A 288,358-nucleotide genomic window follows, 5' to 3' on the forward strand; every position below is an offset into this window, starting at 1 on the left:
GGACTTCCTTTACGATGTCACGTCCTGACCAGCAGATGGAGCTGTTGTTGTAGTTTTGGGGTCAGGACGTGGCAGTCTTGTGTTCTGTGTTGGTCTTGTGACTCCTAATCAGGAACAGCTGGGGATCGTTGTTCCTGATTGGGAGTCATATATGTAGGAGTATGTTTGTCACTTGGGTTTGTGGGTAGTTGTTTTTACACTGCGTGTATAGCCTGTAAAACTGCTACTGTTGTCACCGTCATTGTTTTTTCAAGTGGATGCTTTACTCTTTTTTTGGTAATAAAATAACCATGAGTATTCACATACCTGCTGCGCCTTGGTCCATTCATGAAGACAACCGTTACAGAACTACCCACCACCAAAGGACCAAGCAGCAGAAGAGGAGGAAGCCACAGGAGAAGGAAAGGGAACAATGGACATGGGAGGACGTCCTGGACGGCAAGGGAGCCTACACCTGGGAAGAGATCCTGGCCGGAAGGGATCGCCTCCCATGGGAACAGGTGGAGGCACTCAGGAGAGTGGAGGCAGCTGGACAGAGGAACCATCGGGAAAGTTACGCTGAAGTGCGCACCATCTCGCCTATACGGACGCACAGCCCAGTGCGCCCAGTACCAGCGCCCCGCAGGTGCCAGGGCAAGAGGAGCATCGAGCCGGAACGGGTGATGCCAACCCTGCGCTCAAGACCGCCAGTGCGCCCTTTCGGTCCGGTGTTTCCCGCCAGACGCACTAGCATGGAGGTGCGTGTCTCCAGGCTGGCACGTCCTATACCAGCCCCACGCATCAGGAGTCTAGTGTGTCAACCCAGCCTCGCCAGTCAACAGTCACCAGAGCTGCCCGCCAGTCAACAGTCGTCAGAGCTGCCCGCCAGTCAACAGTCGTCAGAGCTGCCCGCCAGTCAACAGTCGTCAGAGCTGCCCGCCAGTCAACAGTCGTCAGAGCTGCCCGCCAGTCAACAGTCGTCAGAGCTGCCCGCCAGTCAACAGTCGTCAGAGCTGCCCGCCAGTCAACAGTCGTCAGAGCTGCCCGCCAGTCAACAGTCGTCAGAGCTGCCCGCCAGTCAACAGTCGTCAGAGCTGCCCGCCAGTCAACAGTCGCCAGAGAGGTCAGACTGCCCTGAACTGCCGGAGTGGCCAGACTGCCCTGAACTGCCAGAGTGGCCAGACTGCCCTGAACTGCCGGAGTGGCCAGACTGCCCTGAACTGCCGGAGTGGCCAGACTGCCCTGAACTGCCGGAGTGGCCAGACTGCCCTGAACTGCCGGAGTGGCCGGACTGCCCTGAACTGCCGGAGTGGCCGGACTGCCCTGAACTGCCGGAGTGGCCGGACTGCCCTGAACTGGCGGAGTGGCCGGACTGCCCTGAACTGGCGGAGTGGCCGGACTGCCCTGAACTGGCAGAGTGGCCGGACTGCCCTGAACTGGCAGAGTGGCCGGACTGCCCTGAACTGGCAGAGTGGCCGGACTGCCCTGAACTGGCAGAGTGGCCGGACTGCCCTGTTCTGCCAGAGTGGCCGGACTGCCCTGTTCTGCCAGAGGTGCCCGCCTGCCCTGATCTGCCAGGGTGCCCGGCCTGTCAGGATCAGCCCGAGGGGTCCTCCTGCCCTTCGGTCCAGCCCGAGTGGTCCTCCTGCCCTCCGGTCCAGCCCGAGTGGTCCTCCTGCCCTCCGGCCCAGCCCGAGTGGCCCGCATGCCTTCCGGCCCAGCCCGAGTGGCCCGCATGCCTTCCGGCCCAGCCCGAGTGGCCCGCATGCCTTCCGGCCCAGCCCGAGTGGCCCGCATGCCTTCCGGCCCAGCCCGAGTGGCCCGCATGCCTTCCGGCCCAGCCCGAGTGGCCCGCATGCCTTCCGGCCCAGCCCGAGTGGCCCGCATGCCTTCCGGCCCAGCCCGAGGGGCCCGCATGCCTTCCGGCCCAGCCCGAGGGGCCCGCATGCCTTCCGGCCCAGCCCGAGGGGCCCGCATGCCTTCCGGCCCAGCCCGAGGGGCCCGCATGCCTTCCGGCCCAGCCCGAGGGGCCCGCATGCCTTCCGGCCCAGCCCGAGGGGCCCGCATGCCTTCCGGCCCAGCCCGAGTGGTCCGCATGCCTTCCGGCCCAGCCCGAGGGGCCCGCATGCTCTCCGGCCCAGCCCGAGGGGCCCTCCTGCTCCCCGGCCCAGCCCGAGGGGCCCTCCTGCTCCCCGGCCCAGCCCGAGGGGTCCTCCTGCTCCCCGGCCCAGCCCGAGGGGCCCTCCTGTCCCCCGGCCCAGCCCGAGGGGCCCTCCTGTCCCCCGGCCCAGCCCGAGGGGCCCTCCTGTCCCCCGGCCCAGCCCGAGGGGCCCTCCTGTCCCCCGGCCCAGCCCGAGGGGCCCTCCTGTCCCCCGGCCCAGCCCGAGGGGCCCTCCTGTTCCCCGGCCCAGCCCGAGGGGCCCTCCTGTCCTCCGGCCCGGCTCGAGGGGTCCGTCTGCCTGGTGCAGCTATCGGCTCCACCAAAGTGGGCGACGCCGAGGGTGGAGCAGGGTCCACGTCCTGCACCGGAGCCACCTCCAGGATAGGTGGGTTGGGGAGGGAGGGTGTAGCACAGTGCCGTCGTTGACGGCAGCCACCCTCCCTTCCCTCCCTTATTGTTTAGGGGTTATTGTTTATGGGTTTTGTTGGGGATTTTGTTGGTTGGTGTTTTTTCGTTGTTAGGTGCATTCCGGGGTCTGCACCTTGAGGGGGGGGGTACTGTCACGTCCTGACCAGCAGATGGAGCTGTTGTTGTAGTTTTGGGGTCAGGACGTGGCAGTCTTGTGTTCTGTGTTGGTCTTGTGACTCCTAATCAGGAACAGCTGGGGATCGTTGTTCCTGATTGGGAGTCATATATGTAGGAGTATGTTTGTCACTTGGGTTTGTGGGTAGTTGTTTTTACACTGCGTGTATAGCCTGTAAAACTGCTACTGTTGTCACCGTCATTGTTTTTTCAAGTGGATGCTTTACTCTTTTTTTGGTAATAAAATAACCATGAGTATTCACATACCTGCTGCGCCTTGGTCCATTCATGAAGACAACCGTTACATACGACCAGTGTGGTACACCTCAGTACTATCTTAGATGTCTTCTAAGATAATCCCCGTCTAGGGGCCTGTCTGCTCCTCACTGTTCTCATAGGGGAGTTTACAACTAGATTTGATTTATGCTCTGGCGGCTTCGTACGGTGTTGTCCGTAGTCTTGACCCCCCCACCGGCCTCGATGAGGCTCATCATGGGTCTGGGCTACTATTCCCCCCTTTGTGCCTCGGGACCCCCCCACCAGCGGGTGGTGTTGGTGTCCGATGTGCAAACGAAAAGATCGGACCCTATGTACGAGTTGTCAGCGGCCGCGTTTTTATGAGAATGGCTGTAACCTTTCAACCAAATCTCCTGGTGTTTGTGCTTCAAAACGCTCAGTGGCTGTCGAGGCATGTCAGTCACCACCGCGTCTGCGTGTGGCAACCTCTTCATTACCTGCGAACTGAGACGAGGATATCGGTCTGTGATATCGCAAAGTGTTTCACCAGTGGGAGTCATCGGGTCAGTTGCTGGACTGATGCCATTGGTGTCATTGTAAGGGGTGACAGTCCCCAACAAAGCGGAAGGTGTATCATCGGAAACAGAGTATACTCTGCGCATCAATGTTTTTCTTGCTGGGACGGCCGCAGTGCTTGCGGAAGCGTCCAAAGGGCAAGAGAAGTTCATCTCAACTATCGTATTGCACGACTGCAAGGAGGAGGGAAGTTGCTTATTCACAGAGACAGCTGGCTCGAAATCATGAAAAGAATGGTCAATCAGATTGGCTGATGGAATGTGTTGAGATATCGTAATATCTCCGTGGATCGGATTCTGTACCGAGAGGTTTCTAAACGTCTTTTTCCCAAGGGGTGCTTTCGACAGATACCCCTCGTGAATGACTGCGTTGCAGCTAGCGTTAGGGGAAGACAGTGTGGTCAGTGGAGAAGGCACCGTGGCCTGTGACCATACCTGATTGGTTTTCCAATCCATCAATGGGAGTAACCGATCCATCAAGTCTGCTCCAAGTAGCAGGGTTACAGTTTCGAGGCTGGTAACATACACAGGGTGAACGAGCGATACATCCTGGAAGTGTAGTTTCAGCATGACTCTCAATGTGAGAGGCGAGGTATTCTGAGTGACCCCTCGAAGTGTAGTGTCGCATCGTTCCACTTTTAACCAACGTTTAGTTGGCTTCAAAGCCCTTTTGAGATCATCAAACAATGTTTGAGAGATGAGTGATATTGTCGCACCCGAATCCATTAGCGCATGACAAGTTAAGCAGTCCTCCAGGACTGTTTCCAGGTATGGCCGTTTAGATTCGTGGTTAGTGGACATATTCCCCACAAAGTGGAGTGGTCGTTCACAACGACGTGATGTGCCATTTCTGTTCAAGGTGGAAGCAGATTGACTTTTCCCGATTTTGAGTGGGCATGGCTTTAACGAAGCGTTTTACCTTTTTCTTCGCAACTTTTGTATCAGAGTCTATAGACAAAGCCCGGGGGCTTGTTTCTTGATCAAGCGGGCCCTGGATAGGGTCTTGAATGAGAGCGGGAGAAATTTGAACTTTAACGTCCTTGCTATGGGTGTTAATTCCTGCGGACCTGGTGTCCGGTAATTCCCCGTTTAGTCCTTGTGACTTATCTTTTACCCTTTTCTCAAATTGTTCTCGCTTAAGTTCTTCCCGTAGTGGGACTTCTGGAGAACATTGGTCTACGTTTTGATCGTCCGTCAACCCTTTGTTACCCTTGTGCTCTGACACTTTTTGTGGGTTGGGTGCAGGAACGTAGCGATCGGGTCGATTGTAGCGGTAGTCATGTTGATGGCTACGTACTTTACAGTTATTTTGACCGCGGAGGTTATTGGAATCATGGTTTCGTGGTAGAAACTGTCGTTGTGCGTCATCTCTTGACGCTCCAATACCTGATAATGTACCCTCTAACTGGAGTGAGTGCTCCTGGTCAAACTTCAAAACCGAGTGGTCAGGGCTCTTAGCGTTGTGAACTTTTGATGCCTCAAAAGCTGTGCTTGCAAGCTCTCTGAGTTGAAAGATAGGCAAGCCAACGTGGGCGGCAGGGCCCAAGTAGGTAATGAAGGTGGGATACATGTTCGACAGAAACATTTGTTTGAATGGTAACAGCTCTTCCATTCCTGTTTCAGTGAGTAGGCCAAAGTAAGCTGAACGAAGCCTATGATAGTAAGCTTGTGGGTGTTCGTTCCGAGCTTGTTTGACGGTGTTAGCCAGTGAGCTATCGTGTTTGCGAGTTGCAGAACCACTGAATTCTAATTTCAAAGCTGTGGCAAGTTTAGCGTAGTCATTTAGCACGTGTTGCTGTTGTAAACGAATTAACCTTGTCACGTGTCTATTCGACGTTCGCTTCAACAGGTAAACCCTGTCAGAACCCGTAGCATTCGGGTAGCCATCCAACGCGTCCTCTATGTCAGCTAGGAACGTCTCAGTATCGTTTGGCTGACCTGGAACGGGGTCAAAGGTGGGGAAATTCTTGACGAGTTTGTCAAGGTATTCCGCGCCAAGCGGGCGGAGAGGGTTGGCTTCATCCTGTGGAGAAATTGGGGCCGAAAGGCCAAGAGAAGAAGCCAAGGCTTGTTGTTGTTGGCCAAGAGCCTCCATATTACTGAGTGCCAAAGGGCCAAGAGGAGAAGACTGAGGGACACATGAGGGAGGCAAGGTCTGAAACCTATTGTCTTCACTCCTGTGAGTACAGGGCTCCAGTTGCTTGGATGGGTAGTCGCGCTGTAGAGCGTGACCATTCTGGATTTCCTCCAGATGGTACCTAAGGGTGGAATTCTGCTGCATTGCAGAGTCCACTTGAGCGCTTAGAGTACTGATTTTGGACACGTGAGTGTCACACCTGCTCCTTTCAGTCTCAAACTTATCTGTCATAGTTTGCAGATAGAGGTCTTGAGTACGGAGCGAAAGATTCAGTGATGAGATTTCCTCTGCTTGCTTAGAAATCAATATTTCCATCCTCATCACCTGAATTCTCTCATCATTCATTTGGTCAGCGACTTCAATATGTTCTGCTGATTTATCATCCAACTTTGTCACTGTGTTCATTAACTGATCGTCTTTGGTCTGCAGCGCTTTGAGGAGAACCGTGTTATTTTGAGTAACATTCAACAAAACAGCATGCATGTTGTCAAGTTGAGCGCTCCTGTTTGTAGATAACTCTTCAGATTTATCTAGTTTGGCGTGGACATCATCGTATTTAGTTTTGGCTAAATCGAGTTGTTCCTGTAGCATATGATTTTGTTCCTGTAGAAAACGATTTTGTTGAAGAGCTTGTGCTTGTTCATCGTCATACGTTTTTGCAATTACATTTAATTGTTCCGTTTTCGAACGCAGTTCCATAGCTAGCAGAATTTTTTCCTTGTCTGCATTGGTCATTGGTTTCCCGGTTCTCTCCACCTGTCCCTTTATGTCTACCGTTACCTGCTCGTGCTTCAGCTGTGCACTGCGGTATTAGACAGATGGCAATCTCGGATGGCAAGACATCAGAGCTAGACTGGAGAGAACCTTTACATGGCCTGCGCCCGATGGTTGATTTTGGAAAACATTGTTGTCTGCTTTTCCACTAATGGCATAATTAGGGTTGTTATCGCTGCTGAGGTCAGAGATCAATCCATTTACGGGTGGAGGTTCACTAATTAGCGGGCGAGTGGGGACCACCCCCTCTGATAGCTTGCACATTATTAGAACATTTGAAAGGAAAAATGTTTTTCCTAATTTTCCAAAATTTGGTTTTGGAATGTGGGGAGCTGCAAAGACGATTTTAATCTATTTATAGACGTTAATGAACCATCAGTACTGTACAGTACTGTGGAAGTTGGACATGAATGAATTTGCAAAAGCAAATTGAATTAATCAATGCCAATGATTAGTCCTACCTGGGTAGGCTATCTGGGTATTAAACTTGAATTACCTGAGAGGTTGCTTCATCCAGGTTAATATGCAAAGTTTAACTTATTAAATTGAATGAGACGATAATCCATACAATCTCCATTGATTGGATATCATAAGTGTAAACCGTGGGTCAAATGTTGGGACCCTTCACCACTAGGGTACGGTCCTACCTGGGGCTGAAGCCACATGGGATTCACTCTCGTCAGTAATGGGTTTTACTGAATGTGCTTTGCTAAAGCAGATTTTACTGATTAATCTATTTATGATAAATCAAACCTCTATAGGCTATCTGGGAATTAACTTTGAATTACCTGAGAGGTTGCTTCATCAAGGTTAATATGCAAAGTTTAAGTTGTCTCATTTAGTTGGAAGAACCTAGAAAGGTATGTTTGACAATTTAACCTGTTATGGCTAGGGGGCAGTATTGACACGGCTGGATAAAAAACGTACCCGAATTAATCTGGTTACTACTCCTGCCCAGTAACTAGAATATGCATATAATTATTGGCTTTGGATAGAAAACACCCTAAAGTTTCTAAAACTGTTTGAAAGGTGTCTGTGAGTATAACAGAACTCATATGGCAGGCCAAAACCTGAGAAGATTCCATGCAGGAAGTGGCCTGTCTGACAAGTTGTGTTTTATCTTGGCTCTTTTTATTGAAGACTGAGGATCTTTGCAATAACGTGACACTTCCTACGGCTCCCATAGGCTCTCAGAGCCCGGGAAAAAGCTGAAGGATATCGAGGCAGGCTCTGGCTGAAACACTTTATCGCGTTTGGATGGTGGCCGATCAGAGTACTGTGGGCTTAGGCGCGTGCCCGAGTCGACCGAATGCTTTATTTTCTTTCCTCTGTTTACCTAAATGCAGATTCCCGGTCGGAATATTATCGCTTTTTTACGAGAAAAATGGCATAAAAATGGATTTTAAACAGCGGTTGACATGCTTCGAAGTACGGTAATGGAATATTTAGAATTTTTTTGTCATGAATTGCGCCATGCTCGTGACCCTTATTTACACTTCGGATAGTGTCTTGAACGCACGAACAAAACGCCGCTATTTGGATATAACGATGGATCATTTTGGACCAAACCAACATTTGTTATTGAAGTAGAAGTCCTGGGAGTGCATTCTGACGAAGAACATCAAAGGTAATCAAACCTTTGTAATAGTAAATCGGAGTTTGGTCAGGGCTAAACTTGGTGGGTGTCTAAATAGCTAGCCGTGATGGCTGGGCTATGTACTCAGAATATTGCAAAATGTGCTTTCACCGAAAAGCTATTTTAAAATCGGACACCTCGATTGCACAAAGGAGTTCTGTATCTATAATTCTTAAAATAATTGTTATGTTTTTTGTGAACGTTTATCGTGAGTAATTTAGTAAATTCACCGGAGGTTTGCGGGGGGTATGCTAGTTCTGAACGTCACATGCTAATGTAAAAAGCTGGTTTTTGATATAAATATGAACTTGATTGAACAAAACATGCATGTATTGTATAACATAATGTCCTAGGTGTGTCATCTGATGAAGATCCTCAAAGGTTAGTGCTGCATTTAGCTGTCTTCTGGGTTTTTGTGACATTATATGCTAGCTTGAAAAATGGGTGTCTGATTATTTCTGGCTGGGTACTCTGCTGACATAATCTAATGTTTTGCTTTCGTTGTAAAGCCTTTTTGAAATCGGACAGTGTGGTTAGATTAATGAGAGTCTTGTCTTTAAAATGGTGTAAAATAGTCATATGTTTGAGAAATTGAAGTAATAGCGCCACGGGATTACACTGGCTGTTGCGTAGGTGGGACGATTTCGTCCCACCTAGCCCAGAGAGGATAACTGGTGTATTTTAACTACAATAAACCCATCTGTTTAAAAATGAATTTAGTATATGTCAACTTAGCAAACCAGGCAACTAAAAGCAACTTTCTAAACAATGTTTTGAATAGTTTATAGCTTGTTAGCTAGCTATCTAACGTTAAGTTAGCTGGCTAGCCAGTTCAAACAATGACCATATCATATAGCTGACAACGTCTTAACTTTAGCTATTTTGTATTCGTTATTATAGGAAAATAAACCCACAAGATAATTATTTACAAGTTAATGGTGAGCTAATTACAGAAAATAGCTTACGGTTGTGAGTGTGATTAAATAAAAGCAGGCCATTCTACTGGAGAATTTTAGAATTTGGACACTGTCTCGTTAGCCTAACATTATATCCTAATTTTACTTTAGTGCTGTTCATGTTGTTCTTCACATTACCGTCTTTGGTAAACACACACAATATCAAATCAAATCTGTTTATTTGTCACATGCACAGGATACAGAAGGTGTAAATGGTACAGTGAAATGGTTACTTGCATAGTGTGTTTTGTTTAGACATGTAGCTAGCTAGCTAAACAATGACCCATAATCCCAACTCATAACGTTACTACCCTGCATGAATCTGCACGTAGCTAAAGCTAACCAACTAGCTAGGTTCAATGTTAGCTAGCTAGCTAACATTAGGCTATAACTAGCAATGCAAATGGCACTGAGATACAATTAATAGTACTACGCAGATCATACACATAACGTTAGCTAGCGAGCCAGCCAGCTAACGTTAGCTGACAGTACACTTTAACTTGAAATGAAAACGACTTTCTGAAACTGTAGCTAGCTAGACTCTTTTCCCGTATAAATGGAGGAACTCTTCCCAATCTCTGTCACGGATGCCATGGTTGCCCTTAGTTTGAAGATGTAATCCGGAGACAGGTGTTTTATACAACAGCTTTCTTCTGAGTATTTTTTTGACTCCCTCCGCATTATTTGCAATCAAGCAGAAACATTTTCTCCATCTCCTTAGCTATCATACTCTACTTCCACCAGGCATTCCACTAATTTCAAAACTCAGTCCTCCAGAAAGTGGAGAGTATTAGCAACACTAATGCAGTTGTTCATGATCTCTTTCAAAAAGCAGCATTAGTAAGAATTACTTACACATACAGCTCATGTTATAGACGGAAGCGTGCTACACGGCAGATCAATCCAAACTCATCTTTCGGCATGTCCTGAATCGAGTCACAGTTATTCAAATCCATCATTTCTGGAGGAATCATGTTATCTAAATCAATAGCCATATTGGTATGCCCAAACTGGTATGTCTCTCATTTGAATTGCAATATAAGATGCAGTGGCAGAGATTGGCAGAGTACAGTAGCAGTCTTAAAGTGAAAATAATACTGCTACTATACCATTTTTCACAAGAGAATTTACAACAAGCCAAAATAAAGGAACACTGAATTTAAAATACTGTATGATTATGCTGATAACCATCAATGAAATGCATGGTAGTATTGATTCATTAAATAATCATGCACAGCAATTTAACATTACACTGATTTGTTTGCTACATAGATATCTCAAAGTACACCTATTTCTGCCCCCCTCCTATCCCACCATCTCTCTCTGTGCCTCCCGCCCCAGTCTGAGGTTGTGTTGCTGCTCCATCTCCAGCAACTAATGATAATTGCCCCACACACACACTAAACCAGTCTCAGTAAGAGAGTGGGGGAACACAGTCATACAGTTATGACATAGGGCTGTGTGCAGTTGGGATAGAGTCTTTATGCTAAAACGTTTCCTTCCTGCGAGCAGGTCATCAGCTAGGCAGCTGGAATAATCCGAGGCCCCCTTATCTCTATTCTTGAGCTCATTTGAAAACTTCCCCTCTGCTCTCTCTTCATCCCACGCTGTCCACTGGGGCCCCTCGTCTGGCACCCAGTTTCATTACGCCAGATATGCTCCTATCTAACACAGCCATCCTCGCTGTCACCTCACTGTATGGCAGGGATTGGGAGATTAGCTGCATCCCGTATACTCCTTAAGCCTTTATCATAATGAAGGCTCCCCACACAGATGGAGGGATGGGTGAAGGCCAGACTAGTTATAGGGAACTGAATATACATAACTAGTTGGTTGGAGCAAATGTATGAGAATATATTTATGAAGATTACACTAAGGGAACATCTGGTGCGTAAAGGATGTTTTGATTATATGCATTGTGGTGTGTGGTTTGTGCTTTAGTGAAGCGAATTGTTAGTGCAATTGAAACATTTTAAAAGTAGGCCTAGTACTTTGGATGGCATACGACCTGCTTTTCTAGACAGGGCAAGACGAGTTGAACTCATTTACACAGCCACTATGGCAATGAGAGTACAGCCAGAGATGCGGTATGACCCTACGTTTCCAATCAAATCAAACTTTATTTGTCACATGCGCCAAATACAACAAGTGTAGACTTTACCATGAAATGCTTACTTACAAGCCCTTAACCAACAGAGCAGTTCTAGAAGAGTTAAGAGTTAAGTTACCAATAGCTTGGTTCAAACAATTACTACATCTTTCCAATTCCCTGGCTGACACATTTTCTTACCTGTGACATTTTAATGTACAGAACCATTTTGATGGGCAGGTCTGACATGTGAGATCTGTCTGTCCGTAGCAGTGAAATGAATTCCTGCAATACCTGTAGGTGAAAAATCCTTATATGGGTGAAAAATCCAGCTCCTTGGTGGTTCTCAAGTACACATGTTGAAGAGTCTCCGATCGCCTAGTAATTTTCCAATGCCCATACTATTATTAGGTGGTGTAGGATAAGCTAAGGTAAACAAGGACCAGATTGTTTGGAGCCACATAGAATATAATTAGGGCTAAGTGGTGTAATCTAAACAGGTCATAAGGATAATGGTGGCACAAAGCCAAGGGGAGATATTAATATACATGGAGGGAATGACTATATATGTGATGTACAGAAGGAAAACTATAAAGACAGAGCTCTGTGATAAGAGAGGGAGTGGTTCCATGGAATTACTCGGCTCTGTTACTTTGTAATAAAGTTTAACTGAATCTACAAGTTCCGGTATCGGTGCAAATATTTGAGTCAATATTTCCACAACATAAATGGCGAGCTTGCCAGGAGTTGAGAAAAGGGACCAGAAGACGGTGACACTTCTGTAGCTGACGACGGATCTTCTGGGCGACTCTCACAAACGGGTGGCCGCACAACTATTATCAGGTAAGCTTTCTTCTTATATATATAGTTGAATGTTTGTGTGATTTGCTTCGGAAATCCTGTCTCAGCGATAGAAGCACAAAGTAAATCTCCAAATTCTAAACGAACTGAATGATACTAGGAACTTTTAAATTCAGTACCTGCACGCATGCATGCTGAGTAAAAAGCTTTGGGGGGATAAAATAGTTATTTATAGGTATCTGTGGGGGCTATATGTATTGGGAGTTGTGTGTGCCTTGTGGGTGTCGGGTGTCTCAGTTGGGTGGGGCTGTTCACTTGCTCTGTTCAGATTGTCCATTTGCCTCGCATGGGTGGCCTGTGAGTAGGAATTGTCTTGTCTGATTCTATCTGGCAGGGCGCATCTGTTTCAGGACATGTCTGGGTCTGTGCGAAAACACAACCCATTCAACTTTATTATGTGGACCGAGTTGGGTGTGTTATTCAGGCCGTCCCTCTCACCAGACCGTTCATCTGGGGAACTTGTCTAGTCTGGTTCGGTGCATCTGTTTGCCCTGGCTGGCTGGTCTGCCTGGTCCCATCTGGGGTGCCGGCTGCCTCGCATATTGTCAACACAAATAGAAACAATATCCCGTGGCTACCGCTTTGCTAAGAGTAGCAAAGGTCTGAACGGGTGGGTCACCTATGATACCGCTCCAAATAGGGAGGTCTGCTTGGGTAGGTGTATAGCTTATGATAGAACTTTGACCCGATTTTGCGAGTTCTTATCATAGAAACAAAATCCCGTGGTTACCGCTTTGCTAAGAATAGCGAAGGTCTGAACGGGTGGGTAATTTATGATACTGCTCCAAATAATGTCAAGCACACAAAGGTAATGACTTTGTTGTTAGAGATAATAATGCAGCAGATGAAGCTGCCAAAAGGCTTCTAAATGTATTGTTCCAATAATGACAGCACCTTTGATAGATCTTGTTACTCTTGTCTCCTTACCTTCTCCTGCTGACTTAGTTCAAATTCAATCTAGAGCTGGAATTAATGAGCAATCTATGTGGAAACAGAGGGGCGCCTCTATTGACAGAAATTGGGTATGGAGAGCGCATGATGGAGCCATAGTTGCTTCTACTACATTGTTGAATTTGCTTATTAATGATGCACATGATCTAGATCATTGTGCAAGGGGGGAGGTAATAAGAAAAATCAAAAAACAAGGATTCTGGTCACCTTATCTACAGGCAACAGTAGATGAAGTCTTGTCAAAATGTGAAATATGTGCGAAAAATAACATGGGAATAACCACGCCCATAGGTCACATACCGGTCCCAGAAGGACCATCCGGCACATTGTGATGGATTATGTAGACATGATAAAACAAGTGCACGGCAAAAGATACGTTAGTTATCACAGACAGATTCAGCAGATGGATAGAAGCAATACCATCAGCTGATCAGGGATCAGGAACAGTAATACAATTTCTAACGAGAAGTAATACCAAGGTTCGGAATACCTTCAGAAATCATTTCAGACAATGGATCGGCATTTATACAGAACATTTTAAAATCAATAATACAGCAATTAAGAATGAAACAAAGACTGGGATGTGTTTATCATCCCCAGTCCCAAGGTTTGGTTGAAAAGGCTAATGGTACCCTTAAGGCTAAGATAACAAAGATGTGTGCATCTTCAGGGCTTAATTGGGTGGATGCATTACCGCTTGCTTTGAGTTGTCGCATGGAAACTAACAGAAGCATGCATTTAACTCTGCATGGAATGATTACGGGTCGACCCATGCCTGCACCCACCTTAGGGGGGCTCTATAATGGTCCCAGTTGCAAAAATAATTAAAAGCATATGTGAAACAATTAACTGAGATGCACAAAGCTATTTATCTCCAGAAACAGAAGCAGGCGCCTGAGCCAGGACCGGAGGGGCCTTGCCCCGTGATACCAGGGGATCTGGTCTACCTTCAAGTGTTCCGGAGGAAGTGGAATCAGCCAAGGAGAGAGGGTCCCTACGAGGTGGCTCGAGCAACATAAACCGCCGTCCAGGGGAAAAGAAGCAACACGTGGTACCATCTAAACCACTGCACCAAAGTCCCGTCGGAGAGCAGGAGACAACCACGGGCCATGAAGACGCAAAGGATGCTGATACACCAGGTGGGAGCCCAGAGGGAACGGGAGCAGAGGAGGTCAATACACCAGGCAGGAGCCAGGATGCTGATGCGCCAAGCGGGGACCAGAAGGAGAATGATGCAGGAGCAAAAACCTGCAAACGACGGATATTCTTTCCTGAAGGCCCAGAGAACCCAGTGTTGGGGGGGGGAGTGACATGCCTGTTACTTCTAACGACATACCTTCTCTGGCAGATTACCCTGACGGAGGCCCTTTATGATGGGACCCCGAAATACCAGCGAAAGAGTGGGAAGAGCACTTCCCTGAAATCGATGCTTTCTCTGACGGAAGCTCGTTCTGGTTGGAGGGAGAAATACCACCAGAAGAGGGGGTGGGAGATTTCCCCACAATCAACTTCTCAGACCTTTGATGATCCCCTTAATAGACAATGGAAACCAGAGCAACTGAAGAAGAGCGGTGACATCTTCTTGATGTCTTCTTGATGTCACTTCTTGATGTCGGCCTTGACAGCAACAGTAGTGAACTTAGGTAACATGATAGCAGACCCACTTACAACCAAGCAGTATGACAAAAATAGGGTAAGAAGACAAGTCTCTTCTAAACCTCCTTTGAAAGAAAACAGGAATAGCATCCCCATTCCACCCCAAATAATAACTGAAGCAGAAGTTCAGAGATCTGTCTCAATCAGGTGAATCAGACCTCCACCAGAAATAGCACTCTGTGGATGGACACATTGTCAGACATTGGGAGAAGTCATCTGGGACCTTAAAGGATGCAACCTGACAATAACTAAAGGAGAGGACACTTGGTTACTCACCGTGGACAAGTGTGAACATGTTGAAGGTGAAGAATATATAGTAGAAATAGTGAGTACTAAAGGGAACAGTGTAACTATCATCCGAATTGGCCCCACGTTGGAGCCAAACCAGGAAAGAAATGTGACAACAGGACGGACGAAAACAGTAACAGCTGCTTTGAACACTACAGCAGTTACCACACAGATGCCGTCCACTGCCATTACAAAGAAACCAGAAGCATCAGAGTCAGGTGGGTTCTTCCAAAACATTTGGAACCTCCTGACCAATCCCAATAGGCTACCTCAATAAAATGACACTGTCACTCCAATTGTTAATTTAACCCCAGAACTATACAAGGACAAATCGTCGAAAGAAGTAGTGAAAAATGACTAGTATAAGTGGGCTCAGTATACAGCAAGCAAACATGGGATGGACAATTGTGTATTGTGTAGCAAATCCCTATTGGCAGATCTGTTAACCTGTTGGGATGTAGGGGGCAGTATTTTCACGGCCGGATGAAAAACGTACCCAATTTAAACAGGTTACTACTCTGGCCCAGAAACTAGAATATGCATAGTATTAGATGATTTGAATAGAAAACACTCTGAAGTTTCTAAAACTGTTTGAATGGTGTCTGTGAGTATAACAGAACTCATATGGCAGGCAAAAACCTGAGAAAAAGTCCATCAGGAAGTGGAGGATCTGAGAATTGTAGTTCTTCTTTCTAGTCCCTTTCGAAACTACAGTATCTGTGGGGTTACGTTGCACTTCCTAAGGCTTCCATTGGCTGTCAAAAGCCTTCAGAAAGTTGTTTCAGCCTTCTCCTGTTACTGGGCAGATAATAGGAGCTCAGTTACTGAGTGGACTGCCTGTGGACAAAGGGATTGGATATGCGCAGTCACACGAGCGCGCCGTTCCTTCTTTTTCTCCTTGAATGAATACGCTATTGTCCGGTTGGAATATTATCGCAATTTTACATTAAAAATACCATAAAGATTGATTATAAACAGCGTTTGACATGCTTCTAAGTACAGTAATGGAACATTTTGACTTTTCGTCTCTGGTACCGCGCTCGTGCGTTATGCCTTTGGATAGTACTCTGAACGCCCGAACAAAACGGAGGTATTTGGACATAAATATGTATTATTTCGAACAAAAACAACATTTCTTGTGGAAGTAGCAGTCCTGGGAGTGCATTCTGACGAAGGTCAGCAAAGGTAAGAGAATATTTCTAATACTAATTCTGAGTTTAGGTTGCCCCGAACTTGGCGGGTGTCTGTATAGCATTCTGTGATGGCGAGCTATGTACTCAGAATATTGAAAAATGTGCTTTCTCCGTAAAGCTATTTTAAAATCTGACACAGCGGTTGCATCCAGGAGTAGTCTATCTATAATTCTTAAAATAAATGTTCTATATTTTGTCAACGTTTATGATGAGTATTTTTGTAAATTGATGTGCACATTCACCGGAAGTTTTGGTGGGAATACATTTTCTGAACATCACGCGCCAATGTAAAATGCTGTTTTTGGATATAAATGTGAACTTTATCGAACAAAACATACATGTATTGTGTAACATAATGTCCTAGGAGTGTCATCTGATGAAGATTGTTAAAGGTTAGTGCTTCATTTAGCTGTGTTTTGTGTTTTATTGACACATGTCCTGCTTGGAAAATGGCTGTGTGATTATTTTTGTGGCTATGTACTCTCCTAACATAATTTAATGTGTTGCTTTCGTTGTAAAGCCTTTTTGAAATCGGACAATGTGGTTACATCAAGGAGAAGTGTATATTTAAAATGGTGTAAAATAGTTGGATGTTTGAGAAAGTTGAATTATGACATTTTGTTGTTTTGGAATTTTCCGCCCTGATATTTCACAGGCTGTGTCTCGCAGGTGGGACGCTAGTCCACGTAGCCCATAGAAGTTAAATGTCTAAAATCCATCGGCCAATTCAGAAGGGGATCTACTTTCACTGTAGCTGGGCTGGCACCATCTATCAGTCCCATAATAAGTCTACCTAACAAATTAAACTCTAGTAACCCATTAAACATTCATACATGGTTACCTTATCAAATCTAGTAACCCATTAAACTATTAATTTCTCTTAATACTTTTTACACCACTTACGTACATCTACATGTGGGTGTGCAAGTTGTATATTATTATTATTTGTTCTATTGTTCTTTAATCAAATCTCTAGTAACCCATTATACTCTTTATATGTTACTTTATCTCTAGTAACAGCATATTTGGGAATAGTACTTTCTCCTTTCATATCTCCACTTTTATAAAGTTATACCATCAAACATGTTATCCTCGTTATCTCTAATGAGTCATGTTAATCTCTGAGACATGTTATCATCGTTACTAATGAGACACATTATCATGTTATCCTAGTTACTGATGGCAGATGTTATCCTCTGAGACATGTTACCCTTGATTGAGATCTTGAGACATGTTATCCTCTACCTGTAGATCCGACAGGAGGTGGTTGACAGGTATTTTTTAAAATATTTTTAGATTTTTTTAGGGTGTAGATCAGCTTTAAAATTGCAAATAGATTGTAGCTTCCATCAAGGGAGTTGTCTGCATCACTTCCAATCCCCCACATATTTTTTTGCAAATATATACACTACCGTTCAAAAGTTTGGGGTCACTTAGAAATGTCATTGTTTTTGAAAAAATTGAATTTTTTGGTCCATTAAAATAACATTAAATTGATCAGAAATACAGTGTTGACATGGTTAAAACCTCTTAAGGATTAGCCCTTTTTTTTCAATTTTCACCTAAAGTGACATACCCAAATCTAACTGCCTGTAGCTCAGGCCCTGAAGCAAGGATATGCATATTCTTGGTACCATTTGAAAGGAAACACTTTGACGTTTGTGGAAATGTGAATATAATGTAGTAGAATATAACACAGTAGATTTGGTAAAAGATAATACAAAGAAAAAAACCAACCGTTCTTTTCTATTTTTTGTACCATCATCTTTGAAATGCATTAGAAAGGCCATAATGTATTATTCCAGCCCAGGTGCAATTTAAATTTTGGCCAATAGATGGCATCAGTGTATGTGCAAAGTAACTTTACATGTTCAAAATTGTGCACTCTCCTCAAACAATAGCATGGTATTCTTTCACTGTAATAGCTACTGTAAATTAGACAGTGCAGTTAGATTAACAAGAATGTAAGCTTTCTGCCAATATCAGATATGTCTATGTCCTGGGAAATGTTCTTGTTACTTACAACCTCATGCTAATCGCATTAGCCTACATTAGCTCAACCGTCCCGTGGAAGGGACACCGATCTTCTTAGGTGATAGGCGTGCTGCTAGCAGGACAACTTCCGGTGAAACTGGAGGGCGTACAAAAAATTATGGATATTAAACATTTAGGTACATTTAAGTGTCTTATATTGGTTGGAAGCTTAAATTCTTGTTAATCTAACTGCACTGTCCGATTTACAGTAGCTATTACAGAAAAAACATGCCATGCAATTGTTTGAGGATGGCGCCCCCACATCAAAATATTTTTCCACCGGCACAGGTTTCATATATTCACAAATAGCGATTTAAATATTCACTTACTTTTTGAAAATCTTCCTCTGATTTGTCATACAAAGGGTCCCAGCTATAACATGTAGTTTCATTTTGTTAGATGAAATCCTTCTTTATATCCCAAAAAGTCTGTTTAGTTGGCGCCATCGATTTGAGTAATCCACTCCTTCAACATGCAGAGAAAGGAATCTGAAAATGTACCTATAAACTTTGTTTCAACATGTAAAAATACTTTTCTATCTACTCCTCAGATTCCCTAAAATGTAATCAAACTATAATATTTCTTACGGAAAGAAGTATGTTCAATAGGAAACTGATTTTAGCAGGTGCGTCCTGTCTTCATGGTGCGCGCAAACACTAATTCCCAAGACTGTGTCCTTCTACTAAACTGTTATTTCTCATTCGTTTTTGAAGTTACACGCCTGAAACCTTGAACATAGACTGCTGACACCCTGTGTAAGCCATAGGAACTGCATCCAGGGAGTTAATTTTCAGTATAACATATACTTGCCATTGTCAGAGGATTGTCTCTCAAAAACTATTCTGGATGGTCTTTCTTTGGATTTTCTCCTACCATATCTATTGTGTTATATTCTCCTACATTATGTTAACATTTCAACAAACTTCAAAGTGTGTTCTTTCCAATGGTATCAATTATATGTTAAATAGTACCCACAAAACACCAGTCTCAACGTCAACAGTGAAGAGGCGACTCCGGGATGCTGGCCTTCTAGGCAGAGATCCTCTGTCCAGTGTCTGTGTTATTTTGCCCACCTTCATCTTTTATTTTATTGGCCAGTCTGAGATATGGCTTTTGATTTGCATCTCTGCCTAGAAGGCCAGCATCCCGGAGTCGCCTCTTCACTGTTGACATTGAGACTGGTGTTTTGTGTGTACTATTTAATGAAGCTGCCAGTTGAGGACTTGTGAGGCATCTATTTCTCAAACTAGACACTCTAATATACTTGTCCTCTTGCTCAGTTGTGCACCAGGGCCTCCCACTCTTTCTATTCTGGTTAGAGACAGTTTGCGCTGTTCTGTGAAGGGAGTAGTATACAGCGTTATACGAGATCTTTAGTTTCTTGGCAATTTCTCGCATGGAATAGCCTTCATTTCTCAGAACAAGAATAGACTGACGAGTTCAGAAGAACTTTGTTTCTGGCCATTTTGAGCCTGTAATCGAAACCACAATGCCGATGCTCAAGATAATCAACTAGTCTAAAGAATGCCAGTTTTATTGCTTCTTTAATCAGGACTACAGTTTTAAGCTGTGCTAACATAATTGCAAAAGGGTTTTCTAATGATCAATCAGCCTTTTAAAATGATAAACTTGGATTAGCTAACACAACGTGCCATTGGAACACAGGAGTGATGGTTGCTGATAATGGCCCTCTGTACGCCTGCCGTTTCCAGCTACAATAGTCTTTACAACAATAACAATGTCGACACTGTATTTCTGATCAATTTGATGTTATTTTAATGGCCCAAAAATGTGCTTTTCTTTCAAAAACAAGGACATTTATAAGGGACTCCAACTTTTGAACGGTAGTTAGTGTGTGTGTATATATATATATGTATATACAGTGCCTTGCGAAAGTATTCGGCCCCCTTGAACTTTTCAACCTTTTGCCACATTTCAGGCTTCAAACATAAAGATATAAAACTGTAATTTTTTGTGAAGAATCAACAACAAGTGGGACACAATCATGAAGTGGAACGAAATTTATTGGATATTTCAAACTTTTTTAACAAATAAAAAACTGAAAAATTGTCCGTGCAAAATTATTCAGCCCCTTTACTTTCAGTGCAGCAAACTCTCTCCAGAAGTTCAGTGAGGATCTCTGAATGATCCAATGTTGACCGAAATGACTAATGATGATAAATAGAATCCACCTGTGTGTAATCAAGTCTCCGTATAAATGCACCTGCTCTGTGATAGTCTCAGAGGTCCGTTTAAAGCGCAGAGAGCATCATGAAGAACAAGGAACACACCAGGCAGGTCCGAGATACTGTTGTGGAGAAGTTTAAAGCCGGATTTGGATACAAAAAGATTTCCCAAGCTTTAAACATCCCAAGGAGCACTGTGCAAGCGATAATATTGAAATGGAAGGAGTATCAGACCACTGCAAATCTACGAAGACCCGGCCGTCCCTCTAAACTTTCAGCTCATACAAGGAGAAGACTGATCAGAGATGCAGCCAAGAGGCCCATGATCACTCTGGATGAACTGCAGAGATCTACAGCTGAGGTGGGAGACTCTGTCCATAGGACAACAATCAGTCGTATACTGCACAAATCTGGCCTTTATGGAAGAGTGGCAAGAAGAAAGCCATTTCTTAAAGATATCCATAAAAAGTGTTGTTTAAAGTTTGTCACTAGCCACCTGGGAGACACACCAAACATGTGGAAGAAGGTGCTCTGGTCAAATGAAACCAAAATCGAACTTTTTGGCAACAATGCAAAACGTTATGTTTGGCGTAAAAGCAACACAGCTCATCACCCTGAACACACCATCCCCACTGTCAAACATGGTGGTGGCCGCATCATGGTTTGGGCCTGCTTTTCTTCAGCAGGGGCAGGGAAGATGGTTAAAATTGATGGGAAGATGGATGGAGCCAAATACAGGACCATTCTGGAAGAAAACCTGATGGAGTCTGCAAAAGACCTGAGACTGGAACGGAGATTTGTCTTCCAACAAGACAATGATCCAAAACATAAAGCAAAATCTACAATTGAATGGTTCACAAATAAACATATCCAGGTGTTAGAATGGCCAAGTCAAAGTCCAGACTTGAATCCAATCGAGAATCTGTGGAAAGAACTGAAAACTGCTGTTCACAAACGCTCTCCATCCAACCTCACTGAGCTCGAGCTGTTTTGCAAGGAGAAATGGGCAAAAATTTCAGTCTCTCAATGTGAAAAACTGATAGAGACATACCCCAAGCGACTTACAGCTGTAATCGCAGCAAAAGGTGGCGCTACAAAGTATTAACTTAAGGGGGCTGAATAATTTTGCACGGCCAATTTTTCAGTTTTTTATTTGTTAAAAAAGTTTGAAATATCCAATAAATTTCGTTCCACTTCATGATTGTGTCCCACTTGTTGTTGATTCTTCACAATAAATTACAGTTTTATATCTTTATGTTTGAAGCCTGAAATGTGGCAAAAGGTTGAAAAGTTCAAGGGGGCTGAATACTTTCGCAAGGCACTGTATATATATATATGTGTATATATGAGTGTATATATATATATATATATATATATATATATATATATATATATATATATATACACACACACACTAATATCCTACCTATCTTAATTTCCATCATTTACAATTAATATGTGTAATAATGTTGGCAACTTGTATTAACTACAGTCGTATGAAAACGTTTGGGCACCCCTCTGAGGCTGCATAATAATTTACTCTGTCGTCACAGAAAATGATCAGTGGCATGCCATTCATTTTCTAATAAAAGCAGAGTACTGGGGTATTGTCCAGACAAAGATTTTTAGTGTAGCATTATTAAGTTGTATGAAATTAAATCAGATGTGAAAAATAGGCTATGCAAAAATTTGGGCACCCTTGTCATTCTGTTAATTTGAATACCTGTAACTACTTAGCACTGATTAATTGGAACACACAATTGGTTTGGTGAGCTCATTAAGCCTTGAACTTCATAGACAAGTGCATCCAATCATGAGAAAAGGTATTTAAGGTGGCCAATTGCAAGTTGTTGTTCTCTTTGACACTCCTCTGAAGAGTGGCAACATGGGGGCCTCAAAACAACTCTCAAATGACCTGAAAACAAAGATTGTTCAATATTATGGTTTAGAAGAAGGCTACAAAAAGCTATCGCAGAGATGTAAGCTGTCAGTGTCCACTGTGAGGAACATAGTGAGGAAATGGAAGACCACAGGCACAGTTCTTGTTAAGGCCAGAAGTGGCAGGCCAAGTAAAATATCGGAGAGGCAAAGGCGAAGGATGGTGAGAACGGTCAAAAACAGCCCACAGACCACCTCCAAAGACATACAACATCATCTTGCTGCAGATGGTGTCACTGTGCATCGTTCAACAATTCAGCGCACTTTGCACAAGGAGAAGCTGTACGGGAGAGTGATGCGGAAGAAGCCTTTTCTGCACACATGCCACAAACAGAGTCGCTTGAGGTATGCAAACGCACATTTGGACAAGCCAGCTTCATTTTGGAATAAGGTGTTTTGGACTGATGAAACAAAAATTGAGTTATTTGATCATAACAAGGGCCGTTATGCATGGTGGCAAAAGAACACAGCGTTCCAAGAAAAACACTTGCTACCCACAGTGAAATTCGGTGGGGGTTCCATCATGCTGTGGGGCTATGTGGCCAGTGCCGGTACTGGGAATCTTGTTAAAGTTGAGGGTCGCATGGATTCCACTCAATATCAGCAGATTCTTGGGAATAATGTTGAAGAATCAGTCACAAAGTTGAAGTTACGCCAGGGCTGGATATTTCAACAAGATAACGACCCAAAACACTGCTCAAAATCTACCCAGGCATATATGCAGAGGAACAAGTACAATGTTCTGGAATGGCCATCCCAGTCCCCAGACATGAATATCATTGAGAATCTGTGGGATGATTTGAAGCGGGCTGTCCATGCTCGGCAACCATCAAACCTAACTGAACTGGAGATGTTTTGTAAGGAGGAATGGTCCAAAATACCTTCATCCAGAATCCAGACACTCATTAGAGGCTATAGGAAGCATCTAGAGTCTGTTATTTTAGCAAAAGGAGGCTCTACTAAATATTGATGTGATTTTTCTATTGGGGTGCCCAAATTTATGCACCTGTCTAATTTTGTTTTGATGCATATTGCACATTTTCTGTTAACCTCTTACATCTAGACGTTCCGCTAGCGGAACACCTGCTCCAATATCCAATGATAGGCGTGGCGCGAATTACAAATTCCTCAAAAATACAAAAACTTCAATTTTTCAAACATATGACTATTTCACAGCATTTTAACCTGTTGGGGCTAGGGGGCAGTATTTTCACGGCTGGATAAAAAAACGTACCCGATTTAATCTGGTTACTAATCCTACCCAGTAACTAGAATATGCATATACTTATTATATATAGATAGAAAACACCCTAAAGTTTCTAAAACTGTTTGAATGGTGTCTGTGAGTATAACAGAACTCATTTGGCAGGCAAAACCCTGAGACATTTTCTGACAGGAAGTGGATACCTGATGTGTTGAATTACCTTTAAGCCTATGCCATTGAAACACACAGGGGTTGATTAATGTTTTGGCACTTCCTATTGCTTCCACTAGATGTCACCAGCCTTTACAAAGTGTTTTGAGTCTTTTACTGTGAGATCTGACCGAACAAGAGCAATGGAACGGTGATGGCCGATTAGACTCTGGCGCGCGAGTTCATGTTGGGTACCCTCGTTCCAATACGTTATAAAAGAGAATGCATTCGTCCACCTTGAATATTATTCATGTTCTGGTTAAAAAAGGCACTAATGATTTATGCTATACAACGTTTGACATGTTTGAACGAACGTAAATATATTTTTTCCCCTCGTTCATGAAGTGAAGTCCGGCTGGCTTAGATCATGTGCTAACAACACGGAGCTTTTTAGATATAAATGATGAGCTTTTTTGAACAAACTACATTCGTTATGGACCTGGGATTCCTGGAAGTGACATCTGATGAAGAGAATCAAAGGTAATGGATTATTTACATAGTATTTTCGATTTTAGATCTCTCCAACATGGCCGTTTGTCTGTATAGCAAAGCATATTTTACTGATTTCCCAGTAAGGTTATTTTTAAATCTGGCAAGTTGATTGCGTTCAAGAGATGTAAATCTATAATTCTTTAAATGACAATATAATATTTTACCAATGTTTTCTAATTTTAATTATTTAATTTGTGGTGCTGACTTGACTGCCGGTTATTGGAGGGAAACGATTTCCTCAACATCAATGCCATAGTAAAACGCTGTTTTTGGATATAAATATGAACTTGATAGAACTAAAAATGCATGCATTGTCTAACATAATGTCCTAGGAGTATCATCTGATGGAGATTGTAAAAGGTTAGTGCATCATTTTAGCTGGTTTTATGGTTTTGGTGACGCCTGTCTTTGAATTGACAAAACAATACACACAGCTATTGTCAATGTACTCTCCTAACATAATCTAACTTTATCCTTTCGCCGTAAAACCTTTTTGAAATCGGACAACGTGGTTAGATTAAGGAGATGTTTATCTTTCAAAGGGTGTAAGATAGTTGTATGTTTGAAAAATTTGAATTTTGACATTTATTTGGTTTCAAATTTGCCGCTCTTGAAATGCACCTGCTGTTGATAGGGTGCACCACGGGTGGCACGCTAGCGTCCCATATAGCCCCAAGAAGTTAAAGACAAAACTCTCCTTTATCTAACCACACTGTCCGATTTCAAAAAGGCTTTACAGCGAAAGCAAAACATTAGATTATGTCAGCAGAGTACCAAGCCAGAAATAATCAGACACCCATTTTTCAAGCTAGCATATAATGTCACAAAAACCCAGAAGACAGCTAAATGCAGCACTAACCTTTGATGATCTTCATCAGATGACACACCTAGGACATTATGTTATACAATACATGCATGTTTTGTTCAATCAAGTTCATATTTATATCAAAAAACAGCTTTTTACATTAGCATGTGACGTTCAGAACTAGCATACCCCCCGCAAACTTCCCGGGAATTTGCTAACAATTTACTAAATTACTCACGATAAACGTTCACAAAAAGCATAACAATTATTTTAAGAATTATAGATACAGACCTCCTCTATGCACTCGATATGTCCGATTTTAAAATAGCTTTTTGGTGAAAGCACATTTTGCAATATTCTAAGTACATAGCCCAGGCATCACGGGCTACCTATTTAGACACCCGGCAAGTTTAGCACTCACCAATATCAGATTTACTATTATAAAAGTTTGATTACCTTTTGTTGTCTTCGTCAGAATGCACTCCCAGGACTGCTACTTCAATAACAAATGTTGGTTTGGTCCAAAATAATCCATCGTTATATCCGAATAGCGGCGTTTTGTTCGTGCGTCCCAGACACTATCCGAATGGTAAAGAAGGGTCGTGCGCATGGCGCAATTCATGACAAAAAAAATCTAAATATTCCATTACCGTACTTTGAAAGCATGTCAACCGCTGTTTAAAATCCATTTTTATGCAATTTTTCTCGTAAAAAAGCGATAATATTCCGACCGGGAATGTCCATTTAGCTAAACGCGGGCACGAGCCTGAGTCTCACAGTACTGTAACCAGCCACTACCCAAACGCGCTACTTTGTTTCAGCCAGAGCCTGCAAAGCCACGATTCAGCGTTTTGCCGCCTTCTGAGAACCTATGGCAGCCGTAGGAAGTGTCACGGGACAGCTAAGATCCTCACTCTTCAATAAACAGAGACAAGAAGAACGACACCTTGTCAGACAGGCCACTTCCTGCATGAAATCTTCTCAGGTTTTTGCCTGCCATATGAGTTCTGTTATACTCACAGACACCATTCAAACAGTTTTAGAAACTTTAGGGTGTTTTCTATCCAAAGCCAATAATTATATGCATATTCTAGTTACTGGGCAGGAGTAGTAACCAGATTAAATCGGGTACGTTTTTTATCCAGCCGTGAAAATACTGCCCCCTAGCCATAACAGGTTAATCCAATAAACCTCATTTCACTACTGAAATATTACTGTGTCCATCAGTTATTTGATAGATCAAAATGAAATTGCTGATCCAAACACCCAATTATTTTTAAATTGAAATCATGGAAATTGTCATGGGTGCCCAAACTTTTTCATACGACTGTATAACCAGGATTGCCATTGCAATACATACATTTTTTGTCAAGCAATTATTATTTTAGCAAACAATGATTGTGGTTCCTCCTATATTGTCCCTAACATCCTTACCCCCTTGCAACAGATGTGGGATACATACATACACACACACACACACAACCCCCTTTGCTCCACACTCAACCACAAGTGTAGGTATTTACATCACACCACCCCATGTGCATCTTCAACGATTCCTAAATGCCTACAATAACAATAACACCTCGTGCTATTATCAGTGGTTCAGACCATGTAGACTTTTCTATTATTACATCCTATGTATCTTCAACGGTTCTCTTGCCGCTACTTCCTATACAAATAAAACACCCTGTGCTCAATAACACTCATGCTAGTAGTCCCAGACTACGATGGGCAGTGGCAGACAGAACCCCTAGATAATAGAACCATAGATAACGTTACAGGCTGACTACACCGCTCGTGTCACATGCGTGAGCATTGCAAAATAAATGTAGAAATCTATATTATTCAGTTATTGCACCCACACTGCTCGTGAGCGCCAACAAGCATCTGAGTTGCCAAGGGCTAAAATAGAAGTCAGTTCTATTTCTGACGCAGATCGCACTGCAAGTCCTGCCTCTCCAATCTCCTCATTGGTTTATAGAAGCAGGTACCCACATGCCATCTCCTCATTGGTTATACCCACGTGGGTGACTGAAAGATTAAATATGTCTGTGACGGTAATGCACGTAATTTATGAAAGTTGCCAATCGCAATATAAAGTGAAGAGAAGAAAAAGCCTGGAAGGAGGAGAGATGACTAGAAACGATTCGGTTGACCGTTTTATGTGAGGATTAATTGGTGGAGTAGAGGACCTTGTGCATTTCAGATAAAATAACAAGTCAATGTTTATATCCTAGGACAAATTAGCTAGCAACAGCAAGCTAGCTAGCTAAATTTCCATAAATGTTTAATGCTATTCGACCTGTTCCCAAATTAATATGATTGGTTCAGAGTTAGTTTTGATATTTTACCCTGCGTGTCATGATCGCGTTTGGTGTGTGGGGACAAAACACATTTATGCACGATGGTGCACGATGGCGCATGTGCGCAGCTGGTTTGGGTTCCGTGTTAGATTGAAAAACTCAGCTCACAGCTTGTACTTAATAGCTACATTTTAGTCCTCTTATTATCCAAATTTCAATCAATCAGCGTATTATTCAAATTTCAAGCCGCCTTTCCACACTCACACGACTTAAATCCACATTCACCTATTACTATTCCCAAACACACTCGGTAATCTCCCTTATTACCGATGTGCATCTTCAAACATTCTCTGTCGTTACTTCCTATACACCATATGTGACTCATTTCAGGAAACTAGACGTATGTCGTGCATCACTATTTCACAGGAGAGCCATTTGAACGTAAACTTTTTTTTAATCAAAATGCGTTTTTGGGCAGAAATGCCTTCTGGAACATGTGAACTTTTATGTGCCTTAATAAAACCTGTATGCCATCTGTAAATACAAATACAATTGTTAAATTACGAGCCTTGTTGGTTTAGCCACAGAAAAAGACAGGAACCTTTCCGCTAGCCATGATTGGCTGAGATAATGGATGAGCTGGACATGTCGAGAGATGAGTTTGGATTGGTCTGCCATGTAGCGCACTTCTGTCTATAACATGAGCTGGTCAGTTTGTGTAAGTAATCCTTTCTGTCTTTTTGAAAAATATCACAAAAGTGTTCAGCTACACTTTCTGGAGGATTAAGTTTTGAAAATCCGTGGAATTAGAGTAGAATATCTAAGGACATGGAGAAACTTCTGCCGTTTAATTCCAAATATGCAGACGGAGTCAAAAAGAGAACACACAGAAGGCTATTTTATAAAACACCTGTCTCCGGATTCCATCTTCAAACTAAGGGAAACCATGGCATCCGTGACAGAGAGGGAGAAGCGTCCATCAATGTATACGGACGGGTAAGATAGTCTAGCTAGCTACATTTTCAGATATTACATGTTTCTAAATTGGTCAGAATGTCGTTTTCATTTTAAGTTAAAGTGTACTGTTGGCTAGCTAGCTAATGTTAGCTGGCTGGCTCGCTAGCTAACATTACATGTATGATCTGTGTAGTTATATTATTCGTATCTCAGAGCCATTTGCATTGCTAGTTATAGCCTAATGTTAGTTAGCTAACATTGAGCCTGGTTGGTTAGTTACCTGCAGATTCATGCAGGGTAGTAATGTTATGAGTTGGGGTTATGGTTCATTGTTTAGTTAGCTAGCTACATGTCTAAACAAAAGACTTCACTATGCAAGTAACCATTTCAATAGAATGTTCATGATGTCACTGCAACGACTGTCAATAGATGTAACTGGTAAATTCGCTCTGGCTATCTACTCCAATTTCAGAGCACTCTCATCTGAGTGTGCCAGAGCGCAGAATAATTTACAAACCCTCAACACCCATTGAATATGTCCGGTGTCATTAACCTTTCTGGTGCAGGCATTCTGCTAGCAACCCACCTCGACAACATCCGGTGAAATTGCAGAGCGCGAAATTCAAATTACAGAAATATAAATATTTAACATTCATGAAAATACAAGTGTCATACATCAAAATAAAGCTTAACTTCTTGTTAATCCAGCCGCTGTGTCAGATTTCAAAAAGGCTTTACGGCGAAAAAACACCATGCGATTGTCTGAGGACAGCGCCCCGCATGCAAAAGCATGAAAAACATTTTTCAACCAGGCAGGAGCGCCACGAAAGTCAGAAATAGCGTTAAAATAAATGCCTTACCTTTTGAAGATCTTCTTCTGTTGGCACTCCAAAAGGTCCCAGCAACATCACAAATGGTCCTTCTGTTCGATAAATTCCTTCTTTATATCCCCAAAAACTCATTCAATAATCCACCGGTTTCCCTCCTTCAAAATGCATACCAAATGTTACCAATAAACTTCTCCAAACAAGTCAAACAACGTTCATAATCAAACCTCAGGTACCCTAATACGTAAATAAATGATCAAATTTAAGACGGAGAATCGTTATTGTCTTTACCGGCGATAAACAACAAAGAACGCGCTCTCATTCACGCGCATGAAAACACTACAGCCAAAATGGGAGCCACTTAGAAAAACTACAAATTCAAGCTTATTTTTCCAAAAACAAGCCTGAAACTCTTTCTAAAGACTGACATCTAGTGGAAGCCCTAGGAACTGCAATCTGGGAGGATTTCGCCTCATAATAAACATGACAGCCATCGGAAACAGATGTAGGCTGAATTCTTTTTTTGGGGGGATGTTTGCCCTCGGGGTTTTGCCTGCCATATCAGTTCTGTTATACTCACAGACATTATTTTAACAGTTTTAAAACCTTAGTGTTTTCTATTCAAATCTACCAATTATATGCATATCCTAGCTTCTGGGCCTGAGTAACAGGTAGTTTACTTTGGGCACTCTTTTCATCCGAACGTCAAAATACTGCCCCTAGCCCAAAGATGTTAAACGTTGGCATAAAAAGGCTAATTAAATTGTTGCCAGAAGCACAGTTGCAGTCACCAACGCTCTGGGTAACATAAAAACAGCCTAACCAGCTCTGCTAGGGCGTGTAAAATGTTCAGAGTGAGACCTTTAAACATGTCAACATTCACAAGGCCGCTGGGCCAGACGGATTACCAGGACGTGTGCTCCGGGCATGTGCTGACCAACTGGCTGGTGTCTTCACTGACATTTTCAACATGTCCCTGATTGAGTCTGTAGTACCAACATGTTTCAAGCGGACCACCATAGTCCCTGTGCCCAAGAACACTAGGGTAACCTGCCTAACTGACTACAGACCCGTAGCACTCACGTCCGTAGGCCTGATCACCGACAATGACGAGACAGCTTATAGGGAGGAGGTCAGACCTGGCCGGGTGGTGCCAGAATAACAACCTATCCCTCAACGTAATCAAGACAAAGGAGATGATTGTGGACTACAGCCATAAACTGTTCTCTCTGCTATCGCATGGCAAGCGGTACCGGAGTGCCAAGTCTAGGACCAAAAGGCTTCTCAACAGCTTTTACCCCCAAGCCATAAGACTCCTGAACAGGTAATCAAATGGCTACCCGAACATTTGCATTGTGTCATAAAAAAGCAGAAATCGTCTGTCTGTCAAAGAGTCTTGTTTTCTTTTGGGGATTGGTTCTCCATGCTTACTCTGACATGTTAAGGTGTTGATTGTATTGATAATATCGGTTAATACTTTTCTTGCTTATTGTTTGTTTGGTATTGTTATCCAGATTGAAGGTTATTTCACGCGAATATGTGGAGTGCAGCGCTAATATTTAGTCAAACTTACAGATATTGAAAATTACGTTTTTATCTTGAGGTATTCTGCACCGCTGTGATTAGTCTGCCATGACACCTTTGTTGGCTTTGTCATAAAAGTTGACATGGTCATATCACTGCCATGACACATATATTTAGACCTGTTGTGTCATATATTGAGTTATTTTATGACTAGTTATGACACCTACGTAAGAGTGTCAAAACCCACAAAACCTACCAATGATATTGACACTCCCTCAAGTGATAAACCCATGTTTTGTAAAACAATACTGTTATTTCGGTGCACATTCTGACCGAGGATCTGGGAACTGGGGGAAAAAATGCATAGAGACACATTTTATATGTGTCAAGGTGGAAAGGGACAGGTTCTAGGTCTGGGTTGAGTGAAGCAAAGGCAGATAACGAAGGGACCGTTTTTACCATTCATTAAGGCATGGTTTTCCATATTTAAAAGGTGTATGTCCTGGTACAGTTAAGAACATATTCTTATTTACAATGACAGCCTAGGAACAGTGGGTTAACTGCCTTGTTCAGGGGCAGAATTACAGATTTTTGCCTTGTCAGCTCGGGGATTCGATCCAGCACCATTATCTCTTCTTATCACAAAAGTCCCATATGTCTCAGTTGTATGCCTTGCATTTAAAGGAAGGGGATAACATTGTTTTAATAACAGATAAACAATGTTTGCGCACTGTATACAACATCCTGACACATCAATAAGAATGGGCGGCAGGTAGGTAGCCTGGTGGGTAGGAACATTGAGCCAGTAACTCAAAGGTTGAATTCCGGAGCTGACAAGGTAAAAATCTTTTCCCCCGGGTGTTACGTACCTCCTAGTAGGAGGGAGGTGCAGGAATCAGGAGCAGGAGAGCAAGGAAGTCCCAGTGGCACAATTGTTTATTCAAGGAGTCCCAAACAAACAACAACTTGTGGGAAAACACGCTGAAACGAAGTCGCCACACACAGGGAAGAAACGCAACACACGGAGGAGAAACTTATACTCCTAGACGAATAAATCAAAATGGTAACATTACCGTGAGCAAAGAAAACCCCGTGCTGCATACACGCACCCCTAACAAAATAACACTGAACAGTCCCGCACAAAGACTAGCAGGCAGCGGGGTGTAAATAAACCATCGAAATCAACTAAATGAACACAGCTGTGATAAAACAGACAGACACAAACGAAAAGGAAAAATGGATCGGTGGCAGCTAGTAGGCCGGCGACGACGACTGCCAAGTGCCGCCCGAACAGGGAGAGGAGCCACCAGGTAAGTCCAAACAGTCCAGGTCATACACGGTAAATCCAGCTGATATATATTGTCACTTTCTCTAAGGTTCACAGATCCCCCCCCCAGCCCCTTCCTCTCTTCTTGGTTTGTCTTGATCCCTTATCTGTGGGTCGCTGTAGTACTGTGCACCTCCCATAGTTTGTTCTGTATCTGGGAACTGTGAAGAGACCTCTTGTGACATGTCTTGTGGGGTATGCATGGGTGCCCGAGTAGTTCAAACAGACAGCTCTGTGCATTCACCATGTCAGTACCATGCATATTACTAATATTAGCTCTCTGTGTACATCCAAGGGCCAGCCGTGCTGCCCTGTTCTGAGCCAACTGCAATATTCCTGAATCTTTCTTTGTGGCACCTGACCAGACGACTAAACAGTAGTCAAGGTGCGACAAAACTAGGGCCTGTAGGACTCGCCTTGATGATAGTGTTGTTAAGAAGGCAGAGCAGTGCTTTATTATGGACATACTTTTCCCCATCTTAGCTACTGTTGAATCAATATGTTTTGACCATGACAGTTTACAATCCAGGGTTAATCCAAGCAGTATAGTCATCTCAATTTGCTCAATTTCCACATTATTTATTACAATATTTAGTTTGTTTAGTTAGGATTTAGTGAATGATTTGTCCCAAATACAACGCTTTTAGTTTTAGAAATATTTAGGGATAACTTATTCCTTGCCACCCATTGAAACTCTTTGTTAAGTGGCGGTCCTCATGAGAGCCAGTTTCATCATAGCGCTTGATGGTTTATGCAACTGTACTTCAAGAAACTTTCAAAGTTCTTGAAATTCTCCGCATTGACTGGCCTTCATGTCTTAAAGAAATGATGGACTGTCGTTTATCTTTGCTTATTTGAGCTGTTCTTGCCATAATATGGACTTGGTCTTTTACCAAATAGGGCTATCTTCTGTATACCACCCCCACCTTGTCACAACACAACTGATTGGCTCAAATGCATTAAGGAGGAAAGAAATTCCACAAATTAAAGTTTAACCAGGCACACCTGTTAAATTAAATACATTCCAGGTGACTACCTCATTAAGCTGGTTGAGAGAATGGTAAGAGTGTGAAAAGCTGTCAAGGCAAAGGGTGGCAACTTTGAAGAATGTCAAATATATTTAGATTAGTTTAACACTTTTTTGGTTACTACATGATTCCATATGTGTTATTTCATATTTTTGATGTCTTCACTATTATTCTACAATATAGAAAATAGTAAAAATAAAGAAAAACCATGGAATGGGTAGGTGTGTCCAAACTTTTGACTGGTACAGTATGTATATTAGGGCTGACTCTAATTAGTCATCCAGTCGATTGTTTGGTTGTTTGGCTTTTGGTCAACCGAGATTGTTTTAGTTGTGCGCCCATCTCAGTGAACTAATCCATTGTAGAGGTCTAGACTAAACGCCAGTTTACTTACGCTTGATTGCAAAAGGTGGTTGGAGGCTCCATATGGAGGGTTTCACGCAATTGCAGAGCTTCCAGAGCCATGCAGAGGCCATACCGAGCTCTTGTACTGCATTGCCATGCACCTCACAAATGTTGTAGCATGATTGGTTAACGGTAAGTGGGGGCGGTACATCCTGTAGAAAACACAAACTCACTTCCTTGACAAAAGCTCTGCACTGCTCCGTGAAGCGCAAGAAGTATGAATGTGTTGACGTCTTTTTAAAATGCTTTTACTCCTTTTTCGTGATATCCAATTGGTAGTTTCAGTCTTGTCCCATCGCTACAACCCCCCTACGGACTCTGGAGAGGCAAAGGTCGAGAGCCATGCATCCTCCGAAACACGGCCCTGTCAAGCCGCACTGCTTCTTGACATACTGCTCGCTTAACCCGGAAGCACATATGTGTCGGAGGAAACACCGTCCAGCTGACGACCGAAATCAGCTTTCAGGCGACCGGCCACAAGGAGTCGCTAGAGCGCGATTGCCAATCTAATCTAATGTTTTGCTTTGGCTTTGCAGGACCAACCCTGCCAAGCAGGCTCAGAATCTTGAGGGGGCGGTACTGCTCTAGAAGGTCTCTGACCGCATTTTGGCTGCATACAGGCCATTTACAGCAGGCCCATAAAACAGATGGGACTTCTCCTTAGTATCTGGGTTGTTCAGGTGGGTGTCTAGGGTATAGGGTTGTGGACATTTCCATCAATATAGGACCCATAAATATATAAATTAGATGTATAATTTATTTTAAAACGCTGTTCCACCATGATGACAATAAATAAATAAGATGTTTAATTCGTTAGTTATATTTGAAGATAGAAAACTATATTTTTTTGTTATCTGTATTATTACAATCCATAACAGGGCTAGAATTGTGTTTCATTATTTGCCTCCTCCATGAGAACTTTCGTTTTTAAAATAGCCATGGAGTGGTCTTTTGTGTCTCTGAACAACTGGTTGTCAATATACAATTTATCGACCATGAGAGCTACGCGTTTCCCTTTCAATCTATTTTCCTTGAGAATTGGATACAGAACTTTGCTCTGTTCTGCAATTTCCTTCGGGAACTGGTCATTCATGCCTATTTTTGTGCCGGAAAGTCTTTTACCAGGCTCTGAACCATTTATTTTATCTTTAAAGAAAGCTAATTTGGCAACAATTTGGCGTTCATACCTCTGCCCTCAGCGGTGTACACGTTCGAGTTGGATCTGAAGCACTGTAAGGAGGAACTCTAACTACAGATTCAGGAACTTCTCCTTTCTCTTGGATACCTGTCAGTACCAGATTCTCATGGATCTAGTCTGTATGTCAAGTAAGGCTTCTCTCAGAACGATGTTCTCCTTTTTAAGTTCAATAACTTCGGTTTCAATCTTATTGACTGTCCCTTTTAGCTTGTTTGTATCTTTCTCCAATGTCGCAGCTTTTTCATCACTAATCTCGAGGCCTTCAACTCTTTTATATCCTTACTAATTAGTTCAAGTATACCCAGTTTGTCATTTATTGATTTTAACAGATCGGTTTTGACCTTTACCATTCCCGGTGGTGAAAATATTAAATCATCTGTGTCTGTAGAAGACTCACATTTTCGTTTTGAAATAGGTTCCCCTGTCTTACTCTACATCATGTTTGGGTGTTGATTGTTTTTGCAAAATGTGGCGATATATTTCTCTAGTCTTATGATTTGTTTTGTGTTATCCAGATTGAAGGTTATTACCCACAAGATTGTGTAGTGCTAGTAAACTCAGCAAAAAAAGAAACATCCTCTCATGGTCAACTACGTTTATTTTCAGCAAACTTAACATGTGTAAATATTTGTATGACCATAATAAGACTCAACAACTGAGATCTAAACTGAACAAGTTCCACAGACATGTGACTAAAAGAATTGGAATAATGTGTCCCTGAATAAAGGGGGGGGGGGGGGGTCAAAAGCAACAGGCAGTATCTGGTGTGGCCACCAGCTGCATTAAGTACTGCAATGCATCGCTTCCTCATGGACTGCTCCAGATTTGCCAGTTCTTGCTGTGAGATGTTACCCCACACTTCCACCAAAGCATCTGCAAGTTCCCAGACATTTCTGCAGGGAATGGCCCTAGCCCTCACCCTCCGATGATGCAATGACAACAAGCTCAGTGCGATGACGCTGTTGACACACCGCCCCAGACCATGACGGACCCTCCACCTCCAAATCAATCGCGCTCCAGAGTACAGGCCTCGGTGTAACGCTCATTCCTTCGACGATAAACTCGAATCTGACCATCACCCCTGGTGAGATAAAACCACGACTCGTCAGTGAAGAGCACTTTTTGCCGGTCCTTTCTGGTGCAGCGATGGTGGGTTTGTGCCCATAGGCGATGTTGTTGCCGGTGATGTTTGGTGAGGACCTGCCTACAACAGGCCTACAAGCCCTCAGTCCAGCCTCTCTCAGCCTATTGCGGACAGTCTGAGCACTGATGGAGGGATTGTGCGTTCCTGTTGTAACTCGGGCAGTTGTTGTTGCCATCTTGTACCTGTCCCGCAGGTGTGATGTTCGGATGTACCAATCCTGTGCAGGTGTTGTTACACGTGGTCTGCCACTGCGAGGACGATCAGCTGTCTGTCCTGTCTCTCTGTAGCGCTGTCTTAGGCGTCTCACATTACGGACTTTGCAATTTATTACCCTGGCCACATCTGCAGTCCTCACACCTCCTTGCAGCAAGCCTAAGGCACGTTCACGCAGATAAGCAGGGACCCTGGACATCTTACTTTTGGTGTTTTTCAGAGTCAGTAGAAAGGCCTCTTTAGTGTCCTACGTTTCCATAACTGTGACCTTAATTGCCTACCGTCTGTAAGCTGTTAATATCTTAACGACCGTTCCACATGTGCATGTTCATTAATTGTTTATGGTTCATTGAACAAGCATGGGAAACAGTGTTTAAACCCTTTACAATGAAGATCTGTGAAGTTATTTAGATTTTTATGAATTATCTTTGAAAGACAGGGTCCTGAAAAATGAACTTTCCTTTTTTTGCTGAGTTTATTTAGTCTAACTTGCCGATGTTGAATATTACGTTTTTATCTTGAAGTGGTCTTCAAAGCTATGTTCAGTCTGCCATCTTGCTGACTGTGTTCAGTCTTGCTGAAAATAGCTTATTTTTTGTAGATATGAAAACAATAACAGATATGACCTTTCAATCTAAAGCAGCAGATGTCATTTTCAGGATACGTCAATACAGCACAGAAAGCTTAACACCAGACTGGTATTATGGTTGTTCATTAGGTGATGGGAAATATGCAATTATGGCTACAAAATAATATACACTGCTCAAAAAAATAAAGGGAACACTTAAACAACACATCCTAGATCTGAATGAAAGAATCTTATTAAATACTTTTTTCTTTACATAGTTGAATGTGCTGACAACAAAATCATACAAAAAAATAATCAATGGAAATCCAATTTATCAACCCATGGAGGTCTAGATTTAGAGTCACACTCAAAATTTAAGTGGAAAACCACACTACAGGCTGATCTAACTTTGATGTAATGTTCTTAAAACAAGTCAAAATGGGGCTCAGTAGTGTGTGTGGCCTCCACGTGCCTGTATGACCTCCCTACAACGCCTGGGCATGCTCCTGATGAGGTGGCGGATGGTCTCCTGAGGGATCTCCTCCCAGACCTGGACTAAAGCATCCGCCAACTCCTGGACAGTCTGTGGTGCAACGTGGCGTTGGTGGATGGAGCGAGACATGATGTCCCAGATGTGCTCAATTGGATTCAGGTCTGGGGAACGGGCGGGCCAGTCCATAGCATCAATGCCTTCCTCTTGCAGGAACTGCTGACACACTCCAGCCACATGAGGTCTAGCATTGTCTTGCATTAGGAGGAACCCAGGGCCAACTGCCCCAGTATATGGTCTCACAAGGGGTCTGAGGATCTCATCTCGGTACCTAATGACAATCAGGCTACCTCTGGCGAGCACATGGAGGGCTGTGCGGCCCCCCAAAGAAATGCCACCCCACACCATGACTGACCCACCGCCAAACCAGTCATGCTGGATGATGTTGCAGGCAGCAGAACGTTCTCCACAGCAGGTCCAGACTCTGTCACGTCTGTCACGTGCTCAGTGTGAACCTGCTTTCATCTGTGAAGAGCACAGGGCGCCAGTGGCGAATTTGCCAATCTTGGTGTTCTCTGGCAAATGCCAAACGTCCTGCACGGTGTTGGGCTGTAAGCACAACCCCCACCTGTGGACGTCGGGCCCTCATACCACCCTCATGGAGTCTGTTTCTGACTGTTTGAGCAGACACATGCACATTTGTGGTCTGCTGGAGGTCATTTTGCAGGGCTCTGGCAGTGCTCCTCCTACTCCTCCTTGCACAAAGGCGGAGGTAGCGGTCCTGCTGCTGGGTTGTTGCCCTCCTACGGCCTCCTCCACGCCTCCTGATGTACTGGCCTGTCTCCTGGTAGCGCCTCCATGCTCTGGACACTACGCTGACAGACACAGCAAACCTTCTTGCCACAGCTCGCATTGATGTGCCATCCTGGATGAGCTGCACTACTTGAGCCACTTGTGTGGGTTGTAGACTCCGTCTCATGCTACCACTAGAGTGAAAGCACTGCCAGCACTCAAAAGTGACCAAAACATCAGCCTGAAGCATAGGAACAGAGAAGTGGTCTGTGGTCTCCACCTGCAGAACCACTCCTTTATTGGGGGTGTCTTGCTTATTGCCTATAATTTCCACCTGTTGTCTATTCCATTTGCACAACAGCATGTGAAATTTATTGTCAATCAGTGTTGCTTCCTAAGTGGACAGTTTGATTTCACAGAAGTGTGATTGACTTGGAGTTACATTGTGTTGTTTAAGTGTTCCCTTTATTTTTTGAGCAGTATACTTACCTTCCTTGAAAATCCATCTATACCGCCAAAGATGACAAGGTTGTATCTTGAAAAAAAAGCATTGGAATTAAAAGTGAAATGTTTAACCTAATAACCTGCTTCATTATTTATTTATTACCAGTTGATCATGAACAATTCCAATTTCATACTTCATTGAAAATTTGTCTTCGAAGAAGTAAGAATAAAAAGTTTCAATAACTGTCACGTTCTGACCAATATTTAGGTGTTATTTGTATTATATTTTGGTCAGGGCGTGGCAGAGGTATATTTGTTTTTGTATTTTGGGGTTTTGTGTGTGGTGTAGTGGGGTGTTAGTTGTTGGTATAGGTTCTAGGTTTGTTTTTCTATGTATAGTTAATTGGGGTTGGACTCCCAATTGAAGGCAGGTGTGTTGAGTTGCCTTTGATTGGGAGTCCTATATAATAGGGTGTGTTTGTCTTTGTGTTTTGTGGGTAGTTGTATTTTGCACTGCGTTATTTATGCCTGTAAAACTGTCACTAGTCTTATTTCGTTTTCTTGTTTTTTCCTCCGTGTTCACATTCGTTTAATAAATGAAGATGATGAGCACTAACTCCTCTGCATATTGGTCCACGTTCTCCGACGATGATTTCGCTATATCGTCTAGCGACGAAGAAATCTGTGACAATAACTTCTTAGATTTAATGGAGTCAATATACATCTTAGTACCTTATCAATTTATGATGTGTATCAACGTGTACGAAAGACAGGGGAGCAGGAACAGAGTATTTTTGCCGAGCAATGCAACAAAGCTGGATCATTCTTGCAATGATACCTGCACCATCTGCACGCTGCAAAGACTCCTTAACTCTTCGTCATTGTACACGATGGCCCATTGCTTGGAGACTTCCTTTGACCATTCTAAAGCCCGCATGGGGCATCCTTGCCTTAATGGCCCTGACTTTCTAGTCTAACACTTCATCTGACATATCAGAATAGCATTCCCTGACAGACATATTGTGTTCTTTCATCCTTCTGTAAATGGTCGACCTTGAAATGCCATGCATGTCAGCTAAGTTAGCCAGAGGAAAAGCAATATCCAGCCTACTTTGAAGGCTGACACGAGTAATTTCAAGTTTTGGCCGTCCTACATTGCCACTATAAGAACTGATAACAACTTCATTAAATAGTGAAGGGAAAACATTGTGTGTGAGATAGGTGCTGACAACTTCAAAAAACTGTTGCAGATCATCTACCACCTCCGTGGGAATATCAATATAATTTACCCCAGCTCGAACAAACTGTAACTCTTGTCTGCACACAAACAGCAGATATTCAAAATTAGTGGGTAATATGTTGATGATAGATCTTAACCTATCCCTCAATCTGATCAATAGCTGCTGAGACATTCTTCCCTGCAATGAAACAATATCCCAATTAGTTAATATGATTATAAACAATGCATATATGAGAACACTGAGTGCAAGTGTGTGTTTTAAAGTAGGCCTAGGTGTAATTAGCTAACAGAAACACAGTCATATTTTTTTGGCAAAGAAAGCTAACCGTTACACAGTCATGAAATATGATTATATAATCGACTAAATAGGACATGGCCTACTTATGAGTTGCCATGAAAGAAAGTTTGATGAATTCAACCGAAAATGGCAAGAACAGGCATTCGTTGCTAAATGTTTTTGGTTAGCTTGAGAATAATAATTGCATGATTTATCATTCTACGGTATGTATGTAATATACTAGAATGTTATGAACCGACACTGAATCGTAGGAGCTAACTAATAGCTGTGTATAAGTTGGACAGAAGAATGCACAGTGCTGCTTACCTGAGATGCCATCACAGTTCTTTGTAGGTGTCCGCTATGACTTCCTTTGTGTCGGAAAGAAAGGCTGAACAGTATTGGTTGTAGCCAAACTGACACTCCAAAAATTGACCAAAATGGAGGGTGGTTGATAGCGAAATGTTTGGTTTTCAAATACATTTCTTCTCAAAATATTTTTCTGGAATAAAATGCATAAAGTTTTGCGCTCCATTACAAAATATTTGATTGCAGAATTTTTTTTACTTTGAAGTCTCGTTTTTGCTTACACAACAAATATTTTGGATTGAAAATATAAAAGTTGTGCTCTCGACATAAAAGACACAAATGTACCTCTTAGCCTATAACAATTTGCCTGTGAATAACCAGACCTTCTTGCAGAATTCTTGATGCACAATCGAAGGTGCTGCCATATCCTGCCAGCACTCCCACAAGCGAGCCACTCAGGCGGAGAATGACGCGTCGAAGAGGAATGAGATGAGAGTAACAACAATTTGTTGCAAGTTGGGGGATGGGGTTAATAGCTGAATAGACTATTAGACCTTTACTAAATAATAGTCTAATAGCCACACTAGGTGTGAAAAAAGTTACTACAATGCCTTATGGAGGGACTCCATACCCTGGCAGAACGCCATGACGTTTGAGACTTTGCTGGAGCAATTGAGCGGATTCCCCACTGGGCAGCAGGTCACACCCATAATCTCCCAGACTAGACCACTGTCCCGAGAACCCCGCTTACCTCCTCCGGGGCGCTACGCTGGAGATTCCGGAACCTGCCAGGCTTTTCTCTCCCAGTACTCCCTCCTTTTCAAGCTGCAGCCTTCTTCTTTCCCCTCGGAACACTCGAGGAAGTTCGGAAAGTGTTGGATTCTCCGTTGTCTGGGAGAGGGGCTACTCATAACCTGCTCCAGCTACGTCAAGACTCCTGCAGACTACGCAATGGATTTTCACGCGCTGGCGGCTGAGAATGCCTGGAACCTGGAAGCATTGTTCAACATGTTCCTTCACGGATTATCGGAGGTGATCAAAGATGGGCTTGCAGCCCGGGAGCTGCCCATGGACCTTGACTCCCTCAGCCTTGACCATCCAGATCGATGGGCGGCTTCGAGAACGTAGGAGGGAGAAGGAATCTATGCCCTGTCGCCCTCGTTTGCCCTTGATTCCCACCTCACCTCCGAAGAATTCCGGAGACCCCCGAAGTCTACATGTCCGAGTGAACCCGACGTCATCCGAGTTCTCTCGGGAAACACAGAGGGCTGCCGACTCGCCTCCTTCGGAGTCCATGAACCTGGGCAGGGCTAGATTGACACGGTTAAGTGCCTACGCTGACTCCACACCCAGAGCTGTCTATATTGTGGCGCTACGGGACATTTCATAGCTACATACCTGCCCATTCAAAACACAGGCTAATCAAGAAGGGGCGAGTACTCTGGTGGGCCATATGGATAACTTTTCATCTCCCCTTAGTCACACCCCTTTCCATGCCATCCTGCTGTGGGGGAACCAGTCGAAATCTCTCCGGGTACTCATCGACTCCGGGGCAGATGAGAGTTTTTTGGACGCTACCCTGGGTCCAAGATGGGCATCCCCACTCAGCCCCTCTCATTCCCATGGACGTTAGAGTGCTGCGCGGGCGCTCTATAGGCCAGGCCACTCACAATACCACTCCCATCAACCTACGAGTGTCAGGGAACCACAGCGGGAACATCCAATTCCTGCTTATTAAGTCTCCCCAGGTTCCCATGGTATTGGGATTCTTTTGGCTCCAGGGACACAATCTCATCATAGACTGGACAGCTGGTGCCATTATGGGTTGGAGCCTTTTATGCCACGCCCATTGTCTGAAGTCAGCGCAGCCTGCCCCGGGACGTCTTCCTGTGGGCTCGGTAGTTGCCCCGGACCTCTCCGCCACCTCCGTGGAGTACCAGGACCTCCGGGAGATTTTCAGTAAGGCCTGGCCACTTCACTTCCTCCACACCAACCCTATGACTGCGGGATCGACCTTCTCCCAGGCACCACACCGCCCCGGGGAAGGCTGTATTCTCTGTCGGGTCCAGAGACCAAGGCTAAGGAGACCTACATCGAGGACTCCCTAGCTGCATGGTGTATCCGTCATTCTGCCTTACCGCTGAGATCTTCTTTGTGGAGAAGAAGGACAAAACCATGTGCCCGTGCATCGGCCTCAATGACATCACGGTGAAGAACCGCTACATGCTACCATTCATCGCCTCTGCCTTCAAGACACTCCAGAGGGCCACCGTTTTCTCCAAGTTGGACCTGCGGAACTCCTACCATCTGGTGCGGATACGGGAAGGGGACGAGTGGAAGACTGCCTTCAACACAGCCCGCAGCCACTATGAATGCCTGGTCATGCCATTTGGATTTACCAACACCCCAGCTGTGTTTCAGGTCCTGGTTAATGACGTTCTCCACGACATGTTGAACCGATTCGTTTTCGTCTACCTTGATGACATCCTCATTTTCTCCCACTCAGCCCAAGAACATGTGCTCTACATCCTCCAGCGCCTCCTGGAGAACCAGCTTTTTGTGAAAGCGGAGAAATGCGAATTCCATCACTCCACCATCCCCTTCCTTGGTTACATCATTGCTGCAGGGAATGTACAGATGTGTACCGGGAAGGTGAGAGCGGTGGTAGATTGGCCTCAGCCTATGTCCAGAGTGCAGCAGCAACATTTCCTGGGATTTGCCAACTTCTAGTGTATCCGAGGTTACAGCGCCCTGGCTTACCCCCTGTCTGCACTCACCTATCCCAAGGTTCCGTTCACATGGTCCCCAGTTGCTGACCGGGTATTCCGGGACCTCAAGCACCGCTTCACCACTGCTCCCATATTGGTTCATCCTGACCCGTCTCTTCAATTCGTGGTGGAGGCCGATGCTTCGGATGTCGGAGTGGGGGCTGTCCTGTCCCAGCATTCTGCCCTGGACCTCAAGTTACATCCCTGTGCCTTCTTCTCCCATCGCCTCAACATCACGGAGTGGAACTACAATGTGGGGAATCGTGAGCTTTTCGCAGTGAAGATGGTGTTGGAGGAGTGGAGACACTGGTTGGAGGGGGTGGAACATCCGTTCATTGTGTGGACGGACCACAAGAACCTGGAATATCTTCGCTTCGCCAAGTGTCTCAATTCCAGGCAAGCTAGGTGGGCCCTGCTTTTCACCCGGTGTAACTTCTCCCTCTCCTACCAACCAGAAATCCAAGGACATCAAGCCGGATGCGTTGTCACGCTGCTATAGCCCCGCGGCTAAACCCTTGGACCCCGAGACCATCCCTCCCACCTCATGTCTGGCGACGGCACTTAGATGGGAAATAGGAAAGCAGGTTTGGGGGGCCAAGATAACCGGATGTTTGTGCCTGACGCTGTCTGCTCCTTGGTCCTGGAGCGGGCCCACTCTTCCAGGCTTGCCTGCCACCCGGGCTCCCGTCGGACCCTGGCCTTTGTGCGACAACGCTTTTGGTGGCTTACCATGGTCCCGGACGTCTCAGCATTCGGTGGCGCCTGCACGGTCTGTGAGCAGAACAAGACTCATTGGCAAGCTCCGGCTGGTTTTCTTCAACCACTGCCTGTCCCTCACCGTCCCTGGTCTCACATATCCCTGGACTTCATCACGTGTCTTCCCCTGTCGGATGGCAACACCGCCATCCTGACAGTAGTGGACCGGTTTTCCTCTCCCCAAGCTACCCTCTGCCAAAGAGACAGCCCAGCTCTGTGTGCAGCATTTCTTCTGGATCCATGGACTCCCGATGGAGATGGTGTCCGACCGGGGCCCTCAGTTCTCATCCCGGTTCTGGAAGGCATACTGCATGCTCATTGAGTCGTCAGCCAGCATGTCCTCTGGGTTCCACCCGCAGTCCAACGGCCAGTCGGAGTGAGCCAATCAAGACCTGGAGACGTCTCTTCGCTGCCTTGTCTCCGCCAACCCCACCACCTGGAGCCAGCAACTCGTGTGGGTTGAATACGCCCGCCACACCCTCCCATGCTCTGCCACTGGGCTCTCGCCTTTCGAGTGTTCCCTGGGGTATCAGCTGGGGTATCCCGGAGCAAGAGGAAGAGGTTGACATACCCTCGCCCCAGATGTTTGTCCGCCGCTGTTGCCGTACCTTCTTACTTCAGCTGATATATCAACGTGCTGTACAGAAACCTAGCCTAAAACCCCAAACAGCAAGCAATGCAGGTGTAGAAGCACAGTGGCTAGGAAAAACTCCCTAGAAAGTCCAAAACCTAGGAAGAAACCTAGAGAGGAACCAGGCTATGAGGGGTGGCCAGTCCTCTTCTTGCTGTGCTGGGTGGAGATTATAACAGAACATGGCCAAGATGTTCAAATGTTCATAAATGACCAGCATGGTCAAATAATAGTAATCACAGTGAACAGGTCAGGGTTCCATAGCCGCAGGCAGAACAGTTGAAACTGGAGCAGCAGCACGGCCAGGTGGACTGGGGACAACAAGGAGTCATCATGCCAGGTAGTCCTGAGCCATGGTCCTAGGGCTCAGGTACTCCGAGAGAGAGAGAGAAAGAAAGAAAGAGAGAATTAGAGAGAGCATACTTAAATTCACACAGGACACCGGATAAGACAGGAGAAATACTCCAGATATAACAGACTGACCCTAGCCCCCCGACACAAACTACTGCAGCATAAATACTGGAGGCTGAGATAGGAGGGGTCAGGAGACACTGTGGCCCCATCCGATGATACCCCCGGACAGGGCCAAACAGGCAGGATATAACCCCACCCACTTTGCCAAAGCACAGCCCCCACACCACTAGAGGGATATCTTCAACCACAAACTTACCATCCTGAGACAAGTCCAAGTATAGCCCACAAAGATCTCCGCCACGGCACAACCCAAGGGGGGGGGGGGCGCCATCCCAGACAAGAAGAGAGACTGGATGGCTCTTCTCAAAACCACCTCCAGGTATCGACGACAAGCGGACCACCACAGTACACCGGCTCCCCAGTATTGTCTCGGGCAGAGGGTATGGCTGTCCACTCGCCACCTGCCCCTCCGGGTGGAGTCCCACAAACTTTCCCATCCGCTTTATTGGCCCTTTCCCCACCTCAAAGCCCCTCTGCGTCGTCTTCTGTTGTCCCGTACCCTCCCGTACCCTCCGTATTCATCCCACTTTTCATGTGTCTAGGATTAAACCTATGTCTTGTAGCCCTTTGTCTCCTATTTCCAGGCCCACCCCTCTCCCCCATCTCATCAACGGCCAACCGGCGTACATGGTGAGGCGTTTCCTGAAGGTTCGACTGGAGGGCAGGGGATTCCAGTATCTGGTTGACTGGGAGGGTTATGGCCTGGAGGAGAGGTGCTGGGTCCCCGCTAGGGACATCCTGGACCCAGGCCTCATCGCTGAGTTTCAACGCCGGCACCCAGGTATGCACAGAGGTAGGATACCAGGTGGCGCCCCTAGAGACCGGGGTGCTGTCACCTGTGTTTGTGCTTGTCTCCACCCCATCCAGCTGTCACCCATCTTCCTCATTATCCCCAGTGTATTTATACCTGTGTTCTCTGTTTGTCTGTTGCCAGTTCATTGTGTCTTGTCAGGTCTTACCAGCATTTTTTTCCCCCCCCCGTCTCCCTGCTTTCTCAAATTCTGTTTCCTAGTTTCCCCGGTTTTGACCATTCTGCCTACCCTGACCCGGAGCCTCAAATCAAATAATGTAATTGTATTAGTCACATGCGCCGAAAACAGTGAAATGCTTAATTATTAGCCCCTAACCAACAATGAAGTTTTAAAAAATACGGATAGGAATAAGAAAAAAAAAACAAGTAATTAACCCCTGGTCGGGATGGACATCCAGCGAAAAATCCTATCGCCATTAGCATAACAAAATTTAAAAATTAATTTTTTCAAATATAGGACTATGTTATATCGTTTTATAGATACACCTCTCCTGAATCGAACCACGTTGTCCGATTTCAAAAAGGCTTTACAGCAAAAGCAAAACATTAGATTATGTTAGAGGAGTATATCGTAAAAGTAGCCACATAGCCATTTTCCGACCAACCACATGCATCACAAATAACCAAAAAACAGCTAAATGCAGCACTAACCTTTGACAATCTTCATCAGATGACACTCATAGGATATCATGTTACACAATACATGCATTCTTTTGTTCAATAAAGTTTATATTTATATATAAAAACAACATTTTACATCGGCGCGTGACGTTGACCAACTATTTTCCCTCAAATGCATCTGGTGAAACAGCGCTACAATTTACTAAATTACTATTCAAAAACATTTTTAAAATGTAATATTGTCATTCTAAGATTTATAGATGAATATCTCTTGAAAGCACCTGTCATACCAGATTTAAAAATAACTTTACTGGGTAATCACACTTAGCGATAAAAGGGGATGCGATACTCAGAAAATGAGCTAGTAAATACAGCTTGGCGCCATCTTGGAACAATCGCATATCACATCTAATGTTGTATAATATTGTCAATAATCCCTTACCTTTAGTTGTCTTCATCAGAAAGCACTTCCAGGAATCCCAGGTCCACAACAGATGTATTTTCGGTCGAAAAAGTCCATCCTTTATGTTCCATTAGCTTGCTGTTGTTAGCGCGTCTGAAGGCAGTATTCCAAAGCTCTGTCGGCCGCGGGACAGCCGTGTCGGAAAAAAGCAATTTTTTCCCATTTAGGTTCGTTCAAACATGTCAAACGTTGTATAACATAAATCTTCAGGGCCTGTTTCAACAAGAGAGCCAATAAGATTCGAGGGGGACGATTTCAATGTGTTTCAAAACGTTTCCAAAGGTGGGGGTAGACAGGGCCGCCGGCGTCATAATGGTGATGGCCCTCCCGCTGTGACCAATTTCCAACGCGTCTCATTCACTGAGTTTCGACAGTAGAAGGCTCAAAACACTTTGTAAAGACTGGCGACATCTTGTGGAAGCAATAGGAAGTGCTCAATAAACGATATCTCACGGTGTGATTAATAGGCAACGTGATGAAGTTGAGTTCGCAATTCAGAATTCCACTTCCTGTTTCCATCTGTCTCAGGGTTTTGACTGCCATATGAGTTCTGTTATACTCACAGACACCATTCAAACAGTTTTAGAAACTTTAGGGTGTTTTCTATCCACAGGTATTAATTATATGCATATCCTAGCTTCTGAGTCTGATTAGTAGGCCGTTGAAAATGGGCACGAATTTTTTCCAAAATGCGCTGTGGCGCCCCCATCCTAGGGTAACGTCAAGAGGTTAACTTCTCTAGGGCCGGCGGGACGAAATCGTCCCACCTACGTAACAGCCAGGGGAATCCTGTGGCGCGTTATTCAAATACCTTAGAAATGCTATTACTTCAATTTCTCAAACATATGACTATTTTACACCATTTTAAAGACAAGACTCTCGTTAATCTAACCACACTGTCCGATTTCAAAAGGGCTTTACAACAAAAGCAAAACATTAGATTATGTCAGCAGAGTACCCAGCCAGAAATAATCAGACACCCATTTTTCAAGCTAGCATATAATGTCACAAAAACCCAGAAGACAACTAAATGCAGCACTAACCTTTGATGATCTTCATCAGATGACACACCTAGGACATTATGTTATACAATACATGCATGTTTTGTTCAATCAACTTCATATTTATATCAAAAACCAGCTTTTTACATTAGCATGTGACGTTCAGAACTAGCATACCCCCGCAAACTTCCGGTGAATTTACTAAATTACTCACGATAAACGTTCACAAAAAGCATAACAATTATTTTAAGAATTATAAATACAGAACTCCTCTATGCACTCGATATGTCCGATTTTAAAATAGCTTTTCGGTGAAAGCACATTTTGCAATATTCTCAGTAGATAGCCCGGCATCACAGGGCTAGCTATTTAGACACCCAGCAAGTTTAGCACTCACCAAAGTCAGATTTACTATAACAAAAATGTTATTACCTTTGGTGTTCTTCGTCAGAATGCAATCCCAGGACTTCTACTTCAATAACAAATGTTGGTTTGGTCCCAAATAATCCATAGTTATATCCAAATAGCGGCGTTTTGTTCGTGCGTTCAAGACACTATCCGAAAGGGTAAATAAGGGTTACGAGCATGGCGCATTTCGTGACAAAAAAATTCTAAATATTCCATTACCGTACTTCGAAGCATGTCAACCGCTGTTTAAAATCCATTTTTATGCCATTTTTCTCGTAAAAAAGCAATAATATTCCGACCGGGAATCTGCATTTAGGTAAACAGACGAAAGAAAATAAAGCATGGGGTCGACTCGGGCACGCGCCTAAGCCCATAGTACTCTGATCAGCCACTTGCCAAAAGCGATAATGTGTTTCAGCCAGAGGCTGCCTCGATATCGTTCAGCTTTTTCCCGGGCTCTGAGAGCCTATGGGAGCCGTAGGAAGTGTCACGTTAGAGCAAAGATCCTCAGTCTTCAATAAAATGAGCCCAGATGAACAACAACTTGTCAGACAGGCTACTTCCCATATAGAATCGTCTCAGGTTTTTGCCTGCCATATGAGTTCTGTTATACTCACAGACACCATTCAAACTTTAGGGTGTTTTCTATCCAAAGCCAATAATTATATGCATATTGTAGTTACTGGGCAGGAGTAGTAACCAGATTAAATCGGGTACGTTTTTTATCCGGCCGTGTCAATACTGCCCCCTACCCCCAACAGGTTAACCTGTTAGGGCTAGGGGGCAGTATTTGCACGGCTGGATAACATTTTTTACCCGATTTAATCTGGTTACTAATCCTACCCAGTAACTAGAATATGCATATACTTATTATATATGGATAGAAAACACTCTAAAGTTTCTAAAACTGTTTGAATGGTGTCTGTGAGTATAACAGAACTCATTTGGCAGGCAAAACCCTGAGACAGATTCTGACAGGAAGTGGATACCTGATGTGTTGTATTACCTTTATACCTATGCCATTGAAAAACACAGGGGCTGAGGAATATTTTGGCACTTCCTATTGCTTCCACTAGATGTCACCAGCCTTTACAAAGTGTTTTGAGTCTTCTGGAGGGAGATCTGACCGAACAAGAGCCATGGAACGATGATGGCCCATTAGACACCTGGCGCGCGAGTTCATGTTGGGTACCCTCGTTCCAATACGTTATAAAAGAGAATGCATTCGTCCACCTTGAATATTATTCATGTTCTGGTTAAAAAAGGCCCTAATGATTTATGCTATACAACGTTTGACATGTTTGAACGAACGTAAATATATTTTTTCCCCTCGTTCATGAAGTGAAGTCCGGCGGGCTTAGATCATGTGCTAACAAGACGGAGATTTTTGGACATAAATGATGAGCTTTTTTGAACAAAACTACATTCGTTATGGACCTGTGATACCTGGAAGTGACATCTGATGAAGAGAATCAAAGGTAATGGATTATTTACATAGTATTTTCGATTTTAGATCTCCCCAACATGGCGGCTAGTCTGTATCGCAACGCGTATTTTTCTGGGCGCAGTGCTCAGATTATTGCAAAGTGTGATTTCCCAGTAAGGTTATTTTTAAATCTGGCAAGTTTATTGCGTGCAAGAGATGTAAATCTATAATTCTTTAAATGACAATATAATATTTTACCAATGTTTTCTAATTTTAATTATTTAATTTGTGGTGCTGACTTGAATGCCGGTTATTGGAGGGAAACGATTTCCTGAACATCAACGCCACAGTAAAACGCTGTTTTTGGATATAAATATGAACTTGATAGAACTACAAATGCATGCATTGTCTAACACAATGTCCTAGGAGTGTCATCTGTTGGAGATTGTAAAAGGTTAGTGCATAATTTTAGCTGATTTTATGGTTTTGGTGACGCCTGTCTTTGAATTGGCACAACATTACACACAACTCTTGTAAATGTACTGTCCTAACATACTCTAAATTTATGCTTTCGCCGTAAAACCTTTTTGAAATCGTAAAACGTGGTTAGATTAAGGAGATGTTTATCTTTCAAAGGGTGTAAAATAGTTGTATGTTTGAAAAATTAGAATTTTGACATTTATTTGGATTCAAATTTGCCGCTCTTGAAATGCACCTGCTGTTGATGGAGTGCACCACGGGTGGGACGCTTGCGTCCCACCTAGCCCATAGAGGTTAACTTCTATGGGCTACCTGCGGGACACAGCCAGTGAAATATCAGGGCGGCAAATTCAAAAACAACAAAATGTCATAATTCACTTTCTCAAACATACAACTATTTTACACCATTTTAAAGATACACTTCTTCTTGATGTAACCACATTGTCCGATTTCAAAAAGGCTTTACAGTGAAAGCAAAAGATTGGATTATGTTAGGAGAGTACAGACAAAAATAATCACACAGCCATTTTCCAAGCAAGGACGTGTCAATAAAACCCAAAACACAGCTAAATGAAGCACTAACCTTTAACGATCTTCATCAGATGACACTCCTAGGACATTATGTTACACAATACATGTATGTTTTGTTTGATAAAGTTCATATTTATATCCAAAAACAGCATTTTACATTGGCGCGTGATGTTCAGAAAATGTATTCCCACCAAAACTCCCGGTGAATGTGCACATCAATTTACAAAAATACTCATCATAAACGTTGACAAAATATATAACAATTATTTAAAGAATTATAGATAGACTACTCCTGGATGCAACCGCTGTGTCAGATTTTAAAATAGCTTTACGGAGAAAGCACATTTTTCAGAATTCTGAGTACATAGCTCAGCCATCACAGTGAGCTATACAGACACCCGCCAAGTTCGGGGCAAGCTAAACTCAGAATTAGTATTAGAAATATTGTCTTACCTTTGCTGATCTTCGTCAGAATGCACTCCCAGGACTGCTATTTCCACAAGAAATGTTGTTTTTGTTCAAAATAATCTATATTTATGTCCAAATACCTCCGTTTTGTTCGTGCTTTCAGGTCACTATCCAAAGGCATACCGCGCAAGCGCAGTACCAGAGACGAAAAGTCTAAATGTTCCATTACTGTACTTAGAAGCGTGTCAAATGCTGTTTAAAATCAATCTTTATGGTATTTTTAACGTAAAATTGTGATAATATTCCAACCGGACAATAGCATATTCATTCAAGAAGAAAAAGAAAGAACGGCGTGCTCGCGGGACCGAGCATATCCAATCCCTTTGTTGCCAGGCAGTCCACTCAGTAACTGAGCTCCTATTATCTGCCCAGTGACAGGAGAATGCTCAAACCACTTTCTGAAGGCTGTTGACAGCCAATGGAAGCCTTAGGAAGTGCAACGTCACCCCACAGACACTGTAGTTTCGATAGAGAATCAAAAGAAGAACCACAATTCCCAGACTTTCCACTTCCTGGTTGGATTTTTCTCAGGTTTTTGCCTGCCATATGAGTTTGATTATACTCACAGACACCATTCAAACAGTTTTAGAAACTTCAGAGTGTTTCGTATCCAAATCTACTAATAATATGCATATTCTAGTTTCTGGGCCAGAGAAGTAACCTGTTTAAATTGGGTACGTTTTTCATCCAGCTGTGAAAATACTGCCCCCTACACCCCAACAGGTTAATATGCTCATGAGCAAGGCACTTAACCCTAATTGCTTTGGATAAGAGCATCTGCTAAATGACAAATATGTAACATGATATTTTAAATTTTACTCTTGAAAAGCAATATCCCAAGTATAAATACAGTAAAGTACACACACAAAAGGGTAAAATAATCTGTTATGAGCAAAATAGTGTTTTTTAGACACTGGACACTTTAACCTCTTACATCTAGACGTTGCGCTAGCGGAACACCTGCTCCAATATCCAATGATAGGCGTGGCGCGAATTACAAATTCCTCAAAAATACAAAAACTTCAATTTTTCAAACATATGACTATTTCACAGCATTTTAAAGACAAGACTCTCCTTTATCTAACCACACTGTCCGATTTCAAAAAGGCTTTACAGCGAAAGCAAAGCATTAGATTATGTCAGCAGAGTACCCAGCCAGAAATAATCAGACACCCATTTTTCAAGCTAGCATATAATGTCACAAAAAACAAAACCACAGCTAAATGCAGCACTAACCTTTGATGATCTTCATCAGATGACAACCCTAGGACATTATGTTATACAATGCATGCATGTTTTGTTCAATCAAGTTCATATTTATATCAAAAACCAGCTTTTTTACATTAGCATGTGACGTTCAGAACTAGCATACCCCCCGCAAACCTCCGGTGAATTTACTAAATTACTCACAATAAACGTTCACAAAAAACATAACAATTATTTTAAGAATTATAGATACAGAACTCCTCTATGCACTCGATATGTCCGATTTTAAAATAGCTTTTCGGTGAAAGCACATTTTACAATATTCTCAGTAGATAGCCCGGCATCACAGGGCTAGCTATTTAGACACCCACCAAGTTTAGCACTCACCAATATCAGATTTACTATTAGAAAAGTTTAATTACCTTTCCTGTTCTTCGTCAGAATGCACTCCCAGGACTTCTACTTCAATAACAAATGTTGGTTTGGTCCAAAATAATCCATCGTTATATCCAAATAGCGGCGTTTTGTTCGTGCGTTCTAGACACTATCCGAATGGTAAATAAGGGTCGTGCGCATGGCGCATTTCGTGACAAAAGATTTCTAAATATTTCATTACCGTACTTCGAAACATGTCAACCGCTGTTTAAAATCAATTTTTATGCCATTTTTCTCGTAAAAAAGCGATAATATTCCGACCGGGAATCTGTGTTTCGGCAAATAGAGGGAAAAACACAAAGACGGGGGCGGCCAGTGCACGAGCGTAAGCCCTTTGTCCTCTGATAGACCACTTAGCAAAAGCGCTCGCGTGTTTCAGCCAGGGCTTTGAATTACATCATTCATCTTTTTCCCGGGCTCTGAGAGACCATGTGAGCCGTAGGAAGTGTCACGTTAGAGCAGAGATCCTTTGTAATGGATAGAGATGGCAAAGAAGTTCAAGAAATGGTCAGACAGGGTACTTCCTGTACAGAATCTTCTCACGTTTTGGCCTGCCAAATGAGTTCCGTTATACTCACAGACACCATTCAAACAGTTTTAGAAACTTTGGAGTGTTTTCTATCCAAAGCTAATAATTATATGCATATTCTAGTTTCTGGGCAGGACTAATAATCAGATTAAATCGGGCACGTTTTTTATCCAGCTGTGAAAATACTGCCCCCTAGCCATAACAGGTTAATGAGTTTGTCTGATCGGCATCCCCCTTGATGAATAGAGGAGAATTGATGCAGCAGGTTAGGATAATTAACATAGCAGATTAGGAGACAGGTTGAGGTTAGAAAAAGAGTAAGGGTTATGGAAAAATCTCTCCCAACCTGCTACGAAAATCATTTCTGCTTGTAGCTGTATCAAAGTGGCATGAAAAGTGTGTGTCCTGAGCAGTGGCGATTGTAGCACATAAATCTTGGTGGGGCCAAAGAAAAGTGGGATGCATGCCAACAAAGCCATTACACAACACAACACTAACACATTAATTGCACTATAACGGTGACAAACGGTGCCCACAAACTGTTAGGGCCTACATAAAGCTGTCCCAACAGCAGTCCCACATCTTACCACTGCTATACCTGGCTATCAGCAGAGCCTTGTCTGGCAGCAAAACAGTTCATTTCGGCTTATTTACTGCCTTTTAAAAAAACATAGCTGATATGGCTGACTTGCTTCAACAAATGTGGTTTCTAATGACAATTGAGATGTACAAACTATGTCATAAGGGGACAACAAGCGGATCTGTAATTTTGATTAAGACATTAACGAGCAAGTGTTTAGCACTTTTGAAATGTACAGAATTCAGAACATGGGCCGTTCTTACAGTGTTCTCCCTGTACACCAAGTCAGAACTGTAGGATAAATAAAGGGGGCATATAAGCAGACAATGAAAGCTCTTACAATATTCAATGATTACAATTCTATAAAACAGGTTATAGGCTACATGTGCACCACCAAGTCAGAACAGTTGGCAAAAATAAGAGGGGTAAATAGACAAAATTATTAGGGTGAGGCACATGGGCTACTAACATCTTACTACACAACATACACTTAGTATTACTTTCTTAACTACAGTATACATATCTCCCTGGCATCATTTATGCAGCAGCATACAGTACATTTTTGGACTCACCTTGTTGTGCTTTGCTCACTTGAACACGAAGGTGGCGCGGCGGTCCTTCGTGGCCAAATTAAGTCATCAAAGTTTTGCATTCTCTGGATTTATGGTGCTTTCAAAACAACTGGGAACTCAGGAAAAAAAACAAGGTTGAATCATGACGTCGTCATTGATCTTCATGTCGTAGCTTGTGAAAGAGGCCAGATTTACAATTCTGAGTTGGATGACAGTTCAAAATGTATTTTCCCTGTCGGAGCTCGTTTATTCCCGACTTCCCAGCTGTCGTGAACTCACTGAAGTCAAGTTTTTGTAGTTCTGCGTTAACAATTGTTTTGAGTGCATGGCCAATGTTGAATGTTTATCATTTTAAACTTGGAAAAGAGCCCCTTAATCCCAGATTTGGGATCACACAGCCACTTTCACTGATTCCTTCCAAACCACGCATTGTTGAATTTACAATTTATAACTTGTTGTATAAATTTTATGGCTGATGAGCACCAATACGTTTCAATCTATGATTTCTATTTATTATTTATCTTCATATGACAAGGATTAAAAAGGATTTGCCAGTCGATTGTCGACTTGATTCATGATGGTGACTGCTAGCTAAGATTTTGAAAGTATGATGTTGACATGATCAGTCCAATCAAAGCTGTTGTACATATAACGTGATTTGACATCATTTTATCTGTGACCAATGACCTTGAGCCTTCTTGGATGGGCACTTCTAATGTAACTCTATGGCAGCACCCAAAGGGCTAGAATTTTCTAAGTCTACCCTTAGACTTGGCGGTATCATAGTGTCCAGATGAGTGACAGAACACTGAGCCAATCACGGTGCAACGCTCTGTATTTTCTGCTGGCTTGCCCCACCACCACAGAAAGCACTGAGCTAGGCTGAAACACCTGCATTTTGGAGCTGCCATACTCAAGAAAACAAAAAAGAGACCATGTTTGTATGCGGCTATAGTAGCTCAATTATATATATATTTTTTATTGTTTGCCAACTGATATGTGAGACATAATAATGCAAAAATAACATGCAAAACAGGCAAGCTCAAAAAAAACAGACAAGCCCGGCTTTATTAACTCAATGATATATATATATTATTATTTTCAGTTTTTTTGCTAATAATGTGGGGTTCAAAACAGGTGGGGCTCACCTGCCCTGAATGAAGGGGCCCCACTGGTCCTGAGAGTATTGCGCCTACAGCAATGGAACACCGGGAGGTGTTTTCTTTCCTCTGTCGACGTCTCGCTTCAGTTCACGCGCACATCAGAGAACTACAGCCCTCTCAAAGGACTAGGTACGAGCGCGAGAGAAGAGAGAAGCTAAATACACCACGGGTGCTTGAGTCGTTTTATGTCAGTTACATACATGTAGCCTACTGTTCAATACCTATATAGTGGTTGGCGTTTGGAGGAATCAAAAGGCATATTTGAGAAAATAATAGAAGGAATCAAGTGAGCAGCTCTCAGCTCTGAGCACTGAGCAGGCATGTCCCGAAGGAAGCAGAGCAATCCAAGGCAATTTAAATGTAAGTTTCTATTTCTCTATTTTTTGTGTTGCTTTATTAAAAAAAGATATTTAAACACATGCTGTATTATCTTCAACATATAGAATGTATTTCACAATAGAGAGTGAGAGTCATCATTACGATCAACTATTGATTCGTAAATATTTCAGCAGCCTAAGCATGTCCCGAAGGAAGCAAAGTAATCCAAGGCAATTTAAACATAAATTACTTTTTATCTGTCTTTTGTGTTGCTTTATTAAAACACAGAAAACACAGGCTACTGAAATATTTACGAATTAAAAGTTGATTGTAATAAGGTCTCTGGCTCTCTATTGTGAAATACAATCTACATGTTGAAAAAATACAGCATGTGTGGAAATATGCAAGCTATTTGGAAGAAATCATCATCATTATAGCAGTAGGCCTATATACTATATAATGAATGGTCACAATCATTTGTAAATACTTGTATACAAAATGTTCTGGAGTTTTGTGAAATGTGGTAATTTTTGCAACCGTTATTCTTGAGGTAGTGCAGCCTACTTTTTTGTTGTTGCTCTTTTCATACTATTTCTTAGAAGTGTATGATTTAATACAATGTATCCATGTGTTCCATCAGCCATGGGAAATCCTTAGATTAGGGCCTACTGAATTTATTTAAATTGACTGATTTCCTTATATGAACTGTAACTCAGTAAAATCTTGTTGCATTTATATTTTTGTTCAGTGTATTTTTAACTCTACTACAAGTAACTGCATTAAATATAATTTTTCTGTGTGCTTGTGGGAAGATTTGTATAGTAATTTATCATTGATTCGGGGTCATATCACCCAACACATTCTGATGACCTGTCCTAAACCTTTGGCCTCATACAAACCACTGCCCTCATATGGCATTTGTTTACACATTGTTTACATGTTTCTAAAAATATATCTATATATTTCATAATGGCTATGTCCGTGGCTGTTTATGATATATGTTATGTCATTGTTATGACAGTGTTATGCAACCCTTATTACCGAGGGTTCAAGTAAAGTGTTTAACTTGTATATAATGCAGTCTGTTCTGCTCACCTTATGTCATTGGACTGCCTTGGTGTTATCAGAGTAACAGCTAGTGTGTTTAAATCATTTAACTATTTCAACCCTTCTAACAAACATTAGGTCAACGTACATGACCTGTATGTACTTTAATACAGTGTGTACTGTACTACAGTGTGTACGTCTCACCCCCTATCATTGGGTTAAACGTCAAAGTAAAACCTCAAGTATGGTTGGGGGAATGTGGTGAGCCTGAGAGCCAGCCCATCAGCACAGACAGTTATAGCAGAGGACAAAAAGGTTGTTAAAGGGTGAGGAGGATTTTTCTGCTCCCCCTTCAATGGAACGCATTGCCCCTGCATGTTATCTGGCCATGCGATTCACAGTGAGCAGAGTATTTTAATATTTAGCTTATTCCATTCTCTGGGGTGCCCTCTGCAGAGCAGATAAAAAAGAGGAGGTCTGAAAGAGCTCCATTAATTTGCCCCGATGACTGAGGTGATAAGGGGAGATAATGGAGAAGATAAGCTGTAGAAGATATACCATCAGACACCCCATTATTACCATTAGAATTCCAGCCTGGCAGTCTGCAGTTTCCTGATAATCCCCCCCCCCCCACACCAGTGGATGATAAGACAAAAAATAGTCACTCTGTCCACACTCCCGAGGCCCTTTATTATTCCACCTCCAGGATATTCTGATAACATGGTGATATATATATTATGTCTTTTTTCCCCCGCCTCAACTTTTGTGCCCTTTTGATATTAGTATAATTATTTCTCTATTTTTACATCACACAGAGATATAACAAAGGCATTTCTTTCTGGAAATCTTTCACATTGGTTTTTCCACCTTCTTTCATCTCGCCTCCCCCCCCCCCCCAAAAAATAAAAAAAATACAGAGCTTTTATTGTAATAAAAGTTAGATCCCAAAACCAGATAGAGGAAAAGGAGGTGTTGTATGGGAAAACATATATCAATGGTATCAGCCAAATCTAACCAGCCCAAGCTGGTAGCAGCTGTTGTTCTTTGCCTTATCACCTCCAAGCCAATATGCCAAAAAATATTGTTCAGATTGGGCTGGCCAAAGTTATGACAGGGGGATTAAAATAATGTCCAGTGCTTTGCAGACTGGGCTAGGCTGGGTATGTGTGATATGTGGTCGTGCTTCGAAACCTCCACAGTGTCCACACACCAGCATGCCTCTTCTACACACAGCCTATCTGCTCCTTCAGAGGTAGTGTACTGTAAATATCCATGTTTCAAGGGGCACCTGACCTGACTCTTTCTGCTAGTGTGCACACTGTAATGCACGGCTCTCCAACCCTGTTCCTGGAGAGCTACCCTTCTGTAAGTTTTCATTTCAACCCCAGTTGTAGCCAATTTAATTTGAGGTATTATCAACAGTAAAATACTCTGAAAAGCATGTTTCTCCAATACTCTTAGCCACGTTATTCCCACACTGTACAACTTTAAGAAGTACCGTATTAATTATTTACATAAAATTGCCATATATGGCAATGCACTCTGGGTGATTTGAAGCGTAAACGGTAAATTATACCGTAAATTCCAAAGAAATCTTGGTTTAACAGTACATTACTGTAACTGTACAGCATTGTGGGATTGGCAACTTGCAACCTTTTCAAACAATTAGGATTGATAGGATTGAGAGACATGGTCTGAAGTGAACCAATCAAACAAGGTGTGTAAAACATTTACTGTATAGGATTTACCTAAATGAATTACACCAAACATTACACTGTAATAAAAACTGTGATTTATATGGTCCATTTTTACATTAATCAACTGTAAAATACTGTGAAGCATTATACTGCAACATACTGTAAATGATGGTGCATTGTCAAAACATTTTGTTGGCAGGGAAAGAATTGCTGTATTTCGAATGATACTGTAATTCCACCCCACAGAATACAGTACCATAATGTATCTTTGGAGTGCTAAAAACCTTTTGACCACTAATGGGTGCATGGTGTTGTTGTTTCAGGCTCATTAACGTATTTTGCGGTTTGCCTTGTAAGAGGCTATATTTGTTGCACCTGTGAGTGAAAAAGCTGTACCAATTTAATTCCTATGTGGTTATAGTGACCCACCTGTTTTGAGACCCACATTTCTTTGCCTGTTTTGCATGTTATTTTGGCATTAAAACATGTCATATATCAGTTTGCAAACAATGTAAAAATAATATATCATTGAGTTAATAAAGCTGCATCCAAACATGGTGTCACGGTTATCGTCGGTGAAGGAGGACCAAAATGCAGCAGGACTGTGTTTGTTCATTTTGAACATTTATTAACTTCCCGAAATGAACGTACAAAAATAACAAAACAAGCGAACGACCGATATACTGACAGTCTGGCAAGGCACAAGGCTAAACACAGAACAATCTCCCACAATTAAACAAACAAACACACCCAACTAATATAGGACTTCCAATCAAAGGCAACACCCCACAGCTGCCTTCAATTGGAAGTCCACCCCAATTAACCAAACATAGACATACAACTAACTAGATAAACATAGAAATACGTAAACAAAGATCATAACCCAAAAACCCGGAAATACTAAATCAAACACCCTTTTTCCAAAACACCACCCCGAACCACATAAAACAAATACCCTCTGCCACGTCCTGACCAAACTACAATACCAATTAACACTTATACTGGCCAGGACGTGACACATGGTCTCTTTTTTGTTTTCTTGAGTAAGGCAGATCACTTTCTTACTGACTTGGTCAATAAGAAAGTGATCAGATGAAGCAGATGCTAAACTACAGGACTGCTTTGCTAGCACAAACTGGATTATGTTCCGGGATTCTTCCGATGGCATTGAGGTACACCACGAGTCACTGGCTTCATCAATAAGTGCATTGATGATGTCATTCCCACAGTGACCGTACGTACATACCCCAACCAGAAGCCATGAATTACAGGCAACATCTGCACTGAGCTAAAGGCTAGAGCTGCCACTTCAAGGAGCGGGACTTTAAGCCGGAAGCTTATGAGAAATCCCTCTATGCCCTCTGACGTACCATCAAACAGGCAAAGCATCAATACAAGACTAAGCTTGAATCGTACTACACCTGCTCCGACGCTCGTCGGATGTGGCAAGGCTTGCAAACTATTATAGACTACAAAGGGAAGCACAGCCGAGAGCTGCCCAGTGACACAAGCCTACCAGACGAGCTAAATCATTTCTATGCTCGCTTCGAAGCAAGTAACACTGAAACATGCACGAGAGCATCAGCTGTTCCAGATGACTGTGTGATCACGCTCTCCGTAGCCGATGTGAGTAAGACCTCTAAACAGGTCAACATTCACAAGGCCGCGGGGCCAGACGGGTTGCCAGGATGTGTACTCATGCATTGACCAACTGGCAAGTGTCTTCACTGACATTTTCAACCTGTCCCTGACGGAGTCTGTAAATCCAACATGTTTCAAGCAGACCGCCATAGTCCCTGTGCCCAAGAAGGTAACATGCCTCAATGACTACCGACCCGTATTACGCATGTCTGTAGCCATGAAGTGCTTTGAAAAGCTGGTCATGGCTCACACCATTGTCCCATAAACCCTAGACCCACTCCAATTTGCATACCGCCACAACAGATATTCTTGTCGTGATGTGTGTTTTGTCCTATGTATATATTTTTTTATCCCAGCCCCCATCCCCACAGCAGGCCTTTTGTCTTTTCGTAGGCCGTCGTTGTAAATAGGAATTTGTTCTTAACTGACTTGCCTAGTTAAATAAAATAAAAAAATCCACAGATGATGCAATCTCTATTGCACTTAACACAACGTACACCTATGTGAGAATGCTATTCATTGACTACAGCTCATTGTTCATCACCATAGTGCCCTCAAAGCTCATCACTAAGCTACTTTACAGTAGGTGTACTGTAAAATGAAATACAGAATTTTGCTTGCCACTGAGTTGCCTGTAAATTACTGTCAAATTCATGGCAACCCCTTTACAGTGTGTAGTAGTTCCAGGTGATCAGAATTTGAATAAACAATATGAAATGTTCTAAATATTCTAAATTCCCCATATTAATTATAAAAGTCTGACTTTGTTGTTATTATATGCCGATTTGATAGTGTGGCTCTCAGTCAGTGAAGAATTATTAATTCCCAGATCAATGCGACATGAAGAGGGGTGACTGCATGCCAGCATCTCTCTCTCCATCCCCAGCATCTGTGCACTCTGCTAATTAGGTACACAGTGTTGTGGTCCATTGGACTACAAAGAGGCAGCAGGTAGCCTAGCGGTTAAGAGCGTTCGGCCAGTATCCAAAAGTTTTCCGGTTTGAATTCCAGATCGTACTAGGTGAAAATCTGTCAATATGCCTTTGAGCAAGGCACTTAACCCTAATTGGCTAAGAGCGATTGACAAATGTCCAGTAGTTGGGACCTGACTAAGAGGAGTTCATGTTTCTTTCTCTCTCTCCCCCTCTACAATATTATAAAACAACACTGTGCATCCTTTCACGTTAATGATGGCTATCACTGCGACCAAGATGGCACAGGGATGAAAGGAGTGTTGTTAGGTGATCCTCTCTGTTAGCTAGCGGACCACTGAGCGGTCTGGCCAAGTCAGACCCTGTGGGAGGTTATGAAAGGTGTTGATGACTGCTTTCTTTGTTAAATGAGAGAGGTTGATAACTACTTCCTCGGATGAATGAAAGGTGTTGATTTGTTACAGTGTTTCCCTTTTGGGGTAGATTTACTGTGGTGTACATTTGGGGCTATTGTGTTGAGAGGCTGGTTAGAAAGTGTTGGAGTTGATGAGAGTGAATGAATGAATAGTACGGACTGTTTGGGAAACTTTTCATTGCGCCTCAATATGCAGAGAAAATGTGCATTAAAGAATAGAATCTGTCTTCAATTAACCACATTGGAAAAACTTTTAAAGTTTGTTTTGTGATGGAAGAATGAGGTACAAACTGGTGTGAACTGCTTATTCCAGAATTGACACAATCACAATCCATTGAAATTGGCCTTGTTCTTTTCTGATAGAATCAATGTAAAAAGCAAGACAAGCAAGATGTTTATTTGACAAATCTTTATCACCTATGTTCCAGTGATGTCCAGCAAGCCTGCGGCATCAGAATCCCTTTTATTTTCAGGTTAACCTTCAGTTATCTTGTAGGGATCAATGCTTGTGTTAGTCAACCACCATTATCAGTTACACGATCTCCCTTCTGTTTGTTGTTGTTGAATAACATCGATACCAATATCTAGTCTGCTCATGGTAGAACACGGAATGCAAGTTGTGAAGAAAAAAAAACATTGCAGGATTGAATTCTTTCATTGATTGGTTTTTCTGCACAGAGGGAGGTGGATTTTCCTCAAAGTATGGCAGGATAATCACAGTGTGTTTTAATGTATTGTAAATGTAAAGGATTTGATTCAGAGAAGAAGGAAGTTGATTTTGTTCTGTAATTCGCTTAATTTAATTCCTTGTTGTAATTTGAATAATCAGTGAACTTCAGAAAGGATTTGACGAGAGAGAGAGAGAGAGAGAGCTAACCCTACTAGAGTCTGAAGTCAAATGTCTACTGTTTGCTGATGATCTGGTGCTTCTGTCCCCAACCAAGGAGGGCCTACAGCAACACCTAGATCTTCTGCACAGATTCTGTCAGACCTGGGCCCTGACAGTAAATCTCAGTAAGACAAAAATAATGGTGTTCCAAAGAAGGTCCAGTTGCCAGAACCACAAATACAAATTCCATCTAGACACCGTTGCCCCCCCCCCCCCCCCCCCCCAAAAAAAAGGTAACTTCCACAAAGCTGTGAACGTTCTGAGAGACAAGGCAAGAAGGGCCTTCTACGCCATCAAAAGGAACATAATATCTGGCAAAAAAATACTTGAATCATTTATAGAACCCATTGCCCTTTATGGATGTGATGTCTGGGATCCGCTCACTAACCAACAATTCACAAAATGGGACAAAAACACCAAATTAATACTCTGCATGCAGAATTCTGCAAGAATATCCCCAGAGTACAACGTAAAACAGCAAATAATGCAGGCAGAGCAGAATTAGGCCGATACCCACTAATGATCAAAATCCAGAAAAGAGCCATTAAATTCTACACCCACCTAAAAGGAAGCGATTCCCAAACCTTCGATAACAAAGCCATCACCTACAGAGAGATGAACCTAAGCAAATTGGTCCTGGGGCTCTGTTCACAAACAGACCCCAGAGATCCCCAGGACAGCAACTCAATTAGACCCAACCAAATCATGAGAAAACAAAAAGATAATTACTTGACACTTTGGAAAGAATTAGCAAACGAGAATGATATTTGGCCCTAAACAGAGAGTACACAGTGGCAGAATACCTGACCAGTATGACTGACCCAAAATGAAGGAAAGCTTTGACTATGTACAGACTCAGTGAGCAGAGCCTTGCTATTGAGAGGCCGCTGTCGGCAGACCTGGCTCTCAAGAGAAGACAGGCTATGTGCACACTGCCCACAAAATGAGGTGGAAACTGAGCTGCACTTCCTAACCTCCTGCCAAATGTACGACCATATTAGAGATACAAATTTCCCTCAGATTACACAGACCCACAAAGATTTCAAAAAAACAAAATCCAATTTTGATAAACTCCCATATTTATTGGGTGAAATACCCCAGTGTGCCATCACAGCAGCAAGATTTGTGATTTGTAACCAAACCCCATTGTAAATACAACCCATATTTATGTTTATTTATTTTCCATTTTTCCCTATTTGCACATCGTTACAACACTGTATATAGCCATAATATAACATCTGAAGTGTTTATTCCTTTCAAACTTGTGTGACTGTAATGTTCACTGTTAATTTTATATTGTTTATTTCACTTTTGTTTATTATCTATTTAACTTGCTTTGGCAATGTAAACATCTGTGACCCTTTGAATTGAAATTGAATTGTGTGAGAGTGAGAGTGAGAGTGAGAGAGAGCGACTGGGTCTGAAGGAGAGAGTGAATGTGAAAAATTGGAAGGAAAGACAGACAGGTCCGATAAACACAGATTGGTTGATGTGAGGCAGCCAGGCCAGCCACCAAGGAATCAACAGTTTGACTGTTGCAACTAGATCAAGATCTCTTCAAACAGGGGAACAGTAAGCAAGTCAAGGACAAACCCAGGTCAACAGCCCTTCCATCTCCTTTCCTTTCTGAGTGTTAACACTACCAGTGTCCCTCTATTGTGCAGTTTAGGCTTTATTTTGTTGACACTAAGACACTAAATACAAGAGGTAACACTTAAGGAAGTATTGGTGCGATGCTCCTCTCTCCCGGTTAAAAAGGGGGGTGAAAAGACATTCATTATTCTGGGGGATATGAGCCTTTGGTGGTTAAGGGCTGTGCAATCAGTCCTCCTAATCTCATTTAAAGATGGGAATAAACAATCGGTTTTCATGGTGAGGAAGAAAGCCCAGAGAGGCACCTGGGTAGGATTATGGTAATGTGGGAATGAAACAAGCGTCTTTAATACACTGCACTAATAACTCGTTATGCATGCGAGAAGAAGATGGTTCCAACAAAAATGGGGTAAGACGAATCTCAATCACATTGTTTCTTAGAACCGAAAACTAAAATTCGCATGCTGATTTTTCAACATTAATCTGGGACTATTTGTTACAGATGGTAAATGTTCAGAGAACAAGTCAGAAAAAGGCCACATGTAATATTGCCTGTGTGTAGCTGGTGTAGAGTAGTCAGTCGCAGGACAGCAGATGTGAGTAATAAACGTAAATTACTCAAATATTCACAAATACAACGCAAATATGCGAGCCCACAATAACGGACCGTATTACAAACAAACAATCACTCACAAACAAACATGGGGGAACAGAGGGTTAAATAATGAACAAGTAATTGGGGGAATGAAACCAGGTGTGTAAGACAAGGACAAAACAAATGGAAAATGAAAAGTGGATCGGCGATGGCTAGAAGGCCGGTGATGTCGACCACCGAACGTCGCCCGAACAAGGAGAGGGACCGACTTCGGCGGAAGTCGTGACGCCACAAAAAATCTCAGGTTAGGATTTCTGAACTAGGATCAGGTCTTCCATGTCCATATGACCTTATTCATTATGATCTAAAAGGCTAAACTGATGCAATGGTGAGGGAGACATTTTTATCTTCCCTCAAGTCCTGAAAGTAAACAACAGTTAATTTAGGTCTCAAGTTGTGCTTTCTCTTTCGCACTCTCTCTCTCTCGATTCCTGGCCCACTCAAAACAGCCCTGAGGTGATAGCAGCACAGACCTTGCCCATGCACTGCAGGATCCTGAACTGGGACCAGCTGAGAGGGAGGGGGGGATGATAGGGAGAAATAGGGAGAGAGAGTTAGAGTGAGAAAGAGTGGGTGATATAGAGGCCAGAGATAGAGAGAGCCGTTAGTCACGGCACTGAGGAGATTGGGCACACAATGCAGCATGGCACCGCACAGCGTAACGCGGTGGATCGGATTCCCTTGTCCCCAGCCAAGGTGCCACAGCTGCTTGTTTGATTTGTGGCAGCCGGGCAGGAGGGGCATGTGGAGAGTGTTATGCTCTCTCTCTCTCTATCTCTCTCTGAAATAAAAATTCTGATCGTTTTATTGGCATGAAATACAATTTGTAGATATTGCCAAAGCAGTATAGTGGTATAGCATTTCAGTAAATACAGTACAATGCAATGAGGATAATGAAATCCAGTTAATTTCAGTAGTAATAATAATAACAGTACATATAATCATGTATACAGGTACAACACTACTGCTGTTGTATTGTGGAATCTTCAGTTGATACATTTTATTAAATAAAAATAAGATTATAAAAAATATATATATATATTGGCTAATAAAGAAACAACAAAATATACATGGAGGATGGTCACACAATTACTTGTAAGTTATATACAATGTAAATACTTCAAGTAATTAATGGCCATGGGATGTCCCTAAGGCTATGGCAATCATATACGTACATACTGTATCTGGCAGTAATATTTTACGTTTCTCCCTCATCCAGAATAATTCCCAGCTTTATGTCATTAGTAAATGCACAGAAGTTGGGAATTGATTGAGATATTTTCATGAAAAATATGATCTTATTTGGGAGTATTTCTCACAGTAGAGGAAGAAGTGCATCTCTGTCTCTACCTTCCCTGTCGTGCGGTGACCACATAGACGCTCCTCTTTGGATAGCCATGTCTTTTTGTGTCTCCCTTTTTCGATAGCCAATTAGTGATCGCTGAGCCTGTATTTGGTCAGGATCTGTCTATGTTTTGTATCTCTGATAGCTCTGCAGCTGAGGAGTACTGTGTTTAAGCATTTTATTCCTGATTCTGTCAGGGCCACATGCCTTTCCAGGTTTAAGGCTTTGTATTTTCTTTGAAAGTTCAGCCTGTGTAATTTGGTAGTCAATTGGGTTCTGGTTGTTTTTAATTGTGTGTTCTAAGGAGCTGAGTTTTTCTGGCATATTTTGGGGATTTAAAGTAAGGTCTTCTGATGGTATTATTTCATAGAGATTTTCAAAAAAAAATTATCCAAATGTTACCATTTTGAATGGCTAGGTCATTCCTTTGTTTTCCATTTAAACCATTCCATTTCTCCCAGAACTGGTTTCTCCCAGAATACGCTTCAATCTCTTTCAGACTATTTTCAATATTCTTCCATTTCTTCCATATTAGATTTTGTTTGTATTCTTTCAATGTCTCACAATATTGTTGCCGGACGTCTCTATCCTGTAGTTGGTGATGTTTTCTACTTGATAAAGCTCTAAAACATTTTCTTATGAGATTACGTTCAGCATCAAACAATTTCCCTTTTTGAGGTTTCCAATTTTACTTTTCTTTTCTCCTTTTGCATAAATTTGCTTTTGTGGCTACTTTATGATATATCTCATTTAATTTATTCACAGTGAAATTTATGTCAGGGAGGTTTGGCCTGAATGTACTTGAAAGGAAATCAGTGATACAGGTTGTAATTTCTGGGCAGTGCAATGCTGTGTTTAAGTATGTTGCGATGTCAGGGGCCCGTCTGTATATTTTATTTCGATTAATCAGTGTACAGGGCTCTGTTTGTGTGGTCTTTAGGTGAAGTCTTTAAAAAAAATACATGAATCTGGCAGTGGTCAGATAATGGTGTCTGTGGTCTGACAGTGAATGCAGTAATGGAGGAGGGGTTCAAGTCTGAGATTGCATAGTAAACAACATTGGTTACAAGAGCTGAGCAGTAGGTGAACCTTCCCAAAGAAGAGATGCACTCTCCTTTCCATTTTAGTTTACTACCTGGTCAGGGCTATTTCTATTACTAGTGGGGTATACGGAGGGATGTCCAAATGTACTGTATGTCTATTACCCTCAGGCTTCGCGGTTCAGAACCTGTTCTAGCATCAAAATCACCACATAAAATTACATTCCCCTCATCTTGAAACTGTTTGGTCTCTCTTTGGAGATTGTCATAAAACTGATCATCATAGTAAGATGAATCTGAGGGAGAAGCATAAACCACACCTATGTATAAATCATTGTCACTAAGGATTGTGCCCTTTGCTGAGTTTAACCAAATGTGGGTGTTACCCTTTTATTTTTCTCAGTGAAGGGTCCCGTTTATATCATATGATCAATCCTCCCGATTCCTTGCCTGTTTTATGTTTTTATGTTTTAATGATTGAAGTAGAATTTCCCTATAGCCCGAAGGACTTTTAGGGTTTGTGGTCTTAACACCTAAGTTAGAGGAGTACAAGCCCTGGATATTCCAATAACTAAAACCAAACAAAAATATAAATGCAACATGCAACAATCTGAGTTACGGTTCATATAAGGAAATCAGTCAATTGGAATTAATTCATTAGGTTCAAATCTATGGATTTCACATGACTGGGAATGCAGATATGTATCTGTTGGTCACAGATTCTTTAAAAAAAAGGTAGCGGTGTGACCACCATTTGCCTCATGTGGCACAACACATCTCCTTCGCAAAGAGTCGATCAGGCTGTTGATTGTGGCCTGTGTAATGTTGTCCCACACCCTTCAATGGCTGTGCGAAGTTGCTGGATATTGGCGGGCACTCAAAAAACGCTGTCGTACATGTTGACCCAGAGCATCCCAAACATGCTCAATGGGGTGACATGTCTGGTGAGTATGCAGGCCATGGAAGAACTGGGACATTTTCAGCTTCCAGGAATTGTGTACAGATCCTTGTAACATGGGGTTGTGCATTATCATGCAGAAACATGAGGTGATGGCGGCGGATGAATGGTACGACAATGGGCCTCAGGATCTCGTCACGGTATCTCTGTACATACAAATTGCAATCGATAAAATGCAATTGTTTTTATTGTCTGTAGCTTATGTCTGTCTATACCATAACCCCACCGCCTCCATGAGGCACTCTGTTCACAACGTTGACATGAGCAAACCGCTCGCCCACACAACACCATACATGCTGTCTGCCATCTGCCCGGTACAGTTAAAACCATGATTCATCCGTGAGGAGTACACTTCTCCAGCATGCCAGTGGCCATCAAAGGTGAGCATTTACCTTCTGAAAGCAGTTACGACGCCAAAGTGCAGTCAGGTCAAGACCCTGGTGAGGACGAGGAGCACGCAGATGAGCTTCCCTGAGACAGTTTTTCACCGTTTGTACAGAAATTCTTAAGTTGTACAAACCCACAGTTTCATCAGTTGTCCAGGTGGCTGGTCTTAGACAATACCACAGGTGAAGAAGCTGGATGTGGAGGTCCTGGGCTGGCGTAGTTACACGTGGTCTGCGGTTGTGATGCCGGTTGGACGAACTGCCAAATTCTCTAAAATGACAGTCTTATGGTAGAGAAATTAACATTTAGTTCTCCGGCAACAGCTCTGGTGGACATTCCTGCAGTCAGCATGCCAATTGCACGCTCCCTCAAAACTTGAGACATCTGTTCCTAATGAAGTGGCAATGGGCTGATTTGATTTGAAAATGCTTATTAGGTTTCACGCCTTAGTGTTATTATGAACACTGGTAAGATGTATGTCTATGGAGATGCTAACCTTCCTATTATGAACACAACAGTATCATTGACTTGAATTGAAAGTATACTCCAGCATCCACCAATGCTAGAATAAGCAAACATGTATATTTGAATGACAGTCTTGTACAGACTCATGCAAATAGCTTAAGCCATAGGTCCATAGCACTAAGGCCGAGGATGAGTTCAGGTTCAGGGACCGGATGTTGAGAAACACTTTAGACCACACTGACTTCTATTGAAGTCTCAGGTGCTGCTGCAGTGCTGTGTCCCTGGGCCAAGCAAGCTACGGTCACCAGGTTAGAAAACCAGGAGCCAGGAATCAGCCAGCATTGTGCGTATGTGTGTGTGTGTGTGTGTGTGTGTGTGTGTGTGTGTGTGTGTGTGTGTGTGTGTGTGTGTGTGTGTGTGTGTGTGTGTGTGTGTGCGTGGCATAGAGGCAGTGTAGTGGATGAGGCTCAGGAATGATTTCCACATTCAATTACCTCACCTCTAATTAGGGGACCTGTGGAGGGCCCCAGCTCTGTGATACAGGCCCCATACTGTACTGTGGAGCCAGCTGATAGTGTGCACTGGCGCTATCACCTTGCAAACACACTCCTATTACATCGCAGGTGGAAGACAAACCCAACCATGTAATTTACAGTCACTCAGATCATAACTGCATATTTTATTGCATATTTTATTTTGTAGGTTAGTGTGTGTGTGTTTGTGTCTCTATGTGTTGTGGTTTCTCTGGCTCTTCTGATTCAGTCAGTGTTTGTCGAAGTATGGTTTCTCCCTCACTCATTTTTGTATATTTGTATTGTTCGTATCACAGTCAGACTACCAGAGCTTATATAAAAAAAGAATTTAGTGAGCTTAATCAACAAGTGAATGCTTTGTAAACAACAGCTGTAGATTAACAGTGAAATTCTTACAGGCCCTTCCCAACAATGAAGACAGAAAAAAAGCAAAATAATAGAAAAACAATAAAAGAAGGAATAAATACACAATGAGTAAGGATAACCTGGCTATATACACGGTACCAGTCCCGATGTGCAGGGTACGAGGTAATTGAGGTAGATATGTACAGTACAGTGCATTCAGAAAGTATTCAGAGCCCTTCCCAATTTCAGCATTCTGTTACAGCCTTATTCTAAACTGGATAAATTCATTTCCTCATAAATCTACACACAATACCCCATTATGACAATGTGAAAACAGTTTTGTTTTTTATGTTTGCACATTTCTACAAAATTTAAACAGAAATACTTTATTTACATAAGTATTCAGACCCTTTGCTATGAGACTTGAAATTGAGCTCAGGTCCATCCTGTTTCTATTGATCATCCTTAAGATATTTCTACAACTTGATTGGAGAAACAAATTCTATAGATTTTTTCCCGGAGGGTTCTCTCATCTCCACAGAGAAACTCTAGGTCTTCTGTCAAAGTGACCATCGTGTTCTTGGTCACCTCCTTGACCAAGGCCCTTCTCCCCCAATTGCTCAGACTTAACCAGGTTTTCCTCCATGATTTTTGTTGCACCATTCTGTTTATTTTTATTCCACATCAGTTAACTGACGCTAGCAGTAGAATCCGATTTAAAAAAACAGATACTGTCACGTCTACTCCTGCTCCTCCACTCCGGTGTGCAACGTCGCCGGAATACTATCCATCGGTCCTGGGAATCATCATTGCTAACACCTGGCACTCATTGTTATGACTTACACCTGGACCTCATAACCTCCTCTTTTTAGGTCCCTTCCGTTTGTTCAACCCTCAGTTGCTATTGCACCTGCGTTCATGTTACCTCGCTTCTGTTACGCTGTCTTGTTTCATGTTTGTTGTTTTCATTAAACGTTTTACCTGTACCTGCTTCTCGACTCACGGCGTCATCGTTACAGATATAAATATAACTTATGGAACAGTGGGGACTGTGAAGAGACAGACACACGCATACACATGATAACACACACACTCTACACACACGTACACATGTACTCTGTCTGGTGTAAAGCAGACAGAACCAGGTTTTCCTCTATGATTATGTCTGTGCTTATCTCCATTCTGTTTCTTTTTTATCCTGAAACTCCTTAATGATTACAACAGCCATGGATACATGGAACTCTATTCCACATCAGTTAACTGATTATGTATTGTGTGTATATACGTATGTGCTAGTAGGGTAGTGGCATGAGGGCACACACTTAATGTGTTGTGAAAAGTGTTATGAAATGATATACACTGCTGAAAAAAATAAAGGGAACACTTAAACAACACAATGTAACTCCAAGTCAATCACATTTCTGTGAAATCAAACTGTCCACTTAGGAAGCAACACTGACTGACAATAAATTTCACATGCTGTTGTGCAAATGGAATAGACAACAGGTGGAAATTATAGGCAATTAGCAAGACACCCCCAATAAAGGAGTGGTTCTGCAGGTGGTAACCACAGACCACTTCTCAGTTCCTATGCTTCCTGGCTGATGTTTTGGTCACTTTTGAATGCTGGCGGTGCGTTCACTCTAGTGGTAGCATGAGACGGAGTCTACAACCCACACAAGTGGCTCAGGTAGTGCAGCTCATCCAGGATGGCACATCAATGCGAGCTGTGGCAAGAAGGTTTGCTGTGTCTGTCAGCGTAGTGTCCAGAGCATGGAGGCGCTACCAGGAGACAGGCCAGTACATCAGAAGACGTGGAGGAGGCCGTAGGAGGGCAACAACCCAGCATCAGGACCGCTACCTCCACCTTTGTGCAAGGAGGAGCAGGAGAAGCACTGCCAGAGGCCTGCAAAATGACCTCCAGCAGGCCACAAATGTGCATGTGTCTGCTCAAACGGTCAGAAACAGACTCCATGAGGGTGGTATGAGGGCCCGACGTCCACAGGTGGGGGTTGTGCTTACAGCCCAACACCGTGCAGGACGTTTGGCATTTGCCAGAGAACACCAAGATTGGCAAATTCGCCACTGGGGCCCTGTGCTCTTCACAGATGAAAGGAGGTTCACACTGAGCACGTGACAGACGTGACAGAGTCTGGAGATGCCATGGAGAACGTTCTGCTGCCTGCAACATCCTCCAGCATGACTGGTTTGGCGGTGGGTCAGTCATGGTGTGGGGTGGCATTTCTTTGGGGGGCCGCACAGCCCTCCATGAGCTCGCCAGAGGTAGCCTGACTGCCATTAGGTACCGAGATGAGATCCTCAGACCCCTTGTGAGACCATATGCTGGTGCGGTTGGCCCTGGGTTCCTCCTAATGCAAGACAATGCTAGACCTCATGTGGCTGGAGTGTGTCAGCAGTTCCTGCAAGAGGAAGGCATTGATGCTATGGACTGGCCCGCCCATTCCCCAGACCTGAATCCAATTGAGCACATCTGGGACATCATGTCTCGCTCCATCCACCAACGCCACGTTGCACCACAGACTGTCCAGGAGTTGGCGGATGCTTTAGTCCAGGTCTGGGAGGAGATCCCTCAGGAGACCATCCGCCACCTCATCAGGAGCATGCCCAGGCGTTGTAGGGAGGTCATACAGGCACGTGGAGGCCACACACACTACTGAGCCCCATTTTGACTTGTTTTAAGGACATTACATCAAAGTTGGATCAGCCTGTAGTGTGGTTTTCCACTTTAATTTTGAGTGTGACTCCAAATCCAGGTTGATAAATTGGATTTCCATTGATTATTTTTGTGTGATTTTGTTGTCAGCACATTCAACTATGTAAAGAAAAAAGTATTTAATAAGATTTTTTCTTTCATTCAGATCTAGGATGTGTTGTTTAAGTGTTCCCTTTATTTTTTTGAGCAGTATATATGTAACTGCCTTAATGTTGCTGGACCCCAGGAAGAGTTGCTGCTCCCTTGGCAGCAACTAATGGGGATCCTTCATACATACAAGCAGACCAATAACATGATGCAGCCACTACTATGGTTGAAAATATGGAGACTGGTACTCAGTAATATGTTTGGGTCAAATCCAATACAACACAACACTTTGTATTCAGGACAAACAGTGAATTGCTTTGCCACATTTTTTGCAGTATTACTTTAGTGCCTTGTTGCAAACAGGATGCATATTTTGGAATATTGTTATTCTGTACAGTCTTCCTTATCACTCTGTCAATTGCGTTAGTATTGTGGAGTAACTACAATGTTGTTGATCCATCCTCCAGTTTTCTCTTATCACAGCCATTAAACTATGTAACAGTTTTAAAGTAACTATTGGCCTCATGGTGAAACCCCTGAGCGGTTTCCTCCCTCTCTGGCAACTGAGTTAGTAAGCACACCTGTGTCTTTAGTTACTGGGTGTATTGATACACCATCCAAAGTGTCATTAATAACTTCACCAAGCTCAAAGGGATATTCACAGTCTGTTTTTTTTACCCATCTATTAATAGGTGACCTTCTTTGTGAGACGCTGGAAAACCTCCCTGGTCTTTGTGGTTGAATCTGTTTGTGAAATTCATTGCTTGACTGAGGGACCTTACAGATCAATGTATGTGTTGGGTACAGAGATGAGGTAGTCATTCAAATCAGGTTAAACACTTATTGCACACAGAGTCCATGCAATTTATGTGACTTGTGAAGCACATTTTTACTCCTGCACTTATTTAGGCTTGCCATAACAAAGGGATTGAATACTTATTGACTCAACACATTTCAGCTTTTCATTTTGAATTAATTTGTAAAAATGTTAAGCAATTCCATGTTGACATTATGGGGTACTGTGTATAGGCCAGTGACAATAAAAACTAAATGTAATCCTTTTTAAATTCAGTCTGTAACACAACAAAATGTGGAAAAATCAAGGGGTGTGAATACTTTCTGAAGGCACTGTAGGTAGGGATAAAGTGACTAGGCAATATGATAGATAAACAGTAGCAGCAGTGTGTAATGAGTCAAAACAGTTAGTGCAAAAAGGGTCTATTTGTATTTTGTATTTGTATTTATTATGTATCCCCATTAGCTGCTGACAAGGCAGCAGCTACTCTTCCTGGGGTCCAACAAAATTAAGGCAGTTATACAATTTTAAAAACATTACAATACATTCACAGATTTCACAACACACTGCAATACAGAGAGTTCGTGTAGATATTGATTTGCTATTTAACTAAGTATTTAGCAGTCTTATGGCTTGAAGTTGTTCAGGGTCCTATTGGTTCCAGACTTGGTGCATCGGTACCGCTTGCCATGCGGTAGCCGAGATAACAGTCTGACCTGGGAGGCTGGAGTCTTTGAACATTTTTACGGCCTTCCTCTGACACCACCTGATATAGAGGTCCAGGATGGCAGGGAGCTCGGCCCCAGTGATGTACTCGGCCATACGCACTACCCTCTGTAGCACCTTGTGGTCCGATGCCAAGCATTTGCCATACCAAGCGGTGATGCAGCCAGTCAAGATGCTCTCAATGGTGCTCTCACGCTGTGTGTAAGAATAAGAGAGAGTAAAGTCTGTTTACATTGTCAGTTTTAAGGGACTCAAATCAAACAGCCAAAAAGCACATTGAATCGGATATTTCAAGCCACATTTCAAACCACCTTCGTATGTAGTTTGAAGTCAGATACAAATCTGATTCCTGATTCCTGGCCATGCGACTTGTGTATGAATGGTCAAATCTGATTCCTGATTCCTGGCCATGCGACTTGTGTATGAATGGTCAAATCTGATTCCTGACTCCTGGCCATGCGACTTGTGTATGAATGGTCAACTCTGATTCCTGATTCCTGGCCATGCGACTTGTGTATGAATGGTCAAATCTGATTCCTGATTCCTGGCCATGCGACTTGTGTATGAATGGTCAAATCTGATTCCTGACTCCTGGCCATGCGACTTGTGTATGAATGGTCAAATCTGATTCCTTATTCCTGGCCATGCGACTTGTGTATGAATGGTCAAATCTGATTCCTGATTCCTGGCCATGCGACTTGTGTATGAATGGTCAAATCTGATTCCTGATTCCTGGCCATGCGACTTGTGTATGAATGGTCAAATCTAATTTATTTGCCTTCAAGTGGTTTTTAAGACTGTTGCTTTTTGACAGTTTGACAAGAACATGTGGTAGCTAACTAGCTTGTTAATTGTTTAAATACAAATGAGTGAATGTGCTAGAAAGCTAAACAGCTACCTAGCTACTGTATATACTGTATTTGACTGCAGTGGCTAGCCAGAAAGGACTCGTTTTGAAAGTTGGATCATCTTATCCATTCAGGCTTTAAAAGTGTTCTTACACTATGATTTTGAACATTCAAAGCAACTGGGAAATGTCAATGGCAGGCATTGTTGTCACCTTAGCTTGCTGCATAACTTCTGAGTGATAGGAAGCACGAGCACCACCACCAATCAGCCTACACCACTGTGCACACACCCATCGTTACTTTGACAACTAGCTTAGCCATGTCAGAAAATGACTTCTGTCTGTACACACACAAAAGGCCTTACTGTTCAAAACTGATTTGAGCATTAAGGCCTGCAGTGTGAACAAGGCTTAAGAGCACACACATGCATGTGTACATGCATGCACAAACATATTCACACGCAAGCATGCATGCACACACACTCACACACATGTGTGCGTGCACACACAGACACACATACACACGTTATATTCTTCTATCCTTGTGGGGACCTAAAATGTATTTCCATTCAAAATCCTTTTTTCCCTAACCCCTAACACTAACTTAACCCTTACCCTAATCCGTAACCCTAACCATAAACCTAACCACTAACCTCTTACATGATGCTAATTTAACCCTAACCCCTAACCTTAAAATAGCCTTTGCCCTTATGGGGATGTGGGAAATGTCCACACGAGGGATACTTTTCCTTGTGTTACTATCCTTGTGGCGACTTTTGGGGATTGAAGGTCCCCACAAGGATATTTGTATTTATTTATTAAGGATCCCCATCCTGGGGTCCAGCAACATTAACAGTTATATTTAGTTAAAAATGTTACATGACATTACATTTCATAGCACTTTACACAATACATTTAGTGTGTTCCCTCAGGCCACTACTCCACAATCACATACAGTATTTACAATAAAACATCCATGTGTACGTGTGCAGAGTTCGTGTCTTATCATGTGTATGTGTGTCTGTGCCTGTGTGTGTCTCTTCACAGTCCCCGCTGTTCCATAAGGTGTATTTTTATCTGATTTTTAAATCTGATTCTACTCTTTGGAATAGATGTCCTTGTAATCATGGCTCTATGTCATGGCTCTACACGACTGAAAAGTAGTCCAGGTGCGACAAAACTAGAAGAACACACCCACCCACACGCACGCACACACACACACACACACACACACACACACACACACACACACACACACACACACACACACACACACACACAAACAATACGTTTGTGGTGCAAAACCAATATTCTTTTTTACACCTCATGTATCCTCAGTCAGACTCCAAGAACATAAATTCTAATGTAAATATGCAAAGTTTCAAATGACTTGAAAAAATGTCATACAGTATTTCAAAGGTGAAATGTCCTGAACTAATTCATTCAGGCAGGTAGGTAGCCGTGATTCCTTCACCACCCCTGATTAAAGCAAAAACAGGAATATACAAATTTCAAAGAATTTGCGTAGCTCGGAGCAATAATGAATCATTGGGATTTAAAGCAGTACAATTGTGTGGAGGGGAGGAAAATTAATCAAATAGGGGGAAAAATGAACTTCCCAAAGGCATCCAGGAGTAAATGAAAAAAAATCAACATTGTACTGGCAGATAAAAAAGTGTGTTATGTTCTGACTACCTTCAGTGGCTTGCTTTTGCTTTTGTGAATAGCCCTGCAGTGCAACCTTAGGCTTTTTGGATCAGTTCCTGTTTTGCTCACTGTGGAATAACCACTTTGTTGTGTAGAATATGCTTTTATTCAGAATTTAAAAGCAGAGTGAAGTAGAACCCATTGATTGTATCAATCTATTTCTCTCTTGATAAAAATGTTTTCTATTATTCTAGTCTAATCTCTGCCTGAGAAGAGGGAAGACCTTTGTGAAGGCAGCTGTATTGATCATTGATGTGGACATCTTATTTTGGGAATGCTTGAACTGACTGTCATCTCTCTCTCTCTCACTCCCTCAATTCAATTTAAGGGGCTTTAATGGCATGGGAAACATATGTTTACGTTGCCAAAGTATGTGAAATAGATAAACAAAAGTGTAATAAACAATAAACAAATGAACAGTGAACATTACACTCACAAAAGTTCCAAAAGAATAAAGACATTTCAAATGTCATATTATGTGCAAATAGTTAAAGCACAAAAGGAAAAATAAATAAACAAATATGGGTTGTATTTACAATGGTGTTTGCTCTTCACTGGTTGTCCTTTTCTTGTGGCAACAAGTCACAAATCTTGCTGCTGTGATGACACAACAATAGATATGGGAGTTAATCAAAATTGTGTTTTTCAAATTCTTTGTGGGTCTGTGTAATCTGAGGGAAATATCTGTATTTAATATGGTCATACATTTGGCAGGAGGTTTGGAAGTGCAGCTCAGTTTCCACCTCATTTTGTGGGCAGTGTGCACAAAGCCTGTCTTCTCTTGAGAGCCAGGTCTGCCGACGGCGGCTTTTTTCAATAAAAAGGCTATGCTCACTGAGTCTGTACATAGTCAAAGCTTTCCTTAAGTTTGGGTCAGTCACAGTGGTCAGGTATTCTGCCACTGTGTACTCTCTGTTTAGGGCCAAATATCATTCTCGTTTGCTGTTTTTTTGTTAATTCTTTCCAATGTGTCAAGTAATTATATCTTTGTTTTCTCATGATTTGGTTAGGTCTAATTGAGTTGCTATCCTGGTGCTCTGTGGGGTCTGTTTGTGTTTGTGAACAGAGCTCCAGGACCAGCTTGCTTAGGGGACTCTTCTCCAGGCTAATCTCTCTGTAGGTGATGGCTTTGTTATGGAAGGTTTGGGAATCGCTTCCTTTTAGGTGGTTGTAGAATTTAATGGCTCTTTTCTGGATTTTGATCATTAGTGGGTATCAGCCTAATTTTGCTCTGCATGCATTATTTGTGTCACATTGGTATAAAGGGATCGGGAGACAGGTGCAGGAATGCGTAATATATTTTTTTTATTTCACCCAAATTACAGCGTGCCATGTACAAACACGGGGACAAACACGTATACAAAACACAGGGTTGAAACCCAAAAAAAGAGCGAGGAATACCTTGAATAAATACACCGGGGTAAGACCCGTACTCATCTGCGCAATATAAGCGGCACGAAAGCCAAAAGACAGCACAGGTACTCACACGACCAACGGACATTGGAACAATAATCGACAGCCTAATGGAAACCAAAGGGCACATTTAAACAATTAGTGTGCGTAATGACACAGTTCCGGAGGGATCCGTGACAATTTAGTGTTTTACGTTGTACACTGAGGATATTTTTGCAGAATTCTGCATGCAGAGTCTCAATTGGCTGAGCCGTTTTGTGAATTATTGGTTGGTGAGCGGACCCCAGACCTCACAACCATAAAGGGCAATGGGTCCTATAACTGATTCAAGTATTTTTGACCAGATCCTAATTGGTATGTTGAATTTTCTCACTCTCTCGATCTCTCCCTATTTTGTTCTCTCTCCCCCCCTTTATGGAAGTTGGTGTGGAAGGGGGCCAGAAGTTTTGTGAATTAGAGGAGAAAGAGGCGCTGTCTTATGAAGACTCTATGGATGAGAACTGTCACGCCCTGACCTTAGAGAGCCGTTTTATGTCTCTATTTGGTTAGGTCAGGGTGATACATTATGAATATGGTATTCAGGTGAGGTTATCTATGAGATTATCGGTTTACTGTTGTGCGCATGGGCATTCCATGTTGTCTATTTCTTTGTTTTTGGCCGAGTATGGTTCCTAATCAGAGGCAGCTGTCTATCGTTGTCTCTGATTGGGAATCATACTTAAGCAGCCTTTTCCCACCTGTGTTTTGTGGTTAGTTGTTTTCTGTTTCGTATCTGTACCTGACAGAACTGTACGCTTTCGTGCCATTTTCTTGTTATTTTTGTTTGTGGTTTTTTTGGTGAAAATAAAACATCATGAATTCTTTCCACGCTGCGCTTTGGTCTCATTCCGACAACAGCCATTACAAAACTAACCACCACCAAAGGACGAAGCAGCGGGGTCAGGACGAATGGACCTGGGAGGAAATCCTAGACGGGAAAGGACCCTGGAGGCAGGCCGGGGAGTATCGCCGTCCGAAGGAGGCGATAGAAGCAGCGAGAGCAGAACAGTGACGTTACGAGGAATTAGCACGGCAACAACGGAAGCCCGAGAGGCAGCTCCCCAAAACATTGGGGGGGGGGGGGGGGCACACGGGGAGATTGGTGGAGTCAGGGTTGAGACCTGAGCCAACTCCCAGTGCTTACCGTGGGAAGCGTGTGAACAGTCAGGCACCGTGTTATGTGGTGATGCGCACCGTATCTCCGGTGTGCATTCAAAGCCCGGTGCGCTTGTTGCCTGCGCCCCGCATTTGCCGGGCTAAAGTGAGCATTCAGCCAGGACGGATTGTGCTGGCTCAGCGCTCCTGGTCTCCGGTGCGTCTCCTCGGTCCAGGATATCCTGCGCCAGCTCTACGTACTGTCGCCAGTGCGCCTTCACAGCCCAGTTTGTCCTGTGCCAGCGCCCCGCACTTGCCGGGCTAAAATGAGCATCCATCCAGGACGGGTTGTGCCAGTCCTACGCTCCAGACCTCCAGTGCGCCTCCAGGGCCCAGTATATCCTGTGCCAGCTCCGCGCACCCGGCATCCAGTGCATCTCCCCAGTCTGGTGAGACCTGTTCCGGCTCCACATACGAAGCCTCCAGTGATGATCCATGGTCCGAAGCCTCCAGTGATGTTCCATGGCACAAAGCCTTCAGTGATGATCCATGGCATGAAGCCTCCAGTGATGATCCATGGCCCGAAGCCTGTAGTGATGATCCATGGCACGAAGCCTCCAGTGATAATCCATGGCCTGGAGCCTCCAGTGATAATCCATGGCACGGAGCCTCCAGTGATGATCCATGGCCCGGAGCCTCCAGCTACAATCCATGGCACGAAGCCTCCAGTGACGATCCATGGCACGGAGCCTGTAGCGATGAGCCATGGCGCGGAGCTTGCAGCGACGGTCCCCGGTCCGGAGCCTCCAGAGACGGTCCCCGGTCCGGAGCCTCCAGCGACGGTTCCCGGTTCGGAGCCTCCAGCGACGGTCGGCAGTCCGGAGCCTTCAGCGGGGGTTCCCAGTTCGGAGCTTCCGGCGATGATCCACGGTCAGGTTCCTCCGGCGACGATCCACGGTCCGGTTACACAAAAGCGCAGGGATCAGCGGGCGGAGCGGGGACTACGCCCCGAACCGGAGCAGCCACCAAGGGTAGATGCCCACCTGGACCCTCCCCTATTGGTTCAGGTTTGTGGCCGGGAGTCCGCACCTTTGGGGAGGGGTACTGTCACGCCCTGACCTTAGAGACGTTTTATTTCTCTATGGTTAGGTCAGGGTGTGATGTGGGGTGGGCATTCTATGTTGTCTATTTCTTTGTTTTTAGCCAGGTATGGTTCCTAATCAGAGGCAGCTGTCTATCGTTGTCTCTGATTGGGAATCATACTTAGGCATCCTTTTCCCACCTGTGTTTTGTGGTTAGTTGTTTTCTGTTTTGTATCTGTACCTGACAGAACTGTGCGCTTTCGTTTCATTTTTTGTTATTTTTGTTTGAGTGTTTTGTTGGTGAAAATAAAACATCATGAACACTTTCCTCGCTGCGCTTTGGTCTCATTCCGACGACAGCCGTTACAAGAACCTCTCTGATGATGCCGACCGCAAAAGTGTGAAAGATGCAGATGACTCAAGCAGCAAAGGTGATGCTTCTACTTTTTATTATGCTAGCCATAGTATTTATGTTGGTTTCTTTATATACTTTAACACTTGATAACTGTTGAGATCCCCCACCTCTTTTGAAAAAGTCTAACCAATAAGGAAATAAATTGTCATCAAAGTTTTTGTTTTATTATCCTGCAAAATGTCTAGAAATATGCACAGAAGTTTTATACTGTCAAGATCTAACTGATGGGACTGGCAGTTAGTTGGCTTTAGTACCAATACCCAAAGAAGGAACAACGAACAACCTTAAACACAATCATCTTCCATTCCCCTCTTCAACATCTCCAGTAACACCCACCTAGAGTGAATCTGTCACTCCTTCCCTCTCTTTCTCTCCTCTCTTTCTTTCTCTCTGTCTCGCCACACCACCCCCATTATTCTCCGTTGCTGGAGGATCATTCTTTTCCTTTTCATTCTAGAATACAATTCCAACAAGAAGTGCGATATTGAGAAAAACCTCTTCTTTACTAACAAATTCATTAGTCATAGTAGGTCAATAACAAGATGATCACTGCAGGGTTTCAACATCCCGAGCTACAGTATACTATCACTAGCTCTTTGAACTGAAATTAAATTACACAAATTTCTCCTGGCCACACCTTACGATCACACAAGGCTAATTTGCGCACTGCTCCAGAGTCAATTAGGGGAGGATATTATATCTGCCGTCTCCCGTACTGGAATTCAACAACCCCAGGCCTATTTAAATTCACTTGCTGTTTAAATGGTAGATATGTTATTTAAAAATGATGAATCTTCCCTTGAAATGTATTTCAATATTTCCTGCATTCAACAAAGTTTGGAGACAGCAAACTTTATAAACTACCTACAGTGCCTTGCAAGGAAGAAATCTTCAAAAGGGAAATCTTTCAAATTGGTGTTGCAGTAATTATTATGCGTTCCTTTTGTTCTTTCTGTTAAAACCTCTCTAGGGTAGGTGGGACGAAATCGTCTAAATATGACTATTTTACACCATTTTAAAGACAAGACTCTCGTTAATCCAACCACACTGTCCGATTTCAAAAAGACTTTACAACGAAAGCAAAACATTAGATTATGTCAGCAGAGTACCCAGACAGAAATAATCAGACACCCATTTTTCAAGCTAGCATATAATGTCACATAAACCCAAACCACAGCTAAATGCAGCACTAACCTTTGATGATCTTCATCAGATGACACTCCTAGGACATTATGTTATACAATACATGCATGTTTTGTTCAATCAACTTCATATTTATATCAAAAAACAGCTTTTTACATTAGCATGTGACGTTCAGAACTAGCATACCCACCGCAAACTTCCGGTGAATTTACTAAATTACTCACGATAAACGTTCACAAAAAACATAACAATTATTTTAAGAATTATAGATACAGAACTCCTTTATGCAATCGCTATGTCCGATTTTAAAATAGCTTTTCGGCAAAAGCACATTTTGCAATATTCTGAGTAGATAGCCCAGCCATCACGGCTAGCTATTTTGACACCCACCAAGTTTGGCCCTCACCAAACTCCGATTTACTATTAGAAAAATTTGATTACCTTTGCTGTTCTTCATCAGAATGCACTCCCAGGACTTCTACTTCAATAACAAATGTTGGTTTGGTTCAAAATAATCCATAGTTATGTTCAAATATCCTCTGTTTTGTTCGTGCATTCAAGACACTATCCGAAGGGTGACGAAGGGTAACGCGCCCGACGCGTTTCGTGACAAAAGATTTCTAAATATTCCATTACCGTACTTCGAAGCATGTCAACCGCTGTTTAAAATCAATTTTTATGCGATTTTTCTCGTAAAAAAGCGATAATATTACGACCGGGAAACCCTGTTTTCGTTCAAAGACGAAAAAATAAAAACATGGTGTCGCCTCGTGCACGCGCCCCAGTCTCATTGTTCTCTGATCGACCACTATCCAAATGCGCTACTGTTTTTCAGCCAGGGCCTGCAAAGGCATCATTCCCCGTTTTGCCGCCTTCTGAGAGCCTATGGGAGCCGTAGGAAGTGTCACGTTACAGCAGAGATCCTCAGTTTTCAATAAAGAGAGTGTAGAAGCCCAAGAAATGGTCAGAGAGGGCACTTCCTGTAAGGAATCTTCTCAGATTTTTGCCTGCCATATGAGTTATGTTATACTCACAGACACCATTCAAACAGTTTTAGAAACTTTAGGGTGTTTTCTATCCAAAGCCAATAATTATATGCATATTCTAGTTTCTGGGCAGTAATAATAACCAGATTAAATCGGGTACGTTTTTTTATCCGGCCGTGCAAATACTGCCCCCTACCCTAGAGAGGTTAAGGAATGAAAGGGGCAATGTTTCAGTGCATTTACTTCTAGCTACAAATGAAATTTAAAATGTTTTGGCCACCTGTTTTTTTGTAATTGTGTGTGCTGGTGGAAATGATATTTGTCTACAGGTGAAGACATGTATTTGATATATTTAATTTAATTTACATGTACACTAAATGACCAAAAGTATGTGGACACTTGCTCGTCGAACATCTCATTCCAAAATCATCGGCATTAATATGGAGTTGGTCCCCCCTTTCCTGCTATAACAAACTCCACTCTGCTGGGAATGCTTTCCACTAGATGTTGGAACATTACTGTTGGGACATTTGTTGGGCGATTAGGCCTGGCTCGCAGTTGGCGTGTCAATTCATCCCAAAGGTGTTTGATGGGGTTGAGGTCAGGTCTCTTTGCAGGTCAGTCAAGTTCTTCCACATGATCTCGACAAACTGTTTCTGTATGGACCTCGCTTTGTGCATGGGGGAATTGTCATGCTTAAACAGGAAAGGGCCTTCCCCAAACTGTTACCACAAAGTTGGAAGCATAGAATCTCCTAGAAAGTAATTGTATGCTGTAGCCTTAAGATTTACCTTCACTGAAGCAAAGGGGCCTACCCCGAACAATGAAAAACAGCCCCAGGCCATTATTCCTACTCCACCAAACTTTACAGTTGGTACTATGCATTGGGGCAGGTTGCGTTCTCCTGGCAACCGCCAAACCTAGATTTGTCCTTCGGACTGCCAGATGGTGAAGCGTGATTCATCACTCCAGAGAACGCGTTTCCACCCCTCCAGAGTCCAATGTCAGCGAGCTTTACACCACTCCAGCCGACGCTTGACCTTGTGTGTGGTGATCTTAGGCTTGTTTGCGGCTGCTCGGCCATGAAAACCAATTTCATGAAGCTCCCGACGAACAGTGCTGACATTGCTTCCAGAGGCAGTTTGGAAAGCGGTAGTGAGTGTTGCAACCGAGGACAGACTATTTTACGCACTACGCGCTTCAGCACTCAGTGGTCCCGTTCTGTGAGCTTGTGTGGCCTACTACTTCGCGGCAGAGCCGTTGTTGCTCGTAGACGTTTCCACTTCACAATAACAGCCCTTACAGTTGACCGGGGCAGCTCTAGCAGGGCAGAAATTTGACAAACTGACTTGTTGGAAAGGTGGAATCCTATGACGGTGCCACGTTGAAAGTCACTGAGCTCTTCAGTAAGGCCATTCTACTGCCAATATTCGTCTATGGAGATTTCATGGCGGTGTGCTCGGTTTTATACACCTGTCAGCAACGGGTGTGGCTTAAATAGCATACTTTTGAATATACTGTATAGTGTACTACTATGTATGCAATTGCTCTGACTTCTGACCTGGCTGTGTCATGGCCACAGGCCGGTTTTGCAGCTTCACTCCTCAGATGGTTCTATAATCGAACAAGTCCCTGCATTCAAATACCTTGGTATTTGAATTGACAATGATTTAACGTTAAAAAAGCATACGAATGAGCTGGTTAAGAAGCTAAGATTTAAAGTGGCTTTTTTTTATAGAAACAGATGGTGCCTCTCTCTAGTCAGCAGGAAGCAGATTGTGCAGTCAACCTTTCTACCTGTTTTTGATAATGGTGATACTATTTATGAAATTGCAGCTGCCTCTACTCTTAAACCCCTGGATGCTGTTTGTCATAGCTCCCTTTGTTTTATCACAGGAGACCGTTTTATTACTCATCACTGCATTCTTTACCAAAACATTGGCTGGCCGTTTTTAAAGTCATGCAGATCACATCATTACACTCTTTTTGTTTACAAAGCCCTGCTTCATAAGCTTCCGACATACCTAATTTCAGCAGAGGAGTCAGTCTCATACTTTATGTAGACATCGACCAGTCAGGCACATACAGTTACGGCTGTAATATCAGGGTTATCATTCATTCTAAACAGAAAGACAGAGTTCATTTTTTCTAGGCCCAGCCAAGCTAACTCCATTTCATCCTTCCTTACAATACAAACTCCTTCTAGCAGACCAGGCTAGCAGCTGTGTACAGTAGTTTTGCAAATCTCTGTAATCTTCCTCATGTCCTTCATTCAACTGATGTTTAACTTTTCCTGTTAGTTTCGCAGAACATCACTGTTACATTACTGCATTGTAATAAACACACATCAGACATTTACTCCAGTTTGTTGCTCAAGGAGCACAGCTTAATGTCAATGTCCTGAGGCTGCATACTTGTGAAGTCTATACCACATTCTCTCTCTTTTGCTGCATTCATTCCCAGTATGAACAGCGTCAGTTAGATAGCATAGACTCGGCTAATGCTTTAGTTTGCAGTCATATTTCAACAGTTTAAAAAATATATATTTGTGTAATAACCATTTCATTTCTAAATGAATAGCAGGTTGACTGTAAAATAACCAAGTGGATGTTACCATTAGATGGCCCCTTTGCTGCCTTAGTGAGGCTGACCTCTGAATTATCCTTCCTCAGGTGAAGAAGATGGTGGCCAATCAAATTCACAGATTGATGATGGACACAGTGGGAAGTTGGAAGTAAGGCCACAGAACAAGGATGAGTGGGACGGACCAAGTAAGACAACACGCACGCACACACACATCCACACACACACACTACACTATTCCGATTAATTAACCAACTCATAAGTCCACCACAACTTCCTAAAAATTTGCTGAAGGTGTGGTGGACTTATGAGTTGGTTAATTAACCGGAACAAACACAAATCATAAACGTAAAGGATCTGGCATATCTGGTTCATATCTTTTCATGGTTTTGTAGCCATTGTCTAGTGTGATATTACTAGCACAGACAGACATTCAGTCTTTGTCCCAGATTACTACAGTCAGTGTGGTATCTCCTCTCTCTCTGCTCTCCTTCAGGGCAGAACATGATTAAAAGGAGATAAAGAATCATGTCCATGTCAGTAATGAGCTACACTGCCTTTTATCTGATCGTTTAGAAATATGTATTTTTCTCCAAGATTTTGCTGCTCTTTGGTGAGGTTGCTTAGGGAAGGGTTTTCCAAACCTCTCCTGTGGGACCCCCAGCCATTCCAAGTATTTTAACTATTCCACAGCTAGCAGACCTGATTCAAATGGTCAACTAATCATGAAACGCTTTAACTAGGTGAATCAGGTGAGTTCGTTCTGGGCTATAACAACATTGTTAAATGTCTGATGGTCCCCAAGGAGAGGTTTGAGAACCACTGGCTTAGGGAATATTTACAGTATATGAAAGGGTTGATATACACACTTTCCTCTGATGGGATACAACATATTTTACATATGAATCTTGAAATTTAAACAAATATGACATTTTTTTTATGGAGATTTTTTACTTCTATGTCATATCAATTGTGGTGTCCTGTCAACGTTACATCTTACTAACAGTGAAATATAAATGTGTTATATAATCACAAACCTATTCTATAATCAGTTTATAATAATAAGCCTGTAGGCATACAGTTTCAATTGACTTCCGACATTCATTATCACCACCAACCACTCTGACTTGGATATAACTTTTTCCAACTGCCAAGAAATGTACATTAGATCCTGTCCAATAATAAGTCCAATAATACATTTCGGGAGAGAGTAGAGCGAGAGAGAGATGGATAATGAGAGAGAGAGAGAGAGAGGGAGACAAAGTGAGACAGAGGAGCGACACGGATGCAGCAGCAAGTAACGAGGGCCTGTGAGGATCGGAGGAGGGATGGGGATGGAAAATGGATTTTAATGGCAGTGTTGGATTAGAGAAATCCCTGGAACAATGTTAAATCATTACAGCTCCAGACGACATCAAAGTCCCCATGATTGAGTCCCTAAAGCCTTTTCACAGGGGGACTGGCGGAGAGCAAAGCGGGTGTAAACCAGTGGCGAGACCAGCCAGGCCACATTGGGCTAGAGTGGATTGGAAATGTAAGAGCAGGAAGCTACAGTGGGAGACAGTCTCTTTACTTTTGATATACTACAGTATGTGATGTGGTGAAGCCAGGGATGTGTCTAAATACTGTATATATAGTACATGTATATAGTCCTACAACTGAAATGTGTTATTGAAAGGAGATAGTTATGTGAAGTGATGAAGTCAGGGATATAGGATACATCTACTGTATAGTATACGTGTACATCTGAAAGGTATTTTTGAAAGTGCCATATTGGAAATGCACTCAGTTAAATAGCAAGAGTTAAATCAACTCCAAATGTAACACTATTTGGGGTTTATATGGTCCCACCCATGTTTTGTGTAAAAACTAATCTTGTCATCGTGTTGATATTTTTGGAGTTAAAGCAACACTAAATTAAGTGAATATCCAACCCTCATAGAGTTGCTTAAATTTAACTCCTTTGCCATTGTACACTTTTCTGTGTTGTTTTGAATTAACAATCAACTTCCTTTGAGTTCTAAGTGTGTGAAGCCTTATTTGAAAATGTCTTAATGTGTTCCATTATGTTGGTTTGCAATGTGATATCCAATCTCTGTTGGAAGCCAACTTGCAGGAAGATATCCAGCACTGTTACATCACTCACAACTTGTGTTTAGAATTCTTGTCAGAGTAGGGAAGGAATCCCAGTCCATGAAGACTACCTACACTACATAAACTGGAATAACTATCTCACTAACGGTTGCTTTAAATCCAACCACTTACATTTTTGCGAAACTAATACAATCTGTATGTTTCTTATCTTTGTGTGGCATAAGATAATTAACAATCAAATGCAAACAATCAAAACACAGATTAAAAATAAATCTGTAACAGAACATGCTTGGAAATATGACAATGAGGCCCCTCCAAATCTGTGGATAACTCCATAGATTTAGCTTCCTGTCTCTGGTTACGCTTAATGGAGTTAAAATTACTCCGTCTCAATGAACTCCAGTTATCAACACTAACTCCAGGAATTGTATCACTCTCTTCAATTTAACCCACATTTTTTAAAGGCTGTGATTTCAACTATCCTTGATTTACTGTGTAAGAACAGGAAGATTGACTTTTGACATGCAGAATGTGAAAAGGCTTCTGTATACATCTGAAAGGTGTGGAAAGTGTCATTCGTAACATAAGCCAATCTAGTATTATATATCTCGCTATACTTCCAATTCCTCCTTGGTGAATATTATCAACACACTTGTCCACCTGACCCTCACTTTGTCTCGTTTATAAAGGCAGTGTCTAAATGATGGATCTCTCACTATGTGGATGAACGAGGGAGGGAGGAGGAGGAGGGACCTGGTTGTCAGCCGAATTAACTAAGATACCAAATAATGCTGTTAATAATAATATTCATATCGATAATGATAAAGGCCTCTAATCTTAAAAAAAACAAAACGCCATGTTACTCACTGATTGTGGGAGTGTTGCGGTATTCAATTAGGAGGTTTTCTCCAGCATATTAATCATGTCCTCAACAAACAACTCGGCAGTAATTAAAGCCTCGGCGTGGATAAAGACGTGTTGCTGGATCATCAGTCTGTTTATCAACGTTCACACAGCCGCTGTTAAGTCAATTCCGTGTCTTGAGGGGAATTTCAATTATCGCAGTCAGGTTAGCCTATATTTTTTGTGAGATGAGTTTATTTGGATCAAACAAACAAATACATGATAAAGTACAGAACACTAATAGAGAAGAACAACATAAGATATTACATTAAATACAAAATAAGAGTTATATAGACACCAAGAGGCAACAAAAATCCTATTTACACAGTATTCAGATATACATATTCATATATACAGTACAGTTCAATTCGAGATGCGCAGTGATACAAGATGTTATTTCTTTTCTTGTTAAAGCTAAACTTGCTTTTTGCGAGAGTTACCTCTGGTGGCAGAGCATTCCACGATGACATGGCTCTATACATAACTGAGCGACACATTAAATCTGTTTTTGGTTTGGGTACCATGAAGAAACCCATAGTGGCGTGTCTGGTGGGGTATGTTTGTTTTAAGTGTATTTAAATAGATTATACAAGTGGTTAGGCATTTTCAACACACAAATGTTTCTTAAAAAGATTAGAAGTAGTCCATTTCTCTTCAAGTGATTGAGGGAGAGGACGACTGCTTGAGTTTGGATGTTTGAATTCAAGTCTGTCAATGGAATGGAAAGTGCCTTCAGTGTTTGTAAATGGGGGAGAGTGGCAGATCTAAAGGAAGAATAGAACTAGAAAGGCTTGACCCGAGCAGCGATGCTCCCTACCCCACAGGGGTTTAACAGGAAGGCCAGGGGAGTGAAATGTAAGCTTTCTGATAATGGTCAAATAAAATGTGTGTGGGAAGAAAAGAAAGCCTGTTGGGCCAGAGGAAACATACACAGGTTACTGAGGAAGTATGGAGGTCAATCAAGGAATACATTGTATCATTAATATTGTTATTTATTTATTTGAGCTCATTTATAGGCCTGTTTATATTTATTTTTATCAACTCCATATCACATTCTCCCAATTGGATATAGAGGGATTTAATATGAAGATGCATATTTTAATTATTGCATTAGTGTTTTGGGGAATTGGCTATTTAGATGGTTCTAGACCGGTTGTGGGATTGGGATTTCAGTCCACAGAACACAACCTTTTCTTTAATGTTGGGGTGATTATATCAGTGGTATACTGTATATCTGAGTCTTGAGCTTGTGGTTGGTCAGCCCTGAACCATCAGCAGGGGCTGTACACGGTCTAACAGTACGACTGTGAGAGGACTTAACACATCCATCACTGTGCTGCAGCACATCAGAAAATCACTCCACACCCTACAACCTCTTTATTCTCCAACAGCTTGAAACCCCCAACGCACTCAAACAGACTACTGCACCACAGCAGCAAGATCATTCCCTTCTCCATGAAATCTAGACAGAGAGAGAGAGGGAGAAGTAAAAAACCTGCGACAATGTGCCTGAGAAATGTGTTTTTTTTCCTCTCACTTCCTCTCCTAAGCCAAAGATGGGCTTTCTCCAAATCCTTGTGCCCTATCAGACAAATTAAAGTAAATCAAGCATGAAATGAAGCAGTAGAGCCTGGAGATAAGGTCCCTTTAAGTCCCTCACAGATTACGCTGTAGAGAGAGCAAGAGAGGGACTGAGGGGAGTGTGAGAGAGAGAGAGGGAGCGAGGTGCATCAGGTCCCCAGCAGTGGAGGAGGCCAGCCTCTCATCTCAGCACAATAGAAGCCTGTGTATTGGATTACTGATGTGGGGGAGCGGTGCAGTAAGATGAGAGGGAGACAGAAAAATGAAAACAGAGTTTAAAATGTTCTTTAAATCTCCCGAGCCCCCAATGTTCCCCCCAAAACCAAACTTAAATTAATTGTATTTTTTTAACAGAGAAAGTCATCAGAGAGAGAGAAATTTAATTTGAGAGAGAGAGGGAGGGGGAGAGAAAGAGAGAGAGAGGGAGGGGGAGAGAAAGAGAGAGACAGAGAGAGAAGGGGAAATGTGCGTTGCGTGACAGACTTGAAGATATTTTTAATGGATATTGGAGTATTGGATTTATGTATTCCGTGATGTTTTTACGGGTATGCTCAGTGCTCATTGAATTTAACAAGACCAGTGGGCCGCTCAATCAGGAACTCCCTGCCTCTCTGTAATCCAAGTTCTTAGTCACAAAGAAAAAACTACTGATCACACTGAGCCAGAGACTTAGGTTCGTCAGCCTTTCTATTTGGTTGATCTCCTAGAGCATTTTCAAAAAATACTTCTGAAACTGGGTGATTTTTATTTTATTTTGTATGAACTTTTATTTATTCAGGGGACCCCAATTGAGACCAGTGTCTCATTTACAATGGTGTCCCGAAAAAGTCCATCAATACAACAAAAAGATATAAAAACTACAACACAGCTAAAAATACATTACATCAGGTTATTACAACAAGTTATAATAATCAATTGAAATAAATGCACAATTCAGTGAACTCATTTAATAACAGAGTTTTAAACTACCCTATCGGCACCAGGGAATCCAGGTGTCATTTGTTTTGTAAGATATTCCATAACTGTGGTGCGTTAAATTTAAAGGTGGGTTCACTAAACTTTGTGGAGACAAGCGGGACCTTAAGAGTTAACCCACCCTGCGAACAGGTTTGGTATCACAATGTTTTTATATTTCAACAGGGAAATTAGGTATGTTAGAAGCTTGTGGAGCCAAGCTTTGTAAACAAGAAGAGAGTAATGCAGTGGGTATGCAGGGCGCTATGGTAGACAGCATCCAAAAGTTTAACTATCACCATAGTCAAGTACTGGCAGAAAAATGTACAGTACACTCTGCTTCCTGCTGTTCATGGAGAGGCAAGAGCTATTTCCAAAAATTAAGCCCACTTTAAAGCTGCAATATGTAACTTTTTGGTTACCCGACCAAATTCCCATAGAAATGTGAGTTATAGATATGTCATTCTCATTGAAAGCAAGTGTAAAACGGTAGAGCTGTTCTATGTGCACTATTTCTATACTTCACTTTCTTAATTTTTGTTTTAGCGTCTTTTACATCAGTTTCAAAACAGCTGAAACTACTTTATTTTTGGATATGGAAAATATATTTCACAGCTGTTTAGATGGTACAATCATTCTCTCCACTACACTTGCTTGTTTTGTCACATAAACTGAAATTGGGCAAATTAGAATTGTTCTACATAGTGCACCTTTAAATCTTAACTTTTTAACTAGCTCATCAGTATGTTTTTTAAATGTTAGATCTTAATCAATCTAAACGTCCAGCTCTTTATAGGCGGGAATCCGCTCGATTTGAGAACCATGCAATGAGTGAATATGTAGCCCATCTGACAAATTTTTCTGTGAATTAGAGAATAACATAAATTTAGTGTGGCCTGCATTAAGTACAAGTTTTAAATCAACATTGCCTTCATGTAATGTAACAAAATCAGCTTGGTCAACAGTCAGTGCAATGTCATACATAACCATATCAGCTGCATACAGATGTATATTACAGGATTTAATATATAGACCAATATTATTTATATAAATAGTAAAGAGAACAGGTCCCAAAATCTACCCCTGCGGTGCACCTTTCGTAATATCAAGGAAACTAGACTTGACACCATCAGAAAGCACAGATTGTGTCCTGTTTGTCAAATACAGTGTAGGTCTTAAACCATTTGCAAGACTCCTTATCCAGGCCCATTTCAGACAGTTTTTGAATTAGTAGGGAATGGTCAATGGTGTCGAATGCCTTGGAAAGATCTATAAATAAGGCAGCACAATGTTTTTTTATGATTTAGTCAATTTAACACCATCTAAAACAAGCATAGTGTCTGAAACAGTGCATGTTTAGAATAGAGTGAGAAGTTAAAAAGGGATTTGGTCAGGGATTCTGATAACTTGGAGATTGGCCAGTAATTATCTAAGTCAGAAGGATCTCCACCCTTATGTAGGGGGATGACATGTGCCACTTTCCAAATCTAAGGGATAAACCCAGTATCAATTGTTAACCTGTTGGGGCTACAGGTTAGCAATGAACCCCGAGCCGGGATTGCTAACAAGGCTGGAAATTCAAAACATCAAAAATCTAATAATTTCAATTTCTCAAACAATCAACTATTTTACACAATTTAAATGATAAACATCTCCTTAATCTAACCACATTGTTCGATTTTCAAAGAGGCTTTACGGCAAAAGCATAAAGTTAGATTATGTTAGGACAGTACATAGCCACAAAAGTACAAACATCCATTTTCAATTCAAGGTCAGGCGTCACCAAAAGCAGAAACCAGCTTGAATTATGCACTAACTTTTGTCAATCTCCATCAGATGACACTCCTAGGACATTATGTTATACAATACATGCATTTTTTGTTCCATCAAGTTCATATTTATATCCAAAAACAGCATTTTACAGTAGCGTGAAATTCAGATTTTTTTCTTCTCTGAAATGCTTCCGGTGAACATAACAAAATTACTATTCGAAAACATTGGTAAATTATAATATTGTCATTCAAAGAATAATATATTATCATCTCGTAATTGCTACCGAATGGCCAGATCTCAAAATAACTTTACTGGGAAATCACATTTTGCAATAAACGGGGTGCTATGCTAAGAACAACAGGCTATGCTATACAGTTAGCATCATCTAAAATCGATAATAACATTGTAAATATCCCCTTACCTTTGATTATCTCCATCAGAAGACAGGCATCCCAGGTCCGGAAGGCATCCCAGGTCCGGAACAAATGTGGTTTCTTTTGACAAAGTTCATAATTTATGTCCAAATAACACCAAGTACTTAGCGTTCATTATGCTCCCACAAAACGTGGTGGGGGACTGTAAAATCACGCCGAAAAGCTAAAAAAACCTAGTAAATAATCTATTTATGTTCGTTCAAACATGTCAAATGTTGTTTAACATTAATCTTTTGGTCCATTTTTAATGTTAAACATCAGTAATATTTTCACACAACCTATCCTATGTCGAGATAAACAATGAAGACAAAACTCACGTTTCTCAGATTTATGCGCAGGCGCAAAAAAATGAAGTGATGACATGTCAACTTCCTTGGATTCTAATTTGCTCTCTGTTTATCATAGACGCTTCAAACAACTTTATAAAGATCGTTGACATCTAGTGGAAGCCGTAGGTGTTGCGAAATGAATCCTTTCTCACTATGGTATCTATAAAACAATGACACTAAATAGTACAGTCACAAAATTCACATTTTTTTTTTATCTATTTTTCACAGGTTTTTGCCTGCAATATGAGTTTTGTTATACTTACATACACCATTCAAACTGTTTTAGAAAATTCAGAGTGTTTTCTATCCGAATGTGTTAATAATATGCATATCCTAGCTTCTGAGTTGGTGTAGGAGGCAGTTAAAAATGGGCACATATTTTTTTCAAAATGTCTCAATACTGCCCCCGAGCCCCAACAAGTTTTAAGTTAAAAATATAGGTTCAACAATAAGTGGGGCTGAAAGCTGTAGTAGAAGGAGTCAAGTGAATCAGCTCCTGTGGATTTTTTTTTTACATTGATCTTTAGCAAGGTATTTAATACATCATATACAATACCAGTCAAAAGTTGACACACCTACTCATTCAAAGGTTTTTCTTTATTTTTTACTATTTTCTACATTGTAGAAAAAAAGTGAAGACATAACTATGAAATAACACATATGGAATAATGTAGTAACCAAAAAAGTGTTGAACAAATCAAAATATATTCTATATGTGAGATTCTTCAAAGTAGCCACCCTTTGCCTTGATGACAGCTTTGTACACTCTTGGCATTCTCTCAACCAGCTTCATGAGGTAGTCACCTGGAATGCATTTCAATTAACAGGTGTGCCTTATTAAAAGTTAATTTGTGGAATTTCTTTCCTTCTAATGCGTTTGAGCCAACCAGTTGTGTTGTGATAAGGTAGGGGTGGTATACAGAAGATAGCCCTATTTAGTAAAAAACAAGTCTATATTAACAGCTCGAATAATCAAAGAGAAGCGGCACTCCATTACTTTAAGACATGAAGGTCAGTCACTCCGGAAAATGTCAAGAACGTTTCTTCAAGTACAGTCACAAAAAGCATCAAGCACTATGATGAAACTGGCTAACATGAGGACCACCACAGGAAACGAAGACCCAGTTACCTCTGTTGCAGAGGATAAGCTCATTAGAGTTACCAAATTGCAGCCCAAATAAATGCTTCAGAGTTCAAGTAACAGACACATCTCAACATCAACTATTCAGAGGAGACCACGTCAATCAGGCCTTCGAATTGCTGCAAAGGAACTACTACTAAAGGACACCAATTATAAAAAGAGACTTACTTGGGTCAAGAAACACGAGCAATAAACATTAGACTGGTGCAAATCTGTCCTTTGTGAGAAGCAGAGTAGGTGAACAGGTGATCTCTGCATGTGTGGTTTCCACCGTGAGCATGGAGGAGAAGGTGTGATGGTTAGGGCTCCCGAGTGGCACAGTGTTCTAAGGCACTGCATCTTAGTGCTAGAGGTGTCACTACAGACCCTGGTTTGATCCCAGGCTGTATCACAACCGGCCGTGATCGGGAGTCCCATAGGGTGGCCCAGTGTTGTCCGGGGTAGACCGTCATTGTAAATAAGAATATGTTCTTAAGTGACTTGCCTTGTTAAATAAAACATTTAAAAATGGTGTGTTGGTGCTTTGCTGGTGACACTGTTGTTGATTTATTTAGAATTCAAGGCACACTTAACCAGCATGGTTACCACAGCATTGTGCAGTGATACCCCATTCCATCTGGTTTGCTCTTAGTGGGACTATCATTTGTTTTTCAACAGGACAATGACCCAACACACCTCCAGGCTGTGTAAGTGCTAGTGATGGAGTGCTGCATCAGATGACCTGGCCTCCACAATCACCTGACCTCAACCCAATTGAGATGGTTTGGGATGAGTTAGACCGCAGAGTGAAGGAAAAACAGCCAACAAGTGCTCAGCATATGTGACTGAATGGCTCAAATGTAGTTTAGGAACAATGGGAAAGTAATTTTTCTTTGAAAGTTGATTAACTTGTAAACTCACTTTTGAGAAAATGGCCTTTGAATGTTTTGGTACTACTATTGGAGAGCCCTTCTTTGTCTACACCCATTCAACATTGTTCATACCCTCTTAAGCTTTAGCCCCACCCATCTCATTAAGGGTTGATCCGAATGTACTAACAACAGCACCCAAGCTAACTTGCTAGCTACTTCCAGACTTCTACGTGAGAGAGAACAGCTCACTGAACATTACTCGCCCTAGCAGAGCTGGTAAGGCTGTTATGTTATCCAGAGTGTTGGTGACTGCAACTGTGCCGTCAGATTGTCAGTTCGTAAATTCAGAGCGTTTCGCATTCAGAGCGCACACCAGACCCTCTGGCCGATGTTTACTGATGTTTACTGACATCGGTCATATTCAACGGGTATAGAGCTTTCGTAAATTCATCAGTTATTATGCGCCCTCTAGCACACTCAGACGAGAGTGCTCTGAAATCAGAGTAGATGGCCAGACTGAATTTACAAACGCACCCGAAATGGTTACTTGCATAGTGGAGTCTTTTGTTAAGACATGTAGCTAGCTAGCTAGGTAAGTAAACAATGAACCATAATCACAACTCATGACGTTACTATTCTGCATGAATCTGCAGGTAGCTAACCAACCAGGTTCAATGTTAGCTAATATTAGGCTATAGCTAGCTAAGCAAATAGCTCTGAGATATGAATAATAAGGTCATACACATAATGTTAGCTAGCGAGCCAACCAGCTAACGTTAGCTAGCTAGCTAGGTAAACAATGAACCATAATCACAACTCATGACGTTACAACCCTGCATGAATCTGCAGGTAGCTTACCAACCAGGTTCAACGTTAGCTAGCTAACATTAGGCTATAGCTAGCCAAGCAAATGGCTCTTTCTGTCATAATTAGAAACGTGTAATATCTGAAAATGTAGCTATCTAGACTCTCTTACCCACATTCATGGTTGGACGCATCTCCTGTCGGATGCCATGGTTGCCCTTAGTTTGAGATGTAATCTGGAGACAGTTGTTTTGTCCATCTCCTTAGCTATCATACTCGAATTCCACTGATTTAAAAACCCAGTCCTCCAGAAAGTTGAGAGCAAAACTTATGCAGTTTTAATACACGATACATTTTTAAAAAAGCAGTGTTAGACAGGATTATCTAGACATACTGACAGAAGCGTGCTATATGGCAGACCAATCCAAACTCATCTCTCGTCATATCTAGCCAACACATTATCTCAGCCAATCATGGATAGCGGGAAGGTTGCTGACTTTTCTTTGGCTAAACCAACTAGGCTCATAATTGAACACTTTCATTTATATTTTACAGATGGCATACAAGTTTGTTATTAAGGCACATGAAAGGTCACATGTTCGAAAAGGCATTTCTACCCAAAAATGCATTTTGATTAAAAAAAGTTTACGTTCAAACGGCTCTCCTGAGAAGTAGTGACCCGCGACATATGCCTAGTTACCAGAAACGGGTCACATATGTGGGCACTCCTTCAAGGCCTTTGGAAAAGCATTCCAGGTGAAGCTGGTTGAGAGAATGCCAAGAGTGTGCAAAGCTGTCACCAAGGCAAAGAGTGGCGACATTGAAGAATCTAAAATATTTGGATTTGTTTAACACTTTTTTGGTTACCACATGATTCCATATGTGTTAGTTATGATTTCTTCACAATTTTTCTACAATGTAGAAAATAGTAAAAATAAAGAAAACCTTTGAATGAGTAGATGTGTCCAAACCTTTGACTGGTACTGTACATCACATGGTTGAAATGAAAATAAAGTACACTGCATTCGAAAAGTATTCAGACCCCTTGACTCATTCTAAAATTGTTGTTTTTTCCTCATCAATCTACACACAATACCCATAATAACAAAGCACAAACAGGTTTTTAGAAACAGTTGCAAATGTGTCGCTGCACAGCTATTTTCAGGTCTCTCTGGAGATGTTTGATCGGGTTCAAGTCTGGGCACTCAAGGACATTCAGAGACTTGTCCCGAAGCCACTCCTGCATTGTCTTGGCTGTGTGCTTAGGGTCGTTGTCCAGTTGGAAGGTGAACCATCGCGTGATGCTGCCACCATCATGCTTCACCGTAGGTATGGTGCCAGGTTTCCTTCAGACGTGATGCTTGGCATTCAGGCCAAAGACTTCAATCTTGGTATCATCAGACCAGAGAATCTTGGTTGTCATGCTCTGAGAGTCCTTTAGGTGCCTTTTGGCAAACTTCAAGCGGACTTTCATGTGCCTTTTACTGAGGAGTGGCTTCCGTCTGGCCACTCTACCATAAAGGCCTGATTGGTGGAGTGCTGCAGAGATGGTTGTCCTTCTGGTAGGTTCTCCCATCTCCACAGAGGAACTCTGGAGCTCTGTCAGAGTGACCATCGGGTCTTGGTCACCTCCCTGACCAAGGCCCTTTTCTCCCGCTATCTCAGTTTGGCCGGGCGGCCAACTCTAAGAAGGGTCTTGGTGGTTCCAAACTTCTTAAATGTAAGAATGACAGAGGCCACTGTGTTCTTGGGAACCTTCAATGCTGCAGAAGTTTTTTGGTACCCTTCCCTAGATCTGTGCCTCGACACAATCCTGTCTCGGAGCTCTATGGACAATTCCTTCGACCTCATTGCTTCGTTTTTGCTCTAACATGCACTGTGGAACCTTATATAGACAGATGTGTGCCTTTCCAAATCATGTCCAATCAATTGAATTTACCACAGGTGGACTCCAATGAAGTTGTAGAAACATCTCAAGGTTGATCAATTGAAACAGGATGCACCTGAGCTCAATCTCAAGTCTCATAGCAAAGGGTCTGAATAATTACACTACCGTTCAAAAGTTTGGGGTCACTTAGAAATGTCCTTGTTTTTGAAAGAAACACTTTTTTTTTTGTCCATTAAAATAACATCAAATTGATCAGAAATACGGTGTAGATATTGTTAATGTTGCAAATGACTATTGTAGCTGGAAATGGCTGATTTTTAATGGAATATCTACATAGGCGTACAGAGGCCCATTATCAGCAACCATCACTCCTTTGTTCCAATGGCACGTTGTGTTAGCTAATCCAAGTTTATCATTTTAAAAGGCTAATTGATCATTAGGAAACCCTTTGCAATTATGTTAGCACTGCTGAAAACTATAGTCCTGATTTAAAGAAGCAATAAAACTGGCCTTCTTTAGACTAGTTGAGTATCTGGAGCATCAGCATTTGTGGGTTCGATTACAGGCTCAAAATGGCCAGAAACAAATAACTTTTTCTGAAAGTCGTCAGTCTATTCTTGTTCTGAGAAATGACGGCTATTCCATGCAAGAAATTGCCAAGAAACTGAAGATCTGGTACAACGCTGTGTACTACTCCCTTCACAGAACAGCACAAACTGTCTATAACCAGAAAAGGAGTGGGAGGCCCCGGTGCACAACTGAGCAAGAGGACAAGTACATTAGAGAGTATAGTTTGAGAAACAGATGCCTCACAAGTCCTCAACTGGCAGCTTCATTAAATAGTACCAGCAAAACACCAGTCTCAACGTCAAAGTGAAGAGGCGACTCCGGGATGCTGGCCTTCTAGACAGAGTTCCTCTGTCCAGTGATTGTGTTCTTTTGCCCATCTTAATCTTTTCTTTTTATTGTCCAGTCTGAGATATGGCTTTTTCTTTGCAACTCTTCCTAGAAGGCCAGCATCCCGGAGTCGCCTCTTCACTGTTGATGTTGAGACTGGTGTTAGAATAATATCTAAGAGAGTCTTTCAAGTTGAGGCGAGTAGTTATCAGCTGAGTTAGATTTAGCTCAATTCAAATATCTTTCAGCTGATCAGATACTGGCATCAACCAATCCAGAATAAGACCACCCACTGTTAATTATTCGGATGTAGCATAGTTAGTCTGCAGGTCAGACAATTTGTTAATAGCACATAAGGAGGCCGAAGGAGGGTGATAAATTCCTGCTAGCGTCAGATGGGCATTATTACCAAGGGCCATTTAAGACAAGACATTCAAATTGCTTAGGGACAGAGGGTGTAATGGATACAGAAACATTTAAGTTGCTCTTTATGTATATGGCAATACCCCCTCCTCTGCCAACTCTGTCAGATCTAAAAACATTATAATCAATCAGAGACAAATCAGAGTCTGTCGTAGACTTCTTTAGCCAAGGTTCAGTTATAACCATGTCCACCTTCATTTGAGAAGCCAGATTTACAATAAAATACATTTTCTAAATACAATTTATGGCATTTACGTGAATCAATCCAATGCCGCAGGTGTTGGATTTCAGATCAGAGGGAGTTTCAAATACGTACATGCCATGTTTAGCAAGTACATTTAGAAAATATTAGAAAATGTCATGTGGTAGGCTTTAATTGGAATAGATACAGTACAAGATTGCCTAGAACTGAACCATTAGGCCTATGCCTTAGAATGAGGACGTGGATTAAAACAAGAGTCAATGACGGTTACCTGTTGCCGGCAAGGACTGATATCCCGTCATTTTTGTAGTACCTCTTTGATATTAGCACTCAGCATCCTAGTTCCTCTCCTGTTTGGGTGCAACCTGTCCCTTTTTAAGAGCTGAGGATGTTCCCAAAATAAATTGAAATTGTCAATAATATCCAACGCTCTTTCGGGTCAGAGTTTAGGCTTCATCAAAGAGTCAAACGAAAATAGACGGAAGAAACTATCATCTCCAAGATCATGGTTAGGAATAGGGCTAGAAAAGATAATCCGCTTGCCAGTAGCCAATAGCCCTCAGGTATTTGAAATTCCGTCTCAACTCCCAACACTCTCCTCCACTATTCACATCAAAACCGGATGGACAAAGAGGCTTAATCCACTCTATCTGTTGGCTGTCAAACTGCTGGGGCTAAAGCCTAATCAAAGAGACAACTAGGTCATCAAGGATCGAAGCTAGGGAGAGTCGCTTTAGTGAAGTTTATGATCTGTTAATTGACTGCAGAGGGAAGAGGGGCTCAGTGATGATGGTGATAGTGGTGGTGGTGTTCAGTATGATGGGGAAGGAAGTAATCCTGAAATACACTGAAGGGACCTTGTGATAAATGTTCTCTACCTATGTTCCCAGTAGAATAACTGTAGAAAGGCTTCTACATTGAAACCAAAAGGGTTCTACCTAGAACCAAAAAGGGTTCTTCAAAGGGTTCTCCCATGGGGACAGCTGAAGAACCCTAAGGTTCTAGATAGTACCTTTTTTTCTAAGAGTGTAACAAAGACTATCATACACTAGTACTCTCTTTGACTGAAAATGCTACTGCAGTGGTGTGGTGCCTCATTAAGATAATATGGAGTAGAAAACAGTTTTTATTAAAGAATTATGAACTCAAGCTGAGCCATGATTGAATGTTAATAAATAATCTAAATCCAGATTGTGCTCTGTTTTATAGGAGAGCTGGAGATTCTCTATGACGGTACAGAGTGGCAGACACGTTCTCGCCAGGCACTTCCTGTGGGCTTCACATGGGGTCCTTTCGAGGGGAAGATCGAAATGACCACAGCAGGAAGTTACATGGTAGGCTACTCAGTAATGAACACCGTTTATGTTCTGGAGATGTGATATGAACGATATGATAACTATATTTGGATGGGTCCAAATATACAATGCATATTGTAAAGATCTTCCCAATGACATGAAACATTTCCATATTTTCACAAACTATACTGAACAAAAATATAAATACAACATCTAAAGTGTTGGTCCCATGTTTCAGGAGCTGAAATAAAAGATCACAGAAATGTTCCATATGCACGAAAAGCTTATTTCTCAAAAATGTTGTGCACAAATTAGTTTACATCCCTGTTAGTGAGCATTTCTCCTTTGCCAAGATAATCCATCCACCTGACAGGGGTGGCATATCCATAAACTGATTAAAAAGTATGATCATTACACAGGTGACTAAAGTAATACTGTGACACTAGAGGGACAGAGATGGCGGACTGAAGATGGCGGTGCAAAATGCCTCATGAGAAATTGCAATATTCAATATCTAAAACTGACTAAATAGTAGTACTATACTGATCTATTTACTCGTGGGCAATAGCATTCAAGCTGGATAAAAAAGGCGAGAGAAGTTTATTGATAAATATTACGAACACAGTCAAGGCCAAAACATGTTGGAGAGGAAACAGGGAAAAAAACGGAGAACCAAACTCCAAGAGAAAAGTACGAGATTCCTCGACAGACACCTATGATTTATGCTTTTCACCACCAGGTACGGTAAGAGTTGAAACCAACCTGCTAAAATCAATGAATTATAAGTTGGGCGTACGTGAACTTGTCAGTAAAGCGATGAAGGTGAGTCTCGAAATGAAATGAAAAACCTGTGACAATGGAGAAAGAAACAAACAAGCTTAAAAATCAATACTATTGAAACGGACATTAAAGAACTTAAAAAGGAGAGCATGTTTCTGAGAGAAGCCTGACTTGGAATCCAGACTAGATCCATGCAAGAATATCTGGTACTTACTGCTATTAAAGAAAATGAGGGTGAAGATCCTGAAAGTGTGTTGAAAGAATTCCTTTTTAAAGCGCTACAGATCCCAGGCGATACTGTCGACAAAATCAAACTCGAACAGGTACCCCGTTTTGGACAGAGATACGAGTGCCCAATCGTTGCCAAATTTGCATTCTTTAAACATAAATAATGGTTAAAAGCCTGGGCAAAAGACTCGCTGGCATGAAAATAAGAATGAATGATCAGTTCTGGAGGAAATTGCAGAACGACGCAAAGTTCTGTACCCATTCTTCAAGGTGAATAGACTAAAAGGGAAATGTGTAGCTCTCGTAGTCGATAAACTGTACACTGATAATCAACTCTTCCGAGACACCAATCACTTCTCCATGGCTATTCTAAATAATGCAAAGTTTCCATAGAGGAGTCAAATAATGGAACACCCAATACTATCCATGGTAGGGATTGTAAAAAAACAACAACTGAAAAACAATAATTTACAACAATTGATACAAAAATAAACTACAAATACACTATGCCATTCAAGATAGGGAATGTTGTAAAAATAATTAGTATTCGACATTCTATTCTTAGTATTTATAAATAGATATAAGACAGCATTAGAAGGAATGATAAATACTGAAATAATACATCTTCAAATATAAGGAACTGGACCACAAAAGTACTTAAAAGCCAGAAATTAGGTAGAAATCAACATTGCAGGGATAAAAACACAGCAAACAGAGGACATAGAAGGCACAGTATGTGGGTATGTGCGGGTGTATTGTGATGGAAGGTGGGGTGTGTGTTTTTGTGTTTGTAAAAGTGTGGAGTTAAGTGAATGAAAAAGGAAAATGGTTGCAAATGCCAAAGCCTGTGTGTGTGTGTGTGTGTGTGTGTGTCTGCGAGCAGGAGTTGTGACAGAGAGAGCTTTCAATTTTGTGCAGATATGGGATAAACATTTTAAAGGAAATTCTAAATATAGTTTATGTATTTATTGTCCTATCATGATGGAACAGTCCTTAACCCTATACACCCACCTGAGCGACCCACACACTCAGGAGAATTTCTTATCTGTTTTATAGGCCTACTGCAAGTAGCCTATACGCAGCCAAGACAGAAAGACCAGAAACCCACGGAGAGGGGGGTCACACTACGACAATCAGAGAGGGGGAAAAGTATTGTGACCCTGGTGGCACAAAATAATCTAAAGGTCTGACTACACAGAGATGATTGGGGAAATGGTCACAACTGGGGACCAGCGTGTGTGTGTTTCAGGGTAGGGGGGTGTATTTGAACTCCATCAGCTAGGATTTGAAATTGGTTGATCAAATCTCCCCATTCTTGCTCAATTTTACATGTCTGATCAAACAGCTACAACTGCATATGCATTCACACCTCAAGTCTCCTCTTGATTTGGGCTCGGGGATGGAACAACTGAGCTTGTGGTTGTTTGTGGGGAAAGGGTGGGGAGTGTGTGTGTGTGTGTGTACAGTATATATCCCACATCTGTTGCTATGGGGTAATGATGTTAGGGACAATACAGGATAAATCACAATAACTGTTTGCCAAAAATGTAATTTTTGTAATGCCAATCCTGGTTATAGATAACAATCCTTTGGATGAACTGCATACATTATTACGCATATCATTTGTTAATTGTGGAAATAAATTAAGATATGCAAAATGTGTTTATGTCACGCCCTGACCGTAGAGAACCTTTTTATTTCTCTATTTGGGTAGGTCTGGGTGTGATTTGGGTGGGCATTCTAGATTACGTTTATCTAGTTTCTTTTTTCTATGTTGTGTTCTAGTTTCTTTTTTCTATGTTGGGGGTTTTGTATGATTCCCAATTAGAGGCAGCTGGTCATCGTTGTCTCTAATTGGGTATCATATTTAAGTAGTTGTTTTTCCCACCTGTGTCTGTGGGAGATTATTTTGAGTTAGTGCGTGTTGCACCGCTGTCGTCACGATTTGTTGTTTGTTTGTTTGGCTAGTTTCACAATATAATAAAGATGTGGAACGATACGCACGCTGCGCCTTGGTCCGTTCCTACACACATTCGTGACAGTTTATATATATTTATTTTAAATGTTTTAATTACTGTATACAACGCAATTGAGGTGAGGGCGTTGGAAATGCTTTTGGCAGTTAACCTGTGGGACACCCTAGTCAACAGCCAGTGGAATCGCGTCGCGCGAAATACAAATACCTCATAAATGCTATAACTTCAATTTCTCGAACATATGACTATTTTACACCATTTTATAGATACACCTCTCCTGAATCGAACCACGTTGTCCGATTTCAAAAAGGCTTTACAGCAAAGCAAAACATTAGATTATGTTAGGAGAGTACCCAGCCCAAAATAATCACACTGCCATTTTCAAAGCAACTAGCATGCATCACAAATACACAAAACACAGCTAAATGCAGCACTAACCTTTGACAATCTTCATCAGATGACACTCCTAGGACATCAAGTTACACAATACATGCATTCTTTTGTTCGATAAAGTTCATATTTATATATAAAAACAGCATTTTACATCGGTGCGTAACGTTGACTAACTATTTTCCCTCAAATGCATCCGATGAAACAGAGCTACAATTTACTAAATTACTATTCGAAAACGATTTTAAAATGTAATATTGTCATTCTAAGATTTATAGATGAATATCTCTTGAAAGCACCTGTAATGCCAGATTTAAAATTAACTTTACTGGGTAATCATACTTTGCGATGAAAGGGGATGCGATACTCTGAAAAATAGGCTAACGTTACAGGTCAGCGCCATCTTGGAACAATCGCATATCACATCTAGTCTTGTATAGTATTGTCAATAATCCCTTACCTTTGGTTGTCTTCATCAGAAAGCACTTCCAGGAATCCCAGGTCCACCACAAATGTATTTTCGTTCGAAAAAAATACTCCTTTATGTTCCAAGAGCTTGTTCTTGTTAGCGCGTCTGAAGGCTGCTCCAAAACTTCCGTCGGCCACGGGACAGCCATTTCGAGAAAATGCATTTTTTTTCCATTTAGGTTCGTTCAAACATGTCAAACGTTGTATAACATAAATCTTCAGGGCGTTTTTCAACAAGAGAGCCAATAAGATTCGAGGGGGACGATTGCATTGTGTTTCAAAACGTTTCGGAAGGGGAGGGTAACCAGGGGCGTCGGCGTCATAATGGTGATGGCCCTCTCCGTGTGACCACGTTCCACAGCGTCTCATTCATTCAGTTTTCACAGTAGGAGTCTCAAACCACTTTGTAAAGACTGGGGACATCTAGTGGAAGCAATAGGAAGTGCTCAATGAACCATAGCTCACAGTGTGATTAATAGGCAACGTGATGAAGTTGAGTTCGCAATTCAGAATTCCACTTCCTGTTTCGATCTGTCTCAGGGTTTTGACTGCCATATGAGTTCTGTTATACTCACAGACACCATTCAAACAGTTTTAGAAACTTTAGGGTGTTTTCTATCCACAAGTATTAATTATATGCATATCCTAGCTTCTGAGTTTGAGTAGGAGGCCGTTTAAAATGGGCACACATTTTTTTCTAAAATCGCTTTAGCGCCCCCTATCCTAGGGGAACGCCAAGAGGTTTTAAAGCAAGGCCCCTGAACTCTTGTGTATTTTCTGCGCTATGCAATGATATGGGCAGCGACCATTTAACACTTTTCCAACATACAGAAGTTCGATGGTTATCAAGGGGCAAAGTATTGACATGTTTTTGATGAATTGAGAGATGAGCTTAAAGTTTCCTTTACTCACCATAATTTTGACTTGTCTGACCGCTTGCATGATGATGAGTTTCTCACACGACTGGCCTATCTGGGTGATGTTTTTTCTTGCTTGAATGATCTGAATCTAGGATTACAGGGACTCTCAGTAACTATATTCAATGTGCGGAACAAAATTGAGGCTATGATTAAGAGAAGCTCTTCTCTGTCTGCATTAACAAGGACAACACACAGGTATTTCCATAATTGTATGATTTTTTGTATGCAAATAAACTCAAGTTTACGGACAATGTGAAATAGCGAACACCTGACTGAGTTGGGTGCGCAATTTCGCAAGTACTTTCCCGAAACGGACAACACAAACAACTGGATTCGTTATCCCTTTCATGCCCTGCCTCCAGTCCACTTACCGATATCTGAACAAGAGAGCCTCATTGAAATTGCAACAAGCGGTTCTGTGAAAATTGTATTTAAATCAGAAGCCACTGCAAGATTTCTGGATTGGGCTGCGCTCAGAGTATCCTGCCTTGGCAAATTGCTCTATTAAGACACTGATGCCCTTTGTAACCACATACCTATGTGAGAGTGGGTTCTCGGCCCTCGCTAGCATTAAAACTAAATACAGGCACAGACTGTGTGTGGAAAATGATTTGATACTGAGACTCTACAACCCAACATTGCAGAGTTATGTGCATCCTTTCAAGCACACCCTTCTCATTAACCTGTAGTGAGTTATTCACAGTTTTCGATGAACAAATAAGGTTTTATATGTAAGATGGTTAAATAAAGAGCAAAATTATTGATTACTATTATTTGTGCCCTGGTCCTATAAGAGCTCTTTGTCACTTCCCATGAGCCGGGTTGTGACAAAAAACTCACACTTATTCTTATGTTTAATAAATGTATCGTATAGTGTGTGTGTGGCAGGCTTACAATGATGGCAAAAAACAACATTTGAGAGTGTGCTGACCCTGGTGCTAGAGGAGGTACGCAGGTGGAGGTTGAATGTTTGAAGGGGTACGGAACTATAAAAAGTTTGGGAACCACTGGCTTAGATTAGATAAGAAAAGAAGATCCGTATTTACCTGGCTAAAAGAGAAGGAATATAGTACCTATTGTTTGCAGGACACTCATTCCACTATTTTAGATGAAGTTGTGTGGAAAAAGGCCTGTGGGGGTCTAAATATATTTATCCCATCCGAAAGAAACTCAAAAGGGGTGATGATATTAATTAACAATAATTTTGATCCGAATGTGCAAGTTGTTCAAACAGATCCGCAAGGTAGATGTTATTAGATGTTATGTTATTGGACCATAAACAGATTTGTCTCATTAATCTATACGGTCCAAATAATGATGATCCACTATTCTTTAAAAATATATATAATACTGTAACTTATCAAGCCTACAACAAGCAATACAAGACTATATTATTATGGTGGGAGATTATAATACGGTTTTAAAAATCACACTACAAATCACCCTTATGCACTTAAGGAAATCCCGAATATCATGGATATATTGGAACTACTGGATATATGGAGGCTTAAATATCCTGACCTAGTGAAATATACATGTCATTCTCGCTGGCACCAAAAGTTTAAAAAGTGTTTATAGGGGACAGAATGTGGTCAGACCATCAAATAATTGTCATATACTGTCACGTCCTGACCAATATTTAGGTATTATTTGTATTATATTTTGGTCAGGACGTGGCAGAGGTATACTTGTTTTGTATTTTGGGGTTTTGTGTGTGGTGTAGTGGGGTGTTAGTTGTTGGTATAGGTTCTAGGTTTGTTTTTCTATGTATAGTTAATTGGGGTTGGACTCCCAATTGAAGGCAGGTGTGTTGAGTTGCCTTTGATTGGGAGTCCTATATAATAGGGTGTGTTTGTCTTTGTGTTTTGTGGGTAGTTGTATTTTGCACTGCTAGGCATAGCCTGCGAAACTGTCATTCGTTGTTCTTGTTTTCTTGTTTTCACGTGTTCTCATTCGTTTAATAAATTATGATGTTGAACACGCAACCCGCTGCGTATTGGTCCACTTTCTCCAACGATGATTTCGCTATGTCGTCTGGCGACGAAGAAATCCGTGACATATACATTACTCTTACAGAATTTCCATGTGGGTGAGGATATTGCAAATTTAATCAAAGCCCATTGGATGACAACATGTTTTTAACCAGGACAGAATAATTTATAACTGACTTTTTATGACATAATATACGCTACCGTTCAAAAGTTTAGGGTCACTTAGAAATGTCCTTGTTTTTGAAAGAAAAGCACATTTTTTGTCCATTAAAATAACATCAAATTGATCAGAAATACAGTGTAGACATTGTTAATGTTGTAAATGACTATTGTAGCTGGAAACGGCAGATTTTTAACGGAATATCTACATAGGCGTACAGAGGCCCATTATCAGCAACCATCACTCCTGTGTTCCAATGGCACGTTGTGTTAGCTAATCCAAGTTTATCATTTTAAAAGGCTAATTGATCATTAGAAAACCCTTATACAATTATGTTAGCACAGCTGAAAACTGTAGTTCTGACTAAAAAAGCTATAAAACTGGCCTTCTTTAGACTAGTTGAGTATCTGGAGCATCAGCATTTGGGGTTTTGATTACAGGCTCAAAATGGCCAGAAATAAATAACTTTCTTCTGAAATTCGTCAGTCTATTCTTGTTCTGAGAAATGAACGCTATCCCATTTGAGAAATTGCCAAGAAACTGAAGATCTCGTACAACGCTGTGTACTACTCCCTTCACAGAACAGCGCAAACTGTCTATAACCAGAATAGAAAGAGGAGTGGGAGGCCCCGGTGCACAACTGAGCAAGAGGACAAGTACATTAGAGGGTCTAGTTTGAGAAACAGATGCCTCACAAGTCCTCAACTGGCAGCTTCATTAAATAGTACCAGCAAAACACCAGTCTCAACGTCAACAGTGAAGAGGTGACTCCTGGATACTGGCCTTCTTGGCATATTAACAAAAATAGATGGAATAGCCGTAAAGATAGATACAAATAAAAGCTGTACCAATATCAAATTGTATTTGTCACATGCATCTAATACAACAGGTGTAGACCTTACCGTGAAATGCTTTATTACAAGCCGTTAACCAACAATGCCATTTTAGAAGCACAGAATGCATTAGAGGAAAAACAAAAAGAAATGGAGGAACTTATTTAAAAAAGATTGAGTGTAATATATTATAAAAAATAAAGTAAACTGGATGAAATATGGGGGAAATGCACCAAAATCTTTTTTACATTTAAATTTTTTCATCTTTAACATAGAAATGCTACCAAAAATAATTTACTGAAACTTGTTACAAATGATGGAGTCACCCATGATTCACCAAACTAGATTTTGGAAGAGGAAGCAAAGTACTTTAAGCATATGTTTTAATTTCCGTCTCCTCCATCTCCATTAATCGAAGTTAATTGTAAGGATTTGTTTCTATTAATAATGTAAAATTAACAGCTGTACAGAAAGACCCATGTGAAGGCCAACATACAGAGGAGGAACTTCTTGATAAAATTAAAGCCTTTAAGTCTGGGAAAGGGCTGTATGGCATACCAGTTTTGGTATACCAAACCTTTTGTGATGTACTCAGACTACCGTTAATTAGCATGTTTTAGCCACTCCTATAAAAATGGTAGATAATCAGATACTCAATAATAAGGTCTGATTTCATTATTACTGAAACAGGACCCAAGTGGTAATTATAAAGATCCAGTCCATTTTAACAGTTGGAGGCCCCTTACAATTCAGTGTTGTGATGCAAAATGCATAGTGCATAGAATTAAAAAGGGATTGTTGGATATTATTCATACTAATCAGAGTTTTTTTACATGGACGAAACATTGGAGATATAATAGGGCAAGTACTGGAAACAATAGAACACTATGAAAAATCTGGGAAGTATGACTGGAATATTTCAATTTTGGAGAATCTCTTATAGTTATGTATAGGTGTAAAATAGTAAATAATGGCTACTTATCATTAAGTATTAAACTGTCAGGAGGAACAAAACAAGGTTATCCACTATCGGCATATCTATTTACTATGGCCATCAAAATGTTAGCTATTAAAATCAGATCCAACAATAATATCAAAGGGCTAGAAACCGAGGGCTTAAAGAAACGTGTCATTGTACGATGATGATTCATGTTTTCTTTTAAATCCACAATTTAGATCCCTCCACAATTTAGATCTAGAGACCTTTTCTAACCTCTCTGGATTATAACCAAATTAGGAAAAATCTACTATATTACCTATTGGATCAACATTTTTGGGGGGCGGGGTAGTTTACCAATAAAATGGTCTGACGGTGAAGTATTCATATCCCAAAAGAAAGAAATTCTCACATTTTATTACAATGTTATCAAAAATAGATAATATATTGCTACCATGGAAAGGAAAATACCTGTCAATTTGTGGACAAATCACCCTGATTAACTCTTTAGTCATATCCCAGTTTACCTATTTGCTTATGGCCTTGCCTACACTGAGCGATTCGTTTTTAAAATTATATTAGCAAACAAATATTCACTTGTAATGGTCGTCGTTTGTTGTTGAAGAAGAAGTGGACCAAAACGCAGCATGGTAAGTGTTCATGATATTTATTACCAAGAAACACTCAAACAAGAAATAAACAAAAAACAGCAAAACGAAAGCGAACAGTTCCATCAGGCACAGAATGCTAAACAGAAAAAAACTAACCACAAAACACAGGTGGAAAAAGGCTGCCTAAGTATGATTCCCAATCAGAGACAACGATAGACAGCTGCCTCTGATTGGGGAGCCCACTCAGTCAAAACAAAGAAATATACAACATAGAATGCCCACCCCACATCACACCCTGACCTAACAAAATAGAGGAATAAAACGTCTCTCTAAGGTCAGGGCGTGACATCAATTTTATTTGGAATGGCAAGCCAGACAAAATTAAAAACGGGCCTATTTACAGTTGAAGTCGGAAGTTTACATACACCTTAGCCAAATACATTTAAACTCAGTATTTCACAATTCCTGACATTTAATCCATGTAACAATTCCCTGTCTTGGGTCAGTTAGGATCACCACATTATTTTAAGAATGTGAAATGTCAGAATAATAGTAGAGAGAGTGATTTATTTCAGCTTTTATTTCTTTCATCACATTCCCAGTGGGTCAGTAGTTTAGATACACTCAATTAGTATTTGGTAGCATTGCCTTTACACTGTTTAACTTAGGTCAAACATTTCGGGTAGCCTTCCACAAGCTTCCCACAATAAGTTGGGTGAATTTTGGCCCATTCCCCCTGTCAGAGCTGGTGTAACTGAGTCAGGTTTGTTGGCCTCCTTACTCCCGCACAATTTTTCAGGACTGCCCACACATTTTCTATAGAATTGAGGTCAGGGCTTTGTGATGGCCACTCCAATACCTTGACTTTGTTGTCCTTAAGCCATTTTGCCACAACTTTGGAAGTATGCTTGGGGTCATTGTCCATTTGGAAGACTCATTTGCAACCAAGCTCTAACTTCTTGACTGATGTCTTGAGATGTTGCTTCAATATATCCACATCATTTTCCTACCTCATGATGCCATCTATTTTGTGAAGTGCACCAGTCCCTCCTGCAGCAAGGCACCCCCACAACATGATGCTGCCACCCCCGTGCTTCACGGTTGGGATGGTGTTCTTAGGCTTGCAAGCCTCCCTCTTTTTCCTCCAATCATAATGATGGTCATTATGGCCAAACAGTTCTATTTTTGTTTCATCAGTCCAGAGGACATTTCTCCAAAAAGTACGATCTTTGTCCCCATGTGCAGTTGCAAACCGTAGTCTGGTTTTTAAGGCGGTTTTGGAGCAGTGGCTTCTTCCTTGCTGAGCGGCCTTTCAGGTTATGTCGATATAGGTTTCGTTTTACTGTGGATATAGATACTTTTGTACCTGTTTCCTCCAGCATCTTCACAATATCCTTTGCTGTTGTTCTCGGATTGAATTGCACTTTTCACATCAAAGTACATTCATCTCTAGGAGACAGAACACATCTCCTTCCTGAGCAGGATGACGGCTGTGTGGTCCCATGGTGTTTATACTTGCGTACTATTGTTTGTACAGATGAATGTGGTACCTTCAGGCGTTTGGAAATTGCTCCCAAGGATGAACCAGACTTGTGGAGGTCTACAATGTTTTTTCTGGGGTCTTGGCTGATTTCTTTTGATTTTCCCATGATGTTAGGCAAAGAGGCACTGAGTTTGAAGGTAGGCCTTGAAATACATCCACAGGTACACCTCCAATTGACTCAAATGATGTTAATTAGCCTATCAGAAGCTTCTAAAACCATGACATCATTTTCTGGAATTTTACAAGCTGTTTAAAGGCACAGTCAATTTAGGGTATGTAAACTTCTGACCCACTGGAATTGTGATCCAGTGAATTATAAGTGAAATAATCTCTGTAAACAATTGTTGGAAAAATTACTTGTGTCATGCACAAAGTACATGTCCTAACCGACTTTCCAAAACTATAGTATGTTAACAATACATTTGTGGAGTGGATGAAAAATGAGTTTTAATGACTCCAACCTAAGTGTATGTAAACTTCCGACTTCAACTGTATATAATGAATATTATTTCAGAGGGCAGAAATTATACATATTAAAGCATTAGACCTCGCACTAAAGGCTTCAGTCATACAAAACATATACTGTACTTAAATCCGAACTGGTTCTCTAGCAGATTAGTAAGAATGTCACACCCCATGTTAAAGAATGGCCTTTTTCTTTTTATTCAGATTACAACCTCTCACTTTCAGTTATTTGAAAATGAAATAATATCCAAAATGTTGCTATTTTTAAAATAAGCCATAAAAAATTGGTTGCAATTTCAGTTTAATCCAACAGAAAAGATAGAACAAATATTGCAAAAACAAATATTATGCTTAACCTCAAATATACTAATTGATTTTAAAAAAAAAACTATGTTTTTGTTTTTTTAACTATCATCTTTGTAAATTATACTATAAATAGGACTGGTGGAGTTCTGTCACACATGCAGCTAACAAAAATATATGGAAATGCCTGCTCTACTCAAAATTACAACCAACTAATTGCAGCATAAAATGGGAAGAGGCAAGAGAAAGTGGGAGAAACTAAGGAACCGGTCTGTCGGCCCTGCATTAAAGACCAACATTGGTTAATAAAGAAAATTGTGATAAACAACAAAGTATACCAGTTTCATTTCAAGACCAAAAAATGGATAGCTGTGCCATATAGAATGCTAAATAGTTGGGAAGAGATTTTTGATATACCGATTCCATGGCACATGGTTTATGAACCAATAAACAAAACGACGCTGGATTCAAAACTTTGAGTTTTTCAATTTAAATGATTATACAACATTATATATATATATATGAGGGATACAACCATCCCAGCACTGCAGATTTTGCTGTGAATGGCTGAAGAATTGCAACATTTACTTGGAGCTAACTCTGCAAATAACACTGCTGGGTGATTAAAAAATTCATAGTCATACTCTTAGCAAAAATGTTTATCTTTAATTTAAAATCTGTAGAAACTATAAGAACAGAAAGGGTTCCAAATTTTTCTAAAACATCGCAGCACAGTTTAAAAATATGGCAAATAGAAATCAAAACTGGAAGGTCTTCAGAGATAGATGGGAGGGGTTGAATGGAGCTGAAGGGTGGGACAAAAAATAACAAGATAACTAAATTTAAAATATACTGTGTCCGTAAAATGTATATAGAGTAGGTTTGGAACTTTTGTATGACAGTACAGTTGAAAAATATATGGCAAACAGAAATCAAAACTGGATGGTCTCAGGAGATGGGAGGGCTTGAGGGTAGCTTAAGGATGGGACTAAAAACAAACAAAAGATAACTATTGTAAAATATACTCTGTCTGTAAAATGTATATAATATGTATGAGCTGCAATTGGCACGCTGACTGCAAGAATGTCCACCAAAGCTGTTGCCAGAGAATGTAATGTTAATTTCTCTATCATAAGCTGCCTCCAACGTCGTATTAGATAGCTTGGCAGTACATCCAACCGGCTTCACAACCGCAGACCATGTGTAACCACGCCAGCCCAGGACCTCCACATCCAGCTTCTTCACATGTGGGATCGTCTGAGACCAGCCACCCGGACAGCTGATGAAACTGTGGGTTTGCACAACTAAATAATTTCTGCACAAACGTCAGAAACTGATTTAGGGAAGCTCATCTGCCTGCTCATCGTCCTCACTAGGGTCTTGACCTGACTGCAGTTTTGCGTTATAACTGATTTCAAAGGGCAAATGCTAACCTTTGATGGCCACCGGCACGCTGTAGAATTGTGCTCTTCACGGATTAATCCAGATTTCAATTGTACCGTTTCAACTGTACCAGACAGATGTCAGACAGATGGTGTGTGTGGCGTCGTGTGGGCGAGCAGTTTGCTGATGTCAACGTTGTGAACAGTGCCCCATGGTGGCGGTGAGGTTATGGTATGGGCAGACATAAACTACGAACAACGAACACAATTGCATTTTATCGATGGCAATTTGAATGCACAGAGATACCGTGACGAGATCAACAGTGGGCCGTGGTCACACCAGATACTTACTGCTTTTCTGATCCACGCCCCTACCTTTAATTTTTAAGCTATCTGTGACCAAGAGATGCATATCTGTATTCTCAGTCATGTGAAATCCATAGATGAGGGCCTCATGAATCTATTTCAATTGATTGATTTCTTTATATGAACTGTAACTCAGTCAAATCTGTGAAATTGTTGTATGTTGCGTTTATATTTTTGTTCAGTGTAGGAGACAATCGTTGTGACCTATCATTCCACCAACTTACTTAAATTTGTTTGATTTCTGCAAAGTTAGAATATGTTCGCTTGTATTTGTTTGGAATGTGTGTGTGTGTGTGTGTGTGTGTGCGTGTGTGTGCATGCGTGCATGTGTACCCACGTGTGCATGTGTGTGTGTAATCTGCGCCTGTGGCAGGTTCCCCTCTCTGAAGCACGGTGGTATCGCTGGCCCATTGTTGTCGCTGCTGTCAGAGCAGGGAGAGGCCGATGCAGCCTGTGCTGGCCTGATAAGGAAAAGAGGATTCAGCCAGGCTGGGAAGAGCAGAATCAGTGGGACTTGAGGAGAGTGGACTACAGTGGAGTTCTCACTCTCCCTCTCTCTCTCTCATATTCCCACTCAGTCATATTCACGTAGACACAAATCTGGAACGTTGGACTTACATGTCCTGTCCAAGATGTCTTTGAAAGATTCCTTTGATGACAACATTGGAATGTACATCCTGTTTAAAGTCCATCTTATTCTTAGAAATCCATTGGACTTTTAGCATTTTGAATACACATAATACAACTCTCAAGTTTATACTATCCTAATTCAACATGATTTGACCATTGAAAACGTGCAATACTGCATTAGGCATCAAGTTCCATAGATACTGAGGGATAATCAATACAAATGTGAACAGCAGCAGTCCAGCAGCTTTGAAGGTCTATCCTGTAAGGATGATGCTGTCACGTCCTGACCAGTATAGAGGATTATTTGTATTATTTGGTCAGGGCGTGGCAGAGGTATGTTTGTTTTGTATGGTGGGGTTTTTTGTGTATAGCTTAGAGGGGTGTGTTATTTATGTGTTCCGGGGTTTTGTGGTGTATGTTTTTGTATGAGTAGGTTCTAGGTTAAGTTTTCTATGTGCAGGTTTGGTTGCTGGACTCTCAATTGGAGGCAGGTGTTTCTAGTTGCCTCTGATTGGGAGTCCTATAAGTAGGTATGTGTTTTGTTTGTCACTTGTGGGTAGTTGTATGTTAGCACTGCTTTTGTTTAGCCTGCTATACTGTTCCTGTCGTGAGTTTTGTTTATTGTTTTTTCCTCGTGTTCACATTGAAAATAAATGATGATGAGCACGCAATCCGCTGCATATTGGTCCACTTTGTCCGACAGCGATTTCAACATATCTTCTGACGAAGAGGAATGTGACAGATGCTGCGGTATCCCATAGCTTAAAGCAAAGTTCTTTAGACTCACTCCTCTGTGATAGAGATCATGAACACCTGAACAGTCTCCATTGGTCATAGATGCTTTTCTTCTCCTCTCTCAACTCCCTTGCATCTCTCACCTCCACCAGAAAGGCAGGCAGCATGGTACAGGCTGACGATCCGCCCGGTGAGGTGTTTGGTATTTTATTAGAATCCCCATTAGCGGTTGCAAAAGCATCAACTACTCTTCCTGGGGTCCACACAAAACATGAAACACGAAATAATACAGAACATTAATAGACAAGAGCAGCTCAAGGACAGAACTATTACTGAACAAAAATAAAAATGCAACATGCAACAATTTCAAAGTTTTGACTGATTTACAGTTCATATAAGGAAAACAGTCAATTAAAATAAATGCATTAGGGCCTAATCTATGGATTTCACTGGGAAAACAGATATGCATTTGCTGGTCACAGATACCTTAAAAAAAGGTAGGGGCGGGGATCAGAAAACCAGTGAGTATCTCATTTGACCACCATTTTCTTCATGCAGCACGACACATCTCCTTTGCATAGATTTGATCAGGCTGTTGATTGTGGCCTGTGGAATGTTGTCCCACACCTCTTCAATGGCTGTGTGAAGTGGCTGGATATTGGCTGGAACACGCTCAATGGGTGACATGTCTGGTGAGTCTGCAGGTCATGGAAGAACTGGGACATTTTCAGCTTCCAGGAATTGTGTACAGATCCTTAAGACATGGGGCTGTGCATTATCATGCTGAAACATTAAGTGATGGCGGCGAATGAATGGCACGACAATGGGCCTCAGGATCTCGTCCCGGTATCTCTGTTGAATTTGTTCTGGATTTGGAGACTGTGAAAAGACCCTTCGTGGCATATCTAGTGGGATAAGTGTATCAGATCTGTGTGTAAGTTGACTATGCAAACAATTTGGAATTTTCAACATATTGTTTTGTATAAAAAAAAAGTATGCAGTCAGTATCCTCTACTTTAAGCCAAGAGAGACTGGCATGCATAATATTAGTTTTATCCCTCTGATTACATTGAATAAGTTTTTCTAGGTCCTTCTTTGCAGCACCTGATCATATGACTGGGCAATAACCAAGATACAATCAAACTGTCACGGTTGTCGTAAGATGAAGGAGCGGACCAAAGTGCAACGTGATTATCTTTCCACATATTTTATTGAACTGTGAAACTATGCAATACATATAAAATAAACGTAATAAACAAAACCAACAAACCATGATGAAGAGTTAACATACACATACTCAAAAACAATCTCCCACAAACCCAGGTGGGAAAAACACCTACTTAAGTATGATCTCCAATTAGAGACAACGATGACCAGCTGCCTCTAATTGGAGATCATCCCAAACAAAACCCAACATAGAAATACAAAAACTAGAACATAACAACATAGAAAATGTAAACTAGAAAAAAAAACCTGTCACACCCTGACCTACTCTACCATAGAAAATAACAGCTTTCTATGGTCAGGACGTGACAGTACCCCCCCCAAAGGTGCGGACTCCGAACACACCTAAACAAACATGAAAAAAAAGTGTTAGGGAGGGTGACTAATGTCTATGGCGGCTCTGGTGCAATACGCAGAACCTTCTCATCCCGCAGATCCTCCAGCAGAGGAGGCGGCTCCGGTTCAGGGCGTAACCCCGCTCCCCCCGCTGATCCCTCCGCTGTTGTGTCACCGGACCCTGGATCGTCGCCAAAGGACCCGGACCGTGGATCATCACCAGAGGTTCTGGACTGCAGACTGCCGCTGGAGACTCTGGACTGGGGAACGTCGTTGAAGACTCTGGACTGGGGAACGTCGCTGAAGCCTCTGGACTGTGGGCCGTCTCAGGAGGTTCCGGACTGTGGGCTGTCTCAGGAGGTTCCGGACTGTGGGCCTTCTCAGGAGGTTCTGGACTGGGAACTGTCGCCGGAAGCTCTGGACTGGGAACTGTCGCCGGAAGCTCTGGACTTGGAATGCGCACTGGAGGCCTGATGCGTGGGGCTGGCACAGGTGGCGCCAGACTGGTAACACGCAACTCAGGGCGAGTGCGAGAAGCAGGAACAGGACACCCCAGACTGGGCAGGCTCACTGGAGGCCTGATGCGTGGGGTTGGCACAGGTGGCGCCAGACTGGTGACACGCACCTCAGGGCAAGTGCGAGGAGCAGGCACAGGGCGTACCAGGCTGGATAGACTCACTGGAGGCCGGGTACGTGGGGCAGGCACAGGATATACAGGGCCGTGGAGGCGCACTGGAGGTCTCGAGCGTAGAGCTGGCACAACCCGTCCTGGCTGGATGCTTACTTTCGCCCGGCAAACGCGGGTCGCTGGCACAGGACGCACTGGGCTGTGAATACGCACTGGCGACACAGTGCGCAGAGTCGGCGCAGGATATCCTGGACCGAGAAAGCGAACTGGAGACCAGGAGCGCTGAACTGGCACCACCCTTCCTGGCTGAATGCTCAACCTAGCTCGACAAATGCGGGGTGCAGGCACAGATCGCACCGGGCTGTGAATGCGCACTGGCGACACAGTGCGCATCACCGCATAGCACGGTGCTTGCTTCGTCACTCACTCCCCACGGTAAGCACAGGGAGTTGGCTCAGGTCTCCACCCTGAGTCTCCCAATCTCCCCGTGTGGGGCTGCCTCTCGCACTTGCCTTGTGGTTGGTATAGTGCCTCGTAATATCGCCGCTCCGCTTTCGCTGCCTCAATCTACTCTTTAGGACGGCGACACTCCCCAGCCTGCCTCCAGGGTCCTTTCCCATCCAGTATCTTCTCCCAAGTCCATTGGTCCATTCCACGCTGCTTGGTCCTTTGGTGGTGGGAGATTCTGCCACGGTTGTCGTAAGATGAAGGAGCGGACCAAAGTGCAGCGTGATTATCGTTCCACATATTTTATTGAACTGTGAAACTATGCAATACATACAAAATAGAAACAAAACCCTGTCACGCCCTGACCTACTCTACCATAGAAAATAACAGCTTTCTATGGTCAGGACGTGACACAAACTAAAGCCTGTAATACTTATTTTGTGGAGTGTGGTGTATAAAAAGCAAAGCATCTCTTTATCACGGACAGACCATCTTTACAACCATTGAATCAATATGCTTTGACCATGACAGTTTACAATTTACAACAAACACCAAGTAATTTAGTCTCCTCAACTTGCTCAACTGCCACATTATTCATTATCAGATTCAGTTGAGGTCTAGAACTTGGGGAATGATTTGTACCATATACAATGCTCCTAGTTTTAGAGATGTTCAGGAATAGTTTAATAGTGGCCAACCATTTTAAAACAGACTGCAACTCTTTGTTTGGGGTTGCAGTGATTTCACTAGCTGTGGTTACTGACAGGTATATGGTTGAATCATCAGCATACATAGAGACACAGGCTTTGTTTAATGCCAGTGGCAGGTCATTAGTGAAAATAGAAAAGAGCAGAGGCACAAGAGAGTAGTACTGTGGTACACCACACTTTACATGTTTAACATTGGAGAAGAAAATCCTCTGTGTTCTAGTAGATAGATAGCTCTGAATCCATGATATGGCAGAGGTTGAAAAGCCAGAACACATACACTACCGTTTAAAAGTTTGGGGTCACTTACAAATGTCCTTGTTTTTGAAAGAAAAGCACATTTTTGTCCATTAAGATAACATCAAATTGATCAAATACAGTGTAGACATTGTTAATGTTGTAAATTACTATTGTAGCTGGAAACGGCAGATTTTTTATGGAGTATCTACATAGGCGTACAGAGGCCCATTATCAGCAACCATTACTCCTGTGTTCCAATGGCATGTTGTGTTAGCTAATCCAAGTTTATCATTTTAAAAGGCTAATTAATCATTAGAAAACCCTTTTGAAATTATGTTAGCACAGCTGAAAACTGTTATCCTGATTAAAGATGCAATAGAACTGGCCTTCTTTAGACTAGTTGAGTATCTGGAGCATCAGCATTTGTGGGTTCGATTATAGGCTCAAAATGGTCAGAAACAAAGTACTTTCTTATGAAACTCGTCAGTCTATTCTTGTTTTGAGAAATGAAGGCTATTCTATGTGAGAAATTGCCAAAAACTGAAGATCTCGTACAACGCTGTGTACTACTCCCTTCACAGAATAGCGCAAACTGGCTCTAACCAGAATAGAAAGAGGAGTGGGAGGCCCCGGTGCACAACTGAGCAAGTGGACAAGTACATTAGTGTGTAGTTTGAGAAACAGACAACTCACAAGTCCTCAACTGGCAGCTTCATTAAATAGTACCCGCAAAACACCAGTCTCAACGTCAACAGTGAAGAGGCAACTCCGGGATACTGGCCTTCTAGGCGGAGTTCCTCTGTCCAGTGTCTGTGTTCATTTGCCCATCTTAATCCAAGATATGGCTTTTTCTTTGCGACTCTGCCTAGAAGGCCAGCATCCCAGAGTCGCCACTTCACTGTTGACGTTGAGACTACTTTCAAAATCTTAGCTAGCAGTTATCATCATGAGTCAAGTCGACAATCTCCTGGCAAATCCTTTTTAATCCTTGTCAAATGAAGATAAATTATAGATAAAACATGTCGGGTGCTCATCGGCCATTGGATATAAACATTATACAACAAGTTGGAAATCGTAAATTCAACAATGAGTGGTTTGGAAGGAATCAGTGACAGTGGCTAACTGCAAGCATTGCAAAGCAATCACTAGCATGCTATTCAGTGGAGTGGCTGTGTGGTCCCAAATCTGGGATAAAGTGTCCCTTTTCCAAATATAAAATGACAAACATTCAACATTGGCCATGCTGTCAATGAAGCATGATTTGTGCCGCGCTCAAAACAACTTTTAACTCAGAACTGTGAAAACTTGACTTCAGTGAGTTCAAGAAACTGGGAATTCTGGAAAAAAACAAGCTACAACTGGGAAACAGGTTTTGAACGGTCATCCAACTCAGAATTGTAAATCGGGAACTCGGGCTTCTTTCTAGAGCTACAACCTGAAGATCAATGACGTCATTATGATTCGACTTTGTTTTTTTCTGAGTTCCCAGTTGTCTTGAAAGCACCATATATCCAGAGAATTCCATACTTTGATGACAAAATTTGCCCATGAAGGACCGCCATGCCACCTTCCTGTTCAAGTGAGCACAACAAGGTGAGTCCAAAAATGTATTGTATGCTGCTATATAAATGATGTAATACGCCAGAGAGATATGTATACTGTAGCTAAGAAAGTAATACTAAGTGTATGTTGTGTAGTAAGATGTTAGTAGCCCATGTGCCTCACCCTAATAATTTGGTCTATTTACCCCTCTTAATTTTGCCAACTGTTCTGACTTGGTGGTGCACATGTAGCCTATAACCTGTTTTATAGAATTGTAATCACCTCTTATCCGCTTGTCGTCCCATTATGCCATAGTTTGTACATCTCAAATGTCATTAGAAACCACGTTTGTTGAAGCAAGTCAGCCAAATCAGTTATGTTTTTTTAAAAGGCAGTAAATGAGCCTAAATTAACTGTTTCGCTGCCAGACAAGGCTCCGCTGATAGCCAGGTGTAGCAGTGGTAAGATGTTGGGACTGCTGTTGGGACAGCTTTATGTAGGCCCCGTTTGTCAATGTTATACTCCAATTATTGTATCGTTTAGTGTTGTGCTGTGTAGTAGCTTTGCTTGCATGCATCCCACTTTTTATTTATAATTTATTTTTCTCCACCAAGACTCACATGCTAAAATCGCCACTGGGCCACTATACTATCTATGGTCAGTACATCCAATGGGTATGGATACAGCTTTGAGCAGAGTTCTGTAGCATTGGTAAAAATGTCATCAATACATGTATATGGTATAGTTCCTGTACTGTTTATAAACACCCTGGTAGGTTGATTAATAACCTGAACCAGATTACAGGTACTGCTCAGGGCGAAAAGGGTCCATATCAGGGGATATCTTTACATGACAAGTGTTTTTATATTCTAGAGAATACAGACCATTTCCAATGCATGTTTTCAGTTTTGTGGATATGCACCATATTCTGACAAATTCTGAATCCAGATGTGTCTTTTAGACAAATATAATATTAGGATTCCTCGGAATATCACACATGGACATTTCCTATGGCCGGATAAGGACTCATTCAATATCATAAGATATGTGACATCCTATTTTCTCTCTTGATGTTGACAAATACTGACTGTATACATCAAACATCTGTGTTTTGTGAAGATATGAAGCTACACTACATGACCAAAAGTATGTGGACACCTGCTCGTCGAACATCTCATTCCAAAATCATGGGCATTAATATGAAGTTGGTTCCCCTTTGCTCCTCCACTCTTCTGGGAAGGCTTTCCACTACATGTTGGAACATTGCTGTGGGGACTTGCTTCCATTCAGCCACTAGAACATTAGTGAGGTCGGGCACTGATGTTGGGGGATTAGGCCTGGCTCACTGTCAGCATTCCAATTCATCCCAAAGGTATTCGATGGGGTTGAGGTCAAGGCTCTGTGCAGGCCAGTCATGTTCTTCGACACCGATCTCGACAAACCATTTCTGTATGGACCTTGCTTTGTGCACAGGGGCATTGTCATGCTGAAACAGGAAAGCGCCTTCCCCAAACTCTTGCCACAAAGTTGGAAGCACAGAATTGTCTAGAATGTCATTGTATGCTGTAGCGTTAAGATTTCCCTTCACTGGAACTAAGGGGCCTAGCCCGAACCATGAAACACAGACCCAGACCATTATTCCTCCTCCATCAAACTTTACAGTTGGTACTATGCATTGGGGCGGGTAGTGTTCTTCTTGCATCCGCCAAACTCAGATTTGTCCGTCGGACTGCCATATGGTGAAGCGTGATTCTTCACTGCTCCAGAGTCCAATGGCATCGAGCTATACACCCATCCAGCCGACGGTTGGTATTTCATATAGTGATCTTAGGCCTGTGTGCTGCCGTTGCTTCCAGAGGCAGTTTGGAACTCAGTAGTTAGTGTTGCAATCGAAGACAGACGATTTTTACACGCTACGGGCTTCAGTACTCACCCATTCTGTGAGCGGTCCCGTTCTGTGAGCCTGCGTGGCCTACTACTTTGCGGCTGAGCCGTTGTTGCTTCTAGACATTTCCACTTCACAAAAACAGCACTTACAGTTGACCGGGGCAGCTCTAGCAGGGCAGAAATTTGATGAACTGACTTGTTGGAAAGGTGGCATCCTATGACGGTGCCACTTTGAAAGTCACTGAGCTCTTCAGTAAGGCCATTCTACTGCCAATATTTGTCTATGGAGATTGCATGGCTGTGTGCTCGATTTTATACACCTGTCAGCAACGTCTGTGGCTGAAATAGCCGAATCCACTAATATGAAGGGGTGTCCACATACTTTTGTATATATAGTGTATATTGATTCCAGATAAGCTTATTTTGGCTGCGGTCCATATCCAAATCTTGATATGCTGAAGATAAGGACAATTTCTAATGCATTTCTCTGTTTTCATCACATGCTCAGTCATTTGACAAATATGTGATTCATATTTTTCTTTCATGCACATAATTTGGGGATTTCTTCCAGATATCAGACATGATAGGCCTATTTGGACATCTCATTTTCTCTATTTGATGACAAATACTGACAGTATTGTATATTTTCTCAGCACGAACAATGCATATATGCTATTGACTGAGGTCTATCAGAATCTTGATATGCATTTTCTGATGCTTATTTTAGTTTTAATCACATGCTCACTAATTTGACAAATATTACATCCATATAATTCTTTCAGACATTAGTTATAATTGTTGTATTCCCTGTGGATAAAGGCGCACACAAACCTCAAGCTAAAGGGGCGGCAGCGTAGACTAGTGGTTAGAGCGTTAGACTAGTAACCGAGCTGACAATGTACAAATCTGTCGTTCTGTCCCTGAACAAGGCAGTTAACCCACTGTTCCTAGGCCATTATTGTAAATAAGAATGTGTTCTTAACTGACTTGCCTAGTTAAATAAAGATAAAATATAAAAGGCACTGTAACTGGCAGCCTAGCAACAAGAATCATGTATTTTCTGCTGTGGAGTTCCAACTGTCATTTTTTATTTGGGCGCCACAAATGAGTGTGTAAACTGTGTTGTCGAACTGACAACTGGAGAAATAAAGAACTGAGAAGCTGTTCAGAAAACACCTGAAAGAAGTTAACGCTAAAGTGAGTAGCTAATTCAAGAAGTTTTATTTGTCTTAGTAAGTAGAATCAAGAACATTATCTAATTTGGCCAGCAGCCAGTCTTGCTAGCTAGCTAACGTTAGCTAGGATTGATAAGGTGAAAAGCTAACCGATAGCCTACAATAGGTCGCTAACAAATAACGAAATGGCCTTCCCTTCAGGGATTTTTTTTTACCCCCTATCAAGCCTCAATGTGACAGCTAATGTTTTAAAACGTATATGTTTGGATGTTAAATGGCGATAGAGGCATTGATGCGAGTAACCAGTCTTGTTCAGTACATTGCAATACATCTGGGTATCTCAAGCACACTGGTAAAAACACTGGAGTTGCAGTAATTAATATTTACCAACAGATGGCATCACTGTATCATCTTACACCCATAACAGTATAGGAGTATTTTGTATTACTGGTTAATATAAACTAGCTAGCTAACTAACTTAGTTAGCAACTTGGCTTACTAGCTAGTTTGTTCTCGTTAGTTTTCTCATCATGAATGACGTAGGTGGAGTAGCTACTGTACCTTGCTGTATGGTTATGTGAAATGACAACATTTTCTTGCAATATCGACACAATTTTGATTCATGATTTATGCATTGACAGTTTGGAGTGGATCACAGACCAACACTATCACCATGTTGGGTCTGGACTGCGAGGGACTGCCGCTGACAACCCAATCTGCACCCATTGCATCCATCCTCCATAACAAACAGGGCAGACAGGTGTATTGAGAGTGCAACTTTTATTTTCTCTTAAATAAATAAGACATTTTCGCAAAGATTGGCCTAAGTTTGCATCTTTGGAGAACGTGTTGTGATTGGAGGTCTGGATTTGCTATGCTGCAGAGATGTGCTTTGGAAATAGCAACTTGGATTTAATGAGTATGTTTGCCTTTCCATGCCTTGTATAGCCTACTACTGAATATTGTGCAAATGTTTGCTCAGATATGTCACCTTCATGTGAAGAAGCAAGATAATTTTCAGTGGATGAACAGGTAAAATCATTTGGCCACTGGATATTTCATGAGTTGGATTTAGCCTATTTTCGATCAGACATACAAGGATGTGTATTTCATCATGTAAGGATATCTGTTGAAATTATGCATTTTTGATGAATACGGATAGATAAATTATCAGGTAATGACTACAGATATGATACATTTCTGAAAATATGTGTATTTGTTCATGCCTAAATATAAAGGCTTGGATACAGTGGAAAGAAAAAGTATGTGAACCATTTGGAATTACCTGGATTTTTGCATAAATTGGTCTTAAAATTTGTTCTGATCGTCATCTGTCACAACAATAGACAAACACAGTCTGCTTAAACTAATAACACACAAAAAATTATACTTTTTTATGTCTTTATTGAACACACCGTGTAAACATTCACAGTATAGGGTGGGAAAGTATGTGAACCCTTAGATTTAATAACTGGTTGACCCTCCTTTGGCAACAATAAACTCAACCAAAAGTGTTCTGTAGTTTCTGATCAGACCTGCACAATGGTCAGGAGGAATTTTAGACCGTTCATCTTTACAACATTTTTCAGTTCAATATTCTGGTGTGAACCGCTCTCGAGGTCATGCCACAGCATTTTAAAATCGGGTTGAGGTCAGGTGTCTGAGGCAGCAAAGCAGCCCCAAACCATGATGCTCCCTTCACCATACGTTACAGTGGGGATGAGGTTTTGATGTTGGTGTTCTGTGCCTTTTTTTCTCCACACATAGTGTTGTGTGTTCCTTCCAAACAACTCAACTTTAGTTTAACCTCATTGAGCATTCTGCACTGTGCTCTTGCAGTCATCGTTGCAGGACGGCCACTCCTAGGGAGAGTAGCAGCAGTGCTTAACTTTCTCAATTTTTAGACAATTTGTCTTACCGTGGACTGATAAACATCAAGGCTTTTAGAGATACTTTTGTAACCCTTTACAGCTTTATGCAAGTCAACAATTCTTATTAATCTGAGGTCTTCTGAGATCTATTTTGTTCGAGGCATGGTTCACATCAGGCAATGCTTCTTGTGAATAGAAAACTCAAATTTTGTGAGTGTTTTTTATAGGACAGGGCAGCTTTAACCAACATTTCTAATCTCATGTCATTGATTGGACTCCAGGTTAGCTGACTCCTGACTCCAATTAGCTTTTGGAAAAGTCATTAGCCTAGGGGTTCACAGAATTTTCCCAACCTACACTGTGAATGTTTAAATGATGTATTCAATATAGACAAGAAAAATACAATAATTTGTGTGTTATTAGTTTAAGCACACTGTGTTTGTCTATTGTTGTGACTAAGATGAAGATCAGATCAAATTGCATGACTAATTTATGCAGATATCCAGGTAATTCCAAAGGGATCACATACTTTCTCTTGCCACTAAATGTCAGCATGTTGACACATGTCCTTTCCAGAGTTAGAAATATGTAAGCTGGTGCATGTGCATCAGGTGCGTGTCTTGAACGTATCTCATCCCAGATATCTCCCTAGACTCATACGGTAGCAGGGAGATTTCTGAGGTCCAGATTGGATGCATGTAAAAACTGGCCCATTATGGAGAATATCCTAGCTCAGTATATGAAATTAAGGACATGCACATCTGTAGCATGTCAACTTCTAATAAAACTATCTAATAAAATCTCATATCTGGAAATATATAGATAAAGATATCCCCTGATATTGACCCTTTTCGCCCAGTGCTGGTTACAGCAGCTTCATCTCAAGCAGAGTGCTTGATGAAAACCAATCTACAATATATTAGACCTCTCTGTTAAAACTTCTTAGGGCTAGGCGTCCCGCCAGCGGGACACCTGTTGACAACTTCCGGTGAAATTGGAGGGTGCACAATTCAAATAAATAATTGTAAAAAATATGGATATTAAACATTTAGGTACATATAAGTGTCTTATATCAGTTAAAAGCTTAAAGTCTTGTTCATCTAATTGCATTTTCCGATTTACAATAGGCTTTACAGCGAAAGCATGCCATGCGATTGTTTAAGGACGGAGCCCCACATCAAAATATTTTTCAACCAGCACAGGCTTCATAAAATCACAAATAGCGATTAAATATTCACTTACTTTTTGAAAATCTTCCTCTGATTTACAATCCAAACGGTCCCAGCTACAACATGCATGGTCGTTTTGTTAGATAAAATCCTTCTTTATATCCCAAAATGTCAGTTTAGTTGGCGCCATCGAATCCACTCATTCAACTTGCAGAAAAAGGAATCCAAAAAGCTACCGCTAAACTTTGTTAAAACAAGTCAAAATACGTTTCTATTTAATCTTCAGGTACCCTGAAATGTAATTAAACTATAATATTTAATACGGAAAGACGTATGTTCAATAGGAAAGCAAAATTAGCAGGTGCGTGTCCTCTTCGTCGCACGCGCACAGACTGATTTCCAACTCTGACTCCCAGTTCTAAAACTCAAAATTCTTCCTCCTTTGGGAAGAAACAAGCCTGAAACCTTGAACAAAGACTGTTGACATCTAGTGGAAGCAAGAGGAATTGAAATCTGGGAGCTGGAATTGCATATTCCCCATAGCTTTCCATTGTAAGAGCATGGGATCTCAAAAAAAAGGTTTTCAGGTTGGTTTTTCTTTGGATTTTCTCCTACCATATCAATTGTGTTATAGTCTCATACATTATTTTAGTCTCATTATCATTTCTACAAACTTCAAAGTGTTTTCTACCCAATGGTACTAATTCTATGCATATCCTGGCTTCTGGGCCTGAGTAACAGGTACTTGAGTACTTTGGGCACGTCAGTCAGACAGGAAGTGGAGAAAAATAGACCCTAGCCTGAAGAAGTTCGTCACACACATTATCAAGCATTGCACACAAATTATCCAGATAATGAATGTTAGTACTTGGTGGCCTATAGTCGCACCCCAAAAGAAGATGCAGGTGAACATGTAACCACAACACTTCAACACCCCCATCATAGGCATTCGTGTCTCTTCTGTAGATGTTACAGTAAATCCCTGAATTACTATGATTTCATAAAATGTATTTTGTTTATTATTTAATCTTTATTTAACTAGGCAAGTCAGTTAACAAATCAACAATTCTTATTTACAATGACGGCCTACCCCGGCCAAACCCTAATCCGGATGATGCTGGGCCAATTGTGCGCCGCCCTATGGGACTCCCAATCACAACTGGTTGTGATACAGCCTGGAATCAAACCAGGGTATGTAGTGACGCCTCTAGCACTGAGATGCAGTGCCTTAGACCGAAGCGCCACTCAGGCTACATATATTAATATGGGCAATTTTTTATTGGAGATAGACAGAATATGAAGGAAAAAAATGACAAGAATCAAATGTATTTATGAAGCCCTTTTTATATCAGCAGATGTCACAAAGTGCTTATACAGATTTGTTTTAAATTTAACTAGGCAAGTCAGTTAAGAACAAATTCTTATTTACAATGACAGCCTAGGAACTGTGGGTTAACTGCCTTGTTCAGGGGCAGAACAACAGCTTTTTACCTTGTCAGCTTGGGGATTCAATCTCACAACCTTTTGGTTACTGACCCAACTCTCTAACCACTAGGCTACCTGCCGCCCTAGAACCCCAGCCTAACCCACAAACAGCAAGCAATGCCAATGTAGAAGCATGGTGGCTAGGAAAAACTTCCTAGAACTAACCAGGTTTGACTAATAGAATCAGTCAATCAGGCATATGTGATTGTCAGTTGGTGTATGTTTGTGATGTGGGGTTAAAGCTACTGACCTGGAAGCTAGGCTCTCTCACTTCTCCCAGTCTTTTGGGAGGTAGGGTGGACAATTAGCCTGTCGTAGCGGATGTAAGCAATGTCCCAATGCTCTCTGGCAGCTTTCATGGCTGGGATAAGTTATTTCCACCTCTGGTGCACAGCTTCTGAGTTGTCCTCGTTAAGGATGATGTTGGTTCCTCTCAAATTCTTGGCTCTCTACAGGACAGACATTTTGTCCTTAAACCTTGGGAACTTGACCACTATAGGCCTGGGTCTTTCACCTGGGCTGGTTACTGGTTTTCCACCTCAATCTTCCTATGGTCCATCTGGAGCTTTTCAGTGATCAATTTTCATACTTTCCCCTCAGACTCTCCTCAGTTCTCGTGTGAAGACTCTGGTATGCCATCCACAATGATGTTATGACTCCTGGATTGTGCCTCTAGATAGTCTGTTTTCCCAGTTATTGTTAATAATGATTCACAGACAGTGCTGATGTCATCTCGCATGGACTTACAGTTAGGTGTCATATTGTTGCAAGTCTCTTTCAGGACATCCACCTCTCCTTGGGAGAACTGCAAATTGTTCTTAATGTCCTGGACCTCTCTGGTCAGATCGTCCATTATTTTATTAGTTGAGTCCATCAGTATTTTGACAAAGCTCTTGAAGTTATATTCCTGTTGTTGTAAGAACTGCTTGTTTAAAAGATCCATCACCTGTGATAGAGAAACACTGTCCTCTCCGTTACTCCCACCGGCTTTGGTTTTGGATGTCATGGTAGCAACGTAGGCTAACGCTGGTACTCCATGCCGTTCCAGACAGGGCAGGTTGCAGGGCAGATGGAAACAGCAAGACACAGAAGGGATTTGACAGCCACAAGCCTGCAGGCTGTGTGATGCTGAGGAGTATTTCTGTCTGTAATAAAACCCTTTTGTGGGGAAAAACTAATTCTGATTGGATGGGCCTGGCTCCCCAGTGGGTGGGCCTGGCTGCCAAGTGGGTAGGCCTATGCCCTCCCAGGCCCACCCGATGGCTGCACCCCTGCCCAGCCATGTGAAATCCATAGGTTAGGGCCTAATGAATTTATTTCAATTGACTGATTTCCTTATATGAACTGTAACTCAGTAAAATCTTTGAAATTTTTGTATGTTGCATTTATATTTTGGTTCAGTATAGTAACTAATTATTATATATATATATTAAAATAGATATTTTTTAACACCAAATACAAACATACATATACGAACAACAACTTACAGACGTACACAAACAACGACAATATCCTCTGCCCAGACCTGCATGCTCACAACCTCATCCCTAGTGCCTGCATTATTGTTTGCCACATGGCCTTAAATTGTATCAATTTGTTTTTCTTGGTCGCCCATGCTATTTCAATATTTAAATAATAAATCATTAGATTTTTCCATTGTGTTAAGGACGGCAGATTGAACAAAATTTTTCAATAGAACACTTTTTCAGAGACTTTCAAAACAACAAACCGTGCTCTCCCTCGTTATGTGTTGCCTCTCAGTGAATAGAAGGAGAAACATGGAAGACCTGTATCCAGTTGTTATTAAAATTGGAACCGTGATCCTGTTCCCCTGGATAAGTAGTGAGAAGCTAGAACGACATATTGAAGTCAGCACGTTCCTTATGTGGAGGACAACCTCCCTGCAAAAAAACAGCCCAGTCTGACCATGAGATGGCAAGCTCCTGCTGCTGCTGCTGAGGCCTGATAAGTGTCCCTCACTCGCCTCACCCCTGCCTCTCATCTCCCCCGCCCGGTGCAGTGCCAGGGCCCTAAAACAAAACCCTGTCAAATTAGCCAACCAGGTGACTGAAGAAAAATGGCAGCATTCAGCAGAAATGCAGATTTCTGGGCTATTAGGCTAATGAAAGATTAATGCTATAATTAAATAAAAATGTCTGAGAGCAAATTTAGAGAGCTCTTTCTTCCATGGTTGACTCTTTTGTAAAATAATTGCTAAAAATGTTCCTTATGGGACACTATAATTCACATGATTTTACGTATAGCTATTATCGATATGATACATCTTGTTCATCTTATTGTCTAAAGTGGACAGCTGCCTGCAGATCCATGTCATCATCTAATGACATACACATCTATGCATCAGCTGGGTGTGATACATTCAGTCACAATGGCTCAGGAGGAGTTGAATGCATTCAATTGTACAACTGACTAGGTATCCCCCTTTCTTTTCACTTTCCCTTGTATGTATGCAGAATAATTAGATACTTAAAGCTACAGCCTGGGATCTGGGAATGTGTTTAATGATCATTTCAATTCTTGATATACAGTATACTCTGTCACTACCGTTTTGTTATTTTTCAAATACTAGAATTTAGCTTTAAAACCAGTTTGATCTGGGTTGTATGGGAACAGACCCCTTCTTCCTTCTTCTAGAAGCAGTCATTGATGGTATACCAGCCTGTTGCTGAACATGAGGTAGAAATCAGCTCACAGAGATACATTGGAACTTATGTCCTGACCTGATCCACTCACTGTGATCCTAATCTAGCGGTTGAAAGTTCACGTTAGATTGAACAGTCGGCCAAAGTCTAGAAAAAACAAATCAATGAGGGTTATCTTATAATGTGAGTCAACTTGTTGTTATATTGATTTTCATTTAACGACAAGGTTCCTAAAACCATGGCAGAGGCAGCTTCTGAAATGGCACCCTCTTCCATAGAAATACATGAAATGTGTTATTTTTAATTACATGCACTATTCCTTATACACATTCACTATTCCATTGTCAAAATAAGTGCAATATATAGGGAATAGAGTGCCATTTCAGATGTACTCAGTCTCTACAGTACGCACAGTTGGATATAGATCACTTCACTTCAAGGATGCCCAGTATTGCTGTTTAGCTCATAGGAGAGGGTCAACTTGTTACAGATTAGGAACACTTACATTTAGACAGAGAGTAATGTGTCAAGCAGTGGTATTATGTCTCTGTCTCTGAAAGCACATTAAACCACTTTATGAGAAATTACATACCATATCTGAACTAGGCAGGAAGTGAAATATAGTCCAAGATATTGACACAATCATTTATCCCTGCATTGTGATCTGTAGCCCTGGGTCACTCTTTTGAAACGCACACCAATTCTTTAGATTCTTTCCCTTCCCTGCCAGTCTTCAGGAGGCAGCGGCGATCGTACAGATAGTGAGGTACAATGTGTCTAAAGATCACTTCTAATGCAGCTCTCCTCCCTTCTTCTTCTCCATCCGAACTCTCTTCAGGATTCTAAAGCACCCTGAAGGACAAGAAAATTCAAAAGAGCCCCGTAACCCCATTGTCACTGAGGACAAATTCGAGTGACGGCCTAGGCCCGGGCTGTACCCCATAAGACACTCCCCACCACACACACCACACATGCCATCCTTCAATCTCACTGTCAGGTCAATTGTGAAAAAGACTATGAAAACTCACTTTCCATAAGAGCGACAGGCCTGATTGATGAATGAGTGTGAGTGATCACAGGTTTTTAGACAGCAAAATGCTAACGTACCACCAACGTCTTTCCTGTCCTACAGAGCACCATGTCCCCAAAGCGGCCTGTCCCAATGGTTCTGACTGGTGGTCCCAGGTGGCTTCAGGACATCACCTGGCTGGCAGCAGAAGATGGCAAGAACAACTGTGTAGTGTACAGCATAGGTACGTACCCTATTTGTCCTTTCACTAACACTGTACTATTGGGAACAGGTCTCCCTCGTAAAGGTGTCTATCGACCTGAGGGGACTTATAGGTTTAGTAAAAGCTAGAATAGAAAATCTTGTCTTTAACACAAACTGTAGTAATCAACTTACCTGGAGACTGTGAGAGCAGGGATGTGTCTTTGGAGGGTTTTTACATACAGTTGAAGTGGGAAGTTTACATACACCTTAGCCAAATTCATTAAACTCACTTTTTCATTTGAGTCTATTTGCTCTCAGTTGACTATTTTTTTAATTCAAGAGCAGCAACTTTTCAAGACACCGACTACTGTTTATTGTAAGAAGTTGTGCATTTATTCAACATATTACTTCCTTTACAGTTTTCAATGATTCTATATATTTAATGTTGTTGCTTAATATACCGCTTACAGTTGCAATTCGTTGTCATAAAGAGTGTTGCCCTTGATTTTCAACTGTAAGCTGTGTATATTAAGCAACAACATTGAATCTATATAATAATTCCATATTAACAACAAACATAAACATGACATTTCCATGAACTAAACACCCCTAAAATGTGTAGGCATAATTTAAAAAATTTACTTCAGTTATCATTGTTTGACGAAATCTAATCTCTAAATGCTTTTTAAAATATGAAGACTTCAGGCAACGAGAAGCTTTTCAGGTCACTATCAGTTATCTTAGGACACAGAGCAATACTGAGAGTGAAGAATAACAGAACATCTCCACCAATGTCATATTCTATTATCAGTCCGTTGAAAGAGAATTGCATCCTGAGGGAGACTCCACAGACACAGCAGCGACAGCAGCAGCCAGTCAGTGTACTGTGATTGTGTTTAATTAAAACACAACAGAGATGAACTGAATCATGGTTCTCAGAGGGAAGTTAGTAATGAATTGTACACAGCGGTAATTGATTGGGTTTTGCCACAGGTTCTGTCATTATAGTCAGGCTGGATAGAGACTGGATGGGGTGGCAGAGGATCAGACAGAAAATGGAGGCCTATAATCTATAGCTGGGCAGTGGGTAGTTCTGTCACTGAGATAATGCCACTGTACAGTAGATTGCCTTTGGATGGGTGATTTTAGAAGATGTTTTAAATATTGATAGTTTACTCATCTGATCTATTGTAGCTACTGTAACATGCTAATATTGTATTAATATTTAGTGGACAGACGCACGTGACATAGGATGGTATGTCAACAGACTGTGGTATGCAACAATTAATGAGGAATTTGTCACTGCTCATTTGGACAAATCACAATTTAGCAGGTGTTCGCATATTTTCGTATCTTGGAATTGGAGGGGATATTTGGCTCATGGTTTGGCTCAGATGCATTTACTCAAGATTTTAGTTCTGGGTTTCCGAGATTAATACTGTATATGTCAACTGTTCTTGGTGTTTGTTTCAAAACACATTTATAAAGCAGGGTGCCTCACATAATTTCATCTCTGCTGGTGACTTCAATGTGACTTTCTATAGAGGTTTTCAAAGGCCTTTTACGTTGAGGATCATTGCTTTAAAATAGTTTTTTTTACCAGATTTGATTGTGAGAATTCACTCAAACAGAAATGGAGAAACAGAATCTCTTGCTCCATTGACTCCCGGTGCCAAAATGGCAGCACATATTATTTATGTGTTTTATATATGCTCTCTATACTGTCAGAAGGCTTTTGGCTTATCTTGAGTGACTGTCAGGGGCTGCATGGGATGTCAGAGGAAAGGAAGGAAATATATGAGATTATTAAGCTCTGCTGGATGTTGTCGGAAGGTCTGACGACACGTCATAAAACCTGGTTTGATCAATGCTGGACGAGGTGACAAGACTTATCGTACCCTAGTCCCTGATGCTCGTAGACGGTTGTTAGGACTAGGCAGGGGGTTTAGACTGTTCATTAGATGGTAGCTAGGCCCTAGTCGCTGCACTTAGATGTATCATCTCTCCCCCGTCTCGCTCCTCCTCCCTTCATCCCCCTTCTCCCTGACGGATATGTGACAGCCTTATGGAAGTTGCTTGCTCTGAGGAAACATAATGGAAGTGCGGGATCGGGACGCAGGAGGGTGAAACTGAGGCCAATGTCAGAAAAATGTCTGCCGTTGCAACAGGAAGATAGAAATTGGTAGTGGCTTATCAGTAGAGTTCCTGTTTTGGGCGATGGAAGGCTGTTGTAGCTTCTAGCTGTGTTACGTATGGAGGCTGTGCTTTACAGTGGTGCAGAGATACAGTAATATGCTGCAGCTATGTTTTTTTTCTTCAGATGTTGTAAAAGTGGGACTAAGTAGTAGTTACAGTAGTGGGTCTATATTACGTACAGATATAGGTAATACATTATGGTGCAGCTGTGTTTTGCAGTCAAATGTCTTATTTGATCTTGGATGTTGTAGAAGTTTGATATCAATGTTTTGCTTTCACACTCCCACGCTTTGATGAGGAAGTGAGAAGTAACAGCACCAGAGATCCTGGCACAGGGAGTAAAACGTAACAGCCCTAGAGATCCTGGCAGAGGGAGTGAAAAGTAACAGGCCCAACAGGAATAATTCTGGCACAGAGATCAGAGATGGGCAACCATCCTGGATAGAGGGAGGGAAGAAGGGAGGGAGAGAAGGAGGAAAGTATCTGACAGGACAGCAGGAGTGATCCCTTAAGCTTTTCAGGAACAGAGGATGTCTCTCTTTGTATTTCCCTCTTTCCTTTTTTTAACCACACAAAGATTATGATGTGCTTTGTCTTTTATTATACATCATGCATATCCCTCTTAAGTGTTCCAGAGCATTCCTACTAGCCTCAAAATAGCTCATTTTTAAACGCAATTAAAATATCTGTATGCATGAATATGCTACAGTACCACCTCTACAGTTTATATTATGAAAAACAAAAACATTAGGATTATATTTCCAGGACATAATGATGTGTTAAATGTGCCTCAATTTGATCATAGTGTTACTGGTTACACTAACCTACTAACTAGGGCTACGTCCTTGCTGTAATCAAGCAAGAGCCAGGGCTTACACAGTAACTAGATGCCAGAGATCAAATTATGTATCCTCTACCCACAACCAACTTTACAACCTTCTGCACCAACCGTGGCCACAGAAATGTATAGTGTAGTATACCGACACCCTGAGAGTAAACCTGGCCAGTCTCTGTTTGACTGTAAATGATCAGAGCAGAGATACACAACATGACCAAAAGTGGAGTTGGTCCCCCCTTTGCTGCTATAACAGCCTCCATTCTTCTGGGAAGGCTTTCCACTAGATGTTGGAACATTGCTGCAGGGACTTGCTTCCATTCAGCCACAAGAGCATTAGTGAGGTTGGGCACTGATGTTGTGTGATTAGGCCTGGCTCCCAGTCAGCATTCCAATTCATCCCAAAGGTGTTCGATGGGGTTGCAGCTGTTCGTCGGGAGCTCCATTTCATGAAGCTCCCGACGAACAGTTCTTGTGCTGCCTTTGCAGCATTTTGGAACTCGGTAGTGAGAGTTGCAACCGAGGACAGACGATTTTTACGCGCTACGCGCTTCAGCACTCGGCTGTCCCGTTCTTTGAGCTTGTGTGGCCTACCACTTCGCGGCTGAGCCATTGTCGCTCCTAGACGTTTCCACTTCACAATAATAGCACTTACAGTTGACCGGGGCAATGACTTATTGGAAAGGTGGCATCCTATGATGGTGCCACGTTAAAAGTCAGAGCTCTTCAGTAAGGCCATTCGTTCTACTGTCAATGTTTGTCTATGAAGATTGCATGGCAGTGTTCTCGATTCTGTACACCTGTCAGCAGCGGGTGTGGCTGAATTAGCCAAATCCACTAAATTGAAGGGGTATCCACATACTTTTGTATATATAGTGTAGCTTCCTGCCTGCCTGTCAGATAATAACAGCATTTGCATTAAATGTCAATCATGTGGCATCATCATCCCTGCAGTCTGCTCTGCTCTGCATCTCCTTATTATTTATGAGCTTTGGCTGGCATGGGGATGAACCAGGAAACGTCTCTGATTAGCACCACTGAGTATGTGAGCTGTGGTAGTAACTATCAGCAGCCCGCTTTTAAGAATTTCCCTTACATCCGCAGTACATTTATATAATAGCTTTTAAGTGACAAGGAATCATGTCTGCTAGGACTCCATTTACGAAGTCTAAGCTAGCATCATAAACCTGTCAGGCACCATGCGGAGTGCTGGTTGAGCATCATGTCATGTGACTTAATTATACTGTACAAAAATATAAACACAACATGTAAAGTGTTGGTCCCATGTTTCATGAGCTGAAATAAAAGATCCCAGAAATGTTCCAACGCTTATTTCTCTCAATTTATTTGCACAAATTTGATTACATCCCTGTTAGTGTGCATTTCTCCTTTGCCAAGATAATCCATCCACCTGACAGGTGTGGCATATCAAGAAGCTGATTAAACAGCATGGTCATTACACAGGTGCACCTTGTGCTGGGGACAATAAAAGGCCACTCCAAAATGTTCAGTTTTGTCACACAACACAATGCCACAAATGTCTCAAGTTTTGAGGGAGCGTGCATTTGGCATGCTGACTGCAGGAATGTCCACCAGAGCTGTTGTCATTTAATTTAAAGTTCATTTCTCGACCATAATCCACCTCCAACATAATTTTAGAGAATTTGTCAGTACATCCAACCGGACTCACAACCGCAGACCACGTGTAACCACCTCAGCCCAGGACCTCCACATCCGGCTTCTTCACCTGCGGGATCGTCTGAGACCAGCCACCCGGATAGCTGATGAAATTGTGGGTTTGCTAAACCAAAGGATTTCTGCACAAACTGTCAAGGAAGCTCATCTCCAAGCTCGTCGTCTTCACCAGTGTCTTGCCCTGAATGCAGTTCGGCGTCGTAATCGACTTAAAATGCTCACCACTGGCACACTGACAAAATGTGCTCTTCACGTATTAATTGCGGTTTCAACTGATTGTGTCGTGTGGGCGAGCGGTTTGCTGATGTCAAAGTTGTGAACAGAGTGCCACAATGTGGGGGTGGGTTATGGTAAGGGCAGGCATAAGCTACGGACAAAGAACACAATTGCATTTTACAAATGGCAAGTTGAATGCACCGAGATACCATTAAAAGATCCTGAGGACCATTGTCATGCCAGTCATCCCTCATGCCATCTCCTCATGTTTCAACATGATAATGCACGGCCCCATGTTACAATGATCTGTACACAATTCCTGGAAGCTGAAAATGTCCCAGTTCTTTCATGGCCTGCATACTCACCAGACATGTCACCAATTGAGCATGTTTGGGATTCTCTGGATCGGTGTGTACAACAGCGTGTTCCAGTTCCTGCCAATACCCAGCAACGTCGCACAGCCATTGAAGAGTGGGACAACATTCTACAGGCCACAATCAACAACCTGATTAACTCTATGCGAAGGAAATGTGTCGCGCTGCATGAGGCAAATGGGGGTCAGATACAGATTGTCAAGCAAATAACTGTCGGTCTCACGGTAATTGACAGTTAATTAACATAAACACATTTAGCATCTCCTGGCTTCCACAAGCCATTTTAAAAAGTCTAATAAATCCATGTAATAAAGCCTACACCTTCACAATAAATCCATGATTTATTTTAGACAGGTCTAAAGAAGCATGATATGAAGAAAATGTTGTCTATTTTAGAAGAAAAGAATAGCATACTCTGAGTGGTCCTTATGTTAGGTCCTGGTGTGGCTATGCCAAATGGCTGTGGGCTACACTAGTTAATTTAGCAGACAAGATTTGCTTATAATTCCGTGGCATTATTTTATATTATTTTATAGTATGAAGAATACAATTGAACAAAGCTGAATAAAATATAAATATTTTCTTCAAACAATTTAAGGGAGTGCGCACATGAGGCTATTCTGTGTTGAGCGGTTAACATATAAATAGGGACTTTTATATGCTTCATTTAGAGTTATTGTTGTAACTTTAGTTGTACTACAAATGTTGGGCTATATGTTTATATTTTTTATACATTTTAAGGCTGCATGATGAGACTAATGATAATTAGAAAAAAATTGCTTGAAAGGCATGAGCTCTGCTTTTTTTTTGCGCAGGCTGTTTACATTCCAATAGTCTCTCATTCACAATTTGACAAGCACTTGATAATGCCTTGAATTTCATGGAGACATCCCCTTTTTGGCCGTAATATACCCTAAAAAATCCCTGCCCTTTGTGGCACGGAGTGCTGCGTTGTGCCCTTCTCCCTGAGTGTGCTGCTCAATCCGAAGCGTCTCTCACTCACACGGCTCTCCGTCACGTGATCAGGTCTTTTTCACAGGCTACAAGTTAAGACAGACACATTGAGGACTCAACTGCACTCGTCCTTATCCAATTCCGAGGTGCATATAGAAGATATTGGAAACACTATCCACGTTTACTTTTAATCAGCCAACAAGATGAGTTGGCATAACGAACAGCAAAAGCACTAGCCTATGTCAATCAACTATCCCCCATAGTACAAAAGTTGACCTATTCTGTGCGAGATATAAATATTCCACACTTAGTCTGGGACAGTTGTGGGATGCGATAGATCCCAAATTAATACAACCACTAGCATGTGGCTGACGCAACAGTTCATAACGTTTAGCTTCAAATGTTGCTAAACTATTAGGCTATTTCTTCACATTATACATGTTGATAAACTATTAGCCTATTTCTTCACATTATAAGCGCAGCAATGTGCACATGGTATTAGGCTTTAAGCGCGAATGTTCCATTAGCGAAAAACACCATTATCAAAGGTGACCGCAAATGTGATTATGCATGTAATGCTTTTATTATAAAGGTGCATATTTATGGTGAGAATTATCTCCCCAAACGTGAAACAAACGCTGCTTATATATGCCAGTTAGGCTCTACACCCCTTGTAAAGCAGATGAATGTGCTTAATTTTAATTAGTTATTTGGCCACTTTAGTTGTGATACAAACCTTATTAAAACATATGGGCTAGGCTACATGAGGTGTGCGACTATGATTCGAACAGTCACAAAAAAAGGCATTGTTTCTTATGCTGGGCATCATTCACAAGTGATAATATATAATTCACAAGTGATAGGCTAATATTGTCACCCATCAGATTCTTGATTTAATGGTTTCTTTACATATACTAAATAATAGATGTGTGACATTTGTTTAGAATGGACCATTATCATGCACCTGTATCGAAACAGGGGCAGCAGGAAAAAATACATGTCATCTATGCACTTAAATAGCGAATGGAGGACGCTTTTCCCTGTGGTTTATTTTCATGCCAGCCAGGTAGGCTATACTCTTGTTGGAAATAGAAGCAATGTGCTTAATATTAGGAAAGTTAAGAAATAAATATAGTAGGCCTAGCCTATATAATGCCGATGGGCACTACCTCTTTTTATTAGAAGCCATCACTCTGTTTTCTCCCTCAATTGCATAGCCTATAGAGATGTTGCACAACATGAGATCATGGGCTCTCATGTAGTGTTTGATTCGATTTTTTTCGAATACATTTTCATTGATGTCAGACTGATTAGAGGGGCAATAGAGTGCTGAGTACCAGGCAGTTAGCAAGTTTGGTAGGCTACTAATGACCATCAGCAGCATCAGAGCTTGGAGACTCGTGACCGCCGGTGGGGCGGTAATACGGTCACCGCAACAGCCCTAGCCCTAACACATACGTTTTTTCAGCAGCAGACTATGATCGATAATGTCAAAAGCCGCACTGAAGTCTAACAAAAGAGCCCCCATAATCTTTTTATCATAAATTTCTCTCAGACAATCATCAGTCATTTGTGTAAGTGCTGTGCTTGTTGAATGTTTGTGCTTTGCCTCTTCCCTCTCAACCATACAATTTTAAATTTCTCATCAATCCACTGGGACTTAACTGTTTTTACAGTAATTTTCTTAATGGTGCATGCTTATTAGTAACTGGATTAAGCAATTTCATAAATGTGTCAAGTGCAGCGTCTGTTTGCTCCTCATTACACACCACTGCCCAACAAATATTCTTTAACAACATAGGAATCACTACAAAACTTCTTGTATGACCTCTTATGCACTATATTAGGCCCAGCCTTTGGAACTTTGGTGTTCCTAGATATGGCTACTATATTGTGATCACGACATCCGATGGATCTGGATAGTGCTTTCAAGAAAATGTGAAAATGCAGCATTAGTAAATGCAGTTGAAGTCGGAAGTTTACATACACCTTAGCCAAATACATTTAAACTCAGTTTTTCACAAATCCTGACATTTAATCCTAGTAAATATTCCCTGTCTTAGGTCAGTTAGGATCACCACTTTATTTTAAGAATGTGAAATGGCAGAATAATAGTAGAGAAAATGATTTATTTCAGATTTTATTTATTTCATCACATTCCCAGTTGGTCAGAGGTTTACGTACACTAAATTAGTATTTGGTAGCATTGCCTTTAAATTGTTTAACTTGTGTCAAATGTTTCGGGTAGCCTTCCACAAGCGTCCCACAATAAGTTGGGTGAATTTTGGCCCATTCCTCCTGACAGACCTGGTGTAACTGAGTCAGGTTTGTAGGCCTCCTTGCTCGCACACGCTTTTTCAGTTCTGCCCACACATTTTCTATATAATTGAGGTCAGGGCTTTGTGATGGCCACTCCAATACCTTGACTTTGTTGTCCTTAAGCCATAATTTTGGAAGTATGCTTGGGGTCATTGTCCATTTGGAAGACCCATTTGCAACCAAGCTTTAACTTCCTGACTGATATCTTGAGATGTTGCGTCAATATATCCACATCATTTTCCTACCTCATGATGCCATCTATTTTGTGAACTGCACCAGTCCCTCCTGCAGCAAAGCACCCCACAACATGATGCTGCCACCCCCGTGCTTCGCGGTTGGGATGGTGTTCTTTGGCTTGCAAGCCTCACCCTTTGTCCTCCAAACATAACGATGGTCATTATGGCCAAACAGTTCTACTTTTGTTTCATCAGACCAGAGGACATTTCTCCAAATAGTACGATTTTGTCCCCATGTGCAGATGCAAATTGTAGTCTGGCTTTTATATGGCAGTTTTGGAGCATTGGCTTCTTCCTTGCTGAGCGCTCGTTCAGGTTATGTTGATATAGGATTTGTTTTACTGTGGATATAGATGCTTTTGTACCTGTATCCTCCAGCATCTTCACAAGGTCCTTTGCTGTTGTTCTGGGATTGAATTGCACTTTTCGCACCAAACTATGTTCATCTCTAGGAGACAGAACGCACCTCCTTTCTGAGCGGTATGACGGCTGCGTGGTCCCATGGTGTTTATACTTGCGTACTATTGTTTGTACAGATGAAAGTGGTACCTTCAGGTGTTTGGAAATTGCTCCCAAGGATGAACCAGACTTGTTGAGGTCTACAATTTGTTTTCAGAGGTCTTGGCTGATTTCTTTTGATTTTCCCATGATGTCAAGCAAAGAGGCACTGAGTTTGAAGGTAGGCCTTGAAATACATCCACAGGTACACCTCCAAATGACTCAAATGATGTTAATTAGCCTATCAGAAGCTTCTAAAGCCATGACATCATCTTCTGGAATTTTCCAAGCTGTTTAAAGGCACAGTCAACTTAGTGTATGTAAACTTCTGACCCACTGGAATTGTGATACAGTGAATTATAAGTGAAATAATTTGTCTGTAAACAATTGTTGGAAAGATTACTTGTGTCATGCATAAAGTAGATGTCCTAACCGACTTGCCAAAACTATAGTTTGTTAACAACAAATTTGTGGAGTGGTTGAAAAATGAGTTTTAATGACTCCAACCTAAGTGTATGTAAACTTACGACTTCAACTGTATGTGATCAATACATATTGATGATTTCATTCCTGTGCCGTTTGTAACTACCCCTGTACAGTAGGTTGACTGATAACCAGAACCAGGTTTCAGGCACTGGTTACAGTTTGAAGCTTGTTCTTAAGTGGGCAGCTTGATGAAAGCCAGTCAATATTTAAATCACCCAGAAAATATACCTCTCTGTTGATATCACATACATTATCAAGCATTTTACTAATTTTATCCAGATGCTGATTGTTAGCACTTGGTGGTCTATAGCACCCTCCTACAAGAATGGGCTTTACGTGAAGCAGATGAACCTGCAGCCATATTACTTCAACAGTATTTAACATGAGATCCTCTGAGCTTTAAAGGAATGAGGTTCTTAATATAAACAGAAACACCTCCACCATTTTTATTGCTACCACTGTATCATCAAAGGTATTATCTAAGTGAGTTTCAGACATAGTCAGAATATGAATGTCATCTGTTACTAGCAAATTATTGATTTCATGAACCTTGTTTCTTAAGCTACATATGTTAACGTGGGCTATTTTGAACCCTTTTCTTCTGGGATGCTTACTTGCTTTACTGGGAAGCTTAGCAGAAGTAGATATTCTCATGTTATTTATGTTGGTGCAGGGTGAGCTGCATACAGTGGACTTCCTACTAGGACACACCGCCTCAGTACTAACAGTATAAATCTGGTTCATAGTCACATGATTACTGCATACAATAGCTTTCGGATCAGCATTCAGGGCAGTTAGTGGGACATACATTAGTTACTTATGTTGTGTCTACCAACGCCCCTGGTATAATGTACATTTGCTAAAGCATAATGACAACTCAGCATCACAATGGTAAGGATTAACTGAGCTGGGCTTGGGTCATTGATAAGTCATTGTCTCAACACAGCCTTATAATGCTATGAAAGGATCCAGGAACCCAAATTATTTGGGTGGATCCCATCCTCCTCATAAAACGTATTTTGTTTCCAAAAGGTATCGAACTTGTCAACAAAATGTACACCCATTGAGCTGCAATAATCACGTAGCCAGATGTGACAAGAGAGAATTCTGCTAAAGCGTTCAATGCCATGATTCAGAGGGGCACAGGGTCAGATACAATGGCTCTTTTATTAGTGTCTAGCAGATAGTCAATCAGCTGTTTAAAATCCAGTTTCAACTGTTCAGAGCTGCCCTTCATAATGTCAATCAAACCCACATGGACTACGATAGAATCGATTTCCATGTTCTGATGTAGTATGTTCGGGAGCAGCTTAGTAATGTCTTTTACTCGAGCTCCAGAATAGGAAATTGTTTTTGCACCAGGAACGGTTACATTTCTTACCATGGAGCTGCCCAAAATCACAGCTGGTGAGAAGGATGAGTAAATCCGCCCACTCCTACGCTTCACCTGATTTGGAGAACCCTTTATGGACAGGCGAGAGGCAGGATAACTTGAACCCAATCCAGAGCAGGGACGGAAGGTTGCGAAAGTCGACTTCAAAATTGTAGGATTAGGCACTGCGGCCGCAGACACAGGTACCCCCTAGCGACGAAGGTGCAGGAAGATCAGACTCCAGGACGGCGAAACTATTCGTTGTTTTATCAGCTCCGGGCTTCTCGTTGGGAGTGTAGACTGCTTTGCGAGAGGCCGCTGTCTTCATCTTCCACGGCTCGTGACATGCGACCATCGTTGATTGATCCTTCGACTCCGCTATCAGATGGGGAGCTCCGGGCAACACCGGCCAGTCGGATAACGACAAACGACAAGGCGGAGATGCATCCAACAAGCGCAAATTTCGTCCAGCCACCGGCGTAGAAAATGTAAACATTCCACTCTTCATTTTCTACAGTTTCTTACGTAGGCTGGTGACCTGCTTGATCAAGCCTATAATCCTAGGCAAGCAAACAATTGGCGCATTGGAACTCTGAGTGATCCGGTTTGTCCCGAAACATGAAACAGCCCCTGTTGTTCAGAAAAATAAGCATTTGCCAAAAATGGAGTGAGTGCATAGTGAGGTTGGAAGGGTTCAGGTAGCTCTGCCGCACTCTCTCCATATTCATATTCCTCAACTGCTGTGTTATCACTTAAAAGCCTTTCCAATTACAACAACAAGACAAAAACTCCTTTGGATTCAGTCCAGACCTGCTAAATGATAAAATAAGCGTTCATTCTCTCGCTCCCTGTCTTTCTCCCTCTTAATCTCCACAAAGCACCTTGGAGACCGCTCACCCAAATACATGCCAATGAAGGCGGAAGTGTCATTCGGAGATGCAGGTGTCACATTTGATAATAAACTTCTGGATGAAATATGCCTGGGCTAATGAGGCACAGGGCTAGTCTGTCAGGGTTGGAACCATTGGCAGTGGGGATTGTTTGCGGGCTGATAACGTTCTGCTTTGCGCCAACATTCCAAAATCCATCATTAATAAACAGAGCAGCCCCGGTCTCTATCATAGGGAGTGTCTGGATCTGTGTGTTAAGTGGAAGACATTGCTTTCCATTACGGAATGCTTGTGGGATTCAGGGTGGGAGGACTGGAGGAGGATAATGGGGTGTATAATCTGCTCATATTTATTTAGCTGTTCGTGAGGGTTTTATACTGATTCCATACGTCAGTAGTAAATTAAGCAGAAGAACACACGAAAGCTATGTATGTCATTTATTTAGCTAGTTTTGAAAATAAAAGCAGGAATGAAGAACTTCTCAGTGGAGTGTTCTGACCAACTTTTAAAAGACCATCCTTTGGTCTACAAGAATAGGTCATTGTTCTGTCATTATTTGATACTCTCTACCAATGTCAATTATACCCCGATTGGACTGATATGTGGATCTGGTGAATATGTTTCTCTGTTCACATTGTTTTTAGGTTTTCCTTAATAATTTATCCTCTTAGATGTAAGGGACCTTCGTGGTTCTGGTACCGGTTCCGACCAACATTTTTGCATATAAATCGATCTTTGGATACCGTAGATCAAAATGGCTTGTATTGGGAGACAGCCCTGGTTCCCACAGACACATTTATATTTTTTTCTGAAATCTGAAACTTGAAGCTGGGATCTCCCTTCTACCATTTCATTCACTTTTCCGACTGTCTATCAACTCCTGGCTGAACCCTACATCGCAGCCACAGACAAAGCACATGCCTGCAATTGTTACATCGTAGCGCAGTGTCGTGTCTTTGGGGGTACCATTAAACTGAAGATATGTTTATCAATTAGCTCCCTGTAATAATTATCACGCGATTAAACTGATTAATCGTTTAATTGTAATTAACTAGGAGGTCGGGGCACCAAGGAGAATATTCAGATTACAAAGCTATAATTTTCCTAATATAACTTTCCTATACTATAATATTCTATTCTATTATAGTATAGGCCGATTATCTCCTAGTTTAAATGGTGTATTTACCTCTAGTCCAGTCTCATTCCAAACGTCGTAAATTGTTGTATCTGCACGAACCCAGTCTTTACTAAAATCATCCATACATCAATTGTCTTAAAATCATTTATTTACTACACTAAGTAATTAACAGAAAAACATACAAACAGTAATTATTGTCACAAAGGATTGGTATCGGAATGTGCCCTTGTGGGCTAAACAGGCTGGTCGGCCTGTTGAACAATGGGTCATAAATGGTCAGCTGAGAAGTTTACACAGAGTTCATTAATATTACAATTGACAATTGAAGGCTCACTCATTCGGGAACAATTGCAATCAATATATATTTACGCTCAGTGTGTCGTCGTTCTTTGTTGGAGAGTTCGGTTCTGTTGGAGAGTTTTGTCCGCGTTCTCTCCTCTCTCTCTCTCGGTTAGAATGGATCTTTCAGAGCGACATTCATTAATGTCGTCATAGAATGGTGGTTTCGTTGGTCTTCGCGTTCGATGATATAATTTACTTAGCTGCTGACTAATAATTAATATCAAAGACTTGTTCTTATTCTGTCGGTATCAATAGTCTAAAAGTTAACCACGTGGTATGGTTCACTTTCAGTAGAGTACTTGGATGGTCAAACCTCTGGCCATAGAGTGTAGGCCTGGTCTGGAGAAATGTAAATCAGGGAGTGTTTTATAGTGCCCATCGAACAGGCTGGTCAAATGACGCCTGGTCCTGTATGTGTCCCTGGGGCGTGCCTATGACTGAGTTAGATTTGGTTACAGAAATACAATTCTATCACATTACATCAGTACATAGCATCTCAATGTCTTACAAAAGCTTTATCCTTATTAATACATTCCATACACCCATATGAGGCAAGTCTTAAACTGAGTCTATTATATAAACAGTTTTATGGTAATATGGCTATATTGTCTCTTCTGAGTATCACAAAATTGTACCAAAAGAGGCCAACGTCATGACAGCAGCATGGTAGCACATTCAGAGATCAATTTATAGCCATTAATCTAAAATAATTTATATAGGTTTTAAACAAAAAACACTTTGTTTCTCATAGATGGACAAGTTTAATATAAGATGAACGAGCTCAGGAAGCCAAGCTAGAGCTTTGTAAAACGTTTACAGTGAGGGTGGCTAACCTTTTGATCAAGAAAGACCTTTAGAAAATATGCACATTTCCTCTAAACATACAAATATGTATTTTACAGTTATAAGGAAAGTGAAATCTTATAGTTAGTAGTTTTATCATTTGATTTGGCTATATTTAGAAAGCATATGCTGTAAGTCATTTAAAGCCTTATTCATAGTTTTGTTGAATAGGAAATGAATCATATAAAATATAATATTTGTATATTTCTACCATATTTGTACTGTGTACTTGAGCTTATGTCTTCAAAAGTGACTAAACCTCAGAGTAATTTATAACCATTTTTACCAGAAAGGTTAATATACTGAAACAATTTCAAAGCTTTTACTGAGTTACAGTTCATACTATAGAAGGAAATCATTCAATTGAAATAAATTCATTAGGCCCTAATCTATGGATTTCATATGACTAGGCAGGGACACAGCCACGGGTGGGCCTGAGAGGGCACAGGCCCCCCCATTTGGGAGCCAGGTCCACCCATTGGGGAGCCAGGCCCAGCCAATCAGAATCCGTTTTTCCCCACAAAAGGGCTTTATTACAGACATAAATACTCCTCAGCACCCCTCCTCAGACGATCCCATAGGTGAAGAAGCCGGATGTGGAGGCCCTGGACGTGGTTACACGTGGTCTGTGGTTGTGAAACGTTGGTTGTACTGCCAAATTCTCTAAAACAAAGTTGGAGGAGGCTTATGGTAGAGAAATTAACATTCAATTATTTGGCAACAGCTCTGTAGGACATTCCTGCAGTCAGCATGCCAATTGCTCCTTCAAAACTTGAGACATCTATGGCATTGTGTTGTGTGACAAAACTGCACATTTTAGAGTGGACTTTTATTGTCCATAGAAAAGATGCACCTGTGTAATGATCATTCTTTTTAAATCAGCTTCTTGATATGCCACACCTGTCAGGCGGATGTATTATCTTGGCAAATGAGAAATGCTCACTAACAGGGATGTTAACAGACATTTTAGAGAAATAAGCTTTTTGTGTGTATGGAACATTTCTGGGATTTTTTATTTTATTTCATGAAAAATGGGACCAACAGTTTAGATGTTGCATTTATATTTTTGTTTAGTATAGTTATTGTTTATGGCCCTCTCATGATAAACATTTACTTTTGGTGATTACGTAGATGACATTTTTGATTACATTTTGTTACATTTAACTGGTTTTAAAGGAACGTTCCACAGCATGTCTCCAAGATTTCACCGCAAGTTGTTAATGGCCCTAGTTATCCAAATTGGCCAAAAAAAACAAAACAATCGAGCTAATAAACAATAAAATTGCCTTTTATCCAAACAGGAAGTAATTTGTTAGAATCATGAGATTACTACAGCTTCCATGATGCTTTGCGTCTGGAAGGCAGGTACGTGGAGGAGTGTCTAAGCTAGATGGGTGTTAGATTGGCGCTAGCTCTGAATAATAAAAAAAAAACCAGGCAGAACTCGAAGTCGATCTAGTAACGATACACAACCACAATGCACACAACACTATATGAAAAGATGACGATATAAAAGCATTAGCTAGCAGGCGCAAAACACTGTAGACAAAAGTCGAGGAGTGAAGTCTGGGGAGGTGCATCTGCGACAGCCGAAAGTCGGACACTGATGTGGTTTTCCAACAGCAAGGTTCAGTGCAACATGGCAGTGTTGCCATTGTTTATAAAAGTTGTTCTTTATAATGTGGAAATAAACATGTCTCCAACCCCCATATCACACACTCACAAACTGGAAATATGTGTGTACATTGTACAATCAATTGGTGAAAGAGAGAGCCTCAAATATAACATTAATTTGTATATATGCACTGTACACATGAATTGTGGCAAGTCTTTGGTCACATTTGCGTGTGGGAGAAAAAAAATGATTGGTTGATAATAGTCTCCCATAATGCAGGTGATGGCTGCAGGATGAAGTTGGTGAAGAGCAACTGAAGAAACTTGCAGTCGACTGCAGTCAAAACTTTATGACCTTTGATCACATGATTTTTGTAAAGTTCATGCAGTCGACATGTAGGCGCAAGTCGGACAATTGGTCACCAACTTGACAAAAGTGATCTGCCCTCTGTCTCTGTAGCGATTACAGTAAGGGCAGTTTCCACATAGTCAGTGTTTCACGAGCTTCTCCAGCTTTGCAGCTGCTCACGTCTTTGTTGTTTTTGTTTGTTCACTCATTGATTTGCGTCAATATGCGGACTACTTTAATTCTGGATGAGCTACTAGGGACACATTGCCAACTGGTTTGTGCCCCGATATTCTATCCTCATGTACGACATATTGAGAAAGGACACCGTCCACGACTATGAGTCGGTCTACTAGCCAGAGATGTGGCCTCTGTGCTTCACTTCCTGGCTTGTTCCTCTCCAACGTGCATTCACTCACCAACAAAACTGATGAACTAATCAGCCTATACTCCAGAGTTTTATATTTTATGTTTACTGTTCCAATATTGTATTCTGTGTATTCTGTTTGTATATTGTCTACTGCTGGCAGCACCTTCTCACTCAGTCAAATTCCGGTTATGTGTAAATGTACTTTGCGAATAAAGGTGATTCTGATTATATAACAAAACTTGATAAAAGTTGTACTCGTACTCTGCTTGTACTCGTACTCTGCAAGGGGTAAATCTGGAACATAACCATACATAACTTTTGATCTACAGAACGCCTTTGGAAGCTGTTTTCACAGTCCTACATGTTTGTAATGTGATCTGGACAATAATTTTGGGGTACAAAATGTCCAGAATGTTCCTTTAAAATCATGAGGAGGACTGTCCTCCTCTTCCTCACTGGAGGAGCCTCCCTGTTACATTAATCCCACAAACCCATTACAATGCCGGAACTTTTAAGACTTGGATAAACAAAGACCATCATTTAGATGGAAGTGGACATTTGTTGGCTCTGGGTCTTTGAGTCTGTGTTGGAAGAGAGGAAACAAAGACCAAAGGGAGTGGAAGTTTGTTGGTTCATGTACTGTGAGGCAATCGAGGAAGACAAGAGTTAGATGGAGACTAGGAGAGGACTGTTTGTCTGACTGTCACTTTGCAGCAGCGGACTGACAGCAGCTGGTTACCCACACCAATAACAGTCCGTCAAGAAACTCACTCAACTCGCTCTTCCAACAAAAAATTTGAAAATTGGACACAGGTTGAATTTTTTTAAATATGCGTAAAGACCCTCAAAACTCACTGCACCCCCACCCCCCGGCCCCACCCATATGTAGGACGGAAAATAAATATGAATATGAAATATGCGTTACCCCTAAACAAGCATCCTGGCCCTGGGATTGTAGCGGATGTTCAGTTGCTTCGTGCTGCTGTCCTCTCCGCTGTCTGTTTGATCTAGTGCTCTGGCATTGCGATCAATGAGGACACAGGTGCAGGGCGCAGATGGCAGCGTGCTGATACCAGGGGGGGGGGGGGCGGGTTGGATGGAGGGGGAGTGGAGGGGGGTTCAGAGACCGTGCCAGGATGACAGAATGGTACCAGGGGCGGGGGCCCTCCCCTTCCCTCCCCCTCCTGTGAAACATGCAGTCCCATCTTCACTAATGGAGGTTGTTGTTGTTTTGTTCTCAGTGCAAGCTTTTGATTTGTGGTTCAGGCTAAGGGAAACTGCACTCCGAAACATAGTTTTAGTGTTCTGAGTTCCAATTTAATAGATCTTTGAACATAAAAGGTTTAGGCCTCCTGGGGAGCTAATCATAACAAAGTAGCAAGGGCAGCCTATTACCACTGTAGTGTCCATTTAATGCTGGTTTAAATAGTCCAAAACAAGCATTTCGTTACACTCACAATAACTCCCGAGTGGCGCAGTGGTCTAAGGCACTGCATCTCAGAGCAAGAGGTGTTATTACAGACCCTGGTTTGAATCCAGGCTGTATCACTTCCTGCTGTGATTGGGAGCGCCATAAGGCGGGGCACAATTGGCCCAGCGTTGTCTAGGTTTGGCCGGGGTAGGCCGTCATTGTAAATAAATATTTGTTCTTAACTGACTTGCCTAGTTAAAACATTTTTTTAAATAACATCTGCATATGTGTATGTCACCAATAAAATTAGATTTGTAAAAAGTGACTGATGTTAAAGCGTAACTGTCAAAGGTATGGTATGTTAGGCTACTCCCCTCTGTATGCTATTGTATGTCTAATGTCATGTGAATCTCTGTGTAATCTGGATTCCCTGACTGAGGATGCAATTGATTTTGGTATATGAGCAAGAAAATTGTGAATTAGAGACAAATCAGATTCTAACAAAATGTTGAAATACTCTTAATTCTCATCTCATTGCTTGTTTATGACTTGTTTACGTCGTAGTGGTGTGGTAACAGTAATCCATGGAGAGATCGCCACCTTGTGGAGAAGAGGTGTCACCTCTTGATCAACAGCTACAAGGGAAAAAAAGGAATGGCAGATTTTTTATTTAACTAGGCAAGTCAGTTAAGAACAAATTCTTATTAACAAAGACAGCCTACATCGGCCAAACCCGGACGACGCTGGGCCAATTAAGCACTGCCCTATGGGACTCCAAATCATGGCCGGTTGTGATACAGGCCAATTTCATCCTTTACAAACCTTTGTTGCTGCTGTTGCTGCTTGGCTTTGAGAAGTGATTGGCAGAATTTTCTTTCAATTCTTACTTGTTACTATAAACAGTATATTTTAAAATGTAGTACCTTGCTAAGAAATCATCTGCAATTGTAATTTGAAGGTTATGTAAATCCATCACATTACATGTAATGGGTGAACGTGTGCACGTAATGTTGAAATAGCAATTGTCAGAGCCTTATATTCTCAACATAAGGCTCTGGCTTTAGCTGAAATCAATCATACTAGTTCCATTCACATGCGTATGATTGTTTTGTGTGTTTGCCATGCACATCTTCAAATGGAGATGTACTAAAATCCAGCAGAAGCATTGTCCAGCTGGTCTGTCAGTACCCTGTGTCTTTCTTCTAGTGTTTAGCTCCAAAGTATCATGGTTAGCTCGTTATCTCGGCAGCCAGACTTTTGTAAATAGTCATATTAAAAGATGGAGAGGCTGTCATTGGGAGAGAGAGAAATGTTATCATGGCTCCAAAGCCCTCCTTTCTTGTTCTTCTGCCTAATTAGTTTGTTCTCTGGCCTCCTGTGGAATGTTCCATGCCAAGGCTTCTAGAATTAGATTTTCCAGGACTTTCATATGAAAAGTGTTTGTTCTAGGATGTAAACTCAGCAAAAAAAGAAACGTCCTCTCACTGTCAACTGTGTTTATTTTCAGCAAACTTACCATGTGTAAATATTTGTATGAACATAACAAGATTCAACAACTGAGACATAAACTGAACAAGTTCCACAGACATGTGACTAACAGAAATGTAAAAATGTGTCCCTGAAAAAAGGTCAAAATCAAAAGTAACAGTATCTGGTGTGACCACCAGCTGCATTAAGTACTGCAGTGCATCTCCTGCTCATGGACTGCACCAGATTTGCCAGTTCTTGCTGTGAGATGTTACCCCACTCTTCCACCAAGGCACCTGCAAGTTCCCAGACATTTCTGCGAGGAATGGCTCTAGCCCTCACCCTCCGATCCAACAGGTCCCAGACGTGCTCAATGGGATTGAGATCCGGGCTCTTTGTTGGCCATGGCAGAACACTGACATTCCTGTCTTGTAGGAAATCACGCACAGAACGAGCAGTATGGCTGGTGGCATTGTCATGCTGGAGGGTCATGTCAGGATGAGCCTGCAGGAAGGGTACCACATGAGGGAGGAGGATGTCCTCCCTGTATGTAACGCACAGCGTTGAGATTGCCTGCATTGACAACAAGCTCAGTCCAATGATGCTGTGACACACCGCCCCAGACCATGACGGACCCTCCACCTCCAAGTCGATCCCGCTCCAGAGTACAGGTCTCGGTGTAACGCTCATTCCTTCGAAGATAAACGCAAATCTGACCATCACCCCTGGTGAGACAAAACCGCGACTCGCCAGTGAAGAGCACTTTTCGCCAGTCCTGTTTGGTCCAGCGACAGTGGGTTTGTGCCCATAAGCAACACTGTTGCCGGTGATGTCTGGTGAGGACCTGTTTTACAACAGGCCTACAAGCCCTCAGTACAGCCTCTCTCAGCCTATTGCGGACAGAGCACTGATGGAGGGATTGTGCGTTCCTGGTGTAACTCGGGCAGTTGTTGTTGCCATCCTGTACCTGTTCCGCAGGTGTGATGTTTGGATGTACCGATCCTGTGCAGGTTTTTGTTTCACGTGGTCTTCCACTGCGAGGACGATCAGCTGTCCGTTCTGTCTTGCTGTCTTAGGCGTCTCACAGTATGGACATTGCAATTTATTGCCCTGGCCACATCTGCAGTCCTCATGACTCCTTGTAGCATGCCTAAGGCACGTTCACGCAGATGAGCAGGGACCCTGGCCCACTTTCTTTTGGTGTTTTCCAGAGTCAGTAGAAAGGCCTCTTTAGTGTCCTAAGTTTTCATAACTGTGACCTTAATTGCCTACCGTATGTAAGCTGTTAGTGTCTTAACGACCGTTCCACAGGTGCATGTTCATTAATTGTTTATGGTTCATTGAACAGGCATGGGAAACAGTGTTTAAACCCTTTACAATGAAGATCTGTGAAGTTATTTAGATTTTTACGAATTATCTTTGAAAGACAGGGTCCTGAAAAAGGGACGTTTCTTTTTTTGCTGAGTTTATATTGAATGCGGTGGACTGCATGGGTTTTACTCATGTTTGACTTGCACAGAGAGAATTCCTTTAATTCATTTTCAAGCTGGTGTATCTGAATATGACCTATTAATCATGTAGCTTAAGCCCTAAGCAATTGTACAGTGTGCGAACTGAAGCAGAGAGCATACCATATACTTTACAATACAACATTGGAGTATTATTGCAGGCATAGTCTTTTTTTCTACAATACATCTTTTAACTGATATTCAGACATTATAAGTACACAGTTTCTACCTGATTACTACAAAGAAGAACACGTTTTTGTTTCTCAGGTAGACAACTTTGGTGCACTACAACCAAACCTATCATGGAAGGAGAGGAGCTAGCTGCGTTTGCTGTGGACTTCTACTCCCGTCTTCAGGCGGTCAACCAGGCAGCTCTCTTTGAGGGAATGTACCCGGCCAGATTGCTGGACTCCATCCAACTATTGCCCCAACAGGCCAACATGGCATCCATACTTCCCAACGCTATAGTCAACAGTAAGTGCAACTTAAAGCCTAGGAGACTAGGGCCCTTGCCAAATCTTTTCAGCCTCCTGAGGGGGAAGAGGCGTTGTTGTGCCCTCTTCACGACTGTGTTGATGTGTGTGTGTGCGTGTGGGTATGTGTCCGTCCATGCATAGTTGTTTGTGTGTGTACGTAGGTTTGTGTATTTTTGTGTGTGTGCGTGCGAATGTGTGTGTGTTTGTCTATCATCAATTAGCTATCTCAGCTTAGATGAGTCTGTTTGGCAGGTATAAGAGCCTACGGGTTCTCCTTGACCTTCAGTTTGTGTTGAAATTAAGTATTTACTCTTCACCCACATAGACAGCACCCCCATCAAATAACAGCCCATTTACTCTGATTAAGGTCTATTGGGTTCAGGTCATCGCTGTTTGACAGTCTATTCCAGCCTTGGTGAAAAATTTAAGTTAACTTAAGCTAAAACGCTTTCCTCACCAAAGAGACCGCACTGATGCTTTTTAGAGAGTCGATTAAGTACAGTGAGATGTGATTCTAATGTCTATGTGTGTGTATTCATCATGATTGGTTAGATTTATAATGCTTTTCCAGTGCTCAATGCACTGTACATGGTAGGCCTAATGGGGTGAACTCACCTCATCTCTGTATTCATCTCTGTCTTTCTGCAGAGGACATCTTCCCTTGTAAGGCATGTGGGATATGGTACCGCAGTGAGAAGAACCTGCAGGCTCATCTGATGTACTATTGCAGTGGGAGACAGAGGGACTCAGTCTCAGACATGATGGCAGAGCAGTTAGACAGGAAGACTGGTCCCCATCACATGCCCAACGTAGGCCCCGGCCCCTACCCACACTGCAATATAACTGGATCAGTACAGCAGGCCTTGGAGATGCACTTGAACACCCACAATGGTAAGCTGAGAGGAGAATATGTTGACATTGTTAGGTTCTAAGTTCTAGTATAAATCTAGTCGGATACCAAAAGTCAAACTAGATTTATTCAACACACTGGGCGTTGCAGCTGCAAAAGCACTCATACAATTCGCAGAATCATATATTTATACCTTCCGATTAGGTCGAGTCACATCCTTGTATTTCTAGGATCAACAATCAATCTCTGTTGCAGTGCAAGAACTGTGTCTGTTCCTCCTATTTATTATTATTGACCTTTCTTTCAACAGAAAAGACATACAGTTGAAGTCAGAAGTTTACATACACTTTGGTTGGTGTCATGAAAACTAGTTTTTCAACCACTCCACAAATTTCTTGTTAACAAACTATAGTTTTGGCAAGTCGGTTAGGACGTTTACTTTGTGCATGACACAAGTAATCTTTCCAACAATTGTTTACAGACAGATTATTTCACTTATAATTCATTGTATCACAATTCCAGTGGGTCAGAAGTTTACATACACTAAGTTGACTGTGCCTTTAAACAGCTTGGGAAAATCCAGAAAATGATGTCATGGCTTTAGAAGCTTCTGATAAGCTAATTGACATAATTTGAGTCAATTGGAGGTGTACCTGTGGATGTATTTCAAGGCCTGCCTTCAAACTCAGTGCTTCTTTGCTTGACATCATGGAAAAATCTAAAGAAATCAGCCAAGATTTCAGCAATTTCCAAACGCCTGAAGGTACCATGTTCATCTGGACAAATAATAGGACGCAAGTATAAACAGTTAACAACAAATTCTCATTAACAAAGACGGCCTACACCGGCCAAACCCGGACGACGCTGGGCCAATTGTGCACTGCCCTATGGGACTCCCAATCACGGCCGGATGTGATACAGCCTAGGGAACTGAGATGTAGTGCCTTAGACCGGTGCGCCACTCGGGAGCCCGAATACAAAATGTTATATTTGGGGTAAATCCAAGACATCACTGATTACCACTCTTCATATTTTCATGCATGGTTGTGGCTGCATCATGTTATGGGTATGCTTGCCATCGGCAAGGACTATGGAGTTTTTTTAGGATAAAAAGAAACAGAATAGAGCTAAGCACAGGCAAAATCCTAGAGGAAAACCTGATTCAGTCTGCTTTCCAACAGACACTGGGAGACAAATTCACCTTTCAGCAGTACAGTAACCTAAAACTCAAGGCCAAATATACACTGGAGTTGCTTACCAAGATGACATTGAATGTCCCTGAGTGGCCTAGATACAGTTTTGACTCAAACCGACTTGAAAATCTATGGCAAGATTTGAAAATCGCTGTCTAGCAATGATCAACAACCAACATGACAAAGCTCGAAGATTTTTTTAAAGAATAATGTGCAAGAATTTTGTGTAGATTGTTGACAAAAATCCATAAATACATTTTAATCCCACCTCGTAGCACAACAAAATGTGAAAAAAGTAAATGGGTGGAACTTTCTGAAGGCACTAACAATCTAAAATGTCTTCTTCTCCCCAGGTGTTAAGATGGAGGAGGTGGTGTCCACTGGCAGCAGTAGTATGAAATGCACAGTCTGTGACCACACAGCGGACTCCCTCCCCTGCCTCCAACAGCACATTCTCTCCCACCTGTCTCAGACAAGCTACCGGTGCTCCCACTGCCACTTCAGCTTCTCCTCCCCCAGGGAACTGGACAAGCACCGGGAGGATCACGGACACAGCCACAGCCCACTCAGACAGCACGGTCCCATGCAGGTCGAGACAGAGTACTCTCCCAGGGAGGGCAGCAGCGTGGACAGGAGCCCCCAGTGGGCCATGGCGAAACAGGGGAAGGAGCTCCTTCAGAGCCCAGTACTGGGTAACATCCTTGACACCAGGACTAGTCCCAATGCGGAGCTGGAGAAGATGGAGACTTTCCCGGTGAAAGCTGACCCTAACTCAGGAAGCAGGGCTAGTTTCTCCTACACCAGTGTCAAATCGGAACCCTCCAGCCCTCGCCAGGCATCCTCACCCATCCAGAACTACATGGGCCCCGCTGCTTTTCCAATGGGGCCATTCTTACCCCATTTCCCCTTCTCACAGGACATAACAGCCGCCCCCCAGGCCTCGGAGATCCTGGCTAAGATGTCCGAGCTGGTCCACCGTAGACTGAGGCATGGAGGTACTAACAACTACCCCCCTCATGTCATGTACAGCACCCTTGTCCACAAAGGGGCCACGTGTTTCAAATGCAATATCACTTTCGGTAACTTGGACAACTACTTAGTTCATAAAAAGGACTACTGTAATAGCCGTTGGCAGCATGTGACCAAGCCACATGATTACGCCGGTGTCCTGGACAAAGTGGCTGATACAGGGAGCCCTAAAAGTGGGGGTTTGGGTGGGTTGGGCAGCATGAACATGGGTCAGGGTCATCTATCTTACCACAACAGTCATCTCATGTCCCCCCGCCTGAACTTGTCAGGACTGGATGTTGGGGAAGGGAAGGCACAAGTACATGGGGAGCTCCCAGGTAGCGTGAAGAACCCCTCCACCCCCACCAGTTCAGATGAGAACCCCTCTATACAAGATGTGACAAGTCCCAAAACATCCCAAACGCCCCAGACAGACCCCAACAAGACAACGTGCGAGCCCTGTAAGATCACCTTTAGTCGTACCGAGACCTACATGGTTCACAAGCAGTATTACTGCGCCACACGCCATGACCCGCCCATGAAACGAGTGCATGGAAACAAACTGCCCGCCACCCAGAGAATGGTTCGTACGCGGAAACGGAGGAAGAACTTAGAAATTAGTGTTCCCAACCATGAACAACAGAGGCCTCCCATGAGTCATCATCCACATTACTTTGGGATAGCATCCATTGGAGGACGAGGCATGTACCAAGACCCAGGGAAGATATATGGTAACCAGTTTCACCCCAGTCACAACTTGTTTCTTGGCATGGTTCCTAAGCATCCAGAGGCTAATCTCCCTGTCACTAAATCAGCTCTGATATCTAAGTGCAACGCCATAGCTCAAGATGATCTGGACAGCCCTATCGATCTTAGTAAAAAGTGTTTATCATCAAGCCCTCGTAAATTATCTACCGCTCCTAAAAGACTCACGGACTATCACGAGTGCACAGAGTGCAAGATCAGCTTCAACAAAGTGGAAGACTACCTTGCGCACAAACTGAGCTCTTGCCCCATTACTGCTCCAGATCACAAAATATCTGAGGTTGTAAAAAGAGAAGGGTTTAACAACCCAGTAGATGACAACGATACACACCTGGAGAAATGTGTCACCAATGGAGCCAATAAGGTGTCTTTTCAAACAGGTAGCACTAAGGGGGATCAGCTCGCTGTCATCAAAGAGGAAAGCAGGGACCAGTTTCTGTCCCAAGAATTTAGCCCTCCATTATTTAAGAAAATTAGACATGATGAACAGATTTCACCCTTTTATGGAATCAAGTCTGCAGACTACACCACAGGTACAGTGGTGATGCAGAGAGAGCTCAGCGAGCAGAGACAGAGCCCCAATGAAGGGAGTGAGGTGGAAAAAGATCAACCTATGCCTGATGGCTACCAGGAAACACAAGGTGTTTTGCCCCAACATGGCTGCCAAGAGCCTGAGAACACAGAGAACACACTCCAGGACAAAAAGCTTGTTAATTCCCATCTCCCAGACAGCCAAGTATCATCCTTGTCAGATTCAGACAGTCCTGTCAGTGTCAAGCCCAAGAACAGCACTTCCTCATCCTCGTCCTCCCCAGCAGTATCTAAGACAGAGGAGGTCCTACCCTCCTGTGAGAAAAGAAGCCTAAATGGCTCCATCCAGGCAACACAGGGTAACGTAAAATACTGCCGCCCCTGCGACATCCAGTTCAACAACCTGTCCAACTTCATAACGCACAAGAAGTTTTACTGCTCGTCACACACCGCCGAGCACGTCAAATGAGTTTGGTTCGGTGCCCAGTCTCTCTCCTCCTAAACCTGCCTCACACAGGGTAAATACAGCACTGCTGGTGGACAATCAAGAGTAGCATCTCCTTCAGTTTAATAATGCAAACATATTTGTGGGACAAAATAAATGTGTCATCCTCTGCGTCATCCTTTCCCGCTATGTGATTTATTTATTTAATTCGAAAAATACTTCCACTGTTAAGATTTGAATTGATATTTCATTGAAAAAAGTTATATGTAAAGCCTTGTGTCATACGCACAGAGAATTTCTGACTTTTGAATGCATATTTATATATTGATTATGAGAGGTACAACAAACTATTTGGGGTTGAAAAGCCTCAGAAACACTAGTCTATCTGTACAGATTATTCTTTTAGTATGTTTACCATCATTAAGTGATACAAAAATACTGTTTTTGAAATTATAGGACATGTTTGTTTATCTTATATTTCAGTGTAGAACTTTCATGTACTTAATGTGTAAATTGTAGCTTGTATATTCATTTAAATGTCTGATTTTACTCTGATGCAAAACTTGTTTTTAAATGTACCTCTGTTGATTTTGTTCTCCTTTTATATCTCTATTAAAAAGTGAATTCATATTTTTATTTTGTCTGATTTGATGAATTGTTGATAAAATGTTTATGAGTATTGACCATGAAGGTTGGGTGATGTGATCATTCCAATGTCAAAAAAGACATTGTTAAATGTGTTGCTATGCATGCCTGTGTTCGGAATGAAATTCCTCAAAATGTTTGATATTTTTACTTTGTGTTGTGGAAATTTTAATAAAAATCTCAGGCACAACTTGCTTTGTGATGTCTATCTACAGTATCTCCTTCCTCAAATATGCATCCTCACAATACACACATGATGTTACATCACCACCTAGTGGGTGTATATTGAATAGCTAGTACAAGCATTTAAAGTATATCTGCATACCAAGGATTCTCATGACTGACTTGGATATCACTTCTATGCGCGCCAATATCTACAGGGGGCTTTTGGCTATTTCAAAATGCTAAGTAATTTATGTTGAAGGAAATGGAAAAATAAATTCAACAATGTTCTGCAGTCTGACCATTCCATTTGGCTTAGTAAGGGTTGAATGTCCTCATGGCATTTGATACTTTTGTGCATTTCACAGCCTCAGCCTACATTACAGTGCAGAATTCAATATATATGACCTGAAATATCTAGCAAGAACACTAATTTAGTTTTTGCAACAAAAAAGTTTGTTTTTGCAACATGTCATGTACTACAAGATATGGGAGTTTTACAAACATGTAATTTACAGAAGCATTATAAAGTGTCGTACAAAATGTATTACAAAGTCTCTCTCTCACCTGTCCATCTCCTCATTTGAATTCCATGCTGTCACTGTCACTTGTCCACTCAAGCTTAACATTGTTGTCATCTATCATACACAGGTTGCCCTTGGAGAGTCCCTCAATGAACCTGACATCTTGATAAGCTAATTTCCTGACGATGGCTCACTGCTCTTCTTACTAGGCGACTTTAATCGCCCGACGTTTGCCTTCAACTAATTTCTTTCCAACCTTCTCTTTCCCCTCCTTGCCTTTTTTGACCTCACCCTTTCCCAATCCCCTCCAATTCACAAGGCAGGCTATATGCTTGATCTTTACTTGAGGTTGTTTGCCTACTAATTTCACTTCAACCCCCCTCTGATCACTATTTTGTTTACTTTTCTGTCTCCCTCTGCTCCAACCCTAGCCACTCAGCCTCTTCCCAGATGGTCATGCGCTGTCACAATCTTCTCTCTCCCTCTCTCTCTCGACGACTGGTCCCAGGTTGACGACATCCGCTCCTCATTCACTCAGCCTATTAGGTCCACTGGTCCCACTCTCACAGAACTACCCTATGCCTTGACCGCTTTCTTCACTCTCTCCAGATGAAATCCTGCAACTAGTGAGGTCTGGCGACCCGACAACCTGCCTACTCAACACCATCTCCTCCCTACTCCAGACCATCTCTGGAGGCCTTCTCCCATTCCTCACTTCCCTCATCAACTCATCCCTGACCACTGACTGCATCCCCTCTGACTTTGAAATGGCTCGAGTCGCTCCCCCCTCAAGAAACCAACACAACTTACTGTATCTGGACGTCAAAAATCTTTATCCCTTCTTTCTTTTCTTTCCAAAACAATTGAGAGTACTTTCTCTGATCAACTGAGGACTTATCACTCTCAGGACAATCTTTATGACCCTAACCAGTCAGCCTTCAAGACGGGTCTCTCAAACGAGACCCGTCTTGTGTCACGGAGGCTCTCCGTGTTGCCAAAGCTGACTATCTCTCCTCTGTTCTCATCCTCCTAGAGGGCTGGGCGGGGCATCTCAGGCTCTGCACAATCTTGGATTGCGTCATACCTGGCAGGCCGCTCTTACCAGGTGATGTGGAGAGGATCTGTCTGCACCACGTACTCACTACTGGTGTCCCCCAGGGCTTGGGTCTAGGCCTTCTCCTCTTCTCTCTATACACCAAGACACTCGGCTCAGTCATATCCTCACATATCCTCATATCATTGCTATGCGAATGACAGTCAACTACTTTTCTCCTTCCCCCCTTCTGACACCCAGGTGGCGACACGTATCTCTGCGTTCCTGGCAGATATCTCATCTTGCATGTCGGCCCACCACCTAAAGCTCAAATTCGACGGAGCTGCACTTCCTCCCTGGGAAGGCCTGCCCGCTCAAAGACCTCTCAATCATGGTTGACAACTCCACATTGTCACCCTCCCAGAGTGCAAAGAACCTTGGCATGACCCTGGACAACACCCTGTCGTTCTCTGCAAACATCAAAGCAGTGACTCGCTCCTGCAGGTTCATGCTCTATAACATCCGTAGGGCACGACCCTACTTCACACAGGAAGCGGTGCAGGTCCTAATCCAGGCACTTGTCATGTCTTGTCTGGACTACAGCCCTCCTGGTTTTCAACCTTCCCAAGTTCTCCCATGTCACCCCGTTCCTCCACACAATTCACTGGCTTCCAGTCGAAGCTCACATCTACTCCAAGACCATGGTGCTTGCTTACGGAGCAGCAAGAGGAACTTACCTCCCTACCTTCAGGCTATGTTCAAACCCTTCACCCCAACCCGAGCACTCTGTTCTGCCACCTCTAGTTTCTTGGCCCACCCACCCCTACGGGAGGGCAGCTCCCGCTCAGCCCAGTCCAAGTTCTTCTCTGTCCCCGAGTCCCTGCCCATCTTCCGAAAGTATCTATTAAGCTAACATAGTTTTAAGATGGCCATACCATGGATCATTTAGCTATTTGATTTAGAATTTTAGGACCCTTTTATTTGATAAAATATAGAATTTTGGCCTTTACAACTATAGCCCATAGAAACGCATTGAATAAATTGGAAAAAAAGACAGTTGAAAAATATATCATAAGGAATATGGTTTTGAAGTGTCTGTCCTACAGTACTAGGAAATATAAGAAAGCTCAGAAAAAAATATATATTTTTACACATATTTAACCCCATATTTTTGGGGGCACAAAATTACCTCCGTACTTCCATTTGCTTGTATAGGTTATCTTCAGACGAGTCCCGTGACACTTGTGGGGGACCTAAAGCAAAACGGTGAACACCATCGTGTTTGTGAGAGTCTCCCCTTTCCATAGAGTGGTCATAATAGGTGCTACATTCGTTTTTGTGAGAAGACCAATTTTGGGGATGTCTCATGGTCTGACAAAACACCACTGTAGCTCGGCCATCTTCCACTGCAGATGCAGAAGGCCAACATAGGTGGATGCCTTAGATTGATGGGGACTTTCTTTTATTATGTTACTCAGTTTGACGCATGGGTGAATACACTAACTGTAAATCACTCTGGATTAGAGCATCTGTTAAATGACTAAAATGTCAAATGTAGGTAGGCTCCTGTTGTTGAGGATCACAGGGTCAGTGCCCACTTTGACCACTAAGTGTCACTGAAGCACTAATATCACAGATGGAGTTAATTATCAACACTACTTTGATTTATATTTCATTAGGATCGTTTCTAGCCCAAGGACTAGTCTTCCAATAGTCCTTGAGAAATGTAAAAAAATAAAAAAAACATCACAAAAACACAAAACAAGATCCACATTCCTATTACCTATACATATTATGAAGTACACCCCCCCAGCGTACCCCCACCCACATACCTCATGTGCACATATTAATAAATAATACAACAACATATTACAATAACCTCTTAGACCCACTATATTCATTGAAGACATTTTGTGATTTAATCTCTTTAAAAAAAAATATTTGGCAAGTTTTTGGAACTTTCTGGCAAGGAGTTCCAGGACTTCACTGCCCTGAAATTAAAAGCTATTTTGCCAAGCACTAATTTGAAAACTGCCATCTTGGCCAATTATGGGCACAACATACCAACCCGGGCCCAACGGTTCCACTCCTGGTAAGACCTCTAATGTGGCGGCAGGTAGCCTAGTGGTTAGAGCATTGGACTAGTAACCGAAAGGTTGCAAGATCGAATCCCCGAGCTGACAAGGTAAAAATCTGTCGTTCTGCCCCTGGACAAGGCAGTTAACCCACTGTTCCTAGGCCGTCATTGAAAATAAGAATTTGTTCTTAAGGGGTATGTGAGACGCTAGCGTCCCACCTGCGGGACACACAGCCAACAGCCAGTGAAATAGCAGGGCGCCAAATTCAAAACAACAAAAATCTCATGATTCAAATGTCTCTATTATATCCCATTTTAAAGATACACTTCTCGTTAATCCAACCAAATTGTCCGATTTCAAAAAGGCTTTACGGCGAAAGCAAAACATTAGATTATGTTAGGACAGCACCTATACAAGAAAAACCACACAGCCATTTTCCAAGCAAGGAGAGGCGTCACAAAAACCAGAAATACAGCTAAAATGAATCACTAACCTTTGATGATCTTCATCAGATGGCACTCATAGGACTTCATGTTACACCATACATGCATGTTTTGCTCGATAAAGTTCATATTTATATCCAAAAACCCCATTTTACAATGGCGTGTAATGTTCAGAAATGTTTTGCCTCCCAAAACTTCCGGTGAATGAGCACATCAATTTACAGAAATACTCATCATAAACATTGATAAAATACACTGCTCAAAAAAATAAAGGGAACACTTAAACAACACAATGTAACTCCAAGTCAATCACACTTCTGTGAAATCAAACTGTCCACTTAGGAAGCAACACTGATTGACAATAAATTTCACATGCTGTTGTGCAAATGGAATAGACAACAGGTGGAAATTATAGGCAATTAGCAAGACAGCCCCAATAAAGGAGTGGTTCTGCAGGTGGGGACCACAGACCACTTCTCAGTTCCTATGGTTCCTGGCTGATGTTTTGGTCACTTTTGAATGCTGACGGTGCTTTCACTCTAGTGGTAGCATGAGACGGAGTCTACAACCCACACAAGTGGCTCAGGTAGTGCAGCTCATCCAGGATGGCACATCAATGCCAGCTGTGGCAAGAAGGTTTGCTGTGTCTGTCAGTGTAGTGTCCAGAGCATGGAGGTGCTCCCAGGAGACAGGCCAGTACATCAGGAGACGTGGAGGAGGCCGTAGGAGGGCAACAACCCAGCAGCTGGACCGCTACCTCCGCCTTTGTGCAAGGAGGAGCAGAAGCACTGCCAGAGCCCTGCAAAATGACCTCCAGCAGGCCACAAATGTGCATGTGTCTGCTCAAACGGTCAGAAACAGACTCCATGAGGGTGGTATGAGGGCCCGACGTCCACAGGTGGGGGTTGTGCTTACAGCCCAACACCATGCAGGACGTTTGGCATTTGCCAGAGAACACCAAGATTGGCACATTCGCCACCGGCGCCCTGTGCTCTTCACAGATGAAAGCAGGTTCACACTGAGCACGTGACAGACGTGACAGAGTCTGGAGACGCCGTGGAGAACGTTCTGCTGCCTGCAACATCCTCCAGCATGACCGGTTTGGCGGTGGGTCAGTCATGGTGTCGGGTTGCATTTCTTTGGGGGGTCGCACAGCCCTCCATGTGCTCGCCAGAGGTAGCCTGACTGCCATTAGGTACCGAGATGAGATCTTCAGACCCCTTGTGAGACCATATGCTGGTGCGGTTGGCCCTGGGTTCCTCCTAATGCAAGACAATGCTAGACCTCATGTGGCTGGAGTGTGTCAGCAGTTCCTGCAAGTGGAAGGCATTGATGCTATGGACTGGCCTGCCCGTTCCCCAGACCTGAATCCAATTGAGCACATCTGGGACATCATGTCTCGCTCCATCCACCAACGCCACGTTGCACCACAGACTGTCCAGGAGTTGGCGGATGCTTTAGTCCAGGTCTGGGAGGAGATCCCTCAGGAGACCATCCGCCACCTCATCAGGAGCATGCCCAGGCGTTGTAGGGAGGTCATACAGGCACGTGGAGGCCACACATACTACTGAGCCTCATTTTGACTTGTTTTAAGGACATTACATCAAAGTTGGATCAGCCTGTAGTGTGGTTTTCCACTTTAATTTTTAGTGTGACTCCAAATCCAGACCTCCATGGGTTGATAAATTGGATTTCCATTGATTATTTTTGTGTGATTTTGTTGTCAGCGCATTCAGCTATGTAAAGAAAAAAGTATTTAATAAGATTATTACTTTACATTTACATTTAAGACATTTAGCAGACGCTCTTATCCAGAGCGACTTACAAATTGGTGCATTCACCTTATAATATCCAGTGGAACAACCACTTTACAATAGTGCATCTAAATCTTTTAAGGGGGGGGGGGGGGGGTTAGAAGGATTACTTTATCCTATCCCAGTTATTCCTTAAAGAGGTGGGGTTTCAGGTGTCTCCGGAAGGTGGTGATTGACTCCGCTGTCCTGGCGTCGTGAGGGAGCTTGTTCCACCATTGGGGTGCCAGAGCAGCGAACAGTTTTGACTGGGCTGAGCGGGAACTGTGCTTCCTCAGAGGTAGGGAGGCGAGCAGGCCAGAGGTGGATGAACGCAGTGCCCTTGTTTGGGTGTAGGGCCTGATCAGAGCCTGAAGGTACGGAGGTGCCGTTCCCAAAGAAGGAACAACATCTAATGCCGAAACTTTCATTCAGATCTAGGATGTGTTGTTTAAGTGTTCCCTTTATTTTTTTGAGCAGTATATTAAACTGTTATTCAAAGAATTATAGATACACTTCTTAATGCAACCACTGTGTCAGATTTTAAAAAAACTTTACAGCGAAAGCACACTTTGCAATAATCTGAGTACAGCGTTCAGACACGAAACCAAACCTGCCATTTTGTGGAGTCAACAAAACTCAGAAATAATATTATAAATAGTCACTTAACTTTGATGATCTTCATCAGAATGCACTCCCAGGTCCACAATAAATGTTTGTTTTGTTCGATAAAGTCCATCATTTAAGTCCAAATACCTCCTTTTTGTTTGAGCGTTCAGTCCACTACTCCAAATGCAGGAAGCGCGCGCAAAATGTCACGACGAAAAGTCAAAAAAAGTTATATTTACGTTCGTAGAAATATGTCAAACGATGTATAGCATCAATCTTTAGGATGTTTTTAACATAAATCTTCAGTAATATTCCAACCGGACAATTCCAATGTCTCACACTGCCCTACCCTGTGCTTTGACCTCTTTCTCCCCTCTCTCTCCAGATGAAATCTCGCGTCTTGTGACGGCCGGCCGCCCAACAACCTGCCCACTTGACCCTATCCCCTCCTCTCTTCTCCAGACCATTTCCGGAGACCTTCTCCCCTACCTCACCTCACTCATCAACTCATCCTTGACCGCTGGCTACGTCCCTTCCGTCTTCAAGAGAGCGAGAGTTGCACCCCTTCTGAAAAAACCTACACTCGATCCCTCCGATGTCAACAACTACAGACCAGTATCCCTTCTTTCCTTTCTCTCCAAAACTCTTGAACGTGCCGTCCTTGGCCAGCTCTCTTGCTATCTCTCTCAGAATGACCTTCTTGATCCTAATCAGTCAGGTTTCAAGACTGGACATTCAACTGAGACTGCTCTTCTCTGTGTCACGGAGGCTCTCCGCACTGCTAAAGCTAACTCTCTCTCCTCTGCTCTCATCCTTCTAGACCTATCTGCTGCCTTTGATACTGTGAACCATCATATCCTCCTCTCCACCCTCTCCGAGCTGGGCATCTCCGGCGCGGCCCACGCTTGGATTGCGTCCTACCTGACAGGTCGCTCCTACCAGGTGGCGTGGCGAGAATCTGTCTCCGCACCACGTGCTCTCACCACTGGTGTCCCCCAGGGCTCTGTTCTAGGCCCTCTCCTATTCTCGCTATACACCAAGTCACTTGGCTCTGTCATATCCTCACATGGTCTCTCATATCATTGCTATGCAGATGACACACAATTAATCTTCTCCTTTCCCCCTTCTGACAACCAGGTGGCGAATCGCATCTCTGCATGTCTGGCAGACATATCACTGTGGATGACGGATCACCACCTCAAGCTGAACCTCGGCAAGACGGAGCTGCTCTTCCTCCCGGGGAAGGACTGCCCGTTCCATGATCTCGCCATCACGGTTGACAACTCCCTTGTGTCCTCCTCCTAGAGTGCTAAGAGCCTCGGCGTGACCCTGGACAACACCCTGTCGTTCTCCACTAACATCAAGGCGGTGACCCGATCCTGTAGGTTCATGCTCTACAACATTCGCAGAGTACGACCCTGCCTCACACAGGAAGCGGCGCAGGTCCTAATCCAGGCACTTGTCATCTCCCGTCTGGATTACTGCAACTCGTTGTTGGCTGGGCTCCCTGCCTGTGCCATTAAACCCCTACAACTCATCCAGAACGCCGCAGCCCGTCTGGTGTTCAACCTTCCCAAGTTCTCTCACGTCACCCCGCTCCTCCGCTCTCTCTACTGGCTTCCAGTCGAAGCTCGCATCCGCTACAAGACCATGGTGCTTGCCTACGGAGCTGTGAGTGTTTCCTATCCAAATCTACTAATAATATGCATATTCTACCTTCTGAGCCTGAGTAGCAGGCAGTTTAATTTGGGCATGTCTTTCATCCGGACGTCAAAATACTGCCCCCTACCCTAGAGAAGTTAACTGACCTGCCTAGTTAAATAAAGGTTAAAAAAAATTAAAATAGCCGTGCTGGTTAGACTAACTAGAAGTTGGCTTACCACGGGGGATGGCTATTAGCAATAGATCGACTACTAATGGACAAATGTATCTGGGGCTTCACCACCGATGCAAAGCGCCATGCTGCCCAATGCAACCCCCCGTCAGTTGACGCCCTGGTCGCTTTATTCGAAAATTACCAGGTTACTGTAGAGATGTTGCGAAGCAGCATGCCAGAGCCCAGTAGGCCTAGTAGGCCTGAAGTCAAGGCAGAACCAACGCATGGTAGAAAGGGAGACACACAAATGTTACATCTCCAAATTCCTATACCTAGCACACTCACATTTGCTTGGAGCACACCTAGGAGTGGAGAAAAAATATTAGCGGATCCTGGCTCGGTTTTACTGGCCCGGAATGTTGAGGGCTGTCCAGGATTACTACCAGTAGTGCGATTAATGCCAGAAAACAGACCCAAAGGTAACCTATCAAAATCCCTTAACCAATAATTGAGACCCCTTTTCAGAGGATACACATGGACAAATTGGGACCTCTGCCTAAATCCAATCGAGGACATACAGTTTAAGTCGGAAGTTTACATACACCTTAGCCAAATACATTTAAACTCAGTTTCACAATTCCTGACATTTGATCCTAGCAAAAATTCCCTGTTTTAGGTCAGTCAGGATCACCACTTTACTTTAAGAATCTGAAATGTCTGAATAATAGTAGAGAAAATGATTTATTTCAGATTTAATTTCTTTCATCACATTCCCAGTGGGTCAGAAGTTTACATACACTCAATTAGTATTTGGTAGCATTGCCTTTAAATTGTTTAACTTGGGTCAAACGTTTTGGCTAGCCTTCCACAAGCTTCCCACTGTTACGGCTGTCGTAAGAGGGGACCAAAGCGCAGCATGGCGCAGTTCATTATAAATTTATTAAACAATGAAACACTAGAACAAAGAAACAAAACGAAAGCCAACAGTTCTGTCAGGTCACTGAATAACAAAAAAGAAAATAACTACCCACAAAACACAGGTGGGAAAAGGCTGCCTAAGTATGGTTCCCAATCAGAGACAACGATAGACAGCTGCCTCTGATTGGAAAAAATACCTGGCAAAAACGTAGAAATACATAGATTGCCCACCCCATATCACACCCTGACCTAACTAAACAGAGAAAAACGGCTCTCTCAGGTCAGGGCGTGACACCCACAATAAGTTGGGTGATGTTTGGCCCATTCCTCCTGACAGAGCTGGTGTAACTGAGTCAGGTTTGTAGGCCTCCTTGCTCGCACACGCTTTTTCAGTTCTGCCCACACATTTTCTATAGGATTGAGGTCAGGGCTTTGTGATGGCCACTCCAATACCTTGACTTTGTGGTCCTTAAGCCATTTTGCCACAACTTTGGAAGTATGCTTGGGGTCATTGTCCATTTGGAAGACTCATTTGGAAGACCAAGCTTTAACTTCCTGACTGATGTCTTGAGATGTTGTTTCAATATATCCACATCATTTTCCTGCCTCATGACGCCATCTGTTTTGTGAAGTGCACCAGTCCCTCCTGCAGCAAAGCACCCCCACAACATGATGCTGACACCCCAATGCTTCACGGTTGGGAGGGTGTTCTTCGGCTTGCAAGCCTCCCCCTTTTTCCTCCAAACATAACGATGGTCATTATGGCCAAACAGTTCTATTTATGTTTCATCAGACCAGAGGACATTTCTCTAACAAGTACGATCTTTGCCCCCTTGTGCAGTTGCAAACCGTAGTCTGGCTTTTTCATGGCGGTTTTGGAGCATTGGCTTCTTCCTTGCTGAGCAGGCCTTTCAGGTTATGTCGATTTAGGACTCGTTTTACTGTGGATATAGATACTTCTGTACCTGTTTCCTCCAGCATCTTCACAAGGTCCTGGTGTTCTGGGATTGATTTGCACTTTTCGCACCAAAGTACGTTCATCTCTAGGAGACAGAACACATCTCCTTCCTGAGCGGTATGACGGCTGCGTGGTCCCATGGTGTTTATACTTGTGTACTATTATTTGTACAGATGAACGTGGTACCTTCAGGCGTTTGGAAATTGCTCCCAAGGATGAACCAGAGTTGTGAAGGACCATAATTGTTTTATGATGTCTTGGCTGATTTCTTTTGATTTTCCCATGATGTCAAGCAAAGAGGCACTGAGTTTGAATGGTAGGCCTTGAAATACATCCACAGGTACACATCCAATTGACTAAAATGTTGTCAATTAGCCTGTTGTCAATCTGAAGCTTCTAAAGCAGTGACATCATTTTCGGGAATTTTCCAAGCTGTTTGAAGGCACAGTCAACTTAGTGTATGTAAACTTCTGACCCACTGAAATTGTGATACAGTGAATTATAAGTGAAATAATCTGTCTGCAAACAATTGTTGGAAAAATTACTTGTGTCATGCACAAAGTAGATGTCCTAACCGACTTGCCATAACTATAGTTTGTTAACAAAATATTTTTGGAGTGGTTGAAAAACGAGTTTTAATGACTCCAACCTAAGTGTATGTAAACTTCCGACTTCAACTGTATACTGAATATGCATACATACTGTATATATTTGTGCACATACACTACCGTTCAAAAGTTTGGGGTCACTTAAAAATGCCCTTGTTTTTGAAAGAAAAAAACAAACATTAAAATAACATCAAATTGATGTTATGTCAGAAATATGTCAGAAATACAGTGTAGACATTGTTAATGTTGTAAATGACTATTATAGCTGGAAACAGCAGATTTTTTATGAAATATCTACATAGGCGTACAGAGGCCCATTATCACCAATGGCCCGTTGTGTTAGCTAATCCAAGTTTATCATTTTAAAAGGCTAATTGATCATTAGAAAACCCTTTTGCAATTATGTTAGCACAGCTGAAAACTGTTGTCCTGATTAAAGAAGCAATAAAACTGGCCTCCTTTAGACTAGTTGAGTATCTGGAGCATCAGCATTTGTGGGTTCGATTACAGGCCACAAACAAAGACCTTTCTTTGGAAACTCGTAAGTCTATTCTTGTTCTGAGAAATGAAGGCTATTCCATGTGAGAAAATGCCAAGAAACTGAAGATCTCGCACAACGATGTGTACTACTCCCTTCACAGAACAGCGCAAACTGGTTCTAACCAGAATACAAAGAGGAGTGGGAGGCCCCGGTGCACAACTTGAGCAAGAGGACAAGTACAGTCGTGGCCACACATTTTGAGAATGTCACAAATATTAATTTTCACAAAGTCTGCTGCCTCAGTTTGTATGATGGCAATTTGCATATACTCCAGAATGTTAAGAAGAGTGATCAGATGAATTGCAAAGTCCCTCTTTGCCATGCAAATGAACTGAATCCCCCAAAAACATTTCCACTGCATTTCAGCCCTGCCACAAAAGGACCAGCTGACATCATGTCAGTGATTCTCTCATTAACACAGGTGTGAGTGTTAACGAGGACAAGGCTGGGGATCACTCTGTCATGCTGATTGAGTTCAAATAACAGACTGGAAGCTTCAAAAGGAGGGTGGTGCTTGGAATCATTGTTCTTCCTCTGCCAGTCATGGTCACCTGCAAGGAAACACGTGCCGTCATCATTGCTTTGCACAAAAAGGGCTTCACAGGCAAGGATATTGCTGCCAGTAAGATTGCACCTAAATCAACCATTTATCGGATCATCAAGAACTTCAAGGAGAGCAGTTCAATTGTTGTGAAGAAGGCTTCAGGGCGCCCAAGAAAGTCCAGCAAGCGCAGGACCATGTCCTAAAGTTGATTCAGCTGCGGGATCGGAGCACCACCAGTACAGAGCTTGCTCAGGAATGGCAGCAGGCAGGTGTGAGTGCATCTGCACGCACAGTGAGGCGAAGAATTTTGGAGGATGGCCTGTTGTCAAGAAGGGCAGCAAAGAAGCCACTTCTCTCCAGGAAAAACAGCAGGGACAGACTGATATTCTGCAAAAGGTACAGGGATTGGACTGCTGAGGACTGGGGTAAAGTCATTTTCTCTGATGAATCCCCTTTACGATTGTTTGGGGCATCCGGAAAAAAGCTTGTCCGGAGAAGACGAGGTGAGCGCTACCATCAGTCCTGTGTCATGCCAACAGTAAAGCATCCTGAGACCATTCATGTGTGGGGTTGCTTCTCAGCCAAGGGAGTGGGCTCACTCACAATTTTGCTTAAGAACACAGCCATAAATAAAGAATGGTACTAACACATCCTCCGAGAGCAACTTCTCCCAACCATCCAGGAACAGTTTGGTGACGAACAATGCCTTTTCCAGCATGATGGAGCACCTTGCCATAAGGCAAAAGTGATAACTAAGTGGCTCGGAGAACAAAACATCGATATTTTGGGTCCATGGCCAGGAAACTCCCCAGACCTTAATCCCATTGAGAACTTGTTGTCAATCCTCAAGAGGCAGGTGGACAAACAAAAACCCACAAATTCTGACAAACTCCAAGCATTGATTATGCAAGAATGGGCTGCCATCAGTCAGGATGTGGCCCAGAAGTCAATTGACAGCATGCCAGGGCGGATTGCAGAGGTCTTGAAAAAGAAGGGTCAACACTGCAAATATTGACTCTTTGCATCAACTTCATGTAATTGTCCAAAAAAGCCTTTGACACTGATGAAATCCTTGTAATTATACTTCAGTATTCCATAGTAACATCTGACAAAAATATCTAAAGACACTGAAGCAGCAAACTTTGTGGAAATTAATATTTGTGTCATTCTCAAAACTATTGGCCACGGCTGTACATTAGAGTGTCTAGTTTGAGAAACAGACACCTCACAAGTCCTCAACTGGCAGCTACATTAAATAGTACCCGCAAAACACCAGTCTCAACGTCAACAGTGAAGAGGTGACTCCGTGATGCTGGCCTTCTAGGCAGAGTTGCAAAGAAAAAGTAATATCTCAGACTGGCCAATAAAAATAAATCATTAAGATGGGCAAAATAACACAGACACTGGACAGAGGAACTCTGCCTAGAACTCCAGTATCCCTCTTCACCATTTTGAGGAGAGTTAAAATAGTTTTGAATTAAGTTTTGGTTTTGCAAGAGATGTGTGACGTTTTGCATGCTGTGTTTTTTGGGGTTTGTGTGTGGAGTCTAGAGAAAAGGAGCCATAGTTTCAGAAATCATGTGTAAGCAATTGTCCAAAACTGTAACCTGTTTTCTAGTGACATTTATTTGGATACAGCCATAACAATGAGCTAATGAGGTGCAATTTCGCCTGGCATAGAACATTTGCTCACTCATCGGACACTTGTTCAGCTAGCACAATCACTTCAAATTGAAGCTGGGAAGACTGCAAACTACAGTAGCTGTAATTTGTTTTGTTGTACCTTTTTTCAAATGACATTTCTTTGTGTATTTCCATAAAAATTATGCTAGCTGATTCATGATTTGACTGGCTGAGAAACGCTGCCTGCCTGTCTGTCTCGTCCCGACTCGTTCATTACTATGAGACAGCTGGAGATCGAATTTGAATATTGAAACAATGTTGCAAATGTCAGAGAAACAGACAGCAAGGTTTATACAAATCTCAGCTGTTGAAAACTAAATGTTAGTCTAAAGGAAATGTATGATAATGTCTAGAGGTCGACCGATGTACTGTTTTAGGGCTGATTAGGGCTGATTTCAAGTTTTCATTTTTGGATGCCGATTATGGCCGATTACATTGCACTACAGGAGGAGACTGCGTGGCAGGCTGACCACCTGCTATGCGAATTCAGCAAGGAGCCAAGGTAAGTTGCTAGCTAGCATTAAACTTATCTTATAAAAAACAATCAAATCTTAACTTAATCACTAGTTAACTACAGTGAGGGAAAAAAGTATTTCATCCCCTGCTGATTTTGTACGTTTGCCCACTGACAAAGAAATGATCAGTCTATAATTTTAATGGTAGGTTTATTTGAACAGTGAGAGACAGAATAACAACAAATAAATCCAGAAAAACGCATGTCAAAAATGTTATAAATTGATTTGCATTGAGCTCCAAGTGGCCGGTGACTTTAATGTAGGGAAACTTAAATCTGTTTTACCTAATTTCTATCTACATGTTAAATGTGCAACTAGACGGAAAAACTAGACCACCTTTACTCCACACACAGAGACACGTACAAAGCTCTCCCTCGCCCTCCATATAGCAAATCTGAGAATAACTATATCCTCCTGATTCCTGCTTACAAGCAAAAATTAAAACAGGAAGCACCAGTGACTTGGTCTATAAAAAGTGGTCAGATGAAGCAGATGCTAAACTACAGGACTGTTTTGCTAGCACAGACTGGAATATGTTCCAGGATTCTTCTGATTGCATTGAGGAGTACACCACATCAGTCACTGGCTTCACCAATAAGTGCATCGAGGATGTTGTCCCCACAGTGACTGCACGTACATACCCCAACCAGAAGCCATGGATTACAGGCAACATTTGCACTGAGCTAAAGGGTAGAGCTGCCGCTTTCAAGGAGCGGGACTCTAACCCGGAAGCTTATAAGAAATCCCGCTATGCCCTCCGACGAACCATCAAACAGGAAAAGCTTCGATACAGGACTAAGATCGAATCGTACTACACCGACTCCGACACTCGTTGGATGTGGCAGGGCTTGCAAACTATTACAGACTACAAAGGGAAGCACAGCCGAGAGATGCCCAGTGACGCGAGCCTACCAGACAACCCAAATAACTTCTATGCTCGCTTCGAGGCAAGTAATACTGAAACACGCATGACAGCATCAGCTGTTCAGGACAGATCAACATTCACAAGGCCGCTGGGCCAGACGGATTACCAGGACGTGTACTCCAAGTGTAACCGATGTGAAATGGCTAGTTAGTTAGCGGTGGTGCGCGCTAATAGCGTTTCAATCAGTGACGTCACTCGCTCTGAGACTTGAAGTAGGGTTTCCCCTTGTGTTGCAACGGCCGCTGCTTTTGTGGCGCGATGGGTAACGATGCTTCGTGGGTGTCAGTTGTTGATGTGTGCAAGGGTCCCTGGTTCGAGCCCAGGTTGGGGCGAAGAGGGGGACGGAACCTACACAGTTACACAAGCATGCACTGACCCACTGGCAAGTGTCTTCACTTACATTTTCAACCTCTCCCTGTCTGCGTCTGTAATACCAACATGCTTCAAGCAGACCACCATAGTCCCTGTGCCCAAGAACACTAAGGTAACCTGCCTAAGTGACTACCAACCCGTAACACTCACGTCTGTAGCCATGAAATGCTTTGAAAGGCATCAACAGCATTATCCCAGAAACCCTAGACCCACTCCAATTTGAGTACTGCCCCAACAGATCCACAGATGATGCAATCTCTATTGCACTCCACACTGCCCTTTCACACCTGGACAAAAGGAACACCTATGTGAGAATGCTATTCATTGACTACAGCTCAGGGTTCAACACCATAGTGCCCTAAAAGCTCATCCCTAAGCTTAGGACCTTGAGACTAAACACCTCCCTCTGCAACTGGATCCTGGACTTCCCGACGGGTCGCCCCTAGGTGGTAAGGGTAGATAACAACACATCCGCCACGCTGATCCTCAACATGAGGGCCCCTCAGGGTTGCGTGTTCAGTCCCCTCCTGTACTCCCTGTTCACTCATGACTGCACGGCCAGGCACGACTCCAACACCTTTGTTATGTTTGCCGATGACACAACAGTGGTAGGCATGATCACCGACAACGTTGAGACAGCCTAAAGGGAGGTCAGAGACCTGACCGTGTGGTGCAAGGGCAACAACCTGTCCCTCAACGTGATCAAGACAAAGGAGATTATTGTGGACTACAGGAAAAGGAGGACCGAGCACGCCCCCATTCTCATCGACGGGGCTGCAGTGGAGCAGGTTGAGAGCTTAAAAGTTCCTTGGTGTCTACATCACCAACAAACTAACATGGTCCAAGCACACCAAGACAGTCGTGAAGAGGGCTCGACCAAACCTATTCCCCCTCAGGAGACAGAAAAGATTTGGCACGGGTCCTCAGATCTTCAAAAGGTTTTACCGCTGCACCATCGAGAGCATCCTGACGGGTTGCATCACTGCCTTGTATGGCAACTGCTCGGTCTACAGAGGGTAATGCGTACGGCCCAGTACATCACCGAGGCCAAGCTTCCTGCCATCCAGGACCAGACGGTGTCAGAGGAAGGCCCTAAAAATTGTCAAAGACTCCAGCCACCCTAGTCATTGACTGTTCTCTCTGCTACAGCACGGCAAGCGGTACCGGAGTGCCAAGTCTATGTCCAAGAGGCTTCTAAACAGATTCAACCCCCAAGCCATAAGGCTCCTGAACATCTAATCAAAGGGCACATACCCCTCCCCCTACATCTCTGTCCCTACGAACCACTACATATCCTTGTATGATAAACTCCAGTCGGTTTGAGCCATGTTTCCTGCACACAAATCACATCAGGATTAGCCGGCAGTGAACTGCTTGAACTCCTGCCAATTAGCCAACAGACTTCGAGCATTACATTGTAGTACTACCACCATAAAAAAGATCCAGTAATACATGACTCTAACCTCTTCCCATGTCAACCCTGTCATACTCAGATGTCTCCCAGCCGCTTTCACTATGAGCTGAATCCTCTCCGTTTTAAACTACTTTAGCAGTGCTATTGACAGCTCCTGCTATGAACATACCAGCTTTCTATTATCTATCTACCTGCCACGTAATCCCCGGCCTAGATACTCCTACCCATCTCTCCCTTGAACCTGTATCTCCCAAGACCTGGACCACTCTCACTGCCTCAGCATATGACACCCTTCTCTCCACTCTGTTGTTGCACCTCCACTGCAACATTGCCTCACACCCACCATATGGGTACATAAGCCCTCACATAATAACTCATATATCCTATGGTTACTTTATTTGGCAGTACCCTGTCCTTGAAGCGTAACAGAATAGACAGGCTATCCAACCCTAACTCCACCCCTTGTTGCTTGCAATCTTTGAATATTCACTAGAATGTTGTCGCGTACCTCTTTAGTGCTAACACTCACAGGCACTCCTGTTATCACCCCTTTAATCCACTGCTTCCCTGCTTGATCAGTCCAGCTGCTCGACACCACCTTACACTTCCCTATTTGTTTCACTCTGTGAGATTTTTCCCTCTGCACAATGTTCTTACACAACAACAAGCTGCATCTCTTAACACTTTAGCACTGACAACTTACCCAATCAACTATTTTATCACAGCCGTCAACCTTATCGGACTCATTGCCCCAACCCGCCCTTCCTCCCTAAACTTCAGAATCACTTTATGCTCCTCCTCACCTCACGACATATCTTGCCCTTCCTCGACACTCTCTACCAACGAACTGCCGCTAGCCTTGGAAAATGTTGTTCTCCTCAAACTTCATTTTCAGCCTCCTCTGTGCCTTCATAGACCTCTCGCTCCCCTTCAAACCCCTGCCCCCTTTCTTTTTCTATTTTCTACTCCCCCCTTTATTTGTACCACTGCTCCATACTTGTTTCACTTTCTTCCCCATCACTATCTCCTACCATTTCTGACCCAGTTACAGCCCTGCCGAACCACCGCCACACCGACTAAAGTTGTATTGTTTGTTTATCAACGATTGATACCGGAGTTCCGAACAGTTTTAGTAGAATGCACTCCTGATGCACTCTTTTTTTGTGTGTTTATTTTCCTGGTTTAGACCTAGCTATGTTGAAGACTTCTTCCTCGGGAGTTCTAACAGAAACATTTAGCTAGTTTCCACACTGCCATCTAGTGTGTAGGAGAAGGGTTGACGACAGTAGGGAAGAAATGGTTGGTTAAAGAAATCGCTTGAGGACAGGGAGTCGCTAGCTAGCTCGTTAGTCATTCGTTGAATCAAGTTCGAAAACAAACTCGTTAGCTAGCTAAGTATTAGCAAGCTAGTAGTAGTAGCTCTGTTAATGTCATGGAATTGCTGTGAATCTCTGGTAGGTAGCTAGGTATTCGTTAGCTTAGCCATCTAGATAGCTACCTGTTTGTACAGATATGTCATAATTTGCTAGGACATTGTCAGTATGCTAATTTTGGTTAGCTAGCTAGCAGACTCGCTTGTTTGCAGACTAGCTAACCTTAACATTGTTAATTAACGTTAACGTTATCTAGCAGGCCAGAAGTAACGTTAGCTGCTAGTTAGCTAGAATGATAGCTAGTTAGCCAGGAACTAGCTGCAGTTACGTTAGCTGTGTGGATTATGTTAGGCCAGGGTGTCTGACCCATAATGTGAATATGCCTCTTGTGGTTTAACAGGATATGGCAGGGTTGAGATGCCGGAAAACTGTGGTAAAGGAGGGAGAAGAGGAGGAACACCAGCAATGTGAATCTGAACCTTGCTCAGAGAATTTTACAAGTAACCAACCACACTCAATAGGTGTCAACTGTAGGCCTGCATGGTTTGGTGACAGCCAGGAAATAAATGTATGTGGGTGAAGTTGTAATGTATTCCTTTTCTTTTACCAGTGGACAAGGTTAGTCTGAAGGAGAAGTGTTCAGAGGACACAGATGGAGCTACCTGTGGGGTTCAGGATAAAGAGAAGGAAGATGAAGAGGAGGAGGAGAAGAAGGAAGAAGATAAAAAGGAGGAGGCAGACAGTCAGAAGCCCTCTCCTGTCAAAAGAAACCGGAGCGCCTGCAGATGTGAGTGGATCTCTTGTTATTTTCTCACTGTAAGGGTAGGGATGGAGCCTCTCACCGATGAATCTCTTTCACCAGATACTTCCTCCAATGCTATGTGCAAATAGCCTGGGTACAAGGTTTACTCACTGATTGACACAATCACACAGTAAAAGACGTGCATTGGGTAATGTGTGACTTTTGTCTGACAATAACGTGATGTTCAAACGTACTCTACCCCCACTCCGCAGCGGTTATGCTTCAGAGTCTAGTGAAGCTGTTCTTCGGATGCCTGGCAGCAGTTACATGTGGCATGATGTATGCAGTGTATCTCTACACCTACCACGAGAGGAAGTTCTGGTTTTCTAGCAGACAGGTGGGTAGCGCTAGCCTGGGTACTAGTCTGTTTGTGCTACCATTCCACTCCTTACCACTCCTTGTCATGCCACACTTGCATGACAAGGAGTAGCAAGGAGTGGAATGATAACCTACAGACTAGTAACCAGGCTAGGGTAGCGCTGGGTCTTCCCCAATCCATTTCTCTCTCGCTCGCTCTCTCTCTTTCTCTCTCTAATACATCGTTAGATAATGGCCAGGTGTTAACAGGAATATGAACAGTGCTTACCCTGCCTTTGTGTTTATTTTGTTTCAGGAGCTGGAACGGGAAATCACCTTCCAGGGTGGCAGTGGACTCTACTATTACTACTACAAACACATGTTGACAGCACCCTCCTTTGAAAGAGGTAATAACCTAATCTTTCCCCAAACAAACCAGTATCCAATACAAATCAGTGGTTTTGATATCCAAACCTGAGACAACCTGTCTCACCCAGTTACGGTTATACTGTAACACTATCATATGTTGCCATACTGTTACTACATCTAAGGTTTTCAGTCATCGTCATCATCTTATTATTTCTGTCTTATGGATTCGTTGTTTTTCTGCTTTAGGGATATACGAGCTGATGAGAGACAACAGGACTGTGTCTGGTCAGACCATTAACGCAGTGGAACGCCTGTCTCTGTACCCAGAGCTTATTACTAGCCTGCTCTATAGAATCACAGGAAGCCAGGTCAGTGCACCACCTAGAGATAATCTCTTTCCCTTGATCAAAAAGATCTGACATGAACTTGTGGTTTTTGACTGCATGGCAACTTGCGTTAGTTGACGCGCTGCCTACCCACATCCTGCAGTCTTATCACCCATAAAGATGCTAGTGATGTACTCTGTGTGTGTCTGACTGGTAGGGTTTCCTCCACCCTGCAGGATGTAATAGAGCCAGTATACTTCTACATCGGAGTGGTGTTTGGCCTCCAGGCTGTCTACGTCACTGCCCTCTTCGTGTCCAGCTGGGTGATGAGTGGCACGTGCGTGGCTGGCATACTGGCTGTGGCCTGGTATGTTATCAACCGGTGAGTGGGAGATGGACACACTATCAGACACAATGTGTGTGTCCCAAGTGGCACCCTATTCCCTTTATAGTGTGCACTACTTTTGACCAGGGCCTTACGATGCAGGCTATGTCTGTTTCCCCATTGTCCTGCTTTTTCCAGAGGTGTGCACTTGTACCCTCCCTCTCATGGATTTAAAAGCATAGGAGTGTTGGCTGGCGGGTAGTTTCCACCATTGTTAAATCCATGAGAGAAAGTGTTTAAGTGTAAGTGTGATGAATCAGGATATAGCCATTATCATGGTCTTCCTAGGCATTCAGACATTACAACGTAACTTGTTTTAATTCTGTCATTGTTCATTCATTGTCTCCCCAGACCAGACACAACCAAAGTGGACTATGCCATTCCACTGCGGGAAAACTGGGCCTTGCCTTACTTCTCTTGCCAAGTTGCAGCCTTAACAGGATTCCTGAGTAATAACGTTAACTCAGCCTCAGAGGTGAGCTACCTTTGCATGTTACTCCAAATGTAAAAATTGCTTTTTAAACACCTAGGTCATTGGAGTAAGGGAGAGGGATAGAGTGAGACATTCTGTGTATTGCTTTCAATTAAATTGATTTAAAAGCTGTAAGCTCATCGTTATGTGTGGGATATAGGGAATATGGATATGATAAGTTTGTGTTTCATCATACCACCTGTCGGTTTTTTCCTGTGGGTAAAATTGGCATGATGGCTCTCCCCTCTGTGTTGTAGATGTTCTGTTACCTCCTGATGAGTGCCACCACGTTCACCTTCATCCTGGTGTGGGAGCACAGCCACTACGTGCTCTTCATCCAGGGCCTGGCTCTGTTCCTGCTCGACTCCTTTGACCTGGTGCCGTCCCGCAAGGTACTTACTTACTGCCCTCCAAAGTTATTGTGATATTATCTCATTTTGAAGACATATTTGCTGACTTCCGTCTTCATGGTTGTTGTAGATGAAACATTTGCTGAAGGATATTTTGGTATGATAAAATGTCAAAGTATTCAGTCAATTGGATATAGTCTCAGTATCTCCCTTTTCTGTCTCTCTGTGTGATTGACAAGATGGCTGACATTCACAAGGTGTACCTGAGCTCTCTCTTCCTGGCCTACGTCCTCCAATTCCAGAACCCAGCCCTGCTCAGCTCTCCTTTGCTCAGCCTCCTCATCAGCTCAGTGCTAGCGAGGTACTTCCAGGTAGAGAGAGCTTCTGACTTACTCTGTGAAACCAAATAGCAGTGAGGCTTTGGAGCTGTAAGTTAGCTTCCACCTTGCACACAAAATTATGAAATATTGAACATCCACTACCGTTCGCACATGGAGGGAACGTTTGATTGAAGCATAAGGCGTAAATTAGACTTGGTAAGATGATGGAAGCTGCTAATGTTAGATAATCAGAGGTTGCTTTGGCAGTTGCCACAATCGCTTTCAAATGTTGTCTGTGGTCTTGTTTTCAGCAAAACATGAAGATGGGCCCCCTAGTGGCCAGACTGATGAAGCTCTTTCTGCATTTCTACCTCTGCTTCACCACCGGGATCACCTTCAGCTATGTGGCCAAGGTGAGAGTCCCTGAGTTTAGGTTCAGTTTCATCAATATTGTAACATTGTTGGAAATATGGGAGTGTTCCCCCTCTGGATGTGTATTTGAAAGGAAATTGCAACATCTGATTAACAATCACACAACATGTTGTAGTAGATGGGATTTGAGTTGGAAAATCAACATTTTCATGTAATATGCATCTAATTTGATTTCCAGCGACTAATGCCAGTCAGAGAGAGTGATTTCATTTTGAAATTTCTTGAAGTGAAATTCGGACTCAACACAACAACGTGAGTTGTAACACTTTCTAACATACAACTGACCCAAATATTTGGCATTCAGCAATAAGACAAAGATAAGGTAATTCTAGTGTGATATCTTATTGTAGTAAATGTAGTAATATTAAGTGTTCAATCATAATGTTAACTAGCAATGAACAACAGTAAATATGAAATTATTGAATGGTTTCTCTTCCTCAGAGACTTTGTGACTAACCGGCTCCTGTGTCAAGAATGCTTCCAGACCCCCAGTCAGGACTTTTTCCTGCGGCTGACCCAAGCATCAGTCTTGCCTTTTTACCTACTGGTCCTCCTTATCTGTCTCATATCAACACTGCAGACCATCTACAGGAGGCTCAGGTTAGAAACTACACATAGTAGACGGCAAGAGAAGCTGTTGTTTTGTGTTCTCATAATATGGTCGATTTCAAATACAAGAACCATCATATGGCCGTTCAGTAATTGTTGTGTCTCCATGGTGATAGTGGTGAGCCAATGAAAACGAACCTCAGACTCGAAGATGGACGAATAGGAGAGCAACCCGAGGTCATCTACCACGTTTTCCACACAATGCTGTTCGGGGCTCTGGCTATGGTCTTTGAGGGGTATGTTCCTAAATGATTCAGGTTTACTTGCTATAACCTTTCAGACATGAAAACAAAAAATGGCTGTCATTGTTCACACGTGGTGTTCTCCCGCAGGATGAAGTATTTGTGGACCCCATACGTCTGCATGTTCACAGCGTTTGGCGTGTGTTCGCCAGAGCTCTGGGTGACTTTGTTCAGGTGGCTAAGGTTGAAGTCCATCCACCCTGTGGTACTGGTGAGAGAGGCATTTTCCATTCAATTGTCTCCAATCACCATAACCTCTACGCTTTGAGTGTGGACATGCCTCCGTCTCCATTTTCATAGCTAACAAATAGATTCCAGAACACCAAACAGTCCCTTACAAGTCAGAATGTTGAATACATTTTATTTGAACTTACTCTACTGGTTGTCAGCTGATTTCATCCTTATGCAGTTGGAAATGTGAGACAAAATATTCCCAGGAAAGTATTATTTAACTGACTTCAAAACGCATGTGGGCTGCTGTGCGTGGCTATCACAGTTTGTTCATCACCTGAGGCACGCTCATACGATGTAAATACATGTTGCATGCATACTAGCCGATCGCGTGCAGGTGTGTACATGGTTATGCGCATGTGTCAGGTGATAGAAATCTCTGTGCAGTACCAGCGTCTTGAAAAGTCAGGTTAATAATAGATATTTCTTATCAAATTTCCAGAGGCATAAGGAACAACCGCAGAGACAACCAGTAGAGTAAGTTCAAATGTCATTTCATTCTGCTTGTAAGAGGAAGCTTTCCAAACAATTGTATTGCTTTGTTTCAGACTGTGATACCTAACTATCACAGTCTGTTTTAGGCTACAAGCACCATATCTGTTCATAATGTAAAAATATAACATTAATCTTTTGCTGCTTGTTTTACCCAAACAGGCCCTGATATTGAGCACAGCAGTTCCAACCATCATTGGATTCAGTTTATGGAGAGAGGTGAGGTTTGCAATATACGTTAGTATCATCATGTATTAGTATTCTCATGCTTTGAACTTTAACAATTAAGGTGACATTTGTAACATGTTAAATTGGCATAACCCTCTGTCCTTCTTTCAGTACTTTCCCCGTGTCATAGCAGAACTATCAGAGCTGCAGGAATTCTATGACCCAGATACAGTCGAGCTGATGAACTGGATAAAGTGTGTAATCTGCCTCATTGCCTCTCACACAGATCATTTAATACAGACTTGAGGGTTACACAGTACGTTCTTACTGAGGGTTCTGACCCACCAACCCATTTCTGCATCCCTCCCTCTTCTTCTTTCCGTCCCGCCTCTGTTCCTCTCTTTCCTCTCCAGGACCCATGCCCCGATGGCGGCAGTGTTTGCGGGCAGCCCACAGCTGTTGGGTTCGGTGAAGCTGTGCTCAGGTTGGACTGTGACCAGTCTGCCTCTCTACTCAGACATTGACCTGCTGAGGAGGAGTGAGGATGTGAGTAGGGCTACCTGAATCATATGGTGTGCACTTAATAGAGTAGACGCAAACAGGAGAAAACATTATGAGATAGAACAAATATTATTAATCCTACAGGTTAAAACATATCTCCCCCTGAAACATAGGATAGCTGATCTCCCTAGTAATTTGTTTTTTCCTTCTGTCAATCCCCCCATTTGAAACCTTGTGTTTTGCGTCAAATAGACATACCAGGTGTATGCAATGAGGTCTGCGGAAGATGTCTACAAGATTCTGTCTTTGCACAAGACGAGCTACGTGATTATCGAAGAGTCGCTGTGCAACGAGTTGAGTCATACCAAGGGCTGCAGGATCAAAGACCTGCTGGATATCGCCAACAGCCATGTGAGTATTATGAACACCACTCCCTATACTGCAACATTATACCAGGCACGCACACACACACACACTTTGATGATAAACAGTAAACTGTTACAGTACATAACGACGCTCTGAGAAATATAGCCTATATACATGATTGCTTTCTTGCACATGACTGTTTTTTCTTGCATTGACTGTTGCCCTCCTTCCTCCACCAGGTGGTGTATGACAAAGGCGAGATGTACTCCTTCTCCAAACACGGACGATTCTGTCATGAGATAAAGATGAACTACTCGCCCTACACAAACTACTTCTCAAGGGTTTTCTGGAACAGGTCCTATCACGTCTACAAAGTCAACTCTGTCATCTCCTTCCAGTACTGAAGACAGCTCAGCTTCAGCGTAACTACTGAGACAAGACTTTCTTCTGTCTCTGCAGTGTCTGTTACCATAGTTGGATGCAATACAACTCCTTCGCAGTTGGTTCTCTTAAAATCCGTGGAAGAGTGTTGATTGAATATTCACTCCCCTTGACATTCTACGGGCAGTGTAAATTGTCTTGATATTCTGCACAGTAACAAATCATACATGTAACAGATTGAGATCCATGATGAGAAAATTCAGTTGGTCCCCCAATTATTGCATGTCAGATAAGTGGTCAAACTCTTAATGAATAGTTAGGGGCGATGTTCACAATGCCATGTGAGTCATAGTACTGTATTTTGTTTTCCAAAACACTAATTACTGTGATGTCTTGAGTGAAAGTAAAGCACACATGCATGTAGGGGAGACAGGTCCACTATTCTCTTGTCATTATTTACCTCTTAATATTGACGCACATGCAGTGCATATGTGTTTTAACAGTTAAAGTTTGCTACTTTGCGTCTTAGGATGTATTTGCCAGCACACCCCCGTTTCTTCTGTATGATGTAAAAGAGAAGGGGCGGATAAGGTTGACCAGAGCTCACTCTTAAGCCTTTTGGCAAGATTCCCCAATTTGGCCCGTGGGTGGTTGTATTTGGCCCCCCAAGTTTTCTGAGAGAAAAAAATATACACAGTGCATTCGGAAAGTATTCAGACCACTTGACTTTTTCCACATTTTGGTACGTTACAGCCTTATTCTGAAATGGACTACTTTCCGAATGCTGTGTGTGTGTGTGTGTGTGTGTGTGTGTGTGTGTGTGTGTGTGTGTGTGTGTGTGTGTGTGTGTGTGTGTGTGTGTGTGTGTGTGTGTGTGTGTGAGTGTGTGTGTGACGATGGAAAAGCCTGTCAAAACATCAGGAAATCAGCTCCAAGTGATTTTAATTTATTTACATTTACATTTAAGTCATTTAGCAGACGCTCTTATCCAGAGCGACTTACAAATTGGTGCATTCACCTTATGATATCCAGTGGAACAACCACTTTACAATAGTGCATCTAAATATTTTAAGGGGGGGTTAGAAGGATTACTTTATCCTATCCTAGGTATTCCTTAAAGAGGTGGGGTTTCAGGTGTCTCCGGAAGGTGGATTATTAATTTATGAAAAGAGAGAGCCACGTGATCGTATATGCAGGGTTTGAAATACTTTTGTTTTAGTCAAACATATCTGGGTGTCTTGCGGTCAATTTGCAGACTAGAAAGTAGAAATGATTTGTAATTATGTTCTGGCCCCCTGACCATCCGCTCAAGAAATAATCGGCCCGCGGCTGAATCTAGATGATGATCCCTGCCTTATGGGGAGTGAAGGCAGGCTCTGAGGCTATCCATTTATGTTGCTTTTCATTTTAAAAACCTATTGTTCTGGATGCCTTAGTCTTTTTTATTTATTTAACTAGGCAAGTCAGTTAAGAACAAATTCTTATTTACAATGACCCTAACACGGACGATGCTGGGCCAATTGTGTGCTGCCCTATGGGACTCCCAATCACGGCCGGTTGTGATACAGCCCAGTATCAAACCAGGGTCTGTAGTGCCTTAAACCGCTGCGCCACTCGGGAGCCTGAGTCTTGACCTAAAATGTTCACTCAAATGAACAATTATAAGTCACATAGCTAAAGCAGTGGCATTTAAGAGGCTATTTTGAGCTACCGTCAACTTGGATCTTTTACTGGTTGTCATAGTATGCCAGTCTAACTTGCTATGTCTGGAAATTGTAAAGAAAGTGGATGAATTTGTAAATGCAAAGAAACTATGAAGTCTATCAACGATGTGTTTTAGTTATACTTGTCTCAAATGTTTTGCTATTGCTAGTGCTGAACTGCAATGACTTTTGCAAAGCTGCTATCTGCTGTTTTTCTCCTGAAATGTCAATGCAAAGAATATATGCTCTTGGAGCGGTCTCGTGTACCAGAATCTGTACACTCAGTGACCCTTCCCTGTATGTTTTACCTCAGAGACAATTATGCCTATGCGTCTTTGAATAGATTGTTCTAAACTGTTGGGTCCTTCTGGAGCCGGTATGCCACATGTTATGGTGGCAGATGGTTGATCTGGTCCTTTTAACCATGGTAAATTCAGAACATAACTCAACAGGAAGTTAGCAAACATACTATTTTATGTTGTGCGTCATATATGCTTCTTGCCTTTTTTCGGAAGGTGATGTATCCTAATTAATGTTCATGATGTGAAAACAGTCAACTGGCTAGTAACCAGCTGGTACCTAGCCCTCCAATTGCCAAAGGAGTTTCCACTAGTTTCAACATGTACAATTATTGAGGTGAAGTTACTTTTTGTCCTCATTGTTAGAGATACACTATACAGTTGAAGTCAGAAGTATTTCTTGTTAACAAACTATAGGTTTTGGCAAGTCGGTTAGGACATCTACTTTGTGCATAACACAAGTAATTTTTCCAACAATTGTTTACAGACAGATTATTTCACTTATAATTCACTGTATCACAATTCCAGTGGGTCAGAAGTTTACATACACTAAGTTGACTGTGCCTTTAAACAGCTTGGTAAATTCCAGAAAATGATGTCATGGCTTTAGAAGCTTCTGATAGGCTAATTTACATAATTTGAGTCAATTGGAGGTGTACCTGTGAATGTATTTCAAGGCCTACCTTCAAACTCAGTGCCTCTTTGCTTGACATGGGAAAATCTAAAGAAATCAGCCAAGACCTCAGAAAAAAAATTGTAGACCTCCACAAGTCTGGTTCATCCTTGGGAGCAATTTCCAAACACCTGAAAGTACAACATTCATCTCTACAAACAATAGTACGCAAGTATAAACACCATAGGACCACGCAGCCATCATTCCACTCAGGAAGGAGATGTGTTCTGTCTCCTAGAGATGAACGTACTTTGGTGCGAAAAGTGCAAATCAATCCCAGAACAACAGGAAAGGACCTAGTGAAGATGCTGGAGGAAACAGGTACAAAAGTATCTATATCCACAGTAAAACGAGTCCTAAATCAAATCAAATGTATTTATATAGCCCTTCTTACATCAGCTGATATCTCAAAGTGCTGTACAGAAACCCAGCCTAAAACCCCAAACAGCAAGCAATGCAGGTGTAGAAGCACTGTGGCTAGGAAAAACTCCCTAGAAAGGCCAAAACCAAGGAAGAAACCTAGAGAGGAACCAGGCTATGAGGGGTGGCCAGTCCTCTTCTGGCTGTGCCGGGTGGAGATTATAACAGAACATGGCCAAGATTTTCAAATGTTCATAAATGACCAGCATGGTCAAATAATAATAATCACAGTTGTCGAGGGTGCAACAAGTCAGCACCTCAAGAGTAAATGTCGATCATTGAGAGAATCTCTACCGCTCCTGCTGTCTCTGGAGAATGGAAAACAGGAGGTCTGGGACAGGTAGCACGTCCGGTGAACAGGTCAGGGTTCCATAGCCGCAGGCAGAACTGTTGAAACTGGAGCAGCAGCACGGCCAGGTGGACTGGGGACAGCAAGGAGTCATCATGTCAGGTAGTCCTGAGGCATGGTCCTAGGGCTCAGGTCCTCTGAGAGAGAGAAAGAAAGAAAGAGAGAATTAGAGAGAGCATACTTAAATTCACACAGGACACCAGATAAGACAGGATAAATACTCCAGATATAACAGACTGACCCTAGACAACCCGACACATAAACTACTGCAGCATAAATACTGGAGGCTGAGACAGGAGGGGTCAGGAGACACTGTGGCGCCATCCGACGATACCCCCGGACAGGGCCAAACAGGAAGGATATAACCCCACCCACTTTGCCAAAGCACAGCCCCCACACCACTAGAGTGATATCTTCAACCACCAACTTACCATCCTGAGACAAGGCCGAGTATAGCCCACAAAGATCTCCGCCACGGCACAACCAAAGGGGGGGGCGCCAACCCAGACAGGAAGACCACGTCAGTGACTCAACCCACTCAAGTGACGCACCCCTCGTAGGGCCGGCATGGAAGAACACCAATAAGCCAGTGACTCAGCCCCTGTAATAGGGTTAGAGGCAGAGAATCCCAGTGGAGAGAGGGGATCCGGCCAGGCAGAGACAGCAAGAGCGGTTCGTTGCTCCAGAGCCTTTCCGTTCACCTTCACACTCCTTGGCCAGACTACACTCAATCATAGGACCCACTGAAGAGATGAGTCTTCAGTAAAGACGTAACGGTTGAGACCGAATCTGCATCTCTCACATGGGTAGGCAGACCATTCCATAAAAATGGAGCTCTATAGGAGAAAGCCCTGCCTCCAGCTGTTTGCTTAGAAATTCTAGGGACAATTAGGAGGCCTGCGTCTTATGACCGTAGCGTATGTGTAGGTATGTACGGCAGGACCAAATCGGAAAGATCGGTAGGAGCAAGCCCATGTAATGCTTTGTAGGTTAGCAGTAAAACCTTGAAATCAGCCCTTGCCTTAACAGGAAGCCAGTGTAGGGAGGCTAGCACTGGAGTAATATGATCACATTTTTTGGTTCTTGTCAGGATTCTAGCAGCCGTATTTAGCACTAACTGAAGTTTATTTAGTGCTTTATCCGGGTAGCCGGAAAGTAGAGCATTGCAGTAGTCCAACCTAGAAGTAACAAAAGCATGGATGAATTTTTCTGCATCATTTGTGGACAGAAAGTTTCTGATTTTTGCAATGTTACGTAGATGGAAAAAAGCTGCCCTTGAAACAGTCTTGATATGTTCTTCAAAAGAGAGATCAGGGTCCAGAGTAACGCCGAGGTCCTTCACAGTTTTATATCGACATAACCTGAAAGACCGCTCAGCAAGGAAAAAGCCACTGCTCCAAAACCGCCATAAAAAAAACGGAATATTATTTGCAACTGCACATGGGGACAAAGATTGTACTTTTTGGAGAAATGTCCTCTGGTCTGATGAAACAAAAATAGAACTGTTTGGCCATAATGACCATCGTTATGTTTGGCAGAAAAAGGGGGAGGCTTGCAAGCCAAATAACACTATCCCAACCGTGAAGCACGGGGGTGGCAGCATCATTTTGTGGGGGTGCTTTGCTGCAGGAGGGACTAGCCTTCCCTGTGGCTCAGTTGGTAGAGCATGGTGTTTGCAATGCCAGCATGGTGTGTGCAACGCCAGGGTTGTGGGTCCGATTCCCACGGGGGGCCAGTACAACAACAACAAAAAAAATGCATGAAATTAAATAAAATGTATGCATTCACTACTGTAAGTCGCTCTGGATAAGAGCGTCTGCTAAATGACTAAAATGTAAATGTAAAATGTAGTGCACTTCACAAAATAGATGGCATCATGAGGCAGGAAAATGATGTGGATACATTGAAGCAACATCTCAAGAAATCAGTCAGGAAGATAAAGCTTGGTCTCAAATGGGTCTTCCAAAATGGACAACGACCCCAAGCATACTTCCAAAGTTGTGGCAAAATGGCTTAAGGACAACAAAGTGAAGGTATTGGAGTGGGCATCACAAAGCCCTGACCTCAAGCCTATAGGAAATTTGTGGGCAGAACTGAAAAAGCGTGTGCGAGCAAGGAGGCCTACAAACCTGACTCAGTTACACCAGCTCTGTCAGGAGGAATGGGCCAAAATTCACCAAACTTATTGTTGGAAGTTACCTGAAATGTTTGACCCAAGTTAAACAATTTTAAGGCAATCCTACCAAATACTAAATGAGTGTAATGAAAGAAATAAAAGCTGAAATAAATCATTCTCTCTACTATTATTCTGACATTTCACATTCTTAAAATAAAGTGGTGATCCTAACTGACCTAAGACAGGGAATTTTTTATAGGATTAAATGTCAGGAATTGTGAAAAACTGAGTTTAAATGTATTTGACTAAGGTGTATTTAAACTTCCGACTTAAACTGTATATACAAAAGGATGTGGACACCTCTTCAAATTAGTGGATTTGGCTATTTCAGCCACACCCGTTGTTGACAGGTGTGTAAAATCGAGCACACGGCCATGCATTCTCCATAGCGATACGTTGGCAGTTGAATGGCCTTACTGAAGAGCTCATTGACTTTCAAACTGGCACCATCATAGGATGCCACCTTTCCAACAAGTCAGCTTGTCAAATTTCTGCCCTGCTGAGCTGCCCTGTCAACTGTAAGTGCTGTTATTGTGAAGTGGATTAGTATTGGAGCAACAACGGCTCAGCCAGCAAAGTGGTAGGCCACACAAGCTCACAGAACAGGACCACCGAGCGCTTAAAAATCGTCTGTCCTTGGTTGCAACACTCACTACCCATTTCCAAACTGCCTCTGGAAGCAACGTCAGCACAATAACTGTTCGTCGGGAGCTTCATGAAATGGGCCGAGCAGCTACAAACAAGCCTAAGACTCCATGCGCAATGCCAAGCGTAGGCTGAAGTGGTGTAAAGCTCGCCGCCATTGGTCTCTGGAACAGTGGAAACGCATTCTCTGGAGTGATGAATCACGCTTCCCCATCTGACAGTCCAACGAACGAAACAGGATTTGGCAGATGCCAGTAGAACGCTACCTGCCCCAATACATACTGCCAACTGTAAAGTTTGTTGTAGAGGGATAATGGTCTGGGGCTGTTTTTCATGGTTAGGACTAGGCCACTTAGTTCTAGTGAAGAGAAATATTTACGCATACAATAACATTCTAGACAATTCTGTGCTTCCAACTTTGTGGCAACAGTTTTGGGAAGGCCCTTTCCTATTTTAGCATGACAATGCCCCCGTGCACTAAGCGAGGTCCACAAAAGAATGGTTTGTAGAGATCTGTGTGGAAGAACTTGACTGGCCTGCACAGAGCCCTGACCTCAACCCCATTGAAAACCTTTGGGATGAATTGGAACGCCGACTGTGAGCCAGGACTAATTGCCCAACATAAGTGCCCGACCTCATTATTGCGCTTGTGGCTGAATAGAAGCAAGTCCCCGCAACAATGTTCCAACATCTAGTGGAAAGCCTTCCAAGAAGAGTGGATGCTGTTGTAGCAGAAAGGGGTGACCAACTCCATATTAATGCCCATGATTTTGGAATGAGATGTTCGACGAGAAGATGTCCACATACTTTTTGTAATGTAGTGTATGATGAACCCACAGATGGAGGAATTACATTTTCAGTCATATGGACCACAGCATTATGTAAATCTGTATAAGAGCCACAAAAGTAACATCAGTGGTCCACCACTGGAGGTATTGGATTAGACTTGTCAAACAAATGTCAGACTATTCATCAGTCTGCCTGGAAATTGTTTTTGGTTGTAGTAATTTGAATTGAAGAAAATATGTTACTGGCATAATAAAGTTCATCCAAACTGTCCATGGAAGTTATGTAATAGCTTGTTAATGTTTCCATCTTTTTTTAAACTAACAAATAGGTAGATGAATGGGAAGATTAGGCAAACATCTGCAATTTGTGAAGACTGTCAGATAAAGTACAAATGCAAGTGCACGATGCGCAAAAAAAGGTGCAAGATAACCACGTTCATGATTGGAGCGGATCCGGAAATGACGTCATGAGTGTTTATTGAGCAAAGCAAATCATTAGAAAGCATCTTGGAGTAAGCTAGCTAACGTTAGGTGTCAAAACATTAAACCTTTCTGAATATTTTTAGAATTGCAAACTCAAAAAAGGTAAACTCTCATGCATTTACATTTGCCAGCTTGATAATATTAGGGAAACCCACCTAGCTACCATCAACCGCTAGCTGCTAACATTAGTTTAGATAGCTAGCCAGCTAACTTTTGTTTGCTTGATTGTGCACCTCATCAGATGTTTTTCTCTTTAGCTTAATTTCTTTAGGATTTTGATATTTGTATAACTTAAATTAGACTGGTTTTGGATTTACTATTTAATATCCATTAGACATTTGGTTACTTAGCTACTAGGTAGCATTTTGGAAAAGTGAGCTTGCAGGGTTGGTAGCTCTGGGTCCAGTGTTTCCACTAGATAGCACAGCCACAATCAATTTGGCTATATCGTAAATATTTATGAAAACAAACATTTGTTTTTAATTTGAGGTTGGGTGTAAGGTTATATTGTCGTTAGGTTTAAAATCAGATTTTAAGAAGAGAAATTGTAGAAATAGGCGGGGTATATGACTTTGTGGCTGTGTTAAGTATCTGGTCCAGGGTGTAGTGAGCGAACGCGACCAGAGCTACAGGGTTTAGGTTGCAAAACTTTCGAATTCCCTGCACTTCCGAAATCCCGGTTGGGATCAGAAGGGAACTACTATTTATGGCAAACCAGTGAATTTATTTTAAATTGGGATTAATTCCATTATAATTTAGGAGATTAGGTAATTGCAATTTCAATTCAATATGAAATTGCAATTTCTTGTTGCTTACTGAGGATTGTTTTTCAGCGCTTTGAGGTGGAATTTCTAACAAGCATTGTTAGCTTCTTAAAAATGTAAGCATCATGTAACCTTGCTCTCCAGAAGCCAAGGAAGCATTCTATCTTATCCCTAGGGTTCTCAGATGTAAGTATCGCCCACAGCTGGGACCATGGGGACTACAATCCAGACACTCTCTGTTTTAACATTTAGAAATGTTAATAGACTCTCCTTGCGATATGGTTTTGTTAACATAAAATCCTCTACTTTCACATCACATAAAAATAATTTCACAAATGCAAAACATAGTTAGTTACTGTACACTGTTGTAACCGGTTTAACAGTTGTAGCAGGACCGTATTTCTTTTCAGTTACAACACTTTTCTGGCATCCTTCCATTACACAGGTGTTCGGGGGCCGCTAGATAATTAGTACAGGTGGTCGATCACCTCTGTCTTCCGTGAACAAGCATTGTAACGTGGAAATATGGCCGTGTGGGAACCCTAACCTTATAACGATCCCACCCCCCCGGATGGAAGATGCCTTCGTGAATAGAATTGGCATCTATGAATAGCCTAAGTGTAACCAAGACTGTGTGACACTGACAGGTGGAGATGAGTGCAGAGGCGGCAGACCGTGTGGCTGTGAGCGGCAGCCGGCCGAGCACTCCTCCTCAGACCTCCTGGTTCGAGTTTCTCCTGGATGAGATGCTGCTGGAGAACCACCTCCAGAAGTCCCATCCAGGTCTGCTGAGAGAAAGAGAATCCTCTCTGAATATTGGTCCAGATCTGATTGGCATAACCATATTGGTAGCAGTGATTGAACTTAGACATGAGGGGACTCAAACTTGACTGGTTTGTTTGACTGAAAACGTATATATGTTTCCTTCCTTCAGATCCTGTTCCAGTGCAGCTTGTCATCCAGTTCCTTGAACAAGCGGCCAAGCCCTCTGTGAATGAGCAGAACCAAGTCCAGCCTCCTGCAGACAACCGCAGGAACCGCACTCTGAAGCTGTTGGCTCTTAAAGTAGCAGCACACTTGAAGTGGGATCTAGATGTATTGGAGAAAGGGTGAGTGTGATGTAGAAACGTTTGCAGTGACTCTTTTTATTTGAGAATTTGTTGTTATTCCGTTACCCTGAAAAGCTAGCATAGTAGTGTGGTTTTTGTTCGTTTTTATGTAGGTGTTTCATATTGAATTGACACATCCTTTTTCCCTCCAGCTTGACTATTCCTGTGTTGAACATGCTGCTGAATGAGCTGCTGTGTGTGAGTAAGGTTCCACCTGGAGTGAAACATGTTGACCTGGATCTGTCCACCTTGCCTCCCACCACTGCCATGGCTGTCATCATCTACAACCGCTGGTGAGAATGGGTACTGCGGAGGAGGATTGATTGTACTGTGTAATAGACCACCAGGTTGACATAATTCTGTCATTTCTAATAATTGTATCCATATTTTGTCTCTCGAAGGGCCATACGAACCATTGTGTTAAGTAGTTTTCCAGAAAAACAGACAAAACCTGGGCCTCATCAGATGAACATGTAGGTTCTTTGGTTCTCCTTCTGCTTTCAGAACTAAATTGGTATTGCTGTAGGTATGACAGGATGTTTATCAGTACAGCGTTGCATTCCTTTTCCATGTTGTCTATAGGTTGAATATTGTGCAGCAGGAGAAAGAGTTGACCGAAAATATCCTGAGCGTGGTGAGTCTGCTATTTTCCTCAGGACATATTAGACAACGGAACACCATTTTAAAACATGAGTGAATGACCTGAGGGATTACATGGTGCTGTGTCACTGTCTCCTATTGCAGCTGAAAGAACAGGCAGCGGACTCTATCATGGTGTTGGAGGGATCTCTTGGTCTGAAGAAGGACTTCTATATCCATACCCTGAGGACTCTGGACCTGCTGGCTGCCGACCCCAGTACTGCTAATGGGGAAACGGAGTCGTCCACAGCAGGCCTTAGGATCAGTGCTGATGAGCTGCACTGTCAGGTGGGTATACTCACAGAGACTATTAAATTACCATATTATATACAGTACCAGCCTAAAGTTTGGACACACCTACTCATTCAAGGGTTTTTCTTTATTTTTACTATTTTCTGCATTGTAGCATAATAGTGAAGACATCAAAACTATGAAAAAACACACATGAAATCATGTAGTAACCAAAAAAGTGTTAAACAAATCAAAATATATTTTATATTTGAGATTCTTCAAAGCCTTGATGAAAGCTTTGCACACTCTTGGCATTCTCTCAACCAGCTTCACATGGAATGCTTTTCCAACACTCTTGAAGGAGTTCCTACATATGCTGAGCACTTGTTGGCTGCTTTTCCTAAACGCTGTGGTCCAACTCATCCCAAACCATCTCATTTGGGTTGAGGTCGGGTGATTGTGGAGGCCAGGTCATCTGATGGCTTAGAAGGGGTAGAAGCTGTTTAGAAGCCTCAAAGACTGTTTTTCTCAAGTCTAGGTCCATGACAAGGGTGGCTGGAGTCTTTGACAATTTTTAGGGCCTTCCTCTGACACTGCCTGGTATAGAGGTCCTGGATGGCAGGAAGGTTGGCCCCAGTGATGTACTGGGCTGTTCGCACTACCCTCTGTAGTGCCTTGCGGTCAGAGACCGAGCAGTTGCCATACTAGGCAGTGATGCAACCAGTCAGGTGTCTCTCAATGGTGCAGCTATAGAACCTTTTGAGGACCCATGCCAAATCTTTTTAGTCTCCTCAAGGGGAATAGGTTTTGTCGTGACCTCTTCACGACTGTCTTGGTGTGCTTGGACCATGTTAGTTTGTTGGTGATGTGGACACCAAGGAACTTGAAGCTCTCAACCTGCTCCACTGCAGCCCCGTCGATGAGAATGGGGGTGTTCTCGGTCCATTGTCTTGATCACGTTGAGGGGGAGGTTGTTGTCCTGGCACCACATGGCCAGGTCTCTGACCTCCTCCCTATAGGCTGTCTCATTGTTGTCTGTGATCAGGCCTACCACTGTTGTGTCATCGGCAAACTTAATGATGGTGTTGGAGTCGTGCCTGGCCGTGCAGTCATAAGTGAACAGGGAGTACAGGATGGGACTGAGCATGCACCCCTGAGGTGCCCGTGTTGAGGATCAGCGTGGCGGATGTGTTGTTACCTAACCTTACCACCTGGGGGCGGCCGGTCAGGAAGTCCAGGATCCAGTTGCAGAGGGAGGTGTTTAGTTCCAAGGTCCTTAGCTTTGAGGGCACTATGGTGTTGAATGCTGAGCTGTAGTTCATGAATAGCATTCTCACATAGGTATTCCTTTTGTCCAGGTGTGAAAGGGCAGTGTGGAGTGCAATAGAGATTGCATCATATGTGGATCTGTTAGGGTGGTATGCAAATTGGTGTGGGTCTAGTGTTTCTGGGATAATGGTGTTGATTTGAGCCATGGCCAGCCTTTCAAAGCATTTCATGGCTTCAGACGTGAGTGCTACTGGTTGGTAGTAATTTAGGCAGGTTACCTTAGTGTTCTTGGGCACAGGCACTATGGTGGTCTGCTTAAAACATGTTGGTATTACAGACTCGGACAGGTTGAAAATGTCAGTGAAGACACTTGCCTGTTGGTCAGCGAATGCTCGCAGTACACGTCCTGGTAATCCGTCTGGCCCAGCGGCCTTGTGAATGTTGACCTGTTTAAAGGTCTTACTCACATCGGCTGCGGAGAGCGTGATCAGTCTTCCGGAACAGCTTGTGCTCTTATGCATGTTTCAGTGTTATTTGCCTCGAAGCGAGCATAGTAGTCGTTTAGCTCGTCTGGTAGGCTCGTGTCACTGGGCAGCTGTCAGCTGTGCTTCACTTTGTAGTCTGTAATGGTTTGCAAGCCCTGCCGCATCCGACAAGCGTCAGAGACGGTGTAGTTCGATTCGATCTTAGTCCTGTATTGAAGCTTTGCCTGTTTGGTGGTTCGTCGGAGGGCATATTTGGATTTCTTATAAGCTTCCGGGTTAGGGTCCCGCTCCTTGAAAGCGGCAGCTCTAGCCTTTAGCCCAGTGCGGATATTGCCTGTAATCCATGGCTTCTGGTTGGGGTATGTACGTACGGTCACTGTGGTTCACGTACAGTCACATCTCTGTGTACGGAGTAAAGGTGGTCCAGAGTTGTATTTCTCCTTCTGGTTGCAAATTTAACATGCTGATAGAAATTTGGTAAATCAGATTTAAGTTTCCCTGCATTAATGTCCCCGGCTACTAGGAGCGCAGCCTCTGGGTGAGCGTTTTCCTCTTTGCTTATGGCAGAATACAGCTCATTCAATGCTGTCTTAGTGCCAACCTCACTCTGTGGTGGTATGTAAACAGCTACAAAAAATACAGATTAAAACTCTCTAGGTAGATAGTGTGGTCTACAGCTTATCATGATATACTCAACCTCAGGCGAGCAATAACTCGAGACTTCCTTAGATATCATGCACCAGCTGTTATTTACAAAAATACATAGTCTGCCGCCCCTTACCAGATGCCGCTGTTCTATCTTGCCGGTACAGGTTATAACCAACCAGCTGTATGTTGATTGTGTCGTCATTCAGCCACGTCTCCGTGAAGCATAAGATATTACAGTTTTGAATGTCCTGTTGGTAGTTTAATCTTCCGCGTAGGTCATCAATTTTATTCCCCAAAGATTGCATGTTTGCTTGCAGAATGGAAGGAAGTGGAGGTTTATTAGATCGCCTACGAATTCTCAGAAGGCAGCCCACCCTTTGGCCCCTTTTTCTCCGCCTCCTCTTCACGCAAATCTATGGAATCTGGGCCTTTTCCCGAGAAAGCGGTATATCATTCACGTTGTGCTCGTCAGACTCGTTAAAGGAAAAAAAGGATTCTGCCAGTCTGTGATGAGTAATCGCTGTCATGATGTCTAGAAGTTGTTTTCGGTCATAAGAGACGGTAGCGGCAACATTATGTACAAAAAAGTTACAAACAACGCAAATAAACAAAACAAAAACACAATCGGTTGGGGACACGTAAAACGTCAGCCTTCTCCAGCGCAAATGCTTTCCAGGTGACTACCTCATGAAGCTGGTTGAGAGAATGCCAAGAGTGTGCAGAACTGTCATCAAGGCAAAGTGTGGCTACTTTAAAGAATCTCAAGTATAACATATTTTGATTTGTTTAATACTTTTTTGGTTACTACATGATTCCATATGTGTTATTTGATAGTTTTGATGTCTTCACTGTTATTCTAGTGTAGAAAATTGTAAAAATAAAAACCCTTGAATGAGTAGGTGTCCAAACTTTTGGCTGGTACTGTATATAATTATTGTTTAATATATGTCCTATTAAAGTTCTATATGTCATTATATGGGTAGACTACTCTAGATGGAAGATTATCCTATTGGATGCAGTATGGCCAGAGGGAACGGCTCACAGAGCTCAAGCTCTTGGTAAACAACGTCTTATGTCCTACAGGTGCATTATGATTTGGGAGGTATTTTCTTTCAACAAGGCTGCTCAGACCAACTGGCATATGAGAAGGCTAGAGAGCATTTTCAACAAACACGAGAGTTGCTGTTGAAGGTACAGTATTGAGCTGTAGATGTTGATATATTTTGCTTTGGTAGTTTCATGGTCTCTTGCACTAAAATATATTAAAAAACATATCATACATTTGGTCTGACTTTGATTCAATTTGATATGAGTTTTTGTGTTAATGATGTTCATCACTGTAGCTCTGCTGTTCTTGTATTGCAGTTTGACTTGACGCTTCACGTTCACCTGGATGAGAAGCGTCTTGCTGGGTACTGGAACGCCTGCAGGGCCCTGACTGGAGCCTTGGACCCCAGTGACACACAGCTAAACCCCTACGGACAGATCAACAGCCTCATCAGAACTCGCAACTACCAGGTCAGTCAGCCTGAGAACATAAAAAAGAAATAAATGCAACAAGCAAAAAAACAAATTAGCACCAATGTAGACTGTGCCCTGCTGATGATGGTATAAACATGTTCTCCTGTGGTTTAGGCATTATGTAAGGAACTGAAAGCCACACAAACACAATCAGTAATTTTGTGAACAATTATTCATGTTTTTCTTGCATGTCCTAGACAATTACAGTTTCACGATATTAATATGTACAGTTCATTGGGGGGAAACAATCACAACCTAAACACCATACAAATTAAAAAGGACAAAACAAAATAGATTAAAGATGAATAGTTTATTTTTTCCAAATTAAAACAGTCTGTTAAAATGTAATTCTCAAAGGCTACCAACCCAGAGCCACATAGCATTACCCTGCTCCCTGCTCTTCTTTTTTCCTATCTCACATTGTTGTGAAATTTAGCTCTTGCAGGTGGTAGATAGCATGTGACCATTTACCAAAGTTTTGGGCTTGGCCCCACGCAGTCTGGCAGTGGATCTTTCCAGCTGTGCAATGTCCAAGTACATAAGAAGGCACCGTGATGCCGACACGTTGGTAAATACCCAATAAATGACTGGGAGTTTATATATGGCGTGTGCGACTCTATTTTGATACTTTATAGTTTATTCACCGTTTAGTCAGCACCTCCAAACAAAATAATTTTTCTGGTTGTGCGCCAGCGCATGTTTTTTTATTTTACAAGTACATAAGAAACCATCTGCAAAGGGCAATACCCGGTTCAAAAACACTGCTGTTGATGCAGCCGTAACAATCCGCCTCTCTTGACAAGATAATGAATTGCTACGGCTACAACCCAGCAGGAGGAGGGATGGGCAAACGGGTAGGTTCCTGCCAAGAATTCCATTTTAAAACACTAACAACATGAACCCAAAGAGACTTTACCGGTACACAGCTCCAAACGGTCCTTCTCCCAGATCTCCATAACAGGTAGATGTTTTATATTACGAGTCACTAGCCTATCATATAGTGAGGATGCCATTCCAGCTTTCCTTGGACGTGAAAGCGGTTTCAGTAAAGAGTGAGGGTTTGGTGTCCCATGGTACACCATAGGTTTTCAACACTGTATGAAATCTGAGATTTAAAAAAAGAACCAGGTAGAGTGACTCTTTCAGAACTTGAAAGAAACAAATCCCTTGCAGGTTGACGATACACTTTAAAACAAGAATATCTTGCTTAGACCACAGAGGGAATGTAAACTGCATTATGCCAGATAAAATAAAATTGTTATTCCAAATAGGAGAACTCATGAAAATTGCAAGTTGTTCCCAGATAATTATTGATTTGGTACCAAACAGTCAAATGTATTTTTGTTATAATAGATCCCATAAAAGATTAGCCTTTTTTAGTTGTTGCTTTATCCCAGAAGAAAGAAGGTCCTGAATTCTAATTGGGTGAGACTTGGCCTCCTCTATTGTCCACCAAGGCACATCTTATGAGTCATGCCAAATAGTCAATGACCTCAGCTGATATGCCCAATAGTAGAGTTTAAAGTTTGGTAAAGAGAGCCCTCCAAACTTTTTGGGGGCATTGTAAGGTGGAGAGACTAAATCTAGGACGTTTCCCATTCCAAATGAAAGTTCTCACCAAGATATCTATGTCCTTAAAGAATTAAGTTGGGGAAGGAAGAGGAAGCATTGAAAACAGGAAATTCATATGGGGGTGGACATTCATTTTAACAACCTAAACTCTCCCATAAAGAGTAACATGGAGACCATCTACTTACTTTTTTTTTTTTTTTTCAATGTTGCAACAAAATTCTCCTTGGGTTGCAAATTAGGTCAAATTTTTATGCCCATGTATGTAAATAACTTATTTTCTAAACTGAGCGGTAAAGAGGGTAAAGTAACTTGTTTAGAGGCATTAAGATCGACTTGGACCAGTTAATATTATAGCCAGAGAAAGAGCCGAATTCTTTAGAGGTCAAGTACGTGTGGTATAGAATTAGAGAGATTGGACAAATACAGTAAGGTGTCATCAGCATAATGGAAGATGTGGTATATGGTAAAATCTTAATATTTTGCCTGATGGCCTGGGCTAGCAGCTCTAATGACAAGGAAACTCTGAGGTGTATATAGATTGGAATAAAAAGTAGTACATGTATGATTTAATTTGGGAGGGATAGAAATAAAGTTCACCTTTTTACTGTTCCTAATGACATCAATAGATGACAAATGTTCAAGTTTGCTTCAGTTAATTTCCAAGTGCCTACTCGGTCTAGCCGCATTCTCATAGTAATTCTGTCTCAAGTTCAAATGAATAAATTCAGCCCTAGAACTAGTCACCATCTTAGGCTCAGTTTTAAATGTGTTGGGTTCTCTCTGCACATCTTCAGTGTAGTTAAACTTTTGCATCAACTCTAGACAGGCTATTTCTCTCTCTAATTAAGAATCAGAAGGTTGCTTTTTTTATTATGTGATGAAAAAGAAGTACATATTCCTAATGCAACACTTTGTTACTTCCCTTAATGTACTGTATATGGGTCTACCCCTGGTTGTGCATTAACCTGTAAGAAATTCTTAATGCCAGCCAAAATTGTGTTTTAAGAATTCCCTATCCTGCAAAAGAAAAACATGAATCTCTTAAAACCTGTGACTTCTCAAAATGATAAATCAATAATGGAGAATGGTAAGATAACAGCATAGGTAAAATATCTGCATGGGATATACAGTACATTTCAGAAAGACGGAGTCTGTGGTCTCTAGTACTAGGATTTCTTAGGTGTTAGGCATCCACAATGTTCAAGTCATCTAAAAAGCTCTTGAAATAATTTGAAGGTGCCAAGTGTGCCAAGATATTAGCACTGGTGGTATCAATAGTAGGATCTAGAGTCAAATTAAAATCTCTACCAAGAATGGTCACTGAAGCTGGGAAGTCTAACAATTTAAGCTTCAGGTCTTCAAAAAGGATTTAACAATAGCCTTTGGTGCATACATGGAGGACTAACCTAATTTAGTGTCATTTAATAGTAAGAGGGATAACAATACTGACCTTCAGTGTCTCCCCAGACACCACCACCTTCATATTAAGTTTCCTCTTAATTACAATTATAACACACTTTGTTTTCCTTGGGGCACAAAAGTAGGCTATTATCGACTAACCTGTACCACAGCACATTGACTCAGTACCTGTATCCCCTGTACATAGCCTCGTTATTGTTATTTTTTTTAACTTTTAGTTTATTTAGTAAATATTTTCTTAACTGCATTGTTGGTTAAGGTCTTGTAAGTAAGAATTTCACGGTAAGGTCTACACCTGTTGTATTCGGCGCATGTGACAACTTAAAGAAAATGTGTTCTTATAAAATTTGTTCTGAAATCTTTTTATCAGTGGGAAGTAGGAAGGCAAAATCATTATTTTTTAAAATGTTTTTTACATCGTAAATACTCAACACTTAATTCTCTTGATAGGGGTGTTTGAAAAACTTTGCACAGAATATTGTTTAGACCCTTCAGAATAGCGCGAACTGGCTCTTACCAGAATAGAAGGAGTGGGAGGTCCTGGTGCACAACTGATTGAATTTAAATTTAATTTAACTGATTAAATTAACATAATGCCCACTAAAATAAATGACATTGTCCATAACACGAGGTGGTTAATCCATACATGTACATAGCTAAATGTATGGAGAAACATTGTGGGAGGAATAAACCTCCACTGAAACGCATATATCCCAAAGTATGTGATCCTCATTAATATTGTACATCAGTCATTGTATAAGGGATATATTGGGAGATCAGCTAAATCTCTGGGAGTTTAAGTATGTCACAATTAAAATGTTTTTCATACACTACCGGTGAACACCTACTCATTCAAGGGTTTTTCTTTATTTTTACTATTTTCTGCATTGTAGAATAATATTGAAGACATCAAAACTATGAAATAACACATATGGAATCATGTAGTAACCAAAAAAGTGTTAAACAAATCAAATGTATATTTTTGATGACAGCTTTGCACAATCTTGGCATTCTCTCAACCAGCTTCATGAGGTAGTCACCTGGAATGCATTTCAATTAACAGGTGTGCCTTGTTAAAAGTTCATTTGTGGAATTTCTTTCCTTCATGCGTTTCAGCCAATCAGTTGTGTTGTGACAAGGTAGGGGTGGTATACGGAAGATAGCCCTATTTGGTAAAAGACCAAGTCCATATTATGGCAAGAACAGTTCAAAGAAATAAAGACAAACGACCATTACTTTAAGACATGAAGGTCAGTCAATATGGAAAATTTCAAGAACTTTGAACGTTTCTTCAAGTGCAGTCGCAAACACCATCAAGCACTATGATGAAACTGTCTCTCATGAGGAAAGGAAGACTCAGCGTTACCTCTGCTGCAGAGGATAAGTTCATTAGAGTTACCAGCCTTACCAGCCAAATTGCAGCCCAAATAAATGCTTCAGAGTTCAAGACAGACACATCTCAACATCAACTGTTAAAAGGAGACTATGTGAATCACACCTTCATGGTCTAATTGCTGCAAAGAAACTACTAAAGAACACCAATAAGAAGAGACTTGCTTGGGCCAAGAAACACGAGCAATGGACATTAGACCAGTGGAAATTTGTCCTTTGGTCTGAGTCCAAATTGGACATTTTTGGTTCCAACCACCGTGTCTTTGTAAGATGCGGTGTGGGTGAACGGATGATCTCCGCATGTGTATTTCCCACCGTAAAGAATGGAGGAGGAAGTGTTGGGGTACTTTGCTGGTGACACTGTCTGTGATTTATTTAGAATTCAAGACACACTTAACCAGCATAGTTAACTGCAGCGATACGCCATCCTATCTGGTTTGGGCTTAGTGGGACTATCATTTATTTTTCAACAGGACAATGATCTAACACCTCTAGGCTGTATAAGGGCTATTTGACCAAGAAGGAGAGTGATGGAGTGCTGCATCAGATGACCTGGCCTCCAACCTCAACCAAATTGAGTTGGTTTGGGATGAGTCGGACTGCAGAGTGAAGGAAAAGCAGCCAACAAGTGCTCAGCATATGTGGGAATTCCTTCAAGACTGTTGGAAAAGCATTCCAGGTGTAGCTGGTTTTGATATTTTATTAGGATCCCCATCAGCTGTTGCAAAAGCAGCAGCTTCTCTTCCTGGGGTCCACACAAAACATGAAACACAATACAGAATGACATAATACAGAACATCAATTCACAAGAACAGCTCATGGACAGAACTACATAAAAAAATGTAAAAGGCACACGTAGCCTACATATCAATGCATACACACAAACTATCTAGGTCAAATAGGGGAGAGAATGGCCTTTTTTTTTTTAGCACTTTTGGTTACTACATCAAATCAAATTTATTTTTATATAGCCCTTCGTACATCAGCTGATATTCTCAAAGTGCTGTACAGAAACCCAGCCTAAAACCCCAAACAGCAAGCAAAGCATGTGAAAGAAGCACGGTGGCTAGGAAAAACTCCCTAGGAAAAACTCCCTAGAAAGGCCAAAAACCTAGGAAGAAACCTAGAGAGGAACCAGGCTATGAGGGGTGGCCAGTCCTCTTCTGGCTGTGCAGGGTGGATATTATAACAGAACATAGTCAAGATGTTAAAATGTTCATAAATGACCAGCATGGTCAAATAATAATAATCATAGTAGTTGTCGAGGGTGCAACAAGCACGTCCGGTGAACAGGTCAGGGTTCCATAGCCGCAGGCAGAACAGTTGAAACTGGAGCAGCAGCACGGCCAGGTGGACTGGGGACAGTAAGGAGTCATCATACCAGGTAGTCCTGAGGCATGGTCCTAGGGCTCAGGTCCTCCGAGAGAAAGACAGAAAGAGAGAATTAGAGAGAGCATATTTAAATAACACATGATTCAATGTGTTATTTCATAGTTTTGATGTCTTCACTATTATTCTACAATGTACAAAATAGTAAAAATAAAGGAACCCTTGAATGAGCAGGTGTTCTAAACCTTTTGACCGGTAGTAGATATCTACCTATAGAAGGGAACCATAGGAGCGCTAAGCAGAACTCATGATTATTACAGTTTCCTGTTTCCTATTGCTCGTTCATGTACAATGAGGACAGTCAATGCTTTCTGAAGGCTATGCAGGAATTTCTGAGCCTCATCAGGAGTGTTGAATAGGAGCTGTCGATTTGTTGTGGGACACTTTAAGCTTAGCAGGATACAGTAGAAAGTTCGGTATAGCTCTTTCTCAGGCTTTGCATTAGCGACCCAGCTGCTTTGTATGCATCCATGAAGGCCATTTTGTAGGTGTATATATATAGCGGAGCATCCTGAAGATCAATGTTCTCGGTTGGTTGTTACCGCCGGGTTTTAGTTCAGCGACGTGCGCGTTCCAGTTCAATCACCCCACGGGATGACAGTCTGGGGAGCCACAGGCGTAAGGATGAGCTGCATGAATAATCTTCCATCTCGGCTAAATGATTCGTCATGCCATAGGAGTTATCTGCGTAGGTACTGATTTCATCAGTGTTGTGTTTACATTGTATTGTCTGTGTGGGATGATTTTGTTGCGACAGCCTAGTTTACCTTTTGTGTTTTTCAGTCTGAAGTTGGATGAATTTCATCTTGAATAATTCCATGTCTGTGAAGATGGAATTGACTGTGACACTGGTAGATATTATGTCAGTATGCATTTCAAGTAAAGAGTATTTTAGATCACCACGCTGTCCCAAAATAAGGAAGAGTTGAGATAAAACCGACTCATCCATGCCGGGAAGGTGAACGCCTTCTGCAAGCGACATCCTCTTTCTTATCTTCTTGATTTGTAGACTTGGTAGTCAGGTCCAACATATCAATTTTTCGGTGTTTCAGTGTTCATCCTTTTTCTCGATTAGTTAAGAGATGTTCAAAAGTATGATAAAAATGCCATTTTAAAAGTTTGCACCAGCATGAGCAAAACTGCTATGCCACCATCTTGCTCAGTAACCGGAAGTCTTTGAAGTAATTGAAGCCTCTTCTTTTCCTCAGGCTCTTGTAGAGGCTTTCATCAAAGACAATGTGTCCCTCAGCTTGCCCAACCACCTCAGACAGTCTGTCCTGAGGGAGTTTTTGCACAAAGTCCAGCAAGGGTGAGAACACTTGGTGGTTAAAGCATTCAACCCAGAATAAAAATGGTATCTTTGAAATGTACTATACACCACTTCACTGTTTTAGGCGTAAATATTTTTCTTAGAACCAAATGTATTAAAATGAGGCACATCAGTCTTGATTGCTTGCAAGCAGTCCCATCTTTAAGACGTTTAAATACTTGCCGGTGTTATGTTAATGCTCTGTTTACATGATGTACACAGGGAGAGGGGCCTGGACGAAGTGTGTCACAAGCTTTGTGTGTGCAACGCTGTTCGAGACGCCCTGCAAGGGGAGGTCCTCAGTGTGCGTTTTCAGCAGCTGCTCCACAAGCCAAGAAAACATGTGGTGGACTTTATGCTAGAGGTAGAACTACAAACTCATAGCCTGATTAAACCACAATAAAGGCTGTGCTCACCGTTGTTTCAGTCTGGTTTAACCAGGCTAACAAACCCACTCTTCTCAATGAATTGAATTTCTATGTATAAACACTAATCTACATTCAAACGGTGTTTCCTCTTACAGGTATGCACAAGGTCGTTAGACAAGGACCGTTCATCAGAGACCTCCAAGAGGAAGATGGTTATTTTTCTAAAGTGCGTAGGATTGAGTTAACTTAGATTTGAGGCATTTTGTAAGCTTGTAATAACTGCAGATCTAATGTGTTGGTGTAGCCTGTTGATGGTGAGCAGTATGCCAAATGCTGATACCTGTCCTGACATTTGATGCTTCCCCATCATAGACATGTATTAATATCTTTCTACATCATTGTCCCCACTCCCATGCAGAACCCTGTGTGAGAGCTTGGCAGAGCCCCACCTGGTGTTCGTGGTAACCGCCCATAAGCTGTTCACGGAGCTGCTGAAGGAGGAGGATAGGAAGATCCTGGTGGAGCAGATGAGGAAGAGGTCAGCCACGGTCAACCTCTGTGCCAAGCCTCTGCCCTCCTTCTATGACATCCCAGGTATGCTGCTAAACTCAGCAAAAAAATAAACATCCTCTCACTGTCAACTGCGTTTATTTTCATCAAACTTAACAAATATATGTATGAACATAAGATTCAACAATTGATACATAAACTGAACAAGTTCCACAGACATGTGACTAACAGAAATTGAATAAGGTGTCCATGAACGAAGGGGGGGGGGTCAAAGTAACAGTCAGTATCTGGTGTGGCCACCAGCTGCATTAAGTACTGCAGTGCATCTCCTCCTCATGGACTGCACCAGATTTGCCAGTTCTTGCTGTGAGATGTTACCCCACTCTTCCACCAAGGCACCTGCAAGTTCCCGGACATTTCTGGGGGGAATGGCCCTCACCCTCCGATCCAACAGGTCCCAGACGTGCATAATGGGATTGAGATCCAGGCTCTTCACTAGCCATGGCAGAACACTGACATTCCTGTCTTGCAGGAAATCACGCACAGCACGAGCAGTATGGCTGGTGGCATTGTCATGCTGGAGGGTCATGTCAGGATGAGCCTGCAGGAAGGGTACCACATGAGGGAGGAGGATGTCTTCCCTGTAACCCACAGCGTTGAGATTGCCTGCAATGACAACAAGCTCAGTCCGATGATGCTGTGACACACCGCCCCAGACATCACAGACCCTCCACCTCTAAATCGATCCTTCTCCAGAGTACAGGCCTCGGTGTAACGCTCATTCCTTCAACGATAAACTCGAATCCGACCATCACCCCTGGTGAGACAAAACGGCCACTCGTCAGTGAAGAGCACTTTTTGCCAGTCCTGTCTGGTCCAGCGACGGTGGGTTTGTGCCCATAGGCGACATTGTTGCCGGTGATGTCTGGTGAGGACCTGCCTTACAACAGGCCTGCAAGCCCTCAGTCCAGCCTCTCTCAGCCTATTGCGGACAGTCTGAGCACTGATGCAGGGATTGTGCGTTCCTGGTGTAACTCGGGCAGTTGTTGCCATCCTATACATGTCCCGCAGGTGTGATGTTCGGATGTACCGATCCTGTGCAGGTGTTGTTACACGTGGTCTGCCACTGCGAGGATGATCAGCTGTCCGTCCTGTCTCCCTGTAGCGCTGTCTTAGGCGTCTAACAGTACGGACATTGCAATTTATTGCCCTGGCCACATCTGCAGTCCTCATGCCTCCTTGCAGCTTGCCTATGGCACGTTCACGCAGATGAGCAGGAACCCTGGGCATCTTTCTTTTGGTGTTTTTCAGTCAGTAGAAAGACCTCCTTAGTGTCTTAAGTTTTCATTACTGTGACCTTAAATGCCTACCGTCTGTAAGCTGGTACTGTCTTAACGACCGTTCCACAGGTGCATGTTCATTTAATTTTTTATGGTTTATTGAACAAGCATGTGAACAGTGTTTAAACTCTTTACAATGAAGCTCTGTGAAGTTATTTGGATTTTTATGAATTACAGTTGAAGTCGGATGTTTACATTCACCTTAGCCAAATACATTTAAACTCAGTTTTTCACAATTCCTGACATTTAATCCTAGTAAAAAATTCCCTGTCTTAGGTCAGTTAGGATCACCACTTTATTTTAAGAATGTGAAATGTCAGAATAATAGTAGAGAGAGTGATTTATTTCAGCTTTTATTTCTTTCATCACATTCCCAGTGGGTCAGAAGTTTACATTCACTCAATTAGTATTTGGTAGCATTGCCTTTAAATACTTTAATTTGGGTCAAACATTTCGGGTAGCCTTCCAGAAGCTTCCCTCAATAAGTTTGGTGAATTTTGGCCCATTCCTCCTGACAGAGCTTGTGTAACTGAATCAGGTTTGTAGGCCTCCTTGCTCGCACACACTCTTTCAGTTCTGCCCACAAATGTTCTATAGGATTGAGGTCAGGGCTTTGTGATGGTCACTCCAATACCTTGACTTTGTTGTTCTTAAGCCATTTTGCCACAACTTTAGAAGTATTCTTGGGGTCATTGTCCATTTGGAAGACCAATTTGCAACCAAGCTGTATTTTCCTAACTGATGTCTTGAGATGTTGCTTCAATATATCCACATAATTTTCCTGCCTCATGATTCCACCTATTTTGAAGTGTACCAGTCCCTCCTGCAGCAAAGCACCCCCACAACATGATGCTGCCACCCCATGCTTCACAGTTGAGATGGTGTTCTAAGGCTTGCAAGCCTCCCCCTTTTTCCTCCAAACATAAGGATGGTCATTATGGCCAAACAGTTCTATTTTTGTTTCATCAGACCAGAGGACATTTCCCCCAAAAGTACGATCTTTGTCCCCATGTGCAGTTGCAAATCGTAGTCTGGCTTTTATATGGTGGTATTGGAGCGGTGGCTTCTTCCTTGCTGAACGGCCTTTCATGTTATGTCGATATAGGACTCGTTTTACTGTGGATGTAGATACTTTTGTACCTGTTTCCTCCAGCAAGGTTATTTGCTGTTGTTCTGGGATTGATTTGCACTTTTCGCACCAAAGTACGTTCATCTCTAGGAGACAAAATACATCGCCTTCCTGAGAGGTATGACGGGTGCATGGTCTCATGGTGTTTGTACTTGCGTACTATTGTTTGTATAGATGAACCAGATTTGTGGAGGTCTTGGCTGATTTTCTTTAGATTTTCTCATGATGTCAAGCAAAGAGGCACTGAGTTTGAAGGTAGGCCTTGAAATACATCCACAGGTACACCTCTAATTTTAGATTTTCTTTATTTTACCTTTTTTAACTCGGCAAGTCAGTTAAGAACAAATTCTTATTTTCAATGTGGGTTTACTGCCTTTTTCAGTGGCAGAACGACAGATTTGTACCTTGTCAGCTCGGGGATTCGAACTTGCAACCTTTCGGTTACTAGCCCAACACTCTAACCCCTAGCCAACAGCCAATGGCATCGCACGGCGCGAAATACAAAACCAACTAAAATACCACAATTCAATTTTCTCAAACAATCAACTATTTTACACCATTTTAAAGAAAAGACTCTCGTTAATCTAACCACATTGTCCGATTTCAAAAAAGGCTAGCATGTGATGTTCAGAACTAGCATACCCACCGAAAACTTCCGGTGAATTTACTAAATTACTCATGATAAACGTTGACAAAATACATAACAATTATTTTAAGAATTATAGATACAGAACTCCTTTATGCAAACGCTATGTCAGATTTTAAAATAGCTTTTCGGCAAAAGCACATTTTGCAATATTCTGAGTACATAGCTCGGCCATCACAGGCTAGCTAATTTACATTTACATTACATTTAAGTCATTTAGCAGACGCTCTTATCCAGAGCGACTTACAAAATGGTGCATTCACCTTATGATATCCAGTGGAACAACCACTTTACAATAGTGCATCTAAATCTTTTAAGGGGGGGGGGGGGTTAGAAGGGTGAGGATTACTTTATCCTATCCTAGGTATTCCTTAAAGAGGTGGGGTTTCAGGTGTCTCCGGAAGGTGGTGATTGACTCCGCTGTCCTGGCGTCGTGAGGGAGCTTGTTCCACCATTGGGGTGCCAGAGCAGCGAACAGTTTTGACTGGAATTTTGAGTTTGACACCCACCAAGTTTGGGGCTCACTAAACTCAGAATTATTATTAGAAAAATTGGATTACCTTTGCTGTTCTTCGTCAGAATGCACTCCCAGGACTTCTACTTCAACAACAAATGTTGTTTTGGTTCCAAATAATCCATAGTTATATTGAAATACCTCCGTTTTGTTTGTGCGTTCAGGTCACTATCCGAAGGGTGACGCGCGAGCGCATTTCGTGACAAAAAAATGCAAAATATTCCATTACCGTACTTAGAAGCATGTCAAATGCTGTTTAAAATCAGTTTTTATGCTATTTTTCTTGTAAAATAGCGATAATATTCCAACCGGGCAACGTTGTTTTCATTCAAAGGCTGAAAGAAAAAAATGGAGAAGTCTCATGAACGCGCATCTCAGTCTCACTGTCCCCAGGCTGACCACTTACAAACTCTGCTGCTGTACTTTGCCCAGAGACAGCAGACACCCCATTCCACTTTCTGGTGGCTTTAGAGAGCCAATGGAAGCCTTAGAAAGTGTCACGTTACAGCACAGATGCTGTAATGTCGATAGAGATGCAACAGAAGGACAACAAATTGTCAGACAGGGCACTTCCTGTATGGAATCTTCTCAGGTTTTGGCCTGCCATATGAGTTCTGTTATACTCACAGACACCATTCAAACAGTTTTAGAAACTTTAGTGTTTTCTATCCAAATCTACTAATTATATGCATATTCTAGTTTCTGGGCAGGAGTAGTAACCAGATTAAATCGGGTACGTTTTTTTATCCGGCCGTGAAAATACTGCCCCCTATCCCAAAGAAGTTAACAAGAAATGTGTGGAGTGGTTGAAAAACTAGTTTTAATGACTCCAACCTAATTGTATGTAAACTTCCAACTTCAACTATCTTTGAAAGACAGGGTACTGAAAAAGGGATGTTTCTTTTTTTGTGGAGTTTATATTTGCACTGCTCTCTGGCTAAACACAGGTGCCACACAACATCACTTCGGCAAGTATTCAGAGCTCTGTATGGCAGGGGTGGAGAAGTAGGGGCCAGTATGTGGGTTCTTAGGTGATTTAGTAGATGACTTATTTATCATACCTCTTGTCTGTCTTGCATGGAAAGTTTGCCCTCTTGTTTAATCTAAAGCTCCCATCAAGGAGTGATGCAGTCTTCTTTCCCATGTATTATGTTTTGGATGTGCATATCCCTCTGATCCTGTGCTTGTCCTTCTGTTCCCTGTTGCTCCCCAGCTGCGGCCAGTGTCAACATTGGACAGCTGGAGCAGCAGCTCATCCTCTGCCTGGATGCCCGCCGCATCCGGCAGATCCTAATTGAGCTGCACAGCATGGCCGAACGACCCTTCTGGCGGGTTAACAACAAGGTCAGGGTTCAAAGGTCACCACAGCTGGACACAGACTGCTTCTACAGCACCTATTCTTTTAAATGTTAGCAGTGATTTTGTTAGAATGATACTTGCCTGAAACTTTATTCCTTGTACCTACAGTGGGAAGTACCTCCAGATTACATCAATGTGATACTCAACATCAAAGACAACCTGACCAAGGATCTGGTGTACATCCTCATGGCCAAAGGGCTTCACTGCATCACTGTAAAGGTCAATCCCTTTCATATTCTCCATTAAAATCATGAGGATTATGGAATATGAAGTTCATGGGTCAACACAATGTTACTGTTGGTTGATAGAAGATGGGATGTATTCCTTGTCAACCAACCATGATTTTGTAGTACTTGTAGTTCCGGTTTCCCAGACACAGATTAGGCCTAACCCTGGACTAAGAAATGCTTTCTGATTTTTAGTCCAGGAATAGGCTTAATCTGTCTGGGGAAACCAGCCCATAAAGAACTTGGGTTGATCTCATCTTTGTAATGTTGTTGGTATACCAGGACTTTGCCCACACGCGGCAGCTCTTCTCAGCCTGTCTGGAGCTGGTGACTGAGTTCTCTCCTAAGCTAAGGCAGGTGATGCTAAACGAGATGCTGCTTCTGGAGGTGCGGGCCCACGAGACCGGGGTGGCTGAGGGTAGCAATGTCAGACCCCCACCCGACCTGGTCAGCAGGGTGCGAGGCTACCTGGAGATGAGGATACATGGTAGGTGAATGGAGAAACAGTCACTTTACTCATGAAACGTTCAAGGCATAAATAATGAAGCACATGGAAAGTTTGATTTCAGGCCTCAGGTCCCTCAGAGTTTTGCATATCAGTGTCTTATAATGTACAGTTGTGGCAAAATATATTGGCACCCTTGCACTTTTCTTAAATAATTCCCTATTTCTTCTCAAATAAATTGAAATAATTTCAACATTGTAGGACCAATTTTGTTTTAGTAAACTTCAGTTTAGAATTTTAATTAAAAAAATTAAGATGCATGGGTAGAATTATTGGCACCCCAGAGCTAGTACTTGGTCACACAGCTTTTGGCTGTTCACAAATGCTGCCAACAAATGCTTCCTGTAGCCATCAATGAGCTCTTCGCAGAAAACTGCTCTAATTCTTCAATGTTTGAGGAGTGCCCTCCACCAACTGCTGTTTTCAGCTTTCACCATGGGTAATGGATGCGATTCATTCTTCGCTGGCCACTCCAGAACAGTCCAATGTTTGTTCTTGAACCATTCCAGGGTGCATTTCATGTGTGTTGGGGGTTGTTGTCCTGCTGGAATACCCATAACCTACAACAGAGAAACAGGTTTTGGATCCTGGGTTGAATATTGCACTCAAAATGTTTTATAATCTGCTGATTTCATGATGTCTTGCACACATTCAAGTCACCCAGTACCAGAGACAGAAAAGCAACCTGGGTCTCCATTGAAGGTTGTGGGTCTTCAAGCAGGACAACGACCCCAAACACACACCAAAAAGCACCCAGGAATGGTTCAAGAAGAGATGCTGGACTGTTAAGTGGCCACTGACGTGTCCAGAGATGAATCACATCCAAAACCTATGGTGAGGGCCGGCCAAGTGGCGCAGAGGTCTAAGGCACTGCATCGCAGTGTTGCAGCGTCACTACAGCCTGGGGTTCGATCCCAGGGACACCCGGCCATGACTGGGTGTCCCGTAGGGCGGCGCACAATTGGCCTAGCGTCGTCCAGGTTAGGGAAGGGTTTGGCCAGGGGGCTTTACTTGGCTCATCGCGCTTTAGCGGCGACTCCAACACATTTGTGCAGCTGGCTTCCGGGTTAAGCGAGCGGGTTTTAAGAAGCGCAGGTCATGTTTCGGAGGACGCATGACTCGACCTTCGCCTCTCCCGAGCCCATTAAGGAGTTGCAGCGATGAGACAAGATCGTAATCACGAAATTGGGGAGAAAAAGAACATTTAAAAAAATATATACCGTAATTTCCGGACTATTGAGCGCACCTGAATATAAGCCGCACCCACTGAATTAAAAAAAATATATATATTATTTTGAACATAAATATAAGCCGCAGGTGCCTACCGGTATATTGAAACAAATTTACACAGGCTTTAATGAAACACGGCTTGTAACAAAAATAAATAGGCTTTAACGAAACACGGCTTGTAATAAAAAATGAGCAGTAAACAGTAGCCTACCAAGAAAGTCATTGCTCCAGACCAAGCTCCTGTGCAGCAGCTCTATTTCCTTTTCCAACAGCCAGATCAATCGCCTTCAACTTGAAAGCTGCATCATATGCATTTCTCCGTGTCTTTGCCATGATAAGGGTGACAAAATGACTACCGTAATCAGAATGATGGGAAGTTTGAGCGCGCTCGATTTAATCTAAACAGTAAACAAAAAAGTTTTGACCTTAACCCGTTCGTCAATTTCATTGGTCTAATGAAAGCTTCATGCCGCCAAAAAACTGAGCACGTCACAGAATGTTTTTTTTATTTTAATTTTATTTGAAAGTGGGAAAAATCCATATATTAGCCGCGTCATTGTTTAAGCCGCGAGGTTCAAAGCGTGGGAAAAAAGTAGCGCCTTATAGTCCGGAAATTACGGTATATAAAATGGTAATCTCAAAAAAGCAGTCGGTGTTGGGCACCCCTCAAACATTGAAGATTTAGAGTAGTTTGCTTCTTAAAGAGGGCCAAATTGCCAGTAGAAAGGAGCAGCAATCTCATTGATGGTTACAAGAAGCGTTTGTCTGCAGTTACCTTGGCCAAAGCCTGTGTGACCAAGCTCTGGGGTGCCAATAATTTTGCCCATGCCCATTCTAAACTAAAGGTTACAAAAACAAAATTGCTTCTACAATGTTGAAAATTTGAAACATTTGTATTTTTCTTAAATAAGGAATTAAGAAAAGTGGCAGTATAATTAAGAAAAGGGTGCCAATATATTTGGCCACAACTCTGTATGCCTATGGTCCGTGTGTTTCTTGCCATTCCAGATCTCCCTCTGCGCCAGATAGTAGGGGAGGAGTGTGTGGCCTTCATGTTGAACTGGAGGGAGAATGAATACCTGACACTGCAGGTGCCCCAGCAGCTGGTCATGAACAACCCCTACATCAAGGTACAAGCCTCTCAAAGACTGCACGACACCTCACTTTCTATCTGAAGAGGATATAAGATGTGTTTATCATCAGTGTTCTGTGACTGAACCGTATCATAAATACAGTTGTGACACACAAAACTACCACACTGGTTATTGCTTTGTGATATTGAGACGTATTCAATGTTACTTGTGTGCCAGTTTAGTTGTAATTGTGTTCTGCCAATCATGGTCTGTTGATAGACTCAAATCCTTTGCTCTACACCTGTGGCACACCTTTTGACCCCAATAGCTGGGTCAGCTCCTGGCCTCCACCTGTAAGGAGCTCCCGGGTCCTAAAGAGAGCCGGCGTACAGCCAAAGAGTTGTGGGAGGTGGTAGTGCAGATCTGCAGTGTGTCCAACCAGCACAAGAGAAACAGTGACGGACGTGTCAGCCTCATCAAACAGAGAGAGTCCAGTATGGGCATCCTGCAAAGGTAAACAGGCCGGTAGCCATAGTTGGTCAATGACCAAATAAGAATGGATGAAATTAACATGATTACACTCAGGTTAACTACTGTTTTATAACTACAGGTTTCTTCACCTGGCTTAGTCCTCATCAGTTTATACTGAAAATTGAGGCAGACATTAAATGTGCTAAGTCTCCTTCTTGCTGACGTTTCCCATATTATTTTTAGGAGCCGATTCATCACATTCATCAAGAAGCTTCGGGAACCACTGGTGCTGACCACCCTTATCTCACTTTTCGTGAGGTTTCATAGCATAGTGCGGGTAGGTTTGGCCACCTTCCGCACACTGGTGCAGGCTATAACAAAACATGTTCTCTCATGGTTGAACAAATTTGCATCTCTCTACAGGATGATATTGTCAATGAAGTGACAGCAGAACACCTTGCCATTTGGCCATCAACCCTGGCAAAGTATGAACATGTTTGCTTCTATATGGCTACAGAATGTGGTCCTATTTTCCATTGAGTTCCATTTTTGAGTTTCTAAAAGATAGTGTCTTCTCACCGTATGAGTTTATGAAGACTATTTACTTTGCTGCTCACTCGACAATAAGGCAACTTACTGTCTTCGATAATGTTTGTCTTCTAGCATGCAGGCTGTGGATGTGGAGGCGGTGGCTGTGACGGTTAAAGAGCTTGTGACCTACGCCCTTACACTGAACCCCAACAACCAGTCCTGGCTCATCACGCAGGCCGACATCTACTTTGGTAAGCAGCACTCAAATGGTGGTAGAGAACCTTACCAGGGGGTGTATGTATCAAGTGTCTGAGTAGTGCTGATCTGGAATCGGATCCCCTTTGTGATCTAATTCATTGTGATCTACAAGGCAAAACTTGCCCTAGATCAGCCCTCCTACTCCAAGTCACTTGATATACACTGACTGCACAAAACATTATGAGCAACTGCTCTATCAAATCAAATTTATTTGTCACATACACATGGTTAGCAGGTGTTAATGCAAGTGTAGCGAAATGCTTGTGCTTCTAGTTCCGACCATGCAGTAATATCTAACAAGTAATATAACCTAACAATTTCACAACAACTACCTTGTACACACAAGTGTAAAGGAAAGAATACGAATATGTACATAAAAATATAAATGAGTGATGGCCGAACGGCATAGGCAAGATGTAATAGATGGTATGGAGTACAGTATATACATATGAGATGAGTAATGTATGGTATGAAAACATATGAAGTGACATTGTTTAAAGTGGCTAGTGATACATTACATCAGGATGGCAAGATGCAGTAGATGGTATAGCGTACGGTATATGCATAAGAGATGAGTAATGTTGGGTAATTAAACATTATATAATATAAAGTGCCTAGTGATAAATTGATTACATCAATTTTACCATTATTAAAGTGGGTTGAGTCAGTATGTTGGCAGTAGCCACTCAATGTTAGTGATGGCTGTTTAAGTCTGATGGCCTTGAGATAGAAGCTGTTTTTCAGTCTCTCGGTTCCAGCTTTGATGCACCTGTACAGACCTCGTCTTCTGGATGATAGCGGGGTGAACAGGCAGTGGCTCGGGTGGTTGTTGTCCTTGATGATTTTTTTGGCCTTCCTGTGACATCGGGTGGTGTAGGTGTCCTGGAGGGCAGGTAGTTTGCACCCGGTGATGCGTTGTGCAGACCTCACTACCCTCTGGATAGCCTTCCGGTTATGGGCGGAAGGATGCTCTCGATTGTGCATCTGTGAAAGTTTGAGTGTCTTTGGTGACAAGCCGAATTTCTTCAGCCTCCTGAGGTTGAAGAGGCGCTGTTGCGCCTTCTTCACCACGCTGTCTGTGTGGGTGGACCATTTCAGTTTGTCCGTGATGTGTACGCCGAGGAACTTAACACTCCACTACTGTCCCGTCAATCTAGATGGGGGGGCTGCTCCCTCTGCTATCCATGGCAGACTGACCGGGTGAATACAAGTGAAAGCTATGATATCTTATTGATGTCACTTGTTAAATCCACTTCAATCAGTGTAGATGAAGGGGAGGAGACAGGTTAAAGAAGGATTTTTAAGCCTTGAGACAATTGAGACAGGGATTGTGTATGTGCTATTCAGAGGGTGAATGGGCAAGACCAAATATTTGTGCCTTTGAACAGGGTATGGTAGTAGGTGCCAGAACTGCAACGTTGCTGGGTTTTTCACACTCAACAGTTTCCCATGTGTATACACAAATGTCCACCACCCTGTGGGAAGCATTGGAGTCAACATGGGCCAGCATCCCTGTGGAACGCTTTCGACCCCTTGTAGAGTCAATGCCCAGACTAATTGAGGCTGTTCTGAGGGCAAAAAGGTTGGAGAGGGGTGCAACTCAATAGTACGAAGACGTTCTTAATGTTTTGTACACTACATATACAATGCATTCGGAAAGTATTCAGACACCTTGACTTTTCACATTTTGCTAATCAGTAATCTAAAATTGATTGAAATAGTTTCCCCCCCCTCAATCTACACACAATACCACATAATGACAAAGCGAAAACAGGTATTTAGACATTTTGGCAAATATATAATAAATAGAAATACCTTATTTACATAAGTATTCAGACCCTCTGCTATGAGACTCAAAATTGAGCTCAGGTGCATCCATTGATCATCCTTGAGATGTTTCTACAATTTGATTGGAGTCCACCTGTGGTAAATTCAATTGATTGGACATGATTTGGAAAGGCACACACCTGTCTATATAAGGTCCAACAGTTGACAGTGCATGTCAGAGCAAAAGACAGGATTGTGTCGAGGCACAGATCTGGGGAAGGGTACCAACACATTTCTGCAGCATTGAAGGTCCCCAAGAACACAGTGGCCATCAAGACTCTTCCTAGAGCTGGCCGCCCGGCCAAATTGGGTAATCGGGGGAGAAGGCCCTCGGTCAGGGAGGTGACCAAGAACCCGATGGTCACTCTGACAGAGCTCCAGAGTTCCTCTGTGGAGATGGGAGAACCTTCCAGAAGGACAACCATCTCTGCAGCATTCCACCAATCAGGCCTTTATGGTGGAGCGGCCAGATGGAAGCTGCTCCTCAGTAAAAGGCACATGACAGCCCGCTTGGAGTTTGCCAAAAGGCACCTAAAGGACTCTCAGACAATGAGAAACAAGATTCTCTGGTCTGATGAAACCAAGATTGGCCTGAATGCTAAGCGTTATGTCTGGAGGAAACCTGCGACCATCCCTACGGTGAAGCATGGTGGTGGCAGCATCATGCTGTGGGGATGTTTTTCAGCGGAAGGGAGACAAGTCAGGATCAAGGGAAAAAATAAACGGAGCAAAGTACAGAGCGATCCTTGATGAAAACCTGCTCCAGAGCACTCAGGACCTCAGATTGGGGCGAAAGTTCACCTTCCAACAGGACAACGACCCTAAGTGCATAACTAAGACAACGCAGGAGTGGCTTCGGGAAAAGTCTCTGAATGCCCTTGAGTGGCCCAGCTAGAACATCTCTGGAGAGACCTGAAAATAGCTGTGCAGCGACGCTCCCCATCCAACCTGACAGAGCTTGAGAGGATCTGCAGAGAAGGATGGGATCAACTCCCCAAATACAGCTGTGCCAAGCCTGTAGCGTCATACCCAAGAAGACTCAAGGCTGTAATCGCTGACAAAGGTGCTTCAACAAAGTACTGAGTAAAGGGTCTGAATACTTATGTAAATGTCACATTTCAGTTTTGTATTTTAATACATTTGGAACATTTTCGAAAAAAAATATTTTTGCTTTGTCATTATGGGGTATTGTGTGTAAATAGTTTTTCAAAATCCATTTTAGAATAGGGCTGTAACAAAATGTGGAAAAAGTCAAGGGGTCTGAAATACTTTCCGAATGCACTGTACAGACCCTAGAACAAGTTTAGTGGGTAGCTAGTTGTCACAGTCAAGTAATGTCCTTCTCTATTTTGTCTCCCCAGTGACCAACCAGTACTCTGCAGCGTTGCATTTCTACCTCCAGGCTGGGGCAGTGTGCTCTGACTTCTTTACCAAGGCTGTGGCTCCTGATGTCTACACTGACCAGGTCGAGAAACAGTCTGGTGTTTTCAAATGAAACTCATAGGGCTCTGGTCAAAAGTAGTGCACTATATAGGGAATAGAGTGCCATTTGGCACGCAGACTTGGTGTTTTCTTGTTTAAACACCCAAGATCACTGGATTATTTGTGACGCTGATCTATTTTCTTTGCAGGTCCTAAAGAGAATGATCAAGTGTTGTTCGATGCTGAACTGTCACACACAGGTCAGACTTCTTTCTTTCCAGAAAGTTTATAATGGTTCTTATTCAGTACGTTGATTTGAACTTTGTAAATGTTACATGTTTGAAGGCTATGATCATGTTGTCTTGCTGATTAGGTTGCAGTTCTGTGCCAGTTTCTAAGGGAGGTGGACTACATGACAGCATTCAAAGCTCTTCAAGAACAGAACAGGTATGGCAATTTATTGGGAGGGAGGGCCTTGTACACCCAGGCAACAAGATGAGATTTGGAAGGATGGCCCTGTGACTAATATAGGCCTATTTGTTCCATCTTATCATTAGTCACGATGCCATGGATTCGTTCTATGACTACATCTGGGACGTCACCATCCTTGAATATCTCACACGTATCCTTTAATCTTTAGTTATTTACTTAGGCATTATTTTAGCAGGCAAGTTTTTAAAACAATGTTTACCTCTTGACTGTGCGTGCGTGTAGACATCCACCATAAAAGGGGTGAGAGCGAGAAGAGACAAATTGCTGTAAGTAGAATCTATTTCCATTGAATACCTTAATTCGCTATGGCTTATCTAGTCTCCGTCGACAGCCATGTGTCTTTTGGAGAGCCTAGAAGCCCAATCGACTAAACCTTAGGGGTGGTTTCCCGTACAGATTAAGCTTAATCCTGGACTAAAACAGGCTCTCTCCTCAGATCAAGGCGATTGGACAGACTGAGCTGAATGCCAGTAACCCCGAGGAAGTTCTGCAGCTGGCTGCACAGAAGAGAAAGAAGAAATTCCTGCAAGCTATGGCCAAACTGTACTTTTAGATAAAACCGGACCACCAAACGTGGGGGAAAAATGTTTTCAAATAAATAGTTAGCAGTTCATATTTTGTACTCAATACCTGTAAGCAGTTTTATTCCCTGTGTTCAGAGATGGTAATCCCCTGAGGTACACAATGGCCTGGTTTAACAAACAGCACCACTTTAATAAGTTACATTAGCCTTTCAGAAGTGTTCAAGTTAACAGATTTTACCTCTGGTTGCATAAACAAGAAAATACTCAGTGGCCAGTTTTAGGTACACCACCCCGTTCACGAAAATGGTTCACTCTGTGGCTTGCTATAAGGCAGGCAGACACAGGCACTCAATTACTGTTCAATTGAATATTAGTGGGCAAAATAATTGGCCTGGGCATGGTATGATCGTCGGTTCCAGTATCTCAGAAACGGACGGCCTCCTGGGCTTTTCACGCACGACAGTGGCTAGGGTTTACAGAGAATGGTGTGACAAACAAAAAAATCCAGTTAGCGGCAGTCTTGTGCGCAAAAACAGCCCGATGACAGGTCAAAGGAGATTTCAGGCGGCAAAGGGGGCGGGTCCGAGCTGGTACTAGATTGGTGTACCTAATAAACTGGCCTCTGAGTACATGTAGTTAATGCCATACTCTGCAATTGATTTACATACAGGAATAGAATCTTCCAGAAATATATAATTCAGAAAACTCATCAATGTAACCTCACATTTTAATGTTCTGGTATACTAATCAGTGGATTAAAAAAAATAAAAAAAATAGAGTAAGTTAAAGATCAATCTAAGCACAAGTACCACAGGCCAATAAACCCATAATACGTTGAGGTAATTTGTCCGCATTACTGAACGTCAGTACGACGGTCTTCATTCAAACCATAACATTAAAATAAATAAAAATTAACCATATGAAATACAATTGCTCCTTTGCAAAAATGTTCATTAAATGAGCTGGACATCCAGCTCAGACAAAACAGCCTGGTCTTGGGCCCCTTGGTGGAAAGCAGACTGGTCATTCCTTTGGTCCCTAATAATCAACCACAAACCATGTCCTGTATTTGCCTATTAGAATATGACAGAGCCAGCTCTTTGCTGTTATCTTCCAAGTGTTAGTTTAGAGCTTCAGACCACTCTCTCCAGGCTCAGTGTCATGGGCTTCTCTGTGCTGTTAGGGGGAGTCAGGAATTGGTGCTCCAACTCCCTCCTGGCATCCTCCTGAAAAGACACCAAGTGGTTGGCCAAAGCTTAATCCCAATTCACCCACTGAGAAGCCTTCCTCTACAACTGTTACTTACAGCAACCACATTGACATCCACAGTATGGAAATTGAAGAAATTAAGTCAATGGTGTCTAAGGTACTAAGTACTCACCAGCATGAGTAGGTAGCTTGAGTGTGTCTGCATGTTGTGTCTGAATGTTAGGCCTGTCCTCAGAGGCTACTTTGATAAATTCCTTCAACTGTGCCCTGCCACACACAGCAACCGTCTTCACAAAGGGAGCCATCCAGTCAGTAACAGCGTCCAGGACATCCCACGTCAGACCTGAGAGAGCGAGAGACAATAACAGTCTCCTCAGTAATCACATTGCAAAAAGTCTCATTTATATTTCCTCCTCAACAGCAAAACCATAGATAAATGACTTGTACTTTCTCACCTGATACTTTTTCTGCTAATTCATACGGTAGGTAATGACATAATGCTGCAGCCACCAGCACCCGATACTGATAGTCCAATGAATTGATATTGAGGATGCTAAGAGCTGAGAATGACAGGTAAATTGCAAATATGTGCACTGTAGTTAATTTGACTAATTTGGGATCATAATACAGTGCCTTCGGAACGTATTCATACCCCTTAAGGCATTCCACATTTTGTGTCAGACCAGGTAATCCCAAACGGGTACGCCAAATAAAAATGATTCACATTATACTTTTTTTTTTTTTTTTTTTTCAAACAGTACATTTATATTTTCTAACGGGGCTATACATTTGGGTGAGTTTTTTTTTCTCTCGCCTGAGTAGCCTCGTTTTACTGTCAAAATAAAATTAAACCATGTAGTGTTCAGTGAAATAAAAGTACACAATGTCAAGGTACAGGTAGCCTAGTCAAATAATTAACATCCAATCACATTAACCGTTACTCTCTCTCGGGAAACCTTCACTCTTGCGCAGACATTTAGAAACTAAACATGATCATTTGAAAAATAAGCCACGGGAGTTTTGAGCGAGAATTAAGATGACTTTGTATGACATGTATAAAAGCAACCAATGCCATTCATAAGAAGGGGCTAGAAGCGTCTTATATGGTGAGCTACCGAGTGGCTAGGACAGGCAAGCAACATACTTTTGTGGAGGACTTCACTCTTCCTGCTGCTGTGGATATGGCTGGGACAATGCTGTGGGGAAAAGGCCAAAAAAAAAACTATACAGACTGCCTTCATCAAACAACACTTTCACGACGCATCAGTGAAATGGTAGATGTTTTGAAACAATTACTGCTTCGCATACAAGTCAGTGAATTACATGCGTTACAGCTGGATGAGTCAACAGACGTGGCGGGCCTGGCACATGTCCGTTATGTTTATGGGGGGTCAATTAAGGAAGACATCTTCTGCAAACCACTGGAAACCAGGACAACATGAGAGGATATTTTTAAAGTACTGGATAGCTTTGTGACATCAAATGGACTTTGGTGGTCAAGATGTGTTGGTATCTATACTAATGCGGCAAAAGCCATGACAGGGAGACAGTGGTAACGCGCGTGCAAGCAGTTGCTCCCGACGTACACTGCAGCATCCACCGAGAGGCTCTTGCTGCCAAGGGAATGCCTGACAGCTTGAAAGACGTTTTGGACACAAGGCCCCTGAACTCTCCTGTATTTTCTGCATTATGCAATGATATGGGTAGCGACCATGTAACACTTTTACAACATGCAGAAGTGGGCTGGTTAATACATCCACTGGTACACCACCAATTGAATGAAGTCAACAAATTCTTATTTTCAATGACGCCCTAGGAACAGTGGGTTAACTGCCTTTTTCAGGGGCAGAACGACAGATTTGTACCTTGTCAGCTCGGGGATTCAAACTTGCAACCTTTTGGTTACTAGCCCAATGCTTTAACCACTAGGCTACCCTGCCGCCCCATGCAGTCAATTAGCCCATCAGAAGTTTCTAATAGGCCAAGCTGTTTAAAGGCACTGTCAACTTAATGTATGTAAACTTCTAGGGGGCAGTATTGACACGGCTGGATAAAAAACGTACCCGATTTAATCTGGTTACTACTCCTGCCCAGTAACTAGAATATGCATATAATTATTGGCTTTGGATAGAAAACACCCTAAAGTTTCTAAAACTGTTTGAATGGTGTCTGTGAGTATAACAGAACTCATATGGCAGGCAAAAACCTGAGAAGATTTCATGCAGGAAGTGGCCTGTCTGACAAGGTGTCGTTCTTCTTGTCTCTGTTTATTGAAGAGTGAGGATCTTAGCTGTCCCGTGACACTTCCCACGGCTGCCATAGGCTCTCAGAAGGCGGCAAAATGCTGAATCGTGGCTTTGCAGGCTCTGGCTGAAACAAAGTAGCGCGTTTGGGTAGTGGCTGGTTACAGTACTGTGAGACTCAGGCTCGTGCCCGCATCGACCGAAAGCTTTGTTTTCTTTCCTCTGTGTAGCTAAATGGACATTCCCGGTCGGAATATTATCGCTTTTTTACGAGAAAAATGGCATAAAAATGGATTTTAAACAGCGGTTGACATGCTTCGAAGTACGGTAATGGAATATTTAGATTTTTTTTGTCACGAATTGCGCCATGCGCGCGACCCTGATTTACCATTTCGGATAGTTTCTGGAATGCACGAACAAAACGCCGCTATTCGGATATAACGATGGATTATTTTGGACCAAACCAACATTTGTTATTGAAGTAGCAGTCCTGGGAGTGCATTCTGACGAAGACAACAAAAGGTAATCAAACTTTTGTAATAGTAAATCTGATATTGGTGAGTGCTAAACTTGCCGGGTGTTTAAATAGCTAGCCCGTGATGGCTGGGCTATGTACTTAGAATATTGCAAAATGTGCTTTCACCAAAAAGCTATTTTAAAATCGGACATATTGAGTGCATAGAGGAGTTCTGTATCTATAATTCTTAAAATAATCGTTATGCTTTTTGTGAACGTTTATCGTGAGTAATTTAGTAAATTGTTAGTGAATTCGCCGGAAGTTTGCGGGGGGTATGCTAGTTCTGAACGTCACATGCTAATGTAAAACGCTGGTTTTTGATATAAATATGAACTTGATTGAACAAAACATGCATGTATTGTATAACATAATGTCCTAGGGTTGTCATCTGATGAAGATCATCAAAGGTTAGTGCTGCATTTAGCTGTCTTCTGGGTTTTTGTGACATTATATGCTAGCTTGAAAAATGGGTGTCTGATTATTTCTGGCTTGGTACTCTGCTGACATAATCTAATGTTTTGCTTTCGTTGTAAAGCCTTTTTGAAAATGGACAGTGTGGTTAGATTAACGAGAGTCTTGTCTTTAAATAGCTGTAAAATAGTCATATGTTTGAGAAATTGAAGTAATAGGATTTTTAAGGTATTTGAAAATCGCGCAACTGGATTAGACTGGCTGTTGCGTAGGTGGGACGAATTCGTCCCGCCTAGCCCAGAGAGGTTAAAGGCACTGTCAACTTAATGTATGTAAACTTCTGACCCACTGGAATTGTGATACAGTGAATTATAAGTGAAATAATCTGTGAACAATTGTTGGAAAAATTGTGTCATGAACAAAGTAGATGTCCTAACCGACTTGCCAAAACTATAGTTTGTTAACAAGAAATGTGTGGAGTGGTTGAAAAATGAGTTTTAATGATTCCAACCTAAGTGTATTTGCACAGCTACTGAGTAAACCTTCAATTGTTCTCCACTGTTCCACACGCTAAAACCTCCCCCCATCCCAAGTTGGGTTGTTGTACCTGTGACTGGCAGACCACCCCTCTCCACCTGGATCCTAGGGCCTTTGAGAGATTGGGACTGTCGTGGAAATTCAGTACTGAGAAAGACTTTGTCATTTCTTCCAACAATCATCTTTTATTTAATATTGATTAATTATTGCAATAATGAAACCGTCAACCCCACAAGTGTGTTGCCGAGTGCTTAACTGATAATGAAAAAACCGATGTCATATAGGACCTAAAAATGCTTAGTCAGCCTGGTTCCAACCTTCCCATAAGCCACCTTGGTTCATCTCCTGGTTATCTGCACGGGATATTGTTTAACTTACAACCCGGCTTAGTTTCCCAGATGCCAGGAAGGTGAGACAATGAGGCATTGTTCTAAACTATTCCAAGCTATCTCTATCTCGGTTTACACACACCACATCTTGTCTATGGAATGCCAGCTTTTAGATTTTTATCACCAAGTCATTGTCAGCTCAAGCTATCTCTAGCAGACTAACTGCAGGAAGCTAGAGTGGAAACCATCTCTTTACAGAAACACAGAATTAAACAGAACATAAATGTCCTACTTGTTAAGTATTAATTGCTAACTATTAATATTAAACAAATCAGGTAATTATGTAATTTTTCTATCACAGGACCCATCCTTTAAAAAGAGCATTCAGTGCCACCCACAGAACAGAAGCAGATTAACTGCCCAAATAATTTCCAACACCCTCACCTTGATTGTATTGTATACAATTATTGAAATATATATATTTTATATATATTTTTATATATATATATATCTTGCGTATCTTAATTTATTTCCACAATTAACAAATAATATGCATAATAATGTAGGCAGTTCATACTGTCGTGACGTATTATCGTTAACCTCTATGGGCAAGCGTCCCACCTACTCAACAGCCAGTGTAATCCCGTGGCGCATTATTCAAATACCTCAAAAATGCAAAAAATTCAATTTTTCAAACATATGACTATTTTACACCATTTTAAAGACAAGACTCTCGTTAATCTAACCACACTGTCCGATTTCAAAAAGGCTTTACAACGAAAGAAAAACATTACATTATGTCAGCAGAGTACCCAGCCAGAAATAATCAGACACCCATTTTTCAAGCTAGCATATAATGTCACATAAACCCAAACCACAGCTAAATGCAGCACTAACCTTTGATGATCTTCATCAGATGACAACCCTAGGACATTATGTTATACAATACATGCATGTTTTGTTCAATCAAGTTCATATTTACATCAAAAACCAGCTTTTTACATTAGCATGTGACTAGCATTCCCACCGAACACTGCCAGTGAATTTACTAAATTACTCATGATAAACGTTCACAAAAAACATAATTATTTTAAGAATTATAGATACAGAACTCCTCTATGCACTCTATGTCCGATTTTAAAATAGCTTTTCGGTGAAAGCACATTTTGCAATATTCTCAGTAGATAGCCCGGCATCACAGGGCTAGCTATTTAGACACCCAGCAAGTTTAGCACTAACCAAAGTCAGATTTACTATAAGAAAAATGTTATTACCTTTGCTGTTCTTCGTCAGAATGCACTCCCAGGACTTCTTGCGATTCATCACTACCAGGTTTCCCACACGGCACGGGATTTCACCTTGAACAAAGGGGAAAACAAAAATGGCTGCTCCCCCTAGTTAGCTTAGCATTTGGTGCAATGCTTAGCTTCACTTGTGCAGAATCTTACTTTCCAGCACAGCAAAAGTCCCCTCCAAAAAGAGAACGGGTTTACTAAGTTACCTCTCACATTCAACCTTTCGGCAATATTTTTGGTGATTAACCCAGAATGCGCAGAAAACACAGAAATACACCGTTGGTCTACTCACGCTAATGAAAAGGTGAGAGACAGAGATAATTACAAGCTTGGTCAAGCCAATATCTACTCAAATTTCAATCGGCTGACCCTATGTCCCTGCTCGAGAAATGAATTATGACCGAGTCTTCTCGCTCCTGAACGCAATAGACAGAAATAACACTACGTTGGGCCCAACTAGTATTTATCTCCAGAATGCCTGCATCGGCTGGTACATATGCCCTAGCTCATAGCATTCAGTAAATCCCCTATACACTGATTTTCGTCAGATATACCACACGAGGTAATCTCTCGCCACTAGTATCTAGGTGACAAGAACCACTCACACACCATTCAACATTTAATCCTGCCTATAGCTATTGGTGTTTAAGCATCTTGTTACACTTCATATGGACTGAATTCAACAGTGAGGCCTAGTTTTATCTTAGATTCCTCGCAAGGGGGCATCAATATGTCATGACGTATTATCATTAATGTGATGACATGCTATTTATCGAATAATAACTGTTTATAATTACGTGATTAAATTAATCCTGTAACCATTAACTCAGTAACCTGGGGCACCACAGGAAAAGTTTGTTTAATGAGTGACCATTTCCCGAATTCACTCAAAGAATATCAGAACATCGATTTCATAGCAGTCACTAATTAATACATTTCCTCATCAGTCTCATTCTGAATGTCTTATAATTCGTAACTCTGCACAAACCCGGGTCTCACTATATCATTCCATACTACACAAATTGAGTTGATTATTTATTTACTAACAAGCTAAATGATAACATAAGATACACAAACACACACAATCTAGGCTGTTGATTAGAACTTAATACAATGACAACAGGTCCCTAGCAGACCAACACAATATGACACGTGTTTCACAAGATGGAGATTTAAAGAGATAAAGAGCAAGGATACATTTGTAACTATGCTTAGTTTTAGCCCTAACACCTTGCCCCGAACTGCCGCTCTTATAGGTAAAACGTGTAATGCTGGGTATCTCTGTTGGGTATCTATTTGTGGGCCGAGTTCCGCTTAGTGGGAAAGGTTTGGCCGACGCTTTGTTCTTTCATCTTCAGGTGGAAGTCTGATTGTCCACACGATGTCACAATGTCCTTTCTCTTTGTCGTCTGTTTCCTTGCACTCGTTCTGTGAGAGTGGTCATTATGGCCAAACAGTTCTATTTTTGTTTCATCAGACCAGAGGACATTTCTCCAAAAAGTACGATCTTTGTCCCCATGTGCACTTGCAAACCGTAGTATGGCTTTTTTATGCTGGTTTTGGAGCAGTGGCTTCTTCCTTGCTGAGCGGCCTTTCAGGTTATATCGATATAGGACTTGTTTTACTATGGATATAGATACTTTTGTACCTGTTTCCTCCAGCATCTTCACAAGGTCCTTTGCTGCTGTTCTGGGATTGATTTGCACTTTTCGCATCAAAGTACGTTCATCTCTAGGAGACAGAACGTGTCTCCATCCTGAGCGGTATGACAGCTGCATGGTCCCATGGTGTTTATACTTGCGTACATTGTTTGTACAGATGAACGTGGTACCTTCCGGCGTTTGGAAATTGCTCCCAAGGATGAACCAGACTTGTGGAGGTCTACACATTTTTTTCTGATTTCTTTTGATTTTCCCATGATGTCAAGAGGCAATGGTTTTGAAGGTAGGCCTTGAAATACATCCACAGGTACACCTACAATTTACTCAAATGATGTCAATTAGCCTATCAGAATCTTCTAAAGCCATTACATAATTTTGGGGATTTTTCCAAGCTGTTTAAAGGCACTGTCAACTTAATGTATGTAAACTTCTGACCAACTGGAATTGTGATGCAGTGAGTTATAGGTGAAATAATCTGTCTGTAAACAATTGTTTGAAAAATGACATGTCATGCACAAAGTAGATGTCCTAACCGACTTGCCAAAACTATAGTTTGTTAACAAGACATTTGTGAAGTGGTTGAAAAACGAGTGTTAATGACTCCAACCTTAGTGTATGTAAACTTCCAACTTCAACTGTATGTGCGAATGCATATGCACTTGTAGCTGTTTGAGAAGGCATGCAAGAATGGGGAGATTTGATTAACCAATTTCATGTCCTAGCTGATGAACCTCAGATACACCCCCCACCCTACAACACACACATGCTGGTCCCCCGTTGTGACCATTTTCCCAATCATCTTTGTGCAGTCAGACCTTTAGATTTGTTTTGTGCCACCAGGGCCACAATAATTTGCCCACACTCTGATTGTCCAAGTGTGACCCTCTCCCCATGGAGAGCTAGTGTTGCCAGCACTGATACTACTCGGTGGGGGCACCCCACTGGAATTCCCACCAGCTAGGTACTGTACAAGGTCGTCAATGTTCTCATTAGTAGCTTTGAGAAATTCCTTGTATTTTATGCTCACCCATCCGGGGGCTTTGGCTTTGTTGGACCAACCCTGACAGGCAGGCTCAGACTCTTGAGGGGGCAGTTTTATAAAACAAATAAGGACTTCTCCTTAGTGTGTGTGTCACTCAGTTGGGTGTCTAGAGTATAGGGTTGGGGACTGTTTCATCATGATATGACAATAAATAAATAAACCATTTATAATTTATTTTAAAATGTATATCCCTTATCTGCACAAAATTGAAAGTTCTCTCTGTCACTCTTTTTAGCAGACACACATGGGCTCTGGCATTTGCAACCATTTTCCTTTAACACTCACTTAACTCCACACTTTTCCAAACACAAAAACACACACCTTCCATCACAATACACCAACACATACCCTCATACTGTGCCTTCTATGTCCTCTATTTGATGTGTTTTTATCCCTACCATGTTGATTCCTACCTAATTTCAGTTTTTTTGAGTACTTTTAAATAAGTGTTCCAGTTCCTTATATTTGAAGAAGTTATTTCAATAATTATAATTTCTTCTACTGCTGTCTTTTATCTATTCATAAATACTATAAATACCTGCTGTTTTCAACTCTCTAGAGACAGCAGGAGCGGTAGAGATGCTCTGAATGATCGGCTATGAAAAGCCAACTGACATTTACTCCTGAGGTGCTGACCTGTTGCACCCTCTACAACCACTGTGATTATTATTATTTCAGCTGCTGGTCATCTATGAACATTTGAACATCTTGGCCATGCCGGCACAGCCAGAAGAGGACTGACCACCCCTCAGAGCCTGGTTCCTCTCTAGGTTTCTTCTTAGGTTCCGGCCTTTCTAGTCAGTTTTTCCTTGCCACTGTGCTTCTACACCTGCATTGGTTGCTGTTTGGAGTTTTAGGTCTGGGACAGGTAGCACGTCCGGTGAACAGGTCAGAGTTCCATAGCCGCAGGCAGAACAGTTGAAACTGGAGCAGCAGCACAACCAGGTGGACTGGGGACAGCAAGGAGTCATCAGGCCAGGTAATCCTGAGGCATGGTCCTAGGGCTCAGGTCCTCCGAGAGAGAGAAAGAAAGAGAGAGAGACAGGGCCAAACAGGCAGGATATAACCCCACCCACTTTGCCAAAGTATAGCCCACACTACTAGAGGGATATCTTCAACCACCAACTTACCATCCTGCGACAAGGCCGAGTATAGCCCACAAAGATTTCCCCCATGGCACAAACCCAAGGGGGGGCGTCAACCCGGACAGAAAGATCACGTCAGTGACTCAGGCCTCTCAAGTGACGCACCCCTCCTAGGGATGGCATGGAAGACCACCAGTAAGCCAGTGACTCAGCTCCTGTAATAGGGTTTGAGGCAGAGAATCCCAGTGGAGAGAGGGGAACTGGCCAGGCAGAGACAGCAAGGGTGGTTCGTTGCTCCAGTGCCTTTCCGTTCCCTTCACACTCCTGGGCCAGACTACACTCAATCATAGGACCTACTGGAGAGATGAGCCTTCAATAAAGACTTATAGGTCAAGACCGAGTCTGCGTCTCTCAAATGGATAGGCAGACGGAAAATCCCAAGATGGCGTAGCAGTGCAGAGGTGGTTTGGCGTCCTCTCGTTTACTTTTTGTATTTTTCGTCTTTTTGAATATATTTCAATTTATTTATCTCTTCTCTATTTTTTTATTGAATATACCTTCCGGTAACCCGCCTCACTCAATGTGACAAGGATCCGCAATTTTTTTTTTCAACCTTATAGCCAAAACTTTCATCAGAAGCTAACCAGCTAATTAGCTACTAGCCATTTAGTCATTGTTAGCCACTGCTAGCAGCGTTTACCCTCCGCACAGGCACCAGCTGTTTTTTAGCCTGGATAATACCTGCCAGCCTTGGGACTGTTTTTCTCCACTGCAACACCGGATTCCTGCCGTAAACCCTGGACCATTACTCCTGGTCATCACAGCTAGCTAGCTGCCACCGAGTGACCCAGCCCCGAAGCTAGCCCTGAGCCAGGCGCATCTCCCAGCTAGCAAACAAAATTACTACAACTACAATCTCTTTCACCATCTGGCCCGGTCCCTTCGTCGACACGGCGCCCCGCCGTATCACCACGACTGGTCTGCAGACATAATTCCATCCGCTGTGCCCTCAATCGGCCATTGCCGGGCGTCGGAGCAGACGCTTCTACTTACCCCGGCCTGCTAACTTTAAACTCAGTGTCTCCCGCGTGCGAGCGTAGTAACGACTACGCTGCGGCTTCCCTGCTCCATCTATTGCTGTTCACTGGACCCTATGATCACTTGGCTACATAACTGATGCCTGCTGGACTGTTCATTTATCATGGTACTCCATTTTGTTTATTATTTTGGTTTATCTGTCGGCCCTAGCCCCGAACTCAGGCCCTGTGTGTAGTTAACCGACCCTCTGCCCATTCATCGCCATTTTACCTGTTGCTGTTGTCTTAGCTGATTGGCTGTTGTTGTCTTACCCGTTGTTGTCTTAGCTAGCTCTCCCAATCAACACGTGATTGCTTTATGCCTCGCTTTATGTCTCTCTCAAATGTCAATATGCCTTGTATACTGTTGTTAAGGATAGTTATCATTGTTTTCATTTACAGTGGAGCCCCTAGCCCCACTCTACATGCCTCAGATTCCTCCTCTGTCCCACCTCCCACACATGAGGTGACCTCACCTAGTATAACCAGCACGTCCAGAGATGCAACCTCTCTTATAATCACTCAGTGCCTGGGCTTACCTCCACTGTACCCGCACCCCACCATACCCGTCTTCACATTATGCCCTGAATCTATTCTACCACACCCAGAAATCTGCTCCTTTCATTCTCTGTCCCCAACGCACTAGACGACCAGTCTTGATAGCTTTTAGCCGTACCCTCGTCCTACTCCTCCTCTGTTCCTCAGGTGATGTGGAGGTTAACCCAGGCCCTGCGTGTCCCCAGGCACTCTCATTTGTTGACTTCTGTAATCGAAAAAGCCTTTGTTTCATGCATGTTAACATCAGAAGCCTCCTCCCTAAGTTTGTTTTACTCACTGCTTTAGCACACTCCACCAACCCTGATGTCCTTGCCGTGTCTGAATCCTGGCTTAGGAAGGCCACCAAAAATTCTGAAATGTCCATACCCAACTACAACATTTTCCATCAAGACAGAACTGCCAAAGGGGGAGGAGTTGCAATCTACTGCAGAGATAGCCTGCAAAGTTCTGTCATACTTTCCAGGTCTATGCCCAAACAGTTTGAACTCATAATTTTAAAAATGAATCTCTCCAGAAATAAGTCTCTCACTGTTGCCGTCTGTTATAGACCCCCCTCAGCTCCCAGCTGTGCCCTGGACACCATATGTGAATTGATTGCCCCCCATCTATCTTCAGAGTTCATTCTGTTAGGTGACCTAAACTTGGACATGCTTAACACCCCAGCAGTCCTAAAATCTAAGCTAGATGCCCTGAATCTCACACAAATCATAAAGGAACCCACCAGGTACAACCCTAAATCCGTAAACATGGGCACCCTCATAGATCTTATCCTGACCAACTTGCCCTCCAAATACACCTCTGCTGTTTTCAATCAGGATGTCAGCGATCACCGCCTCATTGCCTGCATCCGCTATGGGTCCGCAGTCAAACGACCACCCCTCATCACTGTCAAACGCTCCCTAAACACTTCTGTGAGCAGGCCTTTCTAATCGACCTGGCCCAGGTATCCTGGAAGGATATTGACCTATCCCGTCAGTCGAGGATGCCTGGTCGTTCTTTTAAAAGTAATTTCCTCACCATCTTAAATAAGTATGCCCCTTTCAAAAAATGTAGAACTAAGAACAGATATAGCCCTTGGTTCACTCCAGACCTGACTGCCCTTGACCAGCACAAAAACATCCTGTGGTGGACTGCAATAGCATCGAATAGTCCCCGCGATATGCAACTGTTCAGGGAAGTCAGGAACCAATACACGCAGTCAGTCAGGAAAGTAAAGGCTAGCTTTTTCAAACAGGAATTTGCATCCTGTAGCTCTAACTCCAAAAAGTTTTGGAACACTGTACAGTCCATGGAGAACAAGAGCAAAGAGCACCTCCTCCCAGCTGCCCACTGCACTGAGGCTAGGTAACACAGTCACCACCGATAAATCCATGATATTCGAAAATTTCAATAAGCATTTCTCTATGGCTGGCCATGCTTTCCTCCTGGCTACCCCAACCCCGGCCAACAGCTCTGCCCCCCCCCCCCCCCCCCCCCCCGCAGCTACTTGCCCGAGCCTCCCCAGCTTCTCCTTCACCCAGAACCAGATAGCAGATGTTCTGAAAGAGATGCAAAATCTGGACCCGTACAAATCAGCTGGGCTAGACAATCTGGACCCTCTCTTTCTTAAACTATCCGCCGCCATTGTTGCAACCCCTATTACCAGTCTGTTCAACCTCTCTTTCGTATCGTCCAAGATCCCTAAAGATTGTTAAGCTGCCGCGGTCATCCCCCTCTTCAAAGGGGTGACACTCTAGACCCAAACTGTTATAGACCTATATCCATCCTGCCCTACTTTCTAAAGTCTTCGAAAGCCAAGTTAATAAACATATCACTGATCATTTTGAATCCCACCGTAACTTCTCCGCTGTGCAATCCCATTTCCGTGCTGGTCACGGGTGCACATCAGCCACTCTCAAGGTACTAAACAATATCATAACCGCCATCGATAAAAGACAGTACTGTGCAGCCATCTTCATCAACCTGGCCAAGGCTTACGACTGTCAATCACCGTATTCTTATCGGCAGACTCAATAGCCTTGGTTTCCCTAATGACTGCCTCGCCTGGTTCACCAACTACTTTGCAGACAGAGTTCAGTGTGTCAAATTGGAGGGCCTGTTGTCCGGACCTCTGGCAGTCTCTATGGGGTACAACAGGGCTCAATTCTCGGGCCGACTCTTTTCCATTCTGTATACATCTGGCCCGTCTTTGGATACACTCTGTTAACCTCTTACATCTAGATGTTCCGCTAGCGGAACACCACTCCAATATCCAATGATAGGGCGTGGCGTGAATTACAAACACCTCAGAAATCCAAAAACGTCCATTTTTCAAACATATGACTATTTTACACCATTTTAAAGACAAGACTCTCCTTTATCTAACCACATTGTCCAATTTCAAAAAGGCTTTACAACAAAAGCAAAACATTAGATTATGTCAGGAGAGTACCCAGCCAGAAATAATCAGACACCCATTTTTCAAGCTAGCATATAATGTCACAAAAACCAAAACCACAGCTAAATGCAGCACTAACCTTTGATCTTCATCAGATGACACTCCTAGGACATTATGTTATACAATACATGCATGTTTTGTTCAATCAAGTTCATATTTATATCAAAAACCAGCTTTTTACATTAGCATGTGACGTTCAGAACTAGCATACCCCCCGCAAACCAGATCTTCAACAGAAGATCTTTGTTTCTTGGGACCTAGAACTAGCATCTCTGTTTTGTCCGAGTTTAAAAGTAGAACATTTGCCACCATCCACTTCCTTATGTCTGAAACACAAGCTTCCAGGGAAGGAAATTTTGGTGCTTCACCATGTTTCATCGAAACGCACAGCTGTGTGTCATCCGCATAGCACTGAAAGTTAACATTATGTTTCCCGAATGACATCACCAAGAGGTAAAATATATAGTGAAAACAATAGTGGTCCTAAAACGGAGCCTTGAGGAACACTGAAATTTACAGTTGATTTGTCAGAGGACAAACCATCTATAGAGAGAAACTGATATCTTTCCGACAGATTCTTGTCTGTGTAGATGAAGAAAAATGTATCCATTCTTTTGTCACTTCTAGGTTTGGGTTTCCAATCGCTCCAAAAGAATGTGGTGATCGATGGTATCAAAAGCAGCACTAAGGTCTAGGAGCACGAGGACAGATGCAGAGCCTCGGTCTGACGCCATTAAAAGGTAATTTACCACCTTCACAAGCGCAGTCTCAGTTCTATGCTGGGGTCTAAAACCAGACTGAAGCGTTTCGTATACATTGTTTGTCCTCAGGAAGGCAGTGAGTTGCTGCGAACAGCTTTTTCCCAACATTTTGAGAGGAATGGGAGATTCAATATAGGCCGATTTAGTTTTTTGCATGTTCTGGGTCAAGGTTTGGCTTTTTCAAGAGAGGCTTTATTACTGCCAATTTTAGTGAGTTTGGTACACATCCAGTGGATAGAGAGACAGACGTTTGTTATGTTCAACATAGGAGGGCCAAGCACAGGAAGCAGCTCTTTCAGTTGTTCAGTTGGAATAGGGTCCAGTATGTAGCTTGAAGGTTTAGTTGCCATGATTATTTTCATCATTGTGTCAAGAGATATAGTACTAAAACACTTTAGTGTCTCCCTTGATCCTAGGTCCTGGCAGAGTTGTGCAGACTCAGGACAACTGAGCTTTGGAGGAATACGCAGATTTGGAGAGGAGTCCGTAATTTGCTTTCTAATGATTGTGATCTTTTCATCAAAGAAGTTCATGAATGTATCACTGCTGAAGTGAAAGCCATCCTCTCTTGGGGAATGCTGCTTTTTAGTTAGCTTTGCGACACTATCAAAAATATATTTTGGATTGTTCTTAATTTCCTCAATTAAGTTGAAAAAATAGGATGATCGAGCAGCAGTGAGCACTCTTCGATACTGCACAGTATTGTCTTTCCAAGCTAGTGGGATGACTTCCAGTTTGGTGTAGCCCCATTTCTGTTCCAATTTTCATGAAGCTTTCTTCAGAGCTCAGGTATTTTCTGTATACCTGGGAGCTAGTTTCTTATGACAAATGTTTTTTGTTTTTAGGTGTGTGACTGCATCTAGGGTATTACGCAAGGTTAAATTGAGTTCCTCAGGTGGATAACTGATTTTTGTACTCTGATGTCCTTTGGTAGGTGAACAGAGTCTGGAAGGGCATCTAGGAATCTTTTGGTTGCCTGAGAATTTATAAGACAACTTTTGATGATCCTTGGATGGGATCTGAGCAGATTATTTTTTGCGATTGCAAACGTAATAAAATGGTGGTCTGATCGTCCAGGATTATGAGGTAAAGCATTAAGATCCACAACATTTATTCCACGGGACAAAACTAGGTCCAGATTATGACTGTGGCAGTGAGTAGGTGCAGAGGCATTTTGGACAAACCCCACTGAGTCGACGATGGCTCCAAAAGCCTTTTGGAGAGGGTTTGTGTACTTTCCCATGTGAATATTAAAGTGACCAACAAAAATGTTATCTGCCATGACTACAATGTCCGATAGGAATTCAGGGAACTCAGTGAGGAACGCTGTAAAGGCCTGTAAAGAGTAGCTATAAAAAGTGATTGAGTGGGCTGCATAGATTTCATGACTAGAAGCTCAAAAGATGAAGAACGCTGTTGTTTCTTTTTTGTAAATTGAAATTTGCTATTGTAAATGAACTCTTAAACAACGGGCCTTTACATCCATTAATGTGTATCAATCATTTGTCACTACTTGAGGCTATATGATGTATTGTTCAGTAGATTTACTATGTAATATACATTTATTTGTTTTTCTCATGATTTATTTTACATGCTATCAGATTGCGGGTGGGGGGTGTGGGGATCTTTAAAAATATATCTATTGTCAAGCTGTACAATGATAGGAGACAGGTGCAGGAATACGTGATAAGGGGTTTTATTTCTCCACCCAAAAAAAAGTCTGTCATGAAATCGACGTGGACGAAGCCCAAAACAAACACCACACACACACACACATATATAAATAAAAGTAGAGCATTGCAGTAGTCTATATATGCTCACAGTTGAAGTCGGAAGTTTACATGCACTTATGTTGGAGTCATTAAAACTCGTTAAAACCACTCTGTCATACTGCTCAGGAAGGAGACGCATTCTGTCTCCTAGAGATGAACGTACTTTGGTGGAAAAAGTGCAAATCAATCCAAGAACAACAGCAAAGGACCTTGCTGGAGGAAACAGGTACAAAAGTATCTATATCCATAGTAAAATGAGTCCCATATCAACATAACCTGAAAGACCGCTCAGCAAGGAAGAAGTCACTGCTCCAAAACCGCCATAAAAAAGCCAGACTACGGTTTGCAACAGCACATGGGGACAAAGATCATACTTTTTGGAAAAAAGTTCCTCTGGCCTGATGAAACAAAAATATAACTGTTTGGACATAGTTGTGTTAAAATGGCTAAAGGACAACAAAGTCAAGGTATTGGAGTGACCATCACAAAGCCCTGACCTCAACCCTATAGGACATTTGTGGGCAGAACTGAAAGAGTGTGTGCGAGCAAGGAGGCCTACAAACCTGACTCAGTCACACCAGCTCTGTCAGGAGGAATGGGCCTAAATTCACCCAACTTATTGTGGGAAGCTTGTGGAAGGCTACCCGAAACGTTTGACCAAATTTAAACAATTTAAAGGCAATGCTACCAAATACTAATTGAGTGTATGTAAACTTCTGACCCACTGGGAATGTGATGAAAGAAATAAAAGCTGAAATAGATCATTCTCTCTACTATTATTCTGACATTTCAAATTCTTAAAATAAAGTGGTGATCCTAACTGACCTAAAACAGGGATTTTTTTACACGGATTAAATGTCAGGAATTGTGAAAAACTGAGTTTAAATGTATTTGGCTAAGGTGTACGTAAACTTCCAACTTCAACTGTAAATATATATAACACAGGGATGTAACCCAAACAAAAGAGCGATTTGTAAACCTCTAAATAATACACTGGACGAGACCAGTAATAACAAGTGCATGATAACACGTAGCACAAAAGCCGATACAACAGAGCACAGGTAGTCACAAGACCAACGGACATGGGACAATAATTGACAAGGCCAATGGGGAACAGAGGGTACATATATACACATACTAATCAGGGGACAAGACAGTCCGGGGTTGGTGGTAATGAATCCAGTTCAGTGACACCTAGAAGGCCAGTGACTTAGACCTCCGGAGCTGGTGAACAGAGTGAGTAGCAGTACCGGGGGGATCCGGGACATCTATAAATGTACTGTATGTGAATCCTATGAATTGAAGTAAAAAAAAAAAGGGAAAATAATTAAACAAATATATAAATAAGCAATGGAAATAAAAATCATTACATAAAAAAAGAAAGTAGAATACTAATTATTTTACAACATTCCCTCTCTTGAATGGTATAGTGTTTTTGTTATTTTTTTCTTTAAACATTGTTGTATCTTATTGTTTTCCTTTTTTTTTATTATTACAATGGCTACCACGGATGAGCAAGATGGCGCCGAAGAACACGGATGACGTTTTACGTTCTCCCAACCAATTGTGCTATTTAGTTGGTTTTTTTGCATTTTGTGTAACTTATTTTTAACGTATTGTGTACATAACATTGCTGCTACTGTCTCTTATGACTTAAAATAACCTTTGGACATCAGAAAAGCGATTACTCACCACGGACTGGAAGAAATATTTTCCTTTAACGAGTCCGACAAGAAGGATATCCTGCTTTCACTGGAACAGGCCCAGATCCATGCATTTTGCATGAAGAAAACATGCCGGAAAAGGGGACGCAGGTCTTGCATCGTTCTGAAAATCCGGAGGTGAGCGAGTAAACTCCCACTGCCTTCCATTCTTCTCGCTAACGCGCAATCATTGGACGGTAAAATGGATGACCTACGATTAAGATTATCCTACCAATGGGACATTAAAAAACTGTAACATTTTATGTTTCACTGAGACGTGGCTGAACAAAGATGCAGACAATAGAGAGCTTGTGGGATTTTCCATGCACCGGCAAAACAGAGACGCTACCTCTGGTAAGATGAGGGGTGGGGGTGTGTGTCTTTTTGTTAATAATGCTTGTCGGATGTGGCAGGGCTTGAAAACTATTACGGACTACAAAGGGAAACCCAGACACGAGCTGCCCAGTGACGCGAGCCTACCAGATGAGCTAAATGCCTTTTATGCTCGCTTCGAGGCAAACAAAGCTGAAGCCTGCACAAGAACACCAGCTGTTCTGGATGACTGTGTCATAACACTCTCAGTAGCCGATGTGAACAAAACCTTCAAACAGCCGCTGGGCCAGACGGATTACCAGGACATGTACTCAAAGCATGCGCGGACCAAATGTCAAGTGTCTACACTGACATTTTCAACCTCTCCCTGACCGAGTCTGTAATACCTACATGTTTCAAGCAGAACACCATAGTCCCTGTGCCCAAAGATGCGAAGGTAACCTGCCTAAATGATTACCCGCCCAGGCACTCATGTCGGTAGCCATGAAGGGCTTTGAAAGGCTGGTCATGGCTCACATCAACAGCATCCTCCCGGACACCCTAGACCCACTCCAATTTGCATACCGCCCCAACAGATCCACAGATGACACAATCTCAATCACACTCCACACTGCCCTTTCTCACCTGGACAAAAGGAACACCTATGTGAGAATGCTGTTCATTGACTACAGCTCAGCGTTCAACACCATAGTGCCCACGAAGCTCATCCCTAAGCTAAGAACTCTGGGACTAAACACCTCCCTCTGCAACTGGATCCTGGACTTCCTGATGGGCTGCCCCAAGGTGGTAAGAGGAGGCAACAACACGTCTGTCACGCTGATCCTTAACACTGGGGCCCCGTTATTGTTATTCTTATTGTGTTACTTTTTATTATTACTTTTTCTTTTAGTCAACTTGGTAAATATTTTATTCTTCTTATACTGCACTGTTGGTTAAGGGCTTGTAAGTAAGCATTTCACGGTAAAGTCTACACACTTGTTGTATTTGGCGCATGTGACAAATAAAGTTTGATTTGATGGTATTGATAGTAAATTAGATTAGATAATACATTTGATTTGATAGTGTTGGGTGTTCTATTATTTGACTCCTCTATGGGAAATGTGTATTATTTACAAATGCCATGGAGTAGTCTTGGTGTCTCGGAACATTTGGATATTAATGTACAGTTTATCGACTGCAAGACCTACACATTTCCCTTTAGGTCTATTCACCTTGAAGAGTTTGTGCAAAACTTTGCCCTGCCTCTAACCATTATTTTATCTTTAAAGAATGCAAATTTGGCAACAATTACGGGCTTGTATCGCTATCCTCTCCGTCCGAAATGGTGGACACGTTCAAGTTTGATTTTGTTGACAGTGTCACCCGGGATCGGTAGCGCTTTAAGAAGGAAGGAATTCTTTCACCACACATTCAGGATCTTCACCCTCATTTTCTTTAATACCGGTAAGTCCAGATTTTCTCGCATTTCAACGTGGCACCGTCATAGGATGATATCTTTCCAACAAGTCAGTTCGTAAAAAAACTTGCCCTGCTAGAGCTGCCCCGTCAACTACAAGTGCTGTTATTGTGAAGTTGAAATGTCTAGAAGCAACAACGGCTCAGCAGGGAAGTGGTAGGCCACACAAGCTCACAAAACGGGACCACTGAGTGCTGAAGCGTGTAGAAATAATCTGTCCTCGGTTGCAACATTCACTACCAAGTTCCAAACTGCCTCTGGAAGCAATGTCAGCACTTTTGGGAGCTTCATGAATTGGGTTTCCATGGCCAAGCAGCCGCACACAAGCCTAAGATCACCATGCACAATGCCAAGTGGTGTAAAGCTCGCCGCCATTGCACTCAGGAGCAGTGGAAAGGGGTTTTCTGGACTGAAGAATCACGCTTCACCATCTGGCAGTCCGACGGACGAATCTGGGTTTGGTGGATACATTCTAGACGATTTTGTGCTTCCAACTTTGGGGCAACAGTTTGGGGAAGTCCCTTTACTGTTTCAGCATGACAATGCCCAAAAACGAGGTCCATATAGAAATTATTTGTCGATCGGTGTGGAAGAATTTGACTGGCCTGCACAGAGCCCTGACCTCATTGAACACCTTTAGGATGAATTGGAAAGCCATCTGCGAGCCAGGCCTAATCACCCAACATCAGTGCCCAACTTCACTAATGATCTTGTGGCTGAATGGAAGCAAGTCCCCCTCAGCAATGTCCCAACATCTAGTGGAAAGCCTTTCCAGAAGAGTAGAGGCTGTTGTAGCAGCAAAGGGGGGACCAACTCCATATTCATGCCCATGATTTTGGAATGAGATCTTTGACGAGCAGGTGTCCACATACTTTTGGTCATGTAGTGTATGTGTAATGGGGAATTGATAGACATTAACATTCAAATGCAAGCAATTCACACAATTAAGTTATGAAACAATGAATGTGCACAAATCGGCGGGAGAGAGCACATTCTGGAGAGAGACGTATACTGCAACCCGCTCCCCTTCTTCTTGGACTGTGCAAACCGCAATGGATTGGTCTCGGCCTCATCTATCTATCGATCTATCGATCGATCTATCGATCAGGTTTCGAGGCTAACGTTTGGCAACTCGAACCTTCAGCTCCCTCCACAGATTTTCTGTGGCAATGACCCAAAACACACGGCCAAGGCAACAAAGGAGTGGCTCAAGAAGAAGCACATTAAGGTCCTGGAGTGGCCTAGCCAGTCTCCAGACCTCAATCCCACAGAAAATCTGTGGAGGGAGCTGAAGGTTCGAGTTGCCAAACGTCAGCCTCGAAACCTTAATGACTTGGAGAAGATCTGCAAAGAGGAGTGGGACAAAATCCCTCCTGAGATGTGTGCAAACCTGGTGGCCAACTACAAGAAACGTCTGACCTCTGTGGTTGCCAACAAGGGTTTTGCCACCAAGTACTAAGTCATGTTTTGCAGGGGTGTCAAATACTTATTTCCCTCATTAAAATGCAAATCAATTTATAACATTTTTGACATGCGTTTTTCTGGATTTTTCTGTTGTTATTCTTTCTCTCACTGTTCAAATAAACCTACCATTAAAATTATATACTGATCTTTTCTTTGTCAGTTTGCAAACGTACAAAATCAGCAGGGGATCAAATACATTTTTCCATCACTGTAGCTATAAGTTCAATTTCTATTCATCCTGTGCATTTATTTTTCTCTGCCAGAGAGAATAGATCCATGGCAATCTCCAGTTACCCACAATGCAAATATCCACCTGATTCCTTCAGGGAACCCTGATCAAACCCAGGTACATGACCATGATAAACAAGCTTCTCCTCTCTTATCCTCTCTTCTCTATTTACTCTATTTTGGCAATAAGGGATTTGGGATGGTCACTATATTTTCTGACGCACTATATTCTGTTTATCATGGTTTGTAACCAGGGGTGGCTGATGGGAACAGTGATGATTATGAGGAGGAGGACCACCTGTTTACTCCTGACCCCAAACAGTCCTCAGAGAGTGACTATGATGACATCGCTAACTACCTGGACTCAAACCCAGAGCAAGGCTACCGAATGAGCTGGATGTCCAGTTTTCTGTTAATGTAAAAGAGTAGCTAGCTAATTGTTTGCAATGTTTGAAATGATGTGTTGTGATATATCATCCATATGTAAGTTTAGTATGCATGTTTTTATTTTGTGTTTTTGATTGTGATCATATTTCTTTATATTTGTTTAATATTTTCAAGACCCAGCACTTCATAATATGCAGTTATGATATTTGTTCAGTTTGTAACATACAATGACTGGCGATGTAGTCCACAGAGGAAAAACTTACAGGGGGAAAAAAAAGGAAGACACATTTTAATATCAGTATCTATTTTAACCACATGGTGCCACTGCAAGCTCATAATTTCCTGGTCCTTGAAATTTAGGGCATGAGAGTTATAGAAAGAGACCGGATGGGACCACATTTCACTAACTCTAATGACATGTGACAACTATCTATTCAAAGCTGGTGTGTGAGGGGGGCAATCAAATGAAACACTGTGAAAACCTTTCAAACAGCAAATCAACAGAGGTTCAGTGGCTCAGATCTGGTCCCAGGCCAACATACACAATCACTGTTGCTTGAAACAGAACCTGGCATTTTCTTTTTTGGTCCATTACATCTCAAGTAGCTGCAAAGTCTCAAGCAATAGTCTGGTTGGCTACCAAATGGTATGATGCAATGACAGTATAAAGTACTGTTTAAAGAATTATCATTAGGATAAAGAGATCTCCTTACAAGGAGAATATGTGCCATGGTAGAGTACCAATACTTTAGCGTGCATGAGTCGAAATAAGCGGGAAGGTCAGATGATTCTTTCCTGAGATTTTCAGTATTAATGTGTCTACAATCAAAGCTATCTCCCCTGATTAATTTCACTCATCTTTAACAGTTTTGTATTGAGAAAAACACATTCATTATTGGCCCTTTCTTCATATGAAATCCAATCTCTTTCACGTGTCAGAGAATCTGGTACGTATAACAGCCCACTCACCATTACACTGAAGCCGCGGTTACACCTTGCATTATTAAGATGTGGTTATCGTCATCTGATCAACATGATGATCCGATCACTATCTGATCGAGATTTGTTGCGTCTACACATGGTAATAAAATGTCTCTAGCTGCCCAATGTGTCCGTATTGTGACCAGACTCCCTGGGCCCTCCCTAAATGGTCCCTCCCTTATCCAACCTGGCTTTCCCCTTATGACACAAGCTGTATAAATTGACAGAAAACAGAACACTTTTGTTATCCAACGATTAGGACTTGGCATAATAGGCTACTGTCCCGATAACTTCAACCTGTCCACAGCCGTACAAATAAATATTCAAATAAATATTCAGAGAATCTCTGCCATCGCTAAAACATTCACCACACAAATGAGTATCTTGATGTGTGTACAAATTACAATTAATACACAGTATGAATACAAACAATTAGGACCCTTATGCACACAGTAGAAACAGAAACACACGGTAATGGAAAATTGTAATTTATACAGAAATATTTGGTATTATCAACAGTAAAAAAAACTCTGAAACATGCTACTGCAGCATACTGTAAATTATGGTGCATTGTAGGAACATTGCTGTGTTTCAAATTATATTGTGATTCCACCCCACAGAATACAGTACTATACCGTATTCTTGGAGTACCAAAAACCTTTTGACCTCTAGTGGGTGCATGTTATTCTTGTTTCTTGCTCATTAACATATTGTGCCTTGTAAGAAACTATATTTGTTGCACCCCTGAGTGAGAATGCAGTACCAATTTAACTCCTATGTGGTTATTTTTATTCACTTACATGTATTTTATTTAAATTCTATTTGATTTGGAAGTCGTACTGAAACTAGGGTATATTTTACAGATGAGCTCTGAATAAATATGTCAAACATATACAATATACAACATCACAAAATATATTAAGAAAATAAGATGCATTTATCAACATAGATGCCGCTGATCAGGACTCTGAACTGACAAAGGGGGACCAGAACATCTAATTTCAGAGAACTGTTGTAACACATAAAGGGCGCAATTAAACTAAAAACAGCTTTACCCAACTCTGTCGAGACCGAAGGGGCCTCCAGAGTTATCCAAGCCTGAGACCGGGTTTGGTAATTTATATGTCTAAGTTGAATGAATAATGATACATACATAGGAAGTTTCTGCATGAACTCTCTCCTTAGATACATAGAGGCCCAACCCACTTTTGATACAAAGCACAATGGTGACTTCTGTAGTTTTTAGTTTAGTTTATTAATTCAACCATTTGAAAAAAACAAGCACACATAAAAGTTGAAAAAGCCATACATGCACATGAGTAAAATCATCGAGGATAACACAATAAAGTCTGGGACTTATTTCCATTGTGGTCTTCTTGAGACACAATGGTTAGGCAAGATCGAATGAAGTTAAACACAGTATGGCATTGAGATAATAAAACATAAAACAAAGAAGAACATCTATCTCATCATTGCAGTTACATCGTAAGGGTTATTCATATTGGCACAGAAGACATACTTTGTTTTTAAAGCTGCCCAGAGAGGATGTCGTTTTTATGGGCAGAGGCAACTATGCCAAATGGCATCACCAAGTACTAGTAGTGACCAGACATCGTGCTAAAAGCCGTCTTCAATTCATCCCCCTCCTGGATGCGGATGAGATTGTTTGCACTCCTCAGGTCCAGTTTGGTAAAGAAGTACCGGACATTGGGAAGTACCGGACATCGCTGCAGCTGGTGCCCTTCTTGACCACAATAAAGACAGAGCCCCAGCTGTCTCCATCTGCTTCGCTCCGCCGCAGGGAGGCATGTGACCCCTACCTCCATGGGTTCAGGCTCTGAACCAGAGTGTTCACTGAGGGAGGGAGAGAAGCGATGAGAGTACCGACACTCCCGAAGTAGGTTATCCAGACAGATGGCCATCGCAATGAGTCCATCCAAGGAGAGGTTGTCGTCTCGACGGGCCAGTTCCTTTTGGACCTCCACTCGCAGAGCTCTCCTGAATAGCGTACGGAGTGCTGGCTCATTCCATCCGCTGGATACTTCTACTGTCCGGAAGGTGAGCGCGTACCCGGCAGCCGTCTGGTCATCCTGCCGAAATTGGAGTAGGTGCTCACCCCCCTCTCTGCCCTCCGGTGGATGACCGAAGATACATTTGAACAGAACCATGAACCCCTCATATGAATCTGGTTCCTCCTCTCCTCTCTCCCAGATGGCCGTGGCCCATTACAACGCCCGCCCAGTCAGCAGAGAAATAACCGTGGCAACCTTGGACCTCTCGGTGGTGGGGGCTCCCATCTGGTGCACAAGTAGAGGGAACACTGAATTAGGAAGCCACGGCATTTAGACGGGGTGCCGTCATATTTATCCGGGAGGGACAAACGGTCATCGCTGACCTGAGCGGGTTGCTGAATGGGCTGTTGTGCTGGCTCGACTGGTTGTAGAGTATCCTTTGCTAGTTGACGGCAACCCCTCCCGGGAATGTTCGAGACGTTGCACACTCGTCGACCGTCTGGGATATATTCTGTTTTCCTGCTGAATCCATTGTTTGAGTCAGTATTCTATAATGAAGACAATGAGTCAAGAAGCAGGTGCAGGTGGTACGTTTAATAAAACAACAAACATGGAACGAGACAACATAGCAGTGGCGTCTTCACATAAAACTCAGAAACAATACGGACTGGGGAAAGAACCTAAGGGAGTGGCAGATATAGGGGAGGTAATGAGTGAGGTAATGGAATCTAAGTGTGCCTCATGATGAAGTAGAGGTGCGCGTAATGATAGGTGCCTGGTGTGTGTAATGATGGATGCCAGGACCTGTGGTTAGTATACCAGCAACGTCGAACGCCGGAGGGGAGGAGCAAGAGTAGACATGACAATACTTTAGATTCTTCAAAGTAGCCACCCTTTGCCTACATGACAGCTTTGCACACTCTTGGCATTCTCTCAACCAGCCATCTTTTTTTTTATATTTTCAATTTTATTTATCTAATTGCTTTTTTAATGTTTTTTTTTACATGTATTTCACTAGGCAAGTGAGTTAAGAACAAATTCTTATTTACACCGGCCAAACCCGGATGACGCCTGGCCAATTGTGCGCCGCCCTATGGGACTCCCAATCACGGTGGGCTGTGATACAGCCTGGAATAGAACCAGGGTGTCTGTAGTGACGCCTCAAGCACAGAGATGCAACGCCTCGGACCGTTGCTCCACTCGAGAGCCTTAAGCTTCACCTGGAATGCTTTTCCAACAGTCTTGAAGGAGTTCCCACATATGCTGAGCACTTGTTGGCTGCTTTTCCTTCACTCTGCGGTCCAACTCATCCCAAACCATCTCAATTGGTTGAGATCGGGTGATTGTGGAGGCCAGGTCATCTAATGCAGCACTCCAATACTCTCCATCTTGGTCAAATAGTCCTTACACAGCCTGGAGGTGTGTTGGGTCATTGTCCTGTTGAAAAACAAATGATAGTCCCACTCAGCGCAAACCAGATGGGATGGCGTATCGATGCAGAATGCTGTGTTAGCCATGCTGGTTAAGTGTGCTTTGAATTCTAAATAAATCACTGACAGTGTCACCAGCAAAGCACCCCCACAGGACAGATTTCCACCGGTCTAATGTCCATTGCTCGTGTTTCTTGGCCCAAGCAAGTCTCTTCTTCTTATTGGTGTCCTTTAGTAGTCGTTTCTTTGCAGCAATTCGACCATGAAGGTCTGATTCACGCAGTTTCCTCTGAACAGTTGATGTTGAGATGTGTCTGTTACTTGAACTCTGTGAAGCATTTATTTGGGCTGCAATTTCTGAGGTTGGTAACTCAATTGAACTTATCCTCTGCAGCAGAGGTAACTCTGGGTCTTCCTTTCCTGTGGTGGTCCTCATGAGAGCCAGTTTCATCATAGCGTTTGATGGTTTTGTGACTGCACTTGAAGAAACTTTAAAAGTTCTTGACGTTTTCCTTATTGACTGACCTTGATGTCTTAAAGTAATGATGGACTGTCATTTCTCTTTGCTTATTTGAGCTGTTCTTGCCATAATATGGTTGGCTCAAAAGCATTATGAAGGAAAGAAATTCCCCAAATTAACTTTTAACAAGGCACCTCTGTTAATTGAAATGCATTCCAGTTAACTACCTCGTGAAGCTAGTTGAGAGAATGCCAAGAGTGTGCAAAGCTGTCATCAACTCAAAGGGTGGCTACTTCAAAGAATCTCACTTTTTAGCACTTTTTTGGTTACAACATGATTCCATATGTTATTTGCTTATTTGAGCTGTTCTTGCCATAATATGGTTGGCTCAAAAGCATTATGAAGGAAAGAAATTCCCCAAATTAACTTTTAACAAGGCACCTCTGTTAATTGAAATGCATTCCAGTTAACTACCTCGTGAAGCTAGTTGAGAGAATGCCAAGAGTGTGCAAAGCTGTCATCAACTCAAAGGGTGGCTACTTCAAAGAATCTCACTTTTTAGCACTTTTTTGGTTACAACATGATTCCATATGTGTCATTTCATAGTTTTGATGTCTTCACTATTATTTTATAATGTTCAAAATAGTAAAAATAAAGAAAAGCCTTGCAATAAGTAGGTGTGTCCAAACTTTTGACTGGTACTGTATTTAGCAGATGTTATTGTGGGTGTAACAACATGCTAGTGTTCCTAGCTCCAACAGTGCAGTAGTATTGAATGATTCACAGTAATACACACAAATCTAAAAGTAAATGATTGGAAAAAGAAATATATAAATATTAGGAAGAACAATGTCGGAGTGGTATTGACTAAAATACAGTAGAATAGAATAAAGTATATACATATGAAATTAGTAAAGCAGTAAGTAAACATTATTAAAGTTACCAGTGATTCCATGCCTATGTACAGTGGGGAGAACAAGTATTTGATACATTGCCGATTTTCCTACTGACATTACTACATGTAGAGGTCTGTAATTTTTATCATAGGTACACTTCAACTGTGAGAGACGGAATCTAAAACAAAAATCCAGAAAATCACATTGTATGATTTTTAAGTAATTAATTTGCATTTTATTGCTGGGAAAACCAACTAGGCTTTGTAATCCATGATTGACTGTTGACCCTGCCACATAAATCTCGTATCTGAGCCCTTGAATTACGACTCCACTTTGTCTCTGTACTGACATTTTGCCTGTTTGATTGCCTTACAGAGGGATTAACTACACTGTTTGGTTAAATGTGGTGCGCGAATGCTGACATCTATCCACAGTTTCTGATTTGGGTAGGTTTTAATAGTCACAGTGGGAACAATATCCCCTATACACTTCCTGATGAACTCAGTTACCGTGTATATGTTAATGTTATTCTATTTTTTTTAAATCTAAATGCGTTTTTTTGGGGGGCAGAAATGCCTTCTCGAACATGTGAACTTTCATGTGCCTTAATAACAAACGTGTATGCCATCTGTAAATAGGAAAACAATTGTTAAATTACGAGCCTAGTTGGTTTAGCCAAAGAAAAAGGGAGCAATCTTCCTGCAAGTGATGATTGACTGAGATAATGAGTGGGCTGGACATGCCGAGAGACGAGTTTGTATTGGTCTGCCACATAGCATGCATCTGTCTATTGGAGCTGGTCAGTAGGTCCAGTTAATCACGTTAAACGTGGCTTTTTTTAAAAATGTATTGCGTAGTAAAACTGCATAAACCTAATGTCAAGTTAAAGTGTACTGTTAGCAGTTAACGTTAGCTGGCTGGCTCGCTAGCTAGCGTTTAGTGTACAGTGAGGGAAATAAGTATTTAACCCCTCTGCAAAACATGACTTAGTACTTGGTTGCAAAACCCTTGTTGGCAATCACAGAGGTCAGACATTTCTTGTAGTTGGCCACCAGGTTTGCACACATCTCAGGAGATATTTTGTCCCACTCCTCTTTGCAGATCTTCCCCAAGTCATTAAGGTTTCGAGGCTGACGTTTGGCAACTCGAACCTTCAGCTCCCTCCACAGATTTTCTGTGGGATTGAGGTCTGGAGACTGGCTAGGCCACTCCAGGACCTTAATGTGCTTCTTCTTGAGCCACTCCTTTGTTGCCTTGGCCGTGTGTTTTGGGTCATTGTCATGCTGGAATACCCATCCACGACCCATTTTCAATGCCCTGGCTGAGGGAAGGAGGTTCTCTCCCAAGATTTGACGGTACATGGCCCCGTCCATCGTCCCTTTGATGCGGTGAAGTTGTCCTGTCCCCTTAGCAGAAAAACACCCCCAAAGCATAATGTTTCCACCTCCATGTTTGATGGTGGGGATGGTGTTCTTGGGGTCATAGGCACCGTTCCTCCTCCTCCAAACACGGCGAGTTGAGTTGATGCCAAAGAGCTCCATTTTGGTTTCATCTGACCACAACACTTTCACCCAATTGTCCTCTGAATCATTCAGATGTTCATTGGAAAACTTCAGATGGGCATGTACAGTGGGGGAAAAAAGTATTTGATCCCCTGCTGATTTTGTACGTTTGCCCACTGATAAAGAAAGGATCAGTCTATAATTTCAATGGTAGGTTTATTTGAACAGTGAGAGACAGAATAACAACAAAAATATCCAGAAAAACGCATGTCAAAAATGTTATAAATTGATTTGCATTTTAATGAGGGAAATAAGTATTTGACCCCTCTGCAAAACATGACTTAGTACTTGGTGGCAAAACCCCCGAATAATCGCACCAACTGTTGTCACCAAGCTGCTTGGCGATGGTCATTCCAGCCTTGTGTAGGTCTACAATCTTGTCCCTGACATCCTTGGAGAGCTCTTTGGTCTTGGCCATGGTGGAGAGTTTGGAATCTGATTGATTGATTGCTTCTGTGGACAGGTGTCACGTCCTGACCAGTAGAGGGTGTAGTTGGGTCAGGACGTGGCAGAAGGGAGTGAGTGTTTTATTGTTTCATTGATTTTTGGCCGTGTGACTTCCAATCAGGCACAGCTGTAGAGGGTTGTGGTTGATTGGGAGTCACACATAAGTTGCCTACGTTTCCTTTGTGTGGTGTGGGTAATTGTTCTTGTCACTGTGGTTGCACCTGACAGGACTGTGTTGGCTGTCAGTTTTTGTTGTTTTTGTAAATTACATAGTGTTCGTTCAATTAAACATGACGAACCCTAACTCCGCCGCATTTTGGTCCACTTCTTCCATAGACAGCCGTTACAACAGGTGTCTTTTATACAGGTAACAAGCTGAGATTAGGAGCACTCCCTTTAAGAGTGTGCTCCTAATCTCAGCTCGTTACCTGTATAAAAGACACCTGGGAGCCAGAAATCTTTCTGATTGAGATGGGGTCAAATACTTATTTCCCTCATTAAAATGCAAATCAATTTATAACATTTTTGACATGTGTTTTTCTGGATTTTTTTTGTTATTCTGTCTCTCACTGTTCAAATAAACCTACCATTACAACTGTTGATAGACGTAGTAGCTGGTAAATTCACTCCGGCTATCTACTCTGATTTCAGACCACGGGTAAGATACAGTTGCATACTATTTGTTTTCCCCCTCATCTAAAGCGGACTGATACAGCTGCCCAGTTGATAGCTGCAGGCTAAAGTTAAATCTAGACTTGGTTTCCTCTATCGTAATCGCTCCTCTTTCACCCAGCTGCCAAACTAACCCTGATTTAGATTAACATCCTACCCATGCTAGATTACGGAGACGTAATTTATAGATCGGCAGGTAAGGGTGCTCTCGAGTGGCTAGATGTTCTTTACCATTTGGCCATCTGATTTGCCACCAATGCTCTTGATTGGACCCATCACTGCACTCCTCTGTAAACCGGTCATCTCTTTATACCCGTCGCAAGACCCACTGGTTGATGCTTATTTGTAAAGCCCTCTTAGTCCTCACTGGCCCCTATCTGAGATATCTACTGCAGCCCTCATCCTCCACATACAACACCCATTCTTCCAGTCACATTCTGTTAAAGGTTCCCAAAGCACACACATCCCTGGGTCGCTCATCTTTTCAGTTCTCTTCAGCTAGCGACTGGAACAATCTGCAACAAACACTCAAACGGGACAGTTTTATCTCAATCTCCTCATTCAAAGACTCAATCATGGACACTCTTACTGACAGTTGTGGCTGCTTTGGGTAATGTATTGTTGTCTCTATCTTCTTGTCCTTTGTGCTGTTGTCTGTGCCCAATAATGTTTGTACCATGCTTTGTGCTGCTATCATGTTGTGCTGCTGCCATTTTGTTGTCATGTTGTGTTGTTACCATGCTGTGTTGCCATGTGTTGCTGCCATGCCATGTTGTTGTGTTAGGTCTCTCTTTATGTAGTGTTGTGATGTCTCTCTTGTTGTGATGTGTGTTTTGTCCTATATATATATATATATATATATATATATATATATATATATATATATATATATATATATATATATATTTTTTTTTTTTTTTTGTTTGTTTTTTTTAAATGCCAGCCCCCATCTCCACAGGAGGCTTTCTGCCTTTTGGTAGGATGTAATTATAAATAATTAAATGTTATATTTAACTGACTTGCCTTGTTAAATAAAGGTTATATAAAATAAATAAAAATAGTTAAGTAGGATGAATGATACAGCTAGCTAGCTGCAATTAGAATGCCAATGTCTAGCCAGGAGTTTATCTGAAATGTAGAATTACCGGTGAACAACAGTGTGCACTTAGTCCACTGCCTGTTCTTTCAACCGTTTACTGATATCAGTTGTTTGAGTAACTTTTCTTCATACATTGCTTGATATATTAAACGTTTGCCATAGCCAGTTGGCAAGCATGCTAAAACATCCCCTTTGTCAGTCAACATTTTTAAGCACAACTGTTGCATTGGCTTAAATGACGGGATGGAATGGACAATGCTAAGATTCTAAATAACTGTGTTGAAAACATCCTCACTGACATCTTCCATGTTTACTGCTTCGTGCATGTCCACTAGGATCATAAACATGAGTGAAATGAGTGGAAGGGAGGGATTTGGCTGAGAGTTTCCTTTTGCGAGGGAGGAGACTTCGCTTCCTTCCTTCACACAACGGAAACCACAATTGTTAATGTCATTCCCCCCAACTTTCGCAATAATTTTACTGCTGGGTAGCGAGATTAGAGTAAAGTAGGGTCCAATACAGTACATTATATTGTACTATACTGTACTGTGCTGTATTTTTGTACTGTACTGAACTATACTTTCCTTTCTGTGCTCTACTGTATTGTATTGTACCGTAATCTACTTTTCTTTACTGTACTGTAATGTACTGTACTCTGCTGTGCTGTGCTGTCCAAACTTCTGAAACATGTCTATAATTGGTTCAGATTTGGTCCGATCAAATGTTTGGGCCAAGTAGAGGCCAGTCTGGACTGGACCAAATCTGAACCAATTATAGACGTCTATGTTTGGGACAAATATAGGCCGGTCCAGATCGGCCGAAATCTGAACCAGACATAGATGTCTGTGATTGGTTCAGATTTGGTCCGGTCCGTGGATGTTGAAATCAAGGCCGGTCCTGACCGTACCAAAAAAAAATACCAAAAAGATGTCTGGTCCGAACAGGACCAAAACAAGACGTCCAAAAGATGTCGGCCCGTGCTTACTGGGGTGTAGCCTACAGTGTCAGCTGCAATTTAATTTTATGAATGCGCATCCAGTTGGTAGGCCGACCGTTTGTAAAACAGGCTTTATTAAGTCCTGATTCTTGTGACTAATAATTTTGGCTATTTAAGCTCTGAATATCAGCTACCCAACTTCATCAGGAGTTACCCTGAGCCTATTTGCAATGAGAATTAATGTGTTTACACAGTGGGAAATACAGAAGTAGTTTTTTGCATTTTTATTTTTAGGTTAAGCTATTTGATCGGACAAATGTGCATGTAGTAAAAAGTGTCTGTCTCATGGCATTGTCATACATTTGATCTCCACTCTAGCCTTTAGGCTACAGAAAATGCCATATCCTCTTTCTGCCATAGGCTATAGGTTACATAGTTTATGTTATGATTTTTTGACAGAACGTTGGTGGAGCGCCGCAGCTGTGCATCTCTCCAACAGCACCCTGGAGAGGCGTGCTCGGCAAGGACAAGCAAATTATTTTGATCTACAATTTTAATAAAGGAGATTACAGCATCAGCGCTCACCTCTATAGCCCATATGCCACTGGGTGAGAGAAATTGTCATTCTTTTTTGGGCAGAATTATGTGACGTTTTATGTGTAGTTTGGAAAATGCCACCCTCATCAATCTGCCACTGTAGGCTGCCATCTAATCCTGCCTAATGGTTGGGTCAGTTCTGCTTACAAGATTCATCTTCGACTATCTCCAGAGGTGGTCAGGGAGATTTAATCCCAATTAGATCACAATGCATCTTTTGATTAACTACACTTGTCGACAAATGTGGGCACAATCAGAATATGGACAAGATCAGGGATAAACAGGCCTTGGGATTCCATCTTGGGGCATATTTGTATGATAAATTACACAGACTTCTTAACATTCCACAGAAGCATTGCAGCTTCATCATGAATCCACACTGGCTGGATCCACATACTGGCCCAACAGATAGCTCCTGATAGTATTAATTCATCAAAAACGGTTTATATTTGGTGAGAAGGGAAACACGAAGGGAACACATGCATTTTTAAAAATGTTTGACCTGACTCATTAAATCATTTACACACAAAAGATTAAGGTTCATGAGTTTGTAAGGTGCTTTAGTCTGTGTTTATGGGAAGGAATTCACCAGCACTAATTTGAACTTTTGAAGTCAGTTCTGTGCAAGTGTTACAGACCACAAAGAAAGTATATGTCTAGATATGAATGCCTGGCAGTCTATGTATAACTTGGTAAAATAAAACATAAACAAACAAATAAAGGGTACTGGTGGTCATAAAATAAAATGAAATAAAGGTTATGATATGATTTATCAAAGAAATAGCATTAGAAATATATACTGCTCAAAAAAATAAAGGGAACACTTAAACAACACATCCTAGATCTGAATGAAAGAAATCATTTTATTAAATACTTTTTTCTTTACATAGTTGAATGTGCTGACAACAAAATCACACAAAAATAATCAATGGAAATCCAATTTATCAACCCATGGAGGTCTGGATTTGGAGTCACACTCAAAATTAAAGTGGAAAACCACACTACAGGCTGATCCAACTTTGATGTAATGTCATTAAAACAAGTCAAAATGAGGCTCAGTATTGTGTGTGGCCTCCACGTGCCTGTATGACCTCCCTACAACGCCTGGGCATGCTCCTGATGAGGTGGCGGATGGTCTCCTGAGGGATCTCCTCCCAGACCTGGACTAAAGCATCCGCCAACTCCTGGACAGTCTGTGGTGCAACGTGGCGTTGGTGGATGGAGCGAGAAATGATGTCCCAGATGTGCTCAATTGGATTCAGGTCTGGGGAACGGGCGGGCCAGTCCATAGCATCAATGCCTTCCTCTTGCAGGAGCTGCTGACACACTCCAGCCACATGAGGTCTAGCATTGTCTTGCATTAGGAGGAACCCAGGGCCAACCGCACCAGCATATGGTCTCACAAGGGGTCTGAGGATCTCATCTCGGTACCTAATGGCAGTCAGGCTACCTCTGGCGAGCACATGGAGGGCTGTGCGGCCCCCCAAAGAAATACCACCCCACACCATGACTGACCCACCGCCAAACCGGTCATGCTGGAGGATGTTGCAGGCAGCAGAACATTCTCCACGGCATCTCCAGACTCTGTCACGTCTGTCACGTGCTCAGTGTGAACCTGCTTTCATCTGTGAAGAGCACAAGGCGCCAGTGGCGAATTTGTCAATCTTGGTGTTCTCTGGCAAATGCCAAACGTCCTGCACGGTGTTGGGCTTTAAGCACAACCCCCACCTGTGGACGTCGGGCCCTCATACCACCCTCATGGAGTCTGTTTCTGACCGTTTGAGCAGACACATGCACATTTGTGGCCTGCTGGAGGTCATTTTGCAGGGCTCTGGCAGTGCTCCTCCTGCTCCTCCTTGCACAAAGGCGGAGGTAGCGGTCCTGCTGCTGGGTTGTTGCCCTCCTACAGCCTCCCCCACGTCTCCTGATGTACTGGCCTGTCTCCTGGTAACGCCTCCATGCTCTGGATACTACGCTGACAGACACAGCAAACCTTCTTGCCACAGCTCGCATTGATGTGCCATCCTGGATGAGCTGCACTACCTGAGCCACTTGTGTGGGTTGTAGACTCCGTCTCATGCTACCACTAGAGTGAAAGCACCGCCAGCATTCAAAAGTGACCAAAACATCAGCCAGGAAGCATAGGAATTGAGAAGTGGTCTGTGGTCCCCACCTGCAGAACCACCCCTTTATTGGGGGTGTCTTGCTAATTGCCTATAATTTCCACCTGTTGTCTATTCCATTTGCACAACAGCATGTGAAATTTATTGTCAATCAGTGTTGCTTCCTAAGTGGACAGTTTGATTTTACAGAAGTGTGATTGACTTGGAGTTACATTGTGTTGTTTAAGTGTTCCTTTTATTTTTTTGAGCAGTGTAGTTACACTCCAATGTCTATCCATTTTATATACTATAATTAATTTACAGGGCTATACCAACAATGGTGGCAGGCCCACTGTTCAGATCCTTGTGGAATTCCTGTGAGTGTTATTAGTTGACCTGGGTGGCAGAGTTAGTCAAAGTAAATCCTAAAAGACGACTTCAAAATTCTCTTTTATGGGGTCTAATTTTTCTCAGTTAAACCAACAGAAAAGTGTGTCAAAGTAGGCAGTATGTTTTGTATTTTGTATTTATTACAGATCCCCATTAGGCAGCAGCTACTCTTCCTGGGTTCCAAACATATTAAAGCACTTACATTACATATTAAACAAAAGATAAAACAATACATCATATAACTTTAACATTATTACACCACTACATATCCACAATATAAAATGTATAATACCACCACACTACAAAATCACAATGTATGCGTATGCATGTGTCAGTACCTTTTGTGTGTGTCTCTTCTCTTTGTTACATAAGGTCTATTTTTACATGTTTTTTAAAATCAGATTCTACTGCTTGCATCAGTTACTTGATGTGGAATAGAGTTCCATGTAGTCAGTTGCGTTATGTAGTACTGTAGTACTGTAGTAATGTAGACTTGGGGACTGTGAAGAGAACTCTGGCGGTATGTCTTGTGGGGTATGCATGGGTGTCTGAGCTTTGTGCAAATATTTTAAACAGACAGCTCGGTACATTCAGCGTGTCAACACCAGTTAAAAAACAAGTAGTGATTAAGTCTATCTCTCTTCCTCTTTGAGCCATGAGAGAATGACATACCTGTCATTAATGTTAGCTCTCCATGTACTTTTAATGGCCAGCCGTGCCGCCCTATTCAGAACCAACTGCAATTTTCCTAAGTCCCTCTTTGTGGCACCTGACCACACTACTGACCAGTAGTTTACAGTAGGTGTGACAAAACTAGGGCCTGTTGGACTTGCCTTGTTGATAGTGTTGTTAAGAAGGCAGAGCAGCGTATTATTATGGACAGACTTCTCCCCATCTTAGCTACTGTTGTATCAATATGTTTTGACCATGAAGGTTTACAATCCAGGGTTACTCTAAGCAGTTTAGTCACCTCAACTTGCTCAATTTCCACATTATTCATTACAATATGTAGTTAAGGTTTAGGGTTTAGTGAATGATTTGTCCCAAATACAATGCTTTTAGTTTTGGAAATATTTAGGACCAACTTATTCCTTACTACCCATTCCAAAACTAACTGCAGCTCTTTGTTAAGTGCAGTCATTTCAGTTGCTGTAGTAGCTGACGTGTATAGTGTTGAGTCATCTGCACACATAGACACAAGCCAGTGGCATGTCGTTAGTAAAGATTGAAAAAGTAAGGGGCCTAAACAGCTGCCCTGGGGAATTCCTGATTCTACCTGTATTATGTTTGAGAGCCTTCCATTAAAGAACACCCTCTGTGTTCTGTTAGACAAGTAACTCTTTATCCACAGTATAGCAGGGGGTGTAAAGCCATAACACATATGTTTTTCCAGCAGCAAACTATGATCAATAATGTCAAAAGCTGCACTTCAGTCTAACAAGACAGCCCCCACAATCATTTTATCATCGATTTCTCTCAGCCAATCATCAGTCCTTTGTGTAAGTGCTGTGCTTGCGGAGTGCCCTTCCCTATAAGTGTGCTGAAAGTGTGTTGTCAATTTGTTTACTGTGAAATAGCATTGTATCTGGTCAAACGCCTTTTTTTCCAGAAGTTTACTTAGGGTTGGTAACAGGCTGATTGGTCGGCTATTTGAGCCAGTAAAGGGGTCTTTACTATTCTTGGGTAGAATGACTTTAGCTTCCCTCCAGGCCTGAGGGCACACACTTTCTAGTAAGCTTAAATTGAAGATGTAGCAAATATAAGTGGCAATATCGTCCACTATTATCCTCAATAATTTTTTATCGAGATTGTCAGACCCCGGTGGCTTGTCATTGTTGATAGACAACAATCATTTTTTTCACCTCTTCCACTGACTTTACGGAATTCAAAAGTACAATTCTTGTCTTTCATAATTTGGTCAGATATAATTGGATGTGTAGTCTCAGCTTTTGTTGCTGGCATGTTATCCCTAAGTTTGCTTATCTTGACAATGAAAAAGTAATTAAAGTAGTTGGCAATACCACTAGGTTTTATGATGAATGAGCCATCTGAGTCAATTAATGAAGGACCCAAGTTGGCTTTTTTCCCAAAATTTCATTTAAGGTGCCCCAAAGCTTTTTACAAAAAGTCTTTATATAATTTATGTTTGTTTCATAGTATAGTCTCTTTTTATTTAGTTTACTAACATGATTTCTTAATTTGCAGTACATTGGCCAATCAGTTAGGCTGCCAGACTTATTTGCCATACCTTTTGCCTCATCCCTCTCAACCATACAATTTTTAAATTCCTCATCAAGCCAATGGGATTTAACACTTTTTTACAGACAATTTCTTAATGAGTGCCTGCTTATTAGTAACTGGAATAAGCAATTTCATAAATGTGTCAAGTGCATTGTTTGCTTGTGTAATGCGGGTCGTATAAAGGGGACCAAGGCGCAGCGTGTATAGTGCTCATATTCACTTTTATTATGAAGACACTAGAACAAAACAACAAAACGACCGACAACAGTTCCGTCAGGTGAACATACACTAAACAGAAAACAACTACCCACAAAACCCAGGAAGAAAAACCCCTACTTAAATATGATCTCTAATCAGAGGCAACGAGGATCAGCTGCCTCCAATTAGAGATCAACCCAAACAATCCCAACATAGAAACAGAAAAACTAGAACTTAAACATAGAAATAGAAAATATAGAAAAACACAAAAACACCCTCTGTCACGCCCTGACCTACTCTACTATAGAAAATGACATCTTACTAGAATCAGGACATGACAGGTTGCTCCTCATTACACAACACACACCAGCAAATATTCTTTATATCATCAACATATGAATCACTACAATATTTATTGTATGACCTCTTACACTATATTAGGCCCAGCCTTTGGAACTTTTTCATAGATATGGCTACTATATTGTGATCACTACATCCTATGGATTTGGATACTGCTTTCAAGCAAATTTTTGCAGCATTGATCAATACATGTTGATGATTTCATTCCTGTACTGTTTGTAAATACCCTGGTAGATTGACTGACAACTTGAACCAGGATGCAGGCATAGCTTACAATTTGAAGTTTTTTCTTGAGTGGGCAGCTTGATGAGACCCAGTCAATATTTAAATCACCCAGAAAATATACTTCTCTGTTGATATCACATACCTTATCAAGCATTTCACACATATTATCCAGATACTGACCGTTAGCACTTGGTGGTCTGTAGCAGCTTCCCACAAGAATGGGCTTAACCTGTTGGGTCTAGGGGGCAGCATTTGCACGTCTGGATAAAAAAAATGTACCCGATTTAATCTGGTTACTAATCCTACCCAGTAACTAGAATATGCATATACTTATTATATATGGATAGAAAACACTCTAAAGTTTCCAAAACTGTTTGAATGGTGTCTGTGAGTATAACAGAACTCATTTGGCAGGCAAAACCCTGAGACATTTTCTGACAGGAAGTGGATACCTGATGTGTTGTATTGACTTTAAACCTATCCCATTGAAAAACACAGGGGTTTAGGAATATTTTGGCACTTCCTATTGCTTCCACTAGATGTCACCAGCCTTTACAAAGTGTTTTGAGTCTTCTGGAGGGAGATCTGACCGAACAAGAGCCATGGAACGATGATGTCCCATTAGACACCTGGCGCGCGAGTTCATGTTGGGTACCCTCGTTCCAATACGTTATAAAAGAGTATGCATTCGTCCACCTTGAATATTATTCATGTTCTGGTTAAAAAAGGCCCTAATGATTTATGCTATACAACGTTTGACATGTTTGAACGAACGGAAATATATTTTTTCCCCTCGTTCATGACGAGAAGTCCGGCTGGCTTACATCATGTGCTAACGAGACGGAGATTTTTGGACATAAATGATGAGCTTTTTTGAACAAAACTACATTCGTTATGGACCTGTGATACCTGGAAGTGACATCTGATGAAGAGAATCAAAGGTAATGGATTATTTACATAGTATTTTCGATTTTAGATCTCCCCAACATGACGTCTAGTCTGTATCGCAACGCGTATTTTTCTGGGCGCAGTGCTCAGATTATTGCAAAGTGTGATTTCCCAGTAAGGTTATTTTTAAATCTGGCAAGTTGATTGCGTTCAAGAGATGTAAATCTATAATTCTTTAAATGACAATATAATATTTTACCAATGTTTTCTAATTTTAATTATTTAATTTGTTACGCTGACTTGACTGCCGGTTATTGGAGGGAAACGATTTCCTCAACATCAATGCCATAGTAAAACGCTGTTTTTGGATATAAATATGAACTTGATAGAACTAAAAATGCATGCATTGTCTAACATAATGTCCTAGGAGTGTCATCTGATGGAGATTGTAAAAGGTTAGTGCATCATTTTAGCTGGTTTTATGGTTTTGGTGACCCTGTCTTTGACTTGACAAAACATTACACACAACTCTTGTAAATGTACTGTCCTAACATACTCTAAATTTATGCTTTCGCCGTAAAACCTTTTTGAAATCGTAAAACGTGGTTAGATTAAGGAGATGTTTATCTTTCAAATGGTGTAAAATAGTTGTATTTTTGAAAAATTTGAATTTTGACATTTATTTGGATTCAAATTTGCCGCTCTTGAAATGCACCTGCTGTTGATGGAGTGCACCACGGGTGGCACGCTAGCGTCCCACCTAGCCCCAAGAGGTTTTAAGGTGAGAGTTGAACCTGAACCTGAAGCTTTACAGGAATGTGGTTCTGAATATAAACCGCAACACCGCCCCCGTTGGCATTTCTGTATTTTCGGTAGCTGTTATAACCATGTATTGCTACCACTGTATCATCAAAGGTATTATTTAAGTGAGTTTCAGAGATAGAATATGATTGTCATCTTTTACAAGCAAGTTATTGACTTCATGGACCTTGTTTCTCAGGCTGGGCTATATTTAGCTCTTTTCTGGGTTGCTTGATTGTTTTTAATGCTTTACTGGGAAGCTTATCAGAAGTAGACTTGCTAAATGTATTTATATTGGAGCTGGTGACATAATACTTTTTTGTAGCTTTATTTAACTACTTACATTGTGTCTGGCAACACCCCTAGGATAATGTACATTTGATGCAGCATTATGACGACTCATTGTCACAATGGTAGGGATTAACTGAGCTGGTCTTGGGTCATTGATAAGTCATTGTTTCAATGCAGCCTTGAAATGCGTGGACAGAGTCCAGGATCCAAGATGATTTGAATGGACTCAGTCCTGTAGAGCACCTTCTGTTTCCAGAAGATGTCAAAGTTATCTATAAAAGGGATTCCAGCAGAGCTACAGTAATCTTTTAGCCATTTGCCTGCTGAATCTTTCACACCCACGGCCCAGCGATGGTACTGGACCTGAAATGATTGCCCGTTTTTTGGAGTCTTTCAATGCCAAAATCAGTTCTTTAAAATCAATTTTCAGATGTTCTGAGCTAGCCCTCCTGATGTTGTTTGAACCCACATAGACTACGACAGTGTCAGCTCCCGCCATCTGCCGTAGAACAGTCAGAAGCAGCCTTGTGATGTTCTGTACTCATGCTCCTGCGTAGCACAGGGCATTGGGAATCTAGATGTTTCTCACCATAGAGCTGCCGATGATGACAGCTGGTGATGTTGAATGGGCCGGTCTCTCAGACAGCCACATGGTCTGTTGGGGGTGGGAGTGCTAAGGATCTGAACCAGAGGTAGTAGCCTCCGGAGAGGTAGACAGAACAGAGGACAAAGACACAGGTACCTCCGGATCCTGCGTCTTTGGAAGAAGTCACCAGATCCGTTTCTGATCAGCGTCAGGTCCGGGCTTAACATCTCCAAGGAGACCCCGGTGGTTAGCCTAGCGGTTAAGAGTTTTATGCCAGTAACTGAAAAGTCGCTGGTTTGAATCCCTGAGCCGACTAGGTGAAAAATCTGTTGATGTACCCTTGAGCAAAGCAATTAAGAGTGTCTGCTTAAATGTAGTATATTTTTGACCTCAACACTTTTTCCCAAAGGAAAAAAAAATAAAAATGATTATTTTCCCTTTGCCATAATCCATTGCCTTGATCCCTGTTTCTCAGACAACACATGCCTACACCACCATAAAAACATGTCCTCATATGACTATTTTCAAGAGTGCAAAGAAGTCATACCTATTGCACACCAGATATGGTAGAAGTCTGAAAAACACGATGCTTTCTGTTTCATTGCTACAATGTAATGGAAAGGTAATAACATACCATGTAATTTAGCAAACGTTCTTCATCCAAAACGACTACAGTCTTGCATGCACACATTTTTCATATGGGTGGCCCCAGCGGGACTCAAACTCACGATCCTGGCATTGTAAGCACCTTGCTCTATTCACTGAGCCACACAGGGCCAAAATACTACTGAACTGTAATACTACAATCAGATTAATCGTGTTGTTTTCAATGGTCCTCTGACTGGCGCTTACCCAGATGCCCTCAGTATTGGCACCCAGAATCCCTTTCCAGGAATATGAAGTGGGAATGGAGCGTAGCCAATGAGTGCTTATGAAGTCATTAGTTTAGGTAAAACTCCAGATGGTAAGGCACCAACTTCCACTTCATGTTATTAATCAAAGCTTTCTCATGGCCTGGCAATGGCAAGGATGACATACTACCTAATGCCTATAAATCAAAGACTTACACACTAAGGCTATAAGTCAATTCATCAAAATGTATTTACTTTCATTATCTCTAATTATGTGCATTACAGTATAGTCTAACATTGTGGCTTTCCATGTATTGTTCTGTGCACAAAGCAACAGTCAAAACACAACTGTAGTTTCTCTGCACGTTGTAAAGGGCGGTAGCGCATGCTGTCTGTCTGTGGTGGCTGTTTGGCGGCATTAGCGAGGCTGGGGGAATAGTGTTGATTACTTATTACTCATTAGGTTGCTTTCACTGCTGCTGCTAAGCCCTCATCAGGAGGTTCTTGGTTAAGTGGCTGACTGAGGGCCATGATCCAATTCACCATTTAACTTCACTGGACCTATCTGGGTTGACATGGGTCAGTGCTGTAAACATGCTGTGCATTCACAGTGAAGACCTCATTACCTCATTTCCTCTGACTACTGTACCAAACATTAAGGAGAATTTTCAAGATGGATTCTTACATAAAATGCAAGTATAAAGTTTAGAATGTTTCTCATACTTCACCATGGAAGGAACTATTGAGTATGATGGTTGTAATAACTGATTCTTGTGACAAATGGATTGATGTGATGATGATGTGGTCAAAGAGAGGATCCAGAGAATTAGCCATGCTGCTTTGCAGGTTTTTTACAAGACACATTTATTAGTCTGTATGAAGAAATAAAGCCCAACTTGAAAGTTAGTCTCTCAGTGCAGCGTTGAGCTCATTAACCTCTGTCCCTTGCACCTTGCTGGAGCTAACAGGCTCAGCCTTTACAGGACACATTAATTTAGCCATAATAAGGTCAACAGCAGAATTAAGCTATCTTTTAAACTTGGTCAGTGGTGCTTGGAGGTTGTAAAAATTACTTCCTTTTGCGTGTCAATGCGACTCAGCATGTTAAAGCGGCCATCAATGGGCGATACAGTACCTATGTGAAGTAAAAGTGACAAGTCCAGTCTGAAGGCCAAAGGCCAGCTGCCTGGGACAGTTCTCACTGGTATTAAGAAGAGTGGAGAAAGGGTTCACAACTGGTAGATAATGAAAATTCGCTTACATCATTCTGTAGGAGCTATATACAAATATTTGTATGAAGTGAAGAGAAGCAAGTGAATCAAGGTAAGTTTAAGCCACAGTCAAATGTATTAATGGAGAGTGAAAGTGTAGGAAATTATACTCTAGTAATTATGTAATGTATGATACACTCTTAGAAAAATTGATTCTATCTAGAATCTAAAAGGGTTCTTCGGCTGTCCCCATAGGAGAATCCTTTGAAGAACCCTTTTGGTTCCAGGTAGAACCCTTTCCACAGATGGTTCTAGATGGAACCCAAAAGGGATCTCCTTGGCTACCGGGCCCCTAACATAGAAATCAGAATGTGTCAGATTAAAATCAATTACTGAACAATATGTGTTATTAAATGTACTAACTATAGTTTCTGCTGCTCTATACTGCAATTGTGCAGATTCTAGTTTCCACCTTCATCCTTTGCCAATATTAACAGTATTGCAAACATTTTTGGTTCCTAATGTTAACTAAAGCTGTCTGTGTCATGAGATTTTTCTGATGCTTTATTATGAATAACTACACAATTGGCGACAATTTTTTAATATATGGTATTGTAGTCAGTTTTAATGAAGACATTACCAATGATCCATGTTTCACATTAAAGAATATATTACCAATTCTTATAAACAAGGTTAATTAACCCTCTTCTGCCCAATGCATAATTCCTAAATAACATACCCAAAATAAAAAGAAATCCTGAACTATGTAGACTGCAGGCATAAATGTGGTACCTACCTAGAACAAGCAGCTGTGAAACTGCAATTGTAGTGTCAAGACATTATGTGGGCATTCCTGAGTAAGTTCAACAGGAGATAAACCATAGCAGAAAATACTCTGAAACAGTATTTTTCCCATCCCCGGGCAGGCTTGGGTAGAACAGGTTAAGGCATTTGTCCTTGTGTTTGTTCCCTGTAAACAAAACTCAGAGGTTAAACTGCACCAGAGCCCAGCGTCGAGCCTTCTTGTGAGTGAACTCATTCATAATGACTTTAAAGTTACATTTTCGAGCTAACTGGTTTTCAATTGAAAGGATGGCAAGGCTGTTCAACCTGTCTTGGCACATTGTAGATCTTAGATAGTTCTTTATACGTTTCAGCTTACTGAAGGTACATTCACCTCCAGCAACGGTTACAGGCATTGTACAGAAGATTTGCAGTGCAATGCACACCTCTCCAAAAATGCTCTGTAGCTGCATCTTGTGTATGGCATTTAGGAGCTCTACAGGAGAAAGACCATCTGAAAAAGTGGAACGATATATCGTCTTTAGATGTCGCACTTCATTTTCAAATCCATCTGTGAGATCTTTGGAGTACTTGTTTCTCAATTTGTGGCAAGATACATGAATTTGGTTTTCAGTCATTTTCCTAAATGTAAGTATTGGTGAAAACTCCTCGCATAATACTGCAATCGTGTGGAACCGCATGTCCAAGTGACTGATTATACTATCCAGAGCCATATAAAACACTGTGTTGCAAAATCCAGTGTCTGACTTCTGTTCATCTGCTATGTCATCTTCAGTCTCATCAGGGAAATGTTTTATTTTTTTCTGGTGGCTCCTCTGTTCACTGTGAAACTGAGTAGTTATGTCACACCCTGACCATAGAGAGCCTTTTATTCTCTATGTTGGTTAGGTCAGGGTGTGACTAGGGTGGGTTATCTAGGTTGTTTTTTCTATGTTGGCCTGGTATGGTTCCCAATCAGAGGCAGCTGTTTATCGTTGTCTCTGATTGGGGATCATATTTAGGCAGCCATTTCCCCCACTGTGTTTTGTGGGATCTTATTTTGAGTTAGTGCATGCTGCACCTCTTATGTTATGGTTCGTTGTTTGTTTCCTTTTTGTTTTGTAAGTTTCACAAAAATAAAAATGTGGAACACAGAGCACACTGCGCCTTGGTCCGTCTCTCCACACAAACGTAACAAGTTACACCCATTTAATTTGCCACCATGGAGGCTTCTGCCAGAAGAGCATCCCATTGATTACGCAGAGCATGTATTTCTTCCTGTAGTGTCTTATTGCGATCTGCTTCAGTGTCCAGAGAAATATTTCCTGACTGAAGGATTAGGCTTCTATTCTCAATACATTACAACACTTTTACCCAGAAAGTCAGCAGGAGATTGCCTTGAAAGACATGAAGTAGCTTTTCAGACCTTTTTCCTCAGATTTGACTTCGTTTGTCAGGCTGCAGGTAGCAAGAAGCATGTCTAGGGCCTTGATGATAGATGGTAAATGAGTTGCCACTGGTCGCACCGCAGCAATACGCTCACTCCATTGCGTGTCTGAAAGGCAGTTAAGACAGCAGAAAGTATTTTCCTTGACAATGGCCCATCGCTCTGGGCTGGCACAGATTGAAAAATGATTAACGATTCACACAGCCAAAAAAGGTGGATCATTCTGGGCACAACTGAGCTGCATGTACACCCACAAGATTAAGAGTATGGGAGGCACAAGGTGAGTATGTGGCCAGTGGATTCTTTTGCAGTATGTGTGCTTGAACTCCCTTCACTTTTCCTGACATATTTGCAACATTATCATAGCCTTTATCTGCTATGTCAATACCATACCCTTCCAATGCACTCAAAATCATTTCAGAAATGTCACTGCCTGTCTTTCTAGCGAACTCTTTCAATTCAGGAAAACGTTCAATTATTTCCCATTCACCTGTTCCCTGAACTTTATCTTTGTGTACATTTCTCACCAATAATACATTTTTCTCAGTATGGGAAATGTCTGGAGTTGCATCACCTATAACCAAGTAATAGATTGCATCTTCTATTTCATAAAGTTTTGTTTTCAAAACCCTTTGACTTCATATTCCTATGAATTTGTTTTGTCTCTCAGGGCTGAGGTAATTAGTCAGTCGTGCTCCTTTCTTTTTGTCCCTGACTTTCTGTAAGTGCTCACGTAATAGGGTCATAATTTGACAACAGTTCAAGTAAGCCTAGGTAATGTCCATTATGCACATCATCAAGATAGAGTGATTTCCCCTGGAATGGCAGATTCCTAGACGCTAAGTACAGTGTCACATCCAAAATCCATTCTAGAAGTTTCTGACTGGATTTGTTTCTGCAGCTGACTGTCTATACCTGTAGCTATTGTTACAGTATGCTGCAGATTCTTCAATTTCCAGTAACAGTTCTTGTAAGACACACCATCCTCATGCTCTGGTAGTTTGTCATACATTCTCCACCATTTCACTGATGATATCTTATAGCCATCCTTACTATTCAGAGAACTGGGTGATTGTTTACTTTGCTCATGAGAAAAATAACACATGGAATGCAATATAATGCCTTTACACTCTTACTATAAATAAGCCAGTCTCTCTGCACCTTTTCTCTTCCGTCTGCTGACTTACTGTACTGTAAATAGTTGGGGAATGGCTTGCCTTCTGAGTCTGGGGGGCATGATTTTACACAATTCTGTCTCCTCACCACTCCTGTTGGCTAGTCTGCGAACAATAGCTTCTCTTTCATGATCTTGTACTTTCTCTGGCCACAGTGCTGGATCATCTAAAACCTCATCTTCTTCACTTCAAATCTGTCCATACTCTTCCTTTCCCTTATTACTTCTTGTTCAATATCTTCTGTCACTCCTTCACTGGCACTGCTGCTACTCTTTAACTCCTCTTCCTCCTCCCTGCTCTCCTCTGTCTGTCTGACAGCTTTCTGCTGAGATTCTGCCTACCTGGGGCTCTCTAGGCACTAGGAAGTGAGTAAACAAAGGGAATTGTAGGTTTAATGTTCACTCCTACAAAGGATACCATACTAAAAATCTACAACTGAAAGAAAAAACGTTTTAATTGTATACATATCAAATAGAATACGTATTTAAGTGTGTCTAAGTCATCATGTGCCTAACTTTACAATTTAAAAATGGTCTAGTTATGCTGCTGCTGCTACAGAACAACTGCCTCACCTCCAAGGTCCGCTGTTTCAACTTCATGTAGGGGACACACATTGGGATCTTTGTCTACAGCAGTAGTAGCAGTAGCATCTACAGTATGGATAGGTATGCTACATACAGGGGCTATATACAGGGGCTACTGGTACAGTCAGTGTGTCAATGTGCGGAGGCACCAGTGTTGAGGTAAATGAGGTAATTATGTGCATACAGATAGGGTTATTAAAGTGGCTATGCATAGATAATAACAGTGAGTAGCAGCAGCATATGGGGGGGGGGGGGGGGGGGTGCAAATTGCCTGGCGCTCTGGTACCGCTTGCTGTCTATGACTAGGTCTAGGTCCAAGAGACTTCTAAACAGCTTCTAACCCCAAGCCATAAGACTCCTGAACAGCTAATCAAATGGCTACCCAGACTATTTGCATCTGACACCGCCTGGTATAGAAGTCCTGGATGGCAGGAAGCTTGGTCCCAGGGATGTACTGGGCCGTAAGCACTACCCTCTGTAGTGTCTTGCATTTGGAGGCCGAGCAGTTGCCATACCAGGCAGTGATGCAACCCGTCAGAATGCTCTCGATGTTACAGCTGTAAAACCTTTTGAGGATCTGAGGACCCTTGCCAAATCTTTTCAGCCTCCTGAGAGGGAATAGGTTTTGTTGTGCCCTCTTCACGACTGTCTTGGTGTGCTTAGGCCATGTTCATTTGTTGGTGATGTAGACGCCAAGGAACTTGAAGCTCTCAATCTGCTAGCCTCTTTGGGATAGGCGTGCTGCTAGCGCCCGGCCTCGACAACATCCGGTGAAATTGCAGAGCGCGAAATTCAAAATACAAGATTCGTAATATTAAACATTCATGAAAATACAAGTGTTATACATCGTTTAAAAGCTTAACTTCTTGTTAATCCAGCCGCGTTGTCAGATTTCAAAAGAGCTTTACGGCGAAAGCACACCATGCGATTATCTGAGGACAGCGCCCAGCACACAAAAGCATTACATACATTTTCCAACCACGCAGAGGCGTCACGAAAGTCAGAAATAGCGATTAACTAAATCACTTACCTTTGAAGATCTTCCTCTGGTTTCAATCAAAAGGGTCCCAGCTACATAACAAATGGTCCTTTTGTTTGATAAAGTCCTTCTTTATATCCCCAAAAAGTCAGTTTAGTTGGTGTGCTTGACTCTGTAATCCACCGGTTTCCCTCGTTCAAAATGCACACAAATGAGTCCCGAAAGTCACCAATAAACTTCATCAAACAAGTCAAACAATGTTTCTAATCAATTCTCAGGTACCCTAATATGTAAATAAACGATCAAATTTAAGACGGAGAATAGTATGTTCATTACCAGAGATAAATAACGAAGTGCGCGCCCTCACCGGAGCCCGCTACAAAGACTACAGCCAAAATGGGAGCCACTTAGAAAATCTACAAATTCTAGCTCATTTTTCAAAAGACAATCCTGAAACTCTTTCTAAAGACTGTTGACATCTACTGGAAGCCCTAGGAACTACAATCTGGGAGGTATTCCTTTTATATTCCCATAGACAGCCATTATAATGAGTGGTGAGCCCCCCAAAAATATTCCTGGATGGATTCTCCTCGGGGGTCGTCGTCGGCGGCCTACTAGCTGCCACCGATCTCCTTTTCTGTTTCTTTTGGTAATGTCTGTGTAGGGTAGCACCTGTTTTGTGTTTAGTAATTAGTGGGGTATTTAGTCTGTCTGTTTTTGTTTGGGGTTGTGCGGGATTGTTTCGTGTCAGTGGTTGTATGTTGAGGGTGATTTTTTTCTCAGGCCGTTACGCATTTTGGGGATTAGGATTGCTGGGCTGCATCCCGACTCGTTCCAGGACTGTTTAGTCTTCGTGGGAATTGATGTACCCTGCCTTGTTTGTTCGGCATTTTGGACTGTTGTTTTCATTAAACGTGTGTCCACGTACTTGAGTCTCCTGCGCCTGACTTCACCCCTCCTGCATATCTATTAGTGTGACAGAAACCCGCACCAATTTTACATGGAATCAGCAGGAGCAGAAGTGCCGGCCCCGTCCATGGAGGAACGGGTCATCCAGCACACCAACATCCTCCATCGCCTGGGGACAGCGATGGATCAGGTGTTGGCGTGCCTAGAGAGCTGGGAGAGAAGTGCTCCCCCCCTCACGCCAGCTGCTGTCCGGACCCCTGCACCCCCACCAGCGCCAACGGAGTCCAGCCAGAGTGGGATTAAGCTCGCGCTCCCGAGGGAGTTCGATGGGACGGCCGCTGGGTGTAAGGGGTTCCTACTCCGGCTGGAGCTATACCTAGCGACCATTCGCCCCACTCCCTCAGGAGAGGAGAGTGTGAGTGCCCTCGTCTCCTGTCTCACGGGTAGAGCCCTGGAATGGGCCAATGCTGTCTGGGAGGGTCCAGATTCGGCCAGGGACGACAACCCGGAGTTCACCCGCCGCTTCCGGGCGGTATTCGATCATGCCCCGGAGGGCAAGGCGGCGGGTGAGCGACTGTTCCACCTGAGACAGGAGACGAGGAGCGCCCAGGACTTTGCAGTTGGAGTTTCGGACCCTAGCCGCTGGAGCGGGGTGGAACGAAAGGGCCCTGATTGACCACTACCGGTGTAGCCTGAGGGAGGACGTCCGCCGGGAGCTGGCATGTCGGGACACTACCATCACCCTGGACCAGCTCATCGATCTGTCCATCAGACTGGACAATCTGCTGGCTGCCCGCGGGCGTTCCCCCCGGGCCCTTTTCATTCCACCTCCCAGTCCTCCTGCTCCAACGCCCATGGAGATAGGGGGGGGGGCTGCAGCTAGGAGGACCAGAGAGGGGGGCTTCTCCTGTGCCCACTGTGGTCGCAGAGGGCACACTGCCGACCGGTGCTGGAGAGGCTCGCCTGGGAGTTCAGAGGTCAGGCAGAGTACCACTTCGACACCCCAGGTGAGTCAGCACCAGTCTCACCCAGAGCCCCCTGTCGGCCACATGCATGCCTTAGTTTCTTTTCCTGAGTTTTCCCCGCGCTCCCAGCATAAGGCGCTAGTCGATTCAGGCACGGCTGGGAGTTTTACGGACCGTGGGGTCGCCAATAAGTTAGAGATTCCCCTGGTTCAGTTGGACAAACCCTTCCCCGTGCACACCCTAGACAGTCGACCACTTGGGTCAGGCCTGGTTAGGGAGGTCACTGTGCCACTGGTTATGGTGATGCGGGGGGGTCATGAGGAGCGTATCAGCCTCTTCCTCATTGACTCCCCGGCATTTCCGGTGGTACTGGGAATTCCCTGGCTGGCCACTCACAATCCCAAAATTTAGTGGAGACAGAGGGCTCTTAAGGGGTGGTCGAGGGAGTGCTTGGGCAGGTGTATAGGGGTTTCCATCGGTGCGACTACGGTGGAGAGTGCAGACCAAGTCTCTACCGTGCACATTCCCTCAGAGTATGCCGATTTGGCTATCGCCTTCAGTAAAACGAAGGTGACTCAATTACCACCTCATCGACAAGGAGATTGTGCGATAAACCTCCAGGTTAACGCTACACTTCCCAGGAGTCACGTGTATCCTCTGTCTCAGGAGGAGACAGTGGCTATGGAGACATACGTCACTGGGTCCTTGAGGCAGGGATACATTCGGCCATCCAAATCAAATGTCTCCTTGAGCTTCTTTTTTGTGAAGAAGGAGGGAAGTTTGCGTCCGTGCATTGACTATAGAGGTCTAAATTCCATCACGGTGGGTTTCAGTTACCCGCTACCTCTCATCGCTACGGCGGTGGAGTCATTTCACGAGGCGCGTTTCTTCACAAAACTGGATCTCAGGAGCGCATACAATTTGGTGCGTATCCGAGATGGGGACGAGTGGAAAACCGCATTTAGTACCACATCTGGCCATTATGAGTACCTCATCATGCCGTATGGGTTAAAGAATGCTCCAGCCGTCTTCCAATCCTTTGTGGATGAGATTCTCCGGGACCTGCTCGGTCAGGGTGTGGTGGTGTACATCGATGACATTCTGATCTACTCCGCCACACGCAACGCTCATGTGTCTCTGGTGCGTAAAGTGCTTGGGCGACTGTTGGAGCATGACTTGTACATCAAGGCCGAGAAGTGTGAGTTCTCCAAACGAGCCGTCTCTTTTCTGGGGTATCGCATTTCCACATCAGGGGTGGTGATGGAATGTGACCGCATTTCGGCCCTGCGTAATTGGCCGACTTGAGTCTCCTGTGCCTGACTTCACCCCTCCTGCATATCTATTAGTGTCACACACAGACATTATTTTAACAGTTTTGGAAACGTTAGAGTGTTTTCTATCCAATACTACCAATTATATGCATATCATAGCTTCTGGGCCTGAGTAACAGGCAGTTTACATTGGGCACCTCATTCATCCAAACTTCCGAATACTGCCCCCTATCCATTTCTATACTACAGCCCCGTCGATGAGAATGGGGGTGTGCTCACTCCTCCTTTTCCTGTAGTCCACAATCATCTCCTTTGTCTTGATCACGTTGAGGGAGAGGTTGTTGTCCTTGTGCCACACGATCATGTCTCTGACCTCCTCCCTACAGGCTGTCTCATCGTTGTCGGTGATCAGGCCTACCACTGTTGTGTCATCAGCGTACTTAATGATTGGAGTCGTGCCTGGCCGTGCAGTCATGAGTGAACAGGGAGTACAAAAGGGGACTGAGCACTCACCCCGAGGGGCCCCCATGTTGAGGATCAGCGTGGCGGATGTGTTGTTACCTACCCTTACCACCTGGGGGCGGCCCGTCAGGAAGTCGAGGATCCAGTTGCAGAGGGAGGTGTTTAGTCCCAAGGTCCTTATCCTAGTGATGAGCTTTGAGGGCACTATGGTGTTGAACGCTGAGCTGTAGTCAATGAATTGCATTCTCACATAGGTGTTCCTTTTGTCCAGGTGTGAAAGTGCAGTGTGGAGTGCAATAGAGATTGCATCATCTGTGGATCTGTTGGTGCGGCATGCAAATTGGAGTGGGTCTAGGGTTTCTGGGTGTTGATGTGAGCCATGACCAGCCTTTCAAAGCATTTCATGGCTACAGACGTGAGTGCTACGGGTCGGTAGTCACCTAAGCAGGTTACCTTAGTGTTCTTGGGCACAGGGACTATGGTGGTCTGCTTGAAACATGTTGATATTACAGTCTCAGACAGGGAGAGGTTGAAAATGTCAGTTGGTCAGCGCATGCTTGGATACACGTCCTGGTAATCCTTTTGGCCCAACGGCCTTGTGAATTTTTACCTGTTTAAAGGTCTTACTCCCATCTGCTGCGGAGAGCGTAGTCACACAGTCAACTGGAACAGCTCATGCTCTAATGCATGTGTATTACAATTCGATCTTAGTCCTGTATTTACGCTTTGCCTGTTTGATGGTTCGTCGGAGGGCATATTGGGATTTCTTATAAGCTTCCGGGTTAGAGTCCCGCTCCTTGATAGCAGCAGCTCTACCCTTTAGCTCAGCGTGAATTTTGCCTGTAATCCATGGCTTCTGGTTGAGGTACGTACTTACAGTCACTGTGGGGACAACATCCTCAATGCACTTATTGATAAAGCCAGTGACTGATGTGGTTTACTCCTCAGTGCCATAGCAAGAATCCCGGAACATATTCCAGTCTGTGCTAGCAAAACTGTCCTGTAGTTTAGCATCTGCTTCATCTGATCACTTTTTTATAGACCTAGTCACTGGTGCTTCCTGCTTGAATTTTTGCTTGTAAGCAGGAATCAGGAGGATAGAATTACAGTCAGATTTGCCCAATGGGGGGCGAGGGAGAGCTTTGTATGCGTCTCTGTGGGTGGAGTAAAGGTGGTCTAGATTTTTTCCCCCTCTGGTTGCACATTTAACATGCTGGTAGAAATGAGGTAAAACAGATTTAAGTTTCCCTGCATTAAAGTCACCGGCCACTAGGAGAGCCGCCTCTGGGTGAGCGTTTTCCTGTTTGCTTATGGCGGAATACAGCTCATTTAGTGTGGTTTTAGTGCCAACCTCGCTCTTTGGTGGTATGTAGACAGGTACGAAAAATACAGATGAAAACTCTCTTGGTAGATAGTGTGGTCTACAACTTATCATGAGATACTCTACCTTAGGCAAAACTTTGAGACTTCCTTAGATATCGTGCACCAGCTGTTGTTTTCATAAATGCATAGGCTCCCGCCCTGTGTCTTACCAGAGGCTGCTGTTCTGTCTTGCCGATAGAGTGTAATACCCGCCAGCTGTATGTTCTTAATGTTGTCGTTCAGCCACGACTCGGTGAAACATAAGATATTACAGTTTTTCATTTCCCATTGGTAGGATATACGTGCTTTCAGTTCGTCCCATTTATTTTCCAGCGATTGGACGTTAGCTAGCAGAACGGAAGACAAGGGTAGATTAGCCACTCGTCGCCTGATCCTCGCAAGGCACCCTGATCTTTGCCTCGAAATCTCAGTTTCCTTCTCCAGCGAATCACGGGGATCAGGGCCTTGTCAGGTGTCTGAAGTTTATCCCTCACGTCCGAGTCATTGAAGAAGGACTCCTTGTCCAATTTGAGGTGGATAATCCTAGTTCCGATGCCCAGAAGCTCTTTCGGTCATAAGAGACGGTAGCAGCAACATTATGTACAATACAAGTTACGAACAATGCAAAAAAACTAACAAAATAGCACGATTGGTCGAGAGCCGATAAGACGGCAGCCCTACCCTCCAGCGCCATCGTTACCACTCAAATCCTTATCCTCATTTTTTTCTGGGAAAAATCGTGGTGAGTAATTTTTGAGGTGGGCATGGGGGTTATCTTAGGCTTAGGCTTAGCAACTGTCAGATCAGCTGTATTTTGTTTCTCCTCGTGGAGAATAGATCAAATCATGTGCATTATGGGAGGTACAAACGGGATGTTTGGGTAGAGATGCCTGATCTGATTATGGTTATACGTTTTAATTTTCATCACAGATTTTTTTTGTCTAACATTTTTAAAATGATAAACAAATATTTCTCTAAACATTTAGGGTCCCCTGCCAGGCTAGAGCCCCATGAATCATTCATGTCCCCCCCCACCCTTAACGACGCCTTTGCTCACTGGAACCAAAAAGGGATCTCCTATGTGGATAACTGAAGAACCCTTTTGGAACAACTTTTTTCTAAGAGTGTAATAAACCTACATATATCTATCTGGTGTAAATGTTTTTCTCTGTCTTACTTGTCCACCAGACAGGGCAATAAGGTAATGTTTGTCCCTGGCCAGATGGACTCTTTATTAGTGTGCTGGGCATGGTGTGGAGTCAGTGTCACAGTGACTGTTCTGTGTACAAATCACTCACCACAAACATCATCAATATTTCCTTTCAATGTGTGACATATTGATGGACTGCCATAAACTGCCCCAGACTGATGCAGACTGACGTGCAATTCCCAGCAGAATACTTTTTATAGAGGGACCTGGACAGAATAGTCACCACAAAAATAACACAATCTAGATCTATTTTACATTTCCTCACACCCATCAGATGCCAAAAAGTAGCCAGACACTGTGGGCTTGAGCCAGGCTGCAGACAGTAGTTGGGGCTGTACACGTGGTGCAAAACACACATGCACATTCGCACGCAGACACAGTAATGTGAGATTATATGCCCTGAGATACGCCGACCGAGGTCCCTTGACATTTTAGGGATTTACCTTACATAAATCCCTAAGGCAACATAACAAGGTAAAACATTTAATCAGAACAACTCCAAACCTTAAACAAATAGTGTAATGAACCCCTATGGGTGGAAGTCTTACCGTAGATGTTCTGATGTCATTTGTTACTGTGTACATAATTGTGGCCAATCAACTATCTATCCCAGGGTACAGAGTGTGTGCGTCACAAATGGCACCCTGTTCCCTATATAGTGCACTACTTTTGACCAAGGCCCATAGGGTGTCATTTAGGACTCAGTCAGTGAATAGGGAGACTGATAGGTGAAGTGGACTGTAACCTGCAGGAGTTGAGCAGGCTTCTTTAGATCACAACGTTTCGCCCGGAGTGGAAATCACACTTATATGCGTCCCAAATGGCAATAGGGTGCCATTTGGAAAGCAGTCTTTGGCCGAGCCAACGGGCCAGGTGAGAGCTCCGTAGGTATGACTCATCTACGTTGTTACGGTTACACAGCTCGTCATCTGTTGACTCGCCTAAGGCAGGGTCATTAATTACAAAGTACATTTCTGGAAGCCTTACAAATCATGTATGGTGTAAATTGGAGGGCATTGCTGCAGTAGCTCTCATCATATAGGGGCCGATTCCGAGTCCTAAATGTCTTACCTACGTACTTCTCAGTGTTTGGTATTCAGACTTTCCTTATTCAGTTGCGTAATGCGCTCAGCAGGTGTGGTTGGTTACTTTGGACACATTTCATTCAACTGCTGAAAACCCTCCAACTTGCTGGCCAAAAGAGTTTCTCGTGGAGTTTTCATTCAATAGGGTTTTCAGTACATTTATCTTAAACCATCCTTTTAAATACAGTGTACCTTTTTAGTTTTAATTTTGTTCACAGACAGAGAACTGGTTCAGAATATTATTTACACATGAAAGAAAGTTTCATTCTGAAAATTGCCACATTCAGTTTTTCAACCCATGGTCATGTTGGAAAATGTGTGTACATAGAATTATAATTGGGAGAGTAGTGTATAATAGTAGGCTATACCAATACTTGGCCGTGGGATGACATGGCCAAGTATTGCGCCATGCTTCGGGTTCAAACTGTTACGGCTTGGTCTGCGCTCTGCTCCATAACGATTTAATTAGCCTACATGTCTTTTTTTATATCAACTGTTACTAATTATCCTCAGCAACAGCCACATGGTGGTGACGAGAGGAAGCAAATTAAGGTAAACAAAACAATGTAATTAAATGGAGTGATAATGTAGTTAGTACCAACTAATGGGAACTAACAGTAAATTGGCATTTGAATATGTGTGGTTATTAGGCCAACTGACCGTCGATACTGATGGTGGCTAATATTTAACGATGATAGAAATAGGAGACAGAAAAATGTGGGGTAGCCTATAATTAAGACATTCAAGAATGCCATCCCTGCAAGTTAAAAAGGATCATACCCTTTTTTTCCATTTTCGCCTAAAATGACATACCCAAATCTAACTGTCTGTATCTCAGGACCTGAAGCAAGGATATGCATATTCTTGGTACCATTTGAAAGGAAACACTTTGAAGTTATTGAAATTAATGTAGGAGAATATAAGACATTAGATCTGTTAAAAGATAAGACAAACAAAAAAACATGTTTTTTTCTATTTTTCTATTTTTTTTCAATCATCTTTGAAATGCAAGAGAAAGGCCATACTTTCAGATAGGAGTCCAGTTCCTACATTTGAACATACAAATTGATTTTATCAAACAAAACTATGCTACATTTTATCTCTGGGACCCTCAGGATGACAAAGCATGCTTCAGTTTGCTGGCATATGACTGGTTTCACATTTGTCTACAGTGATTATAAGGTAAAAATAGATCTAAAAGAAGTGTCGTTTATATTTACAATTCCTTTATCCAAATATTTACAATTCCTTTACTTATCTCTTATCAATAGATCTTATCAAGTTGTAAATGTCAGTGCATGGAGAATGGTCTTATTTATGTCCAAAAAAATACAGTAGATGCTTTTTCCACTTGAAACTGGTAGGTTCGCTAGACCTTATTCATGGTTGCACGTAAAGCTGGTGGAATGAAGTCATGGTTAGAAAGCAGCGTATCTGTAGAAACACATCTTCATTTATTCCATCTCCACCCCAAATGAATAGTCGGTGAAGAGCATGCTATTCTCATGCATCATTTCAAGGTCAGAATACACATAGAGGGAAAAGTATATAAAAAAGGAATTATGTTCCATTTACACTCGCTTAACTCGGTTCAGAAGCGGCCCCTATCGAACTCAAAGATCTACCCATTGTGGGAGGAATATCTCACTTCTGCCGCCACAACTAGGGAAATAGTAACAAGGAGATTACTGTACACCCATTCGTTCTTGATCTCATCTATGCTGATTCTACAAATGATAATGTCTGAAATTAAATGAGGTCATAAACTAATCAACCACTGAGGGTAGACAATAAGTGAGTGAGTTCCCCCAACTCCTATAATGGAGAACCCTCTGGATGTGCGTGCTTGTGTGTATGTGTGTGTGCATGATTGCTTGTGCATGTCTTTGTGTGTGTCTGCGTCTGCCGCCTCATGGCACCAGATTAACCCCCGGATTCCCAACATTCCTCTCAAAGTCCGGCACAAGTCTCGCCGCTGGTACATTTAAGGTGATTGACGTTATTTGCTACCATTAGGCACTACTATGCAATTGACCTCTGACCCTCCACAAGCGTCTTGTTGAAACAGCTTCAAGACAGATCGTCTAATCTCCATGGGAACCCCCTCCCCCCCATCTAGATTTAGGGCTGTCAGAGCAATCAACACCAAAAGGTGAAAGAGTGGAGCCAGGACCTCCGCTACTTACCCCCTGACCAATGAGTTGATCAGACCTCTGGTATCAAGAACTGGAGTGCTCAACTCAATAGTCCCTAAAGAAAGGTCTTTGGGTGCAGGGTGGATCAAATCCATGGTAATGGTGATATGTCCATGTTTTACTTCTCAATATTACATAACACTCGCTACATTTCTTATAGTCACCTTTATCTTGAAGATGATACCACTTTGAATAGAGTAGGTATACACAATCGTACATTCTTCTCTAAATGCGTTTACAAACTAGCCAGATGGGGAGTCATTACTGGTAAAAAATCTAAGGAAAGTGAGGAGAGAATCAAGGATAGGTTCAAATGTATTATGGCTACATGGCTAGGCGGTTCCATGTTCCAGACAGAAGTCTGGGTGAGGGTGTGGAGCAGAGCTGATTGACAATCTTATCAGGACAATGAGGGAAGCTTGGCAAAGCCAACCTGCAGCTTCTTTTAGATGAATAACAACGCGGTGGGAGGTCTGGTCTGACCCCAGTGTTAATGCCCATACACACTGACCTCTCCCATGCCTTGTGCCTCCTAAAGCCAAATTTGAAAAGTAGCTTACAGATTTAGTAGATCAAAACATGCTTTCATCATACTCCCCGTGTTGTACATACTGCTCTGATGTGGCGAGAAGCACACAGTTTATACAAAGAGAAAAAAATACCCACTATATAGGGTACCATTTGGCCTCTTTATTCTGGACTGGACAAAAATAAATAAGTTACTTTAATAAGTTACTACTGACTATTCATCTTTGAATGGATGTCTGTGTGTGAAAGATAGGGAGCCTGTAAGAGTTTATACAGTCAATGTCAGCTAAACTAAATCGTGCTGCTATTATGGAACTCATATGTAAAATATTTCCTCTTGAAGTTACCATACATTTCCTTAGACGGCTTAAGAGCTGTAATTGAAAACACATTGCATGTGGACTGTTGAGTTACAGTAGCCCAATAATAGTTGAAATCTGTTTTCTTTTTAGAGGATGTTGACTGAAACATATTGCCATTTTATAGACTACATTTCTTTTAGTGCCAATAAATTTGTTCTCATGGCAACTTATTGCTTATTTTAGCGCAAGATGTATCTGCATTGCAGGACTCCATAGTGTTTCTCTTCAGCTCTTTTTTAAAAAACGTAATGTTATCCAACGATAAATACTGAGATTATATTGACAGTGCTATTTTTTCCCCCAAGCTTTAATCTTCAGTTTGAACCCAAAACGTATAATTTCTTCCTCAAAATATGCATGGGTGAGTGCCCAAATGTATGCCAGTGAAAGCTAAGATGAGTGTGCACTGGGAATAAGTGTGCGTGTGTGTGTGCGTGCGTGTGTGTGCGTGCGTGTGTGCCTGTGTGTGGCATAGCAGCGGGGCTTTTCCATCTTATTAATGGAAAACATTAGTGTCATGGCCCAACCCCTCCCCCAGCCCTTTCCCCCTTGTTTAATTCAGTCCATCAACACTTCCTCCTTCAGCCTGTTAGTGTCACAGAGCATTTCCTCTCCCGACTCAACGAGCCCCAGCTCACAAGAAACGGCCCGGTTTTGGGTTTCTCTCAAAAAGCAAAGGGCTTCAAAGTCAAGAACTGCTTTTGGGATTTTTATTTACTCTAAATATTACTTGAATTTCCTTCCCAAATAGCACTTGTTCACATTTCTTTTGGAGAAAATGAAAGTAAGCGAGATGATTATGTTATGGATTGAAATAGGTATTGCGTTGCTTATTGAACATGAAAATAATTTGACCAGGTGTCAACACCTTTGAGAATACTAAATGGCTAAGTTATGTTAATATTCACACAAAGGGGTACAAGCTCTCCAGAGGACCACAACTATCAAACAGGACAGGATGGTGTAACTAAATGTCTGTCTCAGACACAATATATAAACAACACCACAAAATCCAATTCAACATTGGTACCAAAGATTATTTGAGGGTAAACATTTCTAGTAGTGTGCAATGCAACGTGCTGCACCGTCTCCTTGCCAGTTAAGGGCAGGAGAAAAAACAGACAATCTGTAGGTAATCAACAGCCCAATAAATGTCTGTGATCTTTTTGGGGAAATATACTCACTAATGGCTTGCCTTGTGTCCTGTGTCATTTCCTTTTGATGTGAAAAGGCAGTGATGATCTGTGATCTGGCTGTGTAGTAAAGAGCCCTCAGCAGGCATTTCTAATTAGTTGGGAGAGACTGATTTACTGTGGACCCTCCTCATCTGGTTCACATTTCAAATGCAGACTGACTGTAAAACAACACTAGCACTGCTGTCACTGAGCCCAAGCCTTCTAATGTACAAAAGAAGTCCAGACCCCTGATTATCATTCAGCCAAAGCACATGAATGGGCCGGGGTCACCCTGGTTTTACTTAAAGCCCCCCTCTTTAAGTATCATACTCCCACATAAAACTAACGTCAAGTGTATACTACATACAGTCCTCTGCCAAATCAGAGCCAGGTGGTCGTATGAGAAAGCTCATAATAGAAGGCTATTACAAACATCTGTATGTTCTATATGTCCTCATCATTTGATCCCTGGTATGACAGTAAAAGGCTGCAGCACCAGGGTTAACGCTACAACAGACCAGGTTTGGGGAAACACCCTATCTAACTCTAACTGGGTTTGTTCCCTTGCCAAGCCAGGCAGTGAGTGATTGGGATTTCCTATGGGAGAGGGAGCTCTTTCTTCAGGCTGATCACTGAGCCTAGTAAAACTTTAAACTGTTCTAATCTCCCTAAAACTCTAAACGAGGCAAATGTTAAAGATAATACGTGTAAAACAAACAGTGAAATAGTAAGCATTCAGGATTATTTCATAACAGAGTTTTAGACAGATTCAGGGATAGGGTTTTAAGATGTGAACAGAAGTTCTGTCAGATATTCGCTCAGTGTGGCTGGATGAGTCGAGACCAGAATCTGCTTCTCCCAGCAGGTAGTGCAGGGTATGCTCAAGGGGATAGTGTTTTGCTAACAGCACTGACCCACAGAAGACCCCTCTCTCCCTGGATTAGTGAGCCTCCCTCTGACCTCCTGCTATCAAAATAGACCTCCTTCATCACTTTGCTTACTCACTCGACTGTGCAATCCCTCTTTTCCACCTCTGTAACAATTAGAGGGCTCAGGGGTTGCTGCCATTTGACTCCTCTGTAGAAAAGACTTCCACTTTAAAGCCATTTAAAAGGAGGTTTAACAAGAGCAAACACAGAGGTCCAGGCCAAGGGAGATCACTTTTGCCTGTTAGCTTGACAAAAGAGACACGTGTTTGAGGAAAGATATCGAGTGTCTAAAACCTACAATGGAATACAATGTAAATTTAAATACAGTTTGAGAACATTTTTATTGGAGAAAAGTAAAACATCTCTTTGAAAGAAAACCTTGTCCCTTAGCAGTCAGTGTTATCTCATTTGAAGTCAACTGTAATTTCCATCTTGATTTAAACAAGCATGAAATAGCAATCACTTTGTTTCTCGACAGATATTTCCCTAACTCAGAGCAAAATGGCTCCAGTGAGACAGACATAGCCGAAAAGGCCTCCTGATATCCCTATAGAAAAGCAACATTCCGATCTTTTGTTCTCCTCTGTTCTGCCTTAAAGTAGCCTCTTCTTTTTATATCTTACTTGTTGTATAGGGCCGGTTGGGACAGGCTGCCATTCTGCACAGAGAAAGGCAGGGGAGGGCTGCAGAAAGCATCACACACATTCCTTTCCCTTGTTCCCCTCTTTCTCTTGATTGCCAAACTCTTTATTACTGGATGTATACCTTGTAGAATGCACACAGGCCACAGAGACAATAGGCCACTTGACCTTTGGTCTGTAGGAAAAGGCATGCTCAAATCTCATGTCAGGATCCTCTCTTACCATTGTTTTCAGGACTGGAGCCTGAATGTAGCTCTATACTAGGGGTCAGGCCATGCATCTGCCCACCACGCCTCACCAACCAATTTGTTTGTCCCTCTTCCGCCTCTCTACAGACAGACACATACACATACACATACAGCCCACCCATGGAATATAGAGTTTTACCCCCTTAAACCCCGTAAACTGTCACTCAAGTCATTCAACTATCTCTCAATGCCAACAGTTTTGAATTAAAACATATTCATATTGTCAATGGGTCAAATCTCTGCTCTCGCACTCTTTTTCTGTGTGAAGAAGAATATAGAAAACCTGGAAATGTACAATACTACTTTTTAACATTGACCAACAGTAACTATTGATGTATTGACAGAGCAGCCTTTGCAAACCATTTGGAGTGACTTACAGCACCAGTCAAAAGTTTGGATACACCTAGTCATTCAAGTATTTTTCTTTATTTTTCTTTATTTTCAACATTGTAGAATAATAGTAAACACCAAAACTTTGAAATAACATGTGGAATCATGTTGTAACGAAAAAAGTGTTAAACAAATGAATGTTATATTTTAGATTCTTCAAAGTAGCCACCCCTTGCCTTGATGACAGCTTTGCACACTCTTGGCAATATATTTTGATTTGTTTAACACTTTTTTGGTGCTACATAATTCCATATGTGTTATTTCATAGTTTTGATGTCTTCACTATTATTCTACAATGTAGAAAATAGTAAAAATAAAGAAATACCCTTGAATGAGTAGGTGTGTCCAAACTTTTGACTGGTACTGTATGTGACCAACAGGCTTTGAGAGAGTCCTGTTTAGACTGGTGTCCTATAAGGTTTGGTGTAGGGGGACTATAGCAGTGGAGGCTCCTTAGAGGAGGAAGGGGAGAACCATCCTCCTCAGTGAATTTCATATTTTTTCTATTATTTTAAAACATTGAACAAGTTAACCGTTTTAGATAAAAGTATACAAAATATATTCACGTCACCAAATAACTTATTAAAAAACACTGTTTTGCAATGAAGGTCTACAGTAGCCACGAGCACTCTGTAGAGGTAGCACCATGGTATAGCCGGAGGCCAGCTAGTCTCTCTCCTCCTCTGGGTACTGACTTCAATACAAAACCTAGGAGGCTATGGTTCTCACCCCCTTCCATAGACTTACACAGTAATTATGACACCTTCTGGAGGACGTCCTCCAACCTATCAAAGCACTTGCAGCATGAACTGACATGTTGTCCACCCAATCAAAGGACCAGAGAATTAATCTAGTACTGGAAGCATAAGCTACAGCTTGTTGGCACTAGACTGCAAACATTTGGTGAGTAGTTGACTCAAAGAGAGAGAAAGACAATAGCTGAACAATTTTGGACTAATTAATTTCTTTGTTTGGTGTTCATGTTTTTGCTATTCACCCAATGTTCGCGGGTCTGATGGACCAACACCATTATTGGGTTTTTAAAACTATACAGCCATAACAATTTACGTAAAAATACTTAATACTTAGATGTTGACTTATATCAATTACAAGCAATATAGACTGCATACAGTACATGGTTAATATTTGCAATTTACCTCTGCTTGATCACATTTGTCAATAAAAGCGGCATTCGTTTATTTAAAAAAAATATGTGATTTTTGTTTTCAAAAATCGATTATAATCAAGACATGGATGAAATAAATCATGTTTATTTTGAACAAATATAAATGAAACAAGGTTTTCATCACTATTGATGTTAATTGCTTTGAAGTGAACAAATTGGAAAGACACATTTTACATACAGTATTTTATGGAAGTAATAAATGAGCCCCATTGAACACAAATAAAGGCCGGTCTACACACCACACGACGGACAGAGTTTAACTGTTTGTGTGTTGCAAATGTATTTATTGCACTTGATGCATGTGTAATGTGTCTTCCTGTCCTTCTTGGGTCCTCACACATCGCAGTGCTTCTTCTTGTTGCTACCGGCTGCAAACTAGAATGATGAAAACACAAGAATTTTACTAACATCTCACTCACTCACATACATTACCGTTCAAAAGATTGGGGTCACTTAGAAATGTCCTTGTTTTTTAAAGAAAAGCTAATTTTGTTGTCCATTAAAATAACATCAAACTGATCAGTAATACAGTGTAGACATTGTTCATGTTGTAAATGACTATTGTAGCTGGAAACGGCAGATTTTTAATGGAATATCTACATAGGCGTACAGAGGCCCATTATCAGCAACCATCACTCCTGTGTTCCAATGGCACGTTGTGTTAGCTAATCCAAGTTTATCATTTTAAAAGGCTAATTGATCATTAGAAAACCTTTTCACACCCTTGGTGTCCACATCACCAACAAACTAGAATGGTCTAAACACACCAAGACAGTCGCGAAGAGGGCACGACAAAGCCTATTCCACCTCAGGAAACTAAAAAGATTTGGCATGGGTCCTGAGATCCTCAAAAGGTTCTACAGCTGTAACATCGAGAGTATCCTGACTGGTTGCATCACTGCCTGGTACAGCAATTGCTCGGCCTCCGACCGCAAGGCACTACAGAGGGTAATGTGTACGGCCCAGTACATCACTGGGGCTAAGCAGCCTGCCATCCAGGACCTCTACACAAGGCGGTGTCAGAGTGCAAATAGACCCCAGCCACACGAGACTGTTCTCTCTACTACCGCATGGCAAGCTGTACCGGAGTGCCAACTCTAGGACAAAAAGGCTTCTCAACAGTTTTTACACCCAAGCCATAAGACTCCTGAACAGGTAATCAAATGGCTACCCGGACTATTTGTATTGTGCCCCCCCCCCCCTCCCAACCCATCTTTTACACTGCTGCTACTCTCTGTTTATCATATATGCATAGTCACTTTAAATATACATTAATGTACATACTACCTCAATTGGCCCGACCAACCAGTGCTCCCGCACATTGGCTAACCAGGCTATCTGCATTGTGTCCCGCCACCCACCACCCACCACCCACCAACCCCTCTTTTACACTACTGCTACTCTCTGTTCATCATATATGCATAGTCACTTTAACCATATCTACATGTACATACTACCTCAATCAGCCCGACTAACCAGTGTTATTGAGTGTCTATATATAGCCTCGCTATTTTGATAGCCTTGCTACTGTATATAGCCTCGCTACTGTTATTTTTCACTGTCTTTTTACTGTTGTTTTTATTTCTTTACTTACCTATTGTTCACCTAATACCTTTTTTGCACTGTTGGTTAGTAAGTAAGCATTTCACTGTAAGGTCTATTATACCTGTTGTATTCGGCGCACGTGACAAATAAACTTTGATTTGATTTGACTTTTGCAATTATGTTAACACAGCTGAAAACTGTTGTTCTGATTAAAGAAGCAATAAAACTGGCCTTCATTAGACTAATTGAGTATCTGGAGCATCAGCATTTGTGGGTTCGATTACAGGCTCAAAATGGCCAGAAACAAAGAACTTTCTTCTGAAACTCTTCTGAGACATGAAGGCTATTCTATGCGAGAAATTGCCAAGAAACTGAAGATCTCGTACAAAACTGTGTACTACTCCCTTCACAAAACAGCGCAAACTGGCTCTAACCAGAATAGAAAGAGGAGTGGGAGGCCCCGGTGCACAGCTGAGCAAGAGGTTGAACAGTTAAAAAGAAGCCTTTATGTCCTGCACATGTGTAACCGCCATCCGCGTCCTGGTTGCATCCTTATCACATTAGCAGCCATGCAGGCTGGCTCATTCCTTGGGCAAGAAGACCATATTTCTCCTCCTGCAGGCTGCTGATTAGCTGGTTGCTGACGGGCTGGTCCTGGGGCTGGCTGAAGGTCAATCTCATCCTTTTCTTCCAACTTACTGTCAGACTCTGAATTGACAGAGACATGATCTTCATATTCGTAAAATTATTTCTAAGGCCCTCTGAGCAGAGAATATTTTTGCCACACTGATTGATTGTGGTAAGGAGCCACACATGCAAAGCTATTTATTTGTTGTGTCCATCCCCCAATTTGCATCTGGCTGGAGTAGAGTGTGGGAAAATACTGCATTTTTTACAATGTATCAAAAATAATGTATCGAAATAATATATTGTAATAACATTGTGCAGGTTCCTGTAAGACATTGTGTAGTTTCACACACTACAAAGGGTAAAGAGTGCGAGAAAAGCGGGAGACAGGCAGGGAGACAGACAGGGTCTTGGTGCTATGTTGAAACAGCAGGCCCAGGGAGGATGAAGACAGAGTGAAGGCACACAGCAAACCTTTTTGTTAAAGTTTTACTTGTTTTCACCTACACACACTTTTCCACACTTTTATTACCCTCGGGTACAGTGGACCCAAACACCACATATGTAATATAAATGTGTAGGGGGGTGCACAGTGTGCACACAATGAAAATGTGTTATTTTACATGTTCTTCATAGAAAATGAGTCAAGGCCAATGAGTCTCAGGTTGAAAAAATAATTAATTGTATTACTTTTCTTTAAGTAAACATTGAAAATGGGTCCCACAGACACGAACACCAAAATGAACACCAAAATGAAGAAGAAGCAAGAGATATATTTTTTGTTTGTTTTTACTTTCACTTAGCTAGCAAATGCAGCTAGCTAGTTTAGCCTACTCAAACACCCGGCTCAAACAGAGAGGGAGGCTATGATTGCTGGCTGGCTATGGCTATCCAACACTGGAACTCTTCCAAGTCAGACCATTTCCGGAGACCTTCTCCCCTTCCTCACCTCGCTCATCAACTCATCCTTGACCGCTGGCTACGTCCCTTCCGTCTTCAAGAGAGCGAGAGTTGCACCCCTTCTGAAAAAACCTACACTCGATCCCTCCGATGTCAACAACTACAGACCAGTATCCCTTCTTTCCTTTCTCTCCAAAACTCTTGAACGTGCCGTCCTTGGCCAGCTCTCCTGCTATCTCTCTCAGAATGACCTTCTTGATCCTAATCAGTCAGGTTTCAAGACTGGGCATTCAACTGAGACTGCTCTTCTCTGTGTCACGGAGGCTCTCCGCACTGCTAAAGCTAACTCTCTCTCCTCTGCTCTCATACTTCTAGACCTATCTGCTGCCTTTGATACTGTGAACCATCAGATCCTCCTCTCCACCCTCTCCGAGTTGGGCATCTCCGGCGCGGCCCACGCTTGGATTGCGTCCTACCTGACAGGTCGCTCCTACCAGGTGGCGTGGCGAGAATCTGTCTCCGCACCATGCGCTCTCACCACTGGTGTCCCCCAGGGCTCTGTTCTACGCCCTCTCCTATTCTCGCTATACACCAAGTCACTTGGCTCTGTCATATCCTCACATGGTCTCTCCTATCATTGCTATGCAGACGACACACAATTAATCTTCTCCTTTCCCCCTTCTGATAACCAGGCGGCGAATCGCATCTCTGCATGTCTGTCAGACATATCAGTGTGGATGACGGATCACCAGCTATAGCTGAACCTCGGCAAGACGGAGCTGCTCTTCCTCCCGGGGAAGGACTGCCCGTTCCATGATCTCGCCATCATGGTTGACAACTCCCTTGTGTCCTCCTCCCAGAGTGCTAAGAACCTTGGCGTGATCCTGGACAACACCCTGTCGTTCTCCACTAACATCAAGGCGGTGACCCGATCCTGTAGGTTCATGCTCTACAACATTCGCAGAGTACGACCCTGCCTCACACAGGAAGCGGCGCAGGTCCTAATCCAGGCACTTGTCATCTCCCGTCTGGATTACTGCAACTCGCTGTTGGCTGGGCTCCCTGCCTGTGCCATTAAACCCCTACAACTCATCCAGAATGCCGCAGCCCGTCTGGTGTTCAACCTTCCCAAGTTCTCTCACGTCACCCCGCTCCTCCGCTCTCTCCACTGGCTTCCAGTTGAAGCTCGCATCCGCTACAAGACCATGGTGATTGCCTACGGAGCTGTGAAGGGAACGGCACCTCCATACCTTCAGGCTCTGATCAGGCCCTACACCCAAACAAGGGCACTGCGTTCATCCACCACTGGCCTGCTGGCCCCCCTACCTCTGAGGAAGCACAGTTCCCGCTCAGCCCAGTCAAAACTGCTCGCTGCTCTGGCACCCCAATGGTGGAACAAGCTCCCTCACGACGCCAGGACAGCGGAGTCAATCACCACCTTCCGGAGACACCTGAAACCCCACCTCTTTAAGGAATACCTAGGATAGGATAAAGTAATCCTTCTAACCCCCCCCCCCCCCCCCCCCCTTAAAATATTTAGATGCACTATTGTAAAGTGGTTGTTCCACTGGATATCATAAGGTGAATGCACCATTTTGTAAGTCGCTCTGGATAAGAGCGTCTGCTAAATGACTTAAATGTAATGTAAATGTAAGGTAAGCTTTTGATTTTATAAATGTATTGCAACTGGGGCTCGCCAGTGTAACCACTAAACTGCTTGCTGACTGTACACTGTACTGCATGATTGTAGCGGGTTTACTAATGTGTTAGTTCTAGTA

General features: G+C 42.4%; 3 protein-coding genes across 5 annotated transcripts; all 3 read left to right on the plus strand.

The window, feature by feature from the left end:
* Window positions 1-55,418: 55,418 nt before the first annotated feature.
* Window positions 55,419-159,303, plus strand: LOC106588221 (zinc finger protein ZFPM2). Its single transcript, XM_014176998.3, has 7 exons — window positions 55,419-55,673; window positions 85,316-85,414; window positions 100,710-100,834; window positions 132,020-132,140; window positions 153,478-153,684; window positions 154,335-154,577; window positions 156,083-159,303. Exons 1-7 carry the CDS (start codon window positions 55,634-55,636, stop codon window positions 158,500-158,502), a joined length of 3,255 nt encoding a protein of 1,084 aa, XP_014032473.2. The 5' UTR covers window positions 55,419-55,633; the 3' UTR covers window positions 158,503-159,303.
* Window positions 159,304-176,895: 17,592 nt separating this feature from the next.
* On the plus strand, window positions 176,896-184,608 carry LOC106588222 (dpy-19 like 4). 2 transcript variants are annotated; one of them, XM_014177001.3, is made up of 20 exons: window positions 176,896-177,355; window positions 177,830-177,929; window positions 178,040-178,216; window positions 178,444-178,568; window positions 178,845-178,935; window positions 179,144-179,265; window positions 179,460-179,605; window positions 179,960-180,083; window positions 180,338-180,472; window positions 180,670-180,801; window positions 181,062-181,163; window positions 181,361-181,434; window positions 181,624-181,782; window positions 181,908-182,027; window positions 182,124-182,244; window positions 182,919-182,975; window positions 183,096-183,178; window positions 183,338-183,470; window positions 183,678-183,836; window positions 184,031-184,608. In XM_014177001.3, exons 1-20 carry the CDS (start codon window positions 177,353-177,355, stop codon window positions 184,193-184,195), a joined length of 2,328 nt encoding a protein of 775 aa, XP_014032476.1. In that variant the 5' UTR covers window positions 176,896-177,352; the 3' UTR covers window positions 184,196-184,608. The 2 variants fall into 2 exon arrangements, with proteins under 2 accessions (XP_014032476.1, XP_014032475.1); XM_014177000.3 differs by having other exon boundaries at window positions 176,897-177,510.
* A 7,065-nt stretch (window positions 184,609-191,673) lies between these two features.
* ints8 (integrator complex subunit 8) lies at window positions 191,674-220,719 on the plus strand. 2 transcript variants are annotated; one of them, XM_014176826.3, is made up of 27 exons: window positions 191,674-191,810; window positions 193,120-193,255; window positions 193,407-193,581; window positions 193,734-193,874; window positions 193,983-194,054; window positions 194,164-194,215; window positions 194,326-194,508; window positions 197,937-198,044; window positions 198,219-198,371; window positions 205,355-205,455; window positions 205,678-205,819; window positions 205,979-206,049; window positions 206,242-206,417; window positions 211,176-211,306; window positions 211,430-211,540; window positions 211,831-212,035; window positions 214,292-214,413; window positions 214,685-214,869; window positions 215,071-215,164; window positions 215,251-215,312; window positions 215,491-215,609; window positions 218,805-218,908; window positions 219,075-219,125; window positions 219,239-219,312; window positions 219,423-219,487; window positions 219,580-219,623; window positions 219,794-219,984. In XM_014176826.3, the coding sequence occupies exons 2-27, from the start codon at window positions 193,126-193,128 to the stop codon at window positions 219,908-219,910; spliced, it is 2,988 nt and encodes a 995-aa protein (XP_014032301.1). In that variant the 5' UTR covers window positions 191,674-191,810; window positions 193,120-193,125; the 3' UTR covers window positions 219,911-219,984.
* Window positions 220,720-288,358: the final 67,639 nt, after the last annotated feature.

The sequence above is a fragment of the Salmo salar genome, chromosome 27 (genome assembly GCF_965601325.2).
Source record: "Salmo salar chromosome 27, fSalSal1, whole genome shotgun sequence".
Taxonomy (NCBI): domain Eukaryota; kingdom Metazoa; phylum Chordata; class Actinopteri; order Salmoniformes; family Salmonidae; genus Salmo; species Salmo salar.

Coding starts and splice junctions, on each gene's coding strand:
- LOC106588221 (XM_014176998.3), top strand. CDS start 55,634: ATGTCCCGAAGGAAGCAGAGCAATCCAAGGCAATTTAAAT. Junction 153,685..154,334: donor TCCCAACGCTATAGTCAACA/GTAAGTGCAACT, acceptor GTCTTTCTGCAG/AGGACATCTTCCCTTGTAAG. Junction 154,578..156,082: donor GCACTTGAACACCCACAATG/GTAAGCTGAGAG, acceptor TCTTCTCCCCAG/GTGTTAAGATGGAGGAGGTG.
- ints8 (XM_014176826.3), top strand. CDS start 193,126: ATGAGTGCAGAGGCGGCAGACCGTGTGGCTGTGAGCGGCAGCCGGCCG. Junction 212,036..214,291: donor CCTGGAGATGAGGATACATG/GTAGGTGAATGG, acceptor TTGCCATTCCAG/ATCTCCCTCTGCGCCAGATA. Junction 219,126..219,238: donor TGCTGAACTGTCACACACAG/GTCAGACTTCTT, acceptor CTTGCTGATTAG/GTTGCAGTTCTGTGCCAGTT.
- LOC106588222 (XM_014177000.3), top strand. CDS start 177,484: ATGTCATGGAATTGCTGTGAATCTCTG. Junction 180,473..180,669: donor ACCTGGTGCCGTCCCGCAAG/GTACTTACTTAC, acceptor GTGATTGACAAG/ATGGCTGACATTCACAAGGT. Junction 182,028..182,123: donor CTGGCTATGGTCTTTGAGGG/GTATGTTCCTAA, acceptor GTTCTCCCGCAG/GATGAAGTATTTGTGGACCC.